The sequence below is a fragment of the Notechis scutatus genome, chromosome 2 (assembly GCF_049901735.1).
Source record: "Notechis scutatus isolate UNSWTSFEM ecotype Mainland chromosome 2, rNotScu1.2, whole genome shotgun sequence".
Lineage (NCBI taxonomy): Eukaryota > Metazoa > Chordata > Lepidosauria > Squamata > Elapidae > Notechis > Notechis scutatus.
Window position 1 is genome coordinate 152,285,586 of NC_142010.1, and position 288,358 is coordinate 152,573,943.

At 42.7% G+C, this 288,358-nt stretch overlaps 6 protein-coding genes across 14 annotated transcripts in view; 2 read left to right on the plus strand and 4 right to left on the minus strand.

Moving 5' to 3' along the window:
* Window positions 1–13,842, minus strand: part of PLXNB3 (plexin B3) — a 64,170-nt gene extending 50,328 nt beyond the window's left edge. For 2 of the 5 annotated variants that reach the window (XM_026676222.2, XM_087956839.1), the window contains exons 1-4: window positions 13,721–13,842; window positions 7,774–7,843; window positions 2,949–4,049; window positions 2,665–2,844 (exon numbers count right to left, since the gene is read on the minus strand). In XM_026676222.2, coding sequence (XP_026532007.2) covers window positions 2,665–2,844; window positions 2,949–4,049; window positions 7,774–7,809 — 1,317 coding nt within the window. In that variant the 5' untranslated portion in view covers window positions 7,810–7,843; window positions 13,721–13,842. Of the gene's footprint in view, window positions 1–2,664; window positions 2,845–2,948; window positions 4,050–7,773; window positions 7,844–9,897; window positions 10,177–13,065; window positions 13,164–13,720 lie in introns of those variants that run through there. The other 3 variants (XM_087956836.1, XM_087956837.1, XM_026676223.2) reach the window with 3 other exon arrangements.
* A 29,582-nt stretch (window positions 13,843–43,424) lies between these two features.
* Window positions 43,425–74,701, minus strand: ABCD1 (ATP binding cassette subfamily D member 1). Its single transcript, XM_026676221.2, has 10 exons — window positions 73,648–74,701; window positions 63,556–63,736; window positions 60,575–60,717; window positions 56,340–56,508; window positions 52,722–52,816; window positions 51,327–51,472; window positions 50,639–50,784; window positions 50,363–50,447; window positions 49,505–49,630; window positions 43,425–46,684 (listed from the first exon to the last, which is right to left on the minus strand). The coding sequence occupies exons 1-10, from the start codon at window positions 74,575–74,577 to the stop codon at window positions 46,486–46,488; spliced, it is 2,220 nt and encodes a 739-aa protein (XP_026532006.1). The 5' UTR covers window positions 74,578–74,701; the 3' UTR covers window positions 43,425–46,485.
* Window positions 74,702–79,212: 4,511 nt separating this feature from the next.
* BCAP31 (B cell receptor associated protein 31) lies at window positions 79,213–128,598 on the plus strand. Its single transcript, XM_026676220.2, has 8 exons — window positions 79,213–79,432; window positions 85,065–85,222; window positions 87,395–87,495; window positions 91,569–91,716; window positions 100,420–100,555; window positions 109,027–109,153; window positions 115,889–115,989; window positions 127,992–128,598. Exons 2-8 carry the CDS (start codon window positions 85,131–85,133, stop codon window positions 128,028–128,030), a joined length of 744 nt encoding a protein of 247 aa, XP_026532005.1. The 5' UTR covers window positions 79,213–79,432; window positions 85,065–85,130; the 3' UTR covers window positions 128,031–128,598.
* A 14,732-nt stretch (window positions 128,599–143,330) lies between these two features.
* Window positions 143,331–180,773, minus strand: SLC6A8 (solute carrier family 6 member 8). The gene is made up of 14 exons (XM_026676219.2): window positions 180,698–180,773; window positions 179,560–180,371; window positions 171,729–171,860; window positions 170,765–171,017; window positions 170,486–170,618; window positions 166,341–166,475; window positions 165,712–165,815; window positions 163,306–163,430; window positions 162,363–162,475; window positions 162,082–162,219; window positions 155,719–155,821; window positions 152,095–152,195; window positions 150,028–150,198; window positions 143,331–148,535 (listed from the first exon to the last, which is right to left on the minus strand). The coding sequence occupies exons 2-14, from the start codon at window positions 179,855–179,857 to the stop codon at window positions 148,398–148,400; spliced, it is 1,944 nt and encodes a 647-aa protein (XP_026532004.1). The 5' UTR covers window positions 179,858–180,371; window positions 180,698–180,773; the 3' UTR covers window positions 143,331–148,397.
* Window positions 180,774–196,352: 15,579 nt separating this feature from the next.
* PNCK (pregnancy up-regulated nonubiquitous CaM kinase) lies at window positions 196,353–233,825 on the plus strand. Of its 4 annotated transcripts, none has more exons than XM_087956854.1 (12): window positions 196,376–196,491; window positions 202,433–202,543; window positions 204,429–204,560; window positions 207,358–207,432; window positions 208,434–208,572; window positions 223,318–223,368; window positions 227,617–227,740; window positions 229,631–229,706; window positions 229,820–229,932; window positions 231,245–231,323; window positions 232,207–232,294; window positions 233,606–233,825. In XM_087956854.1, the coding sequence occupies exons 2-12, from the start codon at window positions 202,467–202,469 to the stop codon at window positions 233,714–233,716; spliced, it is 1,065 nt and encodes a 354-aa protein (XP_087812980.1). In that variant the 5' UTR covers window positions 196,376–196,491; window positions 202,433–202,466; the 3' UTR covers window positions 233,717–233,825. The 4 variants fall into 4 exon arrangements, with proteins under 4 accessions (XP_026532001.1, XP_087812980.1, XP_087812981.1 ...); XM_087956855.1 differs by lacking the exon at window positions 196,376–196,491 and adding an exon at window positions 196,695–196,808; XM_026676216.2 differs by lacking the exon at window positions 223,318–223,368 and having other exon boundaries at window positions 196,353–196,491; window positions 233,606–233,818.
* A 19,628-nt stretch (window positions 233,826–253,453) lies between these two features.
* On the minus strand, window positions 253,454–269,272 carry DUSP9 (dual specificity phosphatase 9). Of its 2 annotated transcripts, XM_087956840.1 has the most exons (4): window positions 268,441–269,272; window positions 264,142–264,977; window positions 258,620–259,042; window positions 253,454–256,099 (listed from the first exon to the last, which is right to left on the minus strand). In XM_087956840.1, exons 2-4 carry the CDS (start codon window positions 264,497–264,499, stop codon window positions 255,801–255,803), a joined length of 1,080 nt encoding a protein of 359 aa, XP_087812966.1. In that variant the 5' UTR covers window positions 264,500–264,977; window positions 268,441–269,272; the 3' UTR covers window positions 253,454–255,800. The 2 variants fall into 2 exon arrangements, with proteins under 2 accessions (XP_087812966.1, XP_026532000.1); XM_026676215.2 differs by lacking the exon at window positions 268,441–269,272 and having other exon boundaries at window positions 264,142–265,545.
* Window positions 269,273–288,358: the final 19,086 nt, after the last annotated feature.

The window sequence follows — 288,358 nt, forward strand, 5'->3', positions numbered from 1 at the left end:
GTATAAGCCTATTTAGAGATAATGGGTGAAAATTTAATTGAAAAAGGGATTCTGCAAAGGTACGTAAGATAATATTGTTATATTAGAAATAGAAATAATTTTAGAAAATATGAAACAATGTATGATTAAAATGATGGATAAAATACTTATTGTAATGCAGTGGAATGTTTGTTAATAAATAAATGAAATAAAGTGAATGAGAATGAAATTAGGAAAGGATGGGGACATTTTAATTATTAATGATTTATAAAAATATAAGTGAAGAGAAATATGGGAAAAAAATAATTAATTATGGAAAGTTTATAAGTGTTCACAAGGAAGTATGATATTCAATTGAAAAGAAATGTTAAAGATGTTATGATTCTAACTAATATTAAAGATAGAATTGAATTGGAATGGAATGAGTGTTTTATTTACTATTGTTATATTTTTTTAAGAACATAGTGTGTATTTTAAGAATGTACCAAGCAGAATTCTCTTGGAAGTTATGTACTATATTGAATGTTATAATTTTAAAGGCATAAATTGAACCTTAAATAAGAGTTGAATGGATAAAATTAAAAGATATAAAGGTATCATACTCCAATTAGTAACTATAGGGGAAAATTTGTTTAATGAGAAAAGATAATATGAAATTGAAACAGGACAGACAAAAGTATAAATATAATGATTGGAAAGACATTGAAACTTAGAAAAAGATATATAATTGAATTTAGATATGAGCCAATTAAAAATAAAGTTGAGAAAACCAAGGGAGGGGAAAATTATGGAGAAAATGTTAAACTAGTAATAAGATATGGAATAGAACACAAAGATGAATATGAAATTGAGTTTGTGTCTGTATGAAGAAGTGATAACCCGGGATCATGCTATTCTCAAAAAAGATGTTTTATTTGTATTATATTTTTGTGAAAACCCAAATAAAATTTATATATAAAAAAAAGAAATCAGCAGTATCATTAATAAATGGTAAATAATTTTAGCTGTTGTTATTATAAAGCATGACTTGCTGCAGTGTACACAATTTATACGCCCCAATCCCTAATGGTAGAGTTTCTCTAAAATTGCTGACAAAGTATTGTTTTTAAAATGAAAGGGAAAAGTATGGGAGCAAATCATATCCATCCATTTCTCTGGGGTTGTCTCCGTACACTTCTTTGTTATGACTCTTCCCAAACTTTTGGGAGTATGGTTCCCAGCATGCTTTATAGATACAGCATAGTTGCTCTCCACCAATAGATGGATGATGTTAATGCTGGTACAAGGGAGTACATCTAAGTGCAAGTACTACAAATGTAAACCACCTTTCTAACATAGTAGCACAATAGCCTTAATTGCAGCTCAATCATAAATTTCAGACCCAGTCTGAAAAGGAGACTGTCTGCCTTCAAATAGTGCTGGCACAGCACACGTGAAACTTGCAATTTAAAATATTTTGAAACATACAATTAAAACGAATCAGACCAAATCTTGCTCCACAAGAGGTTGAGCCAAATCAACCTTGCATGTAGAAGACATTACTGGTCATTAATTTACAGAAAGTTGAGTCACAGAGGGAGGGAAAACATTCCTGACCAAGCAATCCTTGTGATACCTAAAACCGAAAGTTCAGTTTTGTTTCAAAACAAGCCTCGTTTCTCATTCAGAAAAGCTGAATTCTGCAGGTAGCAAAGGTGTTGTAATTGAATTTGTTGTCCGTGTGGATTTAGTTAAGCTGTACAGGGTTACTTCTATAACCAATGAGAAGAACAAAGAAAGCAAGAAGGATGTTGTATCTTGTCCTTAAGATATTGGATTTCCCATTGTGCCTCCCCATCTGACTTTAAAATATCACAAACATGGACTTCTCAATTAAAAAAGGCCTCATCTACAATCATACACATTTCATACATTTTGTTACTTGAAGAAGGTAGAGAAAAACAACTCGATAATGATTACATGACGTGACCAATCCTGAATTATGAAATTTAGTAACTCTATCCTAGTAGATTTAATAGAATAAATATTTCTACTAAATAATTATTCATAAAGGCTTGCCAGCCTAAGAAATACACCAATGTGTATTGGTGCTTGAAAGCCAGGATGGTTTGGAATAAATAAGAACGTGAGTCAAAAGCTATTTCTGCACATCTGCCTAACAATGTTAGGAATCCAAGCTACCTAAATGTGGTCCTTTCTGGGACTAAAGTTTCATCCCCTCTTTTTGACACAGGTGCCTTTTAGTCTAATATTGCCTGGAATGACAGAAATTGTAATTCAACACAACTGGAGGGCCCCAGCTCAGTAAACAATGAACAGCTTTATATATTACCTTACCATGACATGATCTCTACTGCAAGAATTAATTAAAAGAGAATAAAAATTCATGCACAGCTTTTAGATATTTGGTAAGTGCCTTTCCCCCAAAACTGAACCAAAGTGCAGTATCCCCCCCACCTCTTTCTGGACACGCTGCTTTGCCAGCGAATGAATTAGAAGTGGAGAGGCAACTCCCACTGCTCCAGCTCCTCTACTCCAACATCACCTCCTCCTAAAATTTAATAGCCTTTGTCATCCTTTGTCCTTCAGATAGATTGGACAAACTGAATGTTATTTTTTCATAGATCTGGAGGAACCAGGCTGGAAAAGGACGGACATAGCTAACATTACCACTACTGCACCCACCTTGTGCAGCTGCCCAACACCATCTCCCAGGAAGACGATGGTATGGCCAGTTTCTACCATGGCAGCCACAGCTGTCAATCTTGGCACGGTAGTCAGGAGTGCCTCAGCCACCAATGGCTTCCGGCTAGCAATGGGGCTAGGCGTGTGTTCATCCCCACAGGGGTAAATCTCTGGGGACTCCTGGAAATGAATAACACGAAAAACAAAAAGGTTGGAAGACAGCCACCTTGGGGTGGAGCAACTGATCCACTACCCTCTAGAGTCATCCCTATCCTGCCACTCACTTTGGATAAAGAGCTGCAACGAGAGGTCACTCCGTATTCAATGGCAGCCTCCTCTTCATTGTTGTCACCTATTCCAGATGTGGTATAGCACAGCTGCCGCGTCTTCTCCATCGCTGCATTAATTGCACTCAAGCTGTAGGAACACAGTGCAGTCCGCCCAGTTGGAACTGCAGTGGAGCCCTGCCCAGCAGCTAAAACAACAAAGAGGGTTTTGTCTTTTCCAACCAAACCAGGTGCCAGATGCATAGCCTGAGCCAGGTTGTAAGCTTGCCCCTGACTATGTTGGCATTCGAGAGGCAACTCCACGTAGGAATAGAGGTTGGTGTCATCTACGCAGGTCCGGGAAAGGTAGGTACGATATTCCAGCTGTGCCTTTGCTCCACGCCGAAAGAACAGGAAGTAGACATAGCCATCAGAAGCAAAGGCACCCACGTAGCTGTTGTTGTAGTCTGAGAAATCACCCACAACCAGTTTCCCCATTCCCTCATTGGAGAAGGCCTGCGGTCCTTCCAACTGGCGGATGGTAAACGGTGGGATCCCTCCAGAGAGCTTTGCAGTCAGTCCGCGACCCACAAAGAGTAAGTCCCGGCCATTGTGTTGCCCCACCAAACCAACTGTTGAAACCTTTGGCTCATTGGCTGCCACAAACTGGTTGTCTCCTGGATCCTCAGGATGGTACAACACTTTGGTGATGTCCGTCAGAGCTCGCTTCTCACATACTCCTTGGAACAGCTGCCCACACACCACTAGCTCACCAGCATGTTCATTGGGTAAGAGGAGCTTGTTGGAGTTGTCCATCAGTTGGGCCTGCGGACACTCACGGACATCGCGGAAAGGGAGACACTCGGGACTATCTTGGTTTGGCCCTGTGGGGGCATGTCCTAGAAGCCTCAGCTCAGAGTCCAGCTGATACAAGGCATTGACGGCCCCCACATACAGTCCCCCTGTGTTCTGGGCTTGAGCCAAATGATTGAATGTACCGTTGGGAACCACAAATAATGGGTAGGAAGAGAGTTGAGCAGCAGCTGGGTACAACGGCAACAGGAGCATCAGTGTAACCATTAGGGGCAGCAACAGGCGGCCTAGGATCATGGCCAAATCCTAGACAGAAGGGAGAAAAGGAATGAGCAACAATTAACACAAACATCCTAAAGCGGCCTTCCCAATCCTTGGGTGATTCAGCTGTATTCCATTTCACTTCCCACAATCTATAGCCAGTAGGTCCAAAGAGCTCAGGACAGTTCTAATCTGACCCGGGAGGACCACTTGCACTTTCCCAAAGGCACAAAGGATGCCCACATGGTTGCCACTATTCCTCTTTTCATCTCTACAGGTTCATTCCAAATGCATATGCTTCAAAACTCTGCAGTCTGGATTACCAAAAGCTACTTGCCTCCTAAAAAGCTCCTTCTGCAGCAAAAAGGCAAAAGGGCACAGTAGCAGATTAACGAGTGGATAAATAGTTTTGGTCATAGAGGACTGAAGTACTACAGGCTAGGATTCATTTCTCTCTCTCTCATCACCACTATCAAATCGGCCACCAAATGGGCATTTAAAAAAAAAATCTGAAAAGGGGAAAGGCTGACTGAGAAATCACAATCCCTTAATAAATCTAAGCAGTTGACATGTCCTCCATCTCTGCAACCAGCTCTGGCCACAACAAATACATACCAGAATCATGAAAGGGGAGAATTAAATATCCAAGTCCAAGCCACATACGCTTTCAATATTCAGATTCAATATTCAGAGTCCAAAATTAACAACATAAACAAGTTGCTGACTCCGTGGACACTTTTGCTGAACTCCAATCGCTTATTTTAAATTGTTCAAGTCCAGCTGTGTTTGCCCAGGTTCAGCCACGTCAATTAACTTGGGAATTCTTTAGCTAGATTGGTTGGTTTATGGTTGTAAGATGCCCAAACTTAGAATGATAAAATAACCAAACTCTAGTGTGTGGTGGTAATCTAATCACATGCTCTATTCCAGCCCTACTGTGATAAACATTACTCATCTCATAGTAGATTTCTTCCTCAGTTGTGTTCCTGTGTTGAGTTGTTATTGAAGCAATTTTCTTATTTGCTGAGGTACATACAAGCATTGATTCACACGGGCACACAACCAGCAGCCTTCTCAATGTGGAGATGATTAAATTGTGACCCTGTCCTACCCACGTAACGGACCATCCTAATTTAGAAAATGAGGGTGGAATGAGCCTGTTCCAGAAAATCTAGCAGAGACACAACAGTCAATCTCATCTGATTGCAGAAACTGCAGGGCCCTTTCAGGGGGGTCTCCAGGCCTTCGCCGACAAAAGCAGCACTGCAACGTCACACCACAAACTCCGCCCTTTGGGAGCATGTGCGAGAAAGAATAGGGCTTTCCCCAAGACACCACAACACTCCTTGTGTCATTCTGACTCCCCTTGCTAACCCTGAGGGTGCCTTTGTCATTTATAAGTGCATACGCATCTTGCAACTCGCCAATCTTCCAACCGTACTTAATTGTGGCTCAGTCTATCACTCGGGAATCACCAGACTAGACAGACTGAGAAATTAATCCCAAGAGGATCTTTTTTTTTTTTTTGCCTCAGGAATAATGTCTCCTCCATATTTTTTCCCCTTCCTCAGTAGGGTCTGCACTGTGTGCCAAAAACTATCACAGATCTGGATTTTGCATGCATTGTAGCTCCTCACTCGCCGGGCGGTGAAATCCTGCTGACAATTTTTTTTAAAAAACGCTCCGTGTGGACAACCCTGTCCTTCCTCCCCTAACAGGCTGGTAAAACCAGATTAACTTGCGCGCCGAAGAGACACCCTGCCAATTTGATGACATTTCAAAGAGACAAAGGAAGTTTTCTTTCCACTCGGTCAGCTAAATACTTGCAAGGGGAACCGGGATTCTGATTGCTGTTAGTAGGTAGGCGTTGGGAACTTGGGGAGCTTTAGGCCGGATTAAGTTGCTGTAAAGGCGGGTAATTGTGTAGCATATGCATGAGGGCGAGCTACGTTCAGAGCAGCTTAGAAAATCGCTAGAAAATCAATACTGTATCCCCGCTTACATGACGTAAAGGCATCAATCAGGTAAAGGCATAAATCGCGGATTCCCAATTCAGTGTCAAGAAGAAGAAACAGCAGCAACAGAAGCAGAAGGAGGAGAAGCAGGGATACCACCATTCATCTGCCTCACCTTCCCAAGGAGAGACTGCCTCTGTTACAGCCATCTATAATCTTGTTATTTCACTACCTGAAGTGGAGGCCAAATGCCACAAGGCTTCTGCATCACCCAGGCCCCAGATCCTGCCTTTCTTTCCACCATTCTCTGTCCTCACCTTCCCTAGACCCTCACACATCTTCCCCAGACCTTTTGTCACCCAGAAACCAAAGGCTTCGCCCTGCTGGGCTACAGGAAAAGCAAAGGATGGGGCTTCCCTCCCAACCCTTCAGATTCCAATTGGGATCTAGCAACAGGGAAGGCGATTAAGAGTCCCTTGATCTCCCTCCATCAGGGAGGTCAGAGGCACAGCCACAAACAAGGACACAGAGAGGAGCCACGGAGGGGGAAAAAGAAGTACGTAATGGGAAGGACCTCAGATTCTTCTTGGATTGCTGCTGCTGCTGCTGCTGCTGCACGTGATAATTGGAGTTAAGCATTTGCTCTCTCTTATTTCTTTGTAGACAAAGGGCCTCCAGAGGCAAATCAATGGGGGGGGGGGGAGATTAAAAAAACAAAACAAAACCCTGGAAACTAAATCTAATCCCAGATGTTTCACAACCTCAGCTGGGGCCAGGATAGGCAAGGCAAGCTTTGTCATGACGGCAGTACAGTATGAAGTGGCAATATGGGAACACGAATGTGCAAAAAACAACAACAACCCAGTACTTCAGACCAAATCTCCCTGGCTTTTTCTTGCAAATCAGACAGAAGGATGCTGTCAAGAAGAGAGCATTTGGTGGGGAGCCTCTCCCCACTGACTCTAGTCTGATTGTTCCTCTGTTCCAGGCTGTTGTCTAAACACACAAGTGGGAAAGTGATTTGTTTTCCCCCCTCTTTCCTCCAGTAGTGGAATTCCCAGCCTTACTTCGCACATACTCTTATTGCCCTTTCAAATGGCCTAGAAAAATGGAGCCATCTGCTTACTAAAGCAGGGAAGGGAAGAGGACCCACTTATTCAACATCTGGGCTGGAAATCAAGCCATCTGTCTTCCCTTCTCCCCTCCCCTAACCCGTTTCATCTCCCCCCTCCCCCCACTGCAGGGGGGGGGCAGGAAGCCAGGGACTACTGGAGTTTATAATAACTCTTCCCTCACCCCTTCCCTGCTGGCAACAGCTGGAAGGAAGTGAAGAGAGTAAATGTAGCAACATTCCAAAATCCCAGGAGAAAGCTGAAAGGCCCTCACAGAAGACAATGACACAGGGGGGTGGAGCTGCTAGAGACAAAGGAAGCTCTACATGCACACACACACAATCCATGTATCTATCCATGTATCCATCTATCCATCAACCATCCATCCATCCATCCATCTATCTATCCATTCGTGAAGAATTCAGGAGTCTTGTTCCCAATATTCAAATATATTTGGGTTGGCGTAGCAGAAGAACCTGAGTCAAAGCCTTGCTACGGGTAGTGATTACTTTCAAGTAATGACCCAGAAGAAAAAGTCATCCCTCATAAACGGCATTTTTCAGAGTCAACTTCAACTTGCCATCTGCATACAGCTAGTCCCAGAGATAGAACCCAGGGATTTCTACACCCCAGAGGGCTCCCAATCGCCCTCTTAAATCTCCCCTCTAGACCATTTGACATCCATACCCTTCCAATGCTTACCGACCGGCTGTGCTGGAGACATTTCAGCTCCCACATGGTAGGGTCAAGCAGCAGGACTCCACAGGCATCCCTAGTGGAGGAGGAACGAGATAAGACAGGGTGCCAGCGACATGGAAAGGAGGTTTGCCGTGGTGCTTCAAGGCTGCATCAATGGCTGCTGTGATAACCCTCCCCGATCAAAGTCTCCACTGTTCCCATCTTGACTGTGCCATCAACAGAGCCACACGGGGCTAAAGGATCCATTATCCCATTGACACAGAGCGCTCACAGCTCTGATACATGGCACTGACAACCCAGAGAAAATGGAATGGGGTGGGGGTAAAAGCAGCGTCTGGAAGCACAGAATGAAGGCCCTTGCTGGAGTTTGGAGAAAGAAAGCACTTATTGCCTGCTGGGATATCAGCTGAGTGGAAGACTGTGAGGAGCAGCAAGAGGACAGGTCAGGACATGGGTTGAGTTGAGCTCTTCAACAGAGAACAGAAGGATCCTTTGTGATTTGTTTGTATGGAGTTGTTGATCAATTGGAGGGGGGGGCAAATAGAGAGATGCCTGATTTGATAGCATCGAGAGACCCTTTTTTCACTTTGGCAAGGAGGGTGATATTTTGTTCTTTGGTTTTTTAAGTCTGTGGGAGAAAACCTCATTCAGCAGCCCAAGACTGACCAGAGACTTTGCAATCAGCAAAAAGATTAAGCCGGCTGAGGCGCGCAGAAGACCGGGACACCCTTATCCTCCCAATTTGGAATTTGACTTCCAAATTTCTCTGGCTTCTACTGGTGCAAAGAAGTAATGCTAGACGTCGCATGCTCTAGGCCTCCCCAGTGTTTGAACTTCCCTAGGCAGATTATCAACAGAGCTCTGCAGACCGGCTCCCGGGGATCAAAGCCTTGCTGATTCCTACTCCGATGCCAATAACATGCTGCCACATCAGGCAATTGCATTAGTCCACCATTGGCTGGTGGGTGCGTGAAAGGGGCTAGACTTGACTGAACATGCCTTTGAGAGTCTGACCACCCACCACCCACAATCCAAACTACTCCAGATCTGATTTCCCCCTCGGTCCTTGGAAGCAGCCCTTTTATCTGCCTCTCTCCGGCAATATTGTCTCCCCTCCCACATCTAACCATTCCCAGGCAACCCTATCACTGGCTTCAAGGAAGCTGAAACAATCTGGGAGATTTGGCTGAAACAGGGAAAAGGACTGGACATTTGGGCAAGAGAGGGGAGGGGAAGGGCTAGGAGTCCAACAGGAGTCAACCCTATGTGTGGAAGAGGATTTGGGAAGGTCTTCTTCCTTCATCTAGGGTGGCCTGTTACACGGCCTCTCCTGCTACTGCAGATACTTCCCCGTAGATTCTGTGCTACATCTGCCCCGAGGCCTTCCTCACTTAGAAGAAAGAGAGCTTGAAAAGGTGTCAAGGTCAGCGAGAAGCTGCAGTTCCTTGGCGGGCACCCAGCTCAGCCACCCCCACAGCGGGAAGCAGGCGTGGGGAGAACTATGCCAATCTATCTACGTGCTGCTGAATGCCCCCTTTGTTGGCTCAGGGTGGGGAGGTGGGGGGCAGAGATAGCGCCACCCCTGATAAGAGTCCAGAGTCTGAAAGACTCTAACTGAAGGAGTTCAGGGCTAGTCGGCTTAAGGCCTCCCAGAGCTTTTGGCCCAAAAGAGTAGGAAAGAAGGGCAGCCCCCACTCTCAGCCCAGCACACCAAGGCGCACCCATGTCCAGGCGCATCCTCACCCACATGAATGCATAGGAAAGAATGCTGTCTCAAAGGGCAGAGAAACACACAATCCAGCAGGCAATCGGAGTTTTTAGGAGCCAGGACAGGAAAATACACAAAGGACTGAAAGAAGGTCAAAGCAAGTCAGAATGTTAAGGGGGGGGGGGGAGAATAGGGGCCGAAGCTGGTTACCTGCCCCAGAATGCTCTGTCTCCTGACTCCAGGCACATCAGATTTTAGGGCACATAGCAATTGCTTGACTGAGCTCAAAGGTACACAATCCCCTCAAAGAGCCCTTGAGATCTTTGCCCATTTTAGTTCTCTTCCACATACAAACATAGCACATACACACACACACACACACACACACACCAGCATCTCAACCAGCATCCCTTACTTACAACAGCCGCAGGCACTGGGCACACACCTGTTCCTTGAGTGGGAAAGCAGGTTCTCCCTCCACCTGGAAGGTGCTTGGTGCTGCTGCCACTGCCTTTCTACAGGCTGCTCTGCTCGGCACCAGGTGATACAGTGGCGAACCCAACCCACCACCCAACGTCACTAAACACCCACACCATTAAAAAAAACGGTGGGCGGCCTCTGATAATTCCTCACATGCAGCAGCAAGTGGGTTTGAAGCCGGAAGGCAGCTGAACACCAGAACTGCGTCTCCAACAAGTGCCTGGGACTGAGAGTTAGGACTGAGGCACATCCTTCCTTGCTGAGAAGGAGCGTGTGTAACTGGCATCAGCAGACAGAGGGCAACCCCTAAAATCAGATCCTCTGGTGGGGCTGAAATTTAACTCTGCCACTCCAGACCCAGAGCCATCTCAAAGAGGGAGGAAAGAACAACGAACAGCAGGGAGGGAAGGGTGTCACTATGTTTGTTATACGATTTGAGTAGACATTATTATGTCCACTTTGCGGGTAGATAGTAAATACAGGCACCAATTCCTCACCCACTGCTCTGGGTGAGGGGAGGAGGGCGGGGGGGAGAAAGAGAATAATAATGCTTGGAGTTAGAATCTTGTGAAATCCACACTTCTTTGGCATCAGCCCTATCCACCCCTGCTTAACTATGCAAACACTTTTGGAGGGAAGGTAGAGTAGCAAGATGGCCGTTTTGCCCCTTCCCTTCCCCTATAACTTCACATGCCTTTGGAAAGACCAGCAACCAAAAAAAAAAACACCACTGTTAGTGTAATAGCTGTGTAATTATATAGCAGAGTTTGTCTGGGACTTGTTCCTGGTCAATAGCAGACACCCACCTCACACACACACACAAGGCAGCTGCACAATTGTTCACCCTCAGAAAACATCACAAATCGTATTACACCTGAGTGCCCAGGAACAGATGCTGCCTCTAAGCAACAGCCCAACCCCTCATGAGCCTGCCTGAAGCGGTTCCCATTCTAAATAGCTCCCACTTTATGACATTCTTCCCCAGAGGCCTATACAGCCCGCACTTTGCTAAAACTTCCTAAATAGGTTTAAGTCAAACCGGTTGGTCCCAGCTGAATGACTGCAGGCAACTGTCTTGGGTTTTAGCTTGGCTCTGGATGGTTGGTTTTGGCATTGATTGGATTTAGTTATTACTACATTTATTTTATTTTATTGGTTTGGTTGGTGTTGTCAGCTGCCTTTGGTTTATAAAATAAATAACCCAAATTTGCTAGGTCCGTTATTGCACACTATTATTGCACTAAGCCGCATAAGCCAAAGTTTTACCAACCAGAAAAGTTGGGCTCATGCACTAAGCCAAAGCCAAACAAATGACATTCCATGTCAAGGCAATGTGCGTGAATCCAGCAGAATGGGAGGAGGGGAGAAAGAAGGGGGAATGGAAGCAGGGCTTCTCCCTAAATTTAAACAAAGGGTGAGTGGGTGTGGCAGTTTTTCCAGATTGCTCACCTACTCTCCCAATTGTCCTCTCCTTGGTTGGTATTTTTTTAAAAATACCTTATATTTAGGCTTGTGCAGTTTGGCAAAGGAAAGAAACACCTAGAAGATAAGTTTTTGGACCACTTAATACAAGGTTGTCAAACTTGATTTCATTGAGGGACATATCAGGGTTGTGTTTGACCTCGGGGACCAGCGGGGGGCATGGCCAGCTTGACATCACTCGTTTTGGGGGCACCGGTGGTGGCCTGAGCGCTCTGCCAACAAAAACAGGCTCCTGAGCTTCATTTTCGGCTGCGACAGCCTCTTGCAGCCCTCTGCCAGTGAAAACAGAGCTTGGCCAAAAATGGAGTTTGGGACATCTGCGCGCGGCCCTCCCAAGCTCCGTTTTCAGTGTCAGGGGGCTGCAGGAAGCCGTCTTGGCCAAAAACTGAGCCAAGCTCTGCTTTTGCTGGCAGAGGCCCTGTGAACCGGTCTTGCAGGCCAGATCTAAGCATCCCACGGCCAGATCTGGCCTGCTGGCCTTGAGTTTGACACCTCTGACTTAATACATCTAATATAAAAATAATGTTTCATAGTAACAGTAGGTTTGCATGTAAAACAGCTGATGTGCAGAAGAGGGTGCGAAAGCCCAGTTGTGACCTGGATTCCAGGACCAGTGTCACCCAGCTAAGGTCAGGTAGGGGACAGCATCTTAAATCATTTATTTTTCATTTAAAAAAAAAATTATAAAGCAGGATTGTCCATTCAGTGTAGAGATGAATGCAACTTCTTCATACACCCTGTGAAGAAGCTTTATGATGGTTGGGACTTTGCAACGCAAAAGGCTATCTCTGTTCTGGGTTGTGATGGCAAAACTTTTTTTCTTTCTTTTGCTTTTTACTGGCAAAACTGAACTACAGCCAACTACTGTCATTCTTCAACAGGATACTATAACCACCCTGGCACAGCCACCTGGCATGCTCCCTCTGTGCTGCAAGTGGAAAGACCAGCTTGTCTGTGTATTCATGCTGGACTTTCTGGAGTTGCAGATTTGATATAACCCCAAGGCCAGCAAGAGGGGAGAAGATTTGGCCAAGCCAAATAATTCACCTCCACACTTCTCTCTCCCTCTATCAAGAATACCATTCCACCCCCCACCCCAACCCCCATTTGTTCCCTACTTTCCTTCTTGTTTTGTTGAGAGAAAAAGAAGCATTGCTGTGGCTAATGTTAGCCATGGTGCTAACAAGTTTCAACAGGCCTGAAAACACCAACTACCGATTGAGTAGACCTCCTCATATCTGAAGAGTGGATCTCTCTTGTATGGGAAATGCAATCTGCATTTCTTTGGGGATAACTCAATCTACTTTTAAATCCTTAAGAAGAATCCTTTTTGCAAATTAATCTCTCCTCTTCTATCCAGTTTAAAAAACAAACAAACCACACCAGTAATCCTTCCTTGTACAGTACATTTCACAGAATCACAATTGAGGTGAATGTTGCTCGGGCAGTTACAGTACGTGATTTTTATCATACAGTTTTGTAGTCAGCTCAGGATAACAATTGCAGACAAACTTGCAAGCACATTCCCACCCAAACAACAGACCCTAACGCAGATGGGGTGAATGGAGGGAACACACCAAATCGGATTTTTTTTTCCTTCTTCTTTCAAAAGGTAGAATACTTGCCTTCTCTTCTTCCAGTCTCCAAATTTGGCAATTTCCTCCCGGGCACTTTTCAACTTCGTCTACTTTGTGTGAAGCGCCCTCGCAAGGAATTTAATATTCTAGATGGGGAGGAATAGGGTGAGCAATGCGGGCGAAGAAAAACAAACTCCGATGAGAGCAGATGATAAAAGATGAAGGGAAAAGAAAGTCGGAAGCGAGCAGAGAGAGAGAGAGCAGGGGCGCTGAATGAAGGGAGGGGAAGGAGGGAAGGGAGGGAAAGCTGGGGAAAAAGGTGTGGAGCGGCGGAATGCTTGGAGAGCGATCAAGAGAAAAGGGAGCGTTGCTGGAAAGAGAAGGAATCGCTAAAGAAGGCAGCAAGGGGAAGCGGGGGAGGGGGGGGGGGTTATCCAAGGGATGGGTCGCCTCTGGGAAGCAGAGCGAATGCTTCGGGGTATTTATTCTTTGTCCGGGTTCTTTTTGCACCCCAGTTGGGATTCGAGCAACGCCTCGGAGCTGGGAGCAGAACAGAGAAACCCGCGTTTGCAGGAAGGCATGAAGATCGCTGGAAGTACGGAACACATGCGATCCTAAGAAAAGGTCCTCGAGGGTGCCCGAAGGCGCATCCAACAGTTCCCTCCCTCCCTCCCTCCCTCCCTTCCCCGCCAGCGCTACCTACCTGGCCGGCGAAGTTCAGGAGAACTTGCGACCGTCCTCCGCTCAAGTCAGGAGCCGCCCCTGGGCAGCGGCACCCACCTCGCCACACCCCCCCACAATGCACCGCTGCCAACTCACAAGTCTCTCCTCGGCCGCCCGCAGCCCATTCCAAGCTAAGCCGAGGCGAGGCAAGGCAAGCCGCCACCTCCCCAAGCCCGAAGGCCGGCTAGAAGTGGAGAGTCAGGAGCGCCCCCTGCTGGCTAAAGGGAGTTACGGGCGTTCCAGGGGTTCAGGTTGTCCTCGGTTTACGACCACAATCGAGCCCAAAATGTAGCCTGCTAAGCGGGAAAGTTGTTAAGTGAGATTTGCCCCGTTTTGCCACCTTCCTGGCCACATTTGTTAAGGGAATCCCTGCAGTTGTTAATCTAGGGACACGGTGGTTAAGTGAATCTGGCTCCCCCACTGATTTGGCTCGTTTGAAGGTCGCAAAAGGAGATCACGGGACTCCGGGACACTGCAGCCGTCATAAATGTGAGTCAGTTGTTGAGCTGTCCGAATGTAAATCCCGTGATCACGGGGATGTTGCAATGGTCGTAAGTGTGAAAAATGGGTCACTTTTTTCAGGGTAACTTTGAACGGTCAATAAGCAAACTGTGGTAAGTTGAGGACTAGCTGTATTCGGTCCGGCTGCCGCATCTTTGAGCATGCAACCTGCACGTCAGGTTTGGGGAGTTTTAAGACTATTCCAGTTCTGTAGTGACCAGCCCATTTCTGTATCCATCCTTCCTCAAAATATGAATGGGGAGAAACAGCATATAGATGCAAAGACCATCCCTTCCATTGTGTAGCTTCTTAATTGAGCTTTGCTCCCTCGGGATTTGGTGCTGATGGCTCATTAGGTTACCCTCATTACGGTGGGCTGCCAAGATCCGGACTACCATTAAAGCAGTGATCCCCAACCTTTTATGCCGCGGCCCGGTACCGCATCAGCTGGGTGCCGCCGGCCCGGTACCGGCATCAGCTGGGCGCCGCCATCTTTTTGATGAAAAAGTGCTTCTGGTGACCTCACCGGAAGCACTTTTTCATCAAAAAGATGCGGCTATGTTCGTGAGCTTTTCCAGGTAGAAATGGCTTTCTACCCGGAAAAGCTCACCGAGCGTTACGCCGCCATCTTTTTGATGAAAAAGTGCTTCCGGTGATCTTTCTACCTGGAAAAGCTCACCGGAAGCACTTTTTCATCAAAAAGATGGCGGCGCCTCAGCAACCAGCGCCCGGTAGGACTTGTTCCAGCGGACGGTACCGGTCCCCGGACCGGTGGTTGGGGACCCCTGCATTAAAGGGCAACCAAGAGATTTAGAATGTTCCTCACTCCCCTGCTGCCATCTAGTGGCCGTCAGATTTTTGTGTCCCAAATCTGGTCACCCTTTGTTGTTAGTTGCAAAGTCCTGTCCGACCCATCGCAACTCTATGGACAATGTTCCTCCAGGCCTTCCTGTCCTCTTATCATCTTCTGGAGCAGGGGTCGCTAACCTTTTGGACCTCAGGGACCACCAAACTCATAATTTTAACTCCCGTGGACCAGAGACTCTGGGAAAATCCCAAAAAAAGTCTGCAGGAAAATTCCCCACCCCGTTTTCCTATCGATCGATCGTTCTTTATTTGGGATCGCAGGATATTGTTTCCAGCTCCGTTCTCAGGGGGAGAGAGAGAGAGACTTTTGGCTTCATGCAAGGAAAGCAGCAGAAGCAACATAAGTCTTTCTTTCTCTCCCCCAAACTCCGCCAGAAATGAGTTTGTGTGAGACGTGTTGCACCGGCACAGCCTCTTGGAGCAGTATGCCTTGCAGGGTCCCCAAGACTCATTTCTGGCGGGGTTTGGGGGAGAGAAAGAAAGACTTTTGCTGTTTTCCTTGCATGCAGCCAAAAGCAGAAGAAGAAAAAAGGGGAAAGAAACAGCCCGGTGGCCAAGCCAGGTGCATGAGGCGAGTGGGACAAGTTCCCCCCTTCCGCCCTTTCCCCCCTCCCCTCATTACCTCGCGTTGTTCACAATGCAAGCAACGCAAGCCTTGTGTTCCCAAGGGCCATTTGAGTGGTGCAGCCTTGTGTTCCCACACAGCCTGGATTAATTGCTTTGGGGGTGATATTTCTCTGTGGACCACCAAAATTTTCTCGGGGACCACTGGCTGGAGACCATTGTTCTGGAGTCCATTTAAGCTCATGTGACTGATTCAGTGACTCCATTCAGCCCCCTCATTCTCTGTCGTCCCCTTCTCAATCTTTCCCAGCATTAAGCTCTTCTCCAGTGAGTCCTTCCTTCTCATTAGGTGGCCAAAGTATTTGAGATTCATCTTCAGGATCTGGCCTTCTAAAGAGCAGTCAGGGTGATCTCCTCTAGGACTGACCAGTTTGATCGTCTTGCAGTCCAAGGGACTCGCAGGAGTCTTCTCCAGCACCATAGTTCAAAGGCCTCAATTCTTTGGCGCTCAGCCTTTCTTATGGTCACGCTATTTAATGTTAATTTAACAATGGCTTTCTTCTTTGGATTTGGTTCTGACATAGGTTTCCCATCACCTTATCAATAAAACAGATGTTTGCCCTGGTTTAATTGTTTTCCTGTACATTGCGGAGAGTTGGATGACCATTGTAGTGCCTTTCAACTCCACAATTCTTGGATTCTATTGTATGAACTTGCATCCTAATCTTGCTCCAGAATGCCAGCATTCTAAATTGTTATGGGCTGTTTTCAGCTGCATTGTCTATATTCACCCTTAGTTTTAATTTAGACTGGACTCAGGTATCCAAGCATGGACCTGCTGTGTGTGTGTGCTTTCAAAGTTTCCAGAACAAACATTTTTTTAGAAAAGTTTGTGCAAACTCCGCACAGATAATCTTCAGAATTCCATAACTTTGGTTACATTTTTTTAAAATGAAAGTTTTGTATACACAACTAGTCAAATAATCTGTGCGTGTATTCATAGCTACTGACAGTGGGAAGAAGGAAAGGAGAGAGGATTGGACAGGAGGCTGAGATAGATAAGCAGAAGAAATATAAGGCATATAAACATCCCGTTGTAACTCTTCAAAGAACACAGATAAAGCTCCAAGTGCTTCAAAGATTCTCTAAAACAGGGGTCTCCAACCTTGGCCACTTTAAGACTTGTGGACTTCAAAGCTGGCTGAGGAATTCTGGGAGTTGAAGTCCACAAGTCTTAAAGTGGCCAAGGTTGGAGACCCCTGCTCTAAAAGGATGCAAATGACCAGCTATCTGAAAGGAATATAAATCCTTCCATTCCCCACTAACCTGTCAGAGCCGAAGAAGCTTCTTGGATGAGAAGCAAAACATCTTCAAAAGAAAAACATGAAAGTCCAGTTCCCTCCTGAAAAAGCACCTTTGGGACAACCATGACCTGGATGACTGAGAATCCCTACAGATCCCTTTGTAACCTGACTACAAATATGCATGAGACCACAGTAGGTTTTTCAACCAAACATATGGAACAGCCATGAAATGTACCAACACGACGGGTTCATCCGCACAGCAACATCAATGTACTTTCCTCCCATCCTAGAGATATGAGAAAAGCAAGTCAGTGGAAGAAAAACCTTCCCCCACAGCCTTTTCTTTCGCTGTGCCTTAGCAACAAGGCAGATTACTTTCAGGCAGCAACCAGGTCTAGGAAAAAAGGCATCTCGGTGTATGGTAAGTCCTCCATTTGGTCCCAAACCAGGAGGCTTTACTGGAGCCAGTTTGGAGTTTCCCTAAATCTTCCTTGATTAAGAAGCTATGAAATATGTGGTGGGGTGATATACCTGGGCTGGATTCAGTGGGACTCCTGCTCTGGTGAAATTACCTTCAGGATGACCTTGGGAAAGGGAGACAACCCATGGAATTAAAATTAATTGCTGTCTGGTTGTGTAAAATGGAGGAGGTACAACAAATGAAGTGCGATTGCGTGGTCAAACAGAAAAAGGTAGCCGCATTACACTGAAGTTGTAAAGACCACTACATGTGTGCTACAATATTTAATTGCATAGTTACCTGAGGCTCTGCTTAGGGAAGGAACTACATCCAAATTTGGAATATTTCAAAGGCTCAGAAGTGACATATTTTTCATTGAAGGCAGTACAAGAGCAGAGTGAAAATATAATACTTTTGTTTTCGATTTCCCCCCGAAGCTCTTCTTTCTTGGGCCATTGATGGACATTCCACAGAGAAAAAACAATAGAGGATAATAAAAGATGGCCATGGAATGCAAGGAGGAGAAAGAAGTTCAACCTTCCGTCCCCAACCACCCAGATCTCAATAAGCTCTGCATTTACTACCCGTTGAATGGAATTTCCACTCGGGAAATCAATGGACTGCAACAGAAATGAGAAAATATTGGTAGGTTGCAAAAGAGCTCAAGCAGTTAAGCAAACAATTGTTTTCTGGTGCAGAAAATATTTTTTTGCAATGAGTTTGGAAAGTTACACTAGACTTTTACCAAATCCAACCTGAGTTCGAAAGAAATAGGATCATTCCCTTTTCGCCAATGGTTAAGAATCAGGGAAGCCCAATTTTTCTGCTTCTAGTCCCTACAAATTCAGCATCCCTAATTTTAGCAATTGGGAAATATTTATTTATTAACTTTGATTTTTGTATAAGCTTTTAGAATTGTCAGTCTTCAGAGTTCTGGCCAACCATAATTTCTTTTACTTTTTCCAGGTAGAATTTCTACCACCACCGCATATTTACTTTGCATACCTACTTCACACCTAAATGTACATTGCTTGTAATTATTGCTCATTTCAATCTGGCTCTCTGCATTGTCCCACCTCCTGTACCAGGAAATGTCTCCTGTTTCTCTTTCTCCTGATCTGGGCAGTCACAGTGGCAACACAATTATCTTATCACTCAACGCTCACTCTTAAAATGTGTGGTAAAACTGCCCCAAGTAGTCTTTCAAGGTTTCACTCTGAAGCGTCCTTTCTTACTGTAAGACACTGGGCCATGCAAGGGCTCTCTATCAGTGGTGGGATTTCGGGTTTTTTTACTACCGGTTCTGTGGGCGGGGCTTGGTGGGCGTGGCAGGTGAAGGATACTGCAAAATCCCATTCCCTCCCCACCCCACTAACCTGCTTTCCAGCTCCGTTCTCCTGTGCAGGGCAACAAAAGAAGCCCTAGCCAATCAGCTGGGACTCGGGAGGCGGAGAATAGATGGGGGTGGGGCTAATCAGAGGGAGTATTTGGCCGTTCTCTGAACTACTCAAAATTTCCGCTACTGGTTCTCCAGAACTGATCAGTAACATCGCTGCTCTCTAGGATGGGTAGGGATAGCCAAGTAATGTTAGTTTAGACAGGCAACCCTTCCAATGATGGGTTTGTTTTTCTGGTCCTCCCAGATGGCTTCATTGGTAGTAGGGGGAGGAAGAAAGGTGTCTCAACCAGGTCAAGTCAAGCATATTCATGATTATAGCAAAGTCAACTGATTTGGGAATATCCCAGTTGACACTTTCCCCTCAAGCTCTTCTGCTGCTTAGGAGAGGTGAGGTAACAATAATGCTTACTTATCACTACCCTAAATCACCTGGCTTCCCTGGTCACCTGCTCCCAATACAATGTAGCAGCTTTCCTGTCTTGGATCCTTCCTCCCCACCCCACCCCCGGCCTGCTGGGTCAGACTAAAATTACCATTGCTTTCCTGATGTTGTTTTTCTCACACTAGGGCTGGAAAAGACTCATCAAACAAGCATAAAAACAGTGGACCGGGGGCACCCATGATGTATGCATGCATTGTACTGCTGTCAAGAGCATTTGAGCGCACGGTGGGAAAACGTGTCTACCGTCCCTGTCCTATTGTTTCTCTTATTCTTTTATTTTTCTTATATGTACCCATTTCATATATTCACAACTATGTATACACTTGTACTTATTATCTTGTAAACAATTGACAAATCAAATAAATAAATAAATAAAATAAAATAAATAAAATAAGCATAGTGGGCACCGGAAGTCACCACAGTTAGTTCAGAGGGACTTTTAACTTGAAGCTGCTCCTTCAATCATGGTTCCTGCAGGGGAAAGCCATGATCAATGATTCCTTGATCCAGCTATGGTGATATGTCAGGTGCAGCACCCCTTTCTGGAGAAAAAGTGGCTCTGGCAAACAGTAACTCATAACTTTATCACCGCTACTCCAATGTGTTTTATCTGCAACTGTCCTTGAAGATTTCCTACCTGGTGTAGAATGCCTTTTGCACAAGGAAGAATAACTCAATAATGTATCACCGGTACTCAGTGCCACCTCAAGGGTGTATGGCACTCTAGGTGATGCCTCCCACTCATGGGAAATTTGCATTCTTAGAATGATTTGGAAGGAAGGGTTACAACACTATGCTTTGGTGCCTGTCAGCTTGGTTGTTTAATAAAGCAATCACTAATGAAACTACAGTATATTTATGAATAACTTTAGATTTCTTCAAATTCAATTGAATACATCATTGGCCAATTAGACCATTAAGTGTGATTAGGCACACAAGGAATTTGTCTCTGATACAGAAGCTCTCAGTGTGCATGCAAAGCAACAGAATAATAATACCAGTAGAAGTGGGAAGGAAAGAAGATAATAAGGATAAATAATATTACAAGTATACTACATGGCTATACCTAGACATTAGGCAACACTGTGAGAGTTAGTAGAGGGATGGCACAAGGGAAAAAAAACTCTCCCTGTGATGGCGAAGCTATGGCATGCGTGCCAGAAGTGGCACGCAGAGCCCTCTGGGCACACGAGTGCCTCCTGCCGGCCAGCTGGTCTTTGCGGTATTGGCCATGCATGCGTGGTGGTCAGGCCGTGCATGGGGGTTGCGTGTGCATGTGGGGGGCATGTGCAGTGCTCACGTGCGCATGCACGGGGTGGGGCACATGTTGCATTTTGGGGGTGCGCGCACACACTTTGGGCACTTGGTACCGAAAAGGTTAGCCATCACTGCCCTATAGTGTTGTCCCGAGAGAAGGAGTTGAAACATTTTATGTCCAGGATGTGAAGGGTTTGCAGATATCTTCTCAGCCCTCTTTCTGGCCCTCACAATATACAGGAAGATGGGCTGGTTGCAATTGTTTCTTCTGCATTCTTAACTATCCGTGGGAGTCTGTTTGGTTGCTGTACCAATCCTGTTTGGTTGCTGTACCAACAAGTACACACAGTTAAACAAGAATGCTTTGCCTTATTATATTATGTACACACAGTTAAACAGCTCTTGTGCTTTGCCTTATAGACCTGCATAGATTGTAAATGGGAGGATTGGTTGCAAAGGGTTGGTTTTTTTCCACCATCATAAGTAGAAACAGTCACTAAATATGAGGCAGTTTCTAAATGAGGACTATAATCAGGGGTGGGATATGACAGGGTTAACTACCGGTTTGGGATTTACAAGCTTCCCTGCACGCTGCGAGCCATGCACCTGTAAAACGTCATCAGCACGCTGAGTGCAGAGAAGCAGCCTTTGAAACAGCCCTCTTTTCCTGCTTTTTTAATTGCAGCTGTGCCTCGTTTGGCAGCTGAAGTTGAAAAATCAGGAAATCAAGATCAGGTAAAAGCCCGGGTGGGCAGGTGGGCAAAAACATCAGCAGACCTAGAACACGGTTGTTAAGTGAAGCTGGCATTGACTTTGCTCATTAGAAGGTTGCAAAAGGGGATCGCATGACCCCAGGAAACAGCAACCGTCATAAATAGGAACCAGTTTTCCCGCATCCGAATGTAAATCACATGATCATGAGGATGCTGGTCATAAGCATGAAAAATGGTCTTTCTTTTCACTGAAAACTTTTTTCAATACCGTTGTAACTTCGAAAGGTCACTAAAAGAACTGTAATAAATTGAGGACTACCTGTACTATCATCACAACAGGATTCAGAACACAAAATCTTCCTTTACTACTAGCAAAAACCCCACCCCAGCCTTACACATTTTTAAATCTTGGTGACAGAGGCCAGTCAAATCTCCCTTTTCATAAAGCAGGTTCGATTCTGAATCTGGACTGCACACCACAGAGAAAGGGGAGAGTGAAATCTTTTATCTCATCTATTTCACTTTCCTTAAAAATAACCCCTTCTTGCTGAAAATATTTGCTGCTCTTAAAAAATACTTTAAGAGGGGGGGGGAGCAAATAGCAACTTAAGGAATTTAAAACATTTTAGCTCATGGAAAACATTGGTCTCATGTGCAAAGCTTGAGAAATGCTGTTATTCATCCGGAACCTCGCTCTGCAGCTTGTTGTGGAAACATCCCTTTTCTTCTTTGAGATGTGAGTGATATCTGAATGGATATATCGCCTCCTGATTTCTTAAGACTTGGAAACACACTCTGGTCAGCAGAGTCATAGAAAGAGGAAGAAAGGCTTTTGGGAACCTTTTATTGATGCCAGTTGCAACACATGCCTAGCAAGGAAGCCATGTGAAAAAAAGTGGGGAGAGAGAGAGAGGGGAAAAAAAGACAAGGGTCATCAGAAACTACCAGCTGTTTGTGCTTGATTGGCAGAAGCTCCTTATACATATTCTGCCTGTGAAAATCCAATTCCATGAGGATCTGGTAAATAGTACAAACCGTCAATTTTGCAAAGGGAAGTTATATAAGAATGGGAAGCAGTCCGGCTAGCTAGGTAGTACAGATAAATCCATTCGCTTCTTCAGTCTTCAGGCATGTTTTTTTTTTTAATCTTAGCAACTGCTGGCTGAGGAATTCTGGGAATTGAAATACCTTAAAGCTTCCAACAACAAAAATCATTGTTCATATATACTGTATATATGAGTCTTTATTAGCATGGTCAACAAGGTGTATGAGCAATTCCAAAGAATTTTTGTGGTTTCCTCCCCTTTTTGTTTTTTGGCATGAAAGCAACAAATGATTCTGTTCCTTCAAGAATGAATATACACGGTGTGTGTATGTGTGTATATGGCAGGGGTGGGTTTCTACCAGTTTGGATCAGTTCTATAGAACCGGTTGTTACCATTCTGCGCAGTTTGGAGAACCGGCAAATCATGCCACTGACTGGCCCTGCCTCTCTCCACTCACCCCTCCTCTCCCTGCCCAGTCACTCCTTATCTCGCATGCCGCCATCGAACTTGCCTGCGTTGTGCAAGCAAATTTTATGTGACAGACTCAGGCAGCAGATTGCAGAAAGGAAGATCTATGAGTGAATCAGTGATTCTGCAAGCAACTCAATCTGACTGCCTGCTTTGCCTGATTTTGGGTAAAAGTTGTTCTTTTTTTAATAAAAAATTCAATATTTACATAAATATTTACAATATTTACATACAAGCCATGCCCAGTCAGTCACATGACCACTAAGCCACGCCTAGTCAGCAAGCCATGACCACCCAGTAACATGACCACCAAGCTACACCCACAAATTAGGCCACTTCCACAGAACCGGTTGTTAAGAAATTTGAATCCCACCCCTGGTATATGGTGTATTGTATTTGTTGTTGCAAATCTGGGCTCCCTTGCAGTGTTTCAGCTTTTCTAGAAGGATTTGTTTTTACTTGGGTTAAAAACAAAGTAACAAGTCCATTATTTTCAAAAATTATCCACACAATTGATGTAGACATTATTTACTAGCAGTTTACACATTTGCATGAATACCTCATTCAATTGCATAATGATAACATTCATTATGCACATGGCACTAATTATTTTAATGCCATAAATTTGGACTGAGGGACATTCCACTTTAAAGGCTATCTTACCCCTCCCAAACAACTCATTAAATTGAGGGCTATCCTCTTTGTAGCCCAGATTTCAATTCTATTTCCCAAACATCTTGGCAAAGGAAGAAATTAGGAGTCTGAACATGCAGAAGAAGGAAAGGGAAAGAAAAGAAACCTATAACATATCTGTCAATATAGAAGCTTATTATAAAAGTCTTTATTTTTTAGCAAAGTCTTGAGCCCATAGTTTTTCGCCATGATGCGAGTTTACTGTCCAGCTTTGATAAAGATTTTGCCTTCAGACAGTCTTCACTGGACCAAACTCCCACCCATAGCAAGATAGAACACAGATCAATTAATATATTAGGGTCAAGATTACTAGCAAGTAGTGCCTACAGTCAGTTATGATATCTCAAACCAAATAGTTCATTAAAAACAAACAAACCCATAAGGGCCTTGCTCTAGCTCTGGCAATAAAAATACAATAAAGCCAATTAAATACAATTTCCAGAGTGTAGCCCAAATGTGATTCTTTAAATGGAGGTCTGTTGAACTGAGATTTCAGTACAGCTCACAGTTCTATATCTAGGTAGCTAAATCTCACAACAGCAGTTTTGCTGTGCCAGCTTTTATTAAACCCTAGATTTAAGGCAAGTTCCCCAATCTGTAATCTTCTGCTTGCAGTTTAGGGGGGATGTTTAGGGGCCAAATCAGAGGGGGGAGGAGCCAATCTCAATAAGATTAAATTGTGGGGCTGTAGAATCATATACAGCCCTACAATCTAATCTTATTGGGATTGGCTCACCCCCCTTGATTTGGCCCCACTTCAGGAGCCTGCTTTGGTTTCGTTCATTTTGTTCCATGCTTTGTTTATCTGTCCTTTCTAGGGCAGGTGACCAGAACCAGATTAGCAACCTTTACTTTCCCCTTCTGTGCTTTCCTGTGACCTAGGCCAGAACAATGCTGTCAATGAATGGGCAGTAAAGGCAATTGTGCGGATCCAAACATTTCCTACTAAGTCTCCTCATGCCACTTTTTTTTTAAAAAAAGTTTTTGTTAAAATCAGTACTTTAAAGGTCTAATCCAGAGTTCCCCAACCTTTCTGGCTTTGCAAACCGGCAGGAGAGAGAGGATAGTTTTGCGTAAGTGGCTGGAAAGTGTTCTGTATTAACATACTCCAAAAGGTAAATTCTGATTGGTCCATACGAACTGCATTCTGATTGGCCGACTCAACAACTGTGATTGGCTCACTTAGAATCAACTGCGATTGGCAGAGCCGATCGCGGGAGATTCAAAGTGCTGTCATTGGCCGACGAGCCACGAGCAATCCCTATATGAAGGGCTGCCCCGGCTCCAAGATCTTGTACAGATCTTAACAAAATAAAGAGCTTGAAGTACACTGGTCTCGCGTCTCTTTTGTACCCGATCTAACAGAAAGCAGATGTGCACAACTCCATTTGCGCAAGCTCCATTGCTCAGCTGCTGCTCGTGCAAGTCGGGATGAGCAAGCAAGGGTGCTCGCCCACTATTTCCACAGCCCAGTTGCAAACACCTCATGGCCTGCTAATGGCGTGTGTCCCAGAGGTTTTGGAACCCCTGGTATAATCCAGGGTTAGGGTTACATTAAAAAAAAAAAAAGCTATGTTATTGTTAGATTTGTATCCCACATTTTTTTATTAGAGCTGAAGCTGCCATTCCGAGTATTCCTTCCTCCCACAGCAGCAGCAACTCCTGTGAAGTAAGTCGGGCAGAGCGAGAGCACGATTGCCCGACAGTCACCCAGGGGCCTTCTGCGGTTGAAGGTGGACTACAGGTAGTCCTCAACCTACAATCATTCGTTTTGTGACTATTTAAACTTACAGCAGCACTGAAAAAAGTATTTGCAACCAGTCCTCACACTTATGACTTTTGCAGCAATCCCATGGCCACCTGACCAAAACTTGGGTGCTTGCAATCAGCAAGTCTATAAGACAGATGCAGGGTTCCAGGCTCACATGATCTCCATTTGTAACTTTTACCAGCAAACATTGTGTGGGTGTGGAGGGAGCTGATTGACAACTCCATGAGTCACTTAACAACTGCAGCGCTTCATGTAATAACTATGGCAAAAAAGGTCATCAAATTGGGCACAACTCTCTTAACAACTGCCTTGCTTAGTGACAGATCCCAACTGTGGTTGTATGACCTGTCCAAGAGGGATTCAATTTTTTTTACTACCGATTCGGTGGGCATGGCTTGGTGGGTGTGGGAGGGGAAGGATGCTGTAAAATCTCCATACTCTCCCCACCCACTAACCTGCTTTCCAGCTCCGTTCTCCTGTGCAGGGCAACCAAAGAAGACCCAGCCAATCAGCTGGGACTCGGGAGGCAGAGAATAGATGGGGGCAGGGCCAGTCAGAGGTGGGGTTTGCTGGTTTTCCGAACTACTCAAAATTTCTGCTACTGGTTCTCTAGAACTGGTCAGAACCTGCTGAATACCCACCTCTGGAGCTGACTCTCTGTGCTTCTGTTGCAATACCATTACCATTGTACCACACTGGCTCTCAAATATTTTTCTGATATAAGCCACCTGTTTCATTTCTTCATCTATAGAATAAAACAATGCTTCCCAAACCTGGGTAAATTAACTCAAAATAGGGGTAAAAGTGGCTTTTCTTTGGGGAGCAACACAAGCAACCCACTACACAATCAGAACAAGGACATTTAAACTAATGAAGTGTTTTACCTACTTTGGCTAAAAATGATTTTCTGATAACTTGTTTTGGGTAATGAAGGGGGACAAAAGCACTGAGATAAAGAATGCTTTTTTCCTTCTTCCTTTTTTTCAGAAAAGGGGAAATAAATCATGGTTCACACCAGAAGTGGTATTCAGCAGGTTCTGACCAGTTTTGGAGAACTGGTAGTGAAAATGTTGAATAGTTCGGCTGACTGGATATTTTACAGGATCCTTCCCCTGCCACACCCACCAAGCCACGCCCACAGAACCAGTAGTAAAAAAATTTGAATCCCACTGGTTCACACTGTTGTTGTCTAAACTCCCTGTTTTGGATCTTTATCACCTTTATTCTCTTTGTTGTGAAGTATTCACAACTTAAATTCAATTTCCTGGAGAACTGTTTGTACGGCAAATTCCTGAACATGGATAAACCTGTGGTTTTATGAATGTCATCAGTTTTTAGCGTTAGCAATTACGCAATCACTTATTGAATTACATAAGCCCCGATAGTAATTTTTACCATAAAGAAATGGCAGAGATTTTCAAAGCAATTACAGAACAGCCTGTGGTTGTAAAGCAAGCTTGGATTCTATCCCAGAATTATTTTTTGGATTAAGAAGGGATGCCATCTATTGTAGGCTCATCTGTTGTCTATAAATAAGCAGCGAAAGAATGTGCCAATTAAGCTAGGGAATTCTCCATCACTTGAAAAAAAGCCAGATGCCAGAAAAGATGCACTTGGAAAAAGATATTTTTTCCACAGCTGTTCCATGTCTTTGGTGAAGCCTGGAGAAATCCAAATTCAAACCCTGGCTCAGCCATTAAGCTCGCTGTGTGCTCATGGCCAGCTGCTCATTTTCAGAGTAATCTACCTCCTAAGAGGGTGGGGGTGATGGGAAGGTGGGGGAGAAATCCAGAGACAGAACATTGTGCATCGCTTGATACACAGAAAACATTCAGAGGAATAATTCTGGTAAACTCTTTTGTTTAGGGCAGTCTGTGGAGTTGAAATATTCCCTCACTAATTGATAGGTACAGTATTGCCATTCCTGGTAGCTTATGCTCTATACCAAGGGTCTTCAAACTTGGCAAGTTTAAGACTTGTGGACTTCAACTCCCAGAATTCCTGAGCTAGCATGATTGGAGGAGGAATTTTGGGAGTTGAAGTTCACAAGTCTTAAACTTGCCAAGTTTGTGGACCAATGCTCTATGGAGTGGAGAGTTGGTCTTTGACAGAAAGCCACTTGAAGAGACTAGAAGCATTTGAAATGTGGCTCTACAGGTGGCTGTTATGGATAAATTGGATTGACAAAATCAGAAATGAGGAGGTGATAAGCTACCTGGGAAATCATCAAAACCATAAAAAAGCAAAAGCTAGAATATTTTGGACATGTGATACGACACCTGGAAAAATACAGCATACTTCACTTAACCCTCCAAAGAAAGATTGAAGGCAAATGAGGTCCAGGCAGAAGAAGAACATCATGGCTTCAAAATCTAAGAGACTGGTTTGGACAAAACTCAACAGCACTTTTTCGTGTAGCTGTTGATAAAAATAGGATCATCAACATGATTGCCAACGCCCGATGACGGATATGGCACATATTCAGCAGATTCTGACCAGTTCTGGAGAACCAGTAGCGGAAATTTTGAGTAGTTCACAGAACCAGCAAATACCACCTCTGACTGGCCCTGCCTCCATCTATTCTCTGCCTGTGGAATGTGTTGCAATGTGCTGTCCAGACAGTTTAGAGTTAATGGGATTTGGCATAGTTAGTTAGGAATTGTGAGCTGTCCCCTTAAGGGAATGCATCATGGTAAATGTAGTTAAGGTATCCTGGGAAATGTAGTTCATGTCATGTGGCCACATCTGGAATCCTGATTGGTCACTAAATTGAACCTTGTTGGGTTGGGGGAGGCTCCCTCACTCTTGCCTGAATCCATTACCATGGAGCTGCTTCAATCATCATGGGGATGAGAGTTTATTATCTTTCTACTGTTCTGCTTATTACACTCTGGATAGCATAAAGCAGACAGAGTAATTCCACAAAACATCCACACAAAGTCTTTTTATTGGTTCATCAGGCATCCTTATCAACTCACATTTATGATGAGGTTCTTCTTAATGTCCAATCCTTTGCATATCTGAATTGTGGTGTAGTAAGATAATAAACTCTCATCCCCATGATGATAGAAGCAGCTGCATGGTAATGGATTCAGAAGAGTGAGCGAGCCTCCCCCAACCCAACAAGGTTCAATTTAGTGACCAATCGGGTTTACAGATTAGATTAGATTCAACATTATTGTCATTGCCATGGATACAGGCAACGAAATGCAGTTAGTATCCAACCAGAGTGCAAGACAACAGTAAAATATAAATATATGTATGCAAATATGCAAGGCATCTATCAATATGTCAATGGAAAACACAACAAAATGTATGTACACAAGCACACAAAGATAAGTGTGACTGCACATATATGAACATATACAACTGTACAAAATGTTTATGGACACGTTGAATATAAATACAAATGCACAGAGAATTATACAAAATACATCATATATTATCAAGGGAAGCATCAGCATATGTGTGGGGACAAACGAACTGAGGAGTTCAGTAAGGAAACCGCTATATGGTAAAAGCTGTTCCCTAGCCTGCTGGTCTTAGACTGCAGGCATCTGAACCTCCTCCCAGATGGAAGAAGAGTAAACAGTTTGTGGGCTGGATGGAAGGGGTTCTTAACGATGCTGTGGGCTTTACGCAGACATCGTTTCCTCTGAATGTCCACAATGGCAGGCAGTGGAATCCCTATAATGTGTTGGGCAGTTTTCACCACCCTCTGTAATGCCTTTTTTTCTTTTATAGTGCAATTTCCATACCAAGCTGAGATACAGCTAGTTAAGATGCTCTCAACTGTGCAGTGGTAGAAATTAGTCAGAATAGCTGAGGAGAGGTGATTCTTCCACAGTAATCTCAGGAAGAAGAGGCGCTGGTGAGCTTTCTTAATCAGACTAGTGGTGTTAATCTGCCAGGACAAGTCCTCAGAGAGGTGGATCCCCAGGAACTTGAAGCTGGTGACACGTTCTACCATTCTCCCGTTGATGTTTATAGGAGAGTGTGCGTGACCATTCTTTTTCCTGAAGTCCACAATGAGCTCTTTGGTCTTGTTAGCATTAAGTAATAAGTTATTGTCAGCGCACCATGTAGCTAGGCACTGCACCTCCTCCCTGTACTCTGAATCGTCATCATCGTTGATGAGTCTGATCACCATAGTATCGTCTGCAAACTTGATAATGGTGTTAGAGCCATACACAGGCCTGCAGTCATAGGTGAAGAGAGAGAACAGGAAGGGGCTCAGCACACAGCCTTGGGGTACGCCAGTACTCAGTGTGATAGTAGATGAAGTGGAGTTATTCAACTTGACATGTTGTGGTCTGTTTGTCAAAAAGTTCAGTATCCAATTACAAAGAGTAGTGTTAATACCAAGATCACCAAGTTTAGTGATCAACCTGGAGGGAATGACTGTATTAAATGCTGAACTAAAGTCAACAAACAGCATTTTGGCATAGGTATTCTTATTGTCCAGGTGTGTCAAAGTGGTGTGTAATGCTATGGAAACAGCATCCTAGTTGGGAGGCAAGTTTTGAGATGTGCCAGGACTAGCTGCTCAAAGATGTGGCCACATGACATGAACTACATTTCCCAGGATACCTTAACTACATTTACCCTGATGCATTCCCTTAAGGGGACAGCTCACAATTCCTAGCTAACTATCCCAAATCCCATTGACTCAAAACTGTCTGGACAGTGCACTGGGTCTTCTTTTGTTCTTCCCATGCACAGGAGAACGGAGCTAGAAAGCAGGTTAATGGGGTGGGGATTTTACAGTATTCTTCCTCTGCCATGCCTACCAAGCCACCCCCACAGAACTGGTAGTAAATTTTTTTGAATCCCACCACTGAAGAAGAAGGTAGCTTATTTATGTCCCTTTATTTGTGTGTGAAAAGACTGTCCCCTTTGCTGATGCATTGTATACAGGTAGTCCTTGTGTCGGATTTCAACAACACTGCTGACAGACTGAAGCCCGACACGTTGCTATGGTTGGGGGAGAGCTATCTACATTGAAGGTCCCGAATCGATGTTGATGACAGCTGACGAAGCCAGGCACAACCGCCCCTCCCCACTTCGGTGTGACCGGCTGGGAAAATGCCTTATCAGTTGTTTGGCGTTTTGCAAAGCTCTAAGCACAACGCCTCCCACTCTTCTCCTTTACCAGCCGGGAAATACTTCGGGATGTCATTTTGGCTGGTCAGCATTCCACATAGGGGATATCGGATGGATTGGGGTGGAAGGATGACACTCGGGGAAGGGGAAGGTGTTATTTGGGGGGTTGGGTGGTAGCGCGCGAGATTGCTGTAGATGGATGTTGGGTGTTTTGCTAAGGGCGAATGTTAGCTAATTCATGGGAGGTGAACGGGAAATATAAACAGTGCTGAGAGGCAGATGCTCTCAGCGCTGGCTTTACTTGGACTTTCTGTTTGTTGCTGCTGGTGGAGGAAGCCAAAATAAACACACATTGCTACATCAAGACTGTGAGTGAAGTGTTTTATTGAACCAGTTTCAGCGACCTCCCATAGGAGCTGACAGAAAGCCAGCACTCCCCCTTACTATTTACTCCATTGGTGGATCATCATGGCAGAAGGTAAAGACCCTGATTTTTTGGAGAAAGAGATTTGCAAGGAAGTTGAAGAGAGGGGTGAGCGGAAACAGGACCATGAGGATATGGGGGAGAAGACGGAGGATATTCCGCTGGCAGCGCAGCCAGCCATGCGGCCAAAAGTACGTTTGAGTGAATGGAGTTACGCTCCAAAAGGGCTGCCCCAAACGGAACGAACATTGAACTGGAAAGTGAAAAGGTGGCCTGGAGTAGAAGACAGCCAGTGGATGGTTCCACGTAGTGACACGTTGGAACTTTTACGTCAGCAGTTCGGGGAGATGACATTGCGAGGGCCCATGGATAGAGACTCTTTGAGGCATAAACAAGCCTTTACTCCTGATAGTAGTTCTTTGGGCACACCAAAATCAATGGGATTCAGGGAAACTGACGTAGGAAGAGGCTTGGAACAGTCAGATTTATGTACTGGAGGATTAGATGAGAGGAGTGTGGGATCCAAAAGTTATTCCATAAGATCTGGCTCTATAGAAAGACAAGAGATGGAGTATGGGCCTCATTGGGGAGAGCAGGTACCAGGAAGATGGGTACCACCTCCCCTGACTGCTACTTTTGATGGGTCTGCACAAAAAGTAACTGTATTTCTAGGTCAGGTATTGAATCATTTTGACTTATATGGTCAATGTTATCCTTCCACTTGGTCAATTATCATTGCAATCACTGGAGTATTGGTGGGGGAGGCATATGAATGGACAGCCGATTTGTTTCGTAACAGGGCAGAGGAGTTAGGAGATATAGGGCAATTTTTGGCTGCCTTACGAACTAGATTCGAGGATACAACAGCTAATAAACGAGCCGAAGAAGATCATCTGGCCATAAAACAGAAAGGAAGAACGGCCAGAGAATATGTTAATGAATTTCGAAGGGTGATTAGCAAACTGCCGTTATTACCCGAAAGTCTATTGATACATCTATTTCAAGAAGGTCTGGACCCTAAGTTACATCAAGCCTGTCTGTACAGGGGCTCGCATATTAGGCTTACTGAATGGTATCAGGTGTCAGTAGAATTAGATGATGCACTCCGACGCTTGAAACCTAAACTTGAAAGTGATGTCCAAACACGTAAAACTATAGATCCAGTAACAAAACCCCAGACTAAAGGGGCGATTAATCCAAGTGGTAGAGGAATAATGAAATGCTTCCGATGTAATAAACTGGGGCATAGAGCTGTAGCATGCCCTATACCCCCTTTGACATTAGAGAGAATACCTGGGGTTGGTCTAGAAAGTGCCCGAACCAAATCAACCAGGAGTAATTGGCATGGACAGGAGAAAGTGTGGGGTGTTCGAAGCAAATCACTGGAGGACCATGATGAGGATAACAATTCCAGTATACCGACTACGGTTCCAGCCGACTGTGATTTGGAAGGTGGGATCCCCGATGATCCGCTGGTGAGTAAACCAATCCATCTTTTTATCTTGCCTGTTTTTCTATGGAATAAGCAGACTGAACAAGGAATCAAGGTGGGGGCACTAATTGATCCTGGGTGCACGAGATGTTTGATAACTAAAGGGGTGGTGGACAAACTAAGTTTAAACGTCATCAAATTGGATGTACCCATTAAATTTGAACAGGTGGACGGGTCGATATTAGGTGGGGTTCCGGCGACCCACAGAACTGAATATCTTAAAATGGTGATGGGTGAACACTGGGAGTGGATTTCTTTCATGGTGGTTCCTCATATGAGCGAAGCAGTAATCTTGGGCTTAGCTTGGCTTGATAAGTGGGATCCAACTATAAAATGGGAAGGAGGGTATCAGAAATTGATGCTAGCAATTGGCCCTCATCCACCTAGTCATCATGGAACACAGCAGGCTCCTGAACACGCATTGATAAAGGAATTATCAACCGTACACCCCTACCCTTATGAATATAAAGATTTGGCCAAGGTATTCAAAGAAGATGGCACTGATTGTTTACCACCACACCACTTGACGGATTGTGCCATAGAGTTGATCCCAGGCACACCTTTACCTAAGCCACGAATGTACTCCATGACCTACAAAGAATTAGAAGAAATGAGAAAATATATCGAAAAAAATTTAAAAGGGGGTTTCATCACTCCAAGTAGATCACATGTGGCAGCGCCTGTGTTATTCCGTGAAAAAAAAGATGGCAGCTTACATTTATGTGTAGACTATTGAAGGTTAAATGCCATCTGTGCGGATCCGTTATATCCATTGCCATTAATGAAAGACCTACTTGTCACCTTAGCACAAGGTCGCATATTTACAAAACTTGATCTACGAGAAGCGTATTATCGAGTATGAATTAGGGAAGGAGACGAATAGAAGATGACTTTTAATTGTCCATTGGGCAAGTTATTGTTATAAGGTGATGCCGTTCAGACTGCAGGGGGCTCCAGGTGTATTTATGCAGCTGATAAATGACGTGTTGTATGAACATTTATATAGAGGAGTTTTGGTTTATTTGGATGACATTTTAATTTATTCAAAGTCTGAAAAAGAACATATTCAATTAGTAAGACAGGTGCTCAAAAAACTGTTAGACGCTCAACTTTACGTGAAGCTCTCAAAATGCGAGTTTCATACCAAATGACTGGTTTACCTCGGTTACCGTATTTCTGAATGAGGTATTGAGATGGACCCAAAGAAGGTAGAAACCGTGTTAAAGTGGCAAGCACCAACCACTAGAAAACAGCTGCAGAGTTTCTTGGGGTTTGCAAATTTTTATTGGCAGTTCATTCCCTGTTTTGCCAATGTTGCTCTACCTCTGACAGATTTATTAAAGACAAAATCTTTAGGAATTAAAGATACAAAGACAAATACTAAGCTGCCATGGACAAAGGTATGTCAACAGGCATTAGACAACTTAAAAGAGTTATTTGCGAAGGAACCAGTATTAAAACATCCAGATATTGAGTTACCTTTTGTAATTCAGGCAGATGCCAGCAACATAGCAGTAGGAGTGGTGCTACTGCAAAGGGGTACGGATGGGGTTTTACACCTGTGTGCATACACCTCTTCTAAGTTCAGCCCAACTGAACATAATTGGGCAATATGGGAGAAGGAAGCTTTCATGGTTCGTTGGTCATTATTGACCTGGAGACATTTGTTGGAGGGCAGTCCAAAACTGTTCGAGGTGTGGACTGACCATAAAAATTTGGAAGCCCTCCAAAATCCACGTCGTCTATCACCGAAACAGGTTCGTTGGGCTTTATTTTTTAAGAGGTTTAGATTCACATTGAAACATGTCCCAGCAGGGAAAAACTTTATGGCAGATGCTTTATCCCAATTTCCACAGTATCATAGCCAATGCGAGGACACAATCCAACTGCTTATACTGATAATTGATCAAGTAGCAGGAACTAAAGCCATTATACTAGCGCCAGATCTGCCTGTATTGTTAGCAGAAGATGATTGGTTGGCACATAACATAAATCAAATCAAAATGAAAGATGGTATAGCCTGGCGTGGGGACAAAATGTGTGTACCAAATGTATTGAGATCAGTGGTACTGAAAAGATGTCATGATGTTAAGCAGGCAGGACACTATGGATTCCTGAAATCCTTACATTTAGCAAAATGACAGTTTTGGTGGCCAGGCATTCAGTCGGATATCGAAGCATATGTGAAGTCCTGTCCAACTTGCATGATGAATAAAACTAAAATAGGGAAACCGACGGGTCTATTGCAGTCTGTATCAGAACTGACAAAACCATGACAAGAAATTGGAATAGATTTCATAGTGGATTTACCAGAATATAACGGGTACACAGTTATATGGACTGTTATCGATTTATTTTCAAAACAGGCACATTTTATACTGTGTAAAGGAATACCATCGGCTAAAAAACTAGCACAATTATTCATACAACAAATATATTTATTACATGGAGTACCCAAACAGATTATATCTGATAGAGGAGTGCAGTTTACATCCAAATGTTGGCGTGAATTCCTTGATGCAATTGGATCGACACAAGGGTTAAGTACAGCCTACCATCCAGCTACCAATGGTGCCAGCCGAACGAGCGAACGCGGCCATTGAACAATATCTCCGATGTTATGTTGATTATCAACAAAGTAATTGGACAACTTTACTGCCATACGCTGAAGTCGCATACAACAACACAGTTCATAGTAGCACCGGTTATTCTCCTTTTCAAATAGTTAATGGGATGGAATTTACACCCATACCGGAATGGCCGCAAGCTGCACAGACACAAGAAACTCCCAATACCACTACGTGGGCAACCAATACAGCGAAACAATGGGATTCAGTGTGAATTGCATTTAAAAAAAGCCTAGGAAGCATATGCAATCCAAAGCAACAAGAAACAAGTCGACCAAAAGCCATATAGTATTGGAGATTGGGTGTATTTATCCACAAAATACATACACCTGGCTTTAAATAAGAAGAAATTAGGACCAAAATTTATTGGACCATTTCAAATATTACGAATCATTAATCCGGTAACAGTGAAGCTTCAACTGCCATCCTGTTTTAAACGAATTCACCCTTTATTCCATGTTGCTCTATTAAAACCAGCTAATATGGCCAGACAAGAACCAAGAGCGATTCTGCCGGGATCAGTACGTGATGATTATTATGAAATTGACAAGATACTTGATTCACGTCGACGACGGGGTGTCCTGCAATATCTAGTTAGCTGGAAGGGGTATCCACTATCAGATGCAGCATGGATACCATGTACAGATGTGTCCACTTCCCAGTTGTGGTGGCGATTCCATAAGAAAAACCCCATGAAAGTGGGCGGGGAGGGGGAAATTGTATATACAAGATAATTAGATGGATGTTGGGTGTTTTGCTAAGGGCGGATGTTAGCTAATTAATGGGGGGTGAACGGGAAATATAAACAGCGCTGAGAGGCAGACGCTCTCAGCACTGGCTTTACTCAGACTTTCCGTTTGTTGCTGCTGGTGGAGGAAGCCAAAATAAACACACATTGCTACATCAAGACTGTGAGTGAAGTGTTTTATTGAACTAGTTTCAGTGACCTCCCATAGGAGCTGACACCTTGTCTTATGACAACAATTGAGCCCCACATTTCTGTTGCTAAGCGAGACCATTGTTAAGTGAGTTTTTGCCCCATTGTATGACTTTTCTCGCCACAGTTGTTAAAGTGAATCACTGACGTTAAGTCAATAACACCGTTGTTTAAGTGAATCTGCCTTCCTCATTGACTTTGCTTGTCAGGAGGTTGCAGAAATTAACCACACGGCCCGGGGACCCTGCAACCATCATAAACACGAGCCAGTTGCCAGGCATCCGAATTTTGATCACATGACCATGGGAATGCTGCAATGGTTGTAAGTGTGAGAAATGGTCATAAGTCGCTTTTTTCAGTGCTGTTGAATTTTGAATGATCACAAAATGAAAGTAGGTTGAGAACTAACTGTACAGATATTGATGACATTAGAAAGTGATTAGATCTCACCTTTCAGAGGTCCAGGATGGATGATTGCTGGAGTTCCTTCTCCAACTTTTTCTTATGCCAACAAGATAGGTTGGGGTGATTGTCCTAAAGTGACCCTATGAACTTTGCTGAAGGTCGACTTGGCTCAAGTCATCTGATCCAAATTCTATAGCCTAACCCCTCAGTACTATCCTCCTGCTGTCTTAGCCCAGAGGGTGCATGATTACTCCAGTAATAATTTTGACAAGAGTTGGTATCTGACTGTTCCATAGGTTTGAGGACACTTGTATTTCTGGCTTGATCTGATAGCAGAAATCTCTATAAAGCAGTAGATGGAATCTCTCCTTGATCTATGGTACATCTCAAAGTGGGCTTCTTTGAGTTAAAAACTAATAAAATTATATTTTTTATATTACCCCCAAACTGTTGGCAGATAATTCAGAAAGAAAATATGCCATTATGCAGGTAAGGTATTAAAGATGCAATCATTGGATTCCTCATTTACATCATTTCAACAGTGCAGTATGTGATCACTGTCATAAATAAACAAACAAAAGCAAGGCTGTCATCATACCACATATTTATTTGCTTCATCTATTTTGTTTATCAAACAAAAATTACATATGTCAGGTAATTTATGAAATGGGAACTATTGACTGGTGATTTATCACTGATTGTACTTGTAAATTTTTACTGACCCAATTTTTTAATTCCCATGGATGTTTATATATTCCCCAGTCTGGATATTGTGGTACATCTCTCACAAAATAAACTGTCGTTCATGCAAGCTTTTCACACACACACACACACACACACACACTTTTATATATATGCTTTTCACAAACACACACACATACAATTTTATGTATGTATGTATGTATGTATGTATGTATGTATGTATGTATGTATGTTGTGGCTCCGATTCCCGAGCCTGTGCTGTTAGAGGAAGAGGACTTGGAAGATGAGGAGGAGGAACTGGGAATGCCTTCCTCCCCAGGACCTTCCTCTCTGACAATGCCTTCCTCCCTGATAATGCCTCAGGTTTCATCAGACAACCAAGAGGAACAGTCTGAGATTAATCAGGAGGAAGGCATATCGGAGCAGCCCCTGACAGGGAGTCAAGAGGAAGAATGTTGGCTTGTTCCTAGGCAGCGTCGTAGGGAGAAACATGAGCAGCAACGTAGGAGGCGTGGGAGGGTCAGAGAGTGAGCTGAGTCATTGAGCCACACCCCACAGGGGATAAAAGTGGGTGTGTTGTCGGCTGGAACTTTGTACGGGACAAAGTTTAATCTTACTTCAGGTTTTTCGTTGTGAATGATTCTTGTGGTCTGCCTCGTAATTCTCTGTTAGTAGCTTTTTACTTGTTATCAATTCGGACTTGGCAGGCAGAGCGTGTTGGAATGCCAAGGACATTATTAGTTCCAAAGAATTAACTCTGTGAAGTCCGAGTCAGCTTGCCTGCCTGTGTTTGTGTGAGTTTGTACTCTTTCATCTTTTGGGAAAGAAGAAAGGTGAGACAGAACATATATGTATATATGTTTTGCAGCGTGTGAATGAGTTATAGTAGGGGTCGCCACTTTTGGACCTCAGGGACCACCAAGCTCATAATTTTAAATCCCGCAGACCAGAGATGCTGGGAAAATACCAAAAATAGTCTGCAGGAAAATCCCACACCCTGTTTTCCAACCGATCGATCATTCTTTATTTGGGATCACAGGATACCATCTCCAGCTCCATTCTCAGGGGAGAGAGAGAGAGAGAGAGAAAGAGAGAGAGAGAGAGAGAGAGAGAGAGAGAGAGACTTTTGGTTTCATGCAAGGAAAGCAGCAGAAGTCTTTTTTTCTCTCCCTCAAACTCCACCAGAAATGAGTCTTTGTGAGACTTGTCATGTCGATGCAGCCTTTTGGAGCAGGATGCCTTGCAGGGTCCCAAAGACTCCATTTCTGGCGGAATTTGGGGGAGAGAAAGAAAGACTTTTGCTGTTTTCCTTGCGTGCAGCCAAAAGCAGAAGAAAGAAGCGGAAAGAAGCAGCCCGGTGACCAAACGAGGGATGTGGGGTGAGTGGGGCAAGTTCCCCCCTCCACTCTTTTCCCCCTCCCCTCACTACCTCATGTTCGCAATGCAAGTGACGCAAGCCTTGTGTTCCAGTGTGCCATGTGGGCGGCGCAGACTTGTGTTCCCGCGCAGCCTGGATTAATTGCTTTTGGGGTGACATTTCTTTGCGGACCACCAAAATTTTATCACGGACCACCAGTGGTTCCCAGCCCACTGGTTGGCGACCACTGAGTTATAGCACACAGTTTATATTATAGAAGGTATGCTTTTCCATAAAGTTGGTTCATACCTTTAGCAATTATAAAAACTCACGCAATTAAAGCTCCAGTCTCTAGGTCAGTGATGGCTAACCTTTTTCGGCTCCTGTGCCAAAAACTGCATGTGCACCAGTGCGCACACACTCGCATGCCATCACCCAGAATGCAATGCGTGCCCCACCCTCCCCATGCTCCCTGTTCATGCAAGCGCAATTCCCCACCCCCACCTCCTTACCTGCACTGCGCCTCACAGCTGATTTTTCTGCTGGTTTGAGGCCTTTTTCGGGCCCCCAGAGGCTTGGAAAAAGCTTCTGCAAGGCTTTTCAGTATGAATTATAGCCCCGTTTCGTCACTTCCGGTATTACAGGAAGTGACGAAATGGGCCTATTGTCCTGAAAAGCCTTCCAGAGGCTTTCTCCAAGCCTCTGGGAGCCCCAAAAAGGCCTTAAACCAACTGAAAAAAAATCAGCTATGAGGCGCGCACATGCGCGGTGAGGTAAATGTGCCTGCAGCTCGCGTGCCAGCACAAATGGCTCTGGGTGCCACTTGTGGCACACATGCCATAGGTTCGCCATCACGGCTCTAGGTAATCCTTGACTTATTAATTGAGCCCACAATTCGGCTCATAAATTGTGCCAGTTGTTAAGCCAGTCATCACACGACCCCACCCAATTTACAACCTTTTTTGTGTGATCATCAAGCAGATGTAATGATCAAAACCCATTGTTTGCTGTGGGGTATGTGTGTTTTTTGCTGGAAACAATAAATAAACGTTGGTTTCTGGCAAAAATAAAACCCATTGTAAATCATGGTCAAGTGACCACAGGATGCTGCAAATGGCTGTAAATGTTGCTGAACATCTAAGATGCAGAAATGTGTCTGCTAGGGGAGAGGGGATTGTGGGAACTTCAAATCTTTTGGGAGCAGGTCTGTTGTAATTAAGCTCAACGACCAGATCTAAATTGAGGACTACCTGTTTCAATTGATTTCAACAAAAGTCCAGTTGTGTAATGGTCATATTTAGAACCTTCATGCAAGATAGAAGTTTGTGTCCTTCTCTGACTTTCTCTGCTCCCTCCTGCTCCTAGTTCCAGTTCAGATAATTCCTTCTGAGCCCTAACCACAACAAAGACTGAAAAGACAATGACCACAGCTACTACTTACCACAAGCCATCTTGACATAGATGTATTCTGAAACTCTCTAGAGTTTTATCTACTGCACAGTGATGAATAACCTTATCCCTTCAATGCAGTTTGTCTAGCTTTCATTCAGCCAGGATGAATTTCGAAAGAAAGAAACTGAGCTTGGTTACCTTGGGGTTTATTGTCATTGCACCTTTGGTCACATCTTGTTGACACGGACATTCTGGACTGCAGCCTCAGCACTTTCCCCCCAAAACATCCAGCTTGGCCTAAATAAATGAAACAACCCCTTTTGCCTTTTGAAAAAGGATTCATGCGTTCCCATTTGCACACTGATTTGATCATTAAAAAATAAACCTACACTTGTCAGCCTGACATGATTGCTTTTGAGATGACGTATCCTTGGGCACTTGTCTAACGTCATGCAACTCAGGAAATTAATTGGTATTAAGTAGTCTGGCCAATAGACTCCCGCAGTAATCCAGATGTGAGGCAACCAAGGCATACTGTGCCACGCCTGCTGTGGGGAATCAACAAATCCAATGAATATTCATTAAATGAAAGTTATGGGGTTGGTGATTTTATTGATGAGGGCCTTTCAAGAAAAAATCCTAATGGAATCTTTTGGTGTCTCACCACTGAGGGGTCCCGTAATAAGTGGATTCCCGTCAAAACGAGGAAAGGTTGGGTGGTGAGTTTGGAGTACAGGTATATGACCACAACGGAGTTCAGAATTTATATTGCTAAGTGAGAAATGTGTTACGTGAGTTTTGCTCCACTTTACGACTTTTCTTGCCACATTTGTTAAGTGAATCACTGCAGTTGTTAAATTAGTTACACGGTTGTTAAGTGAAATCGGCTTCCCCGTTGAATTTGTTTGTCGAAAGTTCGCAAAAGGGGATCACATGACTCTGGGACATCCTAAATGTGAGTCAGTTGTCAATCATCCAAATCATGTGACCACGGGGAATGCTGCAATGGTCATAAGAGTGAAAATTGGTCAGATTCATAAGTCACTTTTTCCAGTGCTGTTGTCATTAAATGAACCATTGTAAGTCGAGGACTACCTGTATAGCATCTTCCTTGCCCGCATTCATTGTTCATTTTGAGAACAGCCAGTTCAGGATTTACCAAGGTGCTTAGAAAGGAGTGCCCACACTCTGTTATCCAGAAAAGGGACAGAAAAATAGGCCTCTATTGTGTACATATTATGTAACAATGAGCTCGATACCCATGCTTCACTACAAAATTATGTGGTCGGGCTTAGTTAATTATGTGGTCGGGCTTAGTTGGCCCAGCATCCATCGGTATTCATCTGGCTAGCATCCTGTCAGTGTGTTTGGGAATTGAAACAGTATTTGCTGTGTGAGCAAGAAGGAGACAGCAAGGAACCTGGGCGTGGCTTAGCTCTACTGTTCTGTACTAAAGCTGGTTGCTGCTGTGAAACTAAAACTGAAACTCCTCTCCTCTGCTTATGTTTTGCATTTGGAACAGATTTATTTTCAGGTGAGGAGGGAGAGTAGAACTCCTTAGCATCAGAGCCAGAGGTGATATTCAGCAGGTTCTGACCAGTTCTGGAGAACTGGTAGTGGAAATTTTGAGTAGTTCAGAGAACCGGCAAATACCACCTCTGACTGGAGATTTTTATATTATCCTTCCTCTGCTACACTTACCAAGCCACGCCCACAGAACCGGTAGTAAAAAAATTTGAACCCCACCACTGATCTGAGTGTGTTAATAATAATATATGAAATATTAATGGTCTGATGGTCATTTTGAAAAATCCTTTTTTAGTGAGCACCTGGAAGCCAAGAGGAACATACGTGCCAAATTTTAAGTTTGTAAACTTTGAGGTTCTAGAGATTTTGTGATGATGCGTGAGTGATATTTCGCTTTTATATAGAGAGATTACATTCTAAGAAGACATCAAAGTACCCAAAGGAAGAATTGCACCCTGCTAAAGAAGGATGAACACGAGGCACTGAGGAATACTGGCTGAAGAAAGAATTGTGGGAAACAGAACCATTGCACATTACAAAAAGTGAGATTAGAACTAAAACCACAGAAATGTGATACTAGTGACACTAGTGGAATTTAGACGTGACAATAATTTTTGATGGCGCAAGGTTGGTCAATAGTTCTAGTAACACCAGCACCGCAGGTAATGGCTTCATCTTGGCCACCAGCAGAATCTTGATAACACAAGACAAATGGACTCTGCGGAATGTCAGACACAAAATAAAAACAAAGCTGATACAACCTGATAAATAAACACAAAAGAAAAATTAAACTAACTAATTAAATTAAACTAAATTAAACTAACTTGCAGTATGTCCATAAAACAGTTCAAATGCTGAAAATAAAATTACTGAAGTGAAAATACCAAAAAATAACTATCCAAATGAAATATACTTAAAAAAAAAACAAAAAAAAATCCAGGAATCTTAAGTTTCTTGTAACACTCGATGAAAAAAAAACATTGATCTCTTACCAGAGCTTTTGATAACAGAGGTTGTTCTCTTATCTGAGGATAGTAGTAGAACTTAGTGAAGGTGATTTTAAAAAAAAATGAAAGGAACCTTGACCGGGTAAGCCAGACACATTTTGAATACTTCCTTAGTTGTTTCAACTATTTATCTTTTGCTAAAAGTATTTACTCCTGAATAAATTTTCTATAGTTTTTAAAATAGCTGTAGGGATGAGCAACAATACTGACAGATGGGAGGGGGCGGGGTTTCCAGCAAAGGAAGAAGAAAGGTGTGTTTCTGGAATCTTGAAAATATTGATGGAAAAAGAATTTACAAAAGGAAAATGATCAGAGGGAATGGTGGTATTAGGGAGGGTCAGATTTTCTGAAATTATTTTAGCACTCATCTCTTTTATTATGGAAGAAAAAAAAGGAAATTTCTGTATGTCAAGTTATTGGCTGCCCCATCGCTACAAAAAATAAGACTTCCCAGGATTGATTGAAAGTTTAGGGTAAGGCTACACAAATCTCAGAAAGTGAATTTCCTCACCCCTTTTAGAATTCACAGCGATTCCTACGAAGGGGTCTTTCTCAATCTCTGACTTATTTGCTCTGGCAGATGAGAAGGCTGGTTCTCCCAATTGATCACAGTGTAATATCCTGCAGGTGTTAAGCATACAATAACACAATGCAGTATCATTTAAATTACTCAAATCTGCCATGCTGGACCCTAAATTTATGCTAAATTTATAACTTGGATTTTTCCCCCCAGTTCTGGTTATAAAATAATTATGAAATTAATTAGGGGAGAGGCAAAACATTCCTTAGCAGCAGATGGTGGAACTAAAAGTGGCCGAAAAGTGTCCCAAATCTGCCTGGAAGATTTGGCTTTATAAGAGAGATGTCTTGTTGATCAAGTTTTGCCTGTGCCAGATAGATTAAGTAATTAGAAAAGGCTTGCTGGAACAATTCCTTCTGGGACTCCATGGCCCAGAGAGTGAGCTCTGGAAGGCCTCAGGAACTTGTTGCCTCCATGGCAACCATGGTGAGAGCTCACCTTCATGTTTACACTGTAATGATAAGAGCAAATTGTCCACCTTGATTGTCTCTGCAGATTATGACAGGTCCTTTCCAGGGGAATAACTATTGTAGTGAATGAGGACAGGATCATGTGCTATAATACTGGGATTCTTTCAAACTTTTGAAGACTTTCTGATTCCCATTTCTGACATATGCTGATGAACCCACAATCACACAGACAATTGTTTTGTGTTTTATCATATTTATTAAACATCATCTGAATAAACCTGACTTTGCCAGTATAAAAGGCACTGTGAGGACAGAAGAAAGACTAAAGTGTGTAGTCCTGCCTGTCCAAAACTACCAAGAAAATCTTTGTTGCATAGTTTGCATGATTTTGACATCAAAGCTGAATAAATGGAAATAGCTATGCGCTGCAGTGAGACTTTTACATTTGACAGACACTCAATCCCAATGGCACACTCTTTGGCTTTTGCTGTTCTCTCCCCCTCCCCATAAGCAATAAAACAGTTCTGCTTGCTTGTTTGCTTTCTAGAAGAGTAGATAGAACATACCAGGCTCATAAAATGGCCCACAATAGATCTGATGCTATTTCAAATTACTTTACAAAATGCGGACACACAGTAAATAAAACTAGTCACTTACACCATACAGTAAAGGAGAGGAAGGAAAAGAAGATGATGAATTTCCTTCATCAAGCTTCCCAGCATCGGGAAACTCTCTCCAATATCCTACCTGCTCTTATATCAAATCGACAGGTTTCACACGTCATTCTAAACTCTCATTCAAAACAATGTTTTGTTGATTAAGATAGCTGGATGAATTCATGTCAAGCCGAGAATCATGTTGTTTTTACAAATCACAATATTGCCCTACATCACAAATCAACCCACTCCTATTTTGGCTTAGTACAATCTGAATTAAAAGATCTGTTCCAGAGGGCACGAGACAAGTATTTTGATGCAGACTGAAACCTCCCTATAAATTGCTTGGACTATACTGGTTGAGATTGGGACAGCTGGGCTTGATGGGTCTGTGGCTGGAAAATATAACAATGGGGTCATAAGCGGTGAAGGGTCACTGGTAGCAAATACCACAAGTTCTTGTGGGAGTAAAGGAGATGGTAGAGAGCAGCGTGGAACTGTTAAAGAGTTCCCTCTTTTGATCCGCAGAAAGCATCAACTGTGGGATTGTGACTTTCTTATTTCTACAGAACAGAAAGGCGGAACTAAAAGGTTGCATCCGCTCATTCAGCTGAATGTGGTGAAATCAGCAGTGTTACTTTGAACTGCAGGCTTTTGAGCAATCACAGAAATCCAACATTTCCTCAAGGGGCATGTGTGGGAGAAAAGGTTATTTTTTTCCCTTGTTGTGCTGTTCTTTGTTTTGTTTTAATTATGAGGGAGAAGCGAGGGAGTTAATTTTTTAAAGAATACAACAGCTTGCAAAAATCTGAACCTGTCCAGTTTTTTTTTTTATCTCCACGAAATGCCTCATTATTCTGCACAGGCAGATTCAACCCAATGTGGATACAAAGGAATTGTGGGCCAAGACAGTCTGAAAGATTGGCATCAGGTTTAATGAAGTTGCCACTAAAAGGAACTGTTGGGTGGGCCTTGGAGCTAACGTTAATAATAGTTTGTCGGTCTTTTGTTTCATAGGGAGAAAGTTGATATCAGTACTTTAAATCATGACAGTAAGTATTCTCACCACCTCTTGATTTTGGATTGGGGTTTTTTGTTGGGTGGGGTGGGGGTGGAGGCAGACCAACAATACCACAACAATGGTAAGAATAATCCAATGTAAGTCTCCTAAAATGGGACCCAATTATTCTTTTCCTATCTAGTGTAATCCCTCTACAAATCCTATCAGTTAAAGTGGCAGGATAAAATAATATGCACACAGTAGCTGAGACAGGAGCTACAATGTGCTCTATCCTCAGTCAAGACAGACTAGGATTTTATTCCAGTGCAAATAAATTGGCAAAGCTCTATAGTTTGCAAAGAAATATGCCTTCGTGTATCCTGCTTCAGGCATTGGGAACCCGCATAGCCTCTCGTGGTCTATAGAAAATGAGAACGTCAGAAAGTCTAAATCAAATGAGTGCTTACAACATAAATATTTCTAGGAAATTCTGGTGGAGTCTCTCGAGGAAATTCCAATTTGATGGACCCAGTTCCATTGGCAAGTGATATTGAAATACCCTCAATAAAGGGTCACTTCCTCCCCAAAGTGAAGGCCTTCCCCATATCAGAAGGCGTGTAGATAAACCTTTGGGAATGGCTTGATAGTCTAAACTGCAAAATCTGACCTTGCAAGATAACAACCTTAAGGTAAATCCCAGACAGTGGTTTTCTTCCCATTTCAGGAAGACTTTCCCACGTCTGTGTTTACTAAGCATCCTTCGAATGCAGTGGTGAGATCCTAGAGGTTACAAAGATGTCGGCAACACAGTTTGAATCATTAAACTGACGGTGAACCTTGGCACCATCTGAGCATGCTCAGAACAAGAGACACAAAATCTTCAGAAGGTCAGAGCTCAGAGATCCGGGACCTCCTTAGGCAACTTGCCCTATATCACAAAGAGTTTCTTAATGACACGATGGGTAAGTGCCTGGGGAAAAAAAATCTGCATTTCATAGAACACAACCAACCTAACAGAATGTGACCTTCTTAAAACTTTCTGCTTTCCTTCGGGGCTGTTTAAAGAAGGAGCAGACACCCCTCAATTTGGGTACCAGAAACTTGTCAGTGGAGCCAAACGTTGCAGCCTAGCTGTGGGGGCCAGAAGGAAAGAGGCCGGCAAGAGCTCCTTCCACTCGTGCTATATGTGTGGCGTTTCTGCGAAGAAAGGCTGTGATCAATTTAGCTGAAGTTTCTGGGTTGGTGAGGTGGCAGTAGCTGAGAAGTTACTCCAAACAGTCCATGGGTACAAGAGGCTCAAGACTTGGCAGTGGAGCAGTGCAATTCCCACTAGTGAAGAACTTGTACTATCTAGGGGTATTGAGGCACCATGTGTGTGGGGATTGAAAGGGCTGGCTTCAGAGATATTGGCAGTGTGGGGCAACCCCTTTCTTCCTCCAGCCCTAAACTGAGGCAGAAGAATAAATCAATGGGTGCCAGAAATAAATAATGCCCCGCCCCCACAGGGGTATCCTCAACAGCTTCTTGGGTGGCTGGGACAAAAACTGGCCATCTTGTGCAGCTCCTGAGGTGAGCGTGTCGCAGTTAGGATCCTTCTCACCAAGCCAGCAGGGGAGATTGGAAGGCACCCAAATCACCAATCTATCCCACGGTAGAAGGCGCATCTTCACCCAATATTTGACAGAGTTCGCTGAGACGTTGCTGCATTTCAGGGACGCCAGCCAGCTGCTGCTCCAGGCGCTGCTTCTCCTCCCGCAGGGAGAAACGGGCTTCAGGGTCCAGCTTCTCAAACCGCCAGCCACCCTCCCCGTCAAACTGGAGGAGGTGGGTATGGTACTTCCTGAAAAGAAGGATGGAGGCTATTGAGAGACCGTTCCGGGATACAACTTCTGCATTCAGCCTGCCATCTTTCTCCTTGCTCAAGGTCAACCTCGCCCACGCTGGCTCGGTTGCTGTTCTTCATTCCTCTCTAGACAAATGTCCTATGTGTAGGAGGGGTTTTTTTTGGGGGGGGAGGGATTTTTCCACTAAGCTGTCTCCTGGGAGGAGAGTCAGAAACAAAACCACTCTCAGTCTCCGGGGATGACAACCATGGTGCTCCTGCCCACACAACTTCCTGCTGAGGACATGACTCTCTGCTTGGGAGAGCAGCCAGGGACATGACAGAAAGAGAGAGAGAGAGAGAAATGGAGGAGGGAAAGGAAGTATAACTGGGGGCCGGTGGGGGAGAGGAAAGATGAGGCTTGGAAAATGGATTGGCTCGAGGCTTGCCAGATTCAGCACACAGGTCCCCTGTCCCCTTTTTTGCAGTATGAACTGCAAAAATGAGTTCAGCAAGTGCCTCTTTTCCTGGCACAAAGGCTTCTTAAAGGCCCAGGATTCCTAGGGAAGAAGATCCTGTGGAAAAAGTTCCTTTCTTGTCCCTCCTTTAGGGAAAAGGAACCAGCTCCTGGCCACCAAAGCAGTGGCAAATTCTGCCTCCAGGCTCCTAGGCCCACTTTCCTGACCTGCCCAACTGAGAATCCTTTGGCTATGGAGTAGGTGAGGACTTGATTTAAAAAAAGGGATTTCTACAGTAGTACAAGGAAAGAATTTGCAGTCAGGGGAAGCACTGAGTTGGCACAGGCTTCCTGGAAGATCATATCCCTGCCCCTGGCGCTATCATGGAGGGTTGCCAGGCATATCTCAGGGATGAGTGAAAGCAAAAGTAATAACACGGGAATTCTTTCGGAATTCCTTCCCTTTGTTAATCAAATCAATCACACACACACACACACCAATAGATGAGGTGTGTGTTCTCAGGCAGGAATATATGGCTGGATTTCAGGGAAAGGACCTAGTAAGAATTCTCCAGCTTTTTTACTTTCCCAACAACTCTGCATGAAGACAAAGGACACAGAGAATTCCACAGGGAATGTTGAGCAACAAAGAATGAGACTGGACTGCATATCAAGCTAAGGCATAATACGGCACTGCTTGCTTTTGTCCCAGCATGCTATGTGAATCTGGTTTTGAAACCTTGATTTCCAGCTTAAAAAGGCCATCACTACTTTATAGTATAGTTCCTAGCATTTATAGACAGTTGCAAAGGAAGAAAGAACTTATAAAAGAAGAAAGGACATACTGGATCCTGCAAAGAACTTTGTAGTTTACTGATTTTTAGAATGTCACAAGTTCTTACTCCTGATATACTGAGTGGCTTAGCATGAAATATGAATTTGTCCAATTATGGATAATTTGAAAAACTGTGGTGTAATGCAGTGTTGTAAGAGAATGTTTGAATTGAGGCTCTAACATACTGTATAGCTCATTCCATACATGACATCCGTGACTTGCTTATTCATGTTTTACTAAAGACCATTAAGTGACTGGATCAGAACAACAATAAATCATAATTTGAAAGTGATGGTTTACACAATGTATTAATCCAAAAGCAAAAAAAATGTGGTTGTTTAGCAACCACAATCAGGATTGGCAACTCAACTGTGTTTATGATCTCACTTCAGTTTTCCTTTGTTTTACAGGAAAGTTGTAGATGCGAGAACTGGTCACAAACTTATTTTTTTCATCACTATTCTAGCTGTGGTTGCTAAATAAGGCAGTCGCTAAGTAAGGACTGCTTATAACTTCACTGAAAAATAATACTATTTCTCATGGGTTAAATAGATATGAACATTTTTATTATAATACAGCTTGATTCACAGATCATCTTACAAGCCACAATGCGTGGGTTCATTTAGCAGAAACATGATGTGAGTCATCGAATGGCTTTGTAAGTTTTCTGAATCCAATCAGTAAGTTTCAGTTAACTTGGCAGTAGGAATGACTGCTGTCAAAACCAAAACAGTTTCATGAATAGCCACTATTTATAGGCACTGTAACTGTCAGCGTCTGCACCGCCTACATTTCACTTGACCTCCTAATGATGTTTCCTTCCCCAAATTTTCATTGTATTTCGGCTGCTTTTATCATTCCTTTTTTATTATCCCAATGAAATGGAATGTAATTCATAGAAACCCAATGCTACAGTAAATGCAAAACAACAGAATCTTGTGATACCTTAGAGATTAATATCACAAGAGGCCTTGTTGTTTTGGAGGAACTAATCAGGAACCCCTGGGAATATGTGCTGCAAGTGTGATATATCTATTCAAATAAAAAACAAAAACCACAGATTTTAAAGCAAGGGAGTAAAGTTATAAAGCAGGGGTGTCAAACTCCGGCCCATGGGGTGCTTAGATCTGGCCCGCAGGGCCTCCCTGGAAACAGCAAAGGACTGGCCTATGGTGCCTCTGCCAGTGAAAACGGGCTCCCAATCTCTGTTTTCGGCTGGAATGGCCTCCTACAACTCTCTGCCAGTGAAAATGGAGCTTGGGAGGACCACTCCATTTTTGCTGGCAGAGGGTTGTAGGAGGCTGTCCCAGTTGAAAGTGGAGATTGGGAACCCGTTTTCGCCCCATCTGTCATTCCCCGTGGTTTTCACTGACAAAGTTCTAGGGTCACCACAGGCGCCCTGACACGAGTGATGTCAATCAGACCACGCCTCCTGGCCACACCCCTCCCAAGATCAAACACAACGGCGATGCAGCCCTCAATGAAATCAAGTTTGACACCCCTGGTATAAAGCATCATAATATCCCAGGTGAAGAACAAGACATACCACAATGAAGGTCGGTGCGTAATGGACAGCAATGCTATTCCTGCATCCTTTGCTGCTTGGAAGATCTTGCCTTCCACATCAATACTGACGGCACTGGTGCATTCATCGAGGAGCGCGTACTTTGGCCTGGGACAAGGAAGGGAGGGCCCAAGTCAGTGATCCCAAATGCCTGTTTCACTAGTCCAGGACCCCATCCATCATTCCCCGTGGTGTGCTGCCCCCTTTCTTTATTCCTGTCTCTTGCAATATAAGAGACAATATAATGTCTTTCTACTGGAATTACAATAATAAGCCAGTAACCACCTCATGGGAAAGGAAGGAAGCAGAGACCCAAAGGGCACTTTCCTTCTGGAACAATCTTGTTCTTTGGCAGGCTCAACTGCTTTCCAAATACTATGTAAGTTGAAATTATTTCAAAGTCAATTCAGGAAATAAGGCAAGTGGCCACTCCCGGCTTGGATTAAGCTATTATCATTATTATTGTGGTTGCTGCTGTTTAGAGTTTTATTTTGTTTTTATGTCTATATTGTTAAGTACTGGGAATCTTCTGTGATTACAGTGGTGGTTGATCAAATCAACTGATCTTAATCTTGACCACTTCTCCCCAGCCGACATTTTTTTGGAGGCTCTTTGTGTGACTTAATCCAGCATCACCAGGGAGTGGTATAAAGCAGCATCCTCAACATTTTTGGGCATCAGGGACCGGTTCCGTGGGGACAGATTTTTCTCCAGACCAGAAGGGGCATGGTTTCAAGTGCTGCCTGCATCCCGTGTTTGGGGCTTCGCTTGTTTACACGGGGTGGTTTCTGGCATCCCCTGGTATAAAGTACAAATGGAAATGCAGTTCGAGGCACTAACCTGTGATAGAACATCCGGGCCATCCCCATTCGCTGCTTCTCGCCACCAGAAAGTACATCCTTCCAATCGTTGACGCCTTCCCAACCTGATTGAAAAATAATTAAAGAAGAGGCTCTACTTTTTCTGTATGTCTACTTTCTCCACCTACCCAATTTCCTGTCTGCTGCATCATGTTAGCCAACAGCAAGATGAGGCACAGGATACATTTCTCCTCAGTAAAAGAACTCAAAGGTGTTTGATTGCCACCTTCTCCATCCATGCCAGGGAGCTGCGTACCTCCTTCACGCTGAACAATATAATTGAGGTTGACGACATCCAGGATCTGTTCCAGGTCAGAATCGGTATGTCCTTTCCGTCCCATGTCCTTGGCCGTATCTGGGTAAATCACCTGGTCTCTCAGGGTGCCCACAGACATGTATGGTCTACAGTGAAATGCCAAGTAAAGAAAACAATTGGCATCTGAAGAGCGGCAGAAACGCCCCACCGTTAGCGTGTTGACAGCTCTTTAAAGGAGGCTGTGTCACTGTGTCAGACGAGCAAGCAAGCCATGGAGAAGATGGCAGAAGCTGAGGGTAACCTTCCTCAGCTTGGCGGCCTTCAGCTGGGTTCTCATCACCGCCAGCCAGCATGCACAATAGCCATCCTGGGATGATGAAATCTGCTACTTAATCAAACTGGAAAGCTCCAGAATGCTGCAAGAGTAGTTTCCATGAAGTTATCTAGAAATCTCATGACAGGGCAGAGATTTAAACTAGGGCATTCTTCAGCACACCACTTCTTTTTCTCCAATATGAAAAAAAGATCGGAACCTTGGGGCAACTAAAGTTCAAATCTCTGGGATCTAGAGTTTTCATGTTCATAAGTATACCATTCTTCACTCAACCCGAATCATTTCAAGAGGGCCAACCTCTCTATTGTTTGGTCTCTAGTTCCCCACCCTCCCCTGTCATACTAGCCACTGTACCTCTGTGGAATATAAAACATCCGATGAGGAGGTGGTTTGTAGAGGGTGCCATTGTAAGTTGGCCAAAGCCCTCCCAAGATCCGGAAAAGGGAACTCTTCCCACAGCCATTTGGGCCAGTGATCAGGAGGTGCATACCTTCATCGACCTGCAAGGGGAAAGCACAGAGCAAAATATGAAAAAAGGAAGAATAAAAATATAACAACAATAATATCCCAAAACACCCGGAGCAACACTTGAATATCACTAGCATTGATAAAACCATCACTGGATAACTGCAAAAGGCAGCTTTACTTGGAATGGCATACATCCTCCAATGATACCTCTAACACCATCAAACAACATCTGCCTATCCCAGGCCCTTGGGAAACTCGATAGGTGGATAAAATTGCCAAATCTAGCCTGTGTGACTAACAACAACAACAGGAATAAATAGCCTCTCCCCATTTCCCCCCCCCCAATTCTTGGCAGCTTTAAATGTTTCTCAGGATCCACGCTCCCCCCACCCTAATATCGCACAACGTTTACAATAGAAATTGTATTTGTCCAGGCAACTTACTTGATCCATTTGGTGCTCTAAAAGCAATCTATGAGCCCCATCAGCTCACTACCTCTCGTTCTCAATCTGGTCTCAAGCTCCTGTTGCATTCCCAGCCTTCTTGCAAAATTATAAAGACCAGAGGTTATCTATCAGTTCCATCAAAACACACATGACCTCTCAACACATAAGCCATCCTACCTGGCCCTGAAACAGGTGAGAATCCCTAGCCCTTCCCCTTCTGTACTCCTCTGCTGCTGCTGTTTGATCTCCTGTTCTCTGAATTCTAGCCAACAGAATGCCCTGCAGTTGCCTCCTGGCGCTCTTATCTCTTTTCCATGTCAGGACTTTGTCCAGGAATATACAGAGAGACAATGGCCAGAAAAACGCTGGCAGAGTTAACGTGTTTGCCAACAGGACTACTATATCAACTAACCCTGAAAATAAAGGGTTTTGATCTGCCCCTTTGATCTCAAGCTGACTTACAGACTTCCGAGGGGAAGCTTTTCAGCACTGCACCTACTAATTCCTGAGTAGCTGGAGCCTATTAAAATAATACCTTCACAGGGCCAGTTCAAAAGTTGGCAGCCTTACTCAATGAAAGTAATCTTAAATTGCTTCCCATGTTGATGCAGTTAGATTCGGAAATATAACACCTCAACTTTCATCAGTGCTTCAGTGCTGCTATCCCAGTCCCCGTCCTCCTATTACTCACAGTCCACCTTCCCGTGGATTTCAGAAGTGGTCAAACTACAATTTCCAGCTTCTCTTTCCATTAGTCATGGAAAGTTGCTTGGTGTTGTAGTTCGTCAGGATCTACACATTCAGTTTGCCCTATACGAATGCCTTGACCACTTACTCGGATATTGAGGCTGGTGACTACCACATCCCCGGTGGGCGTGATAATGGGGATGTTTTCGCAGACAATCCCATGATCCACATCAATCACATGTCCTGTAAGCAGAAGAAAAGACAGAGCCTTATATAAATTCACCATGAAAGAAGCATTTCATGGCCAAGAGATGCTGACCTTCTCCATTGAAAGAAACAAATGTAACCCTTTGTCAATGATTTCTTTTGCTCTGTGACTCATTTCATATAGGTGGAACCTGAGACAACAGACACTGAGATTTTACAGCATGGTGTGGGCACATTCATGGCTGCTGTTGAGGCTTTGCAGTTTATTTTTTTTATTTTTTAAAAAAGTTTTTATTTTTTACAACAAACATACAAACAAAACATAAAAACATAAAACCCTCTTTCAATTATATACGTACAGTGTGTCAGTTGGTTACAATCTTTTGTGCTATCTTTTTTTTTTTACCATTACTCACAAGTTATATAAATTCTCACCTTATCAATCTAGCTTGTGCTTATGTAATATCAATTATTAAACATTCATTTGACTAAACTATTTTTCCATCATTTTATACGAGATATTCTAAATTTCATTATGGTTTAATCTTATACATTCATCCAATGGTTATATATTTTATATTGTATTCTATATCAATCTTTTAACTTTTATTGTGAGGCTTACTAATCTATTTCTTCACCATGTCTTTTTATCTAACCATTGATAAAATAAATCAAGGCTTTACAGTTTATTAAGGGGTACCATAGAGCAGGGGTCTCCAACCTTGGCAACTTTAAGCCTGGAGGGCTTCAACTTCCAGAATTCTGGGAGTTGAAGTCCTCCAGGCTTAAACTGGCCACGGTTGGAGACCACTGCCATAGAGAGAATAGCCAGTCATCAGATGTTGATCTAGTAAAGTTATTCCCCAAACTATTTCTAATCTCTCTTTGCAGGATGTTCCTCACACCTCTGCTAATTTTTGGCTATTTTTCCCTGTGGCCATCTGGCAATTTATATTTTTTAAAAAAATATATATTTATATTTGGCAATTTATATTTTGTAAAATTAATGTAGAATTCAGAAATATTCTTATAAATACAGAAGGCAATCAGATCTGATGCTTTGCTACATACTGTTTCCTATTTACTTTTTAAAAAATTGAGTGTATAATAGGCCTTAATACCTGGGACATTTCCCATAAAATATAGTTTACCATATCTGAATTGAGCCTATCAAACAGGTATCCAATAATGTAGTAAAGTACCCACCCCACCAAATAAGTGAAAAAGATGGATCCGTAAAACATTTAACAAGGAGCATGAAAAGCCTGCAGGCATTACATCACCTTACTTCTACAACTATATTGAATATTATAACAATGATCTCTCAAGACATATAGAGGAAGGGAAAAAGGCTGTAAAGATGTATCTGAACAAGGTAATGGCAAAAATCTTAGGCAGGACATTACTAAAGTTTAGGCAAGCAAAACTAGTACCAATGACATAGGAGGAAGTCTCACAAAGTAAATTATGAAATGTATATCCTTCAATATACTGATCTTGCAAAAGTTACACAAAGGTGTGGAATTAAACTTCATTTGGAGAGTACACTTCTCATTTCTTTTTTGTTTGGCATACACTCTAGAGAAAGGCACATCAAAAAACTGAAATAATATGGGCTGATCAAACCAAGACAATTCTGACTAATTGGTAGCAAGGCCTAGCAAACCCATTCCAGAGGTTTATTATCTCAGTGTATGTATGACCACATGACTGGACATCCTATACAACCATCAGAATGTAAAGGCAAAACATTCAAGCTTTTCCTTCATAAGCTTTTTTTTAAATTATGAAAACCATCTTGCTGATTGATGTAAAGTTTTTGTTGACCTAAAACAAAATATCAAATAAATAAAACATTATAAATTAATTTCTGTGTGTGTCCTTTTAAAAACAAAAGGAATAATGATCAAAACCAAATGTGTACTTTTTTTTTTTAAGTGCAGGGATTGCTTTTGGCAGATTAAAGTATTTGGCAGATGTCCAAGAACTAATTTTTAGGTCCCAGGAGAACATTTGGAGCTATGATATGATCATCCCAAGTTTTCCAACCTCAGCTGACATCAGTGAAGGGCAGGTAAAACTGGGAAGAATCTGTTGTAGTCTTCCCTAAGTTGGTTCCTTCTAGACCTGTGGCTCCCAACCTTTTGGGCACCAGGGACTGGTTCCATGGAGAGAGGTTTTTCCACAGACCAAAGGATTAGGTGTGGTTTTGTGTGATGCCTGCATCCCGCGGATGGGGCTTGTTTGCACGGACCAGTTTCTGGCATGCTGGGCACCGGTGCCGGTCCACGGACCAGGGGTTGGGGGATCCCTACTCTAGACAAGCTAGACTGCAACATCCATTGCTTCCATACAATATGGTCAGGGCTCTTTGGGGAAAAAAAGAATCCCACATATCTGGAGAGAGCCAAATTACGAAAAACCATTTGATCCTTTCGTAGATATTATGCTTAAAATTATATAAGTATATCTGGATTCCACCAACTGCACTTGGAAGTAAAAAAAATAGACTGTTGAAACTTTACATGGCCTGCAGCCAAGCCTAAACATTCAGGAAATGTGAGGCCATAAAAAAAAAAAAACCAGGGGAAACTTTCCTTGATTCTTTTAAGACAATTTAGAATTTAGTGTGGGTACAGAAAACCATGAGGCCATAAATCTGAGCATAAATACGTTTTGCTAAGATACAATTTATTTAACTGGTTTGCTGAATAATCTCTGATTGATTACAGTAATCCTAACTATGGTTTTGAAACCACAGTGGCAGGATTCATGCAATATACCAAACCAACATCCAATAAGCCACATTTTTGTCTCACTGGGATGCGTGAGACTAGCCTGCATTTCTCCTCTCTGTTGCTGAGGCCTCCCCACACATCCCTTATAACAGGGGTCTCCAACCTTGGCAACTTTAAGACTTGTGGACTTCAACTCCTGGCAGAGGAACTGTGGGAGTTGAAGTCCACAAGTCTTAAAGTTGCCAAGGTTGGAGACCCCTGCCTTATAAGATCTCCTGGGAAGAGAGCAACAAGACCACGTCCTCTGGAGCTGAAGGTATCATCTAGGGCTAGGCCTTCTGGAGCACCCCAAACCCATCACAACTGGCCACTACAGGAATGGTGAGTTATTAAGAGGGAGTGTGTCCTGTTTATTTTCCTTCTGTGTCATATATTTTTAGACTGAGAGCCTGAGGGCAGGGATCGACTGTTTCTACTCTTATGTAAGCTTTTCTAGGAGTCACTCAGGCTAAACAGCAGGGTATAAATGTTTTCAGCAAATCCACAGCATAGACTGAGCTTGTGCCTGTTTACTTAGAAGACATCTGTTCTCTGGATGTTTGCAGCTACAGCCACAAAACAGGAGTGGCAGCCATATGCTTTCTTTCATCAATAAGCAAAATACTTAATTAAACTTGAGCGTCCAAGGCTACGGTCTTAATTTGATCCTTGTCAGTTTCTGACATGAAATCTTTAGCAGGATGCCATTGCAAAACCAGCTGCAGGGATAGGCAGGCGGGGATATGTGTGCTTCAGGCCAGACATCTGCTGAAGAGCTTTACCTTGGATCTGGAGTGAGCCCTCGACACGCATGCCATGTTTCATAACTGTCCCAGCCGGAGCGTGGCCTTCATCAAGTTCTCCGGGGCGCCGGAAGTTGCAGCATTTCACATCCTCAAATACCCGGAACATCTCATACACACGAGCAGTGTAGCCTGCTAGTTCAGTTGCCTAGAGAAGAAAAGGCACAACTGCAATTCATTTACATCTGGAATGGGAACCCACATATCAAATGATTAGACCTTTTGCCAGAGGTTGAGGTAGTGGGCATTCACCGGTGGTTGTTTTCTCAAATCTGGGTCTGTTCACAACAGGCCAGAATAAGGTTTCAAAGCATTTATCCAGCTCTTGCTGTGCTGGAGACATATATGAAATCATACAGATCATATTTGCAAAAGGGATCCATAAGATATAATCAAACTGACAATTACGACTGTCGCAATCAGAAGACAAGTGGGTGTAGCCAGTATCTCCCTGAACCCACAGAGTTAAGTAGTGCCTCATATTTACTATTAGGGAATAGTAAATTATTCAATTAATGCAACTACGTTTTATTTACATTTTGTTCTTGCATTTAAAATATTCAATGTACCTCTGCCCATCAGCAATTAAACTGAACAACTTCCTCTTCCCTAAACATCTCAACTTTTTTATTTTTCTTGTTACATTTGTAAGCCACACCAATACAAAGGCAATTTTGATGTCAGATTTTTCTAGGGTCCTGGGAGGTATACAACAGAAATGCAATGTACCGGTTATGGTTCTAGACTTAGAGTTCAAGTCCAATTTACCTATGCAGCTCACTGCTTAGTTTCGGTTAGTCTCTCTCTAAGTCTTCAGCAGTTTTTAATGAGGTGAAATTAGGAAAGATCCTCATGTAAACTATTTAAGCTTCAGGAGGAGAGGGATATAAATGCAATCAATCACCAATCAAATACAGCAGGAATGGGGTCCTTTAGGAGTATATATTGTAAAACAAGTAAGGCCAAGACTAATGGGCATTGAATGAATACGGGCTAAATGAGTGACCCATATGAAATAAGTGTTTTGAAATATATTTTTAATATAGATAGAATGAATGAGGACCAAGCTGCAAAGGATACGTTTTGATCAGGCAGTGACCTTATTTAATATTCCTGCCTCCTATTTTCTCCACAATGATTCTGTGAAGTGGGTTGGGCTCAGAAAGAGTGCCTGGCCCAAAGTTATCCAACTAGCTTTCATGAGTAAGGGAGGCCCAGAATATAGACTTTCCTGGTTTCTAGGCAGCACCTTCACCACTATACCAAACTTGTTCTTTGTGAAATTAAATTTCTTTTACAAAACAAATATTGCATCATAGTTATTTTGAAAGGAGGTAAAATAGGGATTACATCAATAGCAATAGCAATTAAGACTTATATACCGCTTCACAATGCTTTACAGCCCTCTCTAAGCAGCTTAGAGAGTCAGCATATTTCCCCCAACAATCTGGGTCCTCATTTTACCCACCTCGGAAGGATGGAAGGCTGAATCAACCTTAAGCCTGGGGAGATTAAACTGCCAAATTGCAGGCAGCCAGCAGTCAGCAGAAGTAGCCTGCAGTATTGCATTCTAACCACTGCGCCATCGCGGCTCTTAGGATTGATAAGCAGGGGTGGGATTTAGCCAGTTCAGGCCGGTTTGAGTGAACCGGATGTTAATTTTACATCCAGTTCACTGAACCGATAATTCCGACGACCAGCTGGCCCTGCTCACCCCACCCTGCACAGCCCAGGAGTCCCCATGAGACCCGTCTGGCTCCCAGGTAAGTGCAGGGAGGCCTCCTAGAAGCGAAAATGGGGCACGAGGTGTGTGCCCCCCCCGTGCCCCGTTTTCGCTCCCAGGAGGCTCTAAGGAGGCTTCCTAGGCTCAAAACGGGCCATGGGGGTTGCCACACTGCACTCCCGTGTGCCCCATTTTGGGCCTAGGAGGCCTCCCTGCAGCCTCCTGGGAGCATCCAGCCATCCAGTATGCCTGGATTCAATGTTTAGCCAAAAGACCATTTGGAGCAGCTAATACAGTATTGATTACTACTGCCTTGGGAATGTTTTAGATAAACAAAACTATGCGATCTCCTAAAACTGTTGGAGCCAATCTTCTTTCTTCATTCCATATCCTCCTGTTCAAAACAAGCAAGTTGCTCTGCTTTTTCATGTCAGGCTTAGTGTGGTAAGTTCAGAATGGATTTTGTAGAGAACAGCTTACCTTTAGGTCTCATCCATTTGCTCAATTTCAGAGCATGCATTACACAATTTCCAAAGCATAATTCAGACTATTCAGCAGTTTGCCTAGCTGCTGCCTTTATTACTTCTATTGCTGTCACAACCTTTATGGAGTGTCCAATGGCCTTTTAAGTTTGATAAACAAAAAACACAGTAGATATTTCTCACAAATATTTTCCCTCTTCCACTTTGTGGTTCGAAATTTAACATACAAAATTATGTGCGGTGTTACTATTCGGGCAGTTTGCAAACTTGTGTTTTTTGTTGTTGGAAGGCAACTCTTCAATTTGAAGATGGTGGTAAATTCTTGGTTAATAAAATGGCAAGTAGAAAGGCTCACTTCCACATAAGAAGGAAGGGGTTAGAAAGAATGAGAAGGTTAACCTTTGCTTTATTTCCAATCTCCATTTCATGACTTGGTCTTCATAAAAAGTAGCTTTGGAATTGAAGCCATGTGTATTAAAACTGTTTAAGTACAAGTATGCAAAGAGTTTCAAGATTAAACCAAGATGTTTAATGGCTTGAAATATCTGGGTGTTGTATTAAGGTTTAAGTAGAAAGAGGTTCCAGCTGAAAATATACCATGAACAGCATAGAGATACATGCCGGCTCTCTTTCTTTCTTTCTTTCTTTCTTTCTTTCTTTCTTTCTTTCTTTCTTTCTTTCTTTCTTTCTTTCTTTCTTTCTTTCTTTCTTTCTTTCTTTCTTTCTTTCTTTCTTTCTTTCTTTCTTTCTTTCTTTCTTTCCTTCCTTCCTTCCTTCCTTCCTTCCTTCCTTCCTTCCTTCCTTCCTTCTCTTAAAAGGAAGAAAGAGAAAGAAAGAAAGAAAGAGGGAGGGATGGGAGAAAGAAAGGGAGGAAAGAGAGAAAGAAAGAAAAGGAGGGAAGGGAGAAAGAGGAAAGTGAAAGTGAATAAGATATGGATGGATGGATAGAGGGAAGGAGGGATAGAGGGAAGGAGGGAGAGAAAAAGGAGAGGAAGGAAGGATGGACCACAAACCCTGGCGCTAGATGCAGCTTGCAGAGGATGCTTTGAAACAGCACAGCAATCTAGGGCTGGAAGGGACCTTGGAGGTCACCTAGTCCAACCCCCTGCTCTAAGAGCATTGTTAAAGTGAGTTTCTCTCTTTTGACCCACCCTGTCACAATTGCATAGCCACGCCCACCCAGCCACATGACCACACCCACCAAGCCACGCCCACAGAGCTGGTTGTTTAAAAATTTGAATCCCACCCTTGTTGATAAGCCTGAGAGATGGCTTGATATTAAGCCACAATGATGTGTATAGGCTTTGGTGCTAGCATAATGTATGAACATGGCCAATGTTGGCCTGATTGTTAGATCTGGGGTGAAAATCCAGATAACCACTAGATCAGGGGTGTCCAACCTTGGCAACTTTAAGACTTGTGGACTTCAACTCCCAGAATTCCTCAGCCAGCTTTGGCTGAGGAATTCTGGGAGTTGAAGTCCACAAGTCTTAAAGTTGCCAAGGTTGGACACCCCTGCACTAGATGGTAGCAAAGATAGGCTTCTGTATCTTTTTATTGTTACCTAATGACCATCCAGATTTTTGCAACCTGATCTGATAGCCATAGAGAAGGTAAGAAAGATCTACCCGGATCCTGTGAATGTATACTCAGAAACTAATACTATATTTACTTATACTAGTAAAATGGGACTTATTCTGAAGAGAGGAGCATAAAGGAGGGCAGGATTCAGTCTGTTTGTCTAAGTAACAGATGAAAACTGATCTTATGAAATATTAGCAGTGCAAGGTCAAAGGCCTTTCAGTGCAAGGTATGGTGGCCTTTCTGCTCTCAGAACTTGCAAGACTGAAGCCCTGCCTGAACGCAGGTCATGAATTTAGGGAGTATGCACCTTTTAGAATTGTATCTCAGGAGATTATAAAGACATAGAGGCTTTACATCCTTATTTACGTCCTTTATCGGAGGATCAGACTGACCCAATTCTTCCCCAGGCAACTGAGCATCTGTACCTCTTTGTAGGAAGAGATGACCCTCTCCGTGGCATCAGCTGCTGCAGACAACAGACTCCGTGCTGTGGTAAAAGCCTCAGTCCTCAAGCTTACCAGTTCTTGCTCTTCCATTTCTAGTGCAGCTTGTTTCACCACCTCTGAATCTGGCGGAACAAAATTGTGACAGGGGAGAAAGGCTGGAACACTTATCTCAATTTCTCCACTGACTTCTACTGCCTAGAATCCCATTTTCTTATTAGGAATCACTTTCCTTGAAACCCCAGTCTGAGGTCACTTATTATGCCGTCGGGCACCTGTTGAAAATACCACCCTGAGAACCCTCCTGTGATGGGTCCAGATTTAAAAAAAAAAGGCATTCCTCCCCGAAACTATTAATCAAATACTATTACTCCAAATACTGCCTTAAAATGCTTCTGTAATAAAGCTTCATGAGGAAGATACCTATTCATTCTTTAGATTTCCCTTAATCCTTCAAATATCTGTGGCATTAGATGTAAACACTGAAGTGTGAAGAAAGATTTTACACAGTTTAATCATTTTCCTGACATGCATTTGGGACAACTAGCAAGTGAAAAAGTTACATGAGCGAAGTTAATACTGGTAGTCCTTGACTTAAGACTGGCCACACTTCAAAGTTACGACAGACCCCCTCTAAAAGGTACTTATGACCCAATCCTGAAGTTATGTCCGCTGAAGATGGCTGCTTGTGGGATTGTGTCATGTGGCCCAGGAATGGTGCAGCCTATAGTACTCTTTCCTTACCCAATCTCCTGAGCTCTGGAGATCTTTGAAAGGTAAGTGAACTATAGGTGACAAAGTGTGAGGAGGAGGCCCAAGCAGCTGTGAGGACCCCAAGGGGTGGGAAGCAGAGAATGGGGTCTCTCAGAAGGTGGGGGGAGGCCTTGGGGGATCTGAGGCAGGTGGACTTTTGCCTGCACCAGCCCTGCCCCCAGGCTCTCCCCCATCCGTGAGGCTCCCCATGCTCCACTTAACAACCTGTGTGTTTAATGTATGTTCATTTAACAAATGCATCAGGAACAGCAGTGATTGGGGTGTGTGTGTGTGGGGGGTGTTCATTAAGGGAGGTAGTTCACTTAACAGCCTTCCTGGCTCCAACCGTACTGGGCAGGCTCCATTTTGGCTCTAATTCAAGGACTACCTGTAAAAGAGGTAATTGTACTTATACAAACTGCTGGAGGGAACCATCAACAGGGGAAGAACCAATGATTTTAGGCTTTTAATGGAAAACCAAGCTATTTGGGAACTGGCGGAGAACCAGTGGGAAAGCTTGACTCCCTTATCCCAACGCTCGTGCCTGTTTTTCCTCTTGCTCCTTTACAATGGCTACCCAATTAAGGAAAGAGATACAGAAAACTCTCTGCTGCCATGTAGTGGTCACCTGGAGTCTTGCTGCCCACTTCTTATAGGGTTACCTCTTCCTTTCCACTACCTGTCAAATTGGAGTTCTGAGCAAGTGGTTACTGTGGAACAGCACCAAGAACAAGGCTACAAGTGAAAACAAGCAAGCATAGATAAATATGCTCCCAGGCCAAATATTTGGTACTTGTGAAATATTTATTCCAACCTTGAAAATATTGTGGTATTTCAAGACTTCAGTGTTCAGACAACTTGTTTTTGCTCTCAGGCATTGCATAATAAAACCACTGGCTGTTGCAGTTCTCTCCTATCTGTTCAGTTTTCTACTACCATAAGTGCATCTTTCTGTGCTTGGTTGCATTTTCTTGTCACTATTTCTATATTAGTGATTCTAGACATCTGGATCTGAAGGGGAAAGTGTGAACTGGAGAACATGTATAAATCCTTGAAGAGCATCCGGAAGCTCCAGTTGGTGCAAAATGCAGCGGCCCGCATGGTTTTTGTGCAGATCCCGGTGTGCACATGTTTCACCTCTCCTGCAGGAGCTGCATTGGTTGCCAATTTGCTTCTGGGTGAAATTCAAAGTGCTGGTTGTCACCTTTAAAGCCCTTCATGGCTTGGGACCGGGTTATCTGAGGGAATGTCTCTTGCCAGTCACATCTACCTGACCCATTAGAGCGAGGAGGCAGGGAATGCTGAGGGTCCCCTTCCTGAGGGAGATATACCTGGTGGGACCCAGAAGAAGGGCCTTCTCTGTGGTGGCTCCCTCTCTCTGGAATATCATTCCCCCAGAGACTAGAATGGCCCCCACTCTAGCACTCTTTCAGAAGGCACTGAAGAACTGGTTTTGCCAATGGGCCTGGGGAACCCAGAGAGGGATGGAGCCCATCAAATGGCTACTGTGATCTGCTGTTGTCAGGGCAGGGGGTGGGAATTGGTTTTTTTCCCCCAAATTTTGTTTTATTGTACTTTACTCATTTATTTGATTCTTTTTGTTACTTTTTATTGTTTTTTTAATTTTTATTTTTTTTGTTTTAAATATGGTTTTACATTGTGTAAGCCGCCTCGAGTTGCCATGGGCGAATAGGCAGCAATATAAATTAAATAAATAAATAAAAAATAAATAAATAAAGTGCACATAGCAATTCCTTTAAACAAGTATGTCTTTACTTGGGATCATGCACCATACAATCATAGGGGGGGAAAAGCACGTTAGCTTTAAGGAGCTAACTGACACGATGCTCCAGGCACTTGTGCCCACTATGAATCCATATCTCTACATCACCCAGCCATTGTCCTCATGATATACAGACAGAGGAATGGTTGGATAACATCATCAATCACTAGTGTGGAAATGGCCTATATGGGACCTCTAGACATGAGCCAATGAGAAGTTGCCCTGGGCTATTCTGACCTCACTAAGCCTTCCAGTGAATTAGCAAGTAGCGTTTCAGCCATCGTCTTGAAAGCATCCCTAATGATTCCATATTGATCCTCTTCTAGCTCCTGCCTGTTAACATATGAGCTTAAATGTCCATTTTATTATTTTGGGCCATGTTGCCCCCCATAAGAGCAGAAGTTTTGCTTCTTTCTCCCATCCTCACCTGTTTCAGAGTAGCCAGTAGCAGTGATGATCGGTACAGCCACCATGACCAGCCCAGCAGCACTCCACACATACTTCATAAGGAACTGCTCCAGCATCACATACCAGAGTCTCTCCAGAAGCAGCACATTGATTTGAGAGGCCAGCTGATGATAACAGTGCCGTAGGAGGGACAGCTCCACCTGAAAAGAGTAGCAGGAGGATACAAAGTGACTTGAGGTTTACAACCACAAAGACAAAGGCATCTCCATATAGTTTTTATTTCAACAATGTAAATGTACCAAAGAAGCTCTGGGGCGTGTAGACCAGGGGGCTCCAAACTTGGCAACTTTAGGACTTGTGGACTTCATCTTCCAGAATTCCTCAACCAGCCATGCTGTCTAGGGAATTCTGGGAGTTGAAGTCCACAAGTCTTAAAGTTGCTAAGTTTGAAGACCCCTGATGTCGACAAACTGATGTGTTCCTGGATCAGGGAAAAGAATAAAAATCAAATGAATCAGACTGTTAGACTGAGGGAGACAACTGTTCTTATAGGCTGGGTTCACAAATCATATGAAACTAAAACAAAAAAAAAATCATAATAGGTTAGTATATTGCGTGAATCTAGCCATAATGGTCTGTAATCAGAATCTATAACGTAGAATGTTGTTCAGATTTAGGCAATTGTAGCTTATTGAATAAACCAAGATAAAAAATACCATTAATTACTATAATATGCAAATTAGGTTGCAGGGCAAATAAATATAAAACTCAAGAGAACCCCAGATAAAGAATTTAGTTTGTTATTATTTCTACAAATATGAGAAGTTACAGCCAAATTATTTTCCCTCCCCTCAGTGTCAGTGCCTTCTGCAGCATATTTACTGTATATATATGAGTCACCATCTGAAATTTTACTCTTTACTTCTATGGCAAAAATCACCTATTAGAACTTAGACCAGCAGCTTGTCTTTAAAGAAGTTGGAACAAGATATGTTAAAAATATTTTTTAAAAGTAGCAGATTTAATCATCCCCTTGTTGTCTACCATGTAGAAAACACTATAGGTTAATTCCAACTTGCGTTTTAGTGTAATTATGTGATAATATGATAACATAGAAATGAACCAATCTCTAACATCTTAGTGATCATTCTCAATAAACTCAAATACAGCAGAATAGAGATGCTTAGCTTTTAATTCTCCTTCTGCTGTCACTCAAAATGTTTTTAAATAAAAAAAAATAAGCACTGCTACCTCTATTCCAAGCAAAGTATCGTGTATGGGTTCTGAGCTAAGCTATTGTGAAAGAACAGGGATGCATAAAAAAAAGAAAGAGATTTGATGTCATCAGTAGTAAGTATATCTCAATGAATGAACTGCACTAGATTGTCCCTCTCACTCTGCAGAAATTATTTATTAATATTCCACCTTTATTATTTTTATAAACAACTTAAAAGTATCCAATATTCTTTCATCCTCCTATTTTCCCCACCACAACCACCTTGTGAGGTGAGTTGAGCTGAGAGAGTTATTAGCTCAATGTCACTGAGCCGGCTTTTATGCCTAAAGTGGGACTAGAATATATAGCATTAATCACATAGTCCATATAAACAGATGAAAATGAAGGATAAGAATTCTAGACTTTAGTCGCTCTACAGCAAAGTTCCAAAAATCTCTACTTGCCCCTGAGTTCCTTCAGTAGAACTCTCCCCGTCCCAATTTTAGTTAAGAATTTAAAATTGCAGCCTTTTTGTCCATTTTTGTCCATTTTCTTATCTTCTCTAATTCATATATACATTTTCTTATCTAATATTTATCTTCTCTCAGCTGTCCTACACTACTTCCTACAGGCCTTATTAATCTTTCAGAGCATACAGCGTTTGGACCAGAATTCCATGAATCTTAATGTAGTTTAAGTGACATTTCCTCATCCACATCAGGCATAGCATAAAAAAATCATTAGGAGGTGGTAAGGCAATGACGAACAGAGGTGCAGAAGCCCGCCCATGGTTTCAGTTAATCTCTTTTTGCGGTTGGTGCGATCCTTTGAGGGTGCACGAGTCCTGGAGAGATTCGTGCCGGTGTGGGGGAGACTCAAGCTGTAGAGTGGGGAAGGCAACCCCCCTGCAGTGAAGAGGAGCCCTCCAGAGCCCAACAAGCAAGAAACAGCCACCCATCAATGGCGGCTCCGAAGTCCGGACCGCCACCGATGTAAAGAAGCGAGTGAGTGAGTTTGTGGGATCATTGGTAAAGAGTGTGGCAGGGAAAATTAGCGACGGAGAGGATGATTGGAATGCTATAGACTTTTATAAGGCTGCTACAAGCGTCTGTCCGGAGCCCTAAAAAGAAGCGGCCAAAAAGCGGACGCGAGGCAAGTGAAAGTGAAGGGGCTTGGCAGACAGAAGAAAGATAGAGGACAATAACGAGTAAATAGGGAAGCTTACGAGGTCGGGAGATATACCACACCGATATTAATAGAAGGGAATCTAGTGGCTGGAAGGTGACTGGAAGGTGTGGGGGATTTGGACTATTTCATTCGATTTTTATGCTGAAAGACTTTATTAAATCGGAGACGGGAAGAAGATCGGAGCCAGCGGAATAGACACAGTGCGGCACCACAGCCGCACTGATATTTAGAAATCCTGAAGTTATTGTAATAATATAACTGATGTAAACTACTTAATTGCCCTTCAGGAAGTATACTGATTCAACTGAGGAGGTGGTTTCATCTGAAGAAAATCAGGAAAATTGAACTTAGGAATGCCAAGACGAAAAGTAAAAGTGGAAGCTTCCGAATGTGTGGAGATACCGTGTAATTATAGTCACTACTCAGCATTTCTTACCTCCCCACTTCCGGTGCATTTGGAGTGTAAGTTCTTAAAACTTAGAGACGGAAAGCTAAAAACTTACTTTAAAACTCCTTTTCCCCTACTCCCTTTTTCCTGTATACACCTGCTCATTTTTTTTTTACTCCCCCACCCTCTGGCGCTATGATGAACTAGCTCTCCTTTTTTAATGTCTCTTTATAATGTTTATAAATATGTATACCAGGGAAAGGAAAATTGATTGTGGTAATTGATTGTTAAATAATTGAATTAACTGATCTAATTGGTTTATTAATAATAGTGATAGTTATACTTTGATTAGATACATATAGGAAAAATAGTAAGAACATTAAGTATTATTTAATTAATAAGTATAAAGGATCTTATATATTAATATTACAATTCATTGTGCAATCACTCTAAATATTTAATTAATCCACTTGGAGGCGAATGTAATTCTGTTTGTGTTTAAGAATATTTAAAATAAGGTTATATAATACATATATTTATTTATAATATTTAAATATAGTTGGATTTGGATATAATATTTATATATATTTTCTATTATGTGAAGTTATGTATAGAGGATGAGCATTGAGGCCTTACAACATTATATATGTGATTTAGAATTTGGATTTAAAATAATATGGTGATAATATTTTTATCTATAAGAACTTATATTCTAGTAAATTGGCAAAGAGTACAGATATCCAGCAGATAGATAAAGTAATTAGATACCTGTCAATCCTAATATAGAGATTCTATTACTGAATGTTAATTTGGGATAATATAATTAATATATTACAACAACAGAAACAAATCGTAAAAGAAATGACTTCCACAACAACTACAACTCTGAAAACTGGAAGAAAGGTCACCCTGATGTTAACAACCACGTCGGCAACAGCTTCGCCCATGGCACAAAAAAACATTGAAGAAACATTACCAGTGGAGAAACAAGCTAACATCTCGAATGCCAACATCCAATCAATTCTGCTTACTTTACAGGAATCGATGATGAAGCTGCAAGAAACAATGATGAAAAACCATAATGAGATGAGAGCAGATATAAATGAATTAAAAGAGGAGATGGGGAAACTAAAAGCAGAAATGAAAGCAGATATCTCCAAAGTAGAGGACAAAGTTGGATTATTATAGCAGGCCTTGGAGAAAAATTAAGTAACAATAAAAGAGGTAGAGAAAAGGGCAGAAAGAACCGAAAGGAAATTAGAAAGGGTAGATGAACAATTAAAGAATGTGAGTAAAGAAATGGAGGACTCACTCGTCTACCTAGAGATGGATAAGGCTGCTACATACTTGAGATTCCAAAATATAGTGGAATCAAAAGAAGACTTGGAACAACTAATGGCAGGAATGTTGGCTGGATTATTGGAAAAGGATAAAGATGACATCTTGAGGGAGTTTGATGAAGTTTACAGGGTTAGCACTAATTACGCGAGACGCCACAAATGCCCAAGAGAAGTCCATATACGATTTGTGAGGAGTGTCCGGGATATCATATATAGGATGTCAAGAGATGAATCAATCACGTATAAAGGCAAAGAAATATTGGTTCTCAAACAAATACCAAGAAGAGTAAGAGAACAAAGACGAGATTATAAATTCTTAGCAGCTTACCTAAATCAGAAAAGAATCGTATTTAAATGGCTAATCCCAGAGGGGATGTTAGTTTCTTGGGTCGAGAGGAAAATCAAAATAGATTCCATGGAAAAGGCCCAGGAATTTTATGAATGGTTGGTAGGCCCGGAAGACCAGAATAGTAAGGATGAACTGGAAGCGAACTCCCAGGAAGATCAAGGCTATCATAAGAACAGAGATAGAACTTTAGGAAATCAAGGAAATACTCAATTACAACAGGAGAGAGAAGAAAGTAGGACACATCTTCAGGCACAAGGAGAGACCGGAGCAGTCACAAGACAAAGAGTGAAACAGAACTAATTAAATAGAAGAAGAAAAGAAACTATTATCAATTAATATAAATGGTTTAAACTTGATGATAAAAAGGAAAAGGATAATAGCCAAATTAATCAAACAAAATGCTGATATAGTATGTCTACAAGAAACTCATATAAAGAAATCAGATGAAAAATACTTAGAATGCCCGAAATTAGGGAAGCTATTCACCGCACCAGCAGACAAGGGGAAAAAGAAAGGGATTGCAGTATATGTTAAAGAGGATATGAAAGCAGATTTAATATGGTCAGATCCTGAGGGAAGAACTCTGGTTTTGCAGATCTGGGTTAATGCCATACCAATTCTCTTAGTGGTAATCTACACCCCCAAATGGAGATCAAAAAGAGCTTTTTAAGCATCTTTATGGAAAAATAGTAGGATTGGAAAAAAGAAATATTTGTATTATAGGGGACTTTAATTCTATTGCTGATTATGAAAAGACCACAGTAATGGGGGAAGGAACAAAGAGAAAAAGAGAGAGCTTCCCAAAATATGCATGGAAATGATGAAGGAGTTAAATTTGATTGATATATGGAGAAGATTACATCCTGAGAAAAAACAATTTACATTCTATTCAAATCCTCATCAAATATGGACACAAATTGATATGGCATGGATGAATGGGGAAATAGCAAATGAGATAAAAGGGATTGAAATCCTACCCAATGAATGGGCAGACCACAATCCAATTCAGATAATATGGAAGGGTAGGGAAAAACCCAAGAAAAGATGGACGTTAAATACTCAGTTAATAAGAGAAAAAGAATATACTAACGAACTCAAGGAGGAATTAAACTATTTTTTGAAGGAAAATGATAATGGAGCAACTACGAAACAAAACATTTGGGATACAATGAAGGCAGTAATAAGAGGTATAACAATCTCTTATAACGCCAAGAGGAATAAAGAAAAATATGCCCAGCAAAACAAATTACAACAAAAAATTAAAGAATTAGAAACTCAATTACAGAGTACTTCAAAGGATTTAAAATTGCAAAATCAGATAACAATAACTAAACATAAATTGAATTTAATTGAACAAGAGAGAATGATTATAAATCTGAATACAACTAGACAAACTCATTTTGAGCATGCCAACAAGCCAGGGAGATGGCTATCATATAGACTTAATAAAAAGGAAAGAAAAAAGATTGATTTATCAGCTAATAGATGGAAAGGGGGATATACAACAAGGGATAGAATAGAAAAAAGAAATTGCCCATAAATATTTTGAAGTTATATAAAAAGGAAAAAGTTAACGAAGATAGGATAAGAAACTATTTAGATGAAATGAAGGATAAAGCAATTGGGGAAGAAATTGATGAATGATTAAACAAAGACATTACTTGGTTCGAATTGAAATCAGCAATAGAGAACCAGAAAAACAACACATCCTTGGGACCAGATGGGTTCCCAGGGGAGCTGTACAAGGCAATAGCAGAACAAATAGGACCTCTTATGGTGGAAGTTTTTAATGACGTCTTATTGGCAGCCAGGATGCCGGACTCATGGAGGGGGGCGTTGATTTTGCTGATCCCGAAGGATTCGGACCCCCGATATATACAAAATTATAGGCCGATTTCTTTGCTAAATACTGACTACAAAATATTTACTTCTATTATAGCAAGTAGACTAAAAAGAATGTTAAATGAGCATATACATGAAGACCAAAATGGATTTCTCCCGACCAGACAAATCAGGAATAATTTAAGAATAGTATTAGATGTTTTAGAATCTTACAAAGCCCACCCTGAAAAACAAATAGCACTTATGTTTTTAGACACAGAGAAGGCCTTCGATAATTTAAATTGGCAATTTTTAATTCAAAAAAATTATATTAATTTAGGCACCAAATTTGAAAATATTATAACAACCATTTATGATACACAACAGGCGAATATTATAATAAACTGGTAATATACCCGCCCAATAAAAATAGAAAAAGGAGTCAGACAGGGCTGCCCACTCTCACCCCTGCTCTTCATATTATCATTAGAAGCATTACTAATGCGAATTAGACAGAACCCAGACATAAAAGGATTAAAGGTTAAGAAAGAAGAATATAAGTTGCAAGCGTTTGCGGATGATATGATTTTTTTCATTGAAGAACCAATAGAAAGAGGACAAAAATTGATGAATGAATTAGAACAATTTGGAGCAGTAGCAGGACTAAAAATTAATAGGAAGAAAATGAAATTAATGACTAAAAATTTAACAGAAAAGCAAAAATTGGAACTAGAAGAAATTATGGGAGTACAAGTGATAAAAAAGTTAAATATTTAGGAATATGGTTGACAGCACATTGTAAGACACGAAAGGAAAACCATTATGATAAATTAATGCAACAGGTAAAGAAGGATTTAGAAACATGGGACAAACTGCAACTTTCATTATTAGGCAGGATTGCTGCTATTAAAATGAATATTCTTCCAAAATTCCTCTATATATTTCAGATGATTCCAATTAAAGTACACAAAAAGTTTTTTGAAGAACTTAATAAAATAACTGCAAAATTCATCTGGCAAGGGAAAAAACCTAGAATAAACTTAAAGGCAATGCAGGATATGAAGAGCAGGGGAGGGCTGGCACTTCCAAATTGGGAGTTGTATTATAGTGCGGCCTCTTTAGTATGGTTGAAGGAATGGGTGAATTTAACTAATAAGAGAATATTACTCTTAGAAGGCCATGACTTACAGAGGGGGTGGCATGCTTTTTTATGGGATATTGGGAAAACTAGCCAGAAATATTTTCAGATACCTAATTAGCGATTCATTATTGACTAATTGGAAGAAAATACGGAAAAAACACTACTTAAAGATACCAATCTGGATCTCAACAGTGGAGGCAATGACCCACCCAAATAATCTGGATATTACTAAAATGATTAAATATAAGGACCTATTGGATACGCAAGGAAATCTGAAATCATGGCAAGACCTTCAAGACCAGGAATTAAAAATTGATCGGTGGGCATATCTTCAAATTCAAAGTAGATACAAACACGACAAGAAAGAATTTAGAATTAATAATAAATTCCAGCAATTAGATAAAATTTTACTAGGATCAGGCAAAAAAAAAATATAACAAAATTTTATAATTATTTATTAGAGGTAGAATTAGAGGAAGAAATTATTAAAGGGAACATGATAGCCTGGAGTAGGAACATAGGACGTAGTATTACCTTAACAGAATGGGAAAAGGTCTGGGGTATTAATAACAAAATCACAAAATCGGTAGCGTACAAAGAAAATGCCTATAAAATGTTTTATAGGTGGCACCTTCCTCCTTCGAGATTAGCGAAGATGCACCCCAATATGAGTCCGAACTGCTGGAAATGCAAAAAAAGAAAAAAAGAAAAGGGAACTTTCTTCCATATGTGGTAGTCTTGTAGAGAAGCTCAAAAATATTGGCAGAAAATTAGAAATTGGCTGGAGGAAATGACAAGAGAACAGATCAAATTTAAACCAGAGTCCTTTCTATTAGGGATCTTTGATAAAGAACTACCAAAAAAAGTGAAATATATAATAATACATATTTTGACAGCGGCCAGATTGGCTTTTGCTCAATGTTGGAAACAGCCTCATGTTCCATCAGAGGAGATGATTATTCAAAAAATTTCAAGCTGTGCAGAAATGGACAAATTAACCTTGGCATTAAAAGATAAAGATAATTCAATATATTACGACAGCTGGAACTTCTGGTACAAATGGATAGACCAAAGACAGATTTCACATTAAAAGGCAAAAGAAGATATGATAGAATCATAGTAGTGATATACAGATATATGTAAGGATTGTGTATATGGCATAAAATAAGGATAAAAAGGAGGTCTCACAAACTGTTGAAGATTATTTTTTCTTGTTTTCTTTTTCATTCTTGAATTTATGTTTGTGTTGTTGGTCTATTTTAATTGTAAAATCAATAAAGTATATTTAAAAAAATAATTAGGTTAGTGTATGCTTACATGTACTCTGAATTACAGTCCTTCTTCTGTAGCTTTTATATGCAAACAGGTAATACAAACTGCAAAGATTAACTGAAAAGTCAAAAATGACTAACTATGGAATAAATACATGACTCTAAGAATCTTCTAAACTTCCCCATGCCACCTACAAAATCCAATAGCTGATACAATGCAGACACCTATTACATAACAAACGTTATGTCTAATGCTGGCCATGGGATATTATTTATTTATTTATTTATTTGATTTGCCAATTGTTTACAAGATAATAAGTATAAATGTATACATAGTTGTGAATACATGAAATGGGTACATATAAGAAAAATAAAAGAATAGGAGAAACAATAGGACAGGGACGGTAGGCACGTTGCTTGACGCCCTATGACGCCTTATTGAGCCCTTGCTTGAAAAAGCAACTGTTGCACTTTGATTCTTTTTTTAAAAAAAAATTGGGGGTGAACCTTGAAAGGGGCAGAAAACATTTGTTTCCATTTGCTTGACATTTTGTGTAAATATGACTTTAAATTACTCTTAATTATGGACAGAAGTTATTACAGGAAGAGATGTTTGGCCTTGGAACACACCTGGCACGGCAGTATTAGAACTAAAGAATGGGGAAAAGTAAGATATATGAAAGATATGACTATTAGTATCAAATTCTCTTTCTCAGTGTTAAAACATCTTTTCTTTTTCCATTCTTTATCAACAAGAGTTTTGATTTACATCTATATTCCTTGCTGGTATTTCTTATTTCTATATTTGGGAATCATAATTTCCCCACACCATACACATTTACTGCCCTTCAGTTCACTCCTCGGCCTGGAAATGTATGAAACTTTAAAAGACAAGCTGGTGCCAAACTTAGAAGGTCTTGAACTTCAACTGTTTGAATTAGGTAGGATCAACAGAAACCAAGAAATATTTTTACAGGAAGTTGGAAAGGACTGAACTTAGCAACAAGGACAGATTTTAGATTATAATCAAGGTTAGAGCCCTAGATGTGCCTCAGGACATATTCAAGGAGACAACAAAGGAAGGAAGTAAACAAGGTGTTGGTCTAAATCTGTTTTGGGGTAGCTTCATTTCACCTAAGGCAGAATTGAAATCGAGTTAGCTGCAGGGGATTTTGGCATAATCCTACAGGAGATGGTGGTAAATTACTATCCTCTCCTGTAGAACTAAATAAAGAGAATAAAAACACAGTATGTTCTCTCTACTTTTCTAATCAGACTGTGTTATTATTCCTCATTCAGAACCAGAAGTGTCCAAATACCCCACAGACTTCCTCTTTCTAAAAACCTAAATCTTCTTTTTCTACTAAAGAATATTGACATTCTGTCTCCTACTTTACCTTATGCCCACCATAGAAGGCAATCTCTTCCGAATTGGCCACCACACGAGAATGCATGTAGCGCAGCTCTCCTTTCCGGCGTGCTTCCTCAGCCACCAGTTGGCCAAACTTTGGTGAACAGGCACGTAGCACCTTGGCAGTGATGCAGACTACCAAACCAGCAATAAATGAGGGCCAGGCTGTGTCAGCCCCCTTTGATCTTGCTGAACTGACCAAGGTATAGGAAGTCACAATGAGATCAAGGACAGGCTTGGTCAAGTTTGAGTAGAGATGGGCTACAGAATTAGCAAAGGCCACCAAATCTTCGGTGAGCGACTGGTCCGGGTTACGCAACCGTCCATCCATGTTGCTGACCCGGTAGTAAGTCTGACCCTCAAAGTAGAGTTGATAGGCATGGTCCACTAAGCGTCCACGGAAGGCCAGGCTCAGCTGCCCTTCCAGGTACCGAATGGCACTGTTGACAAAGGTAGCCGGCAGGGCAATGAGGAGCCACTGAAGAAGCTGCCACGTAAAGTCCCGTGGTTTCTTACGGACAATGCAGCGGGCCAAGCGTCCATCCAGCTGGGCCACATAAACCGAGAGGAAGGTGCGGCTAGCAAGGGCAGCTGAATGCAAGGCCAAGAGTCCTGTCTGCCGGCACAGTGGCCCTGGGAACAGCAACCTCAGGAGTCGAAGGAGACGGAGAAAAAACACCTTGTTCACACCAGGTGCTGATGCAGTGGCCACCTCGAGTTCCCTCCACTTTGCAGTTGTCTCTCTGGGGCTGGCGGTCTCTGCATTCACCTGGAGGACGGAGGCAGCCCACTGTCTCCGCAGAATGGGGTACAACTTCCTGGCCCCATATGCTGCCAGCAACAGTGCCACGGCTGCTCTTTTGGCAGTGATTCCTTGGCTCAGCCGTGTGGCTACTTTGGCTGTGGTGAAGGGCATAATCCCAAGCGGTGAGAGGCAGTGCCTCTGCTTCGGGCTTCTGCTTTTCCTCTCCCAGCAAGAAGGCAGCGTCCTCTGGCTAACTGTAGCGGGGCTGGCTCGCTTGCCGGGAGTCGCCTCTCAATCCGCGATGCCCAACCCTCGGAGTGACAAGAGGGGGTGGGAACTGAAGAACGGCCATCCCTTGGACCATAGAGAGGACGAGATAGGGAGGACGTTTCTACAGGTGGTCGGTAGAGGGCGAGGTTTCTACTTCTCAGTTCTGAGAAAAAACAAAAACAAAAAAAACCCGCCAAGTTTCGAGAACAGTCCCGCCCGCTTCAGTCCGCTTCTGCAAAGCTTGGATATAAATGGCCCTTACCTTCAAAGAAATAAATGTGCTATAGTAGTTTATGCAAATGAATATGTTTGCTTTGGAATTGCTATGAATCATCCATTGTACCGCAAGGGTTGGAATCGGATTCCCCCGCCCACGCCCCAATAATGAACTAAAATGGAGAACTACGTTATCAGATGAATGTAGTTATAATACCATATCATTGGGTCAAGTATATTAGTGGTCATTTATATGTAACGCGTCTATGAATAAAGACAGCTTACTTGCAGGATCGATCGCTGGATCACATGACAGTATCGCGTTAGACTAAAGAAACGGCATGCTAATCAAGATGTGATAATGCTCGTTGTCTCCATTCTATCTCTACTACTCTGCAAGATTGGAGAAATGCAGTTACTACATCGAACCCATGCAGAGCTAACAAAAGGCAGAAACTGTTGTCTCTGTACCGAGACACAAAAATATTGTCTCAACAACAACACTGAAGGTGTTATTTCATCAGAACTATAAAAAGGGACACAAAAACTTGTGTGTGAGGAATGGTTTTTTTTTGTTTTTTTTTTTTTGTTAATTGTGTCCTGGTGGCTGACTCAGTTATTTGCAAGATGCAAATGTCCAAAAGCTTTAGGAACAATTTGTCTAAACGAATTAGAGTTTTAAACATATTAAAAGAGGTTAAAAATTGAATCTTTGATTGTCATCACTGTGGAATCTGAGGAACAAATAACAGCCCACAAAAACTCATATGAGCAGCACAGCTCTGAAGCCATCTCATTCATCTCACTACAAAGTCCAGGAGAAAAACCTATCATTCCAAAGTATGTGCTGACTCCTGATACTGTATTTTAATATATTATTTACAACACAACGCTGGTGTTTTTCTGACTCCCAAAAAGGGATTTCATAACTCAGTGTATTTCATCAAACAGTTGTGTTGATACTTAGGCTATTATACATAAGAATCCTTACATAACCAAAAGCCAGAGGGCAAAACAGTTGTTCTGAAGCAAGACTCACCAATAGGTTTGCCAAGAAATCACAGCCTGATTAAAAGTTATCTATGAATATATAGATGACTTGCTTTTTCCAGATGTGTTTCTAAATTGAGTGATTGCCAAGCTTGGTTACTCTGATACTATTTTCTTATATGTATCCATGTATCCATGTATTCATAACTATGTTTTTACTTATACCTATTATCTTGTAAGCAATTGACAAACCATCTAAAATAAATAAAATAAAAATAAATATTTGATACAGCATCCTCTAAAAGCTAAGTGATTGTGCAGGCTATGGCAACTGAGAGAATCTGTTTTTACTTGTTAGATTTACAATCCAGCTTCCTTGCAAGAACTGAAGACTGTGTATATAAAGTTATTTTTTTTGCACTTTTCCCTACAGGGATAACCCTGCAAGGTAGGACAGACACGTTAAGAGAGAATATCAGTCTCCCAAATATCCAGTGCCTGAGGGTGAACTACAACTAGATCTCCCTGGTTCTAATCTGACACTTTGAACACTACGTGGGCTTTCAGGAGGCAGTTTCAAAATATATGCCTAAAATTGGTTGCTATGAAGAAAGAGGGCAGAGCACGAAGTACTATTATCCATGTGTTATGTACTAGACACAGAAGTGCTCATCTCTTCCCAAAGATACTTATGGTTCCTATTAGGATCTTCAACCTGTGACTTGGCTTCTACATTTTATCCCAGCCTCCCATTGAAGAAAATGTTGTGAATCTGTTCCTTTTGAACTTATGTTGAGTGCTGCCATCTGCTGCAAACAGGAACCTGAAGTCTTTTTCATTGAGCAACCTCTAGCAACCTAGATTGGCCTCTTTGTCAGCATTCTACTAGTAAATACATCTTCTTCTATCTTCTATATATATATATAAATGTGTGTGTGTATGTTCCAGCATAACTCTGGAATGTCTTGAGCAATTTCAACAAAACGTGAAGACAGATGACTTACCCTCTGGAAAAAATACTGTGGGGGTAAGACACCCCTAACACCCCTCTGTGTGTGTGTCTGTGTGTGTATACCAGCATAACTCTGGAACGCCTGAAAAGGAATGAATTATATCTATAGTGTCAAATCACAGTACTTTTGACAGTGATAGTGTGCAATTTGGATTCAAGTTCTGTTAAGATACAGCCTGTTGTGCCTTAAAATGGCTTCTACTGTACAGGACAGTGGAGTTGCCATGGTAACACAGTACTCCGTAAGGGGGCTCCCTCTGGTAAAGGGGATTAGGTCTCTAATTCTCACCACAGTGGTTGAGGTAACAGGGCCAGGCCCAAGTGTCTTTTTCTTACATTTCCTTTATTGTATTCCATAATAATATATTTCATTGCTGTAACAATGCTGTGCTCCAAGGAAACACCAGGCGATTGGCCAAGTGCAATCAAAGGCTACAAAAATGAAACACCAGCGTAGACAAGAAACTCCCAAGGAGAGGAATAGAAGACTTGCAATGCTGTGCAAGAGAGCTACTACATCTAGAACTTTAGAGACAGTACAACAGCATGAGGACTGACTACACTATGAGAGAGATAGAGCTGTTAACACCTAGATCAGGGGTGTCAAACACAATTTCACTGAGGGCCGCATCAGGGTGGTGTTTGACTTTGGGGGGCCGGGGGGCTGTGGCCAGCTCAACGTCATTCATGTTGGGGGCACCTGTGGCATCCCAAGCTCCATTTTTGGCTGTGACGGCTTCCTGCAACCCTCTGCCTGTGATGGCCCAAGCACTCTGCCTGCGAAAATGGGTTCCTGAACTCCATTTCTGGCTGTGACAGCCTCTTGCAAACCTCTGCCAGCGAAAGCGGAACTCCATTTTCGCTGGCAGATGCACCACAGGTCAGTCCTTCACTGTTTCCAAGATGGCTCCGCGGGCCAAATCTAAGCACCCAGTGGGCCAGATCTGGCCCCTGGGCCTTGAGTTTGACACCCCTGACCTAGAGCTTCCTTTATAATTTGTATACTTTACTTATACTTTTAAAACCCTGTAAATAACATTACATTTGACACTATAGATATAATCCATTCCTTTTCCTGCCTAATAGAGGATTGGGATAAATACCCGGGCAATGCCAGGTTATCAAGCTAGTTATTAATAAATTAGAGATGCACAATTTAACTTCCTATGCCAATTTGAAAGCAGGGGTGGGCACTGTAATTGCTTCTCAGAAAGCAAAACCCTTTTGGTCTTTAAAAGAATAGCATCTGTTTAACACTGGAGACACTTGTAACCATCATACTGAAACCTCACACATAATGAAGTAATCCCACCCCACCGTATTATGGAAATAGACATGCAAGGTATTGGTCTATACAAATAATGTGCCATTTTGAAATAATAGAAAATATTTGTAGCTTGGTTTTTTTTTAATAAGCTAAGGAGAATGGAACAACAAAACCCTGCTTCAGGTAACGAAACGTTCAGAAACTAAACTGAAACAGGCTCGGAGAGCCAACCGTTGCCAAAATGTGCCATTTTATTCCACTTTATTTCTCCTGCCCTCATTTTTGGAAATTATCCTCTCTTAATCCCTTTAAAGAGCCAAACGGACTTTCGATTCCGAATAGGGGGGCAGGAAGCGAGATAGAAAAAAACAACATATCATAAATTCTTCCTAATTTACTTCCTGTTTCAGCTTGGATACTATCCTACGTGTCAAGAGCACAGCAGAAAAAAACAGTTCATGTCAAATCTGGTGGTTTTCTAGCGGTTAGGAGAAAAACTGCAGAAGTTCAGAGCGTCAACTAAAACGAGACGTGTGGCTTTTGCACCTCCACGCCTTGCGCTGCAAAAGCCACGAAGCAAAACCAGGCATTTATACTCTGCGTAACTCCAATCGGGATGAGAACGGAGGCGCTCAGAGTGCAGCCGAACGCTGCTCTTGAATTGGCAATTCTACCAGTCGTTTCTCCGAAAGCACTTTAGTGTATCTAAGAAAGGAAACGGCAGCAATGACTAAAAGGCAAGGAAGGAGGATCTTAAACAATTAAAAAAAAAATAGTGCGTGAGCGAAAAGGATAAATTTGTCTGGAAAAGGAAAATAGGGAATTCGCTCAGCCTTTTGAGGAAAAACAAGAGCAAAACAACCCCGCCATCAGAGCCTCTTGCACGCTTGTAATCCCTCTAAACCCCGTGAGGGGGGGACAGTGAGCCATCCTCGCTAGTGGTCATGGGAGCTGTAGTCCGACGCATTTCGTAGCGCAACTACTTCCTTCCCCTCTCCCATACTTCCTAATGAAAGCGTCCCTTCCCCCGGATTTTTCCCCCCCCCTCTCTAATAGACACGTCGAAAACTGCGACACGCAGGCGCGCCTACGACCCTGACGGAGCAACTTCGGCCTTTACCCTCCCCCACCCCTCGGCTCTAGAAAATTTGCTTCGCGATTGGGCGGAGGGCGGGCTCAGAGCACGCCCCACGAAAGGGAGGGGGCGGGGTTTCGAGCGTGTTCTTATTTCTGCCTGCGGCCGAGCGGGAGCTGCCTTTGAGGTTTGGTTGGTAGGTATCCGGGGTCCTTCCCGGCGAGCTGTTGGGTGGGTGTGGTGGAGGGGAGGAAAGGAACAGGACAGCGAAGCTGGTTATTCGGGAAAGAAAGCCAAATTACGTTAAAAAGAAGGCGCTCCCGCCTTTAAATGGCTTCTGGCGCCTTTCTTCTTTCCTGTATTTCGAAAGAATGGGGGAAGTAGGGAGTAGTCGAAGCACCCCTAATTTTAAATCCCCACGTTTCGGTGGCGTCTTCCCATAATACACCTGAACGTAATTCGGTTTTGCTTGTAGTCTGCTTTCTCCACCTCCTTTCTTCATCCTGGAAGCAGCCTACCTTTATTTTTCCTCCTTCCCGAGTGCAAATTTTAAGAATGTGGGTGGTGGTGGAGGAGGACGAATATTGCAAGGGGCCATTAATATGGAGGAGGCTGCGCGAACGAGAGGATGGGGCTGGGTGGGATGCGTTGAGGAGGCCCTATGGAGCGGGTGCGTATTTGCGAAGGAGTGTGTAACAGGCATGGGCCTGTCCTGCAGCTTTGCAATCTCCTCCGCCTCCAAAGAGAATAATCCAAAAAGGTGGTAGTAGCCTGACTTGTTCTCTTGGCTGCAAGTCATGGGGCTCTTGAGAAAGCGAACTCATCGCTGGCATAATATTAAAATCCTAGAGAATCGGATTAAATAGGTATTTCATATGCCAAGGCCCTGAGGTTTGGATACAGCTTGCCTCACTTTATATGGGAAGTTTGGGCTAGCAGGTAACTTTTAACAAGAGTTGGCTTCCAATCTCTGGGGGGTGTGAAAGGTGCAATTTATCTTGTCAAATTGTCTCTGAAATAGCTTTTTAAAGAAACTGATGAAAAATAGTTCTCATGTTTTCTTTAAAGTAGGTGGGCAGCACAGAGAAAGGACAGCATGCCTCCCAGCCTGGAATAAATGCTAATTTAAATTTCTTCCTCCCCCCCCCACTTTTTTTGTTGCACCAAATGTTTCAGTGGAGTTGTGCATGTGTTGCAATGCTTCAGCTGTCCCTGGCTGTCATGTGATCTTAATCTCCTTTCTGCTTGCTCAATTTGCAGATCTCTCTTGGAGACTGCATAATTTATTACTTGAAAGGGTTTTTTAATTTTATGGACGTGCTCTTTTTAAGAGCTGCAGTCCAAAGGGGATGAGTTTTGGGGGATCTAATGGATGAAATCATAAGCCTCATTGCCCTAAGACCTATCCCAAAACTCCACACACACACCCAAACTCTTTGGTCTTGTTTATTTGGGATGGCATGAGGATCAGAAAATGGATGCTGGTGAGCCTGTTGCATTCATGCTGTATAGCAGGGGAGTCAAACTCAATTTCATTGAGAGCCACATCAGGGATGTGTTTGACCTTGAGGGGGCGTGGCCAGGGGGCATGGCCAGCTTGATGTCACTCATGTCAGGGACGCCTGTGGAGGCCCAAGCACTCTGCCAGCAAAAATGCGCCTCTCTACCAGGGAAAATGGAGTTTGGAGCGACTGCACACGGGACCCCCCGGGCTCCATTTTCGGCCTCCCCTGGGCTCTGTTTTTGCTGCAGAGGGCTGTATACAGCCCCCCTGAGCTCAATTTTCATTGGCAGAGGCCTCATGGGCCAGTCCACAGTTTCCAAGGCGATCTCACGGGACAGATCTAAGCACTCCATGGGCTGGATCCGGCCTGCCGGCCTTGATTTTGACATCCCTGCTGTATAGTAAATGTAGGAGAGCTGCCATTCAGCTGATTTCTACAACCCAACTTAAATATACGCCCACAAATGCAGACACACAGATGTAGTCCTTGACTTACGACTGCAGTTGGACCAGATTTTGGGTCATAAGTCATTCTGCTTGTAAGGCACCCACACAACTGAACCAAATTTTACAGCATTTTTACAATGATTGTTAGGCAAATCACTGTCGTAATTAAGCAAATACATGGTCATAAATGAAAATCCATTGCTCCAAATGGGTGTTTTTTTACCAGAAATCAGCAAAAAAACACTACAAATCATGGTCACAAGGGATGCTGCAACCGGTTCTGAAGTCAAGCTGGTTGCCAAGCCCTTGAAATACAGTAATGTGATGGGGAGGTGTAATATAACAGTCATTCCAGGCTTATAATGTTGAAAGGTTGTTAAATGATGGTTGTAAGCCAAGGACTACTTGCATATAAGATTACTTGCATAAATTCATTTAAGACAATTTGGTAATTAATCCAGAGCAGCCATATAATTTTTCATTTCAAACCAAGCTATGTTGCTACTTTTGTGTGGATAGCTTTCTCTTGATGAGGTCAGTAAGAAAGGAATCTTAGATGTATGATGAACATTTCTACTAAATCCACAAATAGAAAGTGAATTTGTGCATATAATTTTGTGAGACAAATGTGTGATTCTGCACTGAATTTTCTCCAATGTAGTTCTTAAGGAGATCTTCCCCGTCCTACTTTCTTTTTCCTTTGTATATTTTGTGTTTCAATATTTTGTGATTAAGGGTTATTCACATTCCTAAGGTGCTCAACTCTGTTGCAGACAGAATCTAACACACTAAGGCACAAATAGAAAAGATGGTCATTCTGAGACTCTTGTAGTACACAAGTGTACAAAAATTCTGCAGATAGCTAGCTTCCTTGGTACCTATCCGATTTCCTATCTTTGTTTATATTTAAAAGATAATTTAATGGGAAGCCTAAATACCATATAGAAGGTTGTATAAAGCCTCTAGTAGCATTCTCATTACCATCCCCAGAATGCTTTGGGACTTTATGTGGGCCTCAGGTTTTCTTCAAAAATAACAAAGTGAATGACTTAGTTCAATTCTTCCACTCTTTAACAGATAAAAAGGAAACTATTGGGGTAGATGGGAGTCCCTGTAGGAGGAGAGAGAGAAAAGGTAGTGGGTAGCCTTTTGATGAATGCTTGCTTTGAAGCTGATTATGTTTACATAATTGGCCATTATGTGAATGATAAATCCTCTAAGACAGAGGTCTCCAACCTTGGCCACTTTAAGACTTGTGGACTTCAATTCCCAGAATTCCTCAGCTAGCTTTGCTGGGAGTTGAAGTCCACAGGTCTTAAAGTGGCCAAGCTTGGAGACCCCTGCTCTAAGAGGGCTTAAATTATAAGGGCTATTTGTGACACCCCCTTTTTTTTTTTTTTCATGGACTGGCTTCTTTTTTCCTCTTTCTGCCCTGTACAGTCTGGCAGCTACATATTTGTGGAGATTCTCAGTCATTCAGGTCATGGTTCTCCCAAGGGTGCTTTTCAAAAGGCAACTGGACTTTTGAAAAAACACCTTTAGATCTGGCAGTTACATTCTCTCTTCTCTCCCCCTCCCCCCCCTTATTTTCTAGTTTTCTGGATGCTTTCCTTTATATATATTGGAAGTGACTATATAAGTGACTGGTTAACACTTTTTGTGAAATACAAATAAACTGCCATTTCGTTTATTTATTTCATTTATTGTACACAGTTGATGGTTTATGCCCACATCAAGCCACAAAGTTCGGAATAACTGGTTCAGATTCAAGGTTGTATTCTGACGATGGAAAAATTATTCTTGCCATCTGAGGAGTAGCAATATTTTTGCTTTCCTAATTCTTGGAGGATAGCTGTAACTTTAAAACACAAGCCTTTCACTTATTGTATTTAAGTAGCCCTCAACTTATGACTGTATGCCTGCCCATTATAGTTGCAAATAGTAAGTTGCAATTGTAAAGTGGGTCACCTTGTTACCAGATCTGATTTTATAACCCTTTTTGTGGAACCCATTATTTGCCATGGGGCATTTTTGCTACAACCCTGAAGTTTTTGGCAAAAACATCATAATGATTTTGTGACCGTGGGATGATTCAAACGATTACAAATGCAGACTGGTTGCCAAGTACCGTTATACCTTAAGGAGGCTATGTGTACAATTTTCCCTTGGATCAAAAGAAATTATTTCTCTTCCTCCGCAGGTTATTTTCATTATGGCACAAGATTTCTTTTTCCTGGGAGCTTATGTTTTGAGTTAGAACTTGTTTTGCATGCTTTCTGCTACCCCTTTTATCTCTTAAATTGGTATTCTTTTAATTCTTAATAGTTATTTTAAACCTGTAGGGAAAATGCAGAGAAATTACTGTAATTTAGGAACTGCAAACCAGTTCTCCTATAGTGCTGAACTTTATCTCCCAGGATTCCTTTCCATTGATAGTGCTTACAGGGGTTGCTGGGAGTTGTAGTTCAGCATCTGGGAGCTTTTTAAAAACTCTTTAATTTCTGCAGCAGCAGCAATGAATGTATCGGGGTGTGGGAGCATTGAAGCTCTGTAACACTGCATCTTATTTGAATCCACCTGTCAAAAGTTAGGCAGGCATGGTCACATGTGATTTACAGACAGAACTTTATCTGCTGATAGATTGATCTTCAACAGAGATACCTGGAGAGCTTGCCTGCTGAAGAAGAAAAGAGCAAGTGTGTGTGTGTGATGGGTGTGATGACCCGGAGTGTTACACAAACGTAACAAAGTCCAAAACGTAAATAAATATCCTTTAATGCCTCCAACTTGGCCCCACTGTTCAATAATTCTCAGTTGGAGATAAAATGTATTCAAAAATAGTCTTCAAAAGAAAGCAATACAGTCAGAACTTAATGAGCAGATAGAGGTGAAATAAAAAACTAAAACTACAATGAAGGAATTTCCACAAGGGAACAGGAGAAGTATTTACCAAATTCAAGGAGATAACAAGGCACAGTCTGTTGGAAGGTAGATAATTTCAGCCCAAAATAACACACACTTTGCTTCTGGCAACACTGTGTCTTAACGTCTCTCTTATGTACTGTTCTCTCCAGCTGCAACCAATGAGGGGGATCATGGCTGCTTCCTCTCTCCTAAGCCAACTTGTTGCCTTCTCCGTTCCTCTGTGCGTGTCCTAGGATGAAGAGGGGATGGGCCTGGTTCTTCCTCTGAATGCCCAGCCAGTCTCTGCCCTTCCCCAGCCTCCTCCACAATCCCCGGAGCCACACCTCCACTCCCTGTCCGCTGTTCCTCCTTTCCCTCAGAGTCTAACAAGGGCATGACAATGGGTGTGTGTAGGGTGTGTGTGGTGGCCATTACTGGGAATAGCATTTGCATCTTCTGCCCTTGATCTGAGAGGAATATCTGAGCAGTCATCAGGCTATTTGCAACTGCATCCCTCTCTGTGGGAACTAATGAGATATAGTAATCTGCCACAGTTTTTGGACCCTTTTTACTGAGGAAAATTTGGAGCACTATTTGTATCCTATTTCTGGTTGAAAAGGGGGGCTGCTGTTGCTCTCCTTTTATTGCACGGTGTAATAAAACACCCTTCTTCGGTTCTGACCTTACACTGAACAGGTGCAAGTGAGGTGATAGTGTAGAGCAGGGGTGCCTAATCGTGACAACTTCAATACTTGTGGACTTCTGAGGGGCTATCTGAATGCCATGGGACTATTACACTTGTGGTGCATAAGCCTAGTTGACTCTTTTCTCTCTTCAGACACTCAGGTTTGCCTTGGTTTAAAACATGTTCCTTCACTGAATTCTGCAATTGGTTTTCAACTAAGCCCTTGGATTACTGGGTGACATTTTGTATGTTTTGTATTTTAATAGCCTTCCCCCTCCCTCCTTTCAGCTAAAAGTTCAGTGCAGCAGTGAATCTCAGCTTTTCTTGGAGCCGTTTCCTTCCCATACTTCCAGGATGAGTCTCCAGTGGGCAGCTGTGGCCACTTTTCTCTATGCAGAAGTCCTCCTCGTGTTTCTCCTCTGCATTCCCTTTATCTCTGCAACAAGGTGAGCTAGGAGGGTGGGTGTGGGAGGTGTCCCCGAAACCTTGATGGCTTAGGCTGCTGAGAAATGCAAAAGCCGCACAATGTAGGTCAAGATTCGGCTTGGTTTCCAGAGGATTGCAGAGGGAATGACGCCGAAAAAGGAACTTGGGATGATGGGTGAGAGTAATTAATACCCAAAGGCAGTCAGGAGAATATATTTTTAACCAATGCCAAGAATCCAAAGGAGGCTGTGATAATCGCCCTGTACATGCTTGTGTGTTAAACATAAAAAATTGCTCAAGTTTGTATTAATTAACTACTGTACTTAGGTTTTGAGGCTTCTAACTATGACTATAATTAGCCCATAATTATGGTTGTAAACTATGATGGTCATTAAGTAGATCATCACACGATCGTTCCTGATTTTATGATCTTTTTTTGCAGCAAGCCTTAACCAAACCCTTGTTCCTAGGAGATTTTTTTATTTTTTTTTATTTTGCCAGAAACCAGATGTACAAGCCAGTTTCCAGCAAAACTGTAAATTGTGGTCATGTGACCACAAGGATGCTGCAAACAGCCATAAATCCAGGCTGATTGCCAAGCACCCAAAATACGGTCTTGTGACCATGGAGTTGGAACTTCAAATCTGGGTTGCAGATAATTTTTTCAGGATCTGTTGCGAATTTGAGCAGTAACTAAATGACTGGTCATAAGTCGAGGATTAACTCTTTTTATTCAGAAAATAATACTAGCAATAGCACTTATATACCAGTGCTTTACAGCCCTCTCTAAGCAGTTTACAGAGTCAGCCCATTGCCCCCAAGAATCTGGGTCCTAATTTTACCCACCTAGGAAGGATGGAAGTCTGAGTCAGCCTTGAGCCTGGTGAGATTTGAACTGCCAAACTTCTGGGCAGCCGGCAGTCAGCAGAAGTAGCCTGCAGTACTGCACTCTAACCACTGCGTGTTCTGACCAAGGCTTCCTAAGACACCAACAAACACGCATAAAATCCAAAACCCTTTTAGTTCAATGGCTGTGAATTACCGTCATTCACAGCCTGGAATGAGTCTTAACCAGTTATAATTAGTCCCAGGGATGTCTGCCAAAGTTCTTTGAGGGACATCTGATACGAACGCACCTTATCTGACTTGAAGTGCTGCCAACGACTACAGTCCCAATTAGTCTTTCAAAATCAAACAGAGAACAAATTCACCACGGAGCTTTCAGAGTCCAAACCGATCAGAGCGAATGACGTTGCTTCCTGCAAAGGTTTTCCTACCTTTGCACTTCCTTTATACCTTATGGGAGGGGCAATCACCTCCAAGCCTTACTCCCAAGTCGCCTCTTTTGTCTTAGCTGCTCTTGCCTTCTGGCAGCTCTGCGCACACACGCACTGGGAACAGGCTCCCCTTGTTCCTCTGCCTCGCTGCTGCCAGATTCTGGAGGCTTTGGAATCAGCACATAACTCCCAGATGGTCCTGGCCCCATCTCTGTATCGGATGCAGGACTCTCATCTGAGTCCTCCCCAGACTCCTGGACTGGTCCCTGTCCTTCCCCACTGTCCGATTCTGCTGCTGTCTGCACAGGCTGCCAGCAAATCATAACACTGTGCCACCACGGCTCATCACAGAAAAGACTATGAGTGGCTTACAAGTTTAAAAGAATGCGTAGTGCAAGTAGTTCTCACTTATCAACCACTTGTTCAGTTACCAGTCAAAGTCACAACTGCACTAAAAAAAAAGAGACAACTGGCTGTCACAACGTCCCCATGGTAAAACCAGAATTAGGGTGCTTGGCAGTTTGCATGCATTCAGGGTGGCCATAGTGTTCTGTGTTCACACGATGGCCGTTCGGGTCCTTCACACCCATCTTCCAACAAGCAAAGTCAGTGGGGAAGCTGGCAGAAGGTTGCAGATGGCAAGCATGTGATGTCCTGCTTAACAGCTGCAGTCAAAAATGATGAATTGCCATATGTCAGGCATGAGTCACATGAGGTTTCATTTTATGTCTTTGCTCCTTTGCTCTTTTTTCCTTCGTAGTATAATTGTCATGAGGTTTCAGTCATTTTTAAAAATTATTTGGGAGGCAGCAGCCAATATCTAAAATGTTTGCTAAGCCATGATATAACATGCATTGCAGACCTATGGGTGCATTTCCACACACACCCCTTTTAATGTTGGATATTTTTCTACAGGTGGCAGAAAATCTTCAAGTCCCGTTTGGTGAAGCTCCTTGTGATTTATGGAAACACTTTCTTTGTCGTACTTATAATCATCCTTGTTTTGTTGTTTCTTGGTAAGTAGAAGTCTGCAATTGGTTAGTACTGCTGACAGTATTATAAATATCACTTATTCATAAAGGTGTTCCTATTTGCATACAGGTAGTCCTTGACTTATGCTCATTTATTTAGTGACTGAAGTTACAGTGGCAATGAAAAAAGTGACTTATGACCAGTTGTCAACACTTGTGATCAATGCAGCATCCCCAAGGTCACATGATCAAAATTCAGGCGCTTGGCAACTGGCATGTATTTATGGAAAAAAAAAAGGAATGGGGAAAGAAATATCTAGCCCCAGATTTCTGCCAAGAAAGCCAAATGGATGGTCATAAGTCAACATGTGCTGTAAGATGAGCTTCCCAGGATAGGTGGTGTCCAACCAGCTACTGAGGACGAGCAGAGGGCAAGTATGACTAATATCGGTGCTAGATTGAAAAGATGTTAAGCTACTGATCTATCCAGAAGCAAAAGCAAAGTTTGAGCTCCAAAGTCACATGATACTGATACATGAAATGTCAGATCTATGAACCAAGGCCAACATTTAAAGTTTTGGAAATCAGCAAAATGAATGGACTGAAACGCCTGCCTTCACACCAGTAAAGCTTTGCGTCTTCTGCTGTGGGTAAGAAAAGCACAAAAGAAATGGAATAGCCACCAATGTTAGCAAAAAAGGATCACAGTCAGCGCTCACGTACCCCCTACAGTACATTAGAAAATGATCTCAAATGAACCCAGGGCAAACCAGTGAATAACAGTGGCCTCTGTGCTCCAATCACAGATGCAGATGACATGGCGGTTGAAGAGTTCTTCTGAAGAAGATTTGTGGGTGATACCCTTAATGATGCGACAGAAATACACCACATGCAAAAAAGTGAAATAAGACACTTAAGACTATGTGACGATAAGTTGGGAACAGCTGTAGAAAGAAAACAAAGGGCAATAGATAACTGAGGAGAATTAGCCCAACTACTGAGTCGCAAAGAAAAAGACCAAATATTACATCTAAAGAAACAACACAAATGAATTGAGGATAACAACTGAATGGGAAGGACAAAAGAATAATTTAAGCATGTTACATAAATCAAAGGATTGTTTATGCAGAGATGGGCTGAGAAATGGCAAGCCAAAGATCTAGAGAAAGACAGTGTAGATCTATGAAAAACGGTAGAAAAATGGCCCCAAATCAATGGTGCGTATTTAAGATCACTCAGCTAGAATCTGGCAGCCTAGGAAGTGAAGTTTGCTCTTGATTAAACACCAGCAAAATGTTACAAATCATGTAAAATAATTTAAATCTTACAAGATATTATAATTCATGTTGTTTTTAATCAAGTATGGAAAACACAAGCAGCGGCAAGAATTTAGAAGCAAACCATTTTTATTCCAATATCGAAGAGGAAGTAGCTGAAATTCCTGAACTTCTCTCACATCTAAAATCACACTTCTCTCACATCTAAAATAATGCTGAAAATTTTGCAGTTTGTACTTCCAACAATACATGCAACAAGTACCAAAATATACAAGGTGGATTCAGAAATGATAGACCACCAGAGAGCACATAGCTGATATCCACTGGATAATGAAAAACCAAAGATATTTATTTACGTTTGCTTTAGGCTTTGATTATGGATAGCCAACTCTTAAAAACTTTAGTATTTTTTAAATTAATTTTTTATGCTTCCCTATAAGGCAACTCTTAACAAATTATAACAAAACAAGTTAAAAAAAAAAATATTAAAACTATGAAAAAAAACAGGATTAAGAGATAGGTGGCACAGGGATGAGGTCTTCTTACTCCATCAACCACTTCTCGTAGTGAGCACACACACCCCTCCCGGGGCCCCAAGTCAAACGGCAAACCTAAATTTTAATACCCTTCTGAAAGGCCAGAAGGATGGGACCAGTCCTGACCTCCAATGATAGAGTGTTCCACAGGCACAGGGCCACAGCGGAAAAGGCTTTTTCCCTGCCCCTGCCCACTGGAATTCCTTAGCAGGCGGGATCCATAGCAGGCCTTTTCCGCTGTTTCAAGTGGAGCGGGCTAGTCCCATTGGGGTGAGGTGGTTCCTCAGATATACAGATGACTAATGACAATTGAGCCCAAAATTTCTGTTAAGTGGGACGTTTGTTAAGTGAGTTTTGCCCCATTTTATGACCTTTTGCCACAGTTAAGTGATTCATCGAAGTTGATAAGTTAATAACAAGGTTGTTAAGTGAATCTGGCTTCCCCTTTGATTTTGCTTATCAAAAGATTGCAAATGACCTTGGGTATGTGATCATAGCAACAGTCATAAGTGTGAATTAATTGACAAGCATCTGAATTTTGATCACGTGATCATGGTGATGCTACAAAGGTTGTAAGTGTGAAAAAACGGTCATAAATCAGCTTTTCCCGTGCCATTATGACTTTAAACTGTCACTAAAAGATAGTCAAGGACTACCAGTATTGAGTCATCCCATCTGCCTATTGAAGAATTTAATTCATGACTAGGAAGCAACAATTAGAATGCAATACAAATCAGTTAAACGGTTTGTAATTGGAAAAGGAGCATTCCAAGCTTGATTACTGTCAGTTGATTTAATTACATGCAAAATGTAACATGAGAAAATCTAGAAGAAATAGAAATAAGATTGCTAGGGGAAACAACCACTGCCTCAGAACATTAGAAATGAGGAAGACTTGAGGAATCTCTGGTTGAAAATGAAAGAACAAAGCACAACGGCCAGTATGTTGCTCTGTACTAAACAGAAGCCTAAGATTATGCCAACACACAACAAAGGTTGAAGTCGTAATAGACTTTCATCTTCCTTCAAAAATTCATAAGGATAATAACTTGCTGCAATATAGATAGTCCTCCACATAAGACCACAATTGCACCTGGAATCTCGATCGGCGAGTGAAGTTGTCATTAAGTGAAATGCCATATGACTATTTCATTCAACAGCTGCAATCCTGGATCGTGCAGTTGCAGTTGAATGCAGTTGAATAGAATGGCGAGTTTCCTTGGAGGGCAGGGAAGAGTCAGAGCCTCTGGCATGTGGAAACTGCTATGGGCTAGCCAGCTCCAGAGCTTACTGGCGTGCTTGAAGCTGGTACTATCATGGACCCTTTAGTCTACTTTTTACTCAGCCATATATGGGAGCCCTTGGATGACTCCAGGGCCCATAGTGCACAACCTTTCTGTTTTTCTGCAGCTTTTGACAGATATACCCAGGCAATGTGAGGCATGGACTTCTCCAGAGGTTGCTTAGCAACATTCTGAAAGCAGATGTTTTTCTTGCAATCCTTTAGGAGATTCCCTTTTAAGGAGACTCCTCTTTAAGAATTGCAAGAATGGTAACTGCTTGCACAATAGCAGTAGCACTTAGACTTATATACCACTTCATAGTCCTTTATAACCCTCTCTAAGTGGTTTATAGAGTCAGCATATTGCTCCCAACAATCTGTGTCATCATTTTACTGACCTCGGAAGTATGGAAGGCTGAGTCAACCTTAAGCCTGGTGAGATTTGACCTGCCAAATTGCAGGCAGCCAGTAGTCGGCAGAAGTAGCCTTCTAACCACTGCACTACCTCAGCTCACAGAATGGTGCAAAGTGATCTCTGCAGGAAGGCCGTGAGGTTCTGCCTCAATTCAGAAAGCTAACAGCAATTAGAAATAATATAATTTTGTTCTTAACTGTGATTTACAGTCAAAGAATAATAATAAAAAAAGTGGCAATAACTGCAAATTGTTTGCTTCGCTACTGAGATTAATCTCTTGGGCCTAGGAGCAAATATTTTGGAGTAAATGATGGTAGTTTAGCATCAGCAGACCTCTGCAGCTCAGTTCCATTGGGTGGTGTTTGTGGGATTCCCCACTAGTAACTTAAGAACATGTTTGAAGTATATCTGTCCTGCTGGTGAACTGGCTCTTTTGGGTACCCTATTTTGTGATGTTTATTTTGAGCATTTGCCTGAGATGTTCTTAATAAATAACCACGCACATAAAGCCACGAGGGATGTTGGGCTATGTTTCTACAAACTGGCTAGAATTTGAAAATGAATTTTTATGTATTCGGAACTTTTGATTGTTTCTCAATGATTTGCAGACGCCATTCGCGAGATCCGGAAATATGATGATGTGACGGAGAAAGTCAACCTGCAGAACAACCCTGGGGCTGTGGAGCATTTTCATATGAAGCTCTTCCGGGCCCAAAGAAACCTGTACATTGCTGGCTTTTCATTATTGATGGCCTTGTGAGTACAAAAAAAGGAGCACTGTTGAAATTAATTCATTTCACAACCTTGCAGTTCCCAGATATTTGGAGCCATCGTTAGCCAGCCAGCATGCTAGCTAGTGGTTGCTAATGTCCAGTACATGAAATTAAACCAGGTTGAAGAAACTGGATTATTTGTTTGGTGGCTATAGCAAAGATTTTAGCAGGAAGGAATTGGAGGAGAATTGGAAATACGTGGCTGTAAAACATGCTGCCAATAACATTGCAACACATCTAGTTGTCATCTTTCCTAAGACTGCCTTTTTGTTCGTAGGGTCAGAGAACCATTTTATTTAACCTGCAGTCCTGCAGATGCTATCAATCCTATCGATCTCAGGTGACTTGGCCATTTGTGAAGGTTGCCAAAGAAACCTTATTTGGAATCCTTGTTCTTCCAGAGGGTAGAAAGAGGTTCGTGGGAAAGCCGTCTGGTCTTCGGTACATGCACAAGTGGGAAACGTGTTATTTCAAACGACAAGCAAAACCATTGCACTTCGGCTGCTTGCTGCATCATTTTGGATTGATCATCATGCGGCAGAAGCAAAATTCCAAGTGGGGTGGTTCCATGTTTTGAATGAAACAACATCTAGAAGGTCCTAGACCTAGAGGAATTTTAAGGGCAAGTAGGTCAAGGCTAATGAGCATCGCCTTCCTTTCTCTCCTTCCTCAGTTAGTTTCCAGGATGTTATATTCCCATCATGCTGCAGCTTGCAATTGTTGCTGTTCTCTTAGCACAGCCCATTGTCCTGACCCACGCTCCCCATCTTTGCAGTGTCTTCATTCTCTTCTTCCCATTAGCACATATATCCCACCAGCACCTCCTCCCCCCTCCCCCCCATCCTCCCAGCCTTTCCATTCTCTTGTCTGCTGTGGCCTTTGCACCTGTTCTTTATTGCATAGATCTCCAGTGTCAGGCTCCCAGCTGCCAAGCATAACCACCTCACCCCTGATTGACCTGCTCTTCCCACTCTCTTCACTCCCTTCTTCCCTTCAGGTGCTGTCTTAGGGTTTTCCCATTTTTACTTTCCCAAATAATTTCTGCCAAAACAAACGGTGGTTCAGTCCATGCTCAAAACTGCTTCATTCTGTGCACGTTTCCAAGCATTTAAAATACACGCACTTGATTTGGAATTGGACCATCTGAAACTTGTTCCATGACCATGTTTACTGCATCCCTTCAGGGGATTCTGTAGGGTCTCCCTTATGTTGAGAGCAGCTTCCAACGCCAGGGGTGGGCAGCTCACAAGATTCAGGGAACAAACGAATGGAAGTGTGCCATCTCTTCTAAAGCTGTTTTTTCGCATGGAATATTACCTTGGGTTTGAAAAACCGTACTAAAAGAATGCAGTAGTGTCCCTGGTAGCAAAAAGATTGCCTGCCCTTATGTAAGGCTGATGTCAGAGTCTCCTTGGAACACTATTGGCCTACTTCTTTGTGCCGAGTTAAACTTGCAGTTTCATGGAACTTCATGCGATAGGTTTTTTTTTTTTTTTAAATAAATGTATGTGTGGCATATCCTGGGGCTGATTGGGTGACCTTGGACCAGTCACTGTCAGTCCAGCTCACCTCACAGAGTGGTTATTGTGGGGAAAATTAGGAGTAGGAAGAGGTTTTGTGTATATTCACTGCCTTGAGTTATTTATTTAAAAAGGAGGGATATAAATAAGGAATTACTGCAGAGTAAATCAGATTATAAATACTTAAGTGCCTTTGCCTTTAAATTTACTGTATAGGTAGTCCTCAAGTTTATGACCGGTCACTTAGTGGTCAGGTTTGGTTGGAATTCTTCTAGATAAAACCAAAATAGAGTAAAAAGAAATAGTACATTCTGTCATCAGAGCCATTCTGATAGCATGGAAGCCTGCTGCCAACCATGGGAAGACTTTCCTATAACTTTTCTTATTAATATTATGCTATCTCCCTTTATCGTTATTTTTTTTTGGAAGTATTACAATAATGCATTGTCCTGGAATTGTATTTTTTTTTAAAAATTCAGATGAATTTCCGTTATTGGTGCATACATATTTAGATTGTGTGAAAAATAAACTGGAGGCCAAGGAATTCATACAGGTAGCCCTTGCCTTATTATTTCTTTAGTAACTCTTTCAAAATCTACAGTGGCATTGAAAAAGTGATTTGCCTGTACTTAATGACTGTTGCAGCATCTTTGTGGTCATGTGATCAAAATTTGGGCAGTTGGCATCTGGTAAGTATTTACAATTGTAGCTTCTCAGGGTCACGTGGTTGTGACCGTCCCAGACAACTTCTGACAAAGTTAATGGGAGAAGACAGTTTCTCTTAACGACTGCATGATTCATTTAATGACTGGTGATTCACTGAAAAATTACAGGTAGTTCTCAACTTACAACCACCATTAAGCCCAAAATTTCTGTTGTTAAGTGAGAAATTTGTTAGATGAGTTTTGCTCCATTTTGTGACTTTTCACTCCACAGTCGTTAAATGAATTATTGCATTTGTTAATAAACTGGTTGTTAAACGAATCTGGATTCCTCATTGACTTTGCTTGTCAGGGGATTGCATGACCCCGGGACACTGCAAGGGTCATAAATACGAGTCAGCTGCCAAGCATCTGAATTTTGATCACATGACCATGGGGATCCTGTAAAAGTTATAAGTATGAAGAACAGTCATAGGTCCCTTTTTTCAGTGCTGTTGTAACTTCAAATGGTCACTAAATGATCTGTTGTAAGTCGAGGACTGCCTGTATAGCAAAAAAGATCATAAAATGGGTGCTCACTTGACTGCTTTTCTTAGTGACAGAAGTTCTAGTCTCAATTGAGGTCATAATTTGAGGATTACCTGTGCATTTTTTTCTGGAGTTTTTTTTTTTAGCATGTAGTCTTGGGTGTAGGCACAAAAGCTCTAGGAAGCTACTTTTTTTTTTAGTATGATAGATTGGGAAACATTAGAAATTTAAATTCATTAAAAATTAAAAGTGAATGGAATTGCCTTATTTATGTTGAATTCTGTGCTAGTTGAAGTGCGGTCCCCATCATGACATTCAAAGACATGCTGTGCGGAATGACAAAAACCTGACTGCTGCATAAGGGTAGACGCCATGCCACGTGGTCCTGGTAGGGAAAGAGAGCAGATGGTAATTCCTCATGTAACCTTACCTGGAAGACATCTGCAGTCAAACCCTTCCGTGTTCCCTCTTGCTGTTATGATAATTGCCATTCTTTGCAGGAAATAGCTGTGGAAGTTTGACCATTAAGCCACGAGGTGGCAGACTAGAACATTCTCTCTCTCTCTCTCTCTCTCTCTCTCTCTCCCTCTCCCTCTCCCTCTCCCTCTCCCTCTCCCTCTCTTGCTCCTCTCTTTCTCTCCCTGAAAGAAAGGCAGGCTCTTCAAAGATTTCTTTAGTCCGGAAACCAGAATTCTGTGCTGAATCAGCCAGGATATTGAATGCTTCCTCTTTGTAGTAACCCTAACATTGCATATATGTGATTGGGTGACTTGGAGTACAGATAGCACCTTCCTAACCTTAGGTCTAATCAATTTGTAGAAATTGCTGCCCTTGACAAGAAGCATTGGGTAAGTGAGATTTCAAATCCTCCAGAGTTTTCTTCACCATCACCACTTATTTCAGGAGAGCAACAATATTTGCCATTCATGCTCTTGCGGCCTTGCTACCGTGACAGCTGCTGTTCGTAACCCAAGTGAATCAGGAAATTGTGTCTTTAAAATCCTTAAGTCCACTTGGGAAGTTGCCTACCCAACTCTTGGGTTTAACTAGCAGCTGCTTTTGGCTTGGAGAGGCCATGAAGAAGGTTGCTAACAATGTCTGTGGCATGTAAATCAGCCTGAATGCAGTGTTGAATGCCCCAGTTCATTCAAAGGGGATCTTCCAGATAATGCAGTTGGGATGGGGGAAAAAGGGAAGTGCTAGCTATGAATTCCATTTCTTTGCTGTGTTTCTGGCTAAAGAAGCAAACTTTTTCATCTTGACACCAGCTGTTACACAGGACATGGCTTCTCTGCTCTGTACCAATCTCTTATTGTTGAAAGGAGAAGTGTCAGGTCTCTTCAGAATAATTATGGAGGGACAACCGGATTCATTCTGCCTGTTTTTTTACTGTTAGCCTTTTCATAAGTCTACAGGACCATCTCAAAAAGCCTCTTTCCTTTCTTGGGGAGAAGCTATTTTAAAGGCAAAGTGTGAGTTTTGTGTTGCTCGCTTGTCACAGTTTGTCTTGGCTGGTTGGGCCTACATCTGGCATCTATTTTCATTCCTTCCTTCGAAACATTTGTATAGCCACCCATCTTAATGCCAAACACTGGGTGGCTTACAATCCAAAGGTAAAGCAACATTTAGAATAATAAAAAAGCACAGGAACCAGAGAGATGGGTGATTTTGTCCATGCTGATGGTGTTGAAGTGGTACCCCAGGAATTTCACCCAAGACTCCTATTCCTATTGGGGACTATCTTTGGTTTCCTTTGCCAACATTGTACAACTTAAATCTATGTGGATTTTCTCCAGTTTTTTCCTTTTCTAGTCTGCTGTTTCCAGTATTGCAGTATGCGCTGTCTTATCAAGTAGCTTGTCTTATCAAACTACTTTGTCTTATCAACAGTTGTTAACCCTGAGGTGCTGTATGGCAGATGTTTGTCAGTTGAATTCTATATTTGGATGCTTGGCAAGTGGTTCATATTTATGACGGTCACAGTGTCCTGGGGTCATGTGATCCCCTTTTGTGAGCTAAGAAGCAAAGTCAATGGGAAGCCAGATTCACTTAACAACCATGTTACTAATTTAACAACTGCAGTGATTCACTTTCACTGGTGCTGGTGTAGTGTGTAATATGTATATACCATGATACAAGATCATACACCAGAGTAAAATACGTTGCACAGAATATGATGTACATATGGAAACGTATGACTAGTTTTTTCCCCCTAACTACTTGTATAAGGATTATTCTTTATATGATTCGGGTTGTCTTCTATTTTTGTATGGACAGTAGAGTCAAAACCAATTTCATGGTATACATGATGTACAATGACAGTAAAGCCTTTGAACTTAACAAATGTTGTAAAAGTTGTGAAATGGGGCAAAATTCACTTAACAAATTTTCTTACTTAGCAACATAAATTTTAGGGCTCAATTGTGGTCATAAGTTGAAGACTACCTGTATTTCCATAGGACATATTGATTCTTTCAGTTTTCACTATTTTTCCCTTGTGTAGGGCAAGTGTGGCAAATTTGTCCAGTTCAAACTGCATTGCCGTATCTTGGTTGTATATTTGAACAGCGTTGAGCACTGGTTCTATTTCAGATGGTGCTTTTCCATACAGCTTCAGATCATCTAAAGGAGGCAGGATAGCCTGAAAAATGTACATGAAGTTTTTTTAGCCTTAGCTGATTCTTTGCCCCACTGCTGTGTGGGGGAGTTTCTGCACAGATGGAATGAGTTTGTTTTCAACTATAGATGCTGTTGGACTGTATCAGCTACTGCACCAGTTAACAATTTGCAAATTGTTGGAAAGCAGGTAAAATGCTTGTACTTGTGAGGTGCTGCCCCTTTTGTTGGATCTTTCATTATTGGGTAGGTTTCACCATATGCTAACCATTCTTCAATTTTAACCCTCTTACTATAAGTTGTTAAGCTGCTTGGTAATGAGTGGGTGCAGACTGGTCAGATGTTTCAACCAAAAACCATGATGTAGTCCATCTTTACCTGGGGCTGACCAATTCTTGATCTTCCTCCTCTTTTTCTTCACTATTTTTGCTTTTATTACAAGTTCTTTCATTTCAGCTTTCCCCACCTCCCCTTTTCCACCTCCCTTATCCAAACTGCTTTCTTGTTATATTTCTTTGGGTTGTCCCATGGTTGTGCCAAGAATTGTATTGTTTCTTTTTTGTCAGGTTCATTGCATTCTCTCTTTTTGATGGATTGGTAAAAATATTCCTGATTCTACTAAAATTGGAGATTCTGCCTATAATGCATAAGTCAAGCTTCATATCTGCCAATTTTCTTGGCTATAGCTGTTATTTGCTGCTTTGTTATTTCTAGTGCTTCCTTGATCTCCTTTGACTTTAAGTAATATTTCTTGATCAAATATTTTTGGTTGTCTTTTATCTGTTCTAGCTTGCTTACATCTGATCTTCACATGCTGATTTTATTTGCCAGTTTGATCTTTCATTTTGGCAATACACTGTTTGGCTTTTTTCTTGCTTGTTAATTTTGCATACAAGATCTTCAGTTATAACAACAGCTGTGCCGTACATCAGTTGCTTTGGTTCTTGCAATGAGCTGGTACTTATCTTTGATATTGCAGTATTGGCATCTTTTAATGCTTGTGCTAGTTATTTTTGTGTTACAATCTTCAATGCAGGCAACCATATTCTGTTATTTTTATGCTGTTCTAGCTGCTCAGTTATTCTTTGTTGCATTTCCTCTTGTTTTTCAGCTAGAGGACTTTGTTCATTCTGAGGTTCAAATGCCTACTCAGCCATAAAGCTTATCACACTCACTATCTCTCAACATAATTTACTTTTCAGGGGTTTCATGAGGATAAAATATGTGGAGAGTGGCAAAAAAACCCGTGCATACCATTGCACATTCCTTGGATGAAAGGCATTTTACAGCGGGAAGTAAATCCTGATTAAAGGGGAAGAACTAGCACAGCAATCTAACTGCCAGGAAGGTCAGAGAAGTTGCCTATTGGGTTTGGACTTGCCAAAACCGGGTGGGGCTTTTCAGATCCCTTGGGTGAAACGCTGATCAGCAACTGTATCAATGTAAGCAAAGTGTGAATAACTGGTAGCATTCGTCCAATAGAGTTGCTCCTGCACCCGTTTGGTGCTGTCTTTTCTTAAAATGGCGCTTTGGTTGAGACTTCCCATTATCTTTGATGCTTGTTACTCACTTTGGTTACCTTAGCCCCATGATGGCGAACCTATGGCACGCGTGCTACAGGTGGCACACAGAGCCATTTGTGCCGGCACGTGAGCTGCAGGTAAACTTACCTCACTGCACATGTGCGCGCCTCACAGCTGATTTTCGGCCGGTTTGAGGCCTTTTTTAGCCTACCAAAGGCTTGAGGAAGGCTTCTACAGGCTTCCTCAAGCTTTGTAGGCCGAAATCTAGCCCCATTTCGTCACTTCCAGTATTTTCGGAAAAACAGGAAGTGATGAAACGGAGCTAGTTTTTGGCTTACAAAGCTTGCAGAAGCCTTCAGAAGCCTTCCTCAAGCCTTTGGGAGGCCAAAAAAGGCCTCAAACCGGCCGAAAATTAGCTGTGAGGTGCAGTGCAGGTAAGGGGGCGGCGGTGTGTGTGTGTGGGAGGGGATTCCATACACATGCATAGCACAACGAGGGTTAAAAGATCTTTTCTGTTCAACAATTCTTTCTCAGATTTGATTGCTTGGGTTGGGTACAAACATGTCTCTGGTTTTCACCCGTAGGCAATTAAGGGAGAAGAGCTATATGTAGCTTGAGGGAAGAGCACTTGGTTGGTCTCAAAGTCTCAATTCCTGATATTGCCAGATAGGTCTGGGAAGGATAGAGAGTCGGTGTTGCCACTGTAGGCTAAGGGTGATGAGAGCTGAATATCATGAAGCCAGATCCAGTGCAAGGCAAGCTTATAGCATAAGTTTGGGAAATATGGTCCCGAGTAGGAATTACCTACTTCTCTGCTCGACTTAATGGACAGGAATCCAACTGTCAGCAGCCTTTCTAGTGACTCCTGGAGTGTAATACTTGTCATTCCCTGTATTGTTTCATTTTATCCTCCGTTCCCTTCCAGAAATACGCCCAGGAAGCTTTTTTGTCTTATTTATATATGCAACACCTGCATTTTGTTCTGACTGGGGATAATCTACACTTCAAGGATACAGCACTGAATTCAGATCTAAAATTATACGATGTTGATCAAGGCAATTCTTGCTCCTCATTTCCTGTTCTTTCAGTATAGTGTCTGTCTTGAGAAACACTTCAGTGTTGGAAATTGGCAGCCAAGACAACAGCTTTCCAAGCAGGTTGATTAAGCTGACGTTTGAAATCATTATATCATCAGTTAGACCACTAACCAGCCGGGGCTTTTTATGTCTAACAAAACTCTGACGGAATCGTTGACTTAAGTTCCAAGTAGCAGGCAAGAGTCTAGGCCAGGGGTGTCAAACTCGATTTCATTGAGGGATGCATCAGGGTTGTGTTTGACCTTGGACTGGGGTGGGTGTGGCCAGAGTGGGCATGGCCAGCTTGACGTCACTTGTGTCGGGGGGCCCTGTGGTGACCCAAGTGCTTTGCCAGCAGAAAATGGACTCCTGATCTCAATTTCGTCTGGAACAGGCTCCTACAACCCTCTGCCAGAGAAAACGGAGCTCCGGAGGGCCGCGGGCAGCCCTCGTGAGCTGTGTTTTCGCTGGCAGAGGCACTGCGGGCTGGACCTTCGCTGTTTCCAAGGTGGCACCGCAGGCCAGATCTAAATACTCTGTGGGCCTTGAGTTTGACACCCCTGGTATAGGCTATACGTTCAGACAATTCAGGCATCTATTGAGAATTGTCATTTTTATTTTGCAATCAGGAGGTAGTCCTACAAACTCACATAACAATTGCACATTTAGGAAAAGGTTCAAAATGGATCTAAATATCCTTTTTTTTTCTCTGTTGTATAACGTGAGGGCCTCTGGTTTAACTAGTTGTTTTATCTTTACAGTCTCCTGAGACGACTCATTACCCTAATTTCTCAGCATGCTACCACCCTGGCCTCTAATGAAGCCTTCAAGAAGCAGGCAGAAGGAGCAAGTGACGCTGCCAAGAAATACATGGAGGAGAATGACAAGCTGAAAAAGGTACGGCTGTGAGGTCCTGAGAACTGAAATAGAAGAAAGGCAGGAGCCTGCGTGGCCTGGTCATATGACATGAGCACCATCCCATTTTTAATACTGCAACCGCCTCTTTATTAGATTATATTATTATTTTGTTTTTAATAATAAGGCTCTTCTGTTCCTCTAGGATAAATCTAGGATGGAATACTGCACAAATCAATTTAAAATTGAAATAAAAAGCATGTATTGCAAGCTTTAATTGGGGCATCAACTCAGGTATTCCAAAGGACATAACAGTATTATTTTTTTCCCCACTTGTCTAAATGCTTAGTGATTAGTAGGCTGGCCCTTCTCATTCTTGCTTTCTGGAAAAAGAGCTCTTGTAACTTTCCGGTCACAGTGATCATTTGATGCTATATTGGAGCTGTTGTGGGCTGAATCATTCATGCTGCGACAGGGTTGTGGCAGGCTCTGGAGTCCCATGGTATTTGTCATCCCTAGTGGCTATCAAAATTTTTTGAAAGGGAATAGCAAAGCCCTTTTAGATAAAAGGGTGAAGAAATTCTCCATGTTCAAATATATAGCACAATTATAACACACCTATATAGTTCCTCCCTTTTTCTCTTGAGATTGGAATTGGTGTGAAATGGCAACTTGACAATAAGTGGATAAAACAAACATTAGAAATGTGTTTTAATGAGTAGAGGAAGTTCGCTCAAGCATTTCCATTGATTAACTAGCTCATTACACATTGGAAGTGTGGTAGTTGGATGCTACACACACAATATCGAGAGATTATTGCTTTTAATTTTCATGTGCTTTATGGAATAATGAGGTTAGAACTGGGGAGATAGGAAAGGATAGAAAACGTGGATATAGTTTACATAAATGATAGATCATGATAAAGACTCATGGACAGTTTTGTATGTGGTTGCTTGAAGTATTTTTCTTTTTGAAAAAGTATGTAAATTCAACAGATATGTATACACAGAAAGAGAGATATGTATGTATATAGTATATAAGTAAAAATCTGTATAGCCTTTGAGCAATACGGTCATATACTTTTGGAACTGTTTTGTTTATAATTGGGTACTTTTTAATCATGGTTTTTGAGATTACGCTATATTGTACTCTTTAATATATAAACATTAGGGACTTGAATATGACAGATTTGCTCAGTTCTAGCCAGGCTTTTCCCAAAGGTGCTTTCTCAAAAGGCAGCTGAACTTTGTTTTGCCTTGAAGACATTTCGCTTCTCACCCAAGAAGCTTCTTCAGTTCTGACTTCAGGCTCGCTCAGGGCAAGGTTCCTGTATGCCACTTGCTGCCCAGTAGCAGCACCACACTTCTGTGGTCACGAGGATGAGCAGCGAAACGTCTTCAAGGAAAAACCAGAAAGAGTCTAATTTCCTTTTGAAAAAAGCGCCATTGGGACAACCTGACCTGGATGGCTGAGACTCTCCATGGACATTTAGCCAGGCCTTTGAAATATTTAGTCTCCTGGTGGGCAAGCAGTCCATTGCTGTACTTCAGTGCTGGGTGAGCTTTTTAAAACCAGTTTAAAAAATGCACATGCATGGATTTGTCACCGTTCTCATGCCTCTGTTGCAAATGTGTTGCTGTTTGGGAACAGCTTTGAGTTTTTAGATCTCAGAAAGCTAAATCTGCTTGGAAGATTCTGTTACTGATTGGTCATAGAAATTCCCTTGAGATAGTCCCTTGTTATTGGGGGTGGGGGGACGGGGGGGACGGGACACTGGGCATGCTCCATCTGGGAGGTTGTCTGCACTGAGGAAATGCAAATGCAGCGCTCCCATTGGGCGGCAAGTGGCATACAGGGATCTTGCCCTGACTGAGCCTGATTTATTGGCTCACTTTCTGCTTGGCATTGTAATCCTATCAGGCTAAGAGTCTTTCTGCCCTTTTTATGGCCCTCACCTCAGCATTGGGGTTAATCGCTGGCAAGGGACCTCCATCCTTTTTCCTTCTAAGAATACACTGTGGGCGATCGGACTCCGAGACTTCTGCGGAGGCAAATGTCAAGCAGGCAGAGCTGCTGACACGGCAGTCTCTCTTCCCATGGGGACCCTTAAATGGGAGAATGGGAGTATTATTATTTTTTTTTAACCAGGGTTAAAGACGGTGCTGCCCGAGCTGCTAAGAAATTTGAACCCATTTCACTCTTTACACATTTAAAATAAAAATAAAAATCAGAAGGTACATTGAGAGGAAAAACGACTGCGGTAGAAGAGGGGGTGTAATCTGTTTTCATGGGCAACAATTTTGAGGGGATCCGCTTCTAATCCTTCTTTAGAACCAGAGGCTCTGGGGACTGAGCCTGCCAGAGGATGTCCCTATCAATTAGCCGTGATCTCTTTGCGATTCTGATTCTGCTCCAATGGAAACAGAAAAGCAACGGTTGGCCGGCAATGACTTCGCTGACTCTTTGCATCCAGGTATAAAGTGATTCACTGGAGAGAGAGAAGGAGAGAGAATAGAGCTGCTCTTGGCTCTGCAGCCTGGCTTTCTGACTCCTCCTCCAGTTCTAATTATCAAAATGCATCCTGTCCCAGTTGCCTACTTTATTCTTTCGGCAGTGCTTTTTCTCCTGGCAGACGACAGTGGAGCACATCACAAAAATCTAATTTTTTGTGCAAGCATGTCTCCCTAGAATTGCATGGCGTCACTATAAGACAGGGCAGCCAAGAAAAGCAAGCACCTCTGTCTTCACGCTCTGTTTTATAACTATAGTTTAAGGTTTGAAAGGTTTGTGTCTCCCAACAGAGAAGTGAAGTTTAAGGCAACTTTCCCCATAGCCGGTGCTGAGAATTTGGGGAGTTAAACTCCAATATCTGGAGCCGATTAAATTTTAGGGAGAGAAAAGGGCAGACAAAACTGTTGAGTTCTGTTTATGCCGGGAGTCCTGCGTTTCCTAGTTGAGCAGAGTGTCTCTGGGCAGTGGAACCTCTTGTTAGGGTTAGAGGAGTCATGAGGATGGAACTTTAAAGAGTAGCTATTTTTTGAACTTTCATTCTTTATAGCAGTTTCCCAACCCAGCAGCTTTAAGATGAATGGAGCTCATCTCCCCTAATTCCCTAGCTAATCTTAAATTGTAAAAAATCTTTAGAAAACTTAAAACTGGACAAGCAAATTGGGGATCTTGTTCTCTTTCACTTACCTGATACTAATTTGACTCAGGGAAGCTGCTGCACTGTTCTGTTCCTTCCTTAATAAGACATGGAACAAATCCTTATGTGCCTTTCAGGTAACTGTGGCCTCATACAGAGCCTGGTTTGGTTTATTATCATATAAGCTTCTGAATTCTGCTGAGCTTCCTGATTTGGAATATTGCTACAGCAGCGGCTGGTCTTCCTGATTAACGGGTTGCTCTGTAACCTGTATGGAAAGAAAAATGCCAGTAATCTGTTTCCTGTATCAAACAAATTTAGATGGCACCAGGCTAAAGAAGGCAAGCTTGAAATCCAGCTGCAAAGCCTTGATGCCAGCTTCCTCCCCACCCCCCAATGTGGGTAAAATAATAATGAAACATTTAAGCTCTGCCAGTCACCGTGCCCTTTAAAATTTCAGTATATTCAAATTGTGTGTGGATAAAAACCACATGGGGGCAGCCTAACCTAACATCTCTAGTTGCTGCAAGGGCACAGTCTTTTAACATGGCAGGATTTATTTATTTTTATGAAGTTAATTAAAATGACATCCATAGCTGATAGCCTTGACCTCCCTGGATAGCACGAGGCTTTGAACATTGTGGCTGTAAATACGTAAAGATAAAGTGTAGTTGTAAACAAGGTATAACTGCATATAGATGTTGTTCAAGGTTGGTGATTATTGCAAACTGTTCCTTGCAGTTTCAGATTGGCAAAGCTAGAGATAACAGGACTTTGGCGTATATCTCTTCTGTTCCCTTTCCCTCCTGGCAAATGTTATCTTTTCTGAAGCCTTCAGATAGACTTTGTCTTGTAGGCATTGAAATCACCATTTGGGGTTCAGGTAGAAGTTTAATTGCTCTTTTCTCACATCTGTTGCCTTTACTTGGTCTGGACAGAGAGGTTATGCTTTTCTGACTACCTTATTTAAGTTTCCCATTTGGGACTGAAATCACATAGTATCCTTTGGAGCTTTGTCCTGTGTTTTTGTATGTCAGATTGGTCGCAAGAAGGAAGGGCTGTTCCTAGGCCACACCTAGGCATTTTATGGGCCACATCCATCCCTTCCTGTCTGGCCCACGTGAGGTCAGTTGGAAATTAGAAATCAAATGTAAACAAGTGTACGCCCCGCACACAATAAAACTGCGTTGCTTTTATTTTGGAGGCGTTTGTTGATATTTCTTAATTTACCTAGGTACGTGCATGTGTGCCTGCTCACCTTCACAGCCCTATTGGTTCAGTCCTCCACAAAAAGTCCCAGTTCCTCATATGGGGCCTCATGGGAAAACGGATTGCCCGCCCCGGCCCTAGACTTGTCTTTCCCAGGTTCAAGAGAATCTGCTGTGGAAGAGTTGATGAACTTGGAAAGAAAGGTGTCTTGCTTGCATTGCCTGTTCTTACTATGTGGGTGCAGAAGATGATGGTAGTGATAGTGGAGCCAAGGGATGAAAGAATCTCTCCGGCACACCTTGCTATGCACCCACGTAAGCGTTGCTTGGTTGGTGTTTATTTTATATCCCGCCTTGATCATTTTTATAAACAACTCAAGGTGGCAAACATATGTTAATGCTCCTTCCTTTTTCTATTTTCCCCACAACAAGAAGTCTGTGAGCTGAGTTGGGCTGAAAAGAGAATGACTGGGCCAAGGTCACCCAGCCGGCTTTTCCTTCATATCGATTCTGAAGTACAGCCACAACTCCAAATTTCCTTTTTTCGTATTGCCTCCCTGCCCCCACACACATTGTAGGAAACACTTTTGCATGGAAAAATAAATAAGTTGGATGCCATATGAAGGAAATACTAGTTTATGTTCCCAAGAAACATTTGGTTTGTGAACATTGTTTTGAGGTTTTTCTCAGCTTCATATGCTCTAGCTTCTTCAATAATTTCATCCATTGGCCGAGGTGGGCAAATAAGACTCCCAGCCTTTTGCCTGCTGGTTTTGCTTTGATGTTCCCTCTAGAAGCAGGCCTTGCTGCAACCCAATGGAGAGAAGGGTAAGATAGGATGGAAGAGAGGTTGATCTGAAAAGTAGGCCCCCCAGCTTTGTACGGCTTGAGAAATAGATGGGAGTTGTATTTCTTCAAAATATTGGGAACTGGGATAAAGTCTCTGCCACCACTTTTCTGGAAACCATGCGTATAAGGTAACTAAATCTTGCCTAAGGACAAGCAAATTTAAAAATGTTTCCCCTTTTCTAGATTTCTTGGCTTCTGTGTTGATAGGCAGGTTGTTCTGTGAGGACTACGTAGCAATTTGTTCTTGGCTTGAACTAATGTTAATGCAAGCATAAACTTTGGAGTGGATGGATAAAATGCTAGTAGTCGCTACAGATTCCGATAGCTACAGTATATGTATGCTGTTTCCAAGTCAGAGTAATCTGAAGAACTCCACTGGAAGTTCTGTCCTGCTTTCCTAATACCTGTAGTATCTGGTGAATCATGGTAGAAAAAAAATAATTATTTATTTTAGAAATAATTTATAATTTATTTAATTATTTCTGCCACAAATGATGTGCAAAACAGCTGGCTTATTTGGGTGTTTAGTCTATTCCAAATGACTTTTGTATGAACAATTTTATCCTACACAAAATAAAATCCTTTTATAACTGATAAGACACTGAAACAAAAGTGAGGCGGGTTGTTTTTTTTTTTTTTTGAAGTTGCCACATAAAATTTGTTTATGCAACATATTTTTGCTGGAAGATCTGGGGAAGAATAGTTTTAGTAGCCATCAGGTATGCTGGGGAAATGGCTAGTAGAAGAATTGGCTGAAATCCATCAATTATTTGCCATGACTTGCACATTAGTAACGGAGGGAGAGGAATGCCAGGCTCTTGGAAGTAAAGGACAAAGGATATGAGTAGAATCGGGACATTCCATAGGCATGTCAAATCCTGGTGAGAATTTTATATAATCTTTTTTTTTTTCTGTGCATAGCATTGCTAAAATTCAGCTTTCACTTCTGTGCCTTTATGAGTATGCTGCTGCTCACAGAAACTGAATTAAAGGCTTTCTCAGTTCAAACATTTTTTTTTTTAAAAAAAAGGCTCATCCAACCCTCTCCATTAGCCATTAGCTTTCTTTTCTTTATAAAATTTCAATATGTCAAAAGCAAAGAAAAAAAATAATTAAAAAGAGAATGGGAAGGTAGGGGGAAAAAAAGCAAAATTGGGGATTGCAGGCCAAAAGGGGAAGGGGAACTTCTTACTTTTCTTCAGTATAGACAAACAACTAAACATCAATGAGCCTTTGAATTAAAATAAGCCATAACAAACAGTACTACTATCATCATGAAAAGGCCTAATCATCAAAAGCCAAGGTTAAAATTTCGTTTCAAGCAAAAACAAAAAATCCAAGGGTAGTTTCCCAGTAGAAACAAGCTAGATATAAAGACTGCTTTCTTTAATCAAAGCAGACAATTTTACCTGCTCTGCCAAATCCATTAATCTCACCCTCCACATTAATCATTCTTTCTTCTTGAAAATTCAGTTTTCTCATTCTGCACCAAATGCACTTCCACTTCAATTAGGCTGGCTGAGGCACTTGGGGAGTTGAAATCCACACATCTTAAAGTTGCCAAGGTTGAGAAAAAAAAAGAAGAGGACTCAACACTGCTCTAGAACAAGTGTGCACAACAGCCCTTTTCTCTCTTTTTTGCAGTTTTTGCAGGCAGTTACAGATAATTAACAGTATATTCTGCTGTTTTGAGATCAATTAATGCAAATGAATATAAACCCTCAAATAGGCACCTAATTTAAAAAACCCTTATGAAAACATCTTGCTTAGATGACTGATGTGTATCCAATCCTATAATCTTCATCTTCCCCAAGTAGGCCTCAATCAGGTTTATACAAACCCCATGGTTAGCAGGTCCAGGGGCAGGTGGCCAGATTTATTATTGGAAAATGGAGGAACAGTTTAATTGGAAAGAAAGCTGAGCCTTGCCAGAGGTTCTGTATGTCTCATTGAGAATCTGATTTACCTTACAGATTTCTGTTGCCATAAGAACTCCAGGAATTATTTCTATTGTATCAGCTGTTGGTGTGTAACAGGGTCGTAGCCCAACATCACATGTTAGGACAGTCTGCTTTGAACAGGACCTTAAGGATGACTGAATAGTACTGTGCATATGAAGTAAAAAATAGTCCTCAACTTATAACCGTTCCATTTAATGACCAAAGTTACAACAGCAGTGAAAAAGTGACTTATGGCCATTTTTCACACTTAACAACCATTGCAGCATGCTCACGATCACGTGATCAAAATTCAGACGCTTGGCCACTGATTCGTATTTATGATGATCCCAGTGTCCTGGGATAATGTGATCACCTTTTGCGACCTGAAAAGCAAAGTCAGCGGGGAAAGCTAAATTCACGTAATAACTGTGTTACTAATTGAACAGCTGCACTGATTCGCTTAACAACTGTGGCAAGAATGGTCGTAAAATGGGATAAAACTCACTTAACGAATGTCTGCGCTTAGCAACAGAACTTTTGGGCTCAGTTGTGGTCGTAAGCCTGTATTGTGACGGGTTCACTCCCTCCCGAAATGAACTTGGTCAGAGTCACGCTTGGAGACTGGCTGGGCACTTAAGTGCTTCTTTCCCCAAGCAATTTGCCATAAGTTCAATTACTGCCCCTTTTGGACTCCCTGCAATAGCTCTTTTGGCCAAGAGTACAAAAAGATACCACCTAGCTGTGTATATTCCTTTCCTTGTCTTGCAAAACTTCTGAAGGAATCTATTCATAGCTTTCCGGAATTACTGCTTTATCCTAACGATTTATCTACCCGTGGCCTCTTGAGAGCATCTGCTGTATCCGAAGAGGGACCGGCAAGAATGCTGATCGGAAGGGACTGAAGGTGCGGCGGTGGGGGAGGCACTGTGTGTCCAGTCAGTGGATTGTAATTGATGGTAGTAATAATTTTCTGTGTGATTTTGGACGGGGGTGGGTGGAGAGTAGGATTTTGTTCAGGTGTCACACCTGTTTGGAAGCATGTCATGCATATGGGCTTCCATTTGACAAACCAAATGCAGGTAAGTGTACATGATGTGGTGCATACTGCTAAATTACATTGGTACAGTTTCTGGAAAAAGGCATGGAACAGCGCATGAGTCTGAGGGTTGGGTAAGACAGTAGTTACAGTATTATTCTGGGTTCCTCTGAATTCTAGGTTCTGGCTGCATATAAGCAGCAGCCCAAATGGTTACTGGAAAAGTCAGGAAACTCCCCATTTTGGGGAACCTGATCTCAGATGGTCAGAGTTCCTTTCTCCCAACTTATTCATGCCGTCCACCAATTCAGTATCGCTTCTCCTTTTCCTTGCAGGAACTGAAGCTGGCAGGGGTGGAAGTGGCCGACCTGGACCTCAAAGGCGTTGGGGCGGAGGAAGAAAACCGAACTCTGCAGGCTGAAGTCAAGAAACTGCAGGATGACTTGACCGCTGCCAAAAAAGGTGAGAGGTGAAGCTCCAGGCATGAAAGGGCTCATGTAGGTCACCCTGATTATCTATTTTACACGGCAGGTGCCATTTTCCAGCAGTTTAGAGGAAGAAGGACTTGCTTGAGCAACTCTCTTCTTTTCTCTCTGTTCCCTACTCCAAATTTTGCACAGTTGGCTCTTAAGAGGTTGGAAGCTACTGAAGGGGTGATATAGTATCTATTTATAATTAGAACTGTATAGCCATGTGCCTTCCTCATGTACAGTCTTGAATCTGTTCCTTTAAATAATCCACTTGGCATCAAAGTTTGGGAATCAATGAGCCAATCCTGGAACATTTCTTTGTACACACGCTGTTTTTCTCTGGAGTCATGTGGTTAGCATTTCTCTTGTCCTGCAGGTTCTGTCCAGTTATAAAATTAATTCCTTTCTGTTTAAATTGACCCTAAGGGTGGAGACCACTTTGTGAGATATCTCCTTCAAGCTCTTTAGGCTAACTTTCCTTTCAGAAGTGTGCATGCCCAGCGTTGGCAAGAAGCTGGGGCTTTTTCAAGCTCACTTGCCTAAAACAAATATGCCCGTCTCTTCTGCAAGTAGTTTGTTCAGTTCCTTCTTCCTCTTCCCCAGCTGATCTCTGGCTTAAGATGACGTAACGTCCTTTGTTCACGCTGATCCATGCAAGGCCACAAATTTTGGCTTGAAAGAACCCGAACTTTGGAACACAATTGAATAAAACTTGGGAACACAACCTTTCCTGCAGAAACAAAATTTGCAAGAGCACAATAGCTACGTGGGGAAGGTTGCGTCTATTTCTCTTCTTTGACTAGACCAACGAAGGACAACTTTTCAGTTGTCAAGTGCTAAACGTGATGTCAGCCTTAGCAATAAATGCAGACTGTAGTATATCACACATAGGACTGTGTCCAGGATATTCCTTTCACCCACCCTCCCCGCTAGATTTTCTTTTTGAGTTGGTTTCTCCTTCACTTAAATTATTAAAATGTTACTAATTCTATCATGGAGCTTATGGTAAATATATTTGTGTGGCAAAGTAAGCCACTCACTTCTGGTAATCATGATTTGAAAGTGTTTTGGCCACAAAAAAAGGGGCTCATGAGTGTTACTGCCTTCATCCTACCGCCAGACTCTTTTTCCTTCTCTGATCCTGCTTATCTTCTTGTTATTCTCTTGTGCATATTTAGTTATACATCCATATTTAAGGATAATAACACTGTTTTGCTGAAGTCTTGAGTTTACATTCTTCTGAGAAAACCGCAGATAATTAATAAAGACATTCCCATGGAGCTTGGCATGCTTGCAGAAATATAATACAGTGCAAATACTGAATGTGGGAAAGAGAAGGTGAGATAAGAGAAGAGTTAATAATGACACCTGCTTCAAAGACCCAACAATGGTGGCCTTGTAACTCAGTTGTTGCTTCCCACAAACAATGTCCTGAACACTAAACACATAGAAGTATTTTAGAGAGTCTGTTTGTGATACTCTAGAGCTGCACAAGGCATTCGTTGCGGTGTTTTATTTGGGTAGCTCGCAACACCAACTGCTCATTAATACACCCATCATTGTACACTGCCCAGAGTTGCTTTTGTGAAATGGGTGGTTTCTAAACTTGACGTACGAATTTCAATAAATAAAATACATACCTGCCTAACTGTTCTCTCACCCAAGGGAAGTTGGAGACAGGTGGTCTGCAAACCTTGGAGAGCTATAGCATGGCATTCCCCCTCCCCTGCTCCTTCCCGACAGGTGACTGCTCTTCTCTATTGCAGTATCAATTGAGCAGCTCCTATACAGGGAAGGCAAATTAAAGCGGTTGACATCAGCCCTAGAGGAATCCTGGAACTGAGAAGTTCTGGGTGGCAGCTGACCTTTGCAATCCTCCGTGGCTTCGCATAACGCTTTGGTGTATTCTTCCCTCTGCTTCCAGCCCTAACTGATCAAATGGCATAGTGGTCAGGCAGATGGACAGTACCAGATTGCTGTGTTGTAGCCACAAGCACCGTTCAGGAGGTCTTCTACATGGGCATGCTTTTTTTTTTTTTGCATTATTTTTAGGATGCTGGGTGATCTAGTAGTAAGGTGGAACAGCTGCTTGTCCCTGCCCGGGTGAAGTGGCCTGTCTCTTTTTCCAGCATCACCTTTTATAGCTGTCAAAATGGGTAGCATGCTTCCACCTAGTGCTGATCCCTCAGCTAGGGCTCAGCCATTAAGGGGCCAAAAAGCCTCATAATTTGGCAGGCCCATTCATAGACTTTTCCCCCTGCAAAATGCTGCCCCGTACGCACAGGCAGTTGTCAGTCTCAAAGGGTGGATAGTGGGCTAATTTCTCATAGGCACCAATGTGATTTAGTGGTTCAGGTGTTGTTCCAGGAGCAGGGAGACACAGGTGCTTGTCTGCTCTCAGCCCCATCAGCTCCCTTGGTCACTTCGGGCCATTCGTTCTCTCTTAAACCAACCTACTTTGTTTGGGAGAAAATAGGGAGTACAATGAATGCTGCCTTCGGCTCTCTATAAAAGGCAGTGTATAAATATTCAAATGCAAATCTTTTTTGAATTTTGAATCTGGTCAACTCAATGACCCGATGAACATAACAGTTCTTAACAATATTACAGTGTGGGACAGGGAGTGAGGGGCAAGTAATTTACACAAAAGAGAGAGGAGAAAAATCCAAAATAGCGGATAAGAGTGCCATGCCATATCTAAAATAGATAAAGCAATGAGAATTGCAAGAAATGTTTTAACTGTTAAGTAAGAATAATTAAAGGGGAACAAATAAAAATGAAGAATCATTTCTGCCCCTTCTTTCCATCCAGTAGTTATCTTATGTACTTTTTCTCTCTCTTTCTCCTTCCTTTTATCATATGATTCCCTTCCCCTTCCCCTTTAACCCTTTTTAAACCCCCAAATCATCAATTCAGTCCTGTCTCAACAAAAAGTCCATATAAGATTTCCAGTCTTTCAAAAAGGTCTTTGGAGTTTTTTCCTGGCCAGACTGACCAGGCTTTGAATATAATTGATCATTCTCAGTTAGTACTTATTTGGTTGTTTTTGATAATACAGTAATAATTTAGGGTTATATGAAAGGAGGAGAAAGAGAAAGAAAAATGAAATGGTCCAAAGACATTATCAGGTTGAGTCTGAACTTAACTGTTGCCTAATTTTAACTGCTGCAGTGACAAATTTAGCTACTATGTGGGTGATGTCACGATTTGAATCTGAAATGAAGTGGTAGGTATAAAAATCCTCCGTTCTTGCTAGTACTTGCAGTAAAAGGGGAGTTATACTCTTTTGAAAATCTTAGTAGAAGTCAAGGGCATGTTGGGTTGTTTTGAGTTGCAAGGGCACATACTTTTAAGTAATTTAATTCATCCAAGATTCTTCCCTTCATCATCTGCAAGAAGACAAGAACCCATAAAAACCACAAATGAGTAGCGAATTTTCCAATGCTTGCCCTTGGTACTGTGATGCATTCTGATCTTGGAACTGTTAAGAGGAGTTGGTTTCCAATCATGGCCCAAACTAGAGAAGCTCCATTTCAAATATCTTATTCAAATTACAATATTCTCTCTCTCTCTCTCTCTCTCTCTCTCTCTCTCTCTCTCTCTCTCTCTCTCTCTCTCCCTCCCTCCTCCCTCCTCTCTCTCTCTCTCTCTCCACACACACACACACACACACATCATTGGTAGTGAATGGCAGGTGAACTCCCAAAATTCCTAGCCAGTGCAATCTTAGCTTTGTGGCTGGGAATTCTGGAACGTGTAGTCCAATCTATCTGGAAGGCATTGAATTGCTGAAAGCTTCACTAGGATTTCATCTTTCACCTCCTTCGTAGAAATGTAACTTATATGTTTATTTTAACAGTTCTTACAAACCACTCCACCTCAGAGCACTCTGGGTAACATGCAACAAACAAATATTAACAATCAAGCATAAACAGAAAAACAAAAAAACACAATACAAACTTTATCAAAAAGCTAGAGACTGGTCTGAATATTGCAGAAAAACTGAAACAAGTTCAGAAGCTGGAGAGATCTACTTCCATTGTTTACTATACTGTGCAAAACTGAACACCTGAACAGGGCTGATTCAGATTCTTATTTTACTTCTACCCTCCTTTCTAAAAGAGAGACATGGAATAGCTTTCATCTTAACTATATACACAAAGCATGTTGGGTTAAGAGAGATAAGTATGCCTTGTACTTTCTGTGATGTTATAAGAAGTATTATTCGGTAGAACAGCCACCCCTTGGTTCATATTGGTAATTGTCATGGATTACATTATTTCCACTCTTTTGGCTCCCATAATAAAAAGCAAAGAAATTTTTTGAAATAACCAAAATAGTAATGCTTTCTTGTCTCATTGCAGTTTCCCTGCTTATTTCAGATTTTCACAATAGTTCATATTTTCACCAAGTTTATGAGCTATTTAGAATTATCCATAATCCTGCAGTACTGTGACCTACAGTATAATCTGAACTTCATCTACAGTCTACTAATGTATAAATTTTTTTTAAAAGGTTTATAAAGTTTTTAATGAGCAATATGCAGAACAATGCACCGTGCATCTTTTTATTAAATATATGAGCCTAACATTCACTGTGTTAGGAAAAAATATGAAAAAACTTCAGGATTAGTTCAGCTAAATATTTAGTGTACTTGTTGCTCAGTCCTGCGTACATTCATTTGGAAATATTTTGGTCTATTGCTCTTTATACAGTGCTTCAACTGATAGATATTTTTGAATTATCCTTGGCTTAAAGTCTCAAAATACAAAAATTCTTCTACTTCAGCCATTCTTTTGTAAATTTATTTGTGTGGTTGGAATTATTGGCCTACATTTGCTTAAACATCACCTCATGAATGAATGCTCTGATATTTCATTGTAGAATTGCTGGTACAATCTAGAATCTGTTACCTGTTAGGCCATCATTTTAGAGATATTTCCTTCCTAAACAGAAACAGAATGAGCACGGCCAAAAAAGCAGTGGTCAGGAATGGCTTCCAACTTCCAGCCAGCTTAATTACAACAGTTGATTGTGGGACCAGTCTTCCTAACCGTCAGAAGGCTATGGCAGGTTTACCTGATCTCCAGTGGCCAAAGGAGGGGCTGGTCTATTCAACTTCCAGAGGGTAGCGTGGCCTACTGAACTTCCAGGTGCCAGCCAGATTTTAATCTTATAGAGTCATGGCTCCTGGATTTTAGACACATTCTGTAAGTTGGCCCATTTGAGGTACTTTTGTCCAAAAATTGTTATCCTATCATGCACTGTTTTGTCTAGTTAGATTGCAGACATGAGAATTTTAGTAGTAATTGTTTCCTCAAATATTATCACCTCAAGATCTGAACAGTTTGCAAAGTAGATTCAAACATGATGTGGACACCCCCATGCTTTATGATTGACAATGAGATTCTTTTTCTGGAATGCAATATTTGATTTTTCCAAACATAATCTTATGAACACTAATGAGTTTCATTTTCATGTCATGTTTCCACAGAACATAGTTTTAATAGCCTGCAGGATCATCCAGGCAGTCTTTGTTAAATTTCAGATACTCTTTCGGTTTGGTGTTCTCCCATGCCAATCATTCTTAATGTTTTCCGTGCAGAAGACTCATGAACATTGACATCAGACAATACAAAATGGGCTACAAGTTTTTTGCCATTACCCAGGGGTTCTTTTTGATGTCCTGGAATATTGTTTGCCTTACTTTTGTCATGATTTTTGTTGAAAGATCGATCCTGGGAAGAGTGACAGTAATGTTGCATTTCCCGCATTTGTCACTACAACATCTGCTTTGCCATGGGCTGATTGAGACTGAAGTCTTTGGCAATGATTTTATAGTCCCTTTTCAACCTCCTAAGCATCTCAGTTCCTTTTGTAAAATGTGCAGAATTCTGATTTCCTTTTACAGCTTGTCCCATGAAGAGTAGTCTTTGATGATGATCTTTGAGGTTATTTTTATAGTAGAGGGACCCTCAAATCATGCTTGGCCATCATCTCATTGATTCAAACTTTCCCTCTTAAAAGACCTCCCTATCCTAGGTCTTTACATACTTCTTTCAGCAAAGACAGGGAATGTTGCCTCAGTGTGTTCCGTAAAAACATGGCATACTAGGTCATTTGTTAGTGTACGTTTTGTATAACCAGAATCTTATTACATAATTTAGATGAAGTCGATCACATTGTAGATCACAGTACTCTAGGGTTAAGGAGAATATTATGGGTTCACAAACTTTATCTCACTGTAATTGTTTTCAAAATCATCTAGATTTTTGATGGAAGTGTTAACTCCCAACCTATTCCTGGTTCAGAATAAAATCACCAGGGAAGAAATATTCTAGCTAATTAACTAACCTTATGTAATTATCTCAGCTCTCCAACCCTCAATCAAAGACAAGTTAATTGGCTGCGACACTTCCATTAAATAATGAGTTGGTGCAAACTAGTATCCACCTGTATAGCTGGGCTAATCACCTGAATCCTTTACTTGTAGGAGGTTTGCGAAAATTGAAAGAGGTGATTTTTTTTTTTTGGAAGCCCATAATAGAACAGGCAGGCTGCTGTGTTTTGTTTTTTAATTTGGGAGGAGAGAAGCTGTGATATGGAATGACCTATTTTCAGTGAAAGATTCATTGGCACCCTTGCCTTGTGATTGCTCTAATAACTGGATGTGTGATGATGCTGAAACTGTACTGATGTGATCCTTTTTCTTTCTTTTTTCACCCAGCCCTGAGTAAGGCAGACAACGAGGCATTGGCTATGCGCAAACAGGCTGAAGGACTGACAGTGGAGTACGACAGACTGCTGAAGGAACATGCCAAACTTCAGGTGCCCAGGGAAGAAAATAGGGTGGCAAGAATATGGAGATTGGGAGCAAGCTGAGAAGGCCTGTAATGATCTTTGCAGGAGACTACTTTGTACCTGTAGGGCCTTCCAAAGCTGTAAATCCATCCTTGTTTATTTTTTAACAACTTCAATATTGTCAGTATTTACGTTTGATCTCAACTGTTGCAAAGATTGTGGGGCTTGGATAATAGGGAGTTGAAGGCAGCAATGATACGAGATTCACTGAGCCCAGCAAAAATGCCTATGCTGTAGCCCCTTTTTGGCATAAATTTGATTCTTATTCTTCTCCTTCCAAAATGCATAGGGAGTTTTTATCAATGTATTTACTTAGCTTCCTCTACAGCACCCTTCCACACCAGCCTATGGAAGGCTGTAGTAGATGAAGCTAAACCAACTCCCTCCATTTATAGCCAGCGTCCTCTGTGGCTATGCTGGTTGCCATCCAACCCATTGATGAGAAGCCATGTTCTTGGGGAGGCTGCAGCAGATGTCCTCTCTCATAGAGAATGCTGTTTCCCTTGCACAAATAGAGCAGAACTAGATGGATCTATAGAATGCTGGATTGCCCCCCCCCCTTTATTAAACTAGACCTACCTAGTTCATGAAATGGTTCCTTGCATGTTTTAGCCTCCAACCCCTAATTATCTTTGTTGCTCTTCTCTTTATTCTTTCTAGAGTTTTAACATCTTTTTTATATGGTGGTGACCAAAACTGGATGCAATATTCAAAATGTGGTTTTACCAAACCATTATAAAACAGTACTAAATTTCACATGATCTATTTATTCATCTGTTGATGCAGCCTAGGACTGCATCGGCTTTTTGTGCAGTTGCAGCACACTGCTGCCTCATATTTAAGGGGTTGTCCACTAGAACAACCATGATCCCTCTCCTACAGTTACTGCTGTTGAGCCATGTACTACCTTACCTGTATATTTGGTTTTTCTTGTCTATGTGTAAAACTTTCCTTTCCCACCACTGAGTTGCATTTTGTTGGATAGGCCCAGTACTCAAGTCTGTCAAGATTCTTCTGGATCTTGAACATATCTTCTAAATTGTTGGCTATTCCTCCCAGTTTGGTGTCGCGTGCAAATTTGATGAGTTCTCCTTCTATCCCCTCATCTAAATCCTATATAAAGATCTTGAATGGTATTGTGCTGAAAACAGAACCTTGGAATACTCCACTTCTCTCCATATAGATCACGGGTGGGATTCTACCAGTTCTGTCCACTTCTGTAGAACCGGTAGTTCTGAAGAGCAGCAGACAGAGAGCATACATAGAACCGGTTCTATGTCTGCTGCTGTTTTGGCCTACCCGCCTGCCTGGGCTCTTGCCTGACCTTTATTTTCTGCGTTTTCAACCACAGCTGCTTTGCCCGACACAGCTCTGGTTGAAAAAGCAGAAAAAAAGGGGTACTTGCACGCAGCGCTGCTCAGCTGTCCGGGCAGCTCAGCAGGTCGTAAATTGCACTTGCGTGACTCGTGCATGCACGCACGACACAGAGCGACAGAAACGTTAGTTATATCGGTCGGATCCCATCCCTGATATAGATGTAGCTCCATTGAGGACTACATGTTGAGTGTGGTTGATCAGCCAGCTGTAAATCCATCTGGTGATAATGCTGTTTATCCCACAGTTTTCTATCTTAACAAAAACTAGGCTGTGGTGTAGTTTGTCAAATGGCTTACTGAAGTCCAAGTATAGTAGACCCACAATATTCAGTTGTTCCACTAATTTAGTCACTTTGTCAAAGAATACAATAAGGTCTGTTTGGCATGATTTTATTTATTTATTTATTTACTTAATTACTTATTTATTTATTTATCAAGCATGTATTAGATAACAGATATAAGTATAAACATGATTATTAATACATGAAATGGATACAAATAAAAGGGAACATTAAGACAGGGATGGTAGGCACGTTGGTGCACTTATGCACGCCCCCTACAGACCTCTTAGGAAAGGGGTGAGGTCAATAGTAGAAAGTCTACAGTTAAAGTTTTTGGGGTTTGGGGAAGAAACCACAGAGTCAGGTAGAGTATTCCAGACATTGACCACTCTGTTGCTGAAGTCGTATTTCCTGCAATCAAGTTTGGTGCAGTTTACCTTGAGTTTGTATCTAGTATGTGCTCGTGTATTGTTGTGGTTGAATTTGAAGTAGTCATTGATGGGTAGGACATTGCAATAGATAATTTTATGTACTACGCTTAGGTCGGACCAAATTTGTGTTTGACAAAAACCATGTTGGCTTCTAGTAATAACTTTGGTTGTTTCTAGGTGTTCACAGATTGCTTATGTTTTCCAGGATCTTTCCAGGTATTGACATCAGGCTGATTGGTCTGTAGTTTCCTGGATCCATTTTTTCCCCCTTTTTTGATGATTGGAGCCACATCAGCTCTTTTCTGATCCTCTGGTAGTTCTCCAGTGCTCCAGGATCTTGAAAGATAATGTTCAGTGATTCTAATATCACGTTTGCCCATTTCTTCAGAACTCTGGGATGTAATCCATCTGGTCCTGCTGGTTTGTATTAGTCTAGAGTGGATAGATACTGTCTTACTATTTTCTTGCCTAGTTTGATTTGTATTCCTAATCTGCCTTTTACGGTACTGTTTTTAATAGGCTGGACTGTTGTTTTTTTTCCTTTTGTGTAAAGACAGGTGTAAAGAATGAATTAAGCCAGGGGTGTCCAACCTTGGCAACTAAGCCTGGAGGACTTCAACTCCCAGAATTCCCCAGCCAGCAAAGCTGGCTAGGGAATTCTGGGAGTTGAAGTCCTCCAGGCTTAAAGTTGCCAAGGTTGGACACCCCTGAATTAAGCAGTTCTGCTTTCATCCTGATGCCCATCAACTCCTTGCCATCTTTTCCCATTAGTTAGACTGATATTTTTTTTTCCTTTTATACATTAAAAGGAACTTTTTATTTTTATTTTTGACATATGTTGCAAGCTCATTTAGTTCATTCTGAGCTTTTCCTGACTTCATCTTTGCACACTTGGGCTATATGCTGGAGTTCTGGCTTAGTTATTCATCCCTTTTTCCATTTTTTATACTTGTACTTTTGGTCTTTGAATTTATAAGAGAGGTTAGCATGCTACTTTCATCTAGGATCTCTTATTTTTCTTTTTCAGTGATATATTGTGCTAGACTGGTTTTTATAATCTCATTTTTCAAAGTTTCCCAAGCTCCTTGAATTGTTATCCCCTTTAAGATTTTCATCCATGGAATCCTTCCCAAGCTGTCTCTAAATTTGTTGAAATCAGCTTTCTTAAAACTCTAAGACATTAGCTGGACTTTGTTATATTGCTTGTATCTGCATTATGTTGAATTCCAGTATGACATGGTTACTCTCTCCCAAAGTTCCCTCCACTCCTACCTGTTCTATCATTTTGTCTCTGTTAGTATTAAGTTCAATATTGCTGACCCTCTAGTTCCCTTCTCTACCTTTTGGGAGACGGCGTTGTGTCCTAGGTTCATCAGCAGCCTTTTTGATCTCCCATTAGGTGCAGAGTTTGTCTCCTAGTTCAGGGGTCCCCAACCACCGGGCCCCGGACCGGTACCGGTCCGTGGAACATTTTCTACCGGGCCGCCGGTTTGCTGGGCACCGCCATCTTGTTTTGATGAGAAAGTGCTTCCGGGTGAGCTTTTCCGGTTGGAAAGGGGCGTTTGGGTCCTGAAGGAATCCTCGCGCCTTAGTTTCATCGAAGGGGGGGGCGGCTTCGAACAAAACTAAGGCGCAAGGATTCTTTCAGCACCCAAGGCAAGGCGAGACAAGCGACCGTCCCGAAGCCCATCGACAAAGGTACAAAGGAGGAGTTGAAGGTGGCGGGGAGAAGTGGGGGACGGCTGGCTGGCCGGTCGCTCGGCTCGCCTTGCCATGCGTGCTGATGCCGGTACCGGGCCGCGGATCATTTTGTGATGCCGGTACTGGGCTGTGGCACAAAAAAGGTTGGGGGCCACTGTCCTAGTTGATGTCAGGATAGTTAAAGTCCCCCATTACCATTGTAGTATGCTTCCTGCACACTTCAGCTTACTGATTAGCAAAATGTTCATCAATTTCCTCTGATGGTTGATAGGTTGGCCTGTAGTTTACACCTGTGGCAATATCATTCCTTTTTCCTTTTATATTGACCCACATGCATTTAAGAAGATCTTCATCTTTTTTTTTTTTTTTTTGCATTTCTATAGAAATGTACCAATTTCTTATATATTACGCAACTCCACCACCTCTTTTATTAGGTCTGTTTCTTTTAAACAATGTAAATCCTTCTAGCTGTATGTTCCAGTCATGGGTTTTATGCCACTAAGTTTCGGTAACGGCAACAATGTCATATCTGCCCTCATGTACTAAGTCTTCAAGTTGATCCTAGTTGTTCCTCATACTTTGAGTGTTTTAAATTTATCTTTTAAACAAACAAACAAACAAACAAACAAACAAATGGTTGGTTGGTAATGTGAATGTAGTAACATATGAGAGATTACAACTACCTTATCAATTGCGTTGAGTAAAATACTCTGAGACAGCTATTAACCCATATTGGGGGAAGGGTAATTGATATCCCAAATGGCAGTAACATTTCCTGCTTTGTGCCTGTCCCTTGATGTAGGAAAAGGTTTCATAAATGAAACTTCTTCTCTGGTAGTCGTGAGCAACAAGGAGCCTTTGGTGACTTCATCTTCGTCCAGAAAAGGAATGCAGGCTGACTGAATTTTAAGGTTTCATGAGGACTGAGTTAGGAATCTTGTGGATCATTTAGCCTTCTATTTCTGAGCCTCCCCAAAGTCTTGGGTTCCTGCTTTCTCCTCAGTTTTCCTCTTAAGAATCTTGACCCTTCCTAATTCTGCTTTCTGAGTTTTCACCCTTTGTCTTCAACTAGCCTTCGTTTGCTCCAAGATAAAACGACTTCGGGTGGAACGTCTCCTAAAATCGCTGTACTTTCCTACATAACAGAACAGGCTCACAACTGCCTTTCCTTGGGATCTTTTTCTAGCCTAAAAACCCTTGGATTCTGCAGTGGTCTTTTACCCGGGGACCAAGCAGGTGTGACTTTCCTGGTCTTCCAAGCTCAGACAAGGTCAGGCTGCACATGCCTTCCGGATATGCTGAAAGTCAACTCCTCCAATCCCAAGGCAGCCCAAATGCTGGGAAGTGGGGGGCCCAGACAGAGAGCTTCAACAGGGCCCTTTCTGGAGTACATTCCTCAGGCAGTGAGACTTCCAAATGCCCCGTTCCCTCCCTCCTTCAAACTACTTCCTAAAACAAGTCCCTTTGCAGCCAAAAGGGCTGCTGTTTTTTTAGGAGGCAAAAAGGAGCTCTTATAGAAGCCTTTTTCCCCCTGTCCTCTTTGGAGGAGTCCTGTGAATCCTGCTGTACCTGTGAAATGTTCTAGGCTCTTCTTTCCCTTCTCTCTCTCTCGCTCTCTCTGAAGAAGTTGGTTTTAGCCAAAGTTAAACTGCAGATCCAGCATTGTAAAGAGTTTTAAAAAAAACAACCACCACCAACCCAGGCTTCTGTTGCCTTGGTAACCTCATCCCCACACAGTGGCTACAAGGAAGGCAGATGCAACACACTCCCTGCAGAGAAACCTGGTGGGGAGTGCCTGGGAATCTGGCCCAGTAAACATCCACGTTGGCAGTTGGCAGCACGTAAGCAGTCATAAGATGCTGCCACACCTGGTGGCTGATAAAGGTGAGTGGGCGGGGAAGTGCAACCACAAGTAGAGCCCCTGAGGGAAGGAGTGTTAGGTGTTTTCTTTTGTTCCTGGAGGGGAGCAAAGCTTGTGAGAGTTCAGGTTTAATAGTACAGGAGAAGAAGCTACTAAGGCTAGACTTAAATTGGGAAGCAAATAGCTGGATAGTTGGCTACAAGGGTAGTTGGAAAATAGTCTTCATGCCACTTACCTGACTCAGATAGAAGGACTTCACTCTGTTCTTATCTGGGATCCAAGAATTTTAAGACAAAGCTGAATACATCTTCCAATAAGATCATTCATACCTGTTCCCTTCCCCGCCCCAAAAAAAAATCTCAACCCTGGTTCATTGGGATGCAAGGTGCCGTCATGATCATAGTCTTGGTTGAACAAGAGATTTTGCATCCCAGAAAGCATCCTTTCGGACGGTTTCTTTCACCTTCTTTCAGAGTTACACTGGTGGGAGGAACCTTGGCTTTGTTTGCTTGAATTGTTTGAGATTATGTGCTGCGTGGGTCTAGGAGTCAGAGATGCAGCATTTTAATGGGCTTGATTCTCTGCTAATATTGGAAGCACCAAAGTGCTTCCAGGGTGAAAGGATTTGCTGGTGACATCACTATTGCCCCGGGGATGCCAAGTTGATGACTCCTTTCATGTCCCCATGAAGTTGCCCACCATCTATCTACTTGCAGTCATCACCCACTTCAAATCTCTGGGTTGACGGGAGCTGGAGTATGGGACGGGATCTCATCCTGCCCTGCGGCAGCAACGGATCTCAAACGCAATGCTGCCTATCATCAGCCCAGCATTCTAACCTCATGAGCCATCGCTCTCCAGTTCTCTGCTACTGTATGGGCATAGTGATTTGGGTTACCTGGGGTTCTGTAGATTACTACAGAGGACATAAAACTTGGTATAAATAGAAGTGATCATTGGTTGGTTACCTTCTTAGTCTTAAGAGGAGTTCAATTTCACAGCTATTTTTCCCCTCTAACCATATAATACTTAGTCCTTCCAAAAAATCATGATCCCAAAGTCTGTATCATCAGAATTATTGTGAGCATAGTTAGTTCTTTTATGCATTTTTTGTATAAATCCTCTTTGCAGCTCTTTTTTGGTTGCTGTCTTGATTGTATCTACTACAGCCACCTGTTATTATTTTCTTCTCTCCCTTGTACTCCCAAAGCACATCTATTTTGGCTTCCAGATCTGAGTGTTGCTTTGCTTTGCCAAAAGCCTAAAAATAGTGCTCTGTGTGGATACTCAAATGACTTTGAATACTGGCAACCCTGGGGAACATTGCTCTGCTTTTAATAACCTAGAGTGGCAAATATTCTTGAGATTCCAGAAGGCTCCTTACCTAGGATATTGTTGGTTGTACCCACAGCTTAAATTCTATTTAATGTTGTTCCTAGATAGTTGGTTCACACATAACGTCTGCTGTAGTTGGTAATATTTAGATATGTCTGCTGTAGTTGGTAATGATTACTTCCTTCATGGAATTAGAAAGCCTTTGAGGATCATCCCAATAGCCACAATGGCTTAGTATGAAACAGGCTGGTTTGTTCTAATACCAACCCCCATAGTGTTGGCTAGAGCAGGGCTCTCCAACCTTGACAACTTTAAGACTTGGGGACTTCAACTCCCAGAATTCCTCAGCCAGCTTTGCGTTGAAGTCCACAAGTCTTAAAATTGCCAAGGTTGGAGAGCCCTGGGCTACAGTCAAAAGCTGGCTGAGGAATTCTGGGAGTTGAAGTTCACAGGTCTTAAAGTTGCCAAGGTTGGAGGCCCCTGGGCTAGAGACACAAGGGTTGGCTTTAGTCCTGGCAGAACTCCTTGGTTCATATGTAGGGGGTTCTGTTAGAAGCCTGTTGACTTGGGGTGGTGGACAAGAGGGAGCTAAGAGTGGCAGGAAACTACATGTGGGCTCACAGGGTTTCCTTCTACAACAGCTTGAATATCCTACGAAACATATACTCTTTTATTCACTTCCCCCTTCTTCGTTGCCCTTATGCTTGAAACTGACTATGCTTTAGATCAGGGGTGGGCAAACTTTTTGGCTCGGGGGCCGCATTGACTTTTAAAATTTGACAGACGGGCCAGGTCAGCACAAGATTTTTGGGAATCACCCCCTTCCCCCCTCTTCTCCTCCTTCCTTCCTCCTCTCGGAGGCCCCCTGAGTCAGGAGTTGCTACCGCCGCGCGCGCTCGCACGGCTCCAGTCCTGCGTTGCCTCGGGAAGGGAAAGGCAAAAGGAAGAGCCGCAGCGGTGCTTTGCAACGGGACAGGGCAATAGGCCACGCCCAGCGATTTTTTTTCAGGGGCGGGCCGGATTGGACAGACCAATGGCAGCGATTTTTTTTCAGGGGCGGGCCGCATTGGACAGACCAACGGGCCGGATGTGGCCCGCGGCCCGTAGTTTGCCCACCCCTGCTTTAGATTCAGGGCATAGTGTCCTAGTTATGCCACAGTGTTGCAAAACTTTGGGGAGTGAGGGAAGAGTAGAGAGTTGGATTCTGGTTGGGTTGCTGTACGGTTCAAAATACTGCCTGAAATGCTATTGCTGTCGTATCTACTCACTTGGAAGAAATACCATGAGCTATACAAGTGGCCCATTTGTTTTGTTCATTTATTTATTTCTACTTTATTAAATTTAGTTGCCATCCATCTGACAATGAAATGATCCTGGGCAGCTTACAGCATTTTAAACTTTGAAATCCTAACAAATATCTCTAAAAATGGAAATTGCAATCAGGATAAAATTATGTACTTTTAAAAAAATGGCTGTTCCTCCTTGTGGTCTCCCAAGTTGTCTAGGAACACTCCCAGATAGAGCCTAGGGCAGGGGTCCCCAACCGCCGGTCCGCGGAACAAGCCTTACCGGGTTGCTGGGCGCCGCCATCTTTTTTGGTAAAAGCGCTTCCGGTGAGCTTTTCCGGTAGAAAGCTCACCGGAAGCGCTTTCGATAAAAAGATGGCGGCGCTAAGCGCTCGTGAGCTTTTCCGGGTAGAAAGCCATTTCTACCCGAAAAGCTCACCGAGCGTAGCGCCGCTTATCTTTTGACGAAACAGCGCTCCGTGACGCCACCGGAAGCGCCTTTTCGCATAAAAGATGGCGGCGCCCAGTTGACGCCGATACCGGGCCGCGGCGCCCAGCTGATGCCGGAACCGGGCCGCGGCGTCGAAAAGGTTGGGGATCCCTGGCCTAGGGGTCTTCCTGCCCCTTTGTGCAGTGTAAACAAATCTCCCCCTGTGGAGTAAGGGTGCAGTTAGTCATAGGTATCATGCTAATGAGACTTCTCGGATGAGAAGAGGAATTCAGGAACAGCTGCTTTAGCCCTCTTGAGCAATTGCTGGGCTGAGCAAGTTATTGCATGGTTGAGCTTAACACTTGAGAAAAGTAGAGATGCCTCAAGTATTTCTTGTCATCCAGCAAGTGTTTCTCTTGATGTAACCTTCCAGACTCATCAGATGGATTGTTCAGAAAAAAAGGCACACAGTAGCATGCAAAAAGGGCTAATCTTAAAATCACAATCTCTAATGTGAAAATTTAATCTGATTGAATTTGCATGCAGGTGTGGCTGGTGAATAGCCTACTTTACAAATTCGATTTAATGACGGTGTGCTATTGTGGCACGTTATCAAAAGGACTCTTTTGCGGACTGGGATGTTTCTTGACCAAATCCCATTTGTGCCATGAATTTGATAGCAATTGGTCTACTTTCTCTCTCTTTCTTAGTCTTGGTCCCACACCACCATCTGAGGGTAACACTGATCTGTATGATACGTTTATTGTGTGTGCTTGGAGCATGCAGGTTGATTTTAAAACATCGGGCTATTGCTTACTTCAGTTGCTGATTAGTTACTTTGATTAAATATACATTATTGATACTTGAGCCTCACCTGGCTCAAGGTTGACTCAGCCTCCATCCTTCCAAGGTCGGAAAATGAGGACCCAGATATTTGGGGGTAATATGCCGACTCTGTAAACTGCTTTAGAGAGGGCTGTAAAGCACTGTGAAGCGGTATATAAATCTAAGTGCTATTGCTATTAACTCTTTAAAATTTGTGGAAGTTTGGGGAAATTTTTTAACTACAGAACATGGCTATACATCTTCTGCATGAATAGCAGTTTCATCTAGTGGAGAACAACAGTATAAACCTTGGATCTCTCCCAATTGGAGTGTAATCCATTCTCCATTGGAATATACAGTAGCAACGGATTTCTATGAATGTGACACCATTCCTGTTAAGAGTTGTGTGCAAGCTAATTAATTACGCTCTGTAATAGGTATGTAAGTGATAGTAAACTTAGTAGTTTTGCCTAACTTTATAGTTCTGTCTAGTTTTTTCTTTGGAGGTGATAAGAAACAGAAAGTATATATGATGTGCAAGCTGATCATCCACCTCATATTCTGCCCCAAATAAATATTACTCAGTCATTCCTCCATCATTTATTTTGGTTTTCATTTCAAGTAGTAATCATGACGGTCATAAGTCAAGGCACCCATGTGATTGGACCTCATTTTATGATTTTTTTTAAATGAGGCAGTTGTTTAGTGAATGTGAGCGATGTGGGGGCCTAGTGATGAAGACTCTCACCTCCCACTCGGAAGGTTGAGAGTTCAATCCTAGGTAGATGATAATCTCTCAAGGCACAAAGAGAGAATATCTGCTATGAACTCCACATGGGTGTCAGAAAGGGCATCTGGTCAGTAAACTCTCAGTTCCATTCAGTCGCCCTGACTCTATCCCAAATTAAGGGATTACAAGGTCGTAAAAAGGGAAAAAAAGTTTAGTGAATGTGTGTTAAGTGAATGCTGTGGTGGTTAAGTGAATCCATGTACAAGTAGTCCTCGACTTACACCAGTTCATTTAGTGACTAAAATTACAACGGCACTTTAAAAAGTTACGACCATTTTTCACACTTATGACCCTTGTAGCATCCCCATGGTCACGAGGTTTACATTTTCATTTGCTTGACAACTGACTCAAATTTATATGACGGTTGCAGTGTGTCCCGGGGGTCATGGAATCCCCTTGTGCAACCTTCTGACAAGCAAAGTCAATGGGGAAGCCAGATTCACTTAACAACTGGGCAGTGATTCACTTAACAAATGTGGCAAGAAAAGTCAAAAAAACAGGGCAAAACTCACTTAACAAATTTCTCACTTAACAACATAAATTTTGGGCTCGATTGTGGTTGCAAGCCGTTATTCCTATGAGTATTTTGGCAGAAATAGGCAAAAACCGCAGTCACGTTAGTCCTCAACTCTGCCACCAGTTGTAAAGGGCACTGGTTGTGAGACCCCAGAGGTGTGTGCAGCCATTGGAACTCCAGAACCTAAGTAACTTTTGGAGGATAAGTGACCAGTCATTCAGTGAGGACTTCTGTAGTTTCAAAGCTCTAAAGAACAGGAACTTCTTTAAAAGATGGGATAAAAAAACTGGCTTGGGCAAGAAGTTGACCTCTGTGCCTAGTAATGGGGTTTTATTCACCCACAGTCCTGTCATTGAGTCATTTTGGGTTTTCTTTTTTGAACCGGCGGCAAGTCTTGTCAGCGTGTTTGGCATTGCTGAGAAAGAAATGCTGATGGGAATGTCTTGCAGCAGCACCACTTTCGTAAGTCATGTTTACAATAACTAGCATGAGGCACGTATGTTATGGGGACAAACCAGAGTGACACACTGGAATGATGTGCCCAAGAATGAACAACTCGTGATCTTGCAGCACACAAAGGACAGTGGCTTGAATGGAGCCCTTGCGTCACTGGCCAGCAGGGAGTCAGTGTGTTGTGTATATTTCGTGTTGCAGAGTTTTATGACTGGCCTATTGTTTGCTTGACAGTAGGCTTGTATTTAGTTTTGAGGTGTACACTTGTAGAGTATCCACTAGCTACCTAGGTTGGTTGAGGAGTTCAGGGAACATTTTAAACACAAGTATATTTCCCCTGTCTTGATTCTGGAAAACGCATAACAAAATGCCAAACATCACCATGACTGCGGAATTCAGCTCTCTGAAGAGGTTAAGTTGGTAGCTCTTAATTTAATGCCTCTTTGGCTGCTTGGAAGTTGTCTCAAAAAAAAAAAAAAAATGAAATAGAGGCTTGACTGGATTACTTTGTGCCTCAGCACTCCAGTGCTTCCTTTTCCTTACTAAGAAAGATTGCAGAATAAACCGTGCAAAATTCAGCCCTTTGCACATCTTGAGTGCTGACAATCTGCCTGATAACTAGGTGGAAGCCTTTCTTGTTCTAATCAATGTTTTGTCTGTTTCTTTTTTTCTTTCCTCTTCAGGCAACTTGTGAAGGCCAAAAGGATAAGAAGGACGAATGATTCCTGTCTCAGTTGGATTGCCCAGTCTCCATCCTGTTCCTTCTTCTTGTACATTTGTCTCTTTCTGGTGGTGGGACCTAACTCAACCCTCTGTTCTTATCCGCTCCTGCCCCTCTCTCAAACACCTCCCCCCAGATGCTGCTATAGCTTTTGAGCAGACAGCGAGTCTCTATTGCGCCTGCTGGCAAGAGACAACCGATGCCTGTCACTGTACCCCTGGGAAACTTTCCAGGAGGGCGGGGTAGGGTGGAGAAGGGGTGAGGCCAAAAGGAGAACCCGTTGAGGCTGGGAGCCAGCAGCATGTCCGGGTGCTGTGCTGGGGGAGGTTGCCTGGCTATTTCAGCATGCACTCTTAACAGGGCCTGCCTCTTTCGGCTGCATTTGTATTGCCACGCATTGGCCATTCCTCTGCCCCATTCTAGGCTGAAGAGTCCATGTTGAGTTTGTGTGCCTGAATGGAAAGGGGGAAAGATTGGCCATAGGTCCATACCCTCTCTTAATTTTTTTTTTTTAAACATGCGAAATAAGGTGACTGTACAAAGCTTCTTATTAAATCTTTGGAACAGTATTCTCGGTGTGTTCTGTGAGGGGGAGAGAGGTGGGGGGTTGAATTTCCACTCCCTAAAAAGTGTTTTACCTTGTGGGTCTGAAAGTATGTTTTGAGGAGAAAACTGTGGGGCCACTGGGTTCTTGGCCTGCCTTTTCCTGGCTAAACTCAAACCACCCCTGTTGACTGCCTTGGGAGGTGAAAAGGGTCTCCCCCCCCTCCTCATATTGGCCGCACTGTTTGTGTTGTCATCTTTAACTCAACATCTGGATCTTGTCCAGGTTACGTTTATGGCTTCTTTGGTCCTTTGGCTTTCCAGCCATTAATTAGGCCCCGGAGCCACAAGGGCTGCTACTGTGTATAGTCTTTGGCTAGGTGCCCACCTAAGTGACAAGGTTGCCTGTAAGCAAAGAAAAGCAATTCAGTCCCAGACTAATAAGAGCAGAACTCTGGCAAAGGTGGAATAAAAAGGGGGAGCTGGCAAAATCTGTGGTGGAATGGGATAGGGATAATTGCGGTTGAGGGATTTAACTAAGGCCATAATGGAAGGAGTTTAGGGAAGAGGAAAAATACAAACTGTAAGGAATAAACCTTCTCCCATATAGGTGGGGTGGGAATTCAAGGCATCTGAATGTGGCATCAAAGGCCTGTAGAATCCTTTACACCAGTGGCCCCCAACCAGGGACCGGTTTCACGATTATTCATTCTTCCACGGACCGGTACCTGAGTAATGCGAGACTCCACCACCATCGGGATGGCTCTTCATTCGAAGCCGCCCCCCCCCCTTCAACGAAACTAAGGCGCGAGCACCCAAACGCCACTTTCCAACTGAAAACCCGGAAGCACTTTCCAACTGAAAACCCGGAAGCAACCGAAAACCCGGAAGCAACCGAAAACCTGGAAGCACCGTCGAAACAAGATGGCGGCGCCCAAGCTTTGCGGCCCGGTAAAAAATGATCCACGGACCGGTACCGGTCCGGGGACCGGTGGTTGGGGACCCCTGCTTTATACCAACAAGGTGTGCTGGGAGGGTAGTATAAAACTTGTTCTGTTTCGTTTCCTGACAAGGGCAAACCAAAGTACCGTTTGGCTCTTTCCCAGTAGTATTGCCTAAATCAGTTTCTCAACTTTTAAGAGGTGTGGACTTCAATTCCCAGAATTCCAAGGTTGAGAAATACTGGAAGGAACTGGGAGAACCATGGTGCACGGGGCCACTTTCCCAATCTCACTCTGTTCAGTTGGCCAATCTGGAAGGCATCAGAATCTGTAGGATTTGTAAAACTTGAGAGCAATTCTCAGCTTGTACAACTTGTGATCCAAATATATATATATAAAAAAACATGATGGGCACAGACTTCCTATTGAATGTTTGGAGCATCTCTGGAAGCATTTCTCTAAGATGTCCTCCCAAGAAGTGGCTCTATTTACATAACCCTACATTTTTTTTTCTTTTTTATGACCCTTTAATTCCTTTATTCGGGGTGGAATCAGGGCGACTGAATGGAATTAAGTATTTACTGGCCGGATTCTTTCCCTGATGCCTACCTGCAGTTCGCAGCAGATATTTTCTCTTTGCGTCCTGAGAGAGAAACATTACATAACCCCACATAAATTATCTAATATAAAAGATATATTGTAGGAGGGATCTGAATCAAGATTCATTGTCTAGAGTCAGAGATTTAAAAAAAAAAGAAATAAATAGGGTTAAGAGTTATAATTGATGATAGTGTGAATTGTAGGGAAATGAAAAGCCTACAGAAAAAAAGTATAAGGTCATATGCTGCTAAAATTTAGTGGGTAATCCTGAATAAAAGCAACCTGTTTTTCCATCGATTTTGAGCAAACACATGAAACGAAAGTATTGTTCACAACACAGTAACCCTTACTCTTCCACAGTTCCCAACTGTAAGGCTGAATATCCTACCTTTGCCTTGTCTAATGCTGTGCCCTCCAGGCACTTCTGCTGCGGAAGATAATAAAAAAATACCTTCCAAGGGCTACCAAAAGTTGCCCCACTTTCGTTTTGGATGAGTAGGATGGCCCCACTGATTGTCCTGATGAATCACTTGTGGTGTCACATGTTCTGATTTCTCCTACCCCCAAAAAGCCAGGGAAAACATTGTGAAAGCTTTTTTTCCTAAGAGTTTCCCTTCTGCATTTATGGGTCTGATCAGGCAGGTTGAGGGCTTGAAGCCCAAAGTATATAAGGAGATAAAATACCTGTAACTCCTGCAAGATGAATGGTTTTATTTTTGTCCCATCCAATTCTGGATCCCTCCTTGGTGCTCTTTGAGCTTTTGTGATGACTTTAAAAGTAACAAGGAAGCCTTCAGTTGCATCTTTTAAAAAAAACAACAACAACAACCTCCTATAGAGTTTCTACTTCTACTGAAGTTCTAGAGCTATGATGCCCCAAGAGTGCCATTTATGTTTAGCATGCTTCATTCTGCAATATTTGAAACGGTATTTCAAAAAATCAGTAAATTGGATACATTTACTCATAGCAAATATATAAGGCAACAGCTGTACTGCCTGAGGATCTGGAGGTATGTAGATCCTAATACATCTGGAGTTTCAGTCAGGCTAAAGTTAAGGATTAAGATATAAGAAGTCAAAGGGTTGCCCTTGACTTTAAGCCCAGAGGGGGTTGTCCTTGATACTAGTTGATGTCTGAAACAAGTGACAGAGGATTAGTTTGACTTCTTGTCTTCTTTAAAGGGATATTCTACCTGTACGTAGAAGTCAAGTATTAACCATGTTGATTGATGGGGTGTGTGCTGGTATCTCCTAGACTTGATCTGAATTTATCTTGAGAGCAGCTGATCAGAATTCCCGAGTTGCTAGTCTTCGTCCTCTTTGCTTTCTGTTGTCAAACATCAATTGCCTGAGGGTTTCAGCAGAAGGAATTTTCCTACCTTTTCCTACCTTTGCTGCATTTCATAATGCAAAGTGCCCCAAGGACACTGTTCTAATTCACCCTCCTGCAAATTCAGGGTTGGTTTAATGAGTAACATTTACTTGCAAGGAGGTGGTAGCCCCAAGGCTCAGCACTGCAGGAGAGCTACCTAAACTTCCAAAGCATACAACTCCAGTGGAAAGTTTTGGAGACTCTCTGCTTGTTCTGACTCTATCTGTGCGCAAGTCGATCTGTTTTCGCAGGCTCTGCCAGGTGATTTATCATGGCATAAGCAATAGCCCAGCCAGAAGTCACAAACCTTAAAAAATCTCTCCCTGGCAAGGCAAGAGAGTATTCTCAATTGCAAGCTTGTTCTTTCTCTCCCTAAGAGGAGGATCCTGGCCTGCAGCCCTGGGAGCAAGGAGACTGGCTCCGCTTTTTCACACCGCAGGAGGTGTGTTTTCACACACTCTGAGAAATGGACGTATTAAGGAACATATTCTATGGGAGTGGATATTTAACAAATAATCCTGTTTCTGTTTATCTTTGGCCCTTCCTGCCCTCAAAATACTGGTTTGCAATTATGGCTTCCGAGCTCTCTTCATTCTTTTTGTCTCCCCGTTGGCATCTGTAAGGCTGACCTTAGCCTGCCTCTTCCTCCACTCTCTTTGCTGCTCTCTCCATTTGTTCTGCAGTTACCTCTTCTCCCCTTACTGATTCACAAACATAAACCCCAATGTTTTAACACAAAAACACGCCAAAGAACAAACTGATCAGTTCAGCTCCTTTGTCCCAATTTTAGAAATAGGAGAAGGGACTCCACATCTGCAACTCCTGGAAGGCCAGAAGATTCAACCCCCGGTACATGGTTAAAAGAGCTGGGGAAGCTGCCTTTTTGTGTTGGAACAGCTTGTGCCTGGCACAAAGACTTGAAAGAGCAAAGGGGTTGGGGATCGATACCAGCCTGGGTCAGCAGCTGCAGGTCTCTTAGTGGTGGCAGCTCCCTTGGCCTTCAGCAAGAATATCTGTAGGCTTCTGTTGTGCTCTCCCTGGTTGGTAGGTTGTGGGTGACCTTACATCAAACTGAAGAATGACACTATGCAGAGCTGGGAGATGTAGTTTTTGTGGCATGGATCTGTTATAAAAGTTACAGAATTGGCTACCCCCCTAGTAAACAATGGAGAAAAAATATGAGCATCACGGCAGTAGGCAAAGCAGTGGACCTTAAGTTTCAGTGTGCAGCTGATCACTTTGCAAGAGGGCAATGTACGTCTGTTTAACAAGACCTGGGCATATAATGATTTTAAAACAAAATGATGGAATAAAATACAAGATCTAAACACCATGCTAAATCCCACATGACCAAGAAGCAAAAGCTATAGCGTTTAATTTTAAAATGAAAAGCAGGAGAACGCAGGAGTTCAATTAACAAAAACAAGTTGAAGCACTGTAAGGAGGAATGATTAGAATATGCTAATGTCTTGACCAAGCTGGTAAAGGTTCCAACCTTGCAACAAATTCTAGAATTCAAACTTGTCATGCTTCTCGGTCTTCAGCTAAGACCCAGAAGATTTTCTAAGATTTATAAACCCAGCTAGACACAGACAGGAAAAATTCCTTGGGAAGTGCATTCTGAAATAGAGGAGCACCACGACGCCAGCTCCTGCTTCACAACTTAAAAATGAAGGATGCCCTGAAGTCAAGCCATCGAACCTTAACCAAGAGGCAAACTAATCAAAGGGGAGGAACAAACGTTGGTGGTCCAAGAACTGTTCCAGATGTGGAAGTTTTGTTGGAAATCCAAACTAGCCTCAGTTGTTTTCCACCTGTAATACTAGCAAGCTGTATGTCAGAGCTATTATTAGACTTGTATTTAGAGTCTTGTGTAAACGGATTATGTTAAGAGTTGGGCAGATAATTCTTAAATGGCTATGAAGTCACACTTCATGTGACATAAGCCCTGAGACACACATTCTTCTTCATGCATGGATTTGCTGCTGCCTCCTAACAGTTCTGGCAATATCTTGGATTTCTCTGAAGGTTCCTCCCCCACTTGCTTGATCTTGAGGAAAATGGGTGAAATAGGATCAAAACTAAACAGAGATGCTCTTACTGAACAAATGGGAGTATCACTCTGAATGTTTCTATGAGTCAAACATATTCCTTGGAAGCTGGAGTAAGGAAAGGAAGGCTCTGGGTTTGGTAGTTCCTTGGGTACTGGTGGATAAGTATTGATGCTTCTTGGAGATTCAGAATAAATGACACGGTGAACAAATTGTTACAGGATCTCTTTTCAAGTGTTTAAACCTGCGTGTGTTTTTTTTAAATGTAAGCATTCCACAAATTTTATTTTCTATTTCATAAAGAGATTTATATTCCTGTCCTTAATCCTCACTCCAAAACCAGAAGTCTCTAGAGCAGGGGCCTCCAACCTTGGCAACTTTAAGCCTGGAGGACTTCAACTCCCAGAATTCCCCAGCCAGCAAAGCAAAAAAAATACTTTGATGATTAAATAAAACGATGTTGAAATTTATTTGGCAGGGGGGAAAAGACAAGAAGTAAGATAAAACTATTGCAGGATGCAAGGGCGAGGGGAGGTTTTGGATTACCCAATTGGGAACTATACTATCAGGCAACAATATTGATGTGGGTGAAGGAATGGATTGTATTGAAAAATGCCAGATTAACACTAGAAGAGCATGATTTACAATGGGGGTGGCATGCATTTTTATGGCACAAAGAAAGTAAGGTACATGGATATTTTAGGAGACACTACATTAGGGATGCTTTATTAACAGTATGGGAAAAAATAAAGAGGCTATCATTATATGAGAATACCAGTCTGGTTATCAACATTAGAAGCTTTTACGTATCCACAGCTTTTTTAAAAGGAACACATTATTAGATACGAAGAAAATTTTAAATGAAAAGGGTGAACTCAAAACAAAGCAAGAATTAGAGTTACAAGGGATAAATATAAATTGGTATTCATATTTGCAAATGCATACAAGGTATAAAAAAGACATTAAGATGGCTGGGTTTTATAAGGAATTGACTGAATTGGATAAAATCCTAACAGGCTCTGAAGAGAAGTTGATCAAAAAATTATATGGTTATTTATTAGGAGTGAAATTAGAGGAAGAAGTAAAAGAATCAATGATTGCATGGGGGAAAAATGTTGGATATGGAATAGATATGGATAAATGGCAGATATTATGGCCTAGAAACTATAAATTAACTATGTCAATGGCAGGGGTGAGATTCAAAAATTTTAACAACCGGTTCTGTAGGTGTGGCTTAGTTGGTGGGCATGGCTTGGTGGTGATGTGACTGGGTGGACATGGCTTGGTGGTCATGTTATTGGCTGGGCGTGACCAACTCAATATCACTCACATTGAGGCATGCATCTCCTCACCTGGCTTTTCATGACTGTGGGGATGCTGCAACAGTCGTAAGTGTGAAAAATGGTCATGAGTAACTTTTATCAGTGCCATTGTGACTTTGAATGGTCACTCCACACAAGCAAAGTACCATCAAAGGAGGGGAAAAGAAACTCCAGAGACGTTCCTGAGACAGGAAGTCTAGTCCTGCCAAGAATGTAATAAAGGTTAACGGAGAGGCAGTTTCTGTAAGCAACACCAGAATGTTTCCTTCCTGCCTTCCTTACAGGATTAGGCCAGTAATTTCTTCTAACAACTGGTTCTCTGAACTGCTTAGAATGTTAACAACCAGTTCTACTGAATAGGTGCAAACTGGTAGAATCCCACCCCTGGTCAACGGCCTATAAAGAGAATTTGTGTAAGATGTTTTACAGGTGGCATTTACCCCCAACAAGAATTGCTAAGATGTTTAAAGATAAGTCGTCGAAGTGCTGGAAATGTCAGAAGTCACCAGGTTCATACTACCATATATAGTGGACATGCATAGAAGCTAAAAAGTATTGGACTAGAATACACATGGCTGGAGAAAATGATAAAACAGTGTATAGACTTAAAACCAGAGACATTTTTATTGGGAATTTTGCCTGAGGGTTACGACAAAGAGTTAACTTATTTGATTATCAATGTACTAACAGCAGCTAGGATTGTATTTGCACAAAATTGGAAAAATGAGAAAATTCTAATGGATGAGGAAATAATTAAGAAAATAATGGAATGTGCAGAAATGAGTTAGATTGACAATGGCAATTAGAGAACAAACAGAAAAAGATTATTATTAAATTTGGAATTTATTTTATGAATGGCTGGATAGAAGAGAAAGAAATTGAAATATGTAAGTACAGTATAATATATCATTACTGATGAACGAATGAGAGTAAGAAAATGAATGTGAAATATATCATTGAAAGTTAATAATTATGTTAAGGATAATGTAATAAGTGATACATGTGATATAAAATACTGATTAGAACAATAATAAACTTATATAAGTACAATATGTATGATAATGTTATTATGTGCACAAAGATATATGTACCCAACTGACACACTGTTGAACAGAAAGGTTTTATTTGTTTTTGTTTTTGTTATAAAAATAAAAAAAACTTTTTATATAAAAAAATAAAATAAATGACACAGTGAACGAATTGTTACAGGATCTCTTTTCAAGTGTTTAAACCTGCGTACTTTTTTTTAAATATAAGCATTCCACAAATTTTATTGTCTATTTCATAAAGAGGTCTCTATAGAGTCTAGACTAGACCATCCTGTCCAAACATGATACTCGCAAATACCTTGGATTTCAACTCCATGGTCAGAGATTGTGGAGATTGAAGTCCAGGACATCTGGAGCATCTGAGTCTGGCAGAAGTCTTATATTCTGAACAGCTCAATCTGTGACTGAACTAAGGCATGACGGATGATGAGCGTTTGTTCTTCTAACCTGAAATTTCCTAGGTAAATGCAGGAGGAATGAACAAGTTACCTAAGATGCAACCCGTGTACAAGTCACCAAGAGCCATTGTTTAATATCTAACCTAATAATCAGCCTTCAACAGATATATTATCTCTGTATTTATGGATAATATTTTAAAATCCAGATTAGTGACTATTAGTGATCCTTAATAGTTTTACAACTTAATGATATGCCAAGTGACTTTTGCCCTTTGATAGTCTTGATCCTTCTGAACTATACTTCATAGGCTGCTGCTAAGTGTCAGATCATTTTATCTCTTCACCATTTTATAAAGCACATTCATTTGCTATGCCAAGCTAAGGTGTAACAAATGTTGGGGTTATAATGGAGAAGGGTATTCAGTGCTGTTTATAAACAAACCTGGCTGGCTATAGCAACTCACTTCTCCTGATATAAAGAGCTGGGAGATAAAAGAAGAAACAAATCAGAGAATTAGGGCTCTGTTGCCTTGTCCCAAAAAAATGATCTAACACAAACATATTTCTTATACAGTATTTCACATCTGGATGGTGAATACAATTAGTTGTATCCATTTGATCCCCCTACAAAGGAGGAATAAAGCCGTTATTCATTACTGTTAGAGTCCTTTGGCTGCCTCTGGCTTTTGGTTTCAGCTAGCTTCAGTAGAAACTTTTCCGTTATATTATCCAAGCTGCTTTAGTCCCACCTGGTATCTTGGCAAATGGTTGCCTGAGCTCACATTTTGCCCCTTTTCTTTGAATAACATGCTTTCTCAACTGTAAACCTAATAGCAGGGATGCTACATCTTTTTGCAAAGAAATGGTGAGTTCAGCTAATTGGAAACATGCTGCTCATCATGCAACACAGATCCATAGAAGGATATCATGTATGCATCTGTTTAGTGGGTTTATTGTGCATATTATGTTCCAGGAAATATTTTTTTCTATAAATAACATGTTTTTAGTGTTGTTGCTATTATTGTTATTATTATATACTAATGGCTTGTCAAGCTGACAATGGATAGTATGCATTAAAAAAACATTCGGGTCGATACCTCATAATACACCAAAACATTTAAAATGAATATAACTGAAACAACAAACAAAACCAGATGCCTATAATTGCCTGTACGGTACCATTACATTCTTGACCAGTTGAAGCTTCCAGGTGATCTTCAAGGGCCTGAAAGGTATTGCTGAGTTGTGAAGTAGCCAGGGCATGAGTGACTGAAAGGCCTCCTGATCCAGAAAAGATAAGCACCAGAATAAGCTGTGAAAAGGCTGTCCTGATCATAGCTGCCACTTGCTAATTAAGCAGGGAGAGTGAGCCCTGGAAGAGCCCCAGACTGTGCATCACCCTTGAATGGGAAATTCAACCCCGTCCAAAGGTGGAATATCCCCAGAACCAGGCTGTTCCAAAACTCACAGCCATTCAATCTTGGAAGAATAGATCATGAGATTCCTTCCTAGCCAAGCCCACATAGCCTCTAGGCACTAGGACAGTCTCACTTGACTGCTAGCTAAAGAAGAACAAAAAAAAAATTGGTTGCTGTTATGGTGGATTAGCTTTTACGTACACTGTTTTGTCATTCACATTCAGTGGCATCTCCTTTCCACCCCACCTTTGGAGCAGACTCAGCAGAAATGTTTCAAGATGGAACCTCTAGAATCGTGGAAAATGCACTGTTTGCCATTTATGCTGCAGAGTTTTTATTATGTAGAAAATGGATTCTGATTATTCAAACAAAAATATGAGTCACCCTGGATGATATTGAATGGCTTTCAAAACATTAATTGTTCCAAATTTTAAAATGCCTTGTTGTATAATTATGATTAGTTACTTAGGCTTGCCACCAAATAAAAAGGCTAGCTTTTTCTGAGTTCCAAGGTATGCCAACATTTTAAAAGGAAAGAAATCAAAACTCTCAACACTCCATCTAAGCAGAACATCCTCCATTGTCTCCAAAAATCACACCATATTGAGTGCTGCCTTCAAAGCAAAAGTGAAAAAAAAGAATCTTTGATTCTTGAATCTTTGATAGTTTATGGGAAAGGAAATTGTATCTCCCCCGATGTTGCTGAACTGCAAATCTCAATGTTGCTCATCAGTGGCTGCTGAAGTTGAAGATCAGCATCTAGGTTATTCACCTATAGCAGTGGTGGTTAAACTTTTCGGCACCAAGGGCCAAATGAGAGCACTTGTGTGCCAAAAGGGCACCAAGTACCGAAACGCGTGCCAGAAACCGGAAGAGTAGCTTCCTGGCACGCACATGCTCACTGGCCACCTGGTCTTCACGTGCAAAGATCAGCTGGCTGTCGTGCATGGACACACTGGAACCCGGAAGAGCAACAGCTGATAGCTGGCGCGCCCGGAGAGACAGCTCTGCATGTCACTTAGGGCAAACATGCCATAGGTTTGCAATCATGGACCTATAGTTTGTTAGATGCTGGGAGAGGGCATAGTGGTTGACTGGAAGTTGAATAGTCCTGTTTGGGGCTGAGGATACTGGTTTCCTCAGCATCACTGTAGGTTGCAATAACTGAATATTAAAGGAGGTCCTGATAGTATTTGAGGTTTGAAGATTTTACTATTATACAGTTGCCATTTCTAGTCTTTTGTCCTTTCTTCTGTCTCCCTGAGCCACCTGTGACAAAATTCCCCAATGCAGTATTTGGTGTTTGACAATGGAGCCCTATTTTAACTTAATAAAACAAAGGACAGTGGCAATCATATGTCTTGGCAGGTTTGAGGAACTGAACTCTTGCTTTTCCTGAGCAAGCCTGACTTTTCTTTCAACCTGGCTTTCTTGGGTCTCTGTCAGCTGTAGGAAGAGGGACAAGCCACTGGCAGCTGAAGCTTGTTCTGTTCCCAGCTTGGTTGAAATCATCCTCTGGTCCTGCCCTCTCTCTGACTCCTCTTAGAAACTTCCCAAACTGGCTTGTAGAATTTACAATTTATGGCAGTGATACAGGACAAGACCTTGCTATGAAATACCTGACAGTATTTAGATTTAATTCACTTTACTTCCCAGAGTTTTCACAATCTTATATAATTGTCATTTTTCAATTGTGGTCAAAGGTCAAAGCTACCTTTTTCTAAATTTGGTCAGTGCCGTTCTATCCTAGTGCTATATCAAACACTGCACAGATACTATCACTGTGGATAAACGTATTCGGATCTATCCCAATCAGGAACCCTGGATGACCAAGGAAGTCCAGCACCTCTTGCGTGACAGGACCAAGGCCTTTAGGTCCGGTGATGGGGCAAGATACAGTGTTGCCAGAGCTAATCTGAAGAAAGGTATTCGGAAGGCCAAGACTGATTAAGATTGAGGATAATTTTTATAGCAATAACATGAGGCAGGTGTGGCGAGGGATTCAACAAATTACAAACCATCAACCGATCAATGTCATCCCTGCTGAGGGGGATGCTTCATTGGCAGAGGAACTGAATCATTTCTTTGCTCGCTTTGAAGTGGAGATATCAGAGACAGATAAAACACAACTACCAGCCAATTGTAGCCCCCACCTCATTGTGGTGGAACAGGAGGTGAGGAACATTCTGAGGGCTGTGGACCCTAGAAAGGCTTCCGGTCCTGATGGTATCTCTGGCCGAGTGCTTAAAGACTGTGCTGAGCAGTTGGCTGGCGTCTTTACCAGGATCTTCAATCGGTCTTCATCCCAGTCCACTATTCCATCTTGTTTGAAGGCTTCCACCATTGTTCCGCTGCCAAAGAAGTTCCCTATCAACGATTACAGACCAGTGGCACTCACTCCTATCATCATGAAGTGCTTTGAGAAATTGGTCTGCCGGCACATCATTTCTGGTCTTCCGCATACATTTGATAAACACCAGTTTGCGTACAGAAAAAATAGATCTACAGAGGACGCTATAGCCATCACTCTTCACACTGCTCTGACTCATCTAGAACAGCGGGGGGGGGGGGCTATGTGAGGATGCTTTTTGTGGATTTTAGTTCTGCGTTTAACACAATTCTTCCACATAGACTAGTGTCTAAACTTCTGGACCTTGGGCTTTCTAATTCAATCTGCCTTTGGATTATGGATTTCCTGTCTGTCCGCTCACAGAGGGTCAGATTAGGTAATCATACCTCTTCAGCCCTTATTCTTAATACTGGTACACCACAGGGTTGTGCATTGAATCCCTTTATACTCTTTATGTGCATGACTGCATTCCCACTCACGCTAGTAATACTGTTGCTAAATTTGCAGATGATACAACAGTGGTGGGACTTATCTCCTGGAGGGGATGAGTCTGCCTACCGAGATGAGGTGGACCAGTTGCTTTCGTGGTGTGGAGACAATAACTTGGTCCTCAACGCCAATAAGACCAAGGAGCTTGTAGTGGACTATAGAAGGAACAGATCAGACATCCAGCCCTTGTTTATCACGTGTGCACATTGTTCCTCTCCTTAGTTCCATTTCCTCTCAAGGAGGGCACCAATCCATGGGGACCTTCTCTGACACTCTGTCCTTTGTTTGCAGAACAGACTCAGCGATTCAGAACTTGAAATGACCTGATCTCTGTTTGCTTTTTCTCACTCCATGCTGAGCCATAAATTTAACTCCACTGACTGAAGTCAGTGAGCCACCAGCTAGTCAGCTTCCTTTTGTGCAAAGCCATCCAATTTTACTGATTTTGCACCAGCTCCCACCAAGCATGCCGTTTGGTGAGCCCCAATACTCCTCTGAAAGAAAGGCCAGCATTCAAATTTTTATATAGGAGCAAAAGTGCCAATCCTGGGGCTTATATACGTTACACATATAACAGGACTACCCAGTTTCTAAACTAAATGGATCTGACGTTATCCACTGGTAACAATAATTAATCATGCTGTGGGATGATCCTTCTATTTTGGTTATTTGTATATAGGTAGGTCACAATTAGTGCAAGTTCAAATAATATATTTGATTTCGTGTAAATTGATACCAGGTCATGTTTAATGTGACCCCAAATTCATTAACATGAGGCTAGTGTGTGTGCAATTGAAGATAATGCATGCAAAGGCCTGGAAACTAAAACATATGAAGAACGGTGGCAGGATTTGGCTAGTTTAAAGTAAAGAAAAACTAGGGGTGACATGACAGCAGTATTCCAATATTTGAGGGGCTGCCACAAAGAAAAAGGGGTCAAATTATTATCCAAAGCACCAGAGGGCAGGACAAGAAACAATGGGTGGAAACTGCTGGTAATCAAGGAGAGCAGCTTGGAATTAAGGAGAAACTTCCAAACAGAACAATTAAATCCGTGGAACAGCTTGCCTTCAGAAATCGTAGGTGCTTCATCACTGGAGGTTTTTAAGAAGAGACTTGACAGCCACTTGTCTGAAATGGTATAGGGTTCCCTGCTTGCGCAGAGGGCTGGACTAGAGGATCTCCAAGCTCCCTTCCAGCTTCTATTCTATTCTATTCTATTCTATTCTATTCTATTCTATTCTATTCTATTCTATTCTGTGGGGTCTAAGATGCTGCTAATTTTTGTGTGTGCAAAATGGAGAAAAGAAAGATTCCATCAGAGGAAAACAGTACAAGTTCAAAATAGAAGATACTTGTTATTACATTAGAGCAAATATTTGATGTTACTGAATGACATGAACGTGGTCATGGCAACACAAAAATAGGAGATGTAAGACTGTCTGAGTCTATGGTGGATATTTTTTTTTATTTTGTTCTCTGTGACTTTGTTAACCATACATTTATATTATTTTTATCTTTACTGTAATATTTAATAAAGAAAATATATGTTTAGAATTTTTCATTGTCTATTTCTGTTAAGCTGGAACCAATTGCCCTATTTTCCATAGAAATATCATTTTTTTATAGCTTTAATTAGAATAATGCAACCCTTTCGCGGGATTCATTAACCACGCTAACTGAGACCTACTTTTATTCCAGAGATAATCCTTTGGGGGGCAACGTTTCTTTGCTCATCCTGACAGGTACTTAATTTTTCAGGTTTTCACCTTGCTTTGGGAACAGACCACAGGACTTAGTAGAGAAAAGAAAAGCAAGTTCCTCTCAGCATAGACTACTTTTCTGCCTTGGGCCTAAGTTCCCCTTCTCTCTGCATTAATATCTGGCTGCATCTTTCAGAAACAGAGGCAGGTAACGTGGGTATGACTAAAGGCTGTGTCTCTACCATCAATTGTGTGGCTTCTGTCGGTTACTTTTAAGAGCTCAAAAGGAAGAGGGCACCGACTGTTAAGACAATTTCAAGACGTTAGCGAAGCTACTTCTGAATAGAAAAATATTAAGTAAATTATGAAAAATATACAAGCGAGTTCATAACGTATATAGCAGGAGCCTTGAAATCTAAAGGTCAGTAGTGAAAACTGTTAGTTTTCACCATAGCCTGATTTCACCATGGAAACCATGAGGCAGTTTTAGTTGTATAATATTCGGTGTAAGATTTGAGGTGGTTTTCCAATAGGGGTCCTTTCGCTCAGCTGGGTTGCGGGTGAAGCACCACTTGTAATCAAACGTTACAGTTTGCAACTGCAAAAGAAATCTCGGTTGTTTCCTATCATTGTCAGGTAAATCGCAAGGGTGAACAAATATTGGGAAGCTATTATTTCTGTGACAATCGTCAACCCATGCGGACCTCCCATGCCTACTGCATAGAAAGGTGGTGAAGTTAAAGATACTCACTGCACCTGAAGTTAGTCACACCTCCACTGTCTCAACAATATACAGGTTTCGTTTTCAACGCTTCCAGGATCCTTCCAGGAAATGTTGTGATAGGTGTGGGTCTGGGCCTGCCCATCTTTGCACAGGTTCAATTTCATAATCGATGAACTATTGTTTTAGAACTGTGTTTCTCAACCTTGGCGACTTTAAGGTAGGTGGACTGCAACTCCCAGAATTCCCCAGCCAGGTTGAAAGGAAGAGAAGCCAAATTGCCCTTCCTCCTGCCCTTCCCCCAGCCCAGCCACACTTCATAAACAAAGACACATTCATTTGGGTGGAAGGTCAAGGTGGCTCCTTTTATTGCTATGTTCCATGATAGAGCGAGCATACCCACACGCACACGCGCATACATACTGTACACAAAAAGTAATTACAGACAATATATAACCCGCAGTTAATTACAGAGGAATGGGACTTGAAGAAGTTTTGCAATATACCTGGCACTGAGCTAATACTGGCAATTGGGATTAAAGCTGCAATGTTGGAAGACCGGGACACAAGGTGTGTATATATATGTGTGCATGCATGTGCGTGCCCTGATGTGTGTGTGTGTGTGTGATGAATGTAATCTCCCAGAGCATAGTTGGCCTTGAGCAGAGGCTGATGATTGCCATTTCTCCCTCCATTTGCAAAATGGAAAACAGAGCGTGGCATTTGCATGGGCTGGGAGTGTTTGAATGACAGCAGCCGATGCTCTGGAAATCCTTTGCTTTGGACCAGACTATGGGGCAAGTCTCACACTTTTGCACACGGATGCTGGTGGAAGTGGTCAGAAATCTCCAAGTTACGTTTTATTTTACTCCTGGGACTAATATTTCTTGAGTGTCTTTCATCGGAATGTTCTATGCTTGTTTCATTTCTTCTATCCAAATTTAAGATTCGACAGTACTGGATTTTTGGTTACATTTTCCAGCCCTGGCTGGCAAATTAATACAGGGAAGATGAAAAGGATGAAAAAAATCTGTCCCAAGATGGATCTGCTTCAGAACAGCAGGCAGGAATTTCCTAGGCAAAGGCAATAAACAGAAGACTACATAGATCACTGACCGAGACCTGCAAATTTCTTGTCAATTGTTATTTGGAGAAGGCAACTAAGGACAAAACCTTCATGGCCTTATTTTGGCAAACTCTGTCAATAGCTAATGGCCTTTGATAAACCAATTGGAATCTTGCTGGCTTTCAGCTCTCTAATCAGTATCATAACCTAGGGAATCATTCTGGTTTGTGGCTTGTCTGTTGGGATGAGTCATGGCAGCTAACTGCCTCAGAGGGCGAGAAGGCCAGGTAATGCTACTTGGGGAGGCAAAGGTGGGGAAGAGATGAGGGAAGAGGAAAGGGCTGATCAGAGATGTGAACAACCCAGTGAAAAATCTGAACCCCGCAATCTAGGGCCTCACTGCTAACACAGCTGGACGGAGATGATAAATGAAGCAGGAAAAGGTGGTGGGAGAAGTCCTGCAATGAAGTCAAAGCTTTCTGGGCAGGCACAGGTCAAAATCATCAAGCAGCATCCATCACTTCCTCCTGCTTCTCACTTTCCTTTCCCACCCTGCAGGCAGTAACGGAGTTAGAAAGGGCAAAGATTTGTGAACTATGGCACTTGGCAATCTCTGCCATCAAGCTGACACATCTGCAATGGGAATAGAGTCTACGAGGCAGAAATATCTAAGGTGTGACCAGCTGGCCTCGGACACTGATTATTATTATTTCTGTCGAGACAATATGGCCTCCTCACCTTGTGGACATTTCGTGGGTTTTCCGATCATTTCTTTCTTCCAGAGCCCTTTCATTAATTCATGTTTTCCTTAGCACAATGAGCCTGGTTGTTGTCATCAATATTTTAAAAATGTTTTTGGTGTATTTAAGGGTGAAGGCAAATCTCGAAAAAGACGACGGCAAAGAAGACAGTAGCTCTTGTGTGCAAGAGGACGCAAGAGGGTCTTTGAATCTGAGTGGCAACAAGCAGGAGGAATAGTCCTGCAAAGATTAACTTCAGGGAGGGATGTGAAGCTGTGGCTGAACACAATACACTTTCTAAAGGGGATTTTAGTTACTGTGTCCTACATTAATAGGAAATGGAAGAAAAACGTACTGAAAGATGGCCTTTCAGTCTTAATACTGAGTCACAAATTTATTTTTGCTTACAAGGTAATGCGGTTCTCAAAACGACACCTATATGGAGATCTTGGTAATAGCACACTATAGTTAAATCGAATAAATCAAAAGAGTCAGTGATCTGTTGGAGGCAGCTGGAAGAAATGTGGGCAAGAACTCCAATGGAAATGCCCATTTTCCCAAAGGGATCAACTGAGGAAGAATTCAGATGGAACAGACATGTCAAATGCATTAGCTGCGTAGACCCCCAAAATGAGCATTAAAAACCCCTACGATGCATTTTTTTTTTTAAAAAGAAAACAATGGGAAACAAACACAGGTAGCTTGCTTGCAGATTGTCATATTTAACAACTGCATGTGGATGCATTAAACTGTGAACAGAGCATTATGAAAAATAGGCTTGTTTATTAGATGTGATGCTGTATCAGCATCTTGCATAGTGTTTCCGACTTGCAAACAAACATAATTAATTTAAGAAGTTCTGCTGAATTTGATCTGGTATCCATGCAACCCAAGCATTTTGTTTATAATGGCAACCAGCTCTGAAGCTTTCAAGGGACTCACAAATCAAGCATGAGAGTCTTCCCCCAAAGGTTTCCACAGCAGCTGATAGTCAAATGTACACAATAACTGGCTATGGAGGCTCTATTTAGTTTTTCAGGCAAGCATTTTGTCATGCCTGGCTTGGTGATTGACAGTTGTTCTGTGAAGCAGCAGTTAAACACATCAGAAGCCTTAAAACTGATCATAAAAACAGTAATTAGGTACGGACAATACAAACTACATGCAGCAGATGAAATGAATCACACAATTCTTAGTTAACGCAGATCAGTTCATCCCTCCCTCCCTGCCAGATCTTGTTCTTTTTTCCCAAATCGTTGCTTATTTGTTACATGATCATCCTATATACTAATCCTAAAATTTAAAAAACATCCAATTCCCTATTTCATGAGGTTGGATTGTTATTTTAAACAAACATAGACAAAATATTTATAACTTTTGTCACAAAATAAAATTCTATAATTTCTTTCTTATCACCCTTTTTTGTACAATCTGCAGAAATATAAGAAAATTAAATATTTCTATTTCTTGTATAAGTGCTTCTTTTTAAAAATAGACAAGTACGAAGCTCTCTACAACAGTTAAGGATCGGTTTCTCTTGGATACTTATGCGAATAAATGTATATTTACACAACACATTTTTTTTCTTTCTTAGAAAATGTGCAAATAAAAAAACTAGTGAAGATTTATTGGGAGTTGCATAAAGCATTACAGCAGCCTTCCTGGATTTGGTGCTTTCAACAAAGAGGCTATTCCCAGCCAGCACAATTGTTGGATTGTACTGGCTTAGAAACCTGGGTGATGTCCATCACAACTGTCAAAGGGCACCAGGTTGGCAAAGGATGGCATAAAGCAATGTTTTCAAACTTGGCAACTTTAAGAGCTGTGGACTTCATCTCCCCAAATTCCATAGTCAGCACAGGTCAACACCTCCTAAAATGACCAAATTTGAAATACAATTGCATAGAAGGCCACCAATGATTTGATGCCAAATAAAGGTGGGGGAATCCAAGGACTTTCAAATGTTTTTAGACTTCAAATTCCATCCATTTCACAATATTCGGCCAAGGATGATGGGAACTGTAGTCTAATAACACCTGCATATCCATGGCTGTTCTGCTCTTGACATGGAAGCAGACTTTGGCAAGATTTATTCAGGCAGCCGGGTTGAGGTGGGGGGTTGGATTCTAATTCTGGCTATAAATCCTGCAGAACCCCCTGGGCTCTTTTCCAAATATGTCTATGGAGAATTATTATGCACCTTCTCTCCCCAATGCACCCAACCCAGAAGGTAATTCCTGCAAATTGCAGGTGCCAAGCAGAAAGCACTGCCGCACCATTTCACAAAGTAGGTTTTAATGCTTTTGGAAGCCATGGGTTGAGGAGGCAGCACAATGGCAACATAGGAGGCACTTTAAACATTGGAACCAAATAGTGTTGTCTATCTCGGTGGGGAGGGGGAGAGGATCTGTAAAATGCAAGACATTGTTCAGGAAAGGGCTATGTTTTCTCCAGGAGCAGGGCCTGGGGTTAAAGTACATGATCCCTTCTCCTGCATTCTCATTTTGGGCAAATTTGTAATACTATGAAGCTCATTAATACTGTGAAAGTCATCATGTGGTCTTAATACCAAGGGTTCCTGTGATTCAAGTTATTTGGTTGGTTTGACACCTGGTATGACAAGGGGTGGGAGGAGTGGGGAGAGAAAGGCTCTTAGTCACCCTGCCCGTTGTTGACAAAGACAGGCCAGGAGGGCTGCCATTTTGGCGTGAGGGGAGCGTCGACCTCCTAGATCTGGGAGGGCACAAAAAATGAGAGACGCTGCTTTAGTGTAAGAGGGACAGAGCTGAGAATAGAGTCCCCAATGCTAATTGCAATTGTTCTTTATGTCTCCCTGATGACCGTAGTAGTAGGCACCTAGGGACCTGGGTTCTCAGCACATCCCTTTTGAAGCCTTCCTGCTTCTGCTAAGTGCCAGACTCTGCTTCCTTGACAAAACCAGAGATGGGGGCCAAATATACAGCCCTCTCTCACCTGATCAACCCTCCTCCCCACACCTAAAAGCAAGGAATAAAAGTGCAGTGCTCTGGATCCCAAAGCAGTCATCCACTGAATGGGAAGGAATCTGTGTTCCATGCATTTGGCTAAAGATTTCGCGGGTACTTACATGTATGGTATTCAGCTTTGTTCGGGTATTTTCCCACGTCATTATAGTTGTAGTCATTATAGCTACAACTTTAAAAGCACAACTATAATGACGTGGGAAAAGACCCGAACAAAGCTGAATACCATATATATATATATATATATATATGGTATATAATGTATATAGAAATTTAAAATATTTCATCTTTTAAAAAATAACTTCTTTGTTTTAAAAAAATGTAAATCTAAGGCTCTCCTCCCCGCCCCCCTTTCCCTCCCCCCACCCCTATGGCCTTTAGTACTCCATCCTTCTGATCAAAGATCGGAGGAAACCAGTTAATCCACCTCTCAGCCGTTCTGGTGCTCGAGAGGAAAAGGTGGGAGATGGATCAAGAATCCCTAATACCTCTTCCCCACAGGTAGGCAGCGCTCCCCCCCCCAACTTCACAGATGGAATCCTTTCCCCGCCTCCACCCTCGGCAGACCAGGGCAGGGCCTCTCCTGCAGTGGGGGAGCGTTGGTCACATGATGCTCTCCAAGATGACAACTTTGCCCGCCCCCTCCAGGACAGGGGAGAGGTTGGTCAGAGCATCTGTTTCGGGCACCTTGTACTCTAGATGGTGCAAACCCCAGACTGGCTGGGTGAGATGGCGCCAGCGCTGTGAAGAAGCAAAGGAAGAGAGGTGTGGATCAGACCAAATTTCAGAGATACCTTTTTTTTGCCTCCGCCTCTTTCACCTCCTCCCGGCATCCCATATACAAGACACACCTCATCCTTGTGATTCATTCATATCAACTCCTCAATCCTCTTTCTCTCTAACATACTCAAGGATTAATATTTTCGGCTGTATTGCTGATATCTTTTTTTTATGTTTCATGCCTCCCCCCATACAGTAGCCCATTATTATTTTTTTAAAATACACTATTGATAAATTTCTGGGCAAGGCAATCCTACTCATCTTCTCAGAACCTGTGATGGCCTCAAATCCCTGCCAAGATTACATGGGCAGGAGGGAAAGGACGGCACCCAGCCTGTTATAGGGGGGTCAGAGAATATTCTCTCATTTCTACCCATAGAGAGAGAAGTGAGAGGAAAAGCATTCTTGTCAACTAAGAGATTTTTCCACTCTGTCAAGAATGGGATGGATGACGGTATCGGACTTTTCCTCCAGTTCACTTCCTCCCTTTTCCTCAGTCCCGGGACAGGTAATTTTGTGGGGAAAGGGAAAGGATAGCCAATATTTCAGCAGGGCAGAAATGTCCCTCACCTCACCCCACAATAGTTCTGTCCATAAAACAAATACAGGTGGTCCTTGACTTACAACCATTCATTAGTGACCAAAGTTAAAACAACACTGGAAGAAAGTGATTTAGGATAGGTTTTCACTTTATGACCGCTGCAGCATCCCCATGGTCACACGATCAAAATTCATGCGCTTGGCAACTGTCGTATATTTAGGAGAGCTGACTGTCCTTAGGTTCACGTGATCACCATTTGTAACCTTCCCAGTCAGCTTCCAACAAGTCAAGCCAATGGGGGAAGCCACATTTGCTTAATGACCTCATAATAACTTCAGTGATTCATTTTTTGTGTGGCAAAAAGGGTCATCAAATGAGGCACAACTCAACAACTGCCTCGCTTAGCAGCATGAATTTTGGGGCTCAGTTGTGGTTGTGAGGACTAGCTGTAAAAGGTGGCCTGGAAAGCTCTCATGCTTGGGAACAGAGCATCAGCAGCCCAACCAACAGCTGCAACAGCCCAAAAAGTGTCTGGGCATGAGGATCTACAGCCAAAGGAGGGAAGAGGTGGCTTGCTACCTCTAAGCTTCCTTGTGGTCAGCTTGGGCAGATGCTAGTGTAGGCACTGCCATGCATGCCCCATTCTCAGCTCTGGCAGGTGGGAATGCCAAGGTTTAGGGTCCTAGGTGCGGTTTCAGCACATGCCTACAATCTCGAGGTTCCTAATGCTCCCACCCATATGTTTGGTGCAGGTGACAGCCAGAGGGTGCCAGGAGCAAACTCTGCTTCCTGCTATTGTTTCCTAGAAGCCCCTTGAGCGGAAAGGGTCTCCCCCAGCCACGCATAGAGGTTCAGCCCCAGGACCTGCATCCCACCCCTTCTGTTCTTGTAATGTGGGGGAGAGAGCCTCACCTCAGCCAGCGTTCCCTTGGCACGAATGAATTTGTAGAGAGCAAAAAGAGGGACACACAGCATGGAAGATAGTGCAAAGCCCCAGCCAATGGCTTCTCCCCACCAGGGGTAAATGTAGCTGTTGTTGTAGATCAATGGCTTGTAGTAGGCAACGTTGAAAAAAAAGATACCCTGGAAATGAGTTACCAATGGATTAAAAATATGACAGTTCTTCCTCTTCCCAGTTTGTAGCCCTACAGCAGATATGACAAAATTACTTATACTTGCTTAACCTTTTTTTTTTTTTCTTCCTTTGAAGGGAAAGAGCCTCTCTCTTTGGTCCTTTTTTGGACATCTTAAGCATTCTGAGAGAAACAATATCTCCACAGCTGCCTTCCCCCAACTTTGTGCCCTCTAAGTGAGCTGAACTCCAATCCCCAGAGCTCCTAACAATCCTGTCAATACTCAACACTGTTTGACTCCTTTATTTTGTAGGCAGTGCTGCCTGCCATCATCACAGTTATCTTTTACCTCAGCAGCTGCTTCTGAGAGCAGCAGCATCTTTTGGAAATGAGGGAGGAACAGGATGCTGGCAGATGCTCTCTGGAGAGGCTAGTAGTTTATGCGTGCTGGCATTTTGAATGAGAGCATATCTGGGATATGCAGGCCCACTTTGATATTATGGGGAAAGCAATGGGCCTTATTCCTCATTTGCAGGCTGAGTAGGCACTGGGTTGGGATACCAAAGCAGTAATTCCTTCTGAATGGTTCTAAAAAAGCAAATGTTCACATCCGGTGGGAAGTGGAAACGTTTGTCAAACTGGCCTAGGGGCACCATATACCTTTGAGCTGGCACAGCTGGTTTGATTACTATTTTTTTTTTTTTAGAAAATCAAAGGAAGGGAGAGAGCCCCAACAGCTTTTTAGCTTTAAAGGGGCATGAAGGTGGTCATTAAAGAAAGGCCACATAAAGGAATTTAGAGTGGTCTTGGGAAAGATATCAGAGAGCCATTAAGGGGAAAGGAAGGAATGAGTAATTAAAGGGGGGTGATGTGAGGGTTTGGAGAAGAAATTACACAACCCTGGGACAGATGACTGGGCCCAACCCTGAGGGCCTTCAGAAAGGCAGTAAAGCAGTATAAAAGAAACGGCTCTTTCCCTAATATCTGGGGTCAGGCTAGTAGACTCCCATTTGTTGAAAAATGGTATATTTTACACTTCATTTCTTTGTTTATTTATCTATGGAATTTATACAGGTGGCCATCTCACCAAAAGTAACCTTGGGCAGCACACAACCATAGCCCTGATCACCATTTAATGGTCTTAGTTTATTTCAGGAGCATGTGTTATTTTCCTTCTGTATTTCTGTATTTTTCATGATTTTAAATGCTGCTCAGTGTCTTGACTTGGGTGGCCATTTGCATGCCTTAAACAAATAAACAACTGGAAGCATGAGGGAAAAGATTATAAGTAACTTTGCCTCGATTTTGTTTAATATATGACAGGACACAGAGAAACGTGGGACAGACTTGTGAGATTCTGTTATTCTATCTCACTACAATAACAATAATAAATCCCTGCTGTGCCAATTTCTCAACCTGATCTACACAGTTATCCACCCCCCGCAAAGTCCAGTTGACCCAGAGACCAAGCAGATTTTCCCCTACTGAATTTCTGCCTGTTACATACCTGGATGGAATTAGGAAAATGAACAGCTTTCCTTTTTTTTTTTTTTCTGGGCTTGTGGAGAAAATTAGCTTTGAGGCCCAATTTGGTCCAGTGATTAAGGCACCAGGCTAGTAACCAGGAGACTGTGAGTTCTCATCCCACCTTAGGCATCAAAGCTGGCTGGGTGATTTGGGGCCAGTCACTCTCTCAGCTCTCTCCGCCCAGATGTCAAGCTTGGGCAGCAAATTGGTTGGTCAATTCCAGTTACAACCAATGGATCAACACTTAATTTGACCCCCAAAAATGGGCCCTGCACTGGTGGGAATACTCTAGAAACTGAACAACAATATAGCAAAATCTAGCTTTCCCCCACCACTAAGACTCCTCAAGAGCTCCACACCCCACCCCACCCCAAATTACCAGGCAGATGAGAGGGGTCACGACCATCCAGCACCATTTCATCCAAGGAAAGGGCCGGTACCCAATCATGCAGGCAATGTCATCCATGAAACGGTCAGCCCCTGGAAGGAGATAGGAAGCCGTGAAAGAGTGAGAGGCTTCTGAGAATGTAAGTGGAGCTTTGCTGGATCAGACTAGAAAGGGAGATCAGAAAGGCTGGGCCTGCTTCAAACGTTAGTGCCTTGGATCCCAGAACTTCCAGGGTGTTTATATACAGCCTCCATGCTTGCCCTACATGCAAAGCCACTCTTAGGAATAATTTCAGAAATGTGGCACGGTATAACAAGGGTGTCAAACTCAAGGCTCTGGGGGGCCGGATCCGGCCCATGGGTTGCTTAGATCTGGTCCATGAGGCCCCCTTGGAAACAGTGAAGGACTGGCCCATGGGGCCTCTGCCAGTGAAAACGGAGCTCGGGAAGGCCGCCTGTTTTGTCTGGCAGAGGGTTGCAGGAGGCTGTCGCAGCCGAAAACAGAGCTCGGGAGCCTGTTTTCACTGGCAGAGTGCTCGGGCACCACAGGTGCCCCCAACATGAGTGATGTAGAGCTGGCCACGCCTACCCTGCCCCCCCACCCCCCGAGATCAAACACAACCCTGATGCGGCCCTCAATGAAATCAGGTTTGACACCGCTGAGGTATAATATCCACCCAGCTTTCTTATTCCTGACAGTGGCCAACTGGGTCTAAACCAGGTACTAGAACCCCTGTGAGGCAAGACCGAAAGGGCCCTTAGCGTCTCCACTTGAAGCTTTCTGCGTACCTCTGCCTCACCTCAGCAGCCCAGCCAGTCTGCTCCTCCTCTCCTAGTGACTGCAGATTAAATGGGAGCCTTTCAAGGACACAGCTCTGTCTCAGCAGCCCAGAGAAGGAAGGAAAAACAGAGGTGCCCTTGACTGAGGATGGCTAGTAAACAGAATGTCTAAAGTCCAACCTTTCACTACATTAATTACGTACACAAGATTACACCTCTTTTTTTCTTTTTTTTTACTCCTGACAAATTAAACTGAAATAGCACTTTCTGTTGGTTTGAGCACCACAGTCAGTGAGGGAACATGGCTAGGTTTTTTTTTTTTAAAAAATGCTGCTGTATTCTCAATTATTAGGGTAGAATAATGGTCTAATGGGTGGATCTCTGTCCCTTCCAAGTTCCAATATCTGCTATGAGTGGAATCTAAACTGTATTACTATTGTCAGCTCCAAACTGGAAAGTGATAATTAAAAACGAGGTGTATGTGTTGTGCTGGGTAGGGTTGGCCTTCCCACTGGAGCAAGTACTGACAGGGCGAAGGAAAAAAAACCAACCACCCTTTAATTACTCTTTGGCCATGTGAGGGAGAGGGAGTGCGACAGGGACCTCAGATGCTAATGCTTGATTACTATTCGGAGGGGAGATCTGAGAGCTGCTGCTTAGATTGAGAAGTTGAAAAGTCTCAGAAAAAGTCCCAAATGTTGCAAGAAAATTCCAAGGGTGTATTCCCAAAAGTCATGCTCGACTTAAGGGGGTCTTTTGCTTAAAGCCAAAGGGTCTGAGCAACTGATCACATGGCAAATTTGTTCCTAGACTTTCCTATCTAAGACTGAAAAGGTGCGTGCATGAATGGTGGTAAATACAATTCTCTGTTTTTCTTAAGGGTAGAATCATTTGGCAGACTACTTTTCCACATAAGTTTCTCTCCAATAAAGGAGAATATTTCTAGCTGTGGGTTGAAATGAGGGGGTCCTTGGTGCTCTCTGGGCTTCTCAAGAAAATAACCAGACTCAGAAAGCACCAAGAATTTTTTCTCCGTATGTGAAGATGGAGAAAGTTCCCACTTCTTCCATGCATCACTAGGAGTTTAAAATGGCAAATCCAGGACGGTTTTGTCACAGCCCTGACAAAATAATCCATGCTTAGTAACCTTGTCCCTGAGGTCTGCTGATGAGAGGCATTTCCCAGTTACACAATTTGTAGTTCCAGATTGCTAGGAGGTTTAAAGAGCTTTGGAGCCTCTTCAGCAGACAGAGTAGAAAAACTGAGGCACTTGTAATGAAAATGGGCGTTTGGGTTGACACGGTTATTTGATATGCACACCAGAAGCCAAATAAGCCAGAGCAGCTTTCAAGGCCATGAGAGGAAGTAACCTCAGGATAGATAGGACTTGGATTAAAGCGTTTCCAAATTGGCTCCAGTGCTCATAAACCAGATAGGCCCCATCCCATAACCCGGTGCTCATAACCATCAAGGACAAGAGAAATTGTAATCAACTTTTAAAAAGACATTATAGAGTATTAACTCTACACACACACACACACACACACACACACACCTGATGCCGCTGGTTTATCTGCAGAGAAGGTGTGCTTTTGCCTGCAGCCAGTCAAGGCAGCACACGCAGGGCCAAGCCAGAAACGTTTCGGTCTGTATGAAGAAGAGCTCTGATTTGCCCTTTGCCCTTTGCACATAAATCAAGGCAGGTACAAGGGAAGCTTTTATCATTTATCTCTTTATTACTTACATTCCACTCATACCTACATTAAGGAAAGTGCAAGACTGCTAACAAAGCAGATCTAGGCTGTTAGCAAGGGGAGTGTCCTGGAGACTCGTTAGGGTCAGGCAAGGATCCTTTTCATCTCTTCCCTACTACTTGGGTGATGTGAAGACTGATTGGGAAGTAAGATGAGACCAGCAGCAACCCAATTAGTTTTGAAAGTAAAACACCATACTGAACTGGAGAGGAGAAAGACATTTTTGGTCCCTGGAATGCCAATTTTCAATGCAAGGAATCAGGTCTCTGTCTTTGACCGTTTTCTTTTAACTTGTAAAGGACAATGAAATATGTGTGATTTAGATCTCCAAATGTTCCTTTTGCCTGTCAGCCAGGTCCTAAACTCACTTTAATCCACTCTTATCATGGGGTGGATAGGGAGGAGAGCTCAGCCCATACAACCCCTTTTCTTTTAACTGTGATCTCACCCTACTTTAAATGTGAAAGAGGCAAGCCAGTGTGATGTGGGAAAGCCATAAGGTGCAATTCCAGAGCAAGAGGGCTTGTTTTTAAGTCTCCGTAGCACGTGTGACCCTCTTTCATGCTACTGATTAATCACTAAGCAACTTCTGAGCTGCTTGCATTAACAGGAGAGCCATCTTCTCTAAATGGCACCCACTAGAAGCACTAGATGTGTTTTGTTTCTTGGCTATCAGCCCAATACATCTAGATTAGAACAGAATCTTAAAAACTTTTGGGGAGGCATAACCTTGAGCCTCCCAAGCACTTTTCCTGCTAAAAGCTAAACATGGGGCTGCCTCTTTTACACTGTTGCTTGTCTGCAAGCATATGTGCATATGCATGTCAATTACTAAATGTTATACAGTAAATGATTCACCCTTGGAAGCAGGTTAAATGTCACATTTAGTCCATTTGTGCTTTTGAGAATTAGAAATGATTTTTTTTATCTTATCCAGAGTGCTTGCTCTACTGATTTGTGCCAAGCAGCTGACATGCTGGTTGATCTGTATCTAGTGTCAATATTTGGGGCAAAACACCTCTTGTTTTGCCAGCATTGTTTCAGGTGATTCTTCAGGTAATCATCATGCAACTGTCTCTTACCATAAACCCAGGCGATGACCACGCACTCCCAGAAGGCCTGCCACAGTAGTGTTGTGCCACTCGCTGAATAGTAATCGAAGAGCTGGAAGACATACATGCCCCCCTAGGAGAGGGGCTGGCTGTGAGACAGCAGGATGAAACAGAGCACTTTCAAAATGGCCTCCCTTGCCTGGCTCCAGGTTTCTCTTCTTTCCTACTCAGGGCACCTCCACAAAATTAGTTCTAGCTCAGGTTGGCCATATCACAAAACGGTTGCTAAGCAAGCACCTTCCCCCCACCCCACAAGAGACAGTAGAAGCAACATTCCTTCCTTAAACCTGCTTTATTGAACCCGCTTCTGCTGCTTGAAAAAGAAAGAGAAGGAAGGGAAGACGGGAGGTTCCTTGCCACGAAGGGTAGAGTTGAGAAAACCACTTTCCACTCTTCACTGGAATGAAAGAACAGGAATATGTGGCAACTCCCAACCATGCTCTTTTGCCTTGTTGAGCAGGTTATGGAAGGCAGTGGCTAAAAAGTTTGGGAGCTTTACTTCCTGAGTAGGCAGCAGTACCTGGCTGACTTTCCTCTGGGTGGGAGGCTATGCAGAGTGAGGCTCACTGAACTTCTAGATGGGAGACCATTACAGAATCCCATGGTTGTAAGAGTAAAATCCAAAAGAACAGAAACCCCTTTGATAAACGAGTTTAAACGTGCTTGGGATAAACACATGCCCATTATCTGATAAATAATGAAAAAGAAAAATAATAATAAAATAATGTATAAATTAAAAAGAAAACAAAAATACTCAAAAGGCAGATTCAATGGACTACCATATCTTTTCCTGCCTTTTCTGCTTTTTCTACAATGTGGTTGTGTCTACCGAGGCACCAAGAGTCAAGAGCAAAGAAGAGTTGACTTTCATTCTGCTACCTTCCCAGGAGGCAGCAGGAAGATTGGAAGAAAAACAACTAGCCGTCCTGAAGGTTGGGACAGCAGGGAAGGGAAAGTTGAGCAAAGCTACTGAGCTTTGGATGAGTAACCCCAAAATGTCTGGCGGTTCCTGAGAACGCCAGGAGTAGAAAGAAAAGGAGGTCTAACTGTAAGGCAAAAAATGCTTTCTCATTCTGCTGGGCAAAGCGGAGAGATTCTGTGGAGAAAGTTAGGCTACATCAGGAGTATTTCAAATCTTCTCATCCAAATCCTTCTTACTCCCTGGACACACATTCAAAACAGCAGAAAGAGGCTTGTCCCAACACAGGTGGAGCTTAAAAAAAAGAATGGCAAAAAAAAAAGAAAAAAGAAAAAAAGGAGAAATCCCCCACCACAAATATTCACACCCTTCTTTGCCAACGGGCATCTGAAGGTCTTAAGGAATGGCCCTTCCCCGTCTTTGCAATGTGAGTGCTCTCCCCGAAGCAGAAGAGAGACGGGAGTTTCTGTGTATAGGTAGTGGGTCTGTAAACCTGAGTAACTGGGAATTAGCCCTAGGAGGAATGATCACCTGGAAGTTCTAGTGAATTAAATGGACTCATCCCAATGGGATAAAGTAGGCACGTGATTGTTCTTATTAAAAACAGCCCTTTCTGTTTGAGATTCCACATGGCAGAAACACTGTAAGAGATGAGCTGGAGATAAACATTTCACAGCATGTTCCGGGTCAGCTCCCTGAAGGGAGGGCAGGTATTCTCCCTGAAGGGAAGAGCAGGAGCTTGCTTTCAAATTGTCTCTCTGGGACCCCCTCTCTGCTCGCTCAACCAATCAGGGATTGGTTCAGGCACTTTCTAGGCCATGGCAAAGCTTCAGGGATTCCCTTACACCTGTCAGCTGCTGCAAAGCAGGCGGCTGCATGTGGGAATCCCAACTGAGTCGTCATTGCTCAAGTACTGGCAGGAAGCGTTTCAGTCGGGGCAGAGATCTCCCTGCCCTAGAAACACAACAGTTGTGGCATTTGCCCTGATGAATGAACTTTTCCAAGCACACTTCGGTCCCAGTCATGTGCTCTGATTACAGTTAAAGTCCTCTGATAAATGAATTTCTGGTTCACCCAGTAAAGGCACTTTATCTAAACAGAAGAGGCCCTGCCACAATCAACTTCTTTCATACAAGAGACCCAATTGCATCTGCCTCAAATTGTAAGTTCCCGATCAGTCTTAAATCACTGCTTCTTGCTGGTTGGTTTAATGAATACCAGTTCTGCCATTAAAAGCTCATGTAGCACATTCTTTGCATACTAACCACCACCACCCCCAATCAAACCATAAGGAAACAAGAGGGGAAGAACAATTATGCCTTAGACCAGGGAACAACTCCTACCGGGCCGCGGCTTGCTGGGCGCTGCCATCTTTTTTTCATGAAAAAGTGCTTCCGGTGAGCTTTTCTGTAGAAAGCTCACCGGAAGCACGTTATCAAAAAAGATGGCGGCGTAGCTCGGTGAGCTTTCGGGTAAGCCATTTCTGCCGGAATTTCACCCGGCAAAATCGCTAACACCGCCATCTTTTGATGAAAACGTGCTTCCGGTGGTCACCGGAAGCACGATTTTCATCAAGATGGCAGCGCCAATATCTTGACCGGGCCGCAAGCATCAAAAGGTTGGGGATCACTGCCTTAGAGCCATTGATTAGACCTGCTCCTACATCTACAGAAGCGTTTATCTGAGCTTGGCACTGAAAGGAGACAGTAGGTGTAGCAGTCATAGCTCTGTGGATGCTTTAGCAGAGGACACCCGTTTAATGTAAACTCAATGGCCAGGACATAAAGGGGGCACATTATAAGGTAGTCTTTAGTAAAAAGGTGAGGAGTTGGTAAATGGCATAAAAACTCCAAAATCTTGGATGGGAATCTACAAAAGAGAAATTGTAGCATTTTATGTAGAACAGTAGTGGGAAATCTAAGGCCTCCAAATATTGCTGCCGGCAGCCTGCTCAGCTAATGAAGTTGAAACCCTGATGAAGTTGAAACCTGATCTAGGATGCTTCAATAAGTATCGTGCCAACTAGAACCAGAAATACGGATCTATACTACTGTATATAAGCGGGAGCTCCCTGAATACAAAAAGAGAATGTGTCCAAAAGAAGAGTTTAATCTAAAGCCAGAGAAAAGTATATAACTACCCTAACTGCTGCACCTGTGCTTATGATCTTCCTTCAGTTTTCCTTTGCTTTAAGAGCTGTGAAGGTCATATGTAAGAGGATTGATTGTAAAATTATTTTTCCCATCACTGTCATAACTACAAATAGTTGCTAAACAAGACAGTCATTAAATGAGGATGACCTGTAAGTAACCAACACATCTTTTCAAATAAGTTTCCATTAGCAAATACACCTCTTACAAATGCTTTGTTTTCATCTATCTTTATTGTTTGGCTTGTGCATTGTGTGCATACCGTATATAAATAGTTACACATTATGTAACTATAATCAGGTGTACTTGCCAATTTCATGCAGTGTAAACTACAGTGAAAAATTGACAACTAAAGGAAAGGATTTTAGGATCGTTTTGTAGAAAATCTTTCTCTCTTTTTCCAAAAAATTAACAATGAAATCCTATGTGTTTACTCAGAGAAGTCTGGGTATTCTCATGCTAGCAGATAAAATGTGTGTGAATGCCTGCTGTTTGGGAAACCCATACATTTATACACTTTAAAGTTTTGCAAGAAATGGCCAGCAAAGAATACTCTGGAAAGGTTGGTTGGACAAACCATGCTAAATCTAAGCTGTTATATCAGCAGGATCTGAAGGAGATTTGCAGCTGATTTGCTATGTGTGAAAACATGAATGTCTAGATTGGAATTGATTAATCAAAGGTACAAAAGCTTAATATACACTGCTCAAAAAAATAAAGGGAACACTTAAACAACACAATGTAACTCCAAGTCAATCACACTTCTGTGAAATCAAACTGTCCACTTAGGTAGCAACACTGATTCACAATCAATTTCACATGCTGTTGTGCAAATGGAATAGACAACAGGTGAAAAGCATAGGCAGTTAGCAAGACATCCCCAATAAAGGAGTGGTTCTGCAGGTGGTGACCACAGACCACTTCTCAGTTCCTATGCTTTCTGGCTGATGGTTTGGTCACTTTTGAATGCTGGCGGTGCTTTCACTCTAGTGGTAGCATGAGACGGAGTCTACAACCCACACAAGTGGCTCAGGTAGTGCAGCTCATCCAGGATGGCACATCAATGTGAGCTGAGGCAAGAAGGTTTGCTATGTCTGTCAGTGTAGTGTCCAGAGCATGGAGGCGCTACCAGGAGACAGGCCAGTACATCAGGAGACGTGGAGGAACCCAGCATCAGGACCGCTACCTCCGCCTTTCTGCAAGGAGGGACAGGAGGAGCACTGCCAGAGCCCTGGAAAATGACCTCCAGCTGGCCACAAATGTGCATGTGGCTGCTCAAACGGTCAGAAACAGACTCCATGAGGGTGGTATGAGGGCCTGACGTCCACAGGTGGGGGTTGTGCTTACAGCCCAACACCGTGCAGGACGTTTGGCATTTGCCAGAGAACACCAAGATTGGCAAATTCGCCACTGGCGCCCTGTGCTCTTCACAGATGAAAGCAGGTTCACACTGAGCACATGTGACAGGGTCTGGAGACGCCATGGAGAACGTTCTGCTGCCTGCAACATCCTCCAGCATGACCAGTTTGGCAGTGGGTCAGTAATGGTGTGGGGTAGCATTTCTTTAGGGGGCCACACAGCCCTCCATGTGCTCGCCAGAGGTAGCCTGACTGCCATTAGGTACTGAGATGAGATCCTCAGACCCCTTGGGAGACCATAAGCTGGTGCGGTTGGCCCTGGGTTCCTCCTAATGCAAGACAATGCTAGACCTCATGTGGCTGGAGTGTGTCAGCAGTTCCTGCAAGATGAAGGCATTGATGCTATGGACTGGCCCACCCATTCCCCAGACCTGAATCCAATTGAGCACATCTGGGACATCATATCTTGCTCCATCCACCAATGGCACGTTGCACTACAGACTGTCCAGGAGTTGGGGGATGCTTTAGTCCAGGTGTGGGAGGAGATCCCTCAGGAGACCATCCGCCACCTCATCAAGAGCATGCCCAGGCATTGTAGGGAGGTCATACAGGCACGTGGAGGCCACACACACTACTGAGCCTCATTTTGACTTGTTTTAAGGACATTACATCAAAGTTGGATCAGCCTGTAGTGTTTTTTTCCACTTTAATTTTGAGTGTAACTCCAAATCCAGACCTCCATGGGTTGCTAAATTTGATTTCCATTGATAATTTTTGTGTGATTTTGTTGCCAGCACATTCAACTATGTAATGAACAAAGTATTTAATAAGAATATTTCATACATTCAGATCTAGGATGTTTTATTTTTGTGTTCCCTTTATTTTTTTGAGCAGTGTATGTTACCTGTATGTAGTGGAATATGAACCATGCTAATTTGTCCTTTTGTTTTAAGCCTATGTTTAAGAACAGATTTTCTCTGCCCACAATTAAAGGATTGACGTTATTTCTCAGTTGGCTTTTGATAGCAGTTCTAGAAGTAAGGATGGAGGAAAGAGTTATCTGCTCATTTTTTAAAGCCATTTGAACAGTGCTGGGACAGTGCTTTTGGTGTGCCATGAAGGACAGTATTGTGACCCACCAGGCAAATTCCTCTTTCCAAACCCACAAGCATGACTTTCCCGATCATTACAATATTTGTGTAGGAATTGTCAACAGGGGGTTAACCTGTCTCAGAAGGAGACCTGAATTTACTGCCTTGGTTGGTCACCTCCAGAATGTCCCAAACCTCCCTCTATTTGTTGTGGTTAACCGGCAGCAGGTGCAGATGGCTGAGGAGAGTGAGGACTCTGATGAGGGGCCAGGACCATCAAGGAGTGGACTGCTGCCTTCAGAGATTGTAGGGATTGGCAACAATGATGAGGAGATTCCCGAGGAGCCTGTGCCAAGTGCACGTGCACGAAGGATTACTCAGAGGAAAGAACAATTACAGCAGCACAGGTGACTTGGGAGTAAGGCTGTAAGGTAATCCTCCCTCAAGAGGATAAAAGCCAGGTTTGGAAAAGCGTTCTTTGCAGAAAGCAAAGAAGCTCTTAAGCTCAACTGGTGGACATCTTAGTTTGTGTTTGGAGAATTTTGTAAATTATCTCTGGGTTTTTGGCAGCCTTGACAAACAACTTGGCAAGGCTCTTTCTTGTCAGAGCTAATTAGTGGAAAGCAGCCTTCAGAACAGAATTCGTTATTAAACCTTAAAAGGTGGGGGCTGCTGCCTTTGTCTGTGTTTGCTCTTTCGGAACCCGGTTGGGTCAGAACACTATTGGCTTGTTCAGACCTGTGCAGCTCTGCTTGTCCCCCCGCATTCCCTCCCCCCTTTTCCATTCCTCTAAGGGTGCTTCAGTGTGGTCATACCTCAGTCACCATGGACAGCTCAATGAAGAAGCAGATGACACAGAAGATGGCCACGGTGATCTCTCTCTGGAATCGGAAGGCATGACTGGATGGGAAGAAGTCCAGGACCCCAGTTATAAAGCCTTCAACGCCTACAAACTGGTGTGGAAGGGAAAGAGAAGCGAAGGATGGAGAAGCGAAGATGCTGAAGGCAGGATAATGGATCTCCTGCTATTCTTAGTATGGTGTTGGCTACTCCTTCGCTTCCTGCTTTCTGCCCCCTCCCCCCACTAAAGTCTCACCTGGCTGTCTAGGCCCAGAAGCAGCAGCATGAAGAAAAAGAGGGCAGCCCAGAGAGGAGCAACTGGCATCAGAGTGACAGCTCTTGGATATGCAATGAAAGCCAGCCCAGGTCCTGCAGGGGAGAAAAAGTGGAACTAAATGAGGTTAACTTAACACAGAGACAACTCTTGCTTTAGGCTAGAAGGAACAGTTTCCTCTACATTTCCAGTTCAGTTAAAAACTAATTAATCAAATAGTCTCTTATTTCTGGCTAGCTTTTCCCCTATCCCAAAAGGCATGGTGCTGTCTCAAATAGAATGTCCCAAAATGCTTAGCAACATGTCTTTCCTTTATTTTGTAGACTTGTACTTTCAAAGGCAGTAGATTTTTATTTTACTTTTGCATCGGGATAGATAGGGGACTGAGAGAGTCTCAAGATTTCATTTAGAATCTCAAGAGCTGTTTCGGATGGATTGGAATACAATTTTGCTTTGAAATGAAAGCCAAAACTTTTTTTCAATCTGGCAAACTGACACCACTAATAGGAAAACCTCACAATGTACGTACATAAAACCCTAAGTATATACCCTGTTGCAGCGTTACAAATCTGATTCTAAATTGCGTGCATATTGTGATGCGTCATGCCTTTGCGGTAGTCTGGAAATACTAGATGCACAAGGGTAGTTCCCATTATGCTGATCTTTCCCCTTGATCATCTTCTTGATAGGATGAGAAGGAATGATAAAAATGGAGCATATCAAACAATTCTGGTATAGCAGCTGCAGGAGAAGGTGTAGTTGCACGTATAGGTGTAATTTTAAGAATCAAGACAACTAAACTACGTTCTGGACCAGACTGAAAGTGTGTTTATTTCCTCCTAAAATTGTACTTCTCCCAGAACTGGAGAACAGCCAAGCATCTCATCCAACCTGCTTTACCATCCCTGAATTCATGAGCACTCACCAGATTCTGCCACTTTAGAGATATCAACTCCCTGTTCAGCAGCCATGAAACCTAGGATGGAGAAGACTACAAAACCAGAGAAGAAGCTGGTCCCACTATTAATCAGTGCCAGAATGATGGCATCTCTGCAAGGGAGAAAAAACAAAGGACGACAACTGTGAAAGAATGATCCAACCAAAAGGGGGTTTGTTGTGGTTATCCCTCAGCATAAACCATACCAAGCACAGCTTCCTATTTGACGTTCAGGTAACAGAGGCAAGTGCGTCGCTCAGTCTTACAGAATCTTGGACACTGAAATCAGACAGAAACAAGTCTTATCCTGCATGGGATTGGGTTCTAATGAAACAGCAGCAAGATATGGTGGCCTGTTCATTATACACATCCACCATAGTTATGAAAGAGTTTGGGCTGAGTTGTGGAAGGAAGCGAGAGCGTCAAAGGTGTTTTCACTATGGAGGAAAGCCGAGAAAAGTAGCAAGAGGATTAGTTGCTTTTTGCAGCATGAGTGCGCTTACAAGACAGGCTGTGCCTTGGAGCCCAGCACTATCTAGCAGCAGCTGGGGGGTGGGGGGGAAGCGAGAGGCTGGGGGACCCAAGGGCATTTCACACTGCGTGCATGCATCTTAGAGACAGATTCGAGGAGATTCGATGAGACTAGCAGGGCAGGTTGGGCAAGGTGGCCACAGAGCACCTTGAGAACAAGCAACAGGACAGAGTGAATTAGCCCATGAAGGGGAGAAGGGAAAGCGACTTCTAAGCAAAGCAGCTCTTGACCCCTTTTCTCAATGATATGTGGGTGGAGGGAATATCCCCCAAATTATTAGGGGCTTTCCTATTTCTCTCTGCTGTTTCCTTATATATTTGATGAACTTTGCATATGCAGTAAACAGGTGAAGCGATTCTTCAATCGAGGCATATTATAATGAGATATTGTTCTTCTTTAAATAAACTCCCATCACACTTTTCCCTTAGCAATGCAAGTTTTTAAATTCTACTCTGATTTATCCCCAGATAAATAATGTGTACAGATTTTCCAAGATGTACAACGTTTGGCAGCCTTTGAAGACTAGCTACCAAAGAAATGCCTTATACTGTACTGTTTGGCTTAGTCAGCACTGTGATATAATCTGTAAGCACCCTTAAACAGTCCCAGGCAGAGTCAGATCCCTACTGAATGGCTTTCTGCTGTAGATGATTAAGAGATTTCCCTGGAACCCCAGATTACCAACAATTCTTTTCCAACATGGCTAAAAAGACACACGTTGTGTTAATGTGTATGAAAAGTTTCCATCAGGGGAAAAAAAAATACACCAGTGTCCTGCAAATGTCAGATGCTCTGGGACCTCAGCTTCCAATAAGTAATACATTACACGTTCTACCCGTAAGAATTTTAAAGAACAGTTTTTCCTTTCTACAGTTACAGGCCCCAACTTATTGCGTATGATCTCAGTGTCACAGGTATTGGATTTTACAGCTGGCCAGACGAGCAACAATGGCACAGTGAGAGATTGTGGTCCCCAGCTAATGAGACAGGTATGGTGCCTGTATGTTTCAGCTTTTCCTAAGATGCCTGCTTTTCAGGCTACAGTTCATGAACACAACTCATCTCCTAGGAATAAAATCTCTTAGAATGTCCTTGATGTCTGCCAGAAACGGGGATAACCATTGAACCAGTAAAGTTACTAATTATTAGAAATTAAGATTCCCCAGAGTGATGAGATGACTGAAAAAGGCACACCAGAATATTTCGCCTCTGCTTTCCCCCAACTGGAGCCCCTCCCCCAGATATCTATAAACCCCATCGATGCAGGACAGCATGGTCTATTGTTGGCAATACATGTTGTCGTTCAAGGGGTTTGCTGCCAAAGAGCTCTGTATATGTGGGGTGGGGAGAGATTCTTTATCTTTTAAGACAGATCCAACGAGGGCAGAGCGAAAAGGAAAAAACAGCAACATTGCTTTTCCCAGCCCTGCTCTGCTTTTCCTGATTATCGTTCATCTGCAGATTGGACAAACCAACCAGGCAGACAGGTTAGTCCTTGCAACCCAGCAGAACAAAACAAGAAAGAGAACCTGGCTCTCTCCCCTAGCCAACAACTGTCGGAGGTGCATGCAGCAATCCGCTGGCATCCTTTCTACTGTTTGGCAGAGCCACACAGCTGCCACTGTGTGAACATCCAGCTTTGCGGCCATCACAGTTCATCAGGCAAATCTCCCATCACACTGAAGCGATGCACAGAGCTTTGCCTGTCTTCCTCCCGCGCAGGTATATATAAAAAAAAGAGAGAATCCCTGGCAGGGGGATAAAGAGGAGATGGTGACAATTCTATACGGCATAGCCTCTTCTTCCTATGCTCTGCCTGCTTGCCATGCCCCCTTATGGTGATGTAGGAAATGGGGTCTCACTTATAACAATTGTTGTTGAATCGGTTATAGCTGCCCAGGGCAGTGAGTGCCCCCAGTCCTATGGCATAGGAGAAAAAGATTTGGGTCCCAGCATCAATCCACACCTGAGAAGGAAGAAGAAGAAAAAACAAAAGAGAGAGAGAGATTGAAATATGGGCTAGAACTCAAGCGTCTTTCCTCTGTCCCTTTTGCATACAACTGCCAACTTTTCAACTGCTCCTTGCACCCTGGGCTGCCATTAACAAGGGGTGTGTGTGTCGTTGGCATCTATTTGGTGAAGAGCTTTAGCTATTGCTGCTACCATGTCCTTTAACAGAGGGGGGGGGGGGCGGGGCGCCCCCCCCCAGGGGGGGGCCGGGGGCCGCCCCGGGGGCCCGGGTGGGGTAAAAACCCAGCTCACTGAAGCTGAACTCTTTGCAGAACTGCCTTGAGATTTTGCAGCTGAAATCTTGACAATTTATATTTTGTCCCTATTCGCTTTGTTGCTTGTTTTCTACTTCACGGCTGTAGTGTTTCTTCTTTGTGCGTTTTGTGTGTTGTTAATTCCTAATGACACCGTAGTACAAAAGCTGGCTAACCAGTTGGCAGGTCTATATTAACCCTTTCCCTTCAGTAGGCCTCTCACTTACCTGAGGGGAAGCCAATTTGGACCAGTCGGGTTTGAGATAATAGATTATCCCATCCTGAGCTCCAGGCAGCATCACCCCTCGAATAAACAGTATAATGAGCACCACGTAAGGGAATGTAGCAGTGAAGTAGACAATCTATGTTGGGGCGAGGGGGAGAAAAGAGAGCGGGAATTAAGCTTTTATGGAAAATGGTTTATTTTGTTGCTTTCTATTCAGTTTAGAAGGCCAAAGTGGGAGGCAATCTGTCAACTCACAAACACCCCAAAAAGGGTAAAATCAACTTTTTAATAGTGTTTATTTCTTTAATATTTATTTCCCTTACAAACCACACTACTCTCAAAAGAGTTTGCATACAATGTTAAACTGAATTAAACAACAGCAATTACAAATTGAATTATCGACTTAAAACATTAAATTTAAAACCAATAGCAGCCAAAATTGTTTTGCAGCCCAGCCCAGCAATTAAGCACACACAGGCGGCAGCACAAGCATTTTCAACTTTCTTAAAAACAAGCAGTGAGGAAGCCTCATCAATTTCCCTTGTGGATTTTTAGTAGTAGCCACTTTGGTTGAAAACTGGCCATGTGCCTGCACCTTTGCTGTGTGCGTGCTTGCCATGTCACTATTAAACAAAACTCCTTCTTGCTTATGCCAGGAAATGCTTCATGTCCCTGCCTGCTGTAACTGTAAAAGATACAAGGCCAGGAAAAAGAATTCAAGAGCATCAGTATTTTTAAGAACCAAACGACAAATAGCACATTCTCTGCAAAGCGAGATCTTCCTTTCACTTTGGACAGTCCCTTTTTTCCCCCACTTTGCAGGCATAGGAGAGGGTTAATGGGTCAGGAGAGGGACTTTCTACTTTACTGTGGGAAGCCTTGGGGCTTCTCTAAAGCTTATTGCAGAATTCCCCTCGAAGAGACAGACATCTGACCTGCTCCTTGGACAATTGCTGTAGTTTTTCCCACACTGGAGTGTACCCCAGGGAGCATTTGTGTTCTAAGGTGTGCGCTTCTCTTTTTTTTAGCTATGCAAACTTCCTGGCTGATCCCTTCTGGGAACCGTGCCCTGTGCTTATAATACCCCCCCCCCTTCTTTTGAATACAGGTTTCTGTAAAATATGTTCTAAGATGTAGAAAATGTTGGACTATCTTCCCTCTTTGCTACTTTAGAAAAAATTAGTGACTAATGGGAAGGGAAATTGCCTAGAACTAACACCAAGTTTGGTACCAGTTTGGTTTCTTCATCAAACGCCACTATTCTTAGGGAGCACTCAGTCCTGCACCAGTTAGCCCTACTACCGATGCCTCTTGGAACGTTTGAATAGGAGATGGAGAAATCAAGGTCAGCTCTTCTGTTAGCAGAAGGAGATAACCACCCACAGGGAATCTAGATGCCTTGAAAGGACATTCAAAGACTCTTATGGGAAGTTCTGACTCAGATATTCTAATGGCCTGTACTGCTTTTGGATGTCATGCTCCATAATTTAAATCAGAGGCGGTCAAACTGTGGATTGCAGGTGGCATCCTAGTTCATTTGTGAAGCCCCCACAAGAAGTGACAACCAAACTATTGACTTTCCACGGCCAGAATGTTTGGCTGCAAAAGATGCAAAGCTATTGGCAAGGTTTAACCCATCTCGTTTACATCTTCCCTCCTCCCATTTGAAAAAGTAAGAAAAGGGGGGCGGAGGGCAAATATTTTCACCCACCCCCTCTGCCCCCCCCCCATCACAAATCATACTGGATATAATCCAAGCAGCTCTGTGAATCTAAAATAACGTGTTTTAAAAAACATATGCCCTAATTGGAGAAATGCTGCTTTTACAATGTGCCTCAAGTGCAAAATATTTTGGATGGGTAAATACAGGCATTCCCCGGTTTAAGAATAAGTTCCATTCCCCAGGTCTTTCCTTAAGTCTACCCTGTATGTAAGTTGGAATAGTATCATTGTACAATAGTATTGTGTAATAAACCATTGTGTGTTTATCTTGAACCATTGTGTGATTAACTTGAATTCTGCTAGAGTAGGCTCCATTCTTAATTGTGGGTCAACTTTAAACCAGAGCATTCTTAACTTGGGGACTTGCTGTACAAATAGGTTATGTATATATGTATATATGTTACTTCTTTCTTTAATCAACATCTGGGTCTCCAACACTTGCTGCATATCTCTCCCAGTTTCTGCTTATTAGGGGAGAGGAGAAGACAAAAATCAGCAGCTGACTCATCTCCTGCAGCATCAGAAAAATTAAAGCTACAGAGATGCTGATCTGAAGATCCTTAACATTTATGAGCTCAGAGACAGAGGTCGTCCGAACCACTGAGTGAGATCCGGATTATAAGGCATTCTTTGTTACCAATTGGGGAAAATAAAATTACAGATGTTGAGAACGTATAGAAGATAAAAGCTTCAAGGAGTGGACTTCATTTTATTCAAGGATATAAGAAGCTCCATGAATGGATAACTGATGGCTTGTCCCTGGAACGTGCTCAGGCATGACTTCAAAAATCGTCTTCCAACACATACCATGAGAAATACTTAAGAGCTTTTGCCTGCCTCTGAAAGCTTCCTAAGGGACCTTCTGGGCTTCTGCAGCCAAAAGGGGAAGAATGCTATTCTGGACAGGCAGCCTAGCTGACTTTCAGCACTGCTTCCTCCTCGCTAAGGCCACAGGAACTGCAAGAGTGGCCAGCTGTGAGAAGCTGCACCATGTGCAAGTGCCTGTTCTGCTGAGACCTGAGGCTGTTGCCCTCTCACCCCTCCAGTGGCTGGTGAGAATGCCAGCCTTTCTTAGGCATGGAACTTGCTGATGAGTGGGATTCTGGATGCACTGGCTATGCATTGGAAAAAGAGAAGCAGGCATTAGGTATCTGGGTGGGTGGAACGTATGACTCAGAGAGAAATTTTGATATGTGCAAAGGAAGGCCCCTATTTACGTTCAGAAAGAATAGATCGTGAGCCACACTATTCATGTCTAAGATCAGAATTCATTCCTTGGCTGCATTTGTATTTGGAGAATCACGAATGGCAGACCTGATAAAATAGAGGCCTCTGTACAGTAGGTTGCCACACCAGGTGTCATTTTGTCTCCCAGGAGAATTGCTTCTAGCCAGAGGACACACCACTGACAACCTAACTGGACAAGGCAGCTTTATATGTCCAACCACTACACGTTTTCTTCAGAGTTGGAGAACAAATGGAAGGCAGGGATCTAACTTGGATTTTAAGAATTCAAATCGCAAGGCTGATGCCTCAGTTGCAGTGGACAAATATGACTACCGCTTTAGTAGCTGAGACTTTCCACCCAACTTTGCAGAAATTCTGTTTTGCTCTTTTCACAAACAGGAACCCTGAAATGTGCCAAAATTTTCTCCCTCACGGAGGGACTCTGGATGGTGTACAAATCCAAATGTCAAAAACATACCAACCACGTGGTAGAGATTTCCCTCAGGAAGTCTCAGTTGAGATGGGAGATAGGATCTCTTACAAAGGATAATACTCGGTAAATCAGGAGCCAGTGGAGTCTTAAGGAATACTGTTTAGACACCTTTCTCCCCCAACCTAACTATAATTTTAACTTGAGTCCTGCTCTTTTCTCCATTTCCTGACTGACCTTTGTGAGGATCTAATGTTCTAAGCTTAGCAACCCCCATTCTTCTTTGCCTTAATTGAAAACAGAGGATTGTTTAAGGCTTATTCACCTCCATGTCTCAGAGCTTCCCAAAGATCAATCCAATCCTTCCAGATGCAGGCACCCATCAGCCACACGTACCTCCCCTCACCTGTAGTCGCTTCCAAAATGCACTTTTCTCCATGCATTTATTTTCATATGATTATTTCATTCAATGTTCTCTTCTCCTTCCATTCCCCGGGACTGTGTATATACCTGTTTCCATTCACCCTCCACCTGGCCCTCCTGGCCCCTTCTTCAAGAGCCACATCATCGCCACAGGTAAGAGCCTTCAGAGTGGGCTGATGAACACTTAGCAGGGAGGATTCAGGAAGCAGGCGACTGCCAGTGGGTGCTCTGAAGAGAAGGAATTTACCCATCTTCTGGAGTTTCGTGTGACCTCTGTTACAATTCATTCACCATTTCTCCCCACCTTCTCCTCCCTTCCACATTGACTCAGACCATCTCCCTACCTTTCCTGCAGATTTGACGCCTTTCCAAACGCAGAAATAGACAAGGACCCAGCAAGAGAGGAGGCACAGGGTCACTTCCCAGTTGATAGCCCCAGGGTACTCTAGGCCTTTTGAAATATTCAACACTTTGTTCCTGCAAACAGAGGGAGAAAGGGTGACCACCCGAAAGGGACAGCTCTGTGATCCAAGATCTCCATCTATGCAGGTGAGCAGGGCCCTGCTCAGAATGGAGAACCGGAAGGTCAATTTAGGACAGAAGGGTACAATGCCATAACTCACTCCCAAAATTCGATGACAGGTGACCGCTTATCAGAAAGTTCATCACAGGTAAGGTTGCTGCTGGCAGTGCCATTGGCACAGTCTTCATGTCGGAAGATTTCCACACAGTCTGGGGAGTTCCAGGGATTCCCACAGGTTGCCCATGGCAGGGTGGCTGTAAAAGACTTCACCAGATAGTAGAAGCCCCAGGCAAGTACCATGATGTAGTACGTGTTGCAGTAGAAGACAATCACCATGGAAGCAAATCCCAGTCCTGTTTGGAGAAATTCAAGTTACTTGAAAAAAGAATGGGCTATTTTCCCTAAAGGGTATATGACACTATTGCACAATGAAAATGAGTGATATAAAAGGTAAGTTGCATTTGCTAAATGTCCGTATTTTAAATTCTGGAAACAGAACACTATTTTCATCAAACAGTAATGTAATTTGAGTTTGCATGCATGAAGAAAGAGCGATGAAAAAAAACTACTTCTGATCGTTAGTAAAAAAAAAAAAAAGTAGGACTTCTTTTCCTGGCTTCTAAGATTACAGTGTGTAATCTTACACTACACACTGTCTGCTCAAGTAGGTTTTCACTGACATATTGATTGCAAATGTTTTGGGTATCAAAAGCCAATGATCTCAGCCTGATTATTTCTGTACTGTATGCCACCAAGAGAATCATGTCTATATTTAAGCAATTCTTCTCTATACATCCAAGTACTCCACACCTCTTTAATGCCTCCTGACCAATCTTTTGCCAACTTCCCATATTCTTCTACTATACCCTAATTTGGACACATCTCCAAGATCAATCTATTGATATCCCCTTGGTTCTCACTGAAGATCCCACAGTGATGTTCTGACTTGGAAAGAAGATGCTATTAGAAGGTAGCTCAACCTTTCACCATGAACAAACTCATACAATGAACCCTAAGAGCAATAAAGAAAAGAAAGGGGATTAGTTGGAAAAAGAGATTCTTACCTTTGAAAAGTGGCGCTATGTTCCATACAGTGATGCTTCCAGCCTTCATGAATTGCCCCAAAGAAATTTCCAAGAAGAAGATGGGAATCCCACCAAGGAGGGCAATAAGAGTATACGGGATGAGGAACACACCTGTAGCCAGGTGAGCAATACAAAGTAAGCAACAGTGTCATTCTTCTAGCTGTTCCCAGAACTACAGATGATTTGTAGGTTTGTTATACTAAAAACATTCTTAAAAACAGCATCTAAGTCTAATCCAATTAAATCTAATCTAAATTGTGCAGTAGAAAAAGATGAGTCCTGCCCTATAAACTGGAAAACGGCATGCCATTTTTATAATTTATTCTGCTTCAGTTTGTGGATTGAGAGGAGTTGCAAGGGTGTCACTCGAAATCTTTCTCAGTGGAAATCGTATTCAGTCAATTGGGAGTTCTGCGATACCATCAGATCCTGGCACACCTTGAAATTTAATCTCAGATGTCATAATGTTTAAAATATGCAAGAATTTCAGAAGGTTCTTGCAGGTCAGGGAAGAGCCAATGAAACGAAATTCAGGTTAGAGTCTGGATCCTTTTTTTTTTTTTTCAATCAGTACCTGAATTTGTGACTTCTGTAGTTTCTTGGAACTGTAATACTTATTGTATTTTAATTCTTCCCAGTTCCCCTTTAAGACCTCTTCATTTGTTGCCACCACTTAACTTAACCTTTTCCAATTTGTCATGTTCTAAGAATTTTGAGATTGCACAATTGAGAATCGGCCTTGCTAGCTGGATCATGTTCCTCAAGTGTTAAGGGTGCTATGCTGGAGAAAGCTGGCTGAGCTGAAAGGCATCCTTGTCTTCCGTTCAAAGATATTTTGCTGGCAAAAGACTTTATGCCTGCAAAATATTCAGAGGAAGGCCAGATCCCTAAGGTAGCTGCTATGGAGCTGGAAAGGAGATAGATAAAAAGCAGGCTCTGTTGTTGTCTATAACTTTCCTTCTGTCTTTTGTCTCCTGGTCATTTAACCCTAGGTGCTTCTTCAGGCTCACAAGATCGGAAAATATTCTGTGGGCCTCCCCTGAACAATGGTCCATGTGATCTTAATCTGTTTCCCTCTTTCCCCAAACAGTTCTCAACTTTCCTGTTCACAAGTGTGCCAGCCTCATGGCTGTGATGGACAGGCTGGTGTGTTCCCAAATACGTGTGCGCACATGGGCCTCAGCATGAATTACCTCAAAAATGCTATTTATAGTACAGATCTTTGGGTTAAGGGACGGCCCAACTATTGCTTCTTGTCCTGCCAATCCCTAGTTAAAAGGATATTCTTGGGGATATAAACTCTTTCCCATGGAGATTAACAAGGCAATGGTTGAGGAATTCATTCATTGCTGCATGTAGGCGAGGACATCTATCACCCAGGAAATGCAAATGGCGGTGAATACGTGACTCTGTGCATGGAGCGGCTAAGGTACACCGTGGCTGCAAGACAAGAGTGTACATGCTAAGGCTGATTCGAAGATGACATGGGATTTTTGTCCCTCTATTTACACATTTAACCAGATCAGTTGAAAAAAACAGTAGCAACCGCATTCCTGGAACGTGGCTAGGTTTGATTAATATTAACCTTGGGATTTGGGCAGGTGAACATGTTGTGGTTTTGGTTCAAAGGAGTGCACAAACTCAGGATATGGATTAATGCAATAACCGGATGGAGTATATCAAGTGAATGAAGCCTATGGGTGGGTGTTTGGGTGTGAGTATGTGCGTGTCTTTATCTGCATGGCTTTATCTGAAATCTAGCATTTTCTCAGATGGTAAACCTGCATTTGAGATATTCATTTCAGAGTATTAGTGAGGCTTCATATGATTCAGTATTTCATTTTCTTTTTTTTTTTAATCCCCGCACCCAGAAAGATAGCAATGCAGGGGAAACAATTCTGGCGTGTTTCTGGCATAATCTTTTTGTTTTGTTTGTTTGCATAGAAAACCATGTCAGTCTCAAATTCTCACTTGCAGTCTAATACCTACAACCAGACAAAAGTTTATCCCTATAAATCAGCTCAGAGTCAAAACTGCCCTTTCTTGGAATGGCTTTTGTAGTACCAATTAAGGTCTGAAATATGTGATATGCAATAGTAAGGGCTGATTCTAGGAACACTTCAAAATGCATGCCACACTCCATTAAATAATAGACCAAAATGGTTTCTCATCAGTTTTCATATTCTCTCTGTTTTTCAATTATCCATAAGGCGTAGTGAATGCATGGAAATATCAGGGTTAGATCATGAAATAAATTGGTCGGACAATTATTTCCTCTGTGCAATGAATTTTAGAAATTTTTGTCAAAGGAGACAGAGAGACTGCAAACAGAATTCTCAGCAATCTCTCCAAATCGTAGTTCTCAGGCTTGAAAATTAATTTATGATACAATTAATTTAACAGCCTTCCCCCCCAGGAATTAAAAGCTACCGCTCTCCTTTTTCCCAGCTACTGAGGCCAGATGACCATGTACAGATAGTCACACATTGGAGAAAACTGTCACAGATATCTGCAGTATAAATATGTCTCCGATATTGCCTTTATGCAAATACAGTAGCTCAGTGACCCCTTCAAGGTAGAAATAGAGGTGATCAAAGTGCATTTCTGAATTCACTATATTTTCATAGGCCAACGTTTATAGGGATGAGAGTGTTGACTGCTGCCTGAAGAATGGGATGCTTTAATTTCTTGGTGAGATAGGAGAAGCAAGGTGATAACTGGAAAAATGAATCTCATGAATTGAAGTGGTCACTGTTCTGTCCGCAGCAATTTTTCACACTTGAAGGAAAGCACTGACATTTTTCTTTTTCCGATCCTGGCCACAGATCCACTTCTGACTGGGGGTTGAGACGTCTTTGAGGGCACGGAGCCAGAAAGACTGAATCATTCATTCCTTGTGATCTCCTCACACTCCTTGACAAACCCAAAGACTTATTCTATTCTGGCTCTCCATCTCAGCTTACCCATGCGAACTACTTGTCCGTCAAATGCAGTGACCACCAGCACTTGTGAATGTGCTGACCCAGGTACAATGCTCCAAGCACACCCGCTTGGGCACAACCTCTGATAGTGGAAGCTTCTACCCCTCCACCCACACACTACTAAACGAGGCAACAGTTTTCTCCTGGAATTTGCCCCCCAGCAGCTGTGGCCTGCTCTGTGCAATGCTGTGGCTTTTACACAAAAGAAATTTCTCCCTGCTGTCAGCCGAGTAAAATTCTCAGAGCCTCAAAGGAGAGGGGGCAGGCGATTATCTCAGCCTCGGCACAAGGCAACCCAGTCCCTTTCCCCAGAAGAAGAAAAAAACGATTCTACTCCAGGAGGTTTGGAGAAATCGGAAGAATGCATCTCTATTTCAACCTTGGGGTATCCCCCCTCCCCCACCCATTCTCACAATATGGCTTATCACCAAATACTGCCTTCTCCAACTTCCTCTTTCCTACCTAACTTTTCTGGCCACCCAGCTCCTCTGATGGTTTGGATCACATTTTCCATCCTTTCTGAGCTCCTTATAAGCTTCAAAACTTTATTAGAGCAGTTTAAACTCACGCTCTGTACGAGCTGATAGGCAAATAAGACATCCTGGTTATGAGATCAGGTCTTATTGCTTACCCTTGCTTGCCTGGAGGGTGGAAAGCAATCTTTTCCCCATTCTCCCCCCCAGTATCAGTTGCTGGATAAGATCTAGGGATTACTCAACTCTGGTGACAGAATCATGTGTTACTCCAAAACCCCATAAAACAAAAGGCATCTCTAACCCACTTGTCAAGTTCAAAGTTTTGGCAATCTCTTTGGTTGTTAGCTCAAGCTAAATCCATTCTTTATTAGCATAACAAGATTGACCAGAAATGCCAAAACTTTCAGGAACAACAGATCCCAGAATTTTTCAATAGAGAAAGAGGAAATAAATGTATTTTTCTCAGAAGGTACCTGTTTAAAATAGTAGGGTTGTCTAAAACCTGTCTTTTCAATTGTGATTAATCCGTTTCTATTCTATTGCTTCATTATGAGTGAGGATTGAGCAAGTCATTCATTCTTTTCCTTCTACTTTCAGTCCTCCTGTCTTCAAAAAGGAACAGCTAGGGTTTATGGTGACTGATATCTGCTAAATTTGTCCCATGCAAATATCAGATGAAAATTGGCTCCAAGGATGCAGCTGAGAGTTTTGTCTTTCTTTTGTAGTCTGCCAAAGTACTTTTGTTTTCATTTGCACGTACAACAGTCTTGACAGAAAGGGCAGATTACAAGGAATCAATAAATGCAAGGAGAAAAAGGCAGAGTATCATCGGTGATAGAGGTGCCTTGGACAGCAGGGTTTGCAATAAATAAATAAATAAAATTGATATTATCGGTCCTTTGCGGAGTGGGCTAAATTGAGACACTTGTCCTTGGCTATTAAAAGACTGGCTTTGTATGTTTTTGCTTCACTTTTCTTCCAACAACGGGGAACAACCCACTTAATCCTTACCACATTCCAATTTGACTTTTGAAGTTAGGCAAGGTTAAAAATACTAGTACTAGTCCAAGATCACCAAACCGGAATGGAGACTGTATTCCAAGTCACCGGCCCAAGACTGCACGTATCACTAACGGCCCTTGTCAGAGAGAAATAAGCGTCAGCTGGACTTGGTTGTTTTGCCCAAGAGCCAGGCACCATGTGAGTGTGACGCAAAGTGCATCAATCACATCAGCCCACGGCAGGCCTAACAGTATTGCTCTTCTGTACTCCTCTCCTAAAAGCAGCAAGGAGAAAAACCACCTATCCTTAAGGGAGAATGAGATAGCAATTTTTGGCCCTGCGCTGTACAGATAATGAATCAAAACGGGAGTGACAAGGAGACGGTGGGATCCCAACCCCCATTTACAAAGGTCAGAAAATTCTAAAATAGAAGGAGAAGAGCCCCTCCCCCTACTTCACCGCTAATTAAAGAGACACTGGGGAGGATTGGGGGAAACCTAAAAAGCTGCGGACTTTAAATGTGCAGAGATTGGCCACAGTCATCTCAGAAAGGGGACAGTGCCCTGAACAGAAACACCGAGAGTGTTTTTCTACTCCTCTTCTTTTTTCCTGTGTTTTGGGATTAAGCTCCACTTTGGGAGAAGGAACTTTGCTTAAGCCTAGGAGAGATGTTTCTTCTTAATTTTTTTCTCCAATCCAGTCCCCCCAGTGGATTTGTCCTTCCCATGGCCTTTGGCAAAACATGATGTCGCACCAGTTAAACACATCACCGAGTGGAAACACGCCCCTCTTGGCTCCTCATTCAGTTTGTCCTCCGCATCCCTCCTCAAGATTCATTGATTGGAAAGGGATAGATCCCAGAATGGTGAGTGCCAGAGGACAGAGCTCTCTTGGAGACAGGATGCTTGGAAACAGGTCTGGTGAAAAGATCATGTTTCCTGGGAATTTTCTGCAGTTCTCAGCAGCAATCCCTGCGCCAAGTGCAGGCTGGCTCTTGCCAGAGCACAACTGCTTTACATATAATGTTTATGACTTATTAAACCACAGATGGCCTTACTGCTTTTCTCCAGGGCCAGGAGGTTAGCGAGACAACGTGGGGGGGAAAAATGACACCCATATTTTTAAGGAAGCCAGCTAAGTGTGTTACTCAAAGGCAGTGCCAGACGAGGGGCCAATAAATCCAGGTTCCAGGCACCCATGAGGTTCATTTGATGCTTTTCAGCCAGGCATTTTCTCTTAGCCCGTCTTACCCTTCAGGATTGTGAGGGAAAAGTGGGAGAAAGGCAACAACCATGTATGCCACAAGGAATTATTTGGAAAGGAGGCAAGAAATAATGTAATAACAAGCATGTAAACAGTCTCCTCCCCCTAGCCCACATGCTCTGTCACATTTAAATATTCAAACTGGATATTATCCAGATATGTTATATTGTGAAACGTGATTAACTACATGTTTTCTGGAACTACATTTCCCAATATACAGAAAATGGGAAGACAAAGCATTTAGTGGGGAGGATTGGACAGCAACCAAAATGTGCTAGGAGTTTCTGTTCTGACCAATTCATGCATAAAATGCCCTTTCACAATTTGTTCTAAATTTATTTTGCATTATTTGAATAAAATTTGAGGAAGGCAAGATTTGCCACTGAGACTCAGTCATCCAGGAAGGACTACCAGGCCATGGCCCTCCTTCCAGCCAGCTTTGCCTCTCTGATGTTCCCACATGGTCCCCGTCCTCCTCTGCAATTATGGCCCCAATTCCAACTTTGAAAGGGGTGAGGCATCTGACTTGGGGTGTCCTGAAAGGGGATGCAACTCTGGAGGCTCAGTTGTTGTATAAAGGGGAAGCGAAGGAGAGATTTGGACGATTCTAACCATGGAATCTGCAGGATAACTCAGGATGGGCCCAGAAGAAATGCCCTGTGACTGTGGCTCATTCTTATCACTATGTGTGGGTAGGTGTGCACATATGCGTACAGGGAAGCACACATGTGTATATGTGCATGTACGCAACATCTTTCTAGTTTGTCAACGAAGCACCCAAATAATCTCCAAGAGGCTCTAGAGTCTTCGTTCCACTATGTGGCCCGCTTAACTTGTTGCAGTGGGAAAGAAGCCCAGAGCAAGTTCTTTCTTAAGTCCTTCTACGGTAGGAGACGCCAGATGAAACAAGAGCCCCAAAACACTGCAGCTGGAAGGAGGTGAGTCCCCACAGTCAAACTGGGTTGGGAAAACTTTCCTGCTCCCCTTCAATGTGCTCCCTCTTGAGGGGCTTTGGGTTGGGGAGGAGTTTATATTGCATCCCCCTTCAGTGCAGCAGCTACAATTCTCTTCCACCTTTGCTGGGTGAAGGCGGCAGATCCTCTGCCCAGATTGGCACTCCTTTCTGCAAGCTGGCAGCTGCCCTTTGCTCCCTGCCTAGCCACAGATGTGTGTGGTGACAACATGCTGCCAACTCCTTGTATCCTTCTCTGCCTTCTCAACATTCCTACCCACCGAACACTGGATTTCTCCCTTATCTGATCACGGCTCTATCTTCACCCTCGCTCATGTTTCAGTCTGGATAAATTCCTTGCGTCTTCCAAGGAGCTTAACCTTCTCCTGTGGGGATTTTTGTGTGTGATACCCCTGATGGGATGAGGTTTTGCGGGACATCTCCCACAAAAGGCTTCTTCTCCCTTTCCAATCTCCCTTCTGGAATTCCATCTGTTGTGCCCAAGATTTCAGCCTACAAGAATTTAGTAAGCGATGATCTGACTCACTTTTGAGTCTTGTTTTTAAATTGTAGGGTCCAGGCCTGAGGCTTTTAGATTCCAGGTAGGCGGTCGGGCTGAATGCGCCCTATTGAAGAAGACAGGGAAGAGGCTCTCCCTGCAGAGCATATTAACCTCCCCCCCCCCAATTCCCAGATCCCGCCTTAACTTTTGAAAGAGCCTGGGGGCTAAGCCAAAGGCCAAAATTCCACCCTGGGAAGGGAGCAGGCTAGATCTTTTCTCCTTTCCAGGGCACCTTTAATCATCCGCTCTTGCTGCTGCCAACTCTTAGGTCCTGCCTGGATTGCCTTACAAACTATTCCTGAGTTTAGGATGTCAGCCCGGAAAGCCACTGTTTCAAGGCCGTCCTCAGGTCCCTGTTCTTCCCAGATGGGCCTGGATCTTGAAGCTTCCTTAAGGTGAAAGCTGCAGGGCTCCAGAGCTAGGCATCCTAAAGGGTTCCCCCACCAGACTCTCTGGAGAATCACAGACTCTCACCCCACCCTTTAAAGAGTATAAGGATCCTGGAGACCCCCCACCCCACTCCCCCCCCACATCCTCCCTTCCACCCAGCCCTCACGGCCCGCAGGTTGCTCACCTCCCCCGTTCTTGTAACACAGGTAGGGAAAGCGCCACACGTTGCCTAGCCCCACGGCGAAGCCCACGCAGGACATGATGAAATCCATCTGCCGGGTCCAAGTCTCTCTCTCGCGGGGCGGCAAGGCCAGAATCGGCTTGCACGAGTCCACGGCCTCCCCTCTGCTCCCGACCGAGGCGCCTTGGCACATGGCGGCTGCGGGGGGTCCCGTCTTTTTGTCCTGCGGTTCGACCGAGACGCTGTAAATGCCGCCTCCGCCTCCGCCGCCTCCGCTCTCCGACGAAGCCCCTTTGGCCATGGTACCTGGGGGGATTCCCGAGTCCCGGTCGCCCCCTTCCAGACGGATCGAGATGATGCTCAAAAGAGGAAAAAAAGAAGAAGAGAGGGGGCGCGGGGGGGTGTCTGCAGGCAGAAGCCCCCTCGCAAGAGGCGAGCGGGAGACGGTGGAGAGGGGGCGTCTGAGCTGGGGGCCGGGGCTCGCTGGGGCAGGTAGCCGGCTCGGAGGGGAGGGCAGGGGTTTTGCAGAGACTCAGAAACAATCCACGAAGCACTTGAAGGTCAACCTGAAAAACCTCATGTGTTCAGTGGACTCGGCGAAGGGGGTTGCTCGAGGACGAAGGTCAGCGAAATCCGCCGGGGGGGGGGGGAAGACCCCCACAGCACCCCGCCCGGAGTCACGGCAGGGGCACGGGCGGAGAGGGACGAGCCTTATTCCTTCGCGTCCGTCGCCTTCGTGCTGCTCTGGCCGCTTCTGGGCTCGCCGCTTCGGGTGCCGCCGCTGTCTCCTCGCAAACGCCGCCCCTTCGAGGCTGCTGGAGGAGAGAGCCCGTGTGACGTCAGACGGCCCGTCCCCTTCCCTCCCTTTCCCTCCCCTCCCTGCCTCGCCGCCGCCGCCGCCGCCGCCGGGATTCGCCGATTGCTTCCCCCCCCTCCCCGCTCCCCCGCTCCCCCGCCCTCCCTCCTCCTTCGCGCTCCAGCACCGCCAGCCGCAGGGAAAGGCGGCAGTCCGTGGGAGCGAGACGGGTGTGGGGGATGATGAAGGGGTGGGCGCAACTGCAGCGGCCCATTCCTCCCCCCACCCCCCGCACCTGTTCCCTCCCTGGGTGGGTGCTGCTGTATAATAATGCTTTTCTCTTGCCTTTCTGGACCTGACTTCGGAGTTTGCTGAGGCCCGTTTCCAGCCACACGGTTTCCAGTCAGAGCGCCGTTTTCGGCTGTAGTTTCCTCCCGCGTCTACGACCAGCTGTGTTAGACGCGCGCTGAGGCGGAAGTGTCGGCGGCGCTGGGCGTTTTTCTTGGCACGTTTTCAGCTCGGAAGGGGCGAGTTGAGAAGATCGCCACCCCCACCTCCCAAATTAACCAGAATCCCCCCCCCACACACACAAATATGTCCATCATACAGGTGGTCCTCAAAGTACCACCATAATTGAGCCCAAAATTTATGCTGTTAAGCTTGGCCCATTTTAGGACTTTCATTGCCCCAATCGCTAAGTGAATCACTGCCTTTGTTAAGTTAGTCACAGGGTTGTTAAATGAATCTGGATTCCCCCTTGACTTTGCTTGTCAGAAAGTAGCAGAAACTGATCACATGACCCTGGGACACTGCAACCCTCATAAATATGAACCAGTTGCCAAGCACCTGAACTTTGATCATGTGACCATGGGGAGGCCACAAGGGTTGTAAGTGTGAAAAACGGTCATGTTACTGTTTTCAGTGCCGTTGTAACTTTGAACGGTCACTAAATGAACTGTTGTAAATCAAGGACTACCTGTATTCCTGGATTTGGAAGTCAGAAGTTGCAAGGTAGAATTTATCCTAGAGGGAAGGGGAGATAACCTTGAAAAAAGCCCAGAAACAGTAGAGTGTCTGGTGTTTCTAAGCTCAGTTTAAGATTCTGGATTTAATTTATAAAATCCTTAACTTTTTGGAACCAGGAAAGCACCTTCTTTGACAAAATCCTCTGCATTTGCTCCAGTTTCAATTGGTGACCCTCTGAGAACAAAGGGAGGAGGGCCTTTTTGGTGATGGCACCCACTGAAGGAATATTCTTCTAGCCACCCACTGTTTCTCAGAACATTTTATTCTTTCACTGTCAGGGAAGGCCTTTGGCTAAATGTTTTGTTTGCCGCTTTGTGCCTAATGCTGCTTTATTGCATGATATCCTTTGCTAAACTGTAATATCTGAAGAGGCATTCTTCATCTGGATTGAAAAATGTGTCATTTAAGGTGCAGCTACCTTTTAAATGAATATATTTAGAAGCTTTGTCTCTTGAAACTTGGGTCTTGTCAACATTCCCTTCTCTTCTGAATTTATCCAGACATATTGTATATAAACAACGGTAGGAATTTGTGGCATTAAACCCACAGACGTAGAAAGTGGGCAACTCCTTCTAATGATTTATCCCATAGTCAACCTATAGTGGGATACTCTATACATATTTCCTCAGAAATAAAATTCCCAGTAGCTGAGTCAGAGGACAGCTGTAAGCCCAGAAGTAAATACTGATTATTGTTAGTGATATGAATGGAAAAATACTCAGTCCATGGGCAGCATTTCTCCCTTCTCTATTATTACTTAAGAACTTGTTGATATATCTTATCACACCCTGTACCTTCCAACATGGACTAAGCCAGCCTATGCCCCATCTCTATGCCCCCACCCCTGCAGCATACACTCAAGAGATATAATATCACTGATTAAATGGCAATAAGGAAATGAATGTTTGCTTATTTATTTAAACAATTTATAAGGTTGCCCATCTCAAAGCAGTGACTCTGGGCAGCACAAAGAGGATTAAGCCAACAAAAGATAATGCAACAAATAGAAAACTAAATTAGTAATACCTAATCCATACAGAACAAACAGCAAATCCCTCAACAGCTGGTTTAACTTGGTTCCAGAGAATATATGTATGTTGATTATATAACAGGACTAATATTTATAAGGTTGTTTAGACCAATTAAATAACGTGTGGACTTCAACTCCCAGAATTCCCCAGCCAGCCAAGGTTGCCAAGGTTGTTAGCTAATATATCAAGATTGCCTGAATACATGGTTTACAGTCCTACATCTATTCAGCTAGAAATCTGTTCAACTTTTTGGGACCTCATTTTTAGCCAATATTGGTGCAGCTTAGTAGGGGGAGAAACAAGCCAGAGTAGGGCTGGATAGCATATGGATGGAAGAAGTCAAGACAGAAGATCGTCCTACAATCAATATTTGGTGACATATACTGCCATAAGCTTATATATAGCTGAACCCACAGAAAAAGATGCTTCTTTATGGGCTGTGTGGCTTATGGATCTTTTGACTACCAATGCATGACAGGTTGTCCTCAATTAACAACCGTTCATTTAGCAGCCACTCAAAATTATAACAGCACTGAAAAAAGTGACGTGACTCACACTTATGACCATCGCAGCATCCCCACAGTCAAAATTTGGGTGCTTGGCAACCGGCATGTGTGTACGACGATTACAGTGTCCTGAGAACATGGGATCATCATTTGCAACCTTCCTAGCTGTCATCCAACAAGCAAAGTCAATGGGAGAAGGCCACATTTGCTTAATGACTGTGTCATTCAGTTAACAAACATGCCAAAAATGATCATAAAATTGGGCACGATTCACTTAACAACCTCCTTGCTTAGCAATGGAAATTCTGGCCCTAATTGTGGTTGTAAGTTGAGATCTACCTGTAGTCTTTTAAGTTTTCCCCAAACTCTTTTGTTGTTTTGTTATTTGCACTTAACTAGCACAACTTCCCTTCTAGGTTTTGCAAATGGACAGTGGTTTTATTTTTTCTTCCGTTTCTTTTAGCTCCCTCAAGGTTTGAGCCTAACCACTAGAAAAGAAAGGTCCTCATGTCGTGGCAATTTTGGATCCCTTCATGTTTGGTGAGAACAGAATGAGATGATGAGGGATGGAAACATGATGAAATGGCTTGAATACTTTATGACTGTACAATAATATTACTTGCCGGCATGTGGTGATAGCCCAAACTCCTAGCCTTTAGCAATACTGGCCGAGCTAAGTAGGAAAAGGAACTGAAATGCTAAAATGAACTGAATGCTTTCATTAGTAGAGAGGGCAAGAAATAGCATGAGAACTTTCGAAAGGCAGAGACTTCTGTTCTTGATTTCATGAGCAGCAACCACAATTTAGAATTTAATTTAGAAAGACATTTTTCCTGTACTCTAATGAAAGACATATGCCTGGGGCTTTTTAACCAGATTTCTCTTCTATCGTGCTGAAAAGAGAGGAAATACCAGCGACACAAAATACGCTTAATTCTTTTGCCCAAGCTACCCATCCATCCCCTTCCCCTTAATTGCCAATACCTCTGAGTTCTGCAGGTCTTTAGTCCTTATGTTGACCTTCCCTGCATTCCCCTCTTCTAGCCCACCCCAAAACCCTATGACCCTTTCAGCTACCAGCAGGTGGATTGAGACCATGAGTTCTAGTCCCACAAAAAGCCAGATGGGTGACCTTGGGCCAGCCTCTTTTTCTCAGCCCAAGGATGAAGGCAATGGCAAGCCATTTCTGAAAAATCTTGCCAAGAAAATTGCAGGCCTCTCTGAGACCTGGACATGAGCGCATGAAGAAGAAAAAAAGCATTATTTTGAATTGCCTGGCTTGGAACTGTTAAGTCTTTTCACATCATCATTGAAACTGCTTGTAATAATGCTGCTAAATTATTCTTCCTATATTCAAAGCATTTTCTTTGCTGTGTTCCAAATCCAAACTCTGGCACTGAAAATAAATCTCTTAAGCCATGGGTCCCCAAACTTGGCAACTTTAAGACTTGCGGACTTCAAGTCCCAGAATTCTCCAGCCAGCATAGCTGGCTGGTGAATTCTGGGAGTTGAAGTCCGCACATCTTAAAATTGCCAAGTTTGGAGACCTCTGCTCTAAACTCTTAAGGTATACTGTGCTGAGCTCTGATGCTTTAATATTTGTTGCCTTCTAATTCCTGACACTAAAGAACAATACAGATAGTCCTCAACTTACAATGACAATTGGGACCAGAATTTCTGTTGCTAAGCAAAGCAGCTGTTGAGTGAAATATTTTATGACTTTTGCCACAGTTGTTAAGTGAATCACTGCAGTTATTAAATGAATCACACAGTCATTAAGCAAATCTGGCTTCCCCCACTGACTTTTCTTCTCAGAAGCTGGCTGGGAAGGTCACAAATGGCAATCCCATATGACCCTGGGATGCTGCAAAAGTTGTGATTACGTGTGGCTGCCAAGCGTCCAAATGTTGGTCATGTGACCCTGGGGACTCAGATGGTCGTAAGTGTGAGGACTGGTCACAAGTTACTTTTTTTCTATTGCCGTTATAACTTCAAAAGGTCCGTAAACAAATGATTGTAAGTCGAGGGTTACTTGTAATCCCCTTCACCGACAATAATCCTGATCAAAACAATAGCAACAATAATTGAACTTTTTAACCTAACATTTTCAGTAACGTTGGAATTATTCTTAGTAATACGTGTGCCAGCATTTCCACATATGGCACAGTCTGAATGCCTAAACTGACCTCTGATCAAACAAAGTTCATGAAATTGTTGGTGACACAATCAGTTTTCTTTAATCAGTCGGCGGAATTATTCTTAGCAATACGTGTGCCAGCATTTCCACATATGGCACAGTCTGAATGCCTAAACTGACCTCTGATCAAACAAAGTTCATGAAATTGTTGGTGACACAATCAGTTTTCTTTAATCAGTCGGCGGTTATGAACGTACAGTATTCACTACCCAGTGTTGAACTTCGCAATCTTCTACTTCCTCTCCCCATTAACTAGGCTGCCTTACTCAAGCACCGTATCGGCAAGATGCTTTGGCAGGAAGTTGCATGAAAAATAGTAAAGCACGCTTCCTTAGATGCTCTTCTCTACACGTCCTCCGGCACCCGAATGGGTGGGGAATAGCCACCACCTGGTCACTTGGCTGACCATTCATTTGTGCTCCCTTGACATCCCCCTTCAGCCCAGATTTAACCAGGACCAGCCACAGAAGCCGAGCAAAGACTATCTTCAATCAATCAGAGCAGAGCGGGGAGGGATCTTGGGAACCTGCTCAGGCAGGAGACCCTATACCATTTCAGACCAGTGTCTGTCCAGTCTCTTCTTAAAAACTTCCTGTAATGAAGCACTCACAACCGTTGAAGACAAAGCTGTTCCACTGGTTAATTGTCCTCGCTATTGGGAAGTTTCTCCTTAATTCCAAGCTGCTTCTCTCCTTGATTAGTTTCCATCCATGGTTTCTTGTCCTGCCCTCTGGTGCTTTTGAAAATAGGTTGACCCCTTCCTCTTTGTGGCAGCCTCTCAAACCTTCATCAGCTCTGCTTTTGTGGGAGATTCGCACTCAGGTTCGGTTTCCCATCCCTGGCCTAGGAGTCCAGGACCACCCTCTGAGGGTTCCAGAGAGTTGGCCATCTGGCTAAGAGAAGCAGCGAGATGTTTTGATGTTCTGCCCTCTCCAACTCAGTTTGCTTGTATCAGATTGAATACAGGTAGTACTCGGCTTAACAACCGTGGCTGTTTGAAGTTACGACGGCACTGAAAAAGTGACTTATGACCGCTTTTCACACTTACAACCATTGCAGCATCCTCATGGTAATGCGATCAAAAGTTGGATGCTTGGTCACTGCTCCATATTTGTGGCGTTTGCGTTTGCTTAGGGTCATGTGATCACCTTTTGTGACCTTCTGGCAAGCAAAGCCAAAAATGGGGAAGCCAGATTCACTTAACAACTGTGCTACACTTAACAACTACGGCGAGAAAGGTTGTAAAATATAAATGTTTCACTTTGCAACATAAATTTTGGGCTGAATTGGGATTGTAAATCGAGAGCCACCTGTATTTTACGTGAGTTTTGGCCACATAGAAAAGCTTCCAGTTTGAAATAGATTTAATCTCTCCGAATGTGTCCAATCCTTTTTTTTTAAAAAAAAAAAACTATTTAAACTAGGGGCCATTACAACATTTCAGGGAAGTAATCTGTAGAAATAAATATATTGCATAAGGAAGTATTTTGTTTTATCTGCTCCAGATTGTGTTTCTCGTGCCCATCAATTGCATTTTGAAAACTTGCATTCCACTCACCTGACAGCATGAAATATTTTCTTTCCGCCTCCCTTCTACACCACTCATAAACCTCTGCCCCGTGTTCTTAGTGCTTCCTTCCCTAAATAAACAATACTTTGGTTTAAGTGGCCCAATCAGTCTTCCATTTGTTTACTTTGTGGCTGAATTAATGTGGCACGTTGATCGTAGATGAACCAAACAGATTTTCACCTCCTATCTGTGCAGTTCGGCCAATAAATGTATCGTAGGGTTCAGTGTGATAATACTGAGAAAATACAATCTCAGGGATCAAGGAATCTTATATGTAAGCATATTGTCTGTAAATAGTCTGGGTGTAATATGTTGACATAATCAAATCAGTTGATCAATCACACAGCAGCTCAAAAACATCACCTCTAACTCACAGCTTTTCTCAAAAGTGTATCTTGAAAACAAAAGAAAAACTAGGGCAGCAGTTCTAACCACCCCAAAAGAGTTTTCCCCTAATCTGGTCTTTTATTGGCCTGTTGGATTGCCCTTTAAATCATTCACAGCAAATAATCCAGTAAACTCTTTATTCTGGAAGTCGCCAAGAGGGAAAGACCAGTTCCTCAACCGCAAATGGGAGCAGAATTTCCATTGCTAAGTAGGATGGTTAAATGATTCGTGCCCGATTTTATGATTATTTTTTTTGCCATGGTTGATAAGTGAAGCATGCGGTCGTTAAGCGGATCTGCCTCGACTGGGAAGGTTGCACATGGTGATCACATGATCCTAGGATGCTGCAACTGTTGTAAATATATGCCCGTTGCCAAGCACCTGAAATTTGATCACATGATCACAGGGATGCTGTGGTGATCAAGAAGATTGGTCATTTTTTTCCAGTGATGTTGTAACTTCGAATGGTCGCTAAATGAATGTTATAAGCCGAGAACTTCCTGTACAGTATGGCTTATTGTTTGCAGGCATGCACAGGACTATTCTATGAAATTATATTGTTCATTCGTTAATTCTACATATGTATAAATAATGTATAAAATATAAAAATATAAATACATATATGTATATGTATATGTATAGATATAGATATAAATATAAACATACAGGTTCTTGGTGGTTTGCAAAACAATTGACAAAGCAATCCATAAAACATCCACGTTAACAATAAATAAATGTAAACATTTTAATGAAAGTCAAAAAGGGTTTCTGGGTCTTACAACTGCTAACATTCAAGTACCATTTCAAATGATTTATCTGTTCCCAAGGGAGCTTAGGAAACAGACAATACATTTGAAGGATGGGCCCACTCCATGTTCCATCCGTTAAGCAGTGCACGGATAGGATTTTCGGATTTTCTGCACACTGTTTAAAACCTGGTTATTCTCATGGGCTCTGGGCTAGAATGTAGGTTGATGCCCTTGGTTGATTTTCTGCTGTTTGGCTTTTTTGAGGGGGTTGGTCTCCAGTCTTTGGTCTCCTTTGTTCTTGATATATTTTGTTTTCTTTTTACTGCAAACCATCAGACTGGCTATAGAACTGCTAAATATAAAACATTGGAAATGAAAGTGGATGCACCTATTCAGGATGTCATTTCTCTCAAAAGCCCAGTCAATATTTGTCCCCTTCCCCATTTTCAGAGAAAATGGAAACAAAACATGCTGCTGCCACAATATGTTGTTTCCCTAAGCAAAAGACATTCAAATTAAACTTGATACATCCATTTATCACCCTGCTTCATTGATCGGGACCAGTTCTTATTTTACTTTCTTAGGTCTGGTAGGAGAGATACAAAAGATCATAAAACCCTACAGGTTGTCTAGGAGGAAGCCAATTTACAAACCGAGTAATTGTCCTGATCAGACTGTTTTACTTTCTTTTGTATAACTTCTCATAAGCTGGGAGGAATGTATGTCTGTGTGTTGTGCCCTGGAGTGTGTGGGTGTATGGAGATAATGGGGTTGTTGGTTCTTCTCTGGTCTCTTTCCCAACCATGGTGGCCTTCAGTTCGAGATAAATGACGCCTCTAATCACTGTTTCCCCCAGACGCTGTCAAATCCCTTTGAATAGGCAAAATTGCCTCTTAACCTCGCCTGGGAGAGTTTGCTTTAAACGTGAAATCCAAACTTATGCACACGATGCCATGGAAGGATGCCAACTGGGCAGAAGATGCCCCTTGCTGTCAATTCCTAGGGTAGGGGAAGCTTCACCCTCTGGGATGCCCACAGTCTGTCTTCCCTAACTAAGACATTTTTCTCTACCTCCCACCTACTGTGGAAGAGGACAGTGGCCTATTCATGTATAGTGGCCAACTGACTGGGAAATTAAACTGTGCTTGCTTTGTTTGCTTTCCTTGTGGTTGTCATAACACGGTGTGGTGGTGGTGCAGGGACAGGATGTTAACTCTTCTCTGATTAAAACTTCTCATTTAATTGAGCGGACAGCTTTGTTGTGGGCGCTGCCCCAGGCCCATTACTGTACCACCCTCTAGAGCCCAAGTGGACTCTAATTCCATCCCAGGAACCCTCAAAATCATTCCCCAAATCCATACAAAGTCTAGCTCCAACCCAGAGGTAGCACCTGGCTCAGGCAGCCTAGAGGGGGGTCGGTCTTTTGACTATAAAGCTCACTGCCATCAAACAACCCCTTAATTCTCTTCTATTTTTACCCTCCCCGTTGGCTTTAGGTGTGCAAGGTTTAATGATCCCCCTCCCAACTATCCTGGGATGATGCTGTTAGAAGACTTTTGGGTGTGCTATGGGGAATTTAAATGGCAGCTCCCAGTTACTAAGACTGGATGGATAAATCATTGTCATCCTGGTCATAATAATGTTAGTACTATCGTAATGTAATCATAGTGTTACTATTACCTTGGGGTAACTGTAGCATCTCTTGCTCAAGCCTCCCTCAAATTGGGAGTATCTCTCAGCCCTTCCAAGGCCTGAAAGCATTGCATCATTAAATAACTTGCTAGATGATCACATATAAAACTATAATGATGCATGCAAGAGAAGGACCCCTCCCTCTCTACCTTCTTCCTTGATACACACACATGTAGAGTGTGAGGCTGTCATACGGAGGAGAGCCTCTATTTACTCTTCCCCATCTCCTCCCATTGTTTTCTCCTTCCTTAACGAAGAGCGTTGATTGCAAACATTTCATAGCGCTGTGAAAACTTGCCTCTTGCCTGAAGTATCTTTCTAATGGTACCGTGTGGATAGATGGTCTCTGCAGAAACAATAAAAAGGGAATCAATTACGGATGTGCCTTCAAAAAGGTGCTCGGTTTGATTTTGTCTCTTGCCAAACCAAGAAAAGAAAATCTCTTTTCTCCTCAGAGCTTATACTCTTCTTCTGGTTTTTACTAGATATAAAAAGAAACGGTCACGGCCTCTGTGTGTCACTGTTTTGTGTGCCTGAAGACTGGACCTTTCTCAGCTGACAGATAGTCACCGCCTATTGCACACAGGAGGGTGAAAAAAAAATCATTAAGTGGTGAGTCAAATTGTGCTCACTCAGTTGCAGAGCAAAGGGGAGTTTTCTGGGGCTTGGGGTTGACTGGCAGACCTTCTGGGCTGGGCAGAAACTTTGGTCAATGGCCCTTTGATTTGCTTTCGATTATATTCAGCGAAGTACAGTATATTATTCCAGAACGTTTTAAGGGAAGGAAATGGATGACGGAGCATGGCAGGAAGGAGGGAAGGGGAAATAGTGCAAGCTCTACCCTTCGTTGCTCGTCTGACCTTGGCTGTGTCACTTGATCTCTCCAGCTTTGTCACCTTTCACGAAGTTTATATCAGGGGGGTTCACTCATGACTGTCTGCATTGCTTATCAGGTTTCATCCCCCAGCGCACTTCCATACAACCTCTCTCTCTCTCTCTCTCTCCTTTCTTTCAGTTTTCTTGTTGGATATCAAGTACAGAATTCTTTTTAACTCTTCTGACCATTTCCTTCCCTTTCCCTTTTTATTTTGCACAGAAAATTAAACCTAGATTCTGAAGTTCTTTGGGGATCCAAAGACTGACGAAGAGGCCTACCTACAATTTATTAGAATGGATATACGTAACTATAGGATATTTATTCATTGCCAATAGAGGTATAATCCTGCCAATTTTTAAATGAGAAACGCACCTAAAAAGGAGAGGCTGGGACTATTAGTAGTATGTAGACCACTCAACTAAAGATTTTTTCACACGTGACATTTGATTCGCCCCGGAACAAATTACACAATGGCCACAAGTATCATTCTCAACAACTCTTTACTACTTAACCTCATGCTTCCCCAGCCTTTTAATTCTACATAAAAGACCTATCATGACACAAGGCAGATAGAGGTCATCTCAAGCAGCTGACTTTGGCAGTCATAGAAGGGTGGGACATTGTTATTACACAATTTTATTATTTTTCTATTTTCCTGCCAAGGATAGGCACTTGCTGCATTTGGTTCGACCTAGTGTAATTTGGCTGCCCCAGATGCTTGCAAGATCCCCCCCGCCCAGCTGCATGAGGGAATCTGATGCACAGAAAAGCAGATATCTGATTTCAGAGCTTGTAGGCCTGATCCAGCGTGGCTGTTTCAGATCCCACTTGCTGCAGTGTGGAACATTTTATGCTATATTGATTAGATTTATATCATGCCTTTCATAGAGGAGTGAAGTGGCATAGTTAGCACTTGAAATACTGTGTTCAGTTCTGGTCACCATGATAAAAGATGTTGAAGTCTTAGAAAGAGTGCAAAGAAGGGCAATAAAAATGATTAGGGGTCAGGAGGCTAAATCACCCAATGAAAACGGCTAAGGAAACTGGGTATGTTTAGCCTAAAGAAGAGAAGGCTTAGGGGAGACATGATAGCTATCTTCCAATACTTGAAGGACTGTCACAGGGAAGAGGGCAGCGGTGGGATTCCAATTTCTTTTACTACCGGTTCTGTAGGTGTGGCTTGGTGGGCGTGGCAGGGGAAGGATACTGAAAAATCTCCAGTCAGAGGTGGGATTTGCCTCAAAATTTCTGCTACCGGCTCTCCAGAACTGATCAGAACCTGCTGAATACCACCTCTGGAAGAGGGGTGTTGATTTATTCCCCATAGGAATAAATCTTGTCCCTGAGGGCAGGAAGAAATGGATGGAAGTTCGTTAAAGAGCGATTCAACACGGAACTAAGGAGAAATTTCCTGACTGTAAGAACAATTAATCCATAACACAGCATGCCTCTTGGAGTTGTGGTCCTCCCTCACAAATGGCTTTCAAGAAAAGATTGGACAGCCATTTGTCCAGGATGGCATAAGGATTCCTGCCTTGGGCAGGGCGTTGGACCTCCAAGGTCCCTTCCAGCCCTATGACTCTATGGTTTTTCCCATCTAAGAAGGAGGTTGGGCTGATAGTGGGTGACTGGTCTAAAGTCACTTTATTAGGTTGAGGGTGGACTAGAACCAGGGTCTCCCCACTTCCAGTTAAATACCTTAACCATGATACCATACTTGTTCTCATACAGCATGGTATTTTAGTGCTTATTCATGCACATGCTAATATACAGATTTGTGTTTCACAGTTTTGGCAACTTTAAGATGTGTGGACTTCAACCCCCAGAATTCTGCCTTAAGGTTCTTAAAGTTGCTAAAGTTAAGAAACACTGATACAGATTTTTTTTTCTTTGTTAGGCATGAGGCTGATAGGATGCTGGAGATATAATGATTGTAGTTCTCATTGATTAGATTATTTTTTTGGGGAAAAAAACCACCACTTGCAGAGGGTCTGAATCAGAACAGAGCTATGGCATTAAGGGAGTTTGACTATTTCCTCTGCAGTAAACCCCATCCTCCCTTTTTCATTCCTCCTATACTATCAATAGCAAGTGGAAAATTAAAAAGGTTTAATGATTTGGTATAGAAAGGGACTAGGAGAAAGGAGACCAAAGGTCCAATTACGACTTGACTATGAAACTCTGGCTGAGACAATAACCTTATTTTCTAAATTACATTACTAAGCTACTGTGAGAACGCACTGCAGGAAATATATAGTGTCTAACACCCTTTATAAATGTGATAAATAGCAATAGCACTTAGACTTATATACCGCTTCATAGCACTTTACAGCCCTCTCTAAGGGTCAGCATATTGCCACCCAACCATCTGGATCCTCAATGTAATGAGGAGGGAAGGCTGAGTCAACCTTGAGTCACAGATTTGAACTCCTGGAGTGAGCAGTGAGTTAGCCCTGCAGTGCTGCATAAAACAAAGACATCGAATGGTTCACATAAACCCTGCCATCCATGTAGATGCTAGGGTGGGTGTGGGGAGGGAGGGAGAGGTGGTTAGCTGTGTCCTTGCCCTGGTCATGACTTGCAACCCAGGTGGGAATCCTGCTATGCAATCCTTACTCTAGACAATTTTTTTTTTGGGGGGAACATTCGGATGAGAATATTTCTCCACATGAGGGGAAAGCCTGAAAAGTCTAGGAACTTCATGCCAAGGAGCTGAAGCTCCACCTTCCTTGCGTGGGACATCCTGCATGTGTTTTATACGGCAAATCTCAGAATATTTGCCTGGTTGGGAATTGGGGGAAGCGAAGACCGAGACGTCTGGAGCAAAGACGAATTAGGGAGGAGGGCTGGCCTTGAGCAGCATCCTTGGACTACCTTCCCTCCTGCAATCTGGCCACAAAGATACCTGACTGAAAGGAGAGGAAGCCAATTCTCTATGCTTCAGCAACAGGCAGACTCATTCCAAGATGTTTTATTTATGATGGTATCCCATCTGCCCATGCAAATCATCACTAGATGCCCTCATCGTCATCATTACCATCATTTCTCTAGATTTACACCGCCTGCCTGACTAATCAGTATGTACTGCAATGTACTCTTATCTAGCATAATTGCCTGTCTCTGTGAGGCAAATGTGCCATCTAGTGTTTTTTTGTTATAAACTCACCTTGTCCTGAACCACAAATATCCTTTCCCTCATTATCCTTCCTTAAGGAGGGGGCAATGTCTCAACTAGGATATTTTAGCTGTTCCCCACCTCCCCACAATTACCAATCTGTATGAGCGATGACAAATCTGGTGGACCCAGTATAATTAGAAGCCGTGTATCATATCTGGATGCTAGGGCTGTTGTCATGGCACCCTGTCTGCACCTTCTTAGCATATATTGTTAGACCTTCGGAATTTCTGTAGCATTTAATTCATCTTCAATATACATCATCCTTGCTTTTTTAAAAATGTCAACTTTTCTCAGTTAATCCTAATTCTTTTAAATAAGTAGATGCCGTGTCAAAGGAATTTAGTTTCTGAAATTTGCTGGCATGGTTTTGGCAGCAAATGTTGGTAGTGAATGGAAAGGTCTCTTGATGAAAAATCAGGGTGATGTAGTACTTAATGTAAGATATTACAATACTTACATTAGATTTGGGTTCAAGCTCACCCTCAATCCTGGAATCAGTGTAGGATTCTGGGCCAGTCATTTTTTTCCTTAGGCCACTTTGCCTGACAAGATTGATGTTGTGGGAAAATTGGAGAGCAAGAAATACTTCTGCATGCTGGCATCGATCTCAAAGAAAAGCAGAATATCAGTTAAGCCAACCAATAAATACAGTTGAAGACACACAGAAGCTTTGTGGAACTGGGTGCAGATCATGGACTGTGGCTTATCTAGCTCAGCTGAATAGTTCCTTGTAGTCCCATAAGTGCAAATGATTTGCAGGGTCTAATAATGAAATGATCAAAGTCAAAGACCATGGTGAAAAAAATGGGAATGCACTCTTTATAAATGTAAAGAAGACTAAGCTAATGATAGTAAGTACAGTAGCCAGCCTTAGAATTGGCAATGAAGATATTGAAGTGGTGGGTACCTTCTGCTTTTTACGATCACCCTTTTTTATATCAAGAAATATGCTGCAGACTAGCACTTGGTGGAGCAGCCTTGAAGGCCTTGGAAAAGATATTCAGATGCTGGGATGTATCTAAATTTACAAAGATCAGAACTGGGCAGGCAGTGGTGTTAAGGCACTAACACACCTGTGACATTTAAGGGGAATGAAAGTTGGGCTTTGAAAAAGCAGGATAGGAAGAATATCGACACTTTTGAACCAGTGTTGGAGAAGATTAGTGAGAAAATTGTAGATAGCTAAGAAAACAAACAAATGGATCATTGAACAAATCAACTCGAATTCTCACTCAAAGCACAAATAACCAGGCTCATTCTTCAGACACGTTGTGCAAAGACCTAGCTCTCTGGAGAAGGAAGGTGGAAGGAAAGAGAAGAAGAGGATGACCAGCTACAGGGTGAATCGAGTTAATTATAGCAATAATGGGTGCACTATTAGAAGACTAAAGGACTAGCTTAGGGACAGGAGAAAGTCTACCTTGATGCCACATAATTATTCCAAAGTCTCCTAAAAGACAAGGATGAAAATTTAAAATAATCAAAAAGTCACCTCATTTTCAAAACAGACTTAACGTAAGAAAAACCACCCTGAAATTTATAGTGTCATGTCCATGTAGCATTTCTACATTTCATTCTATCCACTGCCCTAACAGGTGTTGATGATTTGCATCCAGTCTTAATGCTTTATTTGATCTCAGGAGACAATTGAGCGTGTTACACTCTTTATTGCTAAAAATCAAAATGAGCAGACACGAGCAAGAAACTTGACTTTTCTGTCTTCCTACTAAGGGTTCTCTTGGGCTCTTCTAATGTTTGGAATTTTCTTGGGACCTGAATGACCATTTGGCAGAGCGCAATTTGATGACATCCTACAAGATGTACATCTTGGAAATGGGAGAATATGGTTTGGGATGGCCCGTAACTTACTGAGGGTGCTCACCCACTTCTTTTTTAGTTTCTGCATATATTGCGTTGATTGCCCCTCCACACTTTCAAGCTGGCAGCATCAGATCCAATCAGGTCCATTGGAATTTCAAAAATCAGAGCTTTTGAAAACCTCATGCTTCAAGCAGCCTCTGTTAAGACTAATAGAAAATTGAATATAAAAAAATCCCATGTTATTAAACCTCAGATGGAGTTCTGGAAAGCAGCGATTCTTGCATTTTGCTATTAGCAGACACTAGTAACTATCAGAATATTTTATGCATTTTATTATGTTTTAGAGAAGTTTTCCTCAGAAGGTTAAACTGGTGGTATCCAGTTTAGCTGTGGAATTATAGGGAACTGAAATCTGGAGAGCACCGGGCTGCCCTAGAGTTGGCCAATGGATAGATAGATTTATTCATTTAATTTTAAAGCACATTTATATGGCTGCCCATCTCACAGAAGATGACAAGATAGGGGTTCTCTTCTCTGCCTTGCTAGAATCTTGTAAAGTTAATCCGCAGTATTGTTCTCAATCACAGCATACTTGGAGAGAGAGAGAGAGAAAGCTTGAGGTAGCTGAAGGTAAGACCCAGGAATGTTGGTTTCCCCTCCTGATTTGTAAGCCAATCTCTTTATACCACCACACTACCTCATCCCCCATGATTCAGAGATACACTGCTTCTGCTCTTAGAGGTTTTACTTCAGGGACGTGCCTAAATTGCCTCTCTGCGGTCCCAGCTGCCTTTCCCAGGCTGCAGATCCGAGAAGTCCAGCTGCGGGATGACCACTGGGGTCCCTCTTCGCTTGATTTCCAGCCGCTTCCCTAAGCTCACGTCCGCCTGTTATTGCCTTACAAGGCAGGGGTGAAGAGACGCCAAAGGAAGACGGAGTAGAAGGGTGGAGTAAGCCAGCAGGCGAGGCGTGGCGTGGCGTGGCGTGGCGAGGTGGGTCAGGCGGGCTGGCGGGACAGGCAAAGAGCGGGCTAGAGGATGGGAAGGGGGACTGCCAGCAGCCCGTGGCATGGACTAACTCCAAGGGGCTCAGGACTTTGAAGCAGGTAAGTGAGAAGGACGAAGGAGAGAGGACAAATCGGACTCGGGGGTGGAGGTGTGTGTGTGGGGGGGCGAGGTAGGGTCGGTTTCCGTTCCTCGCCCGCGCTTGCCCACGCACACACGCGCGTCTCTCTCGGTCCCCTCGCCGCCGCCCCCCCCCTCCCCAGCCATTCGCCTGCACCACCAGGCTGGGAAGCGCGCGGGATGCAGAGACGCCTGAGGAATGTAAACGAAGCCCCGATTGCAGCGGATCCGGGCTGGGTGGTGGAGGAGGAGGAAGATCGCCGGAGAGAGAGAGAGAGAGAAAGTGAAACGAGGAGAGGTAGAACACCTGGGCTGGGAGGACCCGGGAAGGGGAGACGGGGAAGTGGGGTGTCTTACGGGTGGTTCAAAGGGAGGGGACGCAGCGAGGCACACAGCTCTGGTCGTCTTCTGGGTTGATTCGTGGATGCGTTTCTTCGCGGCTTCCCATCCAAAGGGCAGCAGGTGCTAAGGGATGGTGTGCTTGCAAACCTCACACGCACGTCCGAAGTTGGGGTTAATTTAGCGCAAAATGCTTCGGGTTGGCCCGGCTGTAAAGTTGACCTAGACCTGTGCGCTGGATACCGCTGCCGAGCCGTTGTTTCGGCAGGAAAACAACGGGGGCCTCTTGGAATGTGGTTTTTTTTGTTTTTGTTTTTGTTTTTGTTTTGGTTTGCCTATCGGGGTGGAAAGCGCTGGGCTTGGTTGCTCTGGTCTTCCAAACAGGTGGCCGCACGAAAAAGGGGTGGGGGGTGAGTGGGTCGTGCGAATCTGAAATACTTCAATTTAGGCTGTGTAACTAGAAGCCTACGTGTTGCGGTTCTAAAGGGGAGGGCCCAGCAAGCTTTATCTCTGTTTCATCAGTCCGGTTCACTCAACTAAGTCTGTATATTCATTTTCTTGACTCCTTTTATCTCCATTCTTGTAACATGCCTTGTGAACCTCCATAGCATTCCCTTTTGTGTGAATGCCACATTACAACTCTCTTCCCTCCCTTCTTTTCATCTGCCACCAAATTTCCTTTCTGCATGTCTGTTCTTTTCATCCTTTTTCATGCCGCATCAGTTCCCTTTTCATGCCGGTATTTGTACACAAGTTGTCAACCATTTATGCAGGCTTAGACCTTATTGTCACAAAGTATGTGCATGCCTGAGCAAACACACATATGCTTTCTTTATCTTGCACGGAAACATTTGTTGTTCCATCGGAGATTCGACAGACACACAGCACCATTTACAAGGATTGATGGGTAACTGCCCTTATCAATATTTTTTTCAACATATTGTAAAAACCAGGTATGGTCAACAACAACAAAAGAAAATGCCTGCATGTTTATGTGTGTTTCTGCATTCGTCAGACACCACTGTAGCTTTGGTAATTTTCACCTACTTCTTCCCATTCTCTAAAGTCAATAATATTTTTGACATTGTGTAAACATACCATATCATAGGAATATGAAGCACAGTGCAATGCATTGTACACTTTATATGGATTCAGACAGTTTCACCTCAGGCCAAAGGAATAAATGTCACACATGGCACACAAACAACCTTCCTTCCTTCCTAGACTGAACCCTTGTCAAGACACACTGATATGTGTGCACATATATTCTCTGTGTGTGTATATACACACACATATATGTATATATAGACACACACAGTATGTATGTACATGTATAGGTGTTTATATGTATGTGTAAAATATACATATATATGTGTGTGTGTGTGTGTGTGCATATATATGTGTATATGTATGTATGTGTGTGTGTGTGTATGTGTATTGTGTGTGTGTTTGTATGTGTGTGTGTCTGTCTGATATATGTATCGGTGGGATTCAATTTTTTTTACTACCGGTTCTGTGGGTGTGGCTTGGTAGGCATAGCAGGGGAAAGATACTGTAAAAACTCCGGCCAGAAGTGGTATTTTCTGGTTCTCCGAACTACTCAAAATTTCCACTACCGGTTCTCCAGAACTGGTCACAACCTGCTGAATACCACCTCTGGTGTGTGTGTGTGTGATTCTGCCGTTAAACATAGAAATTCTCCAGGACCAATAAGCAGTTCCAAATAACCGCATATATCACTAGAATCTGAGTATAAAAGTTTATAATTACTTGAAGAATATACAAGTATAAGAAAGGATTCCTCAACCTGGGGTTTTCCAAATGAGTGGACTATCAGTCCTAGAATTCTCTGGAAGGAAGGAAGAATCCAGGTTGGGGAAGACTGGATAGCAGTCGGACTTGGAGGAGGAAGGGCTGCCATTTGCACGACTAACCAGGCCTTCCGGTTAGTAGTGAGCAACTCGTTTTTGTAAAAAAAAACAAAAAACTGCACAGGTTCTCCCCGACTTACAACCACGGTTGAACCCAAAATCTCTGTTGCTAAGGGAGATAGCTGTTAAGTGAATTTTGCCCAATTTTACGAACTTCCTTGTCACAGCTGTTAAGTGAATCACTGCAGTTGTGAAGTTAGAAACCCTGTTGTTAAATGAGTCTGAATTCTCTGTTGACTTTGCTGGTCAGAAGGTTGCAAAAGAGAATCACATGAGCCCTGGACGCTGCAAACGTCATAAATATGACCAGTGCCTGAATTTGGATCATGTGACCCTGGGGATGCTGTCACGGTTGTGAGTGTGAAAAATGGTCATAAGTCATTTCCCCCCCCCTCCAGTGCCATTGTAACTTTCAACAGTCACTAAATGATGTGTTGTAAGTCGAGAACTACCTGTTGTAAGTTTCTTCTATAGTGAGCAGTTACTCATCAGATTTATTGTCCCAAAGGCCATCAGTCCTCCACATCTATTTGGCACCCAGTGGGCAAATGGGAAAATCAAGTGGTATCTCTCAAAGAAGTGGATGTGGTTTTATGATCTGATTACCAGTTTCTGCATTAAGTATCATTCTTTTTTTTAATTATTATTATGCATGTCTCAACTTTCACAACACATATTAATTGCCTGTCATCCATACACACCCTGGCTATCTGAGGCACCAATGGTGCAGTTTCTAGTTGACAAATGCACATATCCCATCTGCCAACTCCCAACTGAAACTACTCTGCTCTGGATTTTTTTTAAAAATGCACCCAGTTAGTGAGAGCGTTAATTGCTTTAGGTAATACATTCTTGCGAGTTCAAAAGAAGTAATACTGTAGTAGTGGTGAAGGCTTATTAAAAGAAAAAAGAAAAACTCTGCTTTATTAAGGTTGGAGCAATGGAGAGACACTTCTGTAGCATAAGAACTCTGGGCTGGAAAGAAGGCAGGTGGCATGACACTTTCTAGTCTCTGCCAGCTCAAGATCAGGACTGCAGGAGACTGAAAGTGCCCTCTGCCAAGGGCACAAAGCACACCTTTGTCTTCACTTCACTCTTTACAGTCCTTTGGGGAAATTGAAGAAGGAGCATGAAAGGGTGAACCACGTGGCTTGACTCAGGGATCCAAATAATTGCAGAGCAAACAAGATGGGAGGGAGATAAATGTATCTTCTGACCAGGGCATTCTTTTCTTTCTTGCATTGACTTAATTTATCCCCTGCCCATCAAACTTTGTTTACTCTGAAAGAGAGAAACCTATAGATGGGGGCATATGGAACAGGAGGGAGGTTTAATTCCCTTTTGACCCTACATGTTGTTGTTTTTTAAATTTTCTTCCTGAAACTTCTTGGAAGAAGAGAAGAAGAAAAACACCATAATGAGAGCTCCCCTCTTCTTGTCTGTTCTTTTTTCCCCCCAGATTGGCCTTCTCCAACCTGTCTAAGGCATAGGGGATTGTGTAATTTGGCACACGTAGAAGGATTCATTTGAGGGGGACGTTGATCTGTTTTCTTAACATGGGCTGTTTCAGACAGTGATTTAAGGGGTGAAAGAAGTATATTGTCTCTTTTTTCCTTCCTGAAGTGATCATGCTTTATAACAAAGCTGGCTTAAATAGCTGCAAAAAGGGCTTGCAATTATTTCTTTCTCACACATGAACGCATTCATAAAAATGCACACAAAGAGATTCTAAAAGCAAAAGTTTGAAGTGGAAATAGAATACAAAAGTGTGAAATACTGCTTGTTCTTATCCCTTGAAAAGTTATGTTCTTCATTTGAAATGACAGCCTAGGCATACTTCTTAATAAATCTGTCCAGATCAATTTTTTCTTCTGTTCAGTTGAGTGGACATCTCTCTGTGGCAGTGGGAAAGAGAATTCTTCAAGATTTTAACCAGATTCTGTCTAATTCTGAAAACAAATACAAATGATCAGACCGTCTTGTCTAGTAGTGAATTACAGCTAGTCTTTGACTTGCAATCTTTTTACAGCACTGAGAAAAGAGACTTATGACCGGTTTTCACATCTACAACTGTTAATAGCACCATGTGATCAAAATACAGATGCTTGGCAACTGCCGTGTATTTATGATAGTTGTGTTGTCCTGGGAACATGTGATCGTCATTTTGTGAAGTTCCCAGCCAGCTTTGGATACGCAATGTTAATGCGGGAAGCCAGAATCCATAATGACCGCATGATCTATTGAACTGCAGGGGTTCATTTAAACAACAGTGGCAGAAGCGTTTGTAAAATGGGTTACAACTCACTTAACTGCCTTACTTAGCAATGGCAATTTTGCGCTCAATTGTGATATTAGTTGAAGATTACTTGTCTTTTTGTTGGTCTATATTAACCAAATATAAGTTGATTGATTGAATTACTTCTTTCCTAGCATCTCTGATGTGTAAAGAGTAAGCTGGCTATTTTACATTTTATTAGTAAATTATACTAAAGAAACAGAACAATGATCAGTGATAATATTATCAGAAATAATATAGCTAATCAGCTTTTACACTATATATATATTTTTCCTGTAACCACTGATTATCATTTGTTGCTGTTAATGGATCTGGCATTATTTCCTCATTTTTGATACTTCTTCCTACATATTAGAAAAATATTAGAAAAGTCAAAGATGCTAGATTTTCATAACCATTTTGTTTCTGTAATTATTTTTATACTCTCTAGGTAGAATGGCTTTACTTAAGGATTTATATTAAGGTTTTTACTTGACAAAACAGCCTCTAGGCTGGCTTGTTCTCATGCTTTGAACTACAAGTGGATGTGATGAAGTTGGCAAACCTCTCATGCCACTGTGATAAATTTCCACTTCCTGTTACCTGTAGGCACTATTGACACTTGAATAAGAAACCCCAAAAGTTTCCAAAGTGGTCCAAATGTGGTGTTTATTTTTTAAAATTATTTTTTATTCCACTAGACTCCACAGGAACTCATGGCAGTTTACAGATCAAAATGATCTGGGATTGGGATTTTCTGATTTCAAATTCTTCAGGGTCCATGTTTTCTACAGCCCCAGTTATGTGGCCACAGGGAGCATCTTCTTAATTGTCAGGACGTAAACAGAACTCTATTTTTGCTTGGTTCAAATGTGCCTTTATAATCAAACCATTTGGACAGAACATACCCTAGGGCAACTATAGTTTCTGCTGGCCTGGTGGCCTCCAATTGTAGTAAATTGCAGTTTCCAGACATCGGGACATCTTCCTGGAAAGCCTTGCAGACAATGTGGTTGTAGATCTAGAGCTTGCCTAGATCTACAACCACACTGGGGGATACCTCCTCAGGTATTATTAAGGGCAACAGAACATGGGATCATCAGAAAAACGCTTTTCCTTTTATTTCAAGAATATTTGGAACTGAGAATGAACTTCCCAGTGATGTGTAGCTCCGAATTTATTTGTGTGTTGCCTTCTAAATCTCTGCCTCAGACTCAACATTTCTTCTTCAGTATCTTGCAGTAGAGAGGAGCAGCTGGGAGATTTCTGGCCAAGGAGCCATGGGAACAGGCTGACCCCTTTCTAGATGTTTCCATTACAAATTTCCCTCTCTCTACGTGGCATTTATCTCCTCTTTCTCTGCCTCCCTATCCCCAGCTCTTTCCGACCTGCCTGCTTTGAGCTGTTCATAATGCCTCTTGGGAAAGGCTGGAAGAAAACAGTGGAAGACATTGCCAGTGTCTACGACATCAAGGAGAAGCTGGGCGCGTGAGTAAAAAAGGAAGGGCTGGCTCAAGATCCGCATGGACGCTCTCTTGCTCTGGGAATCCTGCCCTTGCGGACTTCCTCTCTCCCTCCATTTCTTGATAGATTCACTTTCCGTGCTCTGGGTTAGCCCTTCTCCCCTTTTACACTAACCTTCCCCAACTTGGGAAGATGAATTGTTGTTGGGAATCTCATTGTCCGTCTGAGGGAACTCAGAGTCTTGGGGTGCAAGGTTGAAGGAGGCTGTTATAGTTTCAATCCCTTTGCTTTCCCTCCCTCCACCCATTTCCAGTTCTATTTTTTTTCCTTTCCCAGTCAAATCCTGTCCTCCCACACCTATCATGCGGTTAGACCAAGCTTCCCTCCTTGTCTTCAGTACCACCTCCAGTATGAAGCCCTGGGTTGGTGTTAAAGATGCTGCAATTTTAAATATATGTCTAAAGAAGTATTCCCCTCCTCCGCCCCCCTCCCCATAGTGTAGCAGATAATCTCACATGTGCAATCTCACATTGCAGAACGTTTGCGTGTCTGAGATCTGCTTTCCACTCTCCCGTTCTCCATCCATCCATCCCTAGCCCAGTGCTGACTTCTGCCCATCTGCTTTTCCTGCCCTGACGTCCTCCTCCTCCTGCCCTCCTCCTGCCCAGCCGGGGGTCTCTCTGCGCCTGGATGTGGTGGTCCCTCCTCCTTCCTGGAAGCCTCTTCTGCAGAGAAGGACCCCAGGAATGCGGCAGCCTCATTTGCATACTGCGATCCCATTGGCTTGGATGCCCTCGGACGGACATATATATCTGACGTGGGTTGGACAATAATAGACCAGGAGCCAGAGGGAATTTGCAGAGGGTGGTGGGAAAGACGACACGGGTTTAACCCTTTCTTAACCAAATGCACCAAGCCTTCTAATTCGAACGAAGGGCAGAGAATCCAAATCCCTTTCCAGAGGGACAGCAAAGGGGCTTCTTTGTTTGCTCAGGTTTCCTAGGGAATGCCTCCCTCTTGTTTTCTCTGCAGCACTAGGAGATCAGATTCGCTGCACCGGAGAATGAGTCAGCCAGCCATGAATAATATGCATGCTACCAGTTTGCATAGTCAATACCGGAGATGCTTCAGCCAATTTATTCCAAAATCATAAAGCGTCAATCAAGGGATCAGACATAACCCGAATTAGCTCCAGTTTGGTGTGTGTGGTAGAGCAAAGATTTTGTGTGTGTGTGTGTGGTAGGGGCATGGAGAAGTTGAAGACCCTTGGGGGACCCTGTGTAGTAAGTCTCAAAAAATTCTACCACCTTTGTATTTTGGTCACTGTCGCTTACTTTGAATGGTCTCCCTCCTGCAAAGCCAAAAACGTAACATAATCTCCCCCAAAACAAAGCAACCTTCCCCCCCACCCTTTGAACTACTTGTTCTGTCCCCCGTCTCCCATTTTGAAAACTAAGGCAAAGTTCTATTGACTTGATTCCATATTTTGAAGCAAAACACACAATTGCTTCTTTGTCCCAGAACACTTTGAAGCAAACAGAACATTTTCTTTTTTCATGTAGCAACTCTACACTCAGACAATCGCAGGGAGTTCAAAGAATTACATTGGCTGCATGGCAACGCTTTTTCCCTTACGGATCGTAATGCTGTTTTTACTTAACTTCCAGTCCGGTAAAAGGTTCCAAGGAATTTAAGGGAAAAAAAAAAAAAAAACAAAACCAAATTCAGCTTTCCTAGAAATCACACTTAATGTAGTTGGGCACAAAGTACAAAAACAGACTTATGTGTCTACTGCTGAATTGCTATTGCAACTGTATTGGATTTTGGTAAGGAACTTCAGCGACTGCTTATGTAGCTGTGAACACTTACATGCCTCTATTCCACCTTCCTTTAATTCTTATTCTTACAGAGGGGCCTTTTCGGAAGTGGTTTTGGCCCAGGAACATGGATCTCAGCGCCTTGTAGCCCTCAAATGTATTCCTAAAAAAGCACTGCGAGGTAAAGAAGCAGCTGTGGAGAATGAAATTGCTGTGCTCAAAAAGTAAGTCAGTTTGCATTTCTGCATTTTTTTTCCAGGATGTAAAATGAATTTCCTGGTTCAGTGCTCAGGATCCATTTTTATATTGGGACCAGAGGTTCTGACCAGTTCTGGAGAACTGGTAGCAGAAATTTTGAGTAGTTTAGAGAACCGGCAAATACCACCTCTGATTGGCCCCGCCCCCATCTATTCTCCGCCTCCTGAGTCCAAGCTGATCATTGGCTGGGTCTTCTTTTGTTGCCCTGCACAGGAGAATGGAGCTGGAAAGCAGGTTAGCGGGGTGGAGTGGGAATGGAGATTTTACAGTATCCTTCCCCTGCCACGCCCACCAAGCCATGCCCACAGAACAGGTAGTAAAAATGTTTAAATCCCACTGTTGATTGGGACTTCATTTTGTTCAGAGACAACAGTTATAATAACAATAACTTAATGCAAGTATAGGTGATATTTCACTGATCTTGTAGAGAAGGGCTATCCAACTCCTGGCCCATGGGCTGGATGGGTCACGTGCTAGCCACGCCCGGTTTAGCAAAGGGGAAAAAAAGTCCCGATACGTCATGTGATGCTGCCGTGATGTCGTGAGTTTGACACCCCTGCTGTAGAGAGTCCAGTTTGCAGACATGGAAAAGAGATAACATTGTCTGTCCTTTTAGCAAAGGGGAAAAGGCAAGTTTTTGCACTGGCCAACCTACCACAGAACCTAAACTCAGAAGGCAGTGGCTTTTTTCTTTGGGTAAGGGAATGTGGTTTCCTTACGGTTTTGCTCTCCTTCTCTTGAGTGCACATTTCCAGAATTTTGGGAATGTCTGGGCTTAAATAAGAAGCACACCACATTTAGCAGGGATTTCACTGAATCTTACAGGGATAATTTTATTCATTCCACATTTTTTAGCCTTCTGCCAAGTACCTCTGAGTAATGTACTTTTCCTAAGAATTTATCTAGCCAGGTTAAAAAGTTAGCGATAGTAATTGTCTCAAGATTACTTATCACCTTTCCCCATTTGCCCTTAACCATGGAATAAACCTGTCCTAGCAGTTGTGGACTTTTTGCTATGATCTCCTTCAGCTTCACTGCCAACCCACATCTGAGCGGCCTTAAGTCATCCTTAACAGGGTCTTTTCCCTTAGGCAGCATTCGTTTAGCGACACCGTAATGGGTAGAATCAGCCAGACACCTAATGGCAACTCTAGGCTGATCTGTATTCTGGGGCCCTTCTGTCTATTTGAGGACAGTAGTAGGAGAATATGAGTCTTTTAAACCAGCTTCTCTCCCGTGAATCCATCAAGTCTCCAAACTGATCCCCATCTAAAAGACCCGTGTTTAAAAAAATAGATCAACCCAACTAACAGCTAACAGGTACTGTAATTGGGGCAGGGAACAACACTAGGAAAAAGACTCCTGCTGCACCATGCGGTTCCCCCTCCATTATTAGCAGTTAGATTACTTTTAAACCTGGAATTTCTGATCTTTCAGGGAAACTATGTCTAAAAATCCCCTGAAAAATAGCTAATAATTACTCCCTTACCGTGCAACCTGTCCACACCTATCAACTGTACCATGCAGCTATCCAGTGGTGGTATTCACATTTTTTTTACTGCTGGTTCTGTGGGCATGGCTTGATGGGTGTGGTGTGGCTTGATGTGCGTGGCAGGGGAAGGGTAATGTAAAATCTCCATTTCCACTCCACCCCGCTAACCTGCTTTCCAGCTCCATTCTCCTGTGCAGGGCAACAAAAGAAGACCCAGCCAATCGGTTGGGACTCGAGAGGCAGAGAATAGATGGGGCAGGGCCAACCAGATGTGGTATTTACTGGTTCTCCGAACTACTCAAAATGTTTGCTACTGGTTCTCCAGAACCGGTCAGAACTGGCTGAATACCCACCTCTGCAGCTATCCCCAATTCCCATCAGCTCTCTCTCTCTCTCTCTCTTTTTGGGCTTTGCTGAAAAATGTGGGAGAGCTGTGTGGTGATTTCCACACCACAACCGGGAGAGAAATCAACTGGGAAGAGCTGGCCTTTTTACCCTCTAAATTTCTAATCCTACCATAGCATCGGAATCCTATGTGTAAGGAATCTGCTCTCCCCTTTTTCTGTCACCTCTCAGACATAGCCCCAGTGTACAGCTGGCAGATATATAATCCAGCTATCAAAACTTGCTTCCTCCTCTGCCCCATCCCAGTTAAAGAGTGTAACTGGTGGATTCTCACCAGCTGGTAATGTTTGGTAAAAGAAGAAGAGGGAAGCCAAACTACAGAAACCCACCAACCTCCTTAACTTGCTCTCTACGTAATAAACAAGCACTAGTAAATTAGCATATTTTCTGGCTAGTGATTGGCAATGGGAGCAGCAGATTTTATGCCAGGGTACTTTTTTGCTCAAGGATTGGTGGAGAGCACTTTAACTATAGAGAAGAGTCCCTAGAGAGATTCCTATCTGGGTAGGGTTTCACCCAACTCTAATCAAACTTTCAGCCTTAGAGTATCTGCATGGCTTTCATTATACTTCCAGAGATGACCAAGCTGAGCCGGAGGGAGGCGGTCAAACACATCACAAGAGATATAAGTCCAGCCCACCTTGAATTCCTTTATCTTCTCAACTCCCACTAATTTTCCTTGACCATTAGTAGTTCAGATTCTTGTAGAGAACTTAAGCTTACAATAAATCTTTATGCACATTTGGATTGCCCGGATCTCCTGATTTCCCTGATGCTTGACAACACACGCCTTTTTGAAAAGATGAGGGTGGATTCTTGGGGTATTGGCTGCCCTTCACTCTCCCCTTTCCTAATTTTTATTGTAGAATTCAACATGAGAACATTGTTGCTCTGGAAGATATTTATGAAAGTCCCACTCATTTGTACCTGGCCATGCAGCTGTGAGTAGAAGTGCCTATGAATATGTTTCTACTTGTGAGGTCTGGGGTGGGCAATTTGTCCTCTGAGATAAACGTCTACTTCTGGAGGGATATAAAATGGCATCACAATGCTTTTGTAGATCACAACAATGCCTGTAGTTCTTTCAAAGAAAAAGGTCCTTGCATCCAATAAGGTTACAACTAAAATTGATCTTTTCCTGATTGGTGCAATCCTGATTGTAATTTGAGAAACTGCATTTAAAGAGTGAGATCTTGGGAAGGGCTGGTCATAATAATCAGATAACACAGGGAACACAGGTCTGTAGAAAACCAGAGCAAATGATATTTGAGATACTTAGTTTTATTCCAAGTCTATGTAAGAATGAGTTTGGAGGAGAGAACTAGAGAGAGATAGCACCATGAAACCTCCAAATAAAGGATCCCAATTTATAGGACCAGTTTACCTTTTTCTGGTATGAACAGAAGCTCTGGAGCTCACCATACCAAATATATATACATATACATATACATATACATATACATATACATATACATATACATACATACATACATACATACATACATACATACATACATATATAACCAGCCCTTCCCAAGATGTCACTCTTCAAATGCAGTTTCTCAAATTACAATCAGGATTGCACCAATCAGAAAAAGATCAAATATATATAACTGTGCCTTTGAATCAGTGTTGACTCCCAGTGACTTGTCTGGACAATTTTCCTGGCAAGATTTCAGAAGTGGTTTGCCCTTCTTCTTCCATGGCCCAAGGTCATCGCGCTGTCTTTGTGCCTAAGGTGGGATTAGAGTTTCTGATCTTCAGGTTTCTAGTTGGATGCCTTAACCACTACAGCAAACTGACTCGAAGACATTAAATAAATAGATCAACCCTACCCTGCCCTCCCTTTTCAATTGGGAAAGAAGATCATTCCTGATAGTTGGATTCTTCCTCTTGCTGAAAGAGGGTGAATGTAAATCACCTCTCTCTCTCCTGGGTGCAGGGTGACAGGCGGAGAGCTCTTTGACCGCATCATTGAACGGGGCTATTACACAGAAAAGGATGCCAGCCAGCTCATCCGGCAGGTGTTGGAGGCTGTGAATTACCTACACGATCTGGGAATCGTTCATCGGGATCTCAAAGTGAGTATGTTGGGATGCTTTGGGGTATCCAACAGGTCCCAACCTTTGTATGAAAGAAGGGACCCCTGCCCCCCAAGACTAGGAACCATGGTTTGCTAACAGACATTTATACAGTATTTAGCCTGGTTATTGAGTTAACCTATTTTTTTGGATTTCCAAAATAAATTGAACTACAAACTACCTGAGGGATCTGTGTTGGCACAAAAACTAAGTTTCCATTACCGCCAAAAACAAGGCTAAAAAATATATGCGAAGCCTACTTTTTGGAGTTCTTTCCAACCTTTTGCTGTAAGAGTCACATCACTGGGGGGAAGTGGGAGGAGGATTAAGAATGGTGCAGTCAGCCTAATTCTAGGTCTTACCCATTCCATAAGGTTGTTTGGGGGGAATTTGTTCTGAATTTTGTTCTTTGCCATTCACAGTTGGATTTGGCCCATTTTTGAACTTCCATCTTTCATTGATTTTTCCCACCATGCAAAATTTAATCCCATTGTCCCAGTTTGCAGAGAGTTTTTCTGCTGAGACTCCTGAACATGGATGTAATATAGAACATAGAACACATGATATATATTTGTCTTACCTTCAGTTGAATTGAGAATAAAAATGAGCCAGGGTTGTGTTGTATGTTAAACTGGCCCAGTGTGCTGTACAGAAGCAGCTTTGCTTTTAAGATGTCAATGAGAACACAGATGTTGTAATGTAGCCAAGGTATTTGGTTATGTTTGTAAAGTAGCCAAAGTACTTTATCATGAATGCTGAAGGGAAGAGGTTATTTTAAAATGTGATCTACACATTTTACTTCATGTTACTTCAATGTGTAGCCTATCTATAAAATCAGCTCCTGGGTTTTGTCTCTTTGCCACATGTTGGCATAACCAAGATGTAAACTAAGAGTGAGGCTACATGGAAGAAGCAACTGAATTTTGTATACTTTTTTTTTTGCCTAGGGGAAAAAAACAGACAAGTTTATCTTAACCAGACTTTATGCCAGCTCTCTTCACATTTGCTGTAAATAAGCAAATGTGAAGCTTTACTGTGAGGGGATACCTTTAGGCCAAAGGTGGCAGTTGGGAGGATCGGGAGTGGGACAATTAGTCCCTCTGGAGTTCTCCCAAATCTCCGCTTTTAATGTTGCAATTAGGCAGCTACTGAAAGGGAATAAGGGGCAGGAATGGTTAATTCTCCTGGTTAATTCTCTCTTCAAGTGTAATCTTATTTGCATTATGACCGAAATTCAGAATGTGAAATTCACTGCAATGTGTTCCTGCAGTTACTCTGCCTTCTGTTACAATCTGTGAGGCAGAATTTAGTCATCAGAACTGTTACGAACTAAGCAAACTCATTTGACAATAACTATGCTAGTTTGCTTCAGCAGCAGGCTTGTAATCCTACACTCCGGATTGGCCCGCGGATAAGCGAATCGTGATTGGCCAATTCTGGCTGATCTGATTGGCTGAAAACGGGCCGTCTCTGATTGGACGCTTTTAGAGCGGTTAGTTCAATTTCATTGGTTGTTGTGACAGCAGCCAGCTCTATAAAAGAGCTGCTGCTGCCCTAATCGTTGCTCTGTTTTGAAGTCACTATTAAAGAGTTGAACTGAGTCACTATCGATGTCTCGTCTCCGTTATTGCGCCCACTCCTCCAAACATAACACTGGCGACGAGGATGGGATTCGGAGACGATAGAGCTGACTGAGCACTCGCTGAGTACCAAACAGAGCACGTGGCTAAGAAAGCGCCAACAACGGCAAGATGGCCAGCGGCGCCATACCACCCGCCCCATTTGACCCGGCTAATGAAGACTGGGACTTGTATATAGACAGGTTCCAGATGTTCCTGGAGACCAACAACCTGAAAGACGCTGCGCCTGGCCCATTGCGGGCCTGCCGTTTTTAAAATGGCTAAGGCACTCGCTAAACCAGCAGAAGTTAAAACAATGGATTGGGATACCCTCGCACCAATCCTCTGAGCCCATTATGCACCCGCGGTGCCAACGCTTATCCGAAGGCAGGAATTTTACCAGAGGGACCAACGGAAAACGAGAGCGTTGGGGACTTCATCGCGGACCTCCGGAACCTGGGAGGCCTCTGTGGTTTCGCAAACCTCGAGGAAGCCATGAGAGACCGCATAGTTCTGGGATTAGATGACCACACAGCACAGAGCAAGATCATGGCTAAAGGGGACATCGATCTCGCAGATGTCATCGCCGACACTACTGCAGCAGAAGCAACCAGGAAGTCGGCCGCTCGAATGCGCCGCACCAACGCACCGCTCCGCCAACTCGCCAATGATACTACGCCTTTTCCGAGAGGCACGCAACAACGGCTCACCACGAAGACCTCGAATCCTCGTCTGATAGTGAGGAAGAAGAGGTCAACCGACTCAGGTCAGAGCGCAACCAGCGAGACCAGAAGAGCCAGAAATCTGCACGTCAATGCGCCGGTTGTGGGGCCAATCACCCGCGATCGGACTGCAAATTCCTCGACACACTCTGCCGCCTGTGGAAAGAGGGGCCACATCGCAAAGGTTTGCAGAAGCAAGCGAGCGTCAAGCCCAATCCGAAGAACAACGGGCAGCCCACCTGTAAATCGGGACCGTCTGAATCACCAATGGAACCACTATCACTACAGAAATCGAGCGCCTGCTGCGTCAGTTAGGCGAGAAGAGGCGCATCAAACAATTACCATTGGTCATGCATCATCCTTGGATGCAAGAAAAATCCGAGTGAAGGTCGCCATTGAGAATCGTCCATGCGTAATGGAAGTAGACTCGGGGTGGTCTCTATCGATGGTCTCATGGAAAACCTTCAAACAGCTGATCCCTGACATCCGTCGCCAGGATCTCAGCACCCAAAAATCATATTAAGGGACTACCAGGGAAACAGGATTCCCGTTGCCGGTTCCCGCAACGTCCAGGTGTCCTTCAAGGACCACACCGCTACTCTGCCTATTACCATCGTCGATCGAGACCGACCCAGCTTGTTGGGGTTACAGTGGTTCGCCCCACTGGGAATTGAACTAGCGGGCATTCACCAGACTGGAAACAACGACTGGGAAGCGGCCCTCGTCCAGGAGTTCCAGGACGTGTTCACCGAGAAGCTAGGCAAGTACAAGGGATCCCCCATATCATTAAGCCTCAACCCTGAGGTCGCACCTATCCTTTAAGCCTCGTCGAGTGCCCTTCGCACTCAAGCCAAAGATTGACGAACAATTGGACAAATTAATAGCTCAGGGGGTGTTAGAACCAATCGATCACGCCCGTTGGGAAACCCCAATCGTAACTCCCATCAAACCTGATGGATCGATAAGAATTTGTGGGGATTACCGGGCCACCCTAAATCATGCGCTTCAGCAGAGCGCTTACCCGGTACCTGTGGTCCAACATCTTCTTCACTCCCTGGGTGGCGGAAAAATATTTGCAAAATTGGACCTCGCCCAGGCATACCAGCAACTATCCATAGATGCCGAAACTGCTGAGGCCCAGACTATAGTCACGCACAGAGGTGCGTTTAAATGTAATAGACTCCAGTTCGGAGTGAGTGTAGCACCAGGCATTTTCCAAAGCCTGATGGAGAGACTGCTACAAGGCATAAAAGGAGTCGTGCCTTATTTCGATGACATATTGATAGCTGCCCCTACTAAAGACGTACTAGAGAATCGACTCAGAACGGTCCTTCAGAAATTTAAAAACGCCGGTTTAAAAGTAAAAAAAGACAAGTGTCAACTTTGTACTGAGAGGGTTGAATTCCTAGGGTACCTTCTTGACAAAAAGGGAATCCATCCCACTGAAAAAAAGTAACGGCGATAAAAAACGCCCCAAGACCCAGGAATAAGACAGATCTCCAAGCCTTCCTAGGACGTATTAACTTTTATAATATCTTCTTGCCCCAAAAGGCGACTGTAGCTGAGCCCCTACATAGACTACTTGGCAAGAAGGCTTCCTGGGTCTGGGGACACCGGGAAGAATGAGCCTTCCAGCAAGTAAAAGATCTCTTAACCTCAGATGCTGTATTAATGCAGTATAACGAGACTTTGCCCTTATCGGTCACCTGCGATGCCTCACCGTTTGGGGTAGGAGCCATCTTAAGTCATGTCCTACCAAACGGAAATGAAGCACCTGTTGCCTTCTTTTCACGAACTTTATCAAAGACTGAAAGAAACTACAGCCAACTCGATAAAGAGGCTCTCGCCATTGTATCCGCTATTAAACGCTTTCATGAATATGTATACGGTAGACTGTTTACCATAATAACCGATCACAAGCCATTGCTGGGTATTTTAGCGGGAGACAAACCAACTCCCCACATATTGTCACCAAGAATGACCCGTTGGTCAGATTTCTAGCTGCATATGATTATCAACTGCAACACCGCCCGGGGAAAGCCATTCCCCACGCTGACACCTTAAGTCGTTCTCCGCTACCGGAAGCCATAGAAGATCCGGCTCCAACTTTAACTGCACTCCAAATTGAAACTCTCCCTGCACCACCCCTGACTGCGCGAGACATCGCCATGAAACAAAAAAAGGATCCTGTATTCGCCGAGTCCTCAGCTGGGTGGAACGAGGTTGGCCGGACACCGAACCCAACGACACCTTCACGCCTGCTCAAACACCGACAGACAGAACTGTTTTCCCAGAAGGGCTGCATCTTGTGGGGGGACAGAGTCGTCATTCCCGAGAAATTACAGCATACAGTTCTAAAACTGTTGCATGATGGTCATCCAGGCATCGTGCGAATGAAGGCATTGGCAAGAAGTTACGCGTGGTGGCCAGGTATCAATAAACAGATAGAAGCCTGGGTGGCCACATGCAACAAGTGCCAGGAAATCCGCGCTGCCCCACCGAAGGCACCTCCAACTGAATGGGATGCACCTCGTGGTCCCTGGTCCCGCATCCACATTGACTTTGCGGGACCCACCAAGGGACATACTTTTCTCATAGCTGTGGATGCCTATTCCAACTGGCTCGAAGTCCACAAAATGAAGAGCACCACCACAGACGCCGTCATCAAAAAGTTAAATAGACTATTCGCTACGCACGGATTGCCTGACGTTTTAGTCTCGGATAACGGGCCCCAATTCACTGGCCTAGCATTTGAACAGTACCTAGCCGACCGGGGCATCCGCCATGCCTTAACTTCGCCGGCTCACCCTGCTGCCAATGGCAGGGCTGAGCGCATGGTCCAATTCATAAAAAGACCTTGCACAAGATGGAACATGGGGACATTGACGACAAAATAACCAGAATGCTTCTCCTCCAACACATCACCCTGCACAGCATCACAAACAGAACCCGGCCGAACTTCTGATGGGCCAGAAACTTCGCTCACACCTTGATCGCCTGCACCCAACCTACACGCCAGAGAAACCTTCCGGTTCCAGCAGCAAGTGTCGTGCGTCAAGGTAGGCGACTTAGTCTTTGCGAAAACTTCTCGGTGATCCATTGTGGGTCCCCGCTACTATAACTCAAATTACGGGCCCCAGATCTTACCGCCTACAAACTAGCGATGGGAAATTATGGAAGCGCCATATAGACCAACTGCGTTCCCGATTGGCACCTAACCCTATCTCAACCCCAGAATCTCAAACTGGGGGGAAGGGAAATCGAGGGGCGAAATAGAAGTAGCAGACGACCCACTAACTGACGCCCAGCAGTCTGCACCTTGGGATACTCACCTTCCGGGAGGAGGACCGAGCCGGGTGATTGCTTCGCCACAAAGCAGCCCAGCCATAGAAGCAAGTCCAGAGAACCCGGATGATGACAGAGAGGACAGCCCTGAGTCCCCGAGCGAAACCGGAACCGTTTTCACCACCCGGTTCTACTAACAGCCCACCGGAGTCCGCGCCGGAGCAGAGACCGGTGGAAGAGCAAAAATCGAATAGACAGGTGAAACGGCCTGCCTACTTATGAGAATACGTCACCCCACCCCTAAGACGGAACCTAGGGGAAGGGGTGTTACGAACTAAGCAAACTCATTTGACAATAACTATGCTAGCTTGCTTCAGCAGCAGGCTTGTAATCCTACACTTCGGATTGGCCCGCGGATAAGCGAATCGTGATTGGCCAATTCTGGCTGATCTGATTGGCTGAAAACGGGCCGTCTCTGATTGGACGCTTTTAGAGCGGTTAGTTCAATTTCATTGGTTGTTGTGACAGCAGCCAGCTCTATAAAAGAGCTGCTGCTGCCCTAATCGTTGCTCTGTTTTGAAGTCACTATTAAAGAGTTGAACTGAGTCACTATCGATGTCTCGCTCCGTTATTGCGCCCACTCCTCCAAACATAACACTGGCGACGAGGATGGGATTCGGAGACGATAGAGCTGACTGAGCACTCGCTGAGTACCAAACAGAGCACGTGGCTAAGAAAGCGCCAACAACGGCAAGATGGCCAGCGGGCGCCATACCACCCGCCCCATTTGACCCGGCTAATGAAGACTGGGACTTGTATATAGACAGGTTCCAGATGTTCCTGGAGACCAACAACCTGAAAGACGCTGCGCCTGGCCCATTGCGGGCCTGCCGTTTTTAAAATGGCTAAGGCACTCGCTAAACCAGCAGAAGTTAAAACAATGGATTGGGATACCCTCGCACCAATCCTCTGAGCCCATTATGCACCCGCGGTGCCAACGCTTATCCGAAGGCAGGAATTTTACCAGAGGGACCAACGGAAAACGAGAGCGTTGGGGACTTCATCGCGGACCTCCGGAACCTGGGAGGCCTCTGTGGTTTCGCAAACCTCGAGGAAGCCATGAGAGACCGCATAGTTCTGGGATTAGATGACCACACAGCACAGAGCAAGATCATGGCTAAAGGGGACATCGATCTCGCAGATGTCATCGCCGACACTACTGCAGCAGAAGCAACCAGGAAGTCGGCCGCTCGAATGCGCCGCACCAACGCACCGCTCCGCCAACTCGCCAATGATACTACGCCTTTTCTGAGAGGCACGCAACAACGGCTCACCACGAAGACCTCGAATCTCGTCTGATAGTGAGGAAGAAGAGGTCAACCGACTCAGGTCAGAGCGCAACCAGCGAGACCAGAAGAGCCAGAAATCTGCACGTCAATGCGCCGGTTGTGGGGCCAATCACCCGCGATCGGACTGCAAATTCCTCGACACACTCTGCCGTTCCTGTGGAAAGAGGGGCCACATCGCAAAGGTTTGCAGAAGCAAGCGAGCCGCCAAGCCCAATCTCGAAGAACAACGGGCAGCCCACCTGTAAATCGGGACCGCCTGAATCACCAATGGAACCACTATCACTACAGAAATCGAGCGCCTGCTGCGCCAGTTAGGCGAGAAGAGGCGCATCAAACAATTACCATTGGTCATGCATCATCCTTGGATGCAAGAAAATCCGAGTGAAGGTCGCCATTGAGAATCGCTCCATGCGTAATGGAAGTAGACTCGGGTGGTCTCTATCGATGGTCTCATGGAAAACCTTCAAACAGCTGATCCCTGACATCCGTCCGCCAGGATCTCAGCACCCAAAAAATCATATTAAGGGACTACCAGGGAAACAGGATTCCCGCTGCGGTTCCCGCAACGCCCAGGTGTCCTTCAAGGACCACACCGCTACTCTGCCTATTACCATCGCCGATCGAGACCGACCCAGCTTGTTGGGGTTACAGTGGTTCGCCCACTGGGAATTGAACTAGCGGGCATTCACCAGACTGGAAACAACGACTGGGAAGCGGCCCTCGTCCAGGAGTTCCAGGACGTGTTCACCGAGAAGCTAGGCAAGTACAAGGGATCCCCATATCATTAAGCCTCAACCCTGAGGTCGCACCTATCCGCCTTAAGCCTCGTCGAGTGCCCTTCGCACTCAAGCCAAAGATTGACGAACAATTGGACAAATTAATAGCTCAGGGGTGTTAGAACCGATCGATCACGCCCGCTGGGAAACCCCAATCGTAACTCCCATCAAACCTGATGGATCGATAAGAATTTGTGGGGATTACCGGGCCACCCTTAAATCATGCGCTTCAGCAGAGCGCTTACCCGGTACCTGTGGTCCAACATCTTCTTCACTCCCTGGGTGGCGGAAAATATTTGCAAAATTGGACCTCGCCCAGGCATACCAGCAACTATCCATAGATGCCGAAACTGCTGAGGCCCAGACTATAGTCACGCACAGAGGTGCGTTTAAATGTAATAGACTCCAGTTCGAGTGAGTGTAGCACCAGGCATTTTCCAAAGCCTGATGGAGAGACTGCTACAAGGCATAAAAGGAGTCGTGCCTTATTTCGATGACATATTGATAGCTGCCCCTACTAAAGACGTACTAGAGAATCGACTCAGAACGGTCCTTCAGAAATTTAAAAACGCCGGTTTAAAAGTAAAAAAGACAAGTGTCAACTTTGTACTGAGAGGGTTGAATTCCTAGGGTACCTTCTTGACAAAAAGGGAATCCATCCCACTGAAAAAAAGTAACGGCGATAAAAAAACGCCCCAAGACCCAGGAATAAGACAGATCTCCAAGCCTTCCTAGGACGTATTAACTTTTATAATATCTTCTTGCCCCAAAAGGCGACTGTAGCTGAGCCCCTACATAGACTACTTGGCAAGAAGGCTTCCTGGGTCTGGGGACACCGGGAAGAATGAGCCTTCCAGCAAGTAAAAGATCTCTTAACCTCAGATGCTGTATTAATGCAGTATAACGAGACTTTGCCCTTATCGGTCACCTGCGATGCCTCACCGCTTTGGGGTAGGAGCCATCTTAAGTCATGTCCTACCAAACGGAAATGAAGCACCTGTTGCCTTCTTTTCACGAACTTTATCAAAGACTGAAAGAAACTACAGCCAACTCGATAAAGAGGCTTCGCCATTGTATCCGCTTATTAAACGCTTTCATGAATATGTATACGGTAGACTGTTTACCATAATAACCGATCACAAGCCATTGCTGGGTATTTTAGCGGAGACAAACCAACTCCCCACATATTGTCACCAAGAATGACCCGGGTCAGATTTCTAGCTGCATATGATTATCAACTGCAACACCGCCCGGGAAAGCCATTCTACGCTGACACCTTAAGTCGCTTCTCCGCTACCGGAAGCCATAGAAGATCCGGCTCCAACTTTAACTGCACTCCAAATTGAAACTCTCCTGCACCACCCCTGACTGCGCGAGACATCGCCGCGCGAAACAAAAAGGATCCTGTATTCGCCGAGTCCTCAGCTGGGTGGAACGAGGTTGGCCGGACACCGAACCCAACGACACCTTCACGCCTGCTCAAACACCGACAGACAGAACTGTTTTCCCAGAAGGGCTGCATCTTGTGGGGGGACAGAGTCGTCATTCCCGAGAAATTACAGCATACAGTTCTAAAACTGTTGCATGATGGTCATCCAGGCATCGTGCGAATGAAGGCATTGGCAAGAAGTTACGCGTGGTGGCCAGGTATCAATAAACAGATAGAAGCCTGGGTGGCCACATGCAACAAGTGCCAGGAAATCGCTGCCCCACCGAAGGCACCTCCAACTGAATGGGATGCACTCGTGGTCCCTGGTCCCGCATCCACATTGACTTTGCGGGACCCACCAAGGGACATACTTTTCTCATAGCTGTGGATGCCTATTCCAACTGGCTCAAGTCCACAAAATGAAGAGCACCACCACAGACGCCGCCATCAAAAAGTTAAATAGACTATTCGCTACGCACGGATTGCCTGACGTTTAGTCTCGGATAACGGGCCCCAATTCACTGGCCTAGCATTTGAACAGTACCTAGCCGACCGGGCATCCGCCATGCCTTAACTTCGCCGGCTCACCCTGCTGCCAATGGCAGGGCTGAGCGCATGGTCCAATTCATAAAAAGACCTTGCACAAGATGGAACATGGGGACATTGACGACAAAATAACCAGAATGCTTCTCCTCCAACACATCACCCTGCACAGCATCACAAACAGAACCCCGGCCGAACTTCTGATGGGCCAGAAACTTCGCTCACACCTTGATCGCCTGCACCCAACCTACACGCCAGAGAAACCTTCCGGTTCCAGCAGCAAGCGTCGTGCGTTCAAGGTAGGCGACTTAGTCTTTGCGAAAAACTTCGGGTGATCCATTGTGGGTCCCCGCTACTATAACTCAAATTACGGGCCCCAGATCTTACCGCCTACAAACTAGCGATGGGAAATTATGGAAGCGCCATATAGACCAACTGCGTCTCCCGATTGGCACCTAACCCTATCTCAACCCCAGAATCTCAAACTGGGGGAAGGGAAATCGAGGGGGTCAAATAGAAGTAGCAGACGACCCACTAACTGACGCCCAGCAGTCTGCACCTTGGGATACTCACCTTCCGGAGGAGGACCGAGCCGGGTGATTGCTTCGCCACAAAGCAGCCCAGCCATAGAAGCAAGTCCAGAGAACCCGGATGATGACAGAGAGGACAGCCCTGAGTCCCCGAGCGAAACCGGAACCGCTTTCACCACCCGGTTCTACTAACAGCCCACCGGAGTCCGCGCCGGAGCAGAGACCGTGGAAGAGCAAAAATCGAATAGACAGGTGAAACGGCCTGCCTACTTATGAGAATACGTCACCCCACCCCTAAGACGGAACCTAGGGGGAAGGGGTGTTACGAACTAAGCAAACTCATTTGACAATAACTATGCTAGCTTGCTTCAGCAGCAGGCTTGTAATCCTACACTTCGGATTGGCCCGCGGATAAGCGAATCGTGATTGGCCAATTCTGGCTGATCTGATTGGCTGAAAACGGGCCGTCTCTGATTGGACGCTTTTAGAGCGGTTAGTTCAATTTCATTGGTTGTTGTGACAGCAGCCAGCTCTATAAAAGAGCTGCTGCTGCCCTAATCGCTGCTCTGTTCTGAAGTCACTATTAAAGAGTTGAACTGAGTCACTATCGATGTCTCGTCTCCGTTATTGCGCCCACTCCTCCAAACATAACAAGAACTAAAAGCAATACAAAGCTCATTTCCTGCAAGAAATGGTGGTCCCGAGAGAAAGAAACCAGATTCAGGGTCAATTTTGGGGTGGGGGATGGGGTGGGGGGTTTCTGGCAGGATAGGCCATTCGGAAGAAGGAAGTGGGGGTGGATGGAAAGATCAGAATGGAACATGGAAAATAATATTCCATTTCCCAAATCAGTATTTCTCAACCATGGCAACTTGAAGAAGTGTGGACTTCAACTCCCAGAATTTTCCAGCTATCCATGCTGGCTGGGAAGTTCTGGGATTTGAAATCTGCCCATCTTCATGTTGCCAAGACTGAGAATCACCACCCTCAATCACTACTTCTGAATGGGGGTGCAATTATCACTTAGTAAGATACAGATTTTGCTCCTGCTGCATCAGAGCCGTTCCACCTTTTATAAGCAAACTGTCAGGGTTTCAAGTGGAGAAAGAAAGAAGACTCCGAGGCTAGCATTTCCACTGGGAAAACCCAAATCTGAGAGTTCTGGGTTTTTCCCCACCCAAAAGAAAGTCAAGAATCCATCCCCTGCACCCACAAGTCCATCACATGGTCCAATCATACCTTTGTCCCAACTGGAGATTATCCCCAGTCACTCTCCTCCAGGTGCAGGGCAATCGTCCTTGACTCTCAGGGAAAGGAATGTTGTTGTGGCTAATCTTCCATCGCTCCTTGCAACCCCCCTTCCCACTTTCCCAGGCACTTAATGTGTCAGCCTCGAAACTCCTAAGGAAGAAAAAATGGCTTCCAAGTCTGACACAAACAGCTGCTGCTCAGGTGTGCATGGGAAAAAAATGTTGAAAGTACTATGCCGATTGATGAATGCAGAGTAGAGGAAGTCCCACATTTGTATGCTGACATTGGATCTGTCTTCATAGGAAGTGGAGGAGATGCAATATTTTGGTTTGATAGTGATGAGCGTATTTATCCTTTTCAATAACTGTCTAGTTAGAGCATTAGTTTGTGGAACAATATCACTGCTAGGCTGGAGAGCCACTGCTGATGTGAAACAAGTGATTGAAACAAGCAACTAGCAAAGCCTCCCATTCTTATGGATGACTTTGTGTTAGGCCTGAAAGAATGAATCAGTTTCTATCCTCTCCATGATCATTAGCGAGGCTGTTACTATCAATAGATTTTTTTTGTCAGCACTGATAGTCTCTGACCACTTTATCTTCTGTTGGCCTCTCTCTCTCTCTCTTTTTTTTAATACCTTCAATTGTTCCAGGCCTATGGATTCTTCTGCAATGACTCCCGTCTTGGCATTATGTCTCTGATCTAAAATAAAGTTTAGTTTTTACTTCGTCTAGCACAGAATTGTTCTTCTGGTGCTCCATGGTATTCTCAACAATTTTATCTGGCATAAATAATTCAAGAGCGTCATCATTTCATTGTGTAGTTTTTATTATTGCCTAGCTTTCACACCAATGTGCTACATTGGGAAGAACATCAGTGGTGGGATTCAAACATTTTTTACTACCGGTTCTGTGGGCGTGGCATGTTGGGCATGGTGTGGCAGGGGAAGGATACTGCAAAATCCCATTCCCTCCCCACCCCACTAACCTGCTTTCCAGCTCCATTCTCCTGTGCAGGGCACCAAAAGAAGACCCAGCTGATCAGCTGGGACTCGGGAGGCAGAGAAGAGATGGGGGCGGGGCCAGTCAGAGGGGTATTTGCCGGTTCTCCGAGCTACTCAAAATTTCCACTACCAGTTCTCCAGAACTGTTCAGAACCTGCTGAATACCACCTCTGAAGAACATGGCCATTACAATACATAGCTTTAGTATTTTATCCAGGTTTATCATAGCCTTTTTTCTAAGTAGCATATGTTTCTTCAGTTCATGGCGCGTGGATTCTTGAGCCTTTGAATGAGGAAGATAAAGTTTAACTTCTCTCTCTGTATTGTGGGGTCGGCATTTCTTGTAATCTTAGTTGTCCTTCCCTCCCCACTCCAATCTTTTACTAGTGAGAAGCAGACTGCCTTTTATGAGTGAGAAGCAGAGTTTTGTATTTAGTTTTTTTTCTTCAACAAGAAATTCCTTGATATTTTTTTTTTATGCTTCCCATCAAATACGATCTATGGGAAGCATATATTATTAATGTTTCTTCCAAAATCCTCAATTCTAATTATGATATCTTCTACAGCTTTTCTCAATTTATTCTGCATATGAGTTAAATGATACCATGCAGTTTTGGCATACTCCTTTTTCCAATTATGGGCAGTTTAGTTTCCTTATCATTTATTTTAACTGTTGCTTCCTGATCATTGTACAGATTATATAATAGGCTGATGAAGGGATCAGGTACACCAATCTTTCAAGGTCTATTCACTATATTATGGTCAAAGGCCTTTGTATAATCAGTAAACAAAACCAGACGTCTTTACCTTTTCTATTATCCACTGGAAGTTAGGAATATGGTTTCTAGCCCAACTTATCCTTTTACCTTTTCTTGTCCCATGTATGAATTCTGAACTGCATAATCCTGAAGTTCATGTTACTAACATGTGAGATTAATCCAGTTCAATGGTTTAAGTATTTCTTAAAACATCACTTTTTTAAAGTATTGGAATATAAATTAATCTTTTCCATTCTTTTCCATTCCTGCTTAAGAACCTCACATATCACTTTAACTGCATCATTTTGTACAATTGTAAAAGCTTCTGCTGTATCTCCTACAGCTTTATTGTTACCAATGTTTCCTAGGACTCATTTAATTTTACTTTCCAGCACATCTAGTTTCAACACAGTGGTCAAACCTGTATATATATTATTATTTGAGGGAACTTCCTTTATAGTTCTTTTCTGTACTTGCACCATCTTTTCTTGATATGTTTCTTCTCCAGTATATCTTTATTTTTTAAAAAACAAACTTTATTAATTTTACAATTAAAATAAATAAACAACATGTACACAAATGTAGAAAATAAGAAGAGAAACTGAGTTGAGAAGTAAAAGAGAAGAGAGAAAAAGAAAAAAGAAGTAAAAGTAAAATCAAAAAGTGATTGAAAACAATTTCATCTTCGACAGTTTGTGGGTCATTATTTCTATCCTTATTTTATGCCATATTTACAAGTAATCCTTAATGCGAATATATAATTACCTCTACAATTATAGCTTATCCTCCTTTACAATGTTATGTAGCCCATCTTTCATCTAACCATTCATACCAGCAGTTCCAGCTCTCATAATACATTGATGTTTCTTTATCTTTTAATGCTAGGGTTAATTTATCCTTAATGCGAATATATAATTACCACTACAATTATAGCTTATCCTCTTTTACAATGTTATGTAGCCCATCTTTCATCTAACCATTCATACCAGCAGTTCCAGCTCTCATAATACATTGATGTTTCTTTATCTTTTAATGCTAGGGTTAATTTATCCATTTCTGCACAATTTAGTATTTTTTGAATAATCATTTCCTCTGGTGGAGTATGAGGTTGTTTCCAACATTGTGCAAAGGCCAATCTAGCTGCCGTCAGTACATGTAATAGTATATACTTCACTTTTTTTGGAAATTGTTTATTAAAGATCCCTAATAGGAAGAACTCTGGTTTGAATTCAATCTGTTCTGTCGTCATTTCCTCCAGCCATGTTTTAATTCTCTGCCAGTATCTTTGTGCTTCTGTACAGGACCACCACATGTGGAAGTATGTTCCTTCCTTTTTTTTTTTTTTTTGCATTTCCAGCAGTTCGGATTCATATTGGGGTGCATCTAATCTCGAGGGGGGGGGAGGTGCCACCTATAAAACATTTTATAAGCATTTTCCTTGTACGATGCCGATTTTGTGATTTTATTATTTCTATTCCAGACCCTCTCCCATTCTGTTAAAATGATACTACGTCCTATGTTCCTACTCCAGGCGATCATATTTCCTTTAATTATCTCTTCCTCTAATTCTGTCTCTAATAGATAAATTATAAAATTATAAAATTTTGTTATTTATTTTTTTTTTGTCTGGGCCTAAGAGAATTTTGTCCAATTGCTGGGATTTATTATAAATTCCGAATTCTTTCTTATCCTGTCTATATCTGTTTTGAACTTGAAGATATGCCCAATGGTCGATTTGTAGTCCCTGATCTTGGAGGTCCTGCCATGATTTCAAATTTCCTTGCAGATCCAATAAATCCTTATATTTAATCATCTTGGTAATATCCAAATTATTAGAGTGTATCATCGCCTCCATAGTTGAGATCCAGATCGGGATCTTTAAATAATATTTTTTCCTTACTTTCTTCCAATTGATCAGGAGGGCATCTCTAATTAGGTGTCTATGAAAGTATTTTTGACTGGTTTTCCCTATATCCCATAAAAAGGCATGCCACCCCCTCTGTAAGTCATGACCTTCTAGGACTAGTATTCTCTTATTAGTTAAGTTCACCCATTCTTTCAACCATACTAAGGAGGCTGCACTGTGATACAGCTCCCAGTTTGGAAGTGCCATCCCTCCCCTGCTCTTCATATCTTGCATTGTCTTTAAATTTATTCTTGGTTTTTTACCTTGCCAGATAAATTTTGAAATTATCCTATTGAGTTCCACAAAGTATTTTTTATGAATTTTGATTGGTATCACCTGAAATATATAGAGGAATTTTGGAAGAATAGTCATTTTAATGGCAGCAATCCTATCTAATAAAGAAAGTTGTAGCTTACCCCATATTTCTAAATCTTTCTTTACCTGTTGCATTAATTTATCATAATTGTTTTCCTTTAACATCTTACAATGTGCTGTTAACCAGATTCCTAAATATTTAATTTTCTTTATCAGTTGAATTCCCATCTCCTTTTCTAATTCTAATTTCTGTTTTTCTGTTAAATTTTTAGTCACTAATCCAGTATATCTTTCTTTTGTCTTTTCATGCTCATATTTTCACAAAAGCTCCTTTTATGAGCTGTGGTGGTGCAGAGCTTCAAATGTAATATTGCAGGCTAACTGCCCACAGCTAGGAGTTTGATCCCAACCAGCTCAAGGTTGACTCATCCTTCCATCCTTCCAAGGTTGGTAAAATGAGGACCCAAATTGTTGGGGGCATTATGCTGACATTGTAAACAGTCCAGAGAATGCTGTAAATCACTATGGAGTGGTATATAACTCTAAGTGCTATTGCTATTTGTAATTTTTAAAAATAAAGCTCTTTTCATTCCCATTCAGATGTTCTCTTCAGTTTCTCTGTGTTGCTTATCGATATATAATTCCTTGCCTTTTTTTGCTTTTTTTTGGAATTTAGCATTTGCTTTCTGCTTTCCTTCAGTTATTTCTGATGTGTTGTGGAGTTTAGAAGTTGGAATTTTATTCCTGGTTCATAAGGAAAACAACAGACAAGTTCTTCTGGTTTAAGATAATGCGGTATATTTACCCAAGTTATACAAATAACAGATGAGGAATGCAGAAAGCTTTCTCACACTGAAACCAACAATTGTTGTCCTGAGATAAGTGGATAAGAAGATATAAAGTAAATCCACCAAACTAGGGGATGCATGAAGTAAGGCCCCTTATCACAATAAAGGGAATAAGCAGAAGGCCCAGCTTCTTTGCTCAGGGGGGCAAATTAGGGAAAAAGAGTAATAAAATGGCATCTCAAGGTCTGGGTCCAAATACTTACTCCATTGGTAAGATTAAGATTGTGGGCTGCACTAAAGATAAAGGTAAAGGTTTCCCCTGTCCAGTCGTGTCCGATTCAAGGGGGCCATGGTACTCATCTTTGTTTCTTAGTTGAGGGAACAAATATTGTCTGAAGATGCTTCTGTGGTCATGTGGCTAGCATGACTATACACTGAGGTACATGAAGTGCTGTTTCCTCTCCACCAAATTGGTACCTATTTATCTACTTGCAGTTGCATGCTTTCAAAATGCTAGGTTGGCAGGAGCTGGGGCAAGAACAGGAGCTCACTCCATCATATGGTACTTGGGTCTTGAATTGCCAACCTTCTGGTCAACAAGTCCAGCATCTTAACCGCTAAGCACCACTTCTGAGCTATACTATGTAATGGTTTACATTCTATGGATTGGCACATTTCTCCCTCTTTCTATAAAGTCCTCACTGACCTAAACTTGGGGTTCCCAATTTGCTTTGGCTGGGGTTCAGTAATGACACTGAAGGTATCTTAATAAAGACAATCAAACACAGAGCTCTATTGTTCTGGTTCTTGTTTTAGTAGAGCAGCTCTTCCCCCAGGATGATAATATCAAACAGCTGTTTGGTTTTGTCCTGCTGTTTGCATTTCAGGATACTTTTTCTTTGTTACATCTTTAAGAAATTCACAGATTTTTGTCTAGAAATCTTCAAGCATTGTATTTATCAAATTGAGTCTGCAAGATCTATTCTTTACCCTTGCTGCATACTCATGAAGTTGAATACTGTTGGTCTGATTATTTTGTTTAAGTTGTAATTTTGTAGGCAGGGAGTAGTAATCTGTGCCATAATTAGCACCAGGTCTTGTTTGTGCTGATCAAAGAAAGCTTATCTGTTTTTGTTTACTGAGTATATAGTCCACAAAACATTATTTGATTTTGCTATTGTCCATCCAGTAATGTCTGTGTATAGAGTTGCCTTTTTAGATTGTTGGAAGGAGGTATTTGCTATAAACAAATTTCTTGAATTTTCTTGCTAGAATTCTTATTAGTGTCTCTCCCGCTTTGTTTTGTACACCGAGAAAAGTTTTCCTATTATTCCAGATGGTATCACATAGCTTTTTGAGAACCAGTTTGGTGGTTAAGGCCTTAGGCTAGAAATCAGGAGACAGTGAGTTCTGGCCCCACCTTAGCCATGAAGCCACAGGGTGACCTTGGGCTAGCCACTCTCCAGGAACTTGTCCAGGCAGTTACCAGGAGTCAAAACTGACTCAAAGGAGCCAACCAAACAACAAACAAACAAACAAATAAACATGCTTTTAGTATGGTCTCTTCTTTTGGTGAAGCATGTTGCCATAAAACTTTCTCTGCATCTATGGTTGGAGTATACTGTAGTTTTGGATCATTTGTAACATTGATCAGGTTGCCTTGGACTCATTTGCAATCATTACATGGTTTTTAAGTTGTATCTAAGTATTGGCTTTTACACCCTTTTGTTAAACTGTGATGGCTACTCCATTTCTTCTGTTCTTGCCTACAGCAAAAAATATGGTGTCTCACTAACGTGAAGTGATGCGTTTCAGTCCATTTCATTTTGTTGATTTCCAGAATGTCAATGTCAGTCTTAATATTTCTGCTCTGGAAGCATCAAATTTGCCCTGGTTCATAGATCTAACATTTCATGTGCCAGGGATACACATGTCTTTGTAGCATCAGATTTTTATTTTGCTTTGGATGCATCAGCAACTGAACGTCCTTTTGGCTTTTGTCAAATCATAAACTCCAGGGTTATTTGTGCTTTCCTTCCTTGGTTTCTCCCAATACCTTGTAGGGTACCTTTCAAATGGATTGTGTGTGTGTGTGTGTGTGTGTGTGTGTGTGTGTGTGTGTAAGTGTGACTTGTCCAGTATTATTTTGAGATTCTCCTAGTTGTAAATGTTGGCATAATACTGGACTGGGTTACTATTTCCTTCTATGTTGCATTGGGTTTGGTTATGATCCCTGGTTTGTGACACCTGGAAATAATTACACAATTATGTAGATCACAGTATTATTGGAATGCACAACCCCCCTTACTGATCCTTGAAGGGAAATAGCATTAGATGGTGCATGCACACATTCTCATTCTCTCTCTCTCTCTTTCTCTCTCTCTTTCTCTCTCTCTCTCCCTCTCTCTCACACACACTTTTTAAAATCTCTTTGCTGCCATCTAATGTTCCTCTGAATTTTTGTGGCCAGACATATCTATACAAAGGTCTCTTTTGCACCCCTGAAGGCACTGAAGGTGTTGGAATAAGGTGAGTGAGGGGGGAACCCACATTAATGCCAGTATAGCAAACAACTTAAGCCAGTCATGGGGTGGCGAGGAGATGAAGGCAATGCCTTTAGGGCAGAGGCAGAAAAAAAGTGCAAGGGGGAGGAAAGCTCTACTCTTAGTATCTTTGGTTGTGTAGAAACTAGAAACTCTTTCTGATCCTTACGGGAAGACTTACGAAACATGATGTATGTAACTTTACTCTGTTTTGCTTGTCCAAACAGCCTGAAAATCTCCTATATGCCACACCATTTGAAGATGCCAAGATTATGATTACGGACTTCGGGCTGTCTAAAATTGAGGCTGATGGCATCATGTCTACCGCTTGTGGAACTCCTGGCTATGTTGGTGAGTGTGGCAATATGGAAGGGTGAGGGGCCCAACTTTTTCTGTGTTAATATCCACTATTGTGTAGTTGTGCAAAGCCTTTCCTGTAAAAAATTGATCATTGAATTCAATGTTCAATGGTAACAGTCCATGACAAGGAAAGAGTACATTATACAAATATTTTATAGAGCGTGTGCTTTTTTTTTTTTTTTTTTGGCAACATTTGATTTGCTCCACTATTCTTGAACAGGGGATAATGTAAGGACCTGAAACTGCAACCCAAAAGCTTAAAACTCACCTTCCAATGGTTTTGAGCCATCGGGAGTGGTTTTTTTCCCAACTCTAAAGAGGCTGCCAATTGTTTCTTTTATGTTTCCCTTTTTCACCTACAAACTGAGATTTTTGCAATATTTTTGTAGCATATTCCGAATCATAATCCATCTGCTCATTTACAAGCGGGAGAGCTAAAAATGACTTTCATCCAGTTAAGGAACACGCAAACCTATTATTTATTTCATTTATTGGCATTTATAAGCAGTCCAACTCCAACAGATACTGGGTGGTACACAAAACCAGAAAAAAAATGCTATAACAACAGATAAAATCCTTAAACCAAATGGACAGCCCAGACTACAATAATTTTACAGATAATAAAAATGCAAAAAACACCAGGGGTCTTAGACGAAGAATAATACATCCACCCCAGGTCAGGGACCAAGGCCAGATTTTCCCAAGCTTTCCGATACTCCAGGAAAGAGGGCACCCTCCTAATCTCTAGGAGGAGGCTGTTCAAGCTTCTGGGGGCCTTGAGTTAGAATCAAAAGAGATTGGGGATATTATGTATTTTCCTAAAGCCTTACTCTTTCCTCCCACTTCTTGGATGCTACCGTACATGGGTGGTGGGCTGAGAATAGATGTGTCAAGAAGATATGACAATTAGCACAAGACTTTGCAACTGGCAATTGTCTTAAATACTGGCAACAAAAGCAAGGATTGTATTACATTTAACCAATACAGGGAGTTGCTGGAGCAATGCACTGAATATACATGGGAATCTTAGAGTTATAGTCTGGAAAATAATTGCATTTAAATTATAGGGTTACAAGGACAGGATTACAGGATTAGTTAGTCACTTAGATGATCATATGTTGGATTCAACTTTTGACTGTATGGACAAACATTGAGCATCTTGATCTGTCTCCTGTAACAACAAATAGCTGTTCCAAGTACATTTCAATAATCTCTCTGAATTTGTTCATTTACTTCATCTGTGGTCTTTCCAAGCATAATATTTTTTCTAGTTTATCTTCTGCTCATATCTATGTCCAAATTATGCAAATGTCTGCTTGCTGAATACCACTTCAAGAGACAGTAAGTCTTTATTTGATTGAGAACTGATTGACTGATTCTTTTTGCAGTCCATGGTACTACAACTCATGTGTTCTGTTCAGTATTATTTTCAATTAACAAAGTGGTTAACAGTACAAAAAAAGAACAGTTGCTTTTTTGTCCTTTTTTGTGCACAGTTATAGGGGTGGAGGGTTGGCTGTAAGTACTTATACTGTCATATGTACTGACATATGACAGTATAAGTACATATCTAAGTACTTATGTACTTACATGTAAGTACATATGTACTTACATGTAAGTACATATGTCTATTGACATACCCCTTCCTTCAATGGAAGGGTGGAGTTTGCAAGATCAACATTAATAGGTTTTGTTGAGAATAGTTCCCAGTAGATTTCACCAAGCCCCAAGCTCATCGTACTGGCTGGGGCTGATGGGAATGTAGTTGATCTTCTTTTCACTGTTTAAAACTATGTTAAGCTGCAGAAAGTTGCATTGTGGGTACAGCTCTTAATAAAGCCTCATACCTTCCTTGCCTTCTTGGCCATTGTGTCTCTGTAGCCCCTGAGATCCTGGAGCAGAAGGCCTATGGAAAAGCTGTGGATTCCTGGGCACTTGGTGTCATCTCCTATATCTTGTGGGTACCTTTCTTCTTCACCAACTACCCATCCTTTTGCATTTATAATCGGTTGTAACATGTTTTTGCATATATATATGTGAGATTTGGTGCCTGTGTGTTCCAATCTGCAGACTTTGTGGTTATCCTCCTTTCTATGACGAGAACGACTCTGAGCTTTTCAACCAGATCCTGAAAGCTGAATATGAGTTTGACTCCCCATACTGGGATGATATCTCTGAGTCAGGTGAGTGGCACATTTGGGTAAAGAAAGTGGCATTTTTGCCAGTTCTAACTTTGGAAGTGGTAGAAACCCTGTTCAGAATCCCTCGAAAGGGGACGTGTTTTGACTGAAATATATTGACTGGGGGAAAGGACTTCAATCCTGTTCCTTAAAAGCAGGGATCCATGCCTTAATCGTCCCATTCATTTTGCTACCTTCATATTCCATTCCCCATCAGTAGACACACTTGATAACAACAACAAAAAATGGGTGTATGCTCTTCACCTTTTGCCAGGTGAAAAGGTGAAGAACAAGTAAGCACTTGGCAGACCATTTTTCTTCTGACAGAATACACTTTCATGCACACCTCCCTCTAAAATAGAGTCTTTTGTACAAACTGTCCTTTAATGCGGGGGTCTCCAACCTTGGCAACTTTAAGACTTGTGGACTTCAACTTTAAGACTTGTGGACTTCAAACTGTCCTTTAATGCAGGGGTCTCCAACCGTGGCAACTTTAAGACTTGTGGACTTCAACTCCCAGAATTCCTCAGCCAGCAAAGCTGGCTGAGGAACTCTGGGAGTTGAAGTCCACAAGTCTTAAAATCGCCAAAGTTGGAGACCCCTGCTTTAATGTATACATTTTGCCTTTAATATAAGCATGTTTTGTATCTTTGGATTTGCAACATTTTAACAACAGTGTGTTCTTTTAAAGATTTAAATGGGCTGGAAAATTCATGTTAAAAAATTGGATGGTCCTCTAAACCTCTGTATACCTTTCTTGATCTTTGTTTGGCAATACTCTTATTTGTCACATGCTTCATATTCTCAAAGGAGTGAGGAGAATCACAAAGCCTTGTGATGCACAAAGGAAGGGGCCTACCAGGAACATCCTTGAGAGGGGGTTAAAAAAAAGAAGATGGCGGCTATGACTGTGTGAGCAAAGCTCCACTCCTTTTCTAACACGCATGACATGTAAAACGAGAGCAAGGCTTTGAATATGTGCTTAAAGCTGCCATCTTGACTTTCATTGACACCACCAAACCCTCTAGACACTCCTGATCTACCATCTTAATGGAACTTTTTTAGTGATATTTTCTTTCAGATTTTCAGCAACTGTGACCAGTTCCTAGTAGCAATAAGCTGGCACAGATTCATTATCTCTTGACATTCCCCCATCTTGCCCTGCTACATTAAGTGACAAAGTGATGGTTCAAGGATAAGATACTAAACGTAGTCATAGTGGGGCCACTTTATCTATTTGGTTGCCGGGGGAAAAAAAGCTTTTTCTGGTAACTTTGAACTAAATCATGAGGTTTGTGTTTCTGTTCCTCTGTAGCCAAAGATTTCATCCGCCATCTTCTAGAACGGGACCCTGAGAAACGATTCACTTGTGAACAAGCTTTGCAACATCCCTGGTAAGACTGACTACCTGAGGGGATAATTTTTCTCTTTTAATCATTCTTCCACACCACTCCCATTTCCATTCCAATTCCCATTCTCTCAATCCCTTAAAAGGATTGTGGATCTTGGAATTTTTTTTTGAAGTTCTTCTATTGATCTCTTTCAAGGCACAGGACAGAGAGTATTTGTTTCCTTGTATGATTTGATTGCTTATTAGTAACCCATGACTATCACTAAGTGTTGTATCTTATGATTCTTGATGAATGTATTTTTTTCCTTTATGTACATTGAGAGTTTCTGCACCGGAGACAAATTCCTTATGTATCTAATCACATTTGGCCAATAAAGCTATTCTATTCTATTCTATTCTATTCTATTCTATTCTATTCTATTCTATTCTATTCTGTTCTGTTCTGTTCTGTTCTGTTCTGTGCTGTTCTGTTCTATTTCTTTTTCTTTTTCTTTTTCTTTTCTATTTCTATTTCTATTTCTATTTCTATTTCTATTCTATTCTATTTCTATTTCTATTCTATTCTATTCTATTCTATTCTATTCTATTCTATTCTAAAAATCTTGCCCTGTCTTAAGCTACTGTAGATGCTGGAGAGACAAATATTCCCTTATACCACTCTGCACAAAAAATAAATAAGATAAATTATATGCACCCCCTACTTCCACGACCATCATGCTCTTAAAGTGGTTTGCCTTTAGTTGGATATATAAAAAACAGTCCTGAGAAGTTTCTATGACAGTGAGTAGCAAAGTCAGCAAGCCACCTTTCCCCTTCAAAGACCAGATAGTCTGATTGAAGCCCAGGGCAAAACAAGAATTATTGTGTATAAGGAAATAGATCACGCACAATTCAGGAAACACTTCCCTCTCTTTTATACCCTTCAGGATCTCTGGGGATACAGCTCTGGAGAAGGATATTCATGGATCTGTGTGTGAGCAGATTCAGAAGAACTTTGCTCGCAGTCAGTGGAAGGTAAGGTCAAAAGTTGAAGGTCAACTTAAGATAAGGATGGTTTTGCATTCCTTTTGCACTCCCTTTTTAATTTCAAAGAGAGGGATACTGGATTTCGATAGCTGTGATGAATTTTCCTACTTTTATCCTCTGGCCGGGATAAGTTGAATTATATCTTTTTAGAGACACCTCGTTAACAGTAGAAAAACAGAAAAAGATCCTGCCACAAAATTTAGCAGCTTAGTTCTCACCTTCTTGACAGGATGGAGCTGCAGCTCAGAAACCTGGTAGTACCTTTTAATTAAATTGGTTAATGCTAGCAGATTTCTGCTTCTTGACAGGTGTGTTTCTTGTCAAGATTCCTGTGAACAATGCTGTACTCTTGATAACTCTACAGTGTTCAAACTCCATCTTTTTGTGATTTGTTTTCATTCTATGGCTCCTACGGGCACCAAGCTTCCTCTCTCAACTTTTTAAAAAGTTAAAAAAGTGAAGTCTCCCCCTTGCTCCTCTGTGTTCCCATTTCTTGTCACCTTTGATAAAGAATACAGGTTTGGCAGCATTCAGCTTGGCTCTGTTTTAAGTATGGGTGAGTCTACATTTTAGATGGCAAATTGAGAAAGCAAATAAAGCTTCCCTTTTGATCAAAATTATTCTGCTCTTCATGAAAACTGGGAAAGATGGGCTATAATTAAACCTAAGTTTTGCATATATATATATATATATATATATATATTATTTTCTGTTTATTGATTACCATTTTCATCTCTAGGTTTTTACTTTGTTAGGGTATCTTGTAATCCACCCAACATATTCTGATTATTAGATTGACTAGAATTAGAATTAAATAAAAATAAACAATATCAACCTTCCTTTTACTTTGGTACCCAGGGTGATGCTTACAAAAAGTTAAGTTAAATATTTTAGAGAGGAAATCACCCTGAATTTCTTCAGCAAGCAAACAGGTAAACTAATACTTCATGGTGACAGGTTTGCTGAAATTCTGTATACAAGTCCTTTCAGCTTTGTCTTGTTTGATTATCTGCTGATGTGTATTCTTTAATCAAAGGAAATACGATATCATTTTGTATAATTCTCAATATTACTGTTGGCTTTACAGCCACCTACACAGCTGGGCTTATCAGCAGTAAAACACCGATGGATACCTTAATAGTTCCATTGATAATTTTTACCTGATAAATTTTTCAAACGGTGAAAAAAATAAAATCAGTCAAGACAATTTTATCTGTCCTTCTGACTGATGTCTAAAATCAGTCAAGACAATTTTATCTGTCCTTCTGGGATGTCTGATTCCCATTTTTATTTTTTCAGCGAGCAATCAATGCCACATCCTTTTTACGCCATATCACCAAGATGGGGCCAGGTGCAGAGGGTGAAGAAATTGGAGAGGCAACATCTGGAAGACAGCGTGGAAAATGGTGACCCCTCCCCCCCAGAGGTGGGTTCACTAAAGAAAAATATAAGTTTAACATCAGCTTAGGTTTCTTTGAATCCTCTTTTTTTACTGAATTATTACCCAGCTTAGAGTAAGAAGGCCAATTGCTGTTTTCAGGACTGCACACTGAAGCGTTTACTTAGCAGCAGAAAAATCCTCACGTGCAGCTTTTGGGCTATCACAATTAATATGTCTGTCTTTACAAAACAAGTTTGCTTTCTGACCAACTTCATCCAGGCTTCTGGATTACCTAAGCAATCCTTACATATACAAATTCCATAGGCTGTTTATAATGATTGGCCAATTAGTTGTTCTGGGTGTGGTGTGACCATATGACCTCTGTAGATCCATCACTGTGGCACGTTGGGGTCTGCTTTGCCAAGTTGCCACTATCAACCTGAATGGTGCCTTCTCTACATCTACCCTGGAAGAGGAAAATGAGGCAGAAGCGCTGCTGGTGGCAAACAGCCTGCATTGTTTTAGAAGAGATCCTATAGGACCTAGGCCGATCATCTTATTTCTCCAGATGTTTTGAACAAGCCCTGCCATTATTTCTGCTGCCTGGGGCTGTCAAGAACCGGACACGAAAACATCAGGAGGTCACTAGATTTCTCCCTGGTGTCAAGAGTGTATTCACAGCAGGCATGCTAGAATTAACCCACTTCTTGTTCCACAGGTGCTTCAAGAGCCTGGGCCACTGCCTTGCATGAGCTACCCTCCTGCATGCGGCTTCACAGCCCCAACGCTGCGTCAGCACCCTCCCCCCAAGTGTGGGGTATCCTTTCATTTTGTGCTCCCCCCCCCAAATCTGGGGGTATCTCTGCCCCGAGGGGCTCAGGAGTTCAGTCAAGCCGAGAGCATCCCTGTCCAGCCTGTTTTGAGCCGGCTCAAATGCAATCTGCCTGGGGCCAGAGGTCATCCCATTGAAGCCGGTGGAGCCTTTGCAATCTTGCTGCGTTACTCACCTCACTTCCATCCATATCAGCCATCGAGGCTAGCAACCTACCGGAGAATCAGCGGAGATGGTGGTGGCAGGGAAATAAAACTCCCAGCCATTCTTCGCCAGCTGTTGGGGTTGATTTCAAAATTGCTTTGAGAAGCTAATTCTCCTCCTGTCCTCCTGAGTCATAGAAGGATAGCTTTCCACAGAAGGGAACAGCTGGTGTCGCTGAAGGAATACAGTGAAACCTGACCACGCTGTTGTTGGAAGAGAAGGGACTCTCTTCCAGTAGGAAGATGGGAGCTGCCACAGCAAAGTCGAGGGCTTTTTCTGAGATATCGTGAATCTCAGCTACCTTAGCTCAAGTTGAATCAGGATCAAAATGAAATTCAGTAGGTGTTTGGGGAACCTTAGTAGGGTATGCCTGAGTGTTGCCAGACTCCCCAAAGGATAGAACTTCCTTCTGATCTTAGAGCAATGTTGTAACCGTTTGAAATATGTGTGAGATTTTGGGCGGACAAGATCACTGCTGAATATATGCAGTGTTTTAAAAATGAGCTGCTTGTTTAAGAAGAAGAGCCAGTGTAATGCCTAAAGTAGGGTCAAGGCAGTGAGCTGATGCATCTCCTTGGCCTAGGAAGCAACTGTCCAATCTGATGTTTGACTTGTAGGTAATACAAAACAAAGGTTGTTCCATCTGCTGTTGAATCTTCACATCTGGGTTGGGTTTTTAGTTTGTATTGTAATTGCTAGGCTGAGTAAGAAGAAGACCGTGTCGGAATTCGATGGAAACAGCGAGCCAGCGGGGTCCTGTCAGAAGAAGAAATGGACTTCTGGAGGAGTTTGATGCTCCAAGCGAATTAAAATTAAAACTATTACTGTAGTATCCCTCTCCCTATAATAGAAATGAGCCACCATCTGTAGGATGGCTTCAGCATCTAGGCTGCTTCCATCCATGAGCCTTCGTTTCCATTATATCATTGCTTTTCAGGTTTTGTACTTTGTGGGACTGGAATATGAATCCACGTGATGTGTTTCCCTCATTGCAAAAATTCCATTTACATTAGCAAGCAGATTATGACAGGATCTTCTCAAACTTCTACATGTCATCCCACCAAGCCTTTATTCCCTCAGACCCCCCTGGTTGTTTTGAAAATACATGTGCTAATGTTTTGCACACTGTTTTTTTTAAATTTATGCCAGAATCTCAAAATACTATCCAGTTTTCAGTAAAGACTTCCTAGTGTAATGTAGGCTTTTTGACATTTGGCAACCATGAAAAGGTTAACCTGCAACATTAAGAGGTCCAATAAGGTTGTTAAATGTATAAATAAAATGATATCAGCAGGGATCCTGATATCCCCAACTAGAAGGTTTGTGCGCATCTTTTCCCTCTTCTATGTCAATATTCCAAAGGAGCAAATAGGAACATTTTAAAAAATACAATATATATATTGGCTATTCGCTTACATAGATATTTTTTTGACCTTGAAAGGGAAAAAGGAGAAAGATTAATAGAAGTGAGAGATAGAGCAAATTATATAAAAAAAGAAATTGTACTTTGAAATTTTAGTTTACTGTTTAAAATAATCACCATCCTGGAATATGGGAGTAAGTGAACCAGGGCATTTTCTCAAAATTTTTGATAGTGAAGGAGTATAGAAGATTTTTTTTGACTTTGTAGAATAGTGTTTCTGTTCTGTTTTTAGCTAAATGGATTATCGGTGGTAAAGAGAAAAAAAAAGAAAAATAATATGTGTATGTGTAGGGAGGTATTACTGACCAAAGGATGATGAAGAAATCTCTCTGATGATATTTTAGCAATTTTTTTGCTAGCACATGTTAGAAGGTCCATCTGGCAGCCGCTGTAAGTGGAAGGAGAAATGCTTTTTGAAATGGAGCCATGGATGCTCCCCCACCCCAATCAATAGGGTAGCCACAAGATTTCCAACATAAAGACAGTGATTGACAGGGAAACGGGTAGCGAGGCCAGTAGTTATATTCCACCTTTTGCACCACCTGTCTGTAGCTTGCCTGCTGGACTGGACGTTTACTTTGCTGAGTTGCTTGGAATTGGAGACTTTCTTAACATTCTTAGTGGGATGGATGGGAATTGTTTTCCTTCATGCTTCCCTCCCCTTATACAAATGTGTCAAATAAACTGGTGAAAACAGGAATATGGTTGTGGAACGCCTGTTTTTTGTTCAGTGACACAGTGGTCACCTCTTTCTTCCTCATGAGTTTTAGTGGTTCATCTTCCTTCTCCAGAAGATCTGGGGATTCAATTGATATGCTGGTTGGAATGCTCTCAAGTGACCCTGGGAATCTTACTGTTCTAAAGTTGTCCAGAAGATGGTCTTTTCCATCAAACAGGCAATCACCTATTCTGTGTCACTGGAGGATGAGCCTGAGGGAGGTGTGCAACCTGCTGAGCTCCAATTGGCCCCCTGCGGGACACCTTCCTTCTATCCAGGGGTGGGCCTCTTTGACCAGCAAATTTAACATCCAATGTGCATAAACGGGCTGAAAGAGGATCCTGATGCCCAAGCTGGAGAAAGCTGGCTGAATGGATTGGGCAAATGTTGCCAGGGTGTTCAGTGGATTTGACTCCCTACACAATTGGAACTTTGATTGCAAACCAATCTTTCTCTCAGAACCTAGAAACCCTCAAGAATCTCTATTAGATAATTTAGAAATAACTTATCCAGATGGGTTTTAGCTTGATATGACATTAAATACAATCCTTGGAACTGCACGTGGCTCTTCAATGGCAATGGCTAGAGAGTGCAGCCAAGGGAGAAGAGAATTTGGTAGCTTTTCTTTATTTGGTTTCATCTCCATGGCTCATGACAAATACTTGGAAGTGAAGCTTGAGAAGGATCAATGGCACCATTTCATGCCTGCAACTCTCAACAAGACAACAGCCACTATCCTAAGCAGTTTCTAAGAGATTAAATTTACTTTGTCCTAGCCGATAAACAATGAAACTTACACTACTGTACATAGGCTGCTGTTGATTTTCTCAGATTCCAGAAGGCCATTGAATCCCAGATAATATTACATCACATTACCTCAGTTGTCATGCATGATCCTGCCCACGTGGCACCCAATCCTGAATGAATATGAGCAATGTTATCAGTAAATAATCTAACATATGTGTCACAGTGGCAGCAAGAACGCTGTCTTTTCTAATTTCCACAAAAGGTTACTGGAAAAATCCAATCATCCAAATCTATTAAGTACTTTGAGGAGAAAAAGTGGTCTTCTATCTTTGAAGGAATCAGGGATGCAAATAATGTGCGGCTTGACCAAGAAGTGATCTCGCCATGCCAAAGGATTGATGATTATGTCCTCTATATTCAGATCACATGCCCTGTACTTTGAGATGAACATCAGGTCTATGTGATGACCTATATCCATTGGGGGGTGAGATATTCCAGGACAAGCTAGTTTTGTCATGAAATCTTCAGCACATTTGGACATGGCACTGAATTGAAGTCCCTCGGCACTACAAAGCTGGGGCAGCTCTCCCATCAGCCCTTCCAAAGATCTAGGAGCTCAGGAAAGGCTGATGATGGACTAGATCTCCAACTTCACTTAACCATGTGTCAGTAATATGCACCAGATTCACCTGTTCAACCATCCCCGCACTGTAAATAGATGAGGTCATATTTCAGTTGGACCTGGTGTTCACCAGCAGCTTAACAAACTCCATTATAGCTTAGTACATATATGAATCCAGTCAATATAATTTGCAAATTATGATTGATATGACTTTAGTACAATGTATAAATCAGACCTGTTGTAACTTCTAATTTTGGCTCAAAGTTCAGATGTGAAAAAACATGATTGTAAAGAAGAATGAAGATATTTATGAATAAAATCATGTTTTGGCCAACATGGGTGGTTTTGTATGCGATCCAAACTCAAATATATTAAGAAAAGCAATTTCCTATCTGAGAGCTCCTGAGTTATGTAAGCTTAGAGTTAGCTGGAAATATGCCTTTTTTTCTTTCAGGAAGTATCTCAAGTTGCTTGGTTTTTGTTTTTGTTTTTGTATGCACGTACAGAGAAACCCAGTTCCTGGGTAGGCTGCAATTGGAAAGTTACTCTCCATATTTTTCCATGCTTCCTTCTGTTCCATCTGTTCACTTCTTCCACCCGCTGCGCAACGCACCTGTCAACTTGCTTGTCATGACACAAGGAGAAGAATGAAGGACGAAGAGAGCGGAGAATAAATGAACAATAGAAGACTTGATGGCTTCTTGACACCCACATTGCTTGTTATGGTTCAACCCAGCAAATTCCTGAGTCATGGAAGTGCTATCCTCTGTTTATATTGGTATCAGCCTCTAAATACCTCTTATTTAAAAATCTACAGGGTGAATTGCATAGGTTTATTAGCAACTGAATAAATAGAAGTTAAACAAGGTCTTTTTGGACAACAGGAAAAAGTTCAGCTTTTAAACTGGCATATGAAGACATTCTATTTCTTTCTTTCTTTCTTTCTTTCTTTCTTTCTTTCTTTCTTTCTTTCTTTCTTTCTTTCTTTCTTTCTTCTTTCTTTCTTTCTTTCTTTCTTTCTTTCTTTCTTTCTTTTTCTTTCTTTCTTTTCTTTCTTTCTTTCTTTCTTTCTTTCTTTCTTTTCTTTCTTTCTTTCTTTCTTCCTTCCTTCCTTCCTTCCTTCCTTCCTTTCTTCCTTCCTCTCTCTTTCTCTTTCTCTCTCACTTATGTAGATGGTATTAAGTTCAACAGTTATGCCATGTTTGAAGGGACACCTATATTTTTTGAAATGGATCAGCTCTTCTCCACATGACATACTCTAGGAAGATTGAATTGTGTTGATGGGAATGATCAGCCAGCACTAGAATCAGTTCACTTACCTATTTTGATCATGCTGGCAAAGATAAAAGCTAAAGTTACCCTGAACCTATAGGATTTTAAACGATTGAAGCATAGCCACATTTCATGGAACAATAAAAATCCATTATAAATACAGCTTTTTCTGTCCTGCATATAGGTCACCCTTGCTCCATCCTTAACGCTATAAAACTGCTATTTACAGGGATGCTATTGCCTCTTGAGACTATATCCCAAACCTGAGATGCTTCTCTGCCCCTTCCTCTTTTGTGGTCTAAAATAGTGTTTCTCAGTTTTGACAACTTTAAAATGCATGGACTTTAGCTCCCAGAATACTTGGAATGCTGGCTGGAGAATTCTGATAGTCGAAGTCCACATGAAGTTGCCAAAGTTGAGAAACCTAGTCTAAAGACAAAGTCTCCATTGTATCAAAGTTGACTCCTGTTGATGTTTTGGCAAGGTTTCACAGGTTTCTGAGTAATGACAGAAAAGTGGCTCTCCATTAGCTTTTTTTTACAATGTTCTTTAGATGTTTCAGCCTAGCCCACAGGCACCCCTGGAATTTTTGTCCACAGCCAAGTAATAACCAGGTTTGATTTGACTCCTCTTTTGTGGTGGCTCAGTGGCTAAGATGCTGAGCTTGTCGATCAGAAAGGTTGGCAGTTCAGTGGTTTGAATCCCTAGCGCCGCGTAATGGAGTGAGCTCCTGTCACTTATATCAGCTTCTGTCCACCCAGCAGTTCGAAAGCATGTAAAAATGCAAGTAGAAAAATAGGGACCACTTTGGTGGGAAGGTAATGGTGTTCCGTGCGCTTTCAGCGTTTAGTCATGCCGGCCACATGACCACGGAGACATCTTTGGACAGCACTGGCTCTTTGGCTTTGTAGCAAAGATGAGCACCACCTCCTAAGAGCTGGAAACGACTAGCATGTATGTGTGAGGGGAACTTTTACCTTTTCCTTGATATAGCTTCTGACACCATGGTCGTTTTTTTGTGAGAAAGCAGGTTGAATGAGGAAAAAAAAATCTCCCTCTAGAGAAGCAGCATGGCAAATCCTAACTATTCTGTGAAGAAAGCTGGGGAGCAGGATTGAGAGAGAAAGCAGATGACCAAGTTGTCTACTAGTATAGTTCACCTGTCTTCCCACCCCCAACCTCCCGCCTGGCCCCCGCAGACCTAGAGACTGGGGAAGACTGAGTTTTAGTCCCACCCGGAGCACAAAGGCAACTGGATGACTTTGGGACAGTCATTTTCTCTCAGCTCTTCTAGGAAGCAAACAATGGTGAGCCACTTCCGAAAACCCTTGGCAAGAAAACTGCAGGGACTTTTTCCAGACAGTCTCCAAGAACCAGACAGGATTGACCAGAGGGGGAAAAAAAAAAGTTCATTGATCTTCCAGTAGATGGCAGACATGCCCCTTTTCAGAGTCTGGGGATGTGTTGGCGTCTCATGCTAATTTGGTGGGTGTTATATGAGGCTGCTGGCAATGCCAAGAGAGTTATGCAACCATTGCTGATGACAAATCCCTCTTGTCTCCTGGCTGAATCACACCTCACCACACATTTCATTGGAACCCCGCAAAACAACCTCCTCCTCCTGGACTGATTTCCATCTCAGGGGTCCTACCTGCCTGCCCTGCCTGGGCTCTAAAGTGCTTATCCCTGCCATTTATTTGGGGAGTGCAGAAAAAGAGGCTGCAGCCTGCTGTGTGGGCGTATAGAAGGAAGGAGGCTAAAAGCATTGAATAAGAGAAGCAAGAGGGACTTAGCTGGCCTCTCCTGCAGTGACTCTCCTCCCTCTTTTCCCCTGTAAAGCCTGTACAGTTGAAGCAGGATCCAGGAAGCCCTCGGGAAACCTGGGAATAAAGTTGCCAGCTGAACAGGAAAAACACGGACTGATTTTTGCCATCCTCCTTTTTTTTTTTTTTTAGTAGCGGCTTGATTTGCAGAAGCGAGTACTTAGAGTTCTTCACAGCTCTGAGGTGTGTTATCAGCACTGCACCTGTTGAGATGCCAAGAGTGGATTTGTGTACTTTGAAGAGTCATGAAGACAAGAGTGTCTCACAATCTCTCTCTCTCTCTCTCTCTCATCTCTCTCTTATTTCTATTTCTGTATCGTCTCTCTCTTCTCTGGATCAGTCCCCCAATGGAGATCAGGGTGGACCCCACCCCCAGCTACATTCAGGAAACTGTCGAAGGCTGAGCTGTTCCAGAGACCATTCAAATGAAGTCTGGACCATTTCCCCCCCCCCATCTCATCATGCTTTTATTTTAAATCAGGGGTCCCCAAACTTGGCAATTTTAAGACTTGTGGACTTCAACTCCTAGAATTCTCCAGCCAGCATAGCCGGCTGTCAACTCATAAAACATTCCTACACCTGTTTTAGTAGTTGCCATTAAAAAAGGGTGGGGGTGGAGAAGGAAATATGGAAGAGCAGTGCAGCAGTTGAAAGCGAAAGTACATTCCAACTCTTATCTTTAAAAGATTGTAACTAAAATACCAGAGTTTTTGCCTGTGAATATATTTAATTGGAGAACGTTAATGATGACACCCAGTCTGTGAACGTGCTCAGTTGGAGGATCTGGTTTATGACAGACCCGGGGTGGGGGGGAGGCGGAAACAGGGTCAGAGGTGACTGTAAATTACATATGTCAGAGTTGGCTTCATACAGGGTAGTGCCAGTACATTGGCTCTAATGAATCTTTTGAAGTTTTTTGAAGTTTGGCTCGAGAATCATGATTTAATTAGTGCAATTGCTGGAATCCTGACACTGGCTGGAAAATTCTGGGAGTTGAAGTCCACAAGTCTTAAAGTTGCCAAGTTTGGGAACCCCTGATTTAAATGGTGACCTGGATTTTTGTGGTCTGGTCTTATTTAAAGGCTTTTATTTTTATGTGAAACTTGGGCTGGTTGCTTTACATTATCATAAATATAATCAATGCAAATGTAATAAAATGAAATAAATACCATATTCACCAACTGTATGTTTTATTTGAGGCCTTTAAGAAAAATGTCAAGCTTTTCTGGTAAGGTGGAAGTTTTTTTGTTCCGTCTTAAGGGGCAAGCTGGTTGGTTCCTTCAACATGCAGGCTTTGGTGACATGATGATATTGGCATAATAGCTACTGCTAAAAATTACTATAACATTTTCTTTCTATCTCTTTTTCCACTGAACTAATTCAGGGTGAGGAAAGGCATGTTTGGATCAAACTCGGTGAGAACCTCTCCTGAACAGTTCCATTGCTCTAAAAATATTATTTTTGTTGTCCTCCTGGTTTTTGCCCCGGAATTAAAGTTCTTCCTGCCAGCATGACCTTGGAGCCAGATCTGGCTTCTTCCTGTGAGAGAAGAGGAAATGTAGCTTCCCCCAAAGAGCTTACTCTTCCTACTCAGCAGCCACAAATATGAGGGAATGGGGTATTTACAAGGGAGGAGGGATGCCTGTGTTTTTTTTCAGTGTTTACATCACATCTTTATGAAATCTTGACTTTTCTTTTTTCTTTTTAAGTTTCAGAGACTGCTACCAGTAGCTTTGTTGACTACTTTAGCAGGCATTAGGAGCACCTGAGAGTGAGTTTAGAACAGTTTAATTTCTATCACTGTATTTCTCAATCTTGGCAACTTTTAAGATGTGAGGACTTCAATTCCCAGAATTTCTCAGTTGGCAATAACTTCTCCAAAGTAGAGCATGGGAGGCCAGCTTTATTTATAATGACACCCTCAACTTGTTCCCAGCTTGATCCATTATTAAAACCATAACTGTTCAAGGGGGAAACAGTTGTATATAACAACAGTTGTTTTGATACTTAAAAAGACAACTACAACATTTCTTTAAAATCTCATTTTTCTTTTTGTAGGATCTTAGACCTCTTGATGTTACATTGCATTTTTAATAACTGAGTGTTTAATTTTAATTGGATGCACTGCAGAGTTGTATATTACTAATGTAACAGCTGTGGGCTAAAATTAAAATGGATCAACAGGTATTATTTTATTTATTCATTAAATTGATATAGCAGCTTGTGATTCTGGGGGTGATATACATGGCTCTGTTAGAGGATGGGGTGGCCAATTTCAAAGGACAATAAAGCCTAAGCAGATTGGGAGCCCATGAAAGGGAACTTAATGCTTTTTGGGGTGATCATTGTCCATGATCGTTACCAGCATTCTTCTATTGCAGAGTTCTCCAACCTTTTTGATTTTGTAGATTGGTGGGGGTGGGGGTGGAGGTGGAGAGGGGATGGTTCTGCTCAAGTGGTGGGCAAATGTGTGCGCATATACTCTCCCACTGTTCGCACAAATGGGGATGTGCATGTGCGCTCACCAGCCATTTCCACGGCCTGGTTCCAAATGGTTCAAGGCCCGTAGATGGGCCATGGCCCAGGAATTGAAAACCACTATCCCATTGTATCTAGTTGAGGTACTCTGTCAGCAGGTTCAGTGATGATGACAATCCAAGCTTGGTACTTGAAGCAGTATACGATTCTACCAGTATAAACATTTTGCCTTTTACAAAGATTGAAAATAAATAATCTGCTATTTCAAATTAAGTTCACTGAGAAGAGGATATCTGAAAAGAACGCAGTAGTTCTGGAAAGAACATCCAGATTCAGAAATAATGGTCTAGCAAATTTTGCATTGTTGATTTATACTACAAAACAAAATATTCACAGAAGCAGAATGAGAAGAACTACAAACGCCTACCCTGGACAATGAAATTGAAGCCTTGGCAGAAGTAGCTCAGACTGTAGAGGCAAACCAAGGGGAGTCAGCAGTAGAGGAAGTCATCTTTGCTATTGAATCATTTTCATTCCCAAAGCAGCGGGCCTTGAACTCTGGCTTTTCCTCAGAAATAACAAAGCATCTGAACATCTAGAACAGTACAAAAACAATAGTTGCCTGCATTGTAACACAGAAAAAGCTAGCACAAGTATAAAAGGATGCCAATGCTGTAATATAAGCACCAGTTCACTGTAAGAAATATATCAATTACAGGTAGTCCTCGAGTTACGAATGAAATGGAGCCTGCCCATTCCATTTGTACCTCAAGGATTCGTGGGAGTGAATCTCGTACCTTGAATGAGATCACTCCCTGCTTTCACCCATGCATTCACTAATTTAATGCATGGATGAATGTGTGGTTTGTTAAGTGCACATGAGGTATCTCAGGGTGGGGAAGGTCATGGGTGGGCCTACTGATGGAACAGGCCCCCAAGGCCTCCCCAGCCCACTAAGATACCTCATGCTTCCCCCTCCCTGCTGCACCAGACTCACCTTGCAAAGATCTGCCTCTTCTCTGCCATAGTTTCTTTCCCTTTGAGGGAGAGGAGAGTCGATGGAAGCTCCTGGGTGTGAAAAGTGTTTATGGCACCTCTCCTACTCCCCCTCCCCCCCCAATTCCTTTCCACCATCACCAGGACACTTTTTGCCCAGATGGAGACCTGACAGGGACTGGAAGCTTCATCTGCATGAATATGGGGCCTTTGAAAACAGAGGGATTTGCTCCATTTTGAAACCATGGCAAAGAGGAGACAGATCTTATAAGTGAGTTCAGTGTGGCAGGATGGAAGGGGGAAGCAGTTCCGGGGAGCGGGGGGGGGGGAATAGGATGAATGTTACAGACCTCTGCAGTCATTCATAAGGATGAACAACTGCTGTGATGCTGCAACATTTGTAATTTTGGGACTTGATCGTGAACACTAGGAGGTGCTTATCTCATAACTTCGAACAGGTGCTACATGAATGCTCATAACCTGGGGATTAGCTGTAATATATTGCACAAAGACATGGTTGGAGTTACAATTGAACAGTTTCGATACAAAATCAACAAAAAAGGAAAAAAGTTAAACAGTGCACCGCCAAAATGGAAGAACAGGCTGGAAAATAAGATCAGCATACTAAGATCAGATGTAAGTAGGCTAGAACAGATGAAAGGAAAAACAGTTGGAGAACAAGAAGACCAAAGAATGCTTGATCAAGAACTATAATCTAGAATCAAGGAAGACCAAGGAAGCTTTGGAAATAATAAATCAGCAATTAACAGCTATAGCCAAGAATATCAGCAGATACAAATCTTGAACTATGGGCAGTCTCGCCAATTATATATATATATACTGTATATATTTAACCTATCCATCAGTGGAGTATCTTCAGTGAACCAGTCAACACCTAAACAAAGAAGAAACAGTGCAGTGCTCAGTGCGACTATGAGACAATCCAAAGAAACACAACAAGAATGCAGCTTGAATAAAGGAGGCAGATGCTCAGTCTTGGATTGGTTACAGAAAGGTATTTGATTTCCTGTCACATGACTGGATAATCAAGTGCCTAGAAATAACAGGAGTCAGTAGAAACTTTATAAGACTTTGTCCGTGTAGTTGTCAGGTGTCAAGACAGACAGACAGACAGACAGACAGACAGACAGATAGATAGATAGATATAGATAGAAGAAAGAAAGAAAGAAAGAAAGAAAGAAAGAAAGAAAGAAAGAAAGAAAGAAAGAAAGAAAGAAAGAAAGAAAGAAAGAAAGAAAGAAAGAAAGAAAGAAAGAAAGAAAGAAAGAAAGAAAGAAGAAAGAAAGTCAACACATTATCAAGTGTGTAGAATGGTAATGCAGCATTTTTGACCTGCTTCAAAATGGTCTCACAGATGACAGGCATATGGGGTGGTGCTTAATCTTTTCTTCCCTTGCTACTTCCTTGCTTCATATTATCCCTCAAGATTTGTCCTGGAACCAGACCATCTAATACCCTGCAGGGAAGGGAGTCAGCAGGAGTTCATTCAGGAAATCTTGAGCAAGTAATGCACCCCCTTTCTCTGCTGCATTTCCATTCTGAAAGCAGGTTTTCTGGGAAAAAGAAAAACAGCCAAGTGATGGGGAGAATCTGTCCACCTATAAAATGTATGACTACCATAAAGGTTACGTTTGCATGCCATGCTAAAGCAAAATGTTTGGTTACCCTACACTCAGCCGTGTGACAAACCAGGGCTTGTCGGGGATTTCAAATTACAGATTTTATATATTTCAAATTATGGTATCTTTGGGTTCAAAAAAGACTTTAAGGATTCCTCCAGATAGCCACCTTTCCATCATTGAATTTCAATGAAACATACTGTTCTGACTAGCTTTCGTTGCCAAGAATTTATGAGACCTGGCAGGTTTATTTCCTTGCAATATAAATTAACGAAGAGCTAACAACCAATCAGGGCGCACAGTAGATGAACACAGACATCAAAGGAGTTGGATATGTTTAGCCTTATGAAAAAAACAGGGAGGCTAGGATGGCACTGCACCAAAATGGAGCTTTCTCAAAGAAGGTCTAGAGCTGCTGTCCCGTATTCTGGAACATAAGAAGCAGAAAATGGGATTTAAATTGCAGAAAGGTGAATTCTGACCAAATTTTAGAACCCACCCTCCATCTTAATAATAGTTTGACAATAGAGTGAGGGGCCAAGAGAGCTGGTGAGCTCCTCATCCTGACATATGTTCAAGCCGAAGCTAGACAGCAATCTGTGTAGGATTCCTGCACTGACCACTAGAGGTCAGCAAAGAGATGCAGAAAAACTGTCTCTTTGTTGCCAACTAGTGGTGGCCTTGATTTTGTAGTCCAGACATGTCGGCCCTTAATTGGTCACATATTTCCGATATTATTGATGGTTATGTTGGTTAAGGCTTAAATTCAACACCTCTGGATGGCACCAAGTAAGGGAAGGAAAGGAGGCTAAGAAACCATGCAGGATGTGGTAGGGATAACATCTGATCGAGGGAGGCCTTTCATGCTACTCTTTGTACTGCAGGATAAACAGGGCAACTGTTATATAATTTGGTCTTAGGTCCACCCAAGGAGATCTCAAGCTCGCAAGAGCCATTAGGGCAATTCTATAAAGTTTCCACCTGTAAACATGTTAATATCCCCTTTTTAAAACTTTTTTTTGGAGGGGAGGGGAGGGGAGGTTGACAGATGATAAGCACACAGCGTACAATAATGGAGAAAGAATAAGAATGACCACCCAGGCGACAGCAAACTCCTCTGAATAGGAAGCTGCCCTTCCTGTCCTCAAACAGGAAGAAAAGTGAGTGAATTAATCCCTCGGAAACAGCTTGCAGGAAGGGACTGCAAACAGGGGAAGGGTGGTGGTGGGAACGGAAGCTTCTAGCCCGAGAACCATAAATGTGCGTGTGGAAGAGAGAGGCCTAGAGAGACCCGGGGACAGCTAGTTCTCTCAATCCCCAGCTTTTATTTTTTCCGGTTGGACTTCCTATCTCTTTAATAGAGATACAGCAGAAATACAGCCGGAGCGACGGAGACACATAACATTTCTGGCATTGTAGTGGAAGCCAGCTCAGTTTCCTTACACTTTAGTTGTGAAGCTTAAAATGACAAGCGCGGAACTGTTTGTTTATATTTTTCTTTTAAACTGGAAGACTCACATGTAATTCAATATTGTACTAAAAGTGGTTAAGGTATTCCTGTATTCAGTTAAGGGGCGTGCATAAGCGCACCAACGTGCCTACCGTCCCTGTCCTATTGTTTCTCTATTCTTTTATTTTTCTTATATGTACCCATCTCATGTATTCACAACTATGTATACACTTATACTTATTATCTTGTAAACAATTGACAAATCAAATAAATAAATAAAATAAATAAACTACGGAGGTCTCTCCCAAACTGCCTCAAATGATACAGAAGGCTATGATCTCCATTTAACAGATTAACAGAGTTGGAAGGAACCTTGGAGGTCATCTAGTCCAAAACCGCCCCCCCCCCCAAGCAGGAAGACCCATATATTAGGACTTCATAGCCCAGGGCCAGTCCCTGTACATAAAGATCCATGGCAAGATGTTTCCATGTTCCTATGCAAAGCTGGCACTCTCTTCAGCCTTCTTCAGACAATTTGCATTTTATGAACTCCCCATTTCTTATTATGGGAAATTTCCTAGGTGTTGCCCTTTAATACATCTAGAACAGTGGTCGCCAACCAGTGGGCTGGGGACCACTGGTGGTCCATGAAAAATTTTTGGTGGTCCGCAGAGAAATGTCACCCCCAAAGCAATTAATCCAAGCTGTGTGGGAACACAAGGCTTTGCGTCACTTGCATTGCGAACAACATGAGGTAGTGAGGGGAAGGGGGAAAGGGCAGAGGGGGAACTGGCCTGGCCACCGGGCTGCTTCTTTCTGCTTCTTTCTTCTTCTGCTTCTGGCTGCATACAAGGAAAGCAGAAAAAGTCTTTCTTTCTCTCCCCCAAACTCCACCAGAAATGAGTCTTTGGGACTCTGCAAGTCCTTCTGCTCCAAGAGGCTAGGTTGGTGTGACAAGTCTCACAAAGACTCATTTCTGGCAGAGTTTGGGGGAGAGAAAGAAAGACTTCTGCTGCTTCTGCTGCTTTCCTTGCATGAAGCCAAAAGTCTCTCTCCCTCCCTCCCTCTCTCTCTCTCTCTCTCTCCCTCCCTCCCTGAGTACAGAGCTGGAGACAGTTTTCTGCGATCCCAAATAAAGAACTATCGATTGGTAGGAAAACAAGGTGGGGAATTTTCCTGCAGATTTTTTTGGGATTTTCCCAAGGTCTCTGGTCCGTGGGATTTAAAATGATGAGTTTGGTGGTCCCTGAGATCCAAAAGGTTGGTGACCCCTGATCTAGAAGATGGAAAGCTGGGAAGTTCCTCCAGCTGTTGCAGTACACGTAATCCTTGACTTATGACCAAAATTCAGTTCAAAATTTCTGTGGCTAAGTGAGACATTTGCTTTAAAGTGAATTTTGCCATACTGTACGACCTTTCTTGCCACCGTTGTTAAGTCAATTTTGCACTTTTAAGTCAGTAAAACGGTTGTTCAGTGAATCTGGCTTCCCCATTGACTATGCTTGTCAGAAGGTTGCAAAAGGTGTTCACATGGCCCTGGGACACTGCAACTGTCCTAAATATGAGTCAGTTGCCAAGCCTTTGAATTTTGCATTATGTGACCACGCTGCAACCGTCATTTTTCTCAGTAACTTTGTAACTTTGAACGGTCACTAAACGAACTGTTGTAAGTCGAAGACTACCTGAACTATTACATTCATAGATACATAGATATATACAATATCAAACGTATCATTTCACAGAGCACAGAAAATGGGTAAGAAATACTAAAACTAAATACTAAAATTAAAGGCATAAGATATAAACCCTAAAACCAGTTTACCCCAAACCCCATTCTACCTCTCCATAGCTTTATAAACTTGCAGTGATCCACATCACACATTGCCTTTTGCCCTTGAAACTCCTCACCTCTCTCTTGCTAAGGATCTCATTCACTCCATTCAACCAGTTTTCTCTTGATCCATTCACTCTTTCATCCTATATTTATTTTGCAATTCTCTCCTATTTTTTCTACTTACAGATTAACAGAGTTGGAAGGGGCCTTGTAGGTTATCTAGTCCAACCCCCTCTACCCAAGCAGGAGACCCTACACCATTTTTGACAGATAGTAGTCCAGTGTCTTCTTGAAAGCCTCCAGTGATGACGCTCCCACAACTTCTGAAGGCAAGCTGTTCCATTGGTTGATTATTCTCACTGTCAGAAAATTTCTCCTTATTTCTAGGTCTCCTTGATCAGTTTCCATCCATTATTCCTTGTCTGGCCTTCAGGTGCTTTGGAAAATAGCTTGACCCCTCCTCTCTGTGGCAGCTCCTCAAGCATTGGAACACTGCTATCATGTCTCCCCTGGACCAAACCACCACCTACTTCCAGGTTCATGCACCACCCATACTTGAACCTACATCTTCTTCATTGCATACACCCAAGCGCTGCCTTCTCACTGCACATGAGTTACTTTTGTGACACATCCAACTCCTACTGCCATGGAATAAAATAGGCAGAATCACTGTCTTAATACATAGCCGTTTTCACTTCTTTTGACAAATATTCCTTTCTTGCAAGAGTTCATATACTAAACTTACCTATCAGCATTTCCACATCTTAAAATGTCTCTGTTTTTTTCAGTTACCCTTAATAAATGTTCTGTCAAGGCATACATACAGTATTCATCTATTTGATATAGAATTTTTTTTTTGCCATGGATGCTTTACCGAAAAATATTTACACCGTGTTATTTATTTATGATATTTATATAACGCCGATTCTCAACTCCCTGTCAGTTTCATTGTGTCTGGTGCATTTAGCTTTATCTTTAATAGATGAATTTTCAAATCCGCATTTTCTTCATTTGCCTCACGCTCTTTACCAGGTGGGCTTTTCAGATTACATCTGCCTCACAGTGAGCAGTGGGCTTAGCTGTTGACTCTGCTGGGCGCTGTTTTTCCTCACATGATTATTTATTTATTTTTAGCGGTGGGAGTTTGTCCCACTATAATCTGGTGGAATAAGCACTTGGACAATGCTGCAGTTCATGTTGACTCTAACTCCTGCATGATGTGGGTGCTGATAATGCTCGAGAAAGCCTACACGGCCATGGACCTCTTCCTGCTGAGGAAGGGGGAGAACAAAGGAAAGAAAATAGGTGGAGGGAGGGAATGGCCAATATGGACACCCTCCAGGATTAGAAGTAATTTTCCTCCCACTCCACCCTCTTCTTGGAACAGAAATGAGATTGGTTACTAAGCAACAGAGTCGAAGAGAGAGGGTTTAAATAAATAAATAAATAAATAAATAAAAAAGCCAAAAGACATGCAGCAGACACAGATGGGAAGAGTGGGGACAACCAGGGAAGGAAGCTTGGGTGAAGACTGAACTGAAAAGGGGAACTGCCTTTTCTGTTCGATATTTGATGCTTGGAACAGGATCACGTCCCTCTCCCAGATCAAAAGGGGGAAGGTAGCTGATTGATTGCCAGTCAGAGATCTGAAAACAGAGGCCTGACGAGATGTAGCAGGACCTGAAGAAGTGCTCTGCATCAACCCTTTGCGTAACATCCTGTTCCTTTCTCCCACTCAAGGGGCTGAAGATCTAGAGAAGTACCATCTTCCTGGAGGAAGTTGTTGTTAGGAATGGCATCTTCAGGAAAGTCTCTCTCTCTCTCTCTCTGCCGAGAAGAGAAAAAAAAACATTTTCTGGGAGGTCAGCATCATCTTGGATGTCAACCCCTTGCTACTCTGGGAAGTCAGTGAGGGAAAATCTTGGACGAATTATGGGATTCTGTTTTTAGGTTCTCACCATGAAAGCCAAGGATCCAAGCAATTTGAACGAAGTATTTGAGTTAAAATTATTTTGCTGCATCTGGCAAGGAGCAACCTGGCATCCTCTCTTCTGCACAAAAACAACCAGAATGGCGATTTCCCCCCCCTCTCCAAATCTGGGTTATCTTTCAGATTTGGAATGACTATTTCTTCAGTGGCTTTAATATACTGTATATATCTTTATCTCAGCACACACACACATTTTATGTAAACATCTACAGTATCCTGATGTTTTGGGTATCCCTAACCTACAGCTGCTTCTGGAAATAAATCCAACACATTACATTTTTTTAAAAATGAGAACATTATGATAAGTGTCTTAGCCATACCTTTATGATATGGTCTAATGAAACTTTTTGAACATGCTTCTTGATTCTTTTTTAAAAACTCTAACCAGGTCATTTTGAGTATCAAGTCAGCCTTTTCCCATCCCCTCCTCCCCTTGGGTCATTACCACTTTGTTGTTGTTGGCAGAATTTTTTCTGATGAAAATATCTGGCAAACTTGAAAGGTTAACCAAAACTTTGTAGAAGTTTGAGTTTGTCCTTTTTTGAGTTTACCATTAAAATCTTATTGCTTCTTATGGACTAATACAATTTTCTTGGCTGTTGTGCTTCCTGGTGAAAAGATTATTTTGGCATATACTAATACCAGCTGTCAATTCTTTTTTAAGCCTATTGATGATGTACTCCCTTTTAATTATTATATAGTATACACTATTCTATATGCTAGATGCTTCCTACATTTATTATTTCAAAGAATCTTATGACTTGGTGGTTATAAAACATTTGGCAACTTTCTCAGATGCTGGGTGCCACTTCTCATAAGCCTCAAATCTCATAGGATCCCCAAATTTTATGAGACTGTGGTGACTTCCACTTTAAAAAATTGTTTTTGTGAAGCCACAATAAATGATTTTCTCTCACAAGATCTTTGTTGCTGTGAATCAGAAAGTTTAAGTGAAGTTTAGCAGACTAAACTTGGAAGAAGTTGGAAGAAACCTTGGAAATCTTCTAGTCTAAACCCCCTGGTCAAGCAGGAGGTCCCCAAAATAAGGGGTAATAATAAGCTATGCTGGCTGGAGAAATCTGTGAGTTGACGTTCACAAGACTTAAAAGTTGCCAAGTTCGGGAACCTCTGTCCTATATCATTCCAGACAGGTTCAGTCTCTTCTTAAAAGCCTCCAGTGGTGGAACACCCACAACTTCTGAAGGAAAGTTGTTCTACTGGTTAATTGTTCTGTCAGGAAATTTCTCCTTCATTAGTTTCCACCTATTGCTCCTTGTCCTGCCTTCAGGTGTTTTGGAGAATACGTTGGGCCCCCCTCTTCTTTGTGGCAACCCCTTATTTTAACACTGTTATCGTGTCACTTCTAGCCCTTCTTTTCACTAGGCGTACTCAATTCCTGCAACCACTCTGTTTTTATACAGTACCATTAGTGGGTATTTCGTTGTTGTTAAGGGCAAACACAAAGTAGTTGCAATGGGCTACCAATAGCAGATGAGCTTCCAAACTCGTACAATTTTCTTTTGTAAGGCAGGGTTGATTGCCCAGTAAAAACATCCTCTGGAAGCCCACTCAGATTCAGGGAGCTGGCAGAAAGTGGCTGGGTTTTTTTTCCCTTGCAAGTAGAATAAGGTTTCTAATTCTATATCAGTGTCTCTCATTAAAGCCAAACGGTCAGGGCTGCTTCGAAACTGCATCACCTTCAAGTCTCCCAATAAATCCACACTTGTTTGTGTTGTTTAAAGTCCCGCTTTATTAAAATAACTGTTGTTGTTGTCCATGGTAATGGCAATTCTGGCCCACTTCCCTTCCATCTCCAATCATTTACATTCACTTGAAAACAGAGACCCAAGTCGGAGACTCAAGTAGACTGTTTGGAGCATGCAGGGAGCCAGAACTATGCGTAACCTGCATGGACAGTAAAGTTCGGTGTTCAGGCAACCCAAATTGCGACCAAACCTGAATACTGCAATCACCTTGAATTGTGCTAGTTGGTCAAATTTGCATAAGAGTCGTTTTGCATAATAGTTGGCCAGTGTGACTGCTTTGCATAATTTATTCTTAATTTATTCTAATTTATTTTCATCAGAGGGAAAACGTGTAAGGCATTGCAGGGTCACTGAAGCTCCATATTTCCAAAACTCACTTAACAGCCATTTCAAATTATTTCAAGCAAGTATTGGCCCCTAGGCACGTATCTTCATAGCCTCAAAGGCCAGAAAAATCCTGAAAAAGGAAGCAAAACATTGAAAAAACAGACTCGGGAAGATTCATTTTGCAGACAAAATGTTCTTCTGGATTCCTGTGGACCTACTAAACAGAGCTAAAATAAAAGCCTTAAATGCAGGTCACTAGAACACCTTGGACATCTTTTAAGCATGCCCACAAGGACCATATCATGTACACATAGCGATTAATGATTTTAGATAATTATTGAAAATTTTGAAATCACCAAGTCTGCAGTTTTCTTCCTAATAAACTCTGTTACGTAAGAAACACTGTCCCTCTGGAATACATTTTCCACCCTACAATGCTCAGAGGTTTTTTTTTTTTTTATTATGAACTCACAAGATCCTGGAATTGAGCTCCAATACTGAAAACATCCTGGCTGAAATTTGGGGAATAAAATGTGGGCACAAATTAACCCTTTCAGGCAGATACTATGCAAACAATGCCTAGTACACACATTCGCAGGTCTCTTTGCTTTCATGCAAGTATTAAGGCACACATACAAACTCACCATTTGTACAAATACAGATACAAAATGCAGAGCTGCTCTATTTTCTCCCACAACCAAAGACCGGGTTGTGCAACAGCAATATTTTTGCTTCTAATACTTATGTCTTCTCACTGTGATTCTGTTCCAAAGCTTCTCCCACCATTTTTATTTCCGTCTGCCTAAATCCTGAACAAACCACAGAGGACTGAGCGAGGTGCTTTGGGGATGATGAGAGCATCTATAGATTTGGGAATAATAATGGGAGAGTTAAGGTTATCATACAAATGTTTAAACCTGCTCCAATTCTGGACCTGAAATACAGCTCTGGAGATTTTAAAGAGTCCCACACTGGAACTTTTGTAGTCTGTTCTGGGAACATAAACACCTAGCATCAAAAAAAGTTGCAGATTCTCAAACCCATTTCTGCAGTTCCTGTATCACAGGACCTAATCAAAGTTTTTTAAGATCTCTCCAGAGGTTATGTTTATATAAGCTGCTACACCGATTCCTCAATTCTATGATTCGTCCTGGTCTTAACAAGAGAGATCTGGGAAATTCTCTGGTTTCATTTCTAAAACACAGGACTCTGCATTAAATTTTCTATTAAGATATTTTTAGTCATCCCAGGACAACCATGTTAGAATTATGTTCCTGCATCTCACTTCTCAAACTGAGAGGAATGATTCCAGAGCAGCCTTCATCAGTTAAGAGGTCATCATTTGGCCATGTTCATTGGAGGCATTGGGAGTGGGAACTTAACACATCAGCTGGTGAATGCGCTATCATCTCATCAAAAGTCTTGCCCGCAGAAGATTCTTATGGGAGAGGTGCAAGTCTCGGCCTAATTTCTGCATAATGGCTGGAGAAGGAGAAACACAAGAAAACCATAAAACCTTCAATATGTGATCAACATCATTAATAACTGGCAGGTTCCAGCCCTGACATGTTCCATTGCAAATATTTAAATTTTAAAAGAGGGCGGATCTGGATCAAGTTCAAGATGCTGTAATGCCCAGACCCAAAATTTCAGAAATAGTCCCCTCCCCCAAAGAAAAGTGTTGGTTTCTTGGTCTGTACAAGAGCTCTAGGGAGAAAGAGAGGAGGAGGAGAGTCTTTGGTTATTGATGTGGCCATGTCAGTCTCGCTGTGTGATTAGTAAGGACACCGTTGCCGTTGATATTTCAGAAAAACCCAAAAGGCAATGAGAACCTTTGCTGGAAGTAGCAGTCGTTCCTGAATGAGGCACCTCCCTCTCTAGTGTGAGGTATTTAGTTGGTCCCAGAAGGCTCCGCCACCAGGGCAGGCAGATAGAACCAAGAACAGGAGGTGTTGGTGGACAATGACAAAAATGTAGCACCCTTCTGGCTCCTACGTAGGATCCAGCTCAAAGACACTGTCATTGGTTGGTGAGGTGAAGAAGCAGGTCTGGTCTGAGGCTGGCCGCCGACTGCCCTGGCTAAGCCCCAGGGACTTCTCAAAATCCAGCAGCTGCCCCATGAAATTGAAGTTAGGTGAGATGTTGGACTTCTTTCGCTTCACCAGATCATAGGCATCGTTGAGAGACAGGTTGAGCTTCTGCATGAGGTAGGCTACAGTGACGGTGACCGAGCGACTGATCCCCGCCAAGCAGTGCACCAGAATGCCGCAGTTCCGAGAGAGGGCCTCATCTGACAAAAAGATAAGGGGGAGAGGGTCAAGTGAATGCAATCATACATAAAGGGCCGCCACTTCCAAGCAAGTGGAATTTGAATTGGATTTTGTAGGTGCATATTAAACGTTGTTAACCAATCAGAAATACCTTTCTAACTGAGCAAAAACCTTTAACAATAATTCACTTTACTTATTCATGATCTAAATGTTAATACTGAGATGTCATATTCTACATAGCATTGCAGGCCATACCAACACATTATCAAGAGGACACAAGACCTGGGAAAGATGAAACAGCTGATAGCAACGGGGGGAACAAAAAACTTTGATTCTTTTAACACTGAGGCTAAAGAAGTTTGCAAATCAATGGCAGAAAGAAAGAAATGGGTGGGAAGAAATGCATGTTTCTGGCTAGATAAACCAATCAGAGTGAGAAACATCATTACAAATAGTCCTTGACTTATGGCCTACCCAAAAAAGGGGACTTACGATCTGTATTCAAAGTTCAGACAGTCCATGGTCACATGACCGAATTTCAGGAGCTTGTCAACATGGTCACATATGTGGTCATTTGCAACATCCCGTGACCACGATTTATTATGGTTTCATAAAAAACCAGCACTTGCTTTTGTTTAGACTGCTGCAAAAAAGATCTAAAAATCAGGTTGGTTATATTTTAAAATTCTTACAAAATGCGACCATAATGGGCAGGTTCTATTACAGTTATATGTTGAGGACTATCTGTATTAATACTGCAGGTTCAGTGAGTGCAAAGAGCTGACCTTTGACTACTTAGCCTCCATTCCCCCCTCATTCCTCCGTTCTTGGATACAAGGTCTTTGGCCCTGCACAAAAAACTGACCCTATCTGAATTTCCACCCTTGTCTATTAGCAATATGAGTGGAAATTAGCACAGGATACCTGAAAATACTTGCTTTAAATAGATTTCCCAGCAAATCACACTGAATTAAACCCCATTTTCCATTTCCCTCTCTGAGTTATTTCTGCACAAGCTTTGAGCCCTATTTATTGTACCTCATCCACTCGAGGGAAAAAGAGCTGTTCTGAATAGCATGATAAAAGGATCAATGCGGAAACCTGACAAGTTTTTGGGAACTGTCAAGACTGGGTGCACGTTTTAGGCCCCCAGAGCCTTCCTCGTAGCATGGGGGCCAGACATAGCATTGATCTGATAACTGATATGCAATAGGAGACATCTGAGAGTGACAGGCCAATAACGTACATTGGAAACTGAAGTATCCAGATCTCCTTTTCGTTTTGATCTTTGCACAAACTTTGGCAACTCATTATAATGGACCCTGGATTGGAAAAATTTCAGTTTCTTTACTAACTGAAATTATTTGACTATAGAAGGGCAATTTTTTCCAATTTAGGGCAAAGAATGCAAGCACTCTCAATAACTCCCATGTTATTTATTGGAGATCATCCTTCTAGAGACCACAGAAAACCTTAAACAGATTATCTTGCAGAAATCTTTGAAATCTGAACAATGTTATTTATTTATAAAGAGTTTCTCCCTTACAGCTGACCTCTGGAGAGACAAGCACGGCTAGACTTCTATTTCCAGGAACACACGTCGTTTGAGGGTGACCAGAGGCCTAAGGAAATTATGGTAGATCACTACTTCCATTTGGGCTTAGAAGATCCTCCCCACAAAACCCTTTATTGAGGAATAATCATGCTAATTGATTTTCAGCAGCTGACCTTTTAAACTGTGGAGTAATATATATGTTAACAGGACATAATGTGTTGATAATGTGTTTGACAGGGGGAATTGTTGGTTTCTAAGGAGGCTTAAATGCTTGTAAATACTGAAAGGAGCATAAGAAGGGGTAAGTTAGAAATCAAAGAGCATTTTTTAAAAAAGTTGTCCCTTTCTGTTTTTTAATATGTGTAAACAACTATAATGATATTATGTAGTATTAAGTGTTAGGCTTAAGATAGAAACCTTTATTAGGTTACAAATAGGTCACGGTATTTTTGCAGTGTTTATTAGTGCTGCATTTAGTTTTAGATATGCATTTTAAGCATCTTTATGCTTATCAACATTAATATTTGAGAAATCTGTTAATATTGACATAGTTTTTAAACTGGTCTAAATGGTCGAATTATCCATTTAATGATTGGATTGTTCATTTGTTTAATTGTAAATGCTACCCAGAGTCACAAGTGACTCTGCTTGTGCTTGAGATTGGGAGTTATATAAATTCAATACAAAAATCAATAATTTTCCCCTTCATCTTTAAAGGTGTAAGTTATCGTAGTGTCAAAGTGTTAAAAACCGCCAGTCAAAGTTGTATGAATATCACTGTACCCACAATTACATAATGTACTACTTGTGTTTTATAGTGGCGATGATTGCAACGTTGGGGGGCCTGGAAGAGCAGGATAGGGATAGATTGTCATGGAGGAAATCTATCTGGTTGCTAGGAGTCAAAAATGATATAAGCACATAAAATCATCCATCAAATCATCATCATCGTGGTACTATTACCCCCCAACCTGCGGACACTCACCAATGAAATCAATAGCTTCAGGGAAGAACTGAGAAAGGTTCTGGCTCCAGTGATCTGAGATGGGAATTTGCTTGTAATGGAAATCGCCATTCTTCTCAAAGAGGTTTGGGAGGTTTGGAGTCACATTGAGGATGTAGTGGATTCCCAGTTTGGCCAGAGTGTCCATGTTGGCAGAGTCACGGGCACATCCCAGGTAGAGATTGGGCAGGATCTGCACAGGAAAGGAGGGGGGACTTGCGCCTTCAGACTCCATGCCGCTGCTTAGGGGCTCTGACTCAGCATCTGAGCCATCTGAACTTAAGCTCAGGCCTCCCAGCCCCACGATGGGAGCTGCCGGGGGAACGGGGGAGCTGCTGGTACTGGCTGTATCCAGGTTGGTTTCACAGAGATGGGGCCATTCAGCCTGGAATTTATTGAAGCCTCCTGGAGGAATGACAGATCCAAAAAAAAAAAGGAAAAGTAATCAGTGTTACAGGAAGCATATTATAGGATGGCATCAGAAGGATCCCCAAATGGGGGCAAACCTTGTTTTCTACCCATCCCACGAGTCATTTGGAAGATTCACCCACATCCAAGGTAGTAAGCTGTATAAATCATTCAATTTCACCACAACTGAGCCCAAACTTTCCGTTGCTAAACAAGACAGCTGTTAAATGGCGTTTTGCCCTATTTTACACCCTTTCTTGCCAGAGTTGTTACGTGAATTACTGCAGTTGTTAAGTTAGTAACATGGTTGTTAAGTGAATCTGTCTCCTTCATTGATTTTGTCAGAAGGTTGCAAAAAGTGATCACATGACCCCAGGACACTGCAACTGTCATAAATACGAGACAGTGGCTAAATAAATAAATACGAGACAGCCAAATTTTGATCATGTGACCATGGGGATGCTGCAATGGTTGTTAAGTGGTAAAAAATGGTCATAAGTCACTTTTTTTCAGTGCCTTTGTAACTTTGAATTGTCGCTAAACAAATGGCTCTAAGTCAGGGGTGTCCAACCTTGGCAACTTTAAGACTTGTGGACTTCAACTCCCAGAATTCCTCAGCCAGCAAAGCTGGCTGAGGAATTCTGGGAGTTGAAGTCCACAAGTCTTAAAGTTGCCAAGGTTGGACACCCCTGCTCTAAGTCAAGGCCTACTCCTTGCTATATTTTTATATCATATTTTCATTCTGGAGTACATTCTGTGTTTGTAGCTTTTTGCTTTTATAGATTCTTACATTGTTTTGTAATTCTATGCGAAAAGCACCTCAAAGTAGTTGGAAAAATATAAATGCATAAGAAAAACTATTGAATTCAAAAGGTTATCAAAATATAGACAGCAATAAAGGAAGGGGGATGGGAGAAGAAAAACAAAAGCAGAAATTAAAAACATCAACCCAACATTTACACAGAAAGCACCTAGCCCAAATAGATCATTCACAGAAACCCCATGAATTTGGTGTAATGTTTGGGGTAGAGGGAAATAATTTCAGAATATTGGCACCTCTGCAGATGAAACCCACCATAGTGAAAGATTATTTAATGAATTTATATTGCTGCCCAACCTGAACAATGCAACTTGCGGCACCATATAAGAAAGAAGTAATCTGAGATAAAATAACAATAAATAATTATCAGTAGATGAAATTGCTAAGCAAAGTCCCATGTGATGGGCTCTCCCCTGCTAAGCCCATCAACCATCCAGATTTTTAACAAAAAAAGGCCATCCATTACAGTAGTCCCTGACATACAACAATAATTAAGCCTGGCAATGCTTGATCAACCCAACATTTACATAGAAAGCACCTAGCTGTCCAAATAGATCATTTATGATAATAAATTGTGATATTTGTAAAAGGGATCACCAAGTGACCTGAGACATTATTAGGACCTCTGTTGCAGCAGTCATTAAGCAAATATTGTGGTTGAACACCGTGGACGTTGATCAAACCTATTTTTTGTTATGGGCCAGTTTTTGTCAGAAGACATAAATAAATGTTGATTTCCAGCAAATGTGGTAAGTTGCAGGCATTTCAAATGGCTATAATTACAGGCCAGTCACCAAGTGCCCAAAACGTGATCATGTGACCATGGTGGTGGGCAACTTTGGAACTTCAAAACTGGATTGTGAGGTCCTTTTGGAGACTCATCATAATTTTGAATGGTTGCTAAGCGACTGATCCTAAATCAATCCCTCACCGATTGTCAATGATCTTGAAAAAAGCTAAGAAGGACAGAATCAAGAAACATTTTAGAATATGGCAATAGCAAACTATTTCCATTTTGTCCCCAAGAAACCTATGTAGACGTGAACATGGGTGGCTTAATTTGCCACATTTCTATACTTAAGGAGGTCATCAGAGTTGCAAAACTGGATAAAAAGGAATTGATCCAATCCCAGCACTTTTCTTTCACTTTGGCTCCCCCTTCTACACTTGGCAGAGTCACAGAGGATCAAATGTAGGAAGCATCACACATAGCATTTAAATATCCTGTTGAAAAATGGCAGGGAAGAGGGCCAGAGAAGATTCTTGCCTGACACTCTAGAGCAGGGGTGTCAAACTCGATTTCATTGAGGTCCACAGCACAGTTGTTTTTCGTGTGTGTGTGTGTGTGTGTGTGTGTGTCCAGCATAACATTACTCGAGGGTGCCTGTGGTGGCCCTAGTGCTCTGCCATGAAAATGGGCTCCTGGGCCCCATTATCGGCTGTAACAACCTCCTGCAGCCCTCTACCAGTGAAAATGGAGCTGGGGGGGGCATATGCCCCCCCCCAGCTCCATTTCCAATGGCAGAGGGCTGCAGGAGGCCATCATGGCTGAAAACGGAGTCTGGGACAGCCACGTGAGGCCCTCCCAAGCTCCATTTTCATTGGCAGAGCCACTGCAGGATTGGTCATTTGCTATTTCCAGGACGGCCACGCGGACCAGATCTAAGCACCCTGCGGGCCGGATTTGGCCCATGGGCCTTGAGTTTGACACTCCTGCTCTAGAGATTCATTGCCCCTCCTGAGGCAGACCTCAGACCTATGATTTAATTCAATAACTAAATCCTTCTCCATTGCAATTCTGGAGATCAGCGCTGTCCAATCAGTGTGGCCATTGTTTAATTGGACGTTCAAACCTTTTTGACAGAGCCCTTTGAAGCAAAGTTAGAAGTCCTAGCGTGGAAGTACGACTAGTTCTTACAATGTGAAGGGATATAAGCACAAGGATTCCGATGGGAGAAATGTCTTTCATCTGTTTGTATTAGTGATCTCCTCCTCCTAGCAGTGGGCAGTGATGTGGCCAACTGTGAAGACAGCCAAATTATTTAGCTTGACATGAAAATGATGTACATATATAGATTGTCCTTGATTCATGTCTGTTTGAAGTTATGACAGAGCCCCTCCCCCCTCAAAAGGGAGTCTGTCTTATAACCTGGATTTCAAGTTCCAGTGGCTGGGCTCCCCCTTGGGGTCATGTGATCACACTTGGGCACTTGGAAACCTGCAGTCACATGACTATGATTTTTACACCAGTTTTTGCCGGAAATCGGTGCTTACTTATGATTGCCCACAAAAAACACCCATTGCGTAAAATAGGTTCGCTTAATGACCACTGCAAAAAAGATTGCAAAATTGGGCACAGTCACAGCATGACTTGCTTAATGACCAGTATGACTTACAACCGTAATTCCCGGCTCAGGCATAGTCATAAGTTGGGGACTATTTGTATATGTATATAACTTGATGGTGTCTAATCTAGTAGCAGCTGGCTAGGAAAGGGATTTTGGGGAAGTTGTTAAATTTTTTTAATGACCCATCAATAATCTATAGATCAAACAATTGTGAAAAATACAAATTTCAAAATACAGGTCATTATACAAGTGGCCAAGCCAATATGGGTCATTCTCAACTTACAACTACAATTGAGCCCAACATTTTTGTTGGTAAGCAAGGCAGTTGTTAAGTGAGGTGTGCCTCATTTTATGACTTTTTGTCACAGTTGTTAAGTGAATCATATGGTTGTTAAGCGAATCTGGCTTCTCCCATTGATTTTGTTTGTCAGAATCCAGTTGGGAAAGTTTGAAATGATGATCACACGACACCCAGGACAGTGCATCTGTCATAAATACATGCCAGTTGCCAAGCACTCAAATTTCGATCAAGTGAACCATGTGTGCAGAAAGGGTCATGTGAAAAACAGTCATAATAATCCACTTCTTTCAGTGCTGTTGGAACTTGCAACGGTCACTAAATGAATGGTTGCAAAGTCAAGGACTACCCATGTTGTCTTTATAAGCAAATTATGTAAGTATGTAAGTATGCTTGGAACCCAGTGCAGGAATCTGGTTATCCTATCTTTAAAAAGATATTGTTGAGTTTGAAAAGTTACAATGGCTATAGCGTTTTCTAGCTTTAAAAAAAAGGTAAATAATGGGGAATGTAATGGAGCTCTGGAAAATAATTCCTTGTAAGAAGTGGATACAGAAAAGTTATTTCCACCTTTGATGTACAGTGAGGCATTCAGAAGAAATAACAATGAGACCTTCATCCAGAACTTAATTATAACCTGAAATTCCTTACTGCAAGAAAGCCACCAACCCTACTACTTTTGAAAGGCAATCGAAGAATAACAGACATTAGCTCTGTCAGTAGCTACTAACCCAGACGGCTAGGTATCACTTCCAGCAACCTAGCTGTGCAGAAATGTGAGAATGGCACATTGCTCTTGATCTCAGTCATGAATTCCCAGATGTATCTGGCTGGTCACCCTGACATGGGATGCTAAATAGATGGTCCTAACTGCCAAAAGGGGAGATGTAATTCAAGTCAGCTAAGGTGGGCATGTTCCTAGTCCCTTCCCTTAAATATTGCCATCTGACAGGAGTTAGGAAGCGTGCCATTTTGTGCCCACCCTTGCCCTACCAAATACTTTGTCCCCTGAAGTTTGATAAGCTTCTATCCACATATTTATTTTATTTGTGAAATGTATTAAGTCACCCATTAATTTACCACATGGTAAAACTTGGAAGACCTGGTTTTTACCTCCAGGTGTCGGGATAAGATGAAGTGACTGCACATCAGAAAGTCTCACTTGGTGCCAGGTTTTTGTTGTTTTAATGTGTTTAGGTTTTATAACATGGTTTTTTGTGCTTTTAACTCTTGATTGGGAGTAGCCCAGAGCTGGTTATAAGACAGGTGGCTATATAAATTTTTTATATTAATAAGTAACATAAATTTAAGTTGGCATTAATTCAAACCAATGGGTTTTTCACCTGCTTCCTTTGTGGCACACTGGAATCTCTCCCAATTGAATAGTTGAAAGACAAGGAAGTACACACTAGCAGGGCAGGGAAGGACAACAAATAAGTAGGATAAAGGAAAACCTATTGTATTCCTCATTCCCCCAATTTATCAGTGGATGTTTACACCTCAGAAGGGAACATTCCAGCAACCACAGCTCCATCTTTACTCTGCTGCACCAGTCAAGAATCAATCTAGAAGCTAGCATTGGTCAGTTATTTCTTTCTCCCACATAGACAACTTTTTTCTGCACACCTACCCTGCAGGTAGTAGGCCAGGCAGCCCTCCTCTCGGAGCTTCTGCAAGAGCGTGAGCAGCACTGATTCTTCTTCTTCCTCCCGGTTGTCCGGCCGAGAGAGCTGGATTGTCCCCTCGTCATACAACAAAACCATGTTCTCACAGAGCCCCTGAGGGGGCCCAGGAAGCAAGGACCGGACCGCCAAGCTCCCCTTCCGAAGGCGGCGCAGAAGTAGTCCTGGGAGGGCCACGCTCAGGGCCCGCTCCACATGGGATGAATCGTATAGGTCCCGGCTGCGGCAATCAAGGATGTGCAAGCACGGAGAAGGGGAGGCCAGCTCGGCCTGCAGCCACAGCGTCGACTTGCCCAAGTCTTCCATAAGGCTGTACGCCACAGTTTAGGTGGCCAGAACTGTCTTGGTCCAAAGCCTTGGGTCAATCTTGGCAGAATTTCTGGGTGGTGTCTGAAGTTTCCCAGTCACAAAAACGCATCAAGAGGAGTCGTTGTATTTGCCACTTAACTTCTTCCCCCTCTTCCAGTGCTTGAAAAGGGTGCGTGTGTGTGAGAGAGAGAGAGAAAGAGAGAGAGAGAAAGAGAGAGAGAGAGAATGCACACACGTAGGGGATGATTCTGCCAGAAGGCAGGAGAATGCTCCAAACCAGAGGACTGGAAGATCCCAAGTTCTTGCTCCAGAAAAATGTCTACATTGTGCTGCCAGTCTTGTCCTCCATCCAGTTTTTGCTAGAAAAATGAGAAAGGGGCATCCCAGAGCACAACATTGTGAGCAGAAGTCATCTTTCGTTCTACTGGCAGGAAAAAGAGGGCATCAAAGCAGCCTGGGATTTCCTGGAGAAAGTCTGGAAAAGAAAAGATCTGATGAAGGAATCGCCCCCAAACAATTAGCTGCTGCTCTGCTTTGCTCTCAGTATCCCTGATTAGCGTGGCTTAGCAAAGATCGGCCGCTATAAAGGCTACCGGATGAAACTTCATCTCCGTAAATCCCAGAGTGTTTATCTTGTTTATCTGAAATAACCTTTGTGCTCTTGCTGCTCTTTTTGAGTTACCGCCTCAGCTTGGCAGGCTGAGCAGAGCCACCACTAGCCTGAAGAAGTTTCCTCCTTTGGTGTTTCCAAATCCAACCTATCCAACTCCCCTGGAGAGGATGTGCTGGAGCAGAGGCCAAGTGGCTCTGTGGTAAGAAGGCATTCACATAAGCCTGCCGGGAATGGAAAATGAAGAAGGACCACCGCAGGCAGTGAGACAAGAGCAAGTGAGCAGTGAGGGATGCCTCAGGACTCCAGAGGACAGGGTGTTGTTTTCAAATGGTGGCTTTGAAAACCATCCCTGGACAATCCTGCAGCGGAAAAGCAAAGGGACAGAGGGGGAGTGGGGAACAAGAGGGAGAGCAAGAGAGCAAGCAGCTGGGTAAGGGAAATACAGGAAGTGCGTGTTCCCTTCCTGGCACCTTGCTGTCCCCCTCCATCCTGGCCAGATACTGACAAGAGACTTCCTGGCAACCAAAAGGGAAGACAGCTGCAATTGCCAAGAACTGGAGGGTGGCAGGAAGACAGTCTCCACAGCGGCCCCTCCAAGGCTGTTTCATTCATAGGGAAAGAGGTGGCCAGCCTCAACCTGCAAGTCAGAAACACCTTTGATCCACAAGGAGTGGGTCGTGAGGGCAGTGACTGAGGCTATGGCAAGGGAAGCAGGAAAAGGGAGTTTGCTGAGTGCTGTAAGTTCAGCGGCAGAACATCTGTGTTGCATTCAAAAGGTCCCAAGTGTAACCTTTGGAATATAAAATAAAGCTGGGAACAATTCCCTATCTAAAATGAGAGGATATATCATTGAGTTATATGGACCAGAATCTGACTTGTTGAGTGCTGTCCCAGAAGATCAACCTACTTATGGAGTTCCCACAACTCACTGATCCATGAACAAACTGTGGGGGTGGGGTGGGGGGATGGGACAGGATCTGCACAGCACATTTGCTAAAAATGAGCAAGCTTAGGACTAATCAGAAGGCATCTCATACTTTCCTTGCACTGATTAAGCATGTTTGTGACCACTGCCAGAATACCGTTCAAATGCAACTTCTCATAACTCTATGCCACTTTTTCAAGAACACCCACTGGAAACTCATTCAGTATGTTCAGTACTGGGGTTAGGAGTAATCCTGCCAGCAAAGTAGAACATTGAAATAACTCCCATTGTCACCTTTCCCCTCCTCACACTGAAAGGCCCCTTGTTTTCCTAAAAGCTGTACCCCTGGGGAATACTCGTTCTACTGTGATGGCTGCTGGTAAACCAGTATTAAGATCTCTTGCATCATGGTTTGGGCTCCAAGTAGAGGTTACAGCCTTGCACAAAGATTTGAGGAGCTTGAATATGTGTGGATTAATGCCAAGAACTGACATATAACAAATCCCAGGAAATGGGCCAACCTCCCAACTTACAGAGAAAGCAGAGAAGGCGTGGCTTTGCTTATACATTCCCTGAAAACTATTTCACTGTTGGTATATTTTATGGGCATCCTCTATATCCAATTACAAAACTATGAACAAGCAGAAGCACTTAAGAAGATTTAATTACAGATTTCATAATTCTTAAGTCATAATATTGGGTCGCTAACCAATCAGCCACCTGTTTTATCCCTATGCTTTCAGGAGGGAAGTTTTTTAATAACATAAAAACTGACGTTGTGTCAACGGTTTCAATTCAAGTTTTCTGCTAAAGATTGCCAGATCTGGTTAAGCTGAACAAGCTGTAGCTACATAGGCTGAAATCCCCATTTACACCTAAAGAGGAATTGGTGATGCTTCCACCACACACTGAGTCTATTTAATCTATGACAAGTCTTGATTTAGTAAAACAAAATGATGTTTGGACAACCCACTAACCCCAAGATCTGGGAAAATGAAGGGAATAAGAGAGGAAGGTATGTGGGCTGATTAATGATTAGAGTTTCCCTCTATGATTCAACTCTATTTTTGCCTTAGCCAATGGAACAAAACAGAACAGAAATACAGGCTGAGATCATGCAATTATATTGCTTTGTGTTGGTTTGGTTTTGATTTAAGCATGATTTAATAATTCATGGTTAAGTAGGCCATGGCTTGCTACATTCCAGGAGCCAATACTATACAATATACCGTAGGTGCTTATTTTGTTATCTTTATGCAGTGAAAATGAATAGGCTAATTAAGCAGTATACTCCTAGTTCTTTAAGGTTTAGGAAGCAGAACTCAGAATCGATTTTCAAATGGGGTGCTCTCTGTTTTAGAAAGTTAACTTGATTTACCCAGGAGAATTTGAAAGCAATGACCATTTATCAGTTTGGTAGAGCTTTTAATGTATCAAGTGTTTTATTGCCTTATGAAGTGGGTTATGTTGTCAAGTCCACAGAACTCAAACTGTGCACCTCAGCTCCCCATAGGCCATGAAGTCATCCCACAGCAATATGAAACACAAGCTTGGGTTTCTATTGCTGATTTTTTCCATGTGCCTTACAGCTGAGAAGCCATTGAAGGTGACAAAGTGGAGAACTTCTCCTGTGTCAGCCCTTGTGGAGAATAAACTGGAAAACTTTCTTGAAGACTGTTCCCTCGTATTAACTACAGGGAGAATTAGGGTATATTTCTTTCATGCCCACAAACTCCCCCATTGTACTCCTTTCTAACTGCTAGAAGCCTCCGGAATTAAAGCGATAGCAGGACTAGCTGTCATAATTCATTATTACCATTTGGGGACAATGGTACTGAATGGATAGTACCAAGATCCAATAATATTTTTGCTATCAGAATAAACAGTCGATCAAGAAGTCTGTTTTGAGTCTTGCTTTCCCCCAATAAATGCTTATTTAGAGGCCTCAGACAAAGTCCCTTATTCCGTATCAGTCTCTTCCCCAAGTAGATCTCTGGGAACAATGATGGCCTAATTTATAAGGCTGTTGTGAGTTAATGCAATTCAAATATCCTCAGGAAAATGAGCATAAACGTCCAGGATAGGCTCTAAAACGACGTTTCTCTCCACCTCCTTTGCTCTGCTGCCCTGGATGCTCGTTTCGTGGGGAAGGCTGCCTGGTTCAAAGCCACGCGTGCTATATAAACGAACCTTTGCCTGGGAGATGTACTCCACCACGCAAGACGGCTCACGATCCAGTGGGAAGGGAGGACTTCTGCGCGTGCCCAGAAACCATCCCTACACTTACACGGGAACTGGGGTTCTTCCCCCCCCCCCAAGGAGGAGCATATAAACTGGAATAAAACTTTGGTGGATCTAAAAATAGGATTCCGCTGAAACACGTGCAAGCGTTTCTCTTACCCGGTTTTCTTGCTTTTTTCGCCCTCCCCCCAACGCCCTGAAGTCCGTCTCGTCGCGTTGGATGGTGGCACTGGCAACCCGCAGATCCAAAACACGCCTGCCCGCAACTTCAGCCGTAGAGCGCGCCCTAGAAAGCCGTTTCTTCGGATCCCGCAGCAAGGGCCGGGTTTTTTTCGGAAGGAGGGGACAGTCAAGAAAAACGAGAAACCTCCGCAAGATGATCCAGGGAGCCAACCAAACCTTGTGCAGCCCGAGTGTGTTTTGCTCCGGTCGGTGATGCTGTTTGATCCAACCAGCGCGGCCGGATTTCCTCCGAATCTCCACGAATTACTTCGCCCACCACCCCAGCCCCGATTCAGTCCGTTTCTTTGCTTCCGTCACCAGGAAAAAAAGAGCCTCGCCGTTGCTGCAGTCTCAGCACCATCAGCACCAGCGATCAAGTATTCGGTCGCCTCCATCTGCAGCGGGCGAGACAGCGAGAGGATGGACCCCCTCCAGCAAGCTGGCTGGCTGGGCTGGCAGGCAACCTGGCTCGATTGCTATAAAGGGGCGATAACTTCTAACTTTGCAACGACGGGGAGCGACGCTTTGATTTTCGTTCAGATTCCACCACCACCACCACCACTGAGAAAGAGAAGCAGAGGAAGAAAGAATGGGCGACGGGGTGCAAATGAAGGGATCGCCGCGATCCTCCTCCCGGCGGCCACCCGCTCCTTTCCTCGAAGAGCCCAAGGTTCCCGCTGCCGCGGCTGACTCTGCCTCCTCGGATGCTTTGGCGGCGGCCAGTCCTCACCCCAGCTGCACGTGGTGGCTGTGTACAGCCGAGAGCCCCGCCCAACAGGGCTCCTGATTGGACGGCGCTTCCGCGGGAGGCGGAGGGTTTCCGTGCGCGTGCACGAGGGGGGGAAAATCTGGAGCCGGAAGCGTTTTCGAGGCGGTGCCTTTTGGCTGGCGGGGTTGGCGTGGGGGTGGGGGAGGTCTTCGCCAACAGCCTCAGCTCGAGATGATTGAGCGATCTTGGTTCTTCTTAACCCGCCTTAGAGGCCAGCACCGGGTGCCTTAATTCAGAAAAACAAACAAACCCGGCCTTAACTCCAAATACACCGTTTAATAATTTGATGACCATTAATAATTTGAGGACCTCAATAATTTGAGGACCACGGATCAGGGAAGGGGGAGGTGGGATGAGGGGAGGGTTTTTCAATCCAGCCTTTCGGCAAAGACGGGTGAAGGGGGCTTAACAAGAAGGGAATTCCTTGAAGAGGGTTCACTGGCTTACAATCAACTGGGCTGAACGTGCGGGCAATTTCCTGTGAGGGGTTTAAATTGCAATTTCAGTGTAAAACAACAGCAGTGAAAAAGCCAGGCTGTTGCTTAGTTTGGTTTATTCTGGAAGAGGTTATACTTATTTACAGATACAAAAAAAAAAAGGGGGGGGGGTAAGCTAGCTTAATGGTCTGGAATGGGCTTGATTTTGGAGGCAGGTAATCCCTAGATCCATGATGGCGAACCTACGGCACGTGTGCCACAGGTGGCATGCAGAGCCCTTTGTGCCGGCACACGAGCTGCGGGCAAATTTACCTCACTACGCATGTGCGTGCCTCACAGCTGATTTTCAGTGGGTTTGAGGCCTTTTTCAGCCTCCCAGAGGCTTGAGGAAGGCTTCTGCAGGCTTTGCAGGCCGAAAACTAGCCCTCATTTTATCACTTCCTGTTTTTTTGAAAATACCAGAAGTGACGAAACAGGGCTAGTTTTCAGCCTGCAGAAGCCTTCCTCGAGTCTTTGGGAGGCTGAAAAAGTCCTCAAACCGGCCAAAAATCAGCTGTGAGGTGCAGTGGTAAGAGGACAGCGGGGGGTGGGATTGTGCACGCATGCACAGGGTGCATTGCCTTCTGAGTGCTGGCATGCGAGCATAAGCATGCAAGCACGTGCATAATTTTTGGCACAGGAGCCCAAAAAGGTTAGCCACCACTGCCCTAGATCCTTGCAAGATCTCAGAAGTCGCCGTTTGGATCTGGGATCTTCTGCTTTTGTGCAGGTCTGAGAACAGCCAACCACCAGTTACCTCCATAACAGGCTAAATTAAGCCAGCCAGTTTGACTGTTCTGGTGTTATCTTAATAATTGCTTACACATGCTATGAGAGTTCTCAAGAACACAACCAGTTGTTAGAAGGTGATTTATATACCACACTGCATCAAAGATAAATTTCAGGTTTCTGGGTCACTTTGTACAAGAGCAAGTGGGTGGGTACAATAAAGTAAAAATAAAACTGTTTTTTTCAAGAGCCTATGCAGTATGGATCACGCTTAATTACTTCCAAAATAACTGGCTGCCTCTAGGTTCACAAGCTCACACAGGCGATAATCCTTTATGCGTTTATCTGAGAATAAGACTAAAGATCATGCTTGACTCATGGTGGCTTCACTGGGACATTCAAGTAGTTTGTTTGGGACTAGGACAAGTAATTTGCCAGGGGCTACTTTGGGAATGCTTTTCTCAACTTCGCAATCTATTCCTATAGTCCTGGTAGTCTGCTATCCAAATACTAGCTAGGTTAAGCTGAGTTGAGCTTCTGAACCGTAAGAGGTATTGCCGGATACATTAGTAATGCCAAGTATTGCTTTAGAGCTTGTTCCAGATTGCCAAGTAGAGCTTGTTCTAGATAAGATCAAATGCCAAGGGTGGAATAGATAGGAAAGGTATACAGGTCCTTATCTTACAACAGTTCATTTAGTGACCAAAGTTACAACAACACTGAGAAACATGACTTATGACTGTTTTTCACATCCCTGTGGTCACGCAATCAGAATTTGTATACTTGGCAATTGGTTCTTATTTATGACGGTTGCAGTGTCCCAGGATCATGTGATCAAAATTCAGCCACTTGACAACTGATTCATATTTATGACTGTTGCAGAGTCCCAGAGTTGTGTGATCTCCTTTTGCGACCTTCTGACAAGCAAAGTCAACAGGGAGACCAGATTCACTTAACAAGCATGTTACTAATTTAAGAACTGCAGAGATTCACTTAACAAATGTGAGAAAAGTCATAAAATGGAACAACTCACTTAAATTTCTCACTTAACAACATAAATTTTGGGCTCAATTGTGGTGATAAGTTGAGAACTACCTGTACTTGATGGTAAACTCTCAGGGTCCCAGTATAATTTTCCTTACTACCAGTAGCTGTCCAATACTTTCTTCGAAAATATCTTTGCTACTGCTTTAAGACCTTGAGCATTGCAATAGTCAGGTTGTCATTTCCATTCTTCCTCCTGTTGCTTGTTTCCCCATAAATCAGCTTTAGATAGTTAATTTATATTAATTTAAAATTGCACACACAGAAAATGTAAAAGAGAAACAAAATAAGATGAAGGCAAATAAATTAAAGCATGAATTATAAAATCCTGGGAAGTTGGGCAAAAGCAAAATGTCTTTTCAGATTTCCTAAAGATAGAGCTGTGTGTGTGTGCACAAAAAGCAATGCTTTAAACTTTCTTATGTTTTCTATTTTCTTCCACCAGATATCAGAACACAGGCGTCGCCAACCTGATTTCTGTCACGGAGAATCCCATCTTCCCTCCAACTTGGGTAGGAGTGTTATTTGTGAGTCACAGCAAATGAATAGACAAAGCAAATCTCCAAAAATAATTCATGAAAGCACAATGCACACACAAAGAGAGGCATAGCCTCCTCTTACAGTCCTAATCACCTTGGCAACATACACATTTTCATCTTGTAGGAAAAATTAAACAAAAATGGAGTTTCCCTTCCTGTGATGAGTGGGTGATTTTTCTCTATTAATAATTATGTAAATCATGTTTATCATCAAATTTGTCCAGCCAAGAGAGAATCAATGGAAGAACTTGTCTGAGGTCAATCTTTTCTTTCAGGAATGGGAAACCTACCAAAAGAGTATTTTGGAAGCCATCAGGAGACAATGAGGAGAATGAGGACAAGCCAGAAGTCATAAATAGTTTTGGCCCAATAATATTGGACTTCTCCACTCAGTCTAGCAGAAGGGGCAAGTTGCAGATGCTGTCAAATAGTTTTGTCTGATGAGGTTCAGAAGGAGATCCTTTTCTGCCATGACCCCACTCTATGGCCTGAGATGAAGTGCCCTGCCCATTTGGCCTTCCAGAAGGGCATTAAAACCTGGCTCTGCCAGTTAGCCTGGGATCTTGAGACACTCAACATTGGGGCACTCAACATTGGAGGCGGTTGGTGATTAACACCATGCTGATCTTGCCTTTTTTGTTTGTCTTTGCATTTAATGTTTTTAATATAAATTTAATAAAATTAACTAGTTTTGTGCAGGAAGTCACACTTTTGAGATCACCCTGACGCAATTGTAAAATGCAATGTCACAAGACCACATCACGTAGCAGCAGAAATTCCAGCACTTCCAGCTGCTGTTGTTAAGCGAAACTTCGTGAGTTCCTTAAGCAAAAATGTCATGTTGGTGATCGCCTGCCAACTTTCCTATTGACTTTGCTTGCAAGAAGTTGGCAAAGAAGGTTGCAAATGTTGATCATGGGATTGGGGATGCTACAATCTACATAAGTTTGAAGACTGGACATAACTATCACTTGTTCAGCACTGTCACAAGTTCAAAGCATCAGTGAACAAGTGGTTGTTAATCGAGGATCATCTGTAATACTTAAGGGATGGAGGAGTTCATTAGGAAGATTACAGATTTATCAGCAGTAGGGTTTCTAGTGTGCTGGATAACACTGGGAACAGGGAGATCTTAAGGAATCTGTAGGAAAATGTTCTCCAATAGTGATTGGCTGCAAAGGTAATGATACTAATGTGCTAAGATGAAGGCTGAGTAGGAGTGATGCTTTCAAAATTAGCCCTTGTTAATTACTAATTCACAATTTCCTCCTATGTCAGGGGTGTCAAATGCCCACCCCCAGTTTTGTGAAGGGGAAAATAGTTGCGATACGTCATGTGATGACAACGTGACATCGCAAGTTTAACACCCGTGTCCTATGTAAAGGCACAAGGAATAGTCTCGAAGGATGGGGAGGATCTGTAGCTATTCTAATAAGTTTAGCATTGGATTAGGCCTACATGGCATACGATGATAGAGTCTACTGCATTGCTTCGGTGCTCTCAGTGGAATAGAAGCTTCAGACGGGAACCTCACAATAAAGGTAGCGGTATGAAGAAACCTGAGAAAGGAAGTCCCAACAGTAGATTAAAGCAGATGTTTTTTTTTTCATCTTGATTTGTACAGCATCTTTTAGGAGATTTTAGCCACTTACCCATTGATCTCAAGGCAATGAGGCCATCCCCTAACATGGGTGTGTTAAACTGGTGGCCCACGAGCCAGATGCATCACACACAAGGTGGCCAGTTCTGTGAAGTGGGGTGGGGAAATGTCACAAAATGTCATGTGATGGCAACATGACGCAGTGAGTTTGACACCCGTGACCTAACAGTTCCCAATAAGAGCTACTGTGTTGATCTTGAGTCGTTTCAGAAAAGAACCTAAGGGATTCCAGGGCTTTTTCTGAGAGAGGATGAGAACCTGAGGGTGACAGAGCATCAGAGACACAATAGTGGAGGAGGCAATTATAGCTTTGGAGTCTGGGGCCTTCTAAGCCTACTTCCAGGTGCCCGTGACTGTGATAAGTGCTCTGGAGGAGTTTATTAAATGCTTTCAGTTCTCAGTGGATTCCATTGTGTGGCCTTCCCCAAGCAGTAAATGCTGCAGCAATCCAAGAGGGACATGCACTCTGCCATGTGGCACTGACACTTAGCAATCCTTAAGATCACAGGGCTGGAGGAGGACCATCGGAGGAATTCACTGATATTTGTACCAACCCCCTTCCCACTTCTTCCTCGTGTTGTATATATTCTATCATTTTTGATACTTTTAAAATAAAATAAAAAGGGGGGTGGGGGTGGAAGTATTATTCTGAATCAATGAACAAGCTTACCATTGTGATGACCAAATACAACACGAGGGAGTAAAGACTCGGTGCCAGGAGTTCTTCCTCACAGCCATGTTAATGTGCTTTCATCCAGTCTTGTCTCCCTGCTGTGGGGCAAGCATATTGACATAACTTGCACTGTGTTTAGAACTCAACCTTTACCACTTCTGAGCAACAATGCCAGGCAGTGCAGCCGTGCTCATCTAATTGTGCAATGTGGGCATCTTTAAGAGTGGCAGTTGGTAGATTCCCTGGGGTCCTTTCCTCTTCTACCCAGCATCACCTACCTGTGGGAAAGCTGAACATATAGCTGGAATGAATTGGGGATTCAAACCTTAAATTGGCTTTATTTATTTAGCCACTGACCCCCACTTTCCCCCTCTGTACGAATGCCTCTTCTGACTGGACTCTTGATCTCCCAGATGACCAATAGTCCTAATAATGAAATCTATAAACCTGATTCATGGGACTGTGAAGCTGCCGGAGGATCAATAGGCTTGCCAGAGAGAGGTAAAAGATCATTATACTCTCATCAAACAACCCCATCCCCCACCCCCAAAGTCCGTCTTGAGTGATCAGAAATGGCGATTTGAAATAGAAACCAGAGAAATGTGAACCTCAGTGATGTTGTGGCTCTGGATTCCCGCCCCCTCCCTTATTCTCTCCTGAAGTGAATTTCTCCACAAATCATTTTGGTCAGGCAATAAGCTCTCTTGCCAAAATCTCAGAGGGTCCTCGACTTACAACCATTTATTCAGCATGCTTGCTTAACCACCACACAATTCACTGAACAACTGCAGTGATTTGCTTAACAACCGTGTCAAAAAGGTCATAAAATCAGACGTGACTCACTTAACAACTGCCTTGCTTAGCAAAGAAAATACTGGTCCCAATTGCGGGGCCATAAATCAAAAAGTACCTATATGTTGTAGAGCTGTCTGAAATACCTTATAGAAGTTCTAATGAGAGGACATTTCAATGTCTACAATAACTTTGTATCTTAAAAAAACCTGATCCAGAATTTAATTCAAGTTGGAAGCCATCCTTAGACTATCGTTCGTGACATGGATTGGCACCGCATCCAAAATTTGGGTTTCTCAATGCACAAAGTCCATACTTCAAATTTATAGGATTTTAGTAGTGTGTAAGTGATTAAGGCACTAGGTTAGAAACTGGGAGACCCTTAGTTCTAGCCATGCTTTGGGCATGCAGTCAGCTGGGTGATCTTGACCAGTCACTCTCAGCCCTAAAAAGCAGACGAGGGCAGACCACTTTAGAAATCTTGCAAAAAAAAACAACCCAACAACTCTACAAGGACTTGTCCTAGCTGTCTCTAGAAGTCAACACTCACCTAAAAGCAATCCCTCCCCACCTCAAAGGAAAAAAAAAGTGGTACTTACAGAATTCAGGGTGGCTCCTAACCCTAAGTTAATTCTATGACTCATACTTTGGTCCTTGATATTTATGCTCTGCTTAGAGCTTAATAATGATTCACAGGCTTTTAAAACAAAATAATGGTTTCGGTTATTTATAATCAATTAACATTTACTGAAAAATTATAATATGTACATTTGTAATTTCCTGGTTTGTTCATTTGCATACTACCCTGCATTCCATTCTTTTGATTTTTTTCTTTCCTGTTTTTATATTTTCCCTAAATTAAAATGCCTAATTAAAACTGCAGATATTTTTTAAAAAAAGACTGTTCAGAAACTTCCGTTAGCTTGTAATTTGAAAGCCAGAGTGCCAAGTGAAATATGGATTGTGGTCATCTTCAGTGGTTTCCAGTTCATTTCTGGTCGTATTCAAGATGCTATTCTGGGTATTAACTTAAAATATCCTTTACAGTTTAGGACTATGAGGAAATGCTTCTTCCCAATAAGTTTGTGTTGGGGTTAGAATTTTACAATCCAGAAATGTGCAGAATGTAAATAGGACATTGTCACTTAGAACTACTGTAAGTGTGGAATTGTAAAGCATGTTGAAATAGCAGGAAATGAAGGCAGTGAATGTGAGGCTATATGTCGGGACTCGGAACATCTGTAGTAACTATCAGAGGTAGTTAGCATTGGCTCTGATGTTCTAATGAACATTCAGTTTTAGCAGGCAGTGTAGAATTTCTGGGAAATTAAAACAAATTGGAGCCAAAGGGAGTCTGATTGTCTCTATAGACACTTTAAGGTTATATCAGAGGCCTTATTCTGTTGTTCCTACTTTTGGGGATACAATAGTTAGAGTAATTCTTTTCAGTGGTAGTCTCCCAACTTTGAAATTCTCTATACAGCAAAGCATACCTGGTGCTTTGCTGGGTAGACAATACACTCCCCGGATTACATTTTATTTGATTTGGGGGTTTAAATATATTAATATATTAATTCTTAGGCTGTAGTGGAACTTTAAAAATAATTTCATTCAGAAGTTTTGACTTTTGCTGTCTGTAAGTGGTATGTTGTTACCTGCTGTTCTTACTTCTGTATTTTAACTGCAGTTTTGAAGGATCACTAAGCTACCTTGGGAAAACTGCTTTGAAGGTCAGGGTATACAGTGTGCATTTTAAAAATAAACATACAAGTAATTGTGGGCATCCCACAGACCACTGTGGGAAACAGGATGGTGACTTGGTCTGAACCACTTGGGCTCTTATGCTGGTCAATAGCTACCACCCCTCTTCTTCCCCATGCATTCTTCTGTGGTCAGTGGACCATTATCTCCATTGAAATGCTGCTGCTCCTCTTGAGGCTACCTCTCTAATGACATCATCTCTTTTGAAAGGGAAAGATCTGCCAGGAGCACATCAGTCTTACACACAAAGGAGCTGAGAGACAGCAAGAATCATCCTGATAAACAAAGGGCTGGTTTCATCAGCCCTTAAAAGCCTCCCTCCCCTACTCACCAGTTTAATGGAAGAAACAGTACGTAAAAACAGATGATCTCATCTCTTGGCTGGATCATTTGGTTTCTCCATTACTTGCTTAGAGATGCCAGTGTGTGATTCCCGTATTCTCCACAGAACTGGGCCAGAGGATGGAATCAGGCAGTGACGGAGACCTCAAGAGCATTAGAGTGAATGCTGGCAGAAGAGAAGCAAACATAGTTTATTGTATGGTTTTGTGTTAGGCCCCAGGTCATTCATTGCAAATTGGCCTGCTTGCTGCCAAGGCCCTGCTCCAGAGACAGTGAATGTCTGGAGTGATGCTTCTCAAATTATTTATATTTACTCATGTATACATTTATAAACCATTTTTCCATGGGACTCTTAAGCAGTGCAGGAAATAAACACAATACAGTACAGTCATAATGCAAGATGCAAAAACACAATGTGATAGCATCTTCTCCAGAGGTGGTATTCAGCAGGTTCTGACTGGTTCTGGAGAACCGGTAGCAGAAATTTTGAGTAGTTCGGAGAACCGGGAATACCACCTCTGACTGGAGATTTTACGGTATCCTTCCCCTGCCACGCCCACCAAGCCACGCCCACAGAACTGGTAGTTTAAAAAATTGAATCCCACCACTGATCTTCTCCATATCCAGTGCTGGTCTCCTGAAAGACCCTGATCTTAGTTAATCTCCAAAAGGCCATGAGAGTGTTATCAACTCTTGTTTTGGGGGGCAAACTATTCCCCAGGAGGGAATCTGCTTCTTTGAATGCCTTTGTGCCCCTCCCATCATATGTCATAAAAGCTGCAGACCTCTAGCAAGTAGTCTCAGATTATGCAGCCAGAATTTACTTGGAATAGGCAGCCACAAAAATGTTCATGCCCTATATAGGACTTTTTAGGTAATAACTGTGCTTTAATTGCACACAGAAACAAACTGGTAGCCTAAAAATCCCACAGGGTCATATGGCAATATTGTGATTGTCCAATTAAAACATGCATGACTAGATTTAGTACCAGCTGAAGTTTCTAGGTGTTCTTCAAGGGAAGATCTATATAGAATGAATTGCAATAATCCAGACAGGATTGTGAATAATCATCCTGTTCTAGTTAAGGCTGCAATTGGCACACCAGCTGAAGCTGCACAAAGGCTCTCTTGGCCATACCATTCACCTGCTGTTCTAGCAGGAACCATGAATCCAAAAGAATAGCTAGACTGCAGATCTGCTCTTTCAGGAGGTTGAAAGTGGTTGATATTGTCAGCTGTAAATGCCAATATGACCCCAGAAACAATCAACTTCTGGATTAATAGTCACACCATCTTGACTGCATTGAGTCTGAAACTATTTCTCCTCATTTAGATGGCCTCTCAGGACTGAGTGAGTACTTCTGCTGCATCTCTTATTTGGCAAAGGGTAGAGATGTACAGAATATCTAGGTATCATTAGTATATTGGTGTCACTTTCCTATGAACCAATGGATGACTTCATGTAGACATTAAACAGAATGGAGGAGAGAACCAAGCCCTGGGAAATCCCATTCTGGAGTGTCCAAGGGCTTAAAATCTTCCTTCCTGTATCCTCCACCTGGACCCGTCTACTAAGAAAGGAGTTTGGAGCCACCATTATGTAGCAATCTCCCACTCCTCATCTTGACAGACAAGAAGGATCCTCTGGTTCACATTGTTGAAAGCCACTGAGAAGTCCAGGAAATAGGATAGTTATGACACTTGCAGGCTCCTCCACTATCAGTAAAAATATCGGCTTCCTTGTCAGTTCAAAGTAAAGCGGTTAGAACAAATTACAAAAAGCCCTACCCTATTCAGAATAAAATATTATTGTGACCCTCTCCTTTTCATTTCAGTAAATCTTGTTAAGCAGATTCTATATGATTTGTGCTGAGAAAAGAATTACTTTTGACCTGAGTCAACTGCCGATATTTATTCATTTTATATTGCTTCTCATCTTGCAGATGTGATTCTTGAGCAATTCACACCACCTTAACAAACAACAAAAAGAACAGTATTTATGCAACATAAAGAACCTACAATGAGTGCCAAGAATAAACCCAAAACAATTAGCAAAACAATAACCTTGTGCTGATGGTCTCCCTCTTATGAGACCTTAATAAGGCACCTGTCAACAAATATATTTTCTAACTCACTACTGTATACTGTTTTCTTATTCTGGAAAAGATTCAACTTTTAAAGGGCAGGATTCTAGGTAGTTTTTGACTGCTTTTGGCTGTCCAGGCTTAGGGCCACACAGATGTGAGATCAGAGCTGCTTTTGCTCATCTCCATGACAGCATGGGACTTGCCATGGCCAACTTAATGGAAGATGAGTTCATTCATTCCAGAAGTTAACTGACTCAGCTTCCAGTCCAAAGGAAAAATGACAAGGACATTTTCATGGCAATTACTCTGGAGTTACAGAACATGGAGGCTTCCTAGCGGTGGGAATTCCTGTCATGCCCCAACTCCATTCTTCACCTCTTAGAAGCGAAACTAAGTTTGGCTTCTACTCCCAGTCTAACATATTGTAATCTAGTGGAACTTTGCTCTTCCTTCTTCCATTAAAAAGCATGGCAAATGGAAGAGGGGATGAGAAATGCATGCAGGCTGCCTCCTGTTTTTGGTATTCTCCCTTGGCTGGTTGAATGACTGGCTCCAGCAAGCAGCTTTTATAGATCCTTACATGATGATCCGAGAATGCTAATGTGTGTTCAAGCAAGCAGTGAAGACACTGATGTAAAATTTTGGAAATGCCCCCAGAATGAGCCTTCTCACATAGCATCCATCACATTTGTACTATATAGATCTTTACAATTTCATTTAGACCTAGTTAAGGGACGGTGTGAGACATCAAAACAAAAATGTCAACTGCACTGTGCTCCATAATTATTTACACTGAGCTCTGGATGGTGACTGGATTACTGTTAGGCTATGTCATGGCTTAAAATACAGCAAAGTCTTCCTCCAGTTGAATTCAGCTCCTGGTGACTTCATTATAGGTATGTCAGTGCAGTTTTATTTTTTTATTTATTTTATTTTATTTGGTTTGTCAATTGCTTAGAAGATAATAGGTATAAGTAAAAAACATAGTTATGAATACATGGATACATATAAGAAAAATAAATATATATATAAAAGAAACAGTAGAACAGGGACGGTAGGCACGTTGGTGTGCTTATGCACGCCCCCACAGACCTCTTAGGAAAGGGGTGAGGTCAATAGTAGAAAGTCTAAGGTTAAAGTTTTTGGTGTTTGGGGAAGAAACCACAGAGTCAGGTAGAGCAGTGATCCCAACCTTTCTTATGCGCGCCCGGTATCCCCAACCTTTTTATGGCGCGCCCGGTACGTATGCGCGCCATTTGATGAAAGTGCTCCGGTGAGCTTTCACCCGAAAAGCTCACCGGAAGCACTTTTCATCAAAAGATGGCGGCGCCCAGCAAACCAGCGCCCGGTAGGACTTGTTCCACGGATCGGTACGTCCCGGACCGGTGGTTGGGGACCCTGAGGTAGAGTATTCCAGACATTGACCACTCTGTTGCTGAAGTCGTATTTCCTGCAATCAAGTTTGGTGCGATTAACCTGTATCTATTGTTTGCTCTTGTATTGTTATGGTTGAAGCCGAAGTATTCATTGACAGGTAGGACATTGCAATGTATGATTTTATATACTATATTTAGATCGGACCGAAGGCGGCGTAGTTCTAAGTTTTCTAGGTCTAGAATTTCAAGTTTTCATTCCTGTCTTCTTGGCTGTTTTTCAACTTCCCAGTTTAAGTGATATTCTGAGGGTGATCTCACAACCAAATATTAACCAGGTCTAACCCTATTTAGCTTTTGAGACCAGACGACTTAAGCCAAATGCCAAGCCTCTTTCAGTTTTTGATTTTCTTTAGGTTTTCCAGTGATGATGGGAGCTACTGGTACACTCATCTTTGCTTCTTATTCTCATACATGCACCCAATTTCAGTGCCTAATAAAAAGCTTAACTCTAGCACTGATACGTTTTTTTTTTTGGTAAATTTTATTTGAGTTTTCACAAAAAGAAAAGAAACACAATTAAAACATCTTTTTTGAAAGCAGCATAATCCCGGGTTACATTTCTTTGTGCAGACACAATTTCAGGTTCATGCTCATTTTTATATTCTATTCCATATCTTATTACAATTTTACATTTTCTACATAGCTTCTCCCCTCTTTTAATTTCCTCAATTTTATTGTATTTATTTCATCTCAATTCAAATCATTATATTTATATTTTTTGTCTGTCCTGTTTCAATTGTCTATCATCTTTTCTCATTAAACAAAATTTCTCCTGTAGTTACTGACTGGAGTATGACGCCTTTATATCTTTCCCCTAAAGTTATAACACTCAGTATAATACATAGCTTCCATTCGGATTCTGTTTGGTACATTCTTAAACTACACACAGTATTCTTAAAAAAAAAAGAAAAAATTATAAATGTATATAATTAAAACAATATTCCATTCCAATTCAATTCTATCATTAATATTAATATTCATTAAGGTCTTAAGATTTTTCACGTTACTTTTCAATTAAATATCATACCTCTATGGGAACAATTATTAGCTTTCCATAATCAGTTCCCCCCCCCTCTTCACTTATATTTTATAAAACATTGACTAATTAAAGTGTTCCCATTCCTTCCTAATTCAATTTTCTCATTTATTTTATTTCATTTAGTTTATTCACAAACATTTCACTAAGTTACACTAACCATTCTATCCCTCATTCTAATCATATGTTGTTTCCAATTTTCTAAAGTTATTTCTATTTCAAATATAACAACACAATCTCATGTACCTTTACAGAATCCCCTTTCAGTTAAATTTTCACCCATTATCTCTAAATAGGTCCTGTTTCTTTATATCTTGCTCTGGACCTTTGTAACTTCTTTTCCTTTCCTTCTTCCCTCTCTTCTTCTCCCTCCCCTTTTTACCCGTTTGTCTCTCTACCTCTACTTCCCTCTTCTGTATTCCCCTTTTCTGTTGTTTTTCAGTATTATACTTATTTTTTGAATTATTTTTCTTTTCTTTGGTTGTTTTTTTAAGTCTTAAATTCTCCATCCTCTTTCACCCCTTTCCTTTTTCTTCCTCACATAGAGTTACTTGTTCATTAAAGATGGCTTCTTCTTTGTCCCAGTCTTCTTGTTTTGCAGTCTTGTTGTTTCTCATAGTTCCAAATCTCCATTTCTAAAAATTGAAAAACGAAGCCAAAGGAACCCTTCCCTTCTTGTGCATCTTCTTTGTACTTTTTAAGTTCCATTTTCAATTCATCGAAAAGTGATGCCATTGTAAAAAAATTTAAACAACCACCCAATTGATTTTAGTCATTCAAATATAATAGCCAAAAATCCAAAAGTCACCAAGTAATCCAAATACACACAAACTGTTTCTTTTTGCTTTTTCTTTTTTCCCCACTTTCTCTTCCTGGGGTTACTATTTAGTTGCAAAGTTTCAGTTAAAATGCATCTTTTAGAAGTCTTATTGAAATTTTACTTTAGATTCTTTTAAAGTCCAGGCAGTCTCCTCCCTCTTCCAGATCCTGCCCTTATTCTTTTTCTCTCCCTTCCTGCTTATAGAAGAAAAAGTTTTTAATGTCCAGAAATCTTTATCTTTGGCATTTAGTTATATTTTCAGCTTAATTGCCTATTGATGCCAAAGCGGATCTTTCCAATTTCTTATTCTTAATTGTCAATATAAGGAAGGAGAGAGAAGGAAAAAAAAGCCAAACCTTTCCCTTTTCACTTTCTTTCGCTGCTTCCAACTCTTCTTTGGGAGTGATGTTATTTCTTGTAAAATTTAAATTCCAGGGTACCTTAGTTATTGCTTTTTCAACTTAGCCTGGTCAGCCAAAACTTTCACTTCTTATCTTCCTCCTGCATGTTCTTTTCCGGTTGAGTACTTCTTTGAGGTGGCCATTTCTGACCACCGCTCCTACTGCCTTCGGGAAAGGGAGTTTGACCAGCTGAGGAGAAGAGATGCGGCTCTCCTCGACCCTGCTGGCAGTCTCCTCCTTCTTCGCCACCTCTATGGGGTGGCTTAGCCCCGAAACCAGCCAGCTCGGGGTGCTCCAGCGGTGAACCCAGGCAGAAACCGCGCATGATCGCGGATTCCTGTCTGTCGCCGAAGCCCTTCAAACCGGAAGTCAGCACTGATACGTTCTTCATCTGCCAGATGAGGAATGGTGAGTCAACATGTCTCCAAATGAGGGGAAATGATCAAAGAACCAGGGAATAGGCTGGCCCCACAAAACTTCCCCAAATAAGGAGAGGATGAGAGATTGCCCACTTATGCTCCTGATACCTTTTCTTCATGAGAAGACTGCAGAATATTGGTTTCTCATGAGTTTGGTCACCAGGAAAAGGAAAGCCACCATGCTCTGAACCATAATGGAGCCTTTTATATTGCTAGCCTCACTTTCTAAACAGAAATTATCTATTTAACCACTTTAAGGCTAAAAATCAGGGGTGGGCAAACTACGGCCCGCGGGCCACATCCGGCCTGTTGGTCTGTCCAATCCGGCCCGCCCCTGAAAAAAATTGCTGCCATTGGTCTGTCCAATCTGGCCCGCCCCTGAAAAAAAATCGCTGGGCGTGGCATATTGCCCTGTGCCGCGTGGCCCCCAAAGCTGCAAAACAGTGCAGAGCGATCTAGGGGTAGGAAAGAAAAGAAATTTGCAAAGGCCTCAGCTGGGAGTTCGAAATCACCTTCGAGTGCGACCTCTCCGAAGGTGAGTCCCCGCCGATCCCCCTTTTTTTCCGGGGCTTCCAAGCTTAAACTTTGCAAAGGCAAAGCTTGCAGGCTGGAGCGTCTTCCCGCCAAGGAGCGGGAAGGGTTCCACCCGGCGGGCGGGTGGGCTGCTTGAGCCACCTAAAGCTAGGCCGCTGCTGGTGGAGCCTTGCCCTGCCTTGGTACCCCGCTTCCGGCTCCGGCGGTCCTGCTCGGGTGGCACTTTAAAAGCCTGCTCCCAGCACCCGAGCAACTTCCCAGCAACTTTCGACTTCGTTTTAACCTGCGGGCGCTCGCGCCTGGCCCCGAGCTGCGCGGGCGGAGGGAAGCCCGGGCGGGCGGGCGGGCAGGCGGGCTGCTTGGAGGAGGCGACCCGCGGCGCTCCGGGCTTCCCCTCCGCCATGTGGCTCGGGGTGAGGCGCGAGCGCCCGCGAGTTAAAACGAAGCCGAAAGTTGCTGGGAAGTTGCTCGGATTTCCGGGGCTTCCAGGCTTAAACTTTGCAAAGGCAAAGTTTGCAGGCTGGAGCGTCTTCCCGCCGAGGAGCGGGAAGGGTTCCACCTGGCGGGCGGGCGGGCTGCTTAAACTTTGCTCGGGCGGCACTTTAAAAGCCTGCTCCCAGCACCCGAGCAACTTCCCAGCAACTTTCGGCTTCCTTTTAACTCGCGGGCACTCATGCCTGGCCCCGAGCCACGCGGCGCAAGGGAAGCCCGGCGGGCGGGCAGGCAGGCTACTTGAGGAGGCTCCGGCTTCCCTCCACCAGGCGCGAGCGCCTGCGAGTTAAAACGAAGCTTCGGAAAGTTGCTCAGGTTTCTCGGGCTTCCAGGGCTTTGCAAAGGCAAAGTTTGCAGGCTGGAGCATCTTCTCGCCGAGGAGCAGGAAGGGTTCACGCCCGGCGGGTGGGGCAGGCTGCTTGGAGCGGGCTGCTGTGCGGCTCGGGGAGGCGCGAGCGCCACGAGTTAAAACGAAGCCGAAAGTTGCTGGGAAGTTGCTCGGGTTCGGGCTTCCAGGGCTTTGCAAAGGCAAAGTTTGCAGGCGGGAGCGTCTTCCCGCCGAGGAGCGGAAGCGCCCGCCCGGCGGGCAGGGCGGGCTGCTTGGAGCGGGCTGCCGTGCGGCTCGGGCCAGACGCTCCAGCCTGCAAACTTTGCCTTTGCAAAGCCCTGGAAGCCCGGAAACCCGAGCAACTTCCCAGCAACTTTCGGGTTCGCTTTAACTCGCGGACGCCGTGTGCCTGGCCCCGAGCCGCGGGCGAAGGGAAGCCCGGCGGGCGGGCGGGCTGCTTGAGGAGGCGACCCGGCGGTGCTCGGCAGCAGCAACAGGTAGTTCCGCCCGGCTCCGCTCAGGTGTCCGGTGGGGCTGTCAGGAGTTGCTACGCGGCGCAGCTCGCTGCTCCAGTCCTGCGTTGCCTTGGGAAGGAAAAGTCAAAACCAGGAGCCGCTGAGCCTGAGCCTTCGGTGCCGCTGCTGCCATTGCAAAGCACCGCCGCGCTCTTACTTTTGCCTTTCCTTCCCGAGGCAACGCGGAACTGGAGCCGCGCGAGCTGCGCCGGCGGTAGCAACTCCTGACTCAGGGGGCCTCCGAGGGGAGGGGAAGGAGGAGAAAAGGGGGAAGGGTGGGGGATTCCCAAAAAATCTTGTGCTGACCCAGCCCGTCTGTCAAATTTTAAAAGTCAATGCGGCCCCCGAGCCAAAAAGTTTGCCCACCCCTGCTAAAAATGATAAATTTGCATAGACACCTGATGAGTTTACCCTCATTCCAAGTAAAAGAAAAATTAATTATAAGCATAAGAATGTCAGGATTTTGAAGTAAATTGCAAAAATCTAAATAAGACTTCATTTCAAAAAAAGTTATCAGTGAATTAAGGAACCAGATAAATTTGGAACCTTAGGACTTTTGCTAAAAGATTTTGGAAATAATTATACAAATAAATAGCACCTGTGTGGGAACGAAATTGTTTGCTTTCCCTTAAGTCACAACAGAAACCAAAGGGTTCCATGATTTCAGAAATAGGACACCAGAGGGGATTCCAGTAGGAAAAGAAAAAGAGAGAGAGAGGATTGCTCCCCCCCCCTTTGGTCAGCATTGAGACAAAACAACAGAACAAGGTATGGCATTTGAAATATTCCTGGAGATATTTGAAGAATAGGGACAGAAACTAGCAGCAACAATATCAGCAATGATGTCTTCTGTTGATATTCTATGTCCAAAACATGTTAAAGAAGAAACGATAGATATAAAAGAGAATACCTTGGAAGAAGTAAGGATAAAGAGCTGAAACAAACCTTATGCAGAAATATTAGAATATAAAGAAATCGTTGAAACACTGGAAAATAAAAAAGTGGATTATAAAATCCAGGTAACAGTTAAAGTGGAAATAAATGATAAGTGAAGAGATTGACCTGGATAATGACTTCTTGCTGGTTTTATGAAAAGAGGTTTGCTAAAGCCTCAAAGAAATCTTGATGGGAAACTTGCCAATTTAGCTACACATGTCTGGACCATTTAACCCTTAGAATCTTTTCTTCATTCCCAATCATTGGATAAAATTAAGGAGATATTATTTCTGCTCCTTCATGTGTAGCTCACGTCAGTTTTCATAATTCCTGATTTCTGGCCATGCTAATTAGATGAGAACTGGAGTATATTGCATCTAGAAAGATGAAAATAATCTAAGGTAAAGTATCCTTCAGATCAGGGGTCTCTAACCTTGGCAACTTTAAGACCTGTGGATTTCAACTACTAGAATTCCTCAGCCAGCAAAGCTGGCTGAAGAATTCTAGGAGTTGAAGCCCCAAGTCTTAAAGCTGCCACATTTGGAGACCCCTGCTTCAGATCAAGCTAAAGACATCATTAACACAACTGTGTAGTTTTCTTTTCCACATTATGTGCTTTGTTACTGACTTCTTCAAGGACGTTTTTCAATTTGAAATTCTCAATCTAGCCCTCACCTACAGCCTATTCTGCTCCCATCTAAACACTAACCAAATCCAGCCCTGCTTAGCTTTTCAAGATGAGCGCAGGACAGTGGCAACACCTACTGCAGTGTTTCTTTAAGTATGGTCTGAGGACCCCCCCCCCCGGGGTCCCCCAAGGTTCTCTCAGGGATCTGAAAAATGAAAATTATTTGCAGCCTATATTGAAAAATAATACAGTATTAAAATCTCATCAAACAATAATGAGCAGTGATAGTGACAGCAAATAAGTCAGTTTTAATTTTTAATGCAGTAATTTAACCCAGTATAAGTCATAACAACAAAAGTTCTTTTGGGGTCTTCCATAATTTTTAAAAATGAGAAAGGATCCTGAGAGGAAAAATGTTTAAGAAACATGGATTTAGTGGATTGAGTTATCTACCCAGGATTTAAAAGGGCAGAAGCTCTACTTTTTATAATGCTGCTATGGTATTAAAAAATAATAATAGATGATACCCATCATGTTTATATGAGTAAGAGAAAAATGGAGAAGGAGAGGCAGCAATAAACGTTGATTATGTGGAAATACTTTCCTTTCAGTGGCTACATAAATCCAGGCTGGGGTAGGTAAGTGAGTAGTTAAAACACATAGAAATAGACATATATTAAAAACTAAAAACACTGAGTGAAGAAGGGGCAATTCAACAACACTTGTTGGCTTTTTCATACATTAGTGGTGAAGGGAAAAAAAGCAAGTAATTCTGGGTATTGATTTTTAAATAAGATTTAATTCCTATCCTAGAAAAACAGGCAGTGATGTCATTTTCTATTTGATGATACATAGCCTGTATTAGTCACTGGACCAAATATACCATGATGATACTTCTTCAAGAAGATATATTGTAAGGGGGAATTAAAATGCTTTTTAGAAATATATATGACTCCTGGGGATGCAAGAGACAATCATATGGGAAACAAGTAAAACTTACATGAGAGGAATTCTCATAAGCATCATAGCAACCTAGAAGACAGAACATAACAGACAGAAATACCCAGAAGAAAATAATAAAAGAACTGGAAGAGTTTTACAAAACTATTTTGTGAATTTTGAGTAGTTTGGAGAACCGGCAAATACCACCTCTGACTAAAATTTTACAGCATCCTTCCCCTGCCACGCCCACCAAGCTATGCCCACAGAACCGGTAGTATAAAAATTTGAATCCCACCACTGGTTTCCATTCATTGCTTCTTGTCCTATGTTCAGGTGCTTTGGCAAATAAGTTGACCTCCTCCTCTTTGTGGCAGCCCCTTATATATCAGAACAGTGCTTTCATATCACACCTAGTCCTTATTCTCATTAAACTAGACATACCCAATTCCTGAAACTGCTCTTCATATGTTTCAGCCTCCAGTCCCCTAATCATCTT

Coding starts and splice junctions, on each gene's coding strand:
- DUSP9 (XM_087956840.1), bottom strand. CDS start 264,499: ATGGAAGACTTGGGCAAGTCGACGCTGTGGCTGCAGGCCGAGCTGGCC. Junction 259,043..264,141: donor CCTGGCCTACTACCTGCAGG/GTAGGTGTGCAG, acceptor TCATTCCTCCAG/GAGGCTTCAATAAATTCCAG. Junction 256,100..258,619: donor TGAAGCTATTGATTTCATTG/GTGAGTGTCCGC, acceptor TCTTTTTGTCAG/ATGAGGCCCTCTCTCGGAAC.
- BCAP31 (XM_026676220.2), top strand. CDS start 85,131: ATGAGTCTCCAGTGGGCAGCTGTGGCCACTTTTCTCTATGCAGAAGTC. Junction 87,496..91,568: donor CCTTGTTTTGTTGTTTCTTG/GTAAGTAGAAGT, acceptor AATGATTTGCAG/ACGCCATTCGCGAGATCCGG. Junction 100,556..109,026: donor AGAATGACAAGCTGAAAAAG/GTACGGCTGTGA, acceptor TTTTCCTTGCAG/GAACTGAAGCTGGCAGGGGT.
- SLC6A8 (XM_026676219.2), bottom strand. CDS start 179,857: ATGGCCAAAGGGGCTTCGTCGGAGAGCGGAGGCGGCGGAGGCGGAGGC. Junction 171,861..179,559: donor GTGTTACAAGAACGGGGGAG/GTGAGCAACCTG, acceptor ACCTGGCTACAG/GTGTGTTCCTCATCCCGTAT. Junction 162,220..162,362: donor TTCTGGGCCTAGACAGCCAG/GTGAGACTTTAG, acceptor CTTCCACACCAG/TTTGTAGGCGTTGAAGGCTT.
- ABCD1 (XM_026676221.2), bottom strand. CDS start 74,577: ATGCCCTTCACCACAGCCAAAGTAGCCACACGGCTGAGCCAAGGAATC. Junction 50,785..51,326: donor ATGTTTTATATTCCACAGAG/GTACAGTGGCTA, acceptor ATTTCACTGTAG/ACCATACATGTCTGTGGGCA. Junction 46,685..49,504: donor ACGCACCGACCTTCATTGTG/GTATGTCTTGTT, acceptor CCTTCTTTTCAG/GAAGTACCATACCCACCTCC.
- PNCK (XM_087956854.1), top strand. CDS start 202,467: ATGCCTCTTGGGAAAGGCTGGAAGAAAACAGTGGAAGACATTGCCAGT. Junction 204,561..207,357: donor GAAATTGCTGTGCTCAAAAA/GTAAGTCAGTTT, acceptor TTTTTATTGTAG/AATTCAACATGAGAACATTG. Junction 232,295..233,605: donor TTGCTCGCAGTCAGTGGAAG/GTAAGGTCAAAA, acceptor TTATTTTTTCAG/CGAGCAATCAATGCCACATC.